General features: G+C 40.5%; 2 protein-coding genes, 1 long non-coding RNA gene and 1 pseudogene across 53 annotated transcripts; 3 read left to right on the top strand and 1 right to left on the bottom strand.

Moving 5' to 3' along the window:
* Nucleotides 1–9,247: 9,247 nt before the first annotated feature.
* On the top strand, nt 9,248–82,477 carry LOC141585161 (uncharacterized). 3 transcript variants are annotated; one of them, XR_012518516.1, is made up of 4 exons: nt 9,248–9,376; nt 78,899–79,022; nt 79,121–79,277; nt 81,928–82,477. It is a non-coding gene; the product is annotated as an uncharacterized LOC141585161 (long non-coding RNA). The 3 variants fall into 3 exon arrangements; XR_012518515.1 differs by lacking the exon at nt 81,928–82,477 and adding an exon at nt 80,066–81,705; XR_012518514.1 differs by lacking the exon at nt 81,928–82,477 and having other exon boundaries at nt 79,121–81,705.
* Nucleotides 10,029–10,558, bottom strand: LOC101033987 (large ribosomal subunit protein eL29 pseudogene; annotated as a pseudogene).
* Nucleotides 82,478–87,496: 5,019 nt separating the features above from the next.
* CAPRIN2 (caprin family member 2) lies at nt 87,497–138,210 on the top strand. 49 transcript variants are annotated; one of them, XM_039471964.2, is made up of 19 exons: nt 87,502–87,729; nt 88,912–89,127; nt 91,325–91,387; nt 103,244–103,330; nt 108,970–109,208; nt 110,500–110,582; nt 112,668–112,835; nt 113,875–113,918; nt 114,784–115,461; nt 117,791–117,913; nt 119,449–119,530; nt 120,572–120,627; nt 123,439–123,543; nt 125,087–125,233; nt 130,205–130,373; nt 132,082–132,204; nt 133,577–133,677; nt 136,131–136,194; nt 137,244–138,210. In XM_039471964.2, exons 2-19 carry the CDS (start codon nt 88,951–88,953, stop codon nt 137,312–137,314), a joined length of 2,580 nt encoding a protein of 859 aa, XP_039327898.2. In that variant the 5' UTR covers nt 87,502–87,729; nt 88,912–88,950; the 3' UTR covers nt 137,315–138,210. The 49 variants fall into 49 exon arrangements, with proteins under 49 accessions (XP_039327909.2, XP_039327908.2, XP_039327888.2 ...); XM_039471959.2 differs by having other exon boundaries at nt 132,019–132,204; XM_039471963.2 differs by having other exon boundaries at nt 87,502–87,791.
* A 14,292-nt stretch (nt 138,211–152,502) lies between these two features.
* On the top strand, nt 152,503–234,549 carry IPO8 (importin 8). Its single transcript, XM_003926622.3, has 25 exons — nt 152,503–152,900; nt 158,207–158,288; nt 165,258–165,414; nt 168,074–168,232; nt 168,826–168,982; nt 173,563–173,652; nt 175,045–175,139; nt 176,043–176,127; nt 178,223–178,357; nt 180,601–180,700; nt 184,012–184,088; nt 184,414–184,530; nt 184,943–185,032; nt 186,284–186,449; nt 187,473–187,633; nt 188,867–188,992; nt 193,007–193,073; nt 197,534–197,659; nt 198,337–198,434; nt 202,079–202,174; nt 223,738–223,958; nt 226,070–226,275; nt 228,936–229,139; nt 231,550–231,666; nt 232,575–234,549. The coding sequence occupies exons 1-25, from the start codon at nt 152,817–152,819 to the stop codon at nt 232,670–232,672; spliced, it is 3,114 nt and encodes a 1,037-aa protein (XP_003926671.1). The 5' UTR covers nt 152,503–152,816; the 3' UTR covers nt 232,673–234,549.
* Nucleotides 234,550–251,944: the final 17,395 nt, after the last annotated feature.

Below are 251,944 nucleotides of genomic sequence, written 5' to 3'. Positions count from 1 at the left end.
GAAATTGAGGCCTAGGAAGATCAAGGATGTTGCCCATACACCGATTCCAGAGTCAGCACAATTAGCTGCTACACCACCCCATTTCCCCAGTAAAATAAGCCTTTGTTATCCCTCCCCTTCCCCCTCCCCCTCCCCTCCCCCCCATTCCCCTCCCCATCCCCCTCCCCTTCCCCTTCTCCCTCCCCCCTTTCTTTTGAGATGGAGTCTTGCTATGTCTCCCGGGCTGGAGTGCAGTGGTGCAATCTTGGCTCCCTGCAAGCTCCACCTCCTGGGTTCAAGAGATTCTCTTACCTCACCTCCTGAGTAGCTGGGACTAGAGGTGCCCATAACCATGCCTGCCTAATTTTTGTGATTTTTTTTTTTTAAGTAGAGATGGAGTTTTGCCATGTTGGCCAGGCTGGTCCTGAAATCCTGGGGCTTGAGCAATTTGCCCACTTTGGCCCCCCAGTGTGCTGGAGACAATGCCCAGTCTGTTGTTTTTTACTGTCATTTATTCAGGGTGGTAGTAAGACAGTCTTCAAAAGCCAGGTAATTTCTCCTAGACTGCACCTGCAATTTCATTTCCTCTTTACCAGCTAGAGGAATCATAGAGGGAAGATGAATACATTTACTCCAGTTCTGTATGACAGAGAAAGGGTAAGAGATGAAAAGCATGATTCAGCCATATTCTTTTACTTTTTCTAAAAAGAAAACTTCTTATTAGATCAACAGTTAAACTATTAGGCTATATCTTCATCATAACCTAGGCTTTACATTTCTTAAGAAAATATATAATTAGGGCAAAATCAAAATATGGCAATGGGTATAAATGGTCTCACTCAAGTACTGTTTTCAATTATCCTTTTCTAAACTTTGGCTTTCTTTACTCTTTTACATTTTTTAAGTGATTTCAGGTGTTTTAAAGCTCTTTGTCTGTGTAAGCATTCCAGGAACCCAAAGCAGCCCCTGGTAGCTTAAGAATAGACTTATTATTCAGGAGGCAATTCCCTGGGCGTTTCTATTTTGCCTGTATCTAGAGTTATTTGTGATCAACTTTTCCATTCTTTTATCTACTTGCCCGTCCATCCACCTAACCATTCATCCATCTATCCATCCACTTATCCATCCATCCATCCATGCATTCATCCATCCATGCATTCACTCAGCCATTCTTTCATTCAACAGTGATTTGCTGAATTCCTCCTTACTCTGAACCTACTGTTTTACATGCCACCCACTGGTCAGCAAATATTTTTACTTAAGAGCTAGTGTTGGCCGGGCGCAGTGGCTCATGCCTGTAATCCCAGCACTTTGGGAGGCCGAGACAGGTGCATCACGAGGTCAAGAGATCAAGACCATCCTGGTCAACATGGTGAAACTCCGTCTCTACTAAAAATACAAAAATTAGCCGGGCATGGTGGCGCGTGCCTGTAATCCCAGCTACTTGGGAGGCTGAGGCAGGAGAATTGCTTGAACCCAGGAGACGGAGGTTGCGGTGAGCCGAGATCGTGCCATTGCACTCCAGCCTGAGTAACAAGACTGAAACTCCATCTCAAAAAAAAAAAAAAAAAAAAAGAGCTAGTGTTTAGTTTGACTGCTTTTCTCTTGTCCTTTAACTTTTATTTCTGTGAGTCAGTACAGAAAGATCTATAGAAAAAAAATCTTGCAACCGAGCCATAGGCCCCTCAGGCCCATGGCAATGTGTGACTGTCTTTGTATCATCAGACTGAGAAATGGTTTCAACATGGTCCATATTCAATAATGCTCACGGAACAAAACCGTGTTGTTCCTCTTCTAGAAAGTGCTATCATCCTCTCTTTTGATTCAGAATGGGTTTACCTAGGTAACTACATCACTAACATTGTATTCCTCTGATTTATTCCTCCCAATAGGACAGATTTGATTGAAAAGTAAAAAATTATTCCTTACATTATACTGTTTCCCTAAGATGGTTTTCATCTCAAATGAAATTATCCTGTTCAACATCCACTTCAAATATCAATAAACTCGTGGCCTTTCCCCAACCTTCTAAAGTCTTCACATGAAATTAGCTTTTCTTTTTGGTGGTTCTCATATCATTCTTTCCATTCTGTTGTCTGCCTGTTTGTCCATGAATCCATCCATCCATCCGTCCATCCATCCATCCATCCATCCATCCAGTCTTCTTTCATTTAACAGTGATTTAGTGAATACCAACTAACTATGAACCTACTGTGTTTTAGATGATGCACTGTTCAGCAAAGGGTTCATATGACTAATTTCTTGATTATGTGTTTCTTTCTCCAATAGGTTATGAGGCCTTTAAGGAAAAACAGAAAATCGTCTTACTGCTCTTTTTGCATCCAAAGTGGCAGACACAGAGGAAGGTATTCATTCAATGTTTGTAGAATTGTGTTACTCATGCAACGGGGCCTGCCTTCTCTTCGAGCTTTCTTAAACAGGCACTGCTTTCCCCCTTTTAAGCTTCATAGCACATTTTAAAAGCACAGTGTCAGTAACTTTATCAGAGTATGAAAGAAGATGCAAAAAGGAAAAAAAAATACACCAGGGTAGAGTTTATTTGAATAATCAGAGAGTGTTACCATATAATTATAGTAACATGGATTAATGTATCCCAACCCTAGAGAGGAATTTGATTTCCTCATTATGTGTATAATCTTTGTCATCCTCTCAGTATTTGTTTCCTTTTGGCATTCCACAGATGGCTCCGATGTCTTCCTGCTTTCTAGATGGGAAAACTGAACCTCAGAATGGGTTACTGGCTTGAGCCATCTCACATAGCAAGTCAGAAACAGATGCGGAGATAAAATAAGCGTTTTGAGATTTCAATAGTTTCAATCAAGTTGAGTTATCACCACCAGCATATCGTATTTACTATGCATTGAGCCCTTATTATGTACTGTGAACTTTACATGCATCATCCTTTCTGCCTAATCCTTATTTTGCAAATGCTTAAAACCTGCAAAAAGCTGGAAGAATATGCAATGAAATGTCTAGTTTTAGTAGTTGCTCTCTCTCCATTCAGGAAAGTTAACCTTAAAACAAGTCCATTATCTATTATATAATCTTTGTTCCAATTTCCCCTATTTCTCAATAATTTCTGCTTGCTTACCTTCCTCCCTCCCTCTCTTCCTTCCTCTCTTCTTTTTCTCAGTTTATGATCTAATCAAGGATTACCCATTGCATTTGCTTTTCCTATTTCTTTAGTCTCCTTTAATTAGAGCAGTTTCTCGACAGCCCCCCCCCGCCCACCCACCCCCCGCCTTTGCATCCCCTTTTCATGGCATTGACAGTTTTGAAGAGTCTAAACAGTAGTCTGGAGTCATATTTTGAGGTTGTGTGACTAACCTCATAAGTGTTTTTCTAGTGGTTTTAGCTTCTGCTGATGATAATTGTGCATTATCATTTAAACTCTCACAATAACCCTGGGAAGCAAACGTTGTTTTTACCCATGTATTTACATGAGAAGACCCAGTTTTAGAGAGATGAAGAAATGCGCTCCAAGTCCCACAGCTAGTAAGGGGCAGTGCTGAGATTTCAACTCACATCTGGCTGTCTCTAAAGCCTGCACTCTTACTGCTTACTACCCTATAGCGGCTGGGGGTAGCATTTCTCATCTCTCTTAATCCAGGCGAGACAAGAAAAAAGTGATATTTAAGATCACGTAAGAATTTATTTCCCCTCTCAGGCCTCTTCCTTCTTATTCCCTAAACCCTTTGTACACTTTGCGTGTGCACACACGCGTGTATGTGTGTGTGTGTGTATGCTGATGCCTAATGCCTCTCAATTCACCCTTCTCTGAATATATTACCTGAAATGTGGTGAATAAATTATGCTTTTGTACAATGGACCATAGATTATGAAGCTCCAATTTGATTTGACCCCAGGCTGCCCAGGACCTCAACTGCTTACCAGCACCACACTGTGAGTGATGCAATTACATTCTGGAATCATCCATTCAAGTGTGAGAAAGACCACACTAGAAAAATCCATAGAGAGCATTACAGTGAACTTCTTTCTGGGTTCTTTCATAAAGGGGGATGCAGTAGTCTGTTTTCACACTGCTGATGAGCCATACCCAAGACTGGGAAGAAAAAGGGGTTTAATGGACTTATGGTTCCACATGGCTGGGAAGGTCTCACAATCATGGTGGAAGGCAAAAAGGAGCAAGTCATGTCTTATGTGGATGGCAGCAGGCAGAGAGCGAGCTTGTGCAGGGAAACTCCCACTTTTAAAACCATCAGATCTCGTGAGACTTATTCACTATCATGAGAGCAGCATGAGAAAGACCTGCCCCCATGATTCAATTACCTCTCACCAGGCCCCTCCCACAGCAGATGGGAATTCAAGATACAATTTGGGCAGGGACATAGCCAAACATATCAGGGGACTTGAGGAAACCTGCAGATGGGAGTAGGGGAATATATTTTTTATTTGTTTCAAAGGAAGAGATCACATAGCCCAACTCTCTTGTCGATGAAGAAATGGAGCCCCAGACTGGTAAGTGAAATGTCCAGGGTCACAGTTGGTAACTGACAGACCTGGGGCTGGAACTATGGATTCCATGCTTATTATACTGCAAAATCCTCAAAAATCTGCTCTTGTGTAGCCCTTTCTGGGGCCAAGGAAACCAACCCACTTGCCCAGCCCTTGATCACGCACTGTCCTTTCCCACCCTTCCCTTCTCTGTCTTGTCCTTTGGAAGGTATTTGCTCATTCTTTCCTTCCTTCCTTTCTTCACTGTTCATTCTTAACCAACATTTATTATCCTCCCACTGTGTACCAGATCCTGTGCTAGGCACAGGAGGTATGAAGCAAAAAGAAACAGCGTTGGCTGGGCACAGTGGCTCACGCTTGTAATTCCAGTACCTTGAAGCCAGGAGTTCAAAACCAGCCTGGACAACAAAGTGAGACCCTGTCTCTATTAAAACAAAAGAAAAGAAAGAAACAAAGAAAGGAAGGAAGAAAGAAGGGAAAGAAAGAAAGAAATTTAGAAAAAGAAACACAATGTTAGCCTCCAAGGAGGTCACTGTTTAAGTGGGGAGGGGACTATAATCTGACACCGTGATCCAATGTGCTCAGTACTAGAGTAACACTCATCTACTGCTCTGGGGACATAGGAAAAGCAAGGATGCTTTGAAATTATGTGGCCACTTGAGAGTTTTCTGGGGAAGGTGGGACATCTAAAGGAAAGGGAAGAAAAGTATGGGAAGCAAAGAAGTGCAGGGTAAGGCTGTGATATGTGTTGAGGGGATTCTGGAAGGGACCCAAGAATATACCCTTTTATAGTCTCAGGACTAATTGGTGCTGCTGGGGTGGGTGCAACTCCTAGTGTCCATTAAAAATGGAAAGCTGGTCAGTTCAAAGAGCTTGAGCCTCCTCCATGGCTTCCCAGTGTCCAGAGTCACTCTTGCTTGCAGGCTTTCTGGAGGGGGCCAGCAGAGAGGACAGAGAGGTGGTAAGGACACTGAGAAGCCAGCACAGAATTGCCCTAGGGCAGTAATGGCAGCTCTAGCTGCAGAAGACCCTGTGATCTTCCCATTTGCTGCTCACTACACAGCATAATGCATAATGGACACTTAGTTATGGGATCTGAAGTCAGCCAAATCTTGTTCTGAACAAGATAATAATCACATCACAAACTAGAAAGAAGGAGTAGCTGTGCTGGTTAGACCAACACAGTGAAAAGTTCTGGCTGCTTTTTTCCGGTTGTGCCACTAACTGTTGGCACAATTCAGGCCAGTCTGAAAACGTGCTTACCTATCAGTGAGCTGATGTAATGACTTCATACAGCATGGCCTTGGGCCACACTCGATCTCCTAGTTGAGTGCTTCAATCATCAGTGACAACTGAATAATATTTTACTGTGTCAGCTTCTTTATGGATTATCTATTTAATCCTCATAGCATCCCAATAATTAGGTGTTAGTAATGTAACTGCCCAACTAGTACTTCTCGACTGCTACACAGAAAATCTGCCATAGGCCAGGCGCAGTGGCTCACGCCTGTAATCCTAGTACTTGGGGAGGTGGAAGCAGGTGGATTGCCTGAGGTCAGGAGTTAGAGACCAGCCTGGACAACATGGCAAAGTGCTGTCTCTACTACAAATACAAAACTAGCTGGGCATGGTGGCGCACGCCTGTAATCCCAGCTACTTAGGAGGCTAACGCACGAGAATCACTTGAACCTAGGAGCCTGGGTGACAGAGTGAGACCCTGCCTCAAAAAAAAAAAAAGAAAGAAAGAAAGAAAGAAAAGCTAATACACCGAGACAGCGGTGTTGTAGAGGAAGAGTTTGTCGTTTGGCCAGCCAAGAAAGTTGGGGTACAGTTCTCAAATTCACCTCCCCAAAAGCTTGGAGACTAGGGTTTTAAAGAATAAATTGGACGGCTGGGGGCTAGATAATAAGGTGTTGCTGATTAGCTGGGATGGAATCATAAGCATGTCCAAACTATCTTGCACACAGAGTCAGTTTCTTGGTGAGAATCAGTTCTTTCTATGAGTCGTGGGTCCAGGTGAAGTCACTGGTCACCAGAATGCAAAAGTCTGAAAAATGCCTCAAAGACCAATCTTAGGTTTTGACAATAGGGATGTTATCTATATGAACAAAGGATCTTGTAACCTCTGGAACAATGGCTGGTTATTGTTTAACTATGCCTACATTTTAGCAGCATTCAACCGCCCGCCCCCATAATCCTAATCTTGTGCCTTTCATGAGTCTGACAAAAGAGGTTTTGGTCCCTTAGCAAGGAGGGGGTTAATTTTTTAAAGGAACTGTTTTAAAGTTAACAAAGTCTTGTGAGGTTAGAAGCAAGGTGGAGTCAGTTAGGTTAGATTTCTCTCCATGTTACATTTTTTTCAAAGGTGGTTTCATTAAGATTCCTATTTTGCAAAAGAAAAATCTGAAGCTCAGAGAAGATAAGTTACTTACTCAAGGTCACACAGTTAATAAATAGTGGAACTAGAACCGAATCACGCAGTTGATTCTGAGTCCACATTTCTACCCACTAAGCAAAATTTCCTCTTAGTCCCAGGAGGGTATGACTTGGGCAGGAGATCTAACACTTGTTACAGTTTACAATGTGTGTTGTCCATTCGTTTTTTAAATTAGATTATAAAACTCCATAAGGGCAGGGAACAGGTGGTCTTGTTCACCACTGAGCCCCCAGAAACTAGTACCCCTTGGCACATAGTAGATGTTTCATTCATATTTGGGGCTGAATGAATAGCTGCGGATCAGGCCATGTAGCCATCTAGTATTTTGCTGATTATGCTAGAAGGAGAAGCCAATGATACAGTCCATTCTCTGGATTTGCATTTCTCACTTACGTGAACTGTCTGGGCTCCAGGGAGTGGACTTCGGGGGGATTCACCTGAGTGGTTCCTTCCTTTGCCCTTGCTCCTGTCTCCTATGGCACACACTCATTCTGTGATTTGTTTATTTGGCAGATCTTCAGTGAGCACCTATTATGTGCCAGATGCTGTTCCAGGTAGTTCACTGGAACAAGACAGATAAAAATGCCTTCTGACATGGAGCTTGCACTCTGTTGGAGGAGCAAACCATGAACAATAAAGGAGTGAAATACACAGTGTGTACAATGGAATAAGTGCTGAGGAAGGTGGACACAAAGTGTCAGGGAGATAGGTGGCCGGGAGAGGCCTCATCGAGAAGGTGACATTTGACAAAAGACTAGAGGGAAGCGAGGGGGGGGCAGCCATGCAAACACCTCAGGGAGGAGCTTTCCAGGCAGAAGGAAAAGCAGAACAGATTCCCTTGGGCAAAACCATGCAGGATGTGGGAGCAACAGTAGGGAGGTCAGAGGTCACCTGAGTGAGAGAGGGGAGTGATGGCAGAAGAGTTCCAAGAGGTGACCAGAGCCAGGCTGTGTGAGGTCTTGTAGGTAACAGTTATGACTGGATTTCATTCCGAGTAAGGTGGGAAACCACTGGTGGATTTTGGCAGAGGGCATAATTTGGACTATCTGTGTTATCCTGTATTACAGCTTTTTACATATCTGTCCTTGCCTCTAGACTGTGGGTTCCCAAAGCGGGGACCAGGAATATATTCTCAATGCTGAGCACAGCAACGGCAAGAGCAGATGTTTAAATACATGCGCGCCAAAGGAATGAATACACGAAAAATACAGAACAGAATGGAACAAGCTGAACTGGGGTGCAGATGGGGGGGCCAGAGGACAGACTAATGCTCTCTGAATTATGGAATAAGGAATGTTTTATGGAGCAGGCGCCTTTATTTGAGGCCTAGAAGAATGAGAAGTCTTTCGACAGATAGAGGAAGAGAAAAAAGTATGTTAGGCTGAACAAGGAACACAAGCAAAGGTTTGGCGGCATCAAGGTGCAGGGCATATTAAGAAAATACTGAATCTAGGCCGGGCGCGGTGGCTCAAGCCTGTAATCCCAGCACTTTGGGAGGCTGAGGCGGGTGGATCATGAGGTCAAGAGATCGAGACCATCCTGGTCAACATGGTGAAACCCCGTCTCTACTGAAAATACACAACATTAGCTGGGCATGGTGGCGCATGCCTGTAATCCCAGCTACTCAGGAGGCTGAGGCAGGAGAATTGCCTGAACCCAGGAGGCGGGGGTTGCGGTGAGCCAAGATCGCGCCATTGCACTCCAGCCTGGGTAACAAGAGCGAAACTCCGTCTCAAAAAAAAAAAAAAAAAAAGAAAAGAAAAGAAAATACTGAATCTACAAATGTTTTGGATACACAGGATGAGAGGAAGCACACAGTGGTACTGGACGCCAGAATCACAGTCTGGGGCCAGATCTGGAATTACTTGCATGTCACGACAAGGAGTTTGGATTTCATAATACAGGCAATGGGGGGTCATTGCAGGATTTTACAGGTTGGGGGCAGTTTTGGGAGGGATTCAGCCCATTAGGCTTTAGCTTGAGGCCTATGAGGACATCAAGGAGAGCCAAGAATGGTTCTGTGTATGGGAGGCAGTTCCTCACAGCGTGGCTGCAATGCAGCACTGTTCATTGTATCAATTATGCGTGTAAAATACTGTCCCATTCAGAAGGAAAGAGTTGATGTAATATTTCACAGCAGCCTTTGGGCATTCCCCTTCGTGGAGCCCTCTGACCTTGCACAATGAATGATTTAGCAGTTTACTCAGATGCATTCCAATGGGGGCCTGTGTCCAGCTCGGGAGCAGTGATGATTTCATCACACTGCTCATCCAACCCATCTAGCCCTTACGTAAAATTAACCAGCCGTAAGGCTCCTGATTGATTTCATTTCTTCTCCTGTGCTGGAAGAGGATGGTGGACAGTCAAGACATGACCTGCTCTGCCCCGGAGTGGCATGTTGCTCCATTGTTAACTAGCCTGGAAGACAGCGATTAGTCATGATGACCTTCTATGGCTCACCAGGTAGGGGAAATGCAAAGGCAGCCATCTGATAGATCTGGATTCTAAGTATGGGGGAGAAGTGCTGCTGCTGGTGGTGGTAGGGGAAATGACCTTGGGAGGCCCCTTTGAAATGGAGATGGAAGTCAAGTTAAGGTGAAAGCTGTCAGCCATTCCTTCAGGGAACGGGCTTGTTCCCAGGCTGGAGCCTAAAAGTCCCACCTTCCGATCCTGACTCCACTGCTGAGGCTGTCCCACCCTGTCACCTTTCACTCAACTTAGTCTAAAACTGAAAGGGCTTGTTGGCTCACCCCACCCACCATACTTCTCTTGCTTCATGGTGGAGCAGGCCTGAGCACAGCTCACCAGTAACTTTTCAACCTAGGGTGTGGTCTTTGTAACTTCCTGGACGGTACAGAGGTCTGATGGACCCACAGGACACAGATGCAGATGAACGACCCTTTTCACTAGCACATAGCTTTCACAGTTGGGAAGTGGGGGAGCTGGAGCAGGGACAGGAATGGAGTGGCTCAGAGAACCCCCTAGTCAAGCTTTCAGGGAGTTGTTTTTTTTTTTAATTTTTATTTTTTTTCCTCCCTCAGGTTTATTTGTACAAATAGCACAGGAGGACCCCAGCCCCATGCAGATGGCAGCCCCGGGGGGGTCACACCAGTCCTTCTGTCCTCACGTTGGCAGACAGAGATATCTACTCTGAAGCCTTTGTAGGGGCCTGGGCACCTTTGGGAGACTGAGCTGGAACTGAAGCTGGAGGTGCAGCCTGGGCCTTGTTTTGATCCTTGGCCTTGGCCTTGGCCTTTGGCTGGCAGAGCCTGAGCCCCTTGGCAATGCGAGCATGAGCACGCTTCCCAAGCTTGGAGTGGGCAATGTAGGCAAGTTGATCGAGCTTTCGGCTGGCACCCGCCTTTGGGATCTTGGGCTTAACTTCCTTGGGCTTTCCAAGGGCTGTGATGGCCTTGGCACGTGCACTCGTGGCCTTGGCCTTGCTGGCCTGCGTCTTCTTTAGGCCCTTCTTGTTGTGCTTCCTGGCAGAGCGCGTGTTCCTCAGGAACTTGGGGTCCACCCCCTTAAGAGATTCGTATCTTTGTGATCGGGGTTTCTTGATACCATTTCTGTGCCATTTTTGGGACTGGTTGTGTGTGGTGTGGTTCTTGGACTTGGCCATGTCTGCACCTAAGCCGCGCTTCCTGAAGCACCTAGGACCGGACGAGCTCAGGGAGTTTAAATAAGAAGTCAGCAGCCGGGCGTGGTGGCTCAAGCCTGTAATCCCAGCACTTTGGGAGGCCGAGGCGGGTGGATCACGAGGTTAAGAGATCGAGACCATCCTGGTCAACATGGTGAAACCCCGTCTCTACTAAAGATACAAAAAATTAGCTGGGCGTGGTGGCACGTGCCTGTAATCCCAGCTACTCAGGAGGCTGAGGCAGGAGAATTGCCTGAGCCCGGGAGGCGGAGGTTGCGGTGAGCCGAGATGGCGCCATTGCACTCCAGCCTGGGTAACAAGAGCGACACTCCGTCTCAAAAAAAAAAAAAAAAAAAAAAAAAAAGAAGTCAGCAATTTGGGGAATGGAAGAAGACCTGTGACCCCCAATTTCCTTTCAACTGCATTCAGGGCAGAAAAACTAGTATTCCTCTGCTGAGAAGTAGCAGGTTTGCCTGTAATTTCCTAAAATGGCATGGTGGAAGAGAGTTGGGTCCCCGATTCCATGAACTTCCCATGTACCTCCATGTAAGGAGTAGAACTCTACCGGAAATGATGTCCTGGATAGGTCAAGGTTGTGGTTTGTGCTCTCTTTCACATTGAAGTTAGGGGCAACCATCCCAGCATCTTCTCCCTCATTCTCTTAGGAGATTACTTAACAACTGAGGCTCATTTTGAACATGTCTTTTGTACACTTTGAAGACTAGTTTAAGCCACCAGTAGAACATTCATCATTAATTTAGACTATGAAGATTAGCTCTAAGCATTTGGGGAAGGGTGCAGGGTAGAGTGGGCATGTGAGTCTGGCGGAGAGTGGATCTCTGACTGCACGCCAGGGTCACACAGATAGAAAAGAGTTTTTTGGTTTCCAGGTTAATAAATAACAGTGTTATGACAATGGGGATTGAACCGTTCTGACTTCAGTGCTGGGGAGGAGGGCTAGTGGTGATGATAGGAGAAATATTGATTAAAGGCTTTAAATGTGCTCCCAAGAATCCCGCATGTAGAAATATGTCTTAAGAAATTACAGATACAATAAGTATTTAAGATAAGCATGTTTATCATAGTAACATTTATGGTAGTAAATAATGTCTTTAAAAATTGCTATTTCAAGCAAAGACCTGGAACCAACCCAAATGCCCATCGATGATAGACTGGACAGGGAAAATGTAGTACATATACACCATGGAATATTATGCAGCCATCAAAAAGGATGAGTTCGTGTCCTTTGTAGGGACATGGATGAACCTGGAAACCATCATTTTCAGCAAACTGACACAAGAGCAGAAAATCAAACACCGCATGTTCTCACTCATAGGTGGGTGATGAACAATGAGAACACATGGACACAGGGAGGGGAGCATCACATACTGGGGTCTGTTGGGGGGAAATGGGGGAGGGACGGGGGAGTGGGGAGTTGGGGAGAGATAGCATGGGGAGAAATGCCAGATATAGATGAAGGGGAGGAAGGCAGCAAATCACACTGCCATGTGTGTACCTATGCAACAATCTTGCATGTTCTTCACATGTACCCCAAAACCTAAAATGTAATTAAAAAAAGAAAAAAAAAAGAAACTGAGAGCAAAAAAAAAAAAGAATTGCTATTCCAGAATATCTGACATGAGAACATATTTGCAGTATTAAAAACAATTATGAAATCTTTTATATAGAAAATTATAGCAAATATAAGAAACATCCATATGCCCTCCAGCCAAATTTAACAAATGTTGACAGTCTGCCATATTTACTTAAGAATGTTTTAAGATAGAAAAGGTTGCGTATATAATTGAGCCCTCTATTGTAGTGTCCCCTTCCCTACTGCTCCATAGAGAACTATGGAGTTATCTGGGATTGGTATATACTCTTCTTATGCAGAAGTTATACTTTTACTGCATATATTTAACTATATAAAAATATATGGCAGTTAAAAATAATTTACAAAATTTTTAACCTCTATCAATGTCTTTTCATTCAACACAGTTTCAAAGATTTACCCAGTTTCATATGTAAATTTTTTTATTGCTATGTGTAGTGTTTGAACTACATAAATATATTTAATACACATTTGAAATAGAATTATAGCAGGTCAATGAGTTATCTCTAAGTGAACATGCTCTTATAACTAGAGCATAGGCCTTTGGGGTCCCAGCAGAATTCCTGGGGTGTTACCGGGATCCCTCCTCCGTAGTGAATCCTGACCTCTATTTTGGCTACATTGCCTCACCAGACTGCAGAAAGCTCATCGATTTCTCAGTCCCCAGTCATTCTTGCTTATGGAATCTACCTGTTACTTTGAGGGGTGGAGAGGCCCCAAATTCCAGGTTCATTTCTCTTGATTTCCTTTCTCTTTCAGATTGTAACATCACAAAATCTCACAGCTTTGATTATTTTTCAGACACCTTCAAACAGACTTTATTATATGTTATCCAGCTTTTCTGGTTCTCAGGGGAGGTCCAAAACCAACCTAGTCAGTCCATACAGGAAGTGGAATTGTCAATAATATATAATTTTTCCTGGGAAGAAGAAAACAGGTTTCAAAACAGTATGTGCTGTATGGTACTAACTTGGCTAAGACTAAAAGCATGTTAATATGTACCGTGGTTTGAATATTTTGGAAACTTTAATCATTAAATGAATATGTTGATGATATTTAGAGGTGGGGCCTTTGGGAGGTAACTAGGATGAGATAAGGTCATCAGGGTGTGCTTTATAAGAGGAGAAGAGAGACCTCAGCTGGCATGCTCTTCCCCACATGACACCTCTGTCGTTATAATGCAGGAAGTCGGCTCTCACCAGATGCTGGCACCTTCATATTAGACTCCCCAGCCTCCAGAACTTAAGAAACAAATGTCTTCTCTTCATAAATTACCCAGTATCTGGTGTTCAGTTATAGCAACAGAAAATGGACGAAGACAGTATGTATGTACAGTGGACTCTCTGTATCCACAGCTTCTATATCCATGGATTCAACCAGCTGAGGATGGAATATAGAGTCGTGCATTACTTAATAGGGACACATCTTGAGAAATGCATTGTTAGGCAATTTCATCACTGCGCAAGCGTAGGAGTGTCCTTACACAAACGTAGATGGTAGAGCCTACTCCAGACCTAGGCTGTATGGGACAGCCTATTGCTCCCAGGCTGCAAACCTGTGAAGCATGCGACTGTGCTGAACGCTGTAGGCAGTCGTAACACCATGGTCTGTGTGTAGCTAAACATAGAAAAGGTGAAATAAAAATATGATATAAAAGATACAAAATGGTATTCGGGTATAGGACACTTACCATGAATGGAGCTTGCAGGACTGCTATTGCCCTGGGTGAGTCCGTGAGTGAGTAGTGAGTGAATGTGAAGGCCTAGGACATTGCTGTACACGACTGTAGACTTTACAAACACTGTCCACTTAGGCTACACTGTTTATTTTAAAAAGTTATTCTTTCTTCAATGATAAATTAACCTTAGCTTATTGTTACTTTTTTACTTTATAAACTTTAAACTTTTTTAAAACTTTCTGACTTTTTTGTAATAACACTTAGCTTAAAACACAAATATATTTTACAGCTGTACAAAAATATTTTCTTTCTTACTCTATTAATAGCTTTTGCTATTTTTTAATTCTTTAATTTTAGTTTTTACTTCTTAAACCTTTTTATTAAAAACAAGGATAGAAACCACACATGAGCTTAGGCTTACACAGCCCAGGATAATCAGCATCGCCATCCTGCATCTCCAGGCCTCGTCCCACGGGAAGGTCTTTAGAGGCCATAACACACATTGAACTGTCATCTCCTGTGATAACAATGCCTCCTTCTGGAACACCTCTGAAAAGACCACCACAAACATGAGTAATGTATTGCACTGCAGTGTTATGAGAGCTATGATGTTACTAGGTGATAGGAAATTTTTGGCTGCATTATAATCTTGTGGAACCATCATTATATATGCAGCTTGTCACTGACTAAAATGTCATTATGCTGTGCATGACTATTCAGGGAAAAAAACCAATACAATAGAAAATAATACAAATAAAAAATACAATATAATGATTTACATAGCATTTACATTATATTGTATTCTAGAGATGATTTCAAGTATACAGGAAGATACATGTGTAGGTTATATGCAAACACTACACCATTTTATATAAGGGACCTGAGATCCACAGATTTTGGTATGCACAGGGGTCCTGGAACCCGTTCCCCTCAGGCTCCTGAGGGACAACTGTCTATGTAAAGGAAGACCAGAAAGATATAGGTCAAATAGTTAATGGTGGTTGTCTTTGGATGATTGAATTATAGATGATTTCCATATTATCTCTGTGCTGCCTGTATTTTCCAAATTTTCGATAATAAATATGAGTCTTCATATTTTAAAAATGTGAATTTTGAAAAGGATGGCAGTCAGGAAATAGCAGGCAGAGGCAGAAAGCTGGCAGAAAGTATGACACCTTCAGAGCATACAGGAATGATGAGCCCAGTTTCTTCCTACTGTACTCCCTCAACACAATCACACCAGACGTGTGTTTGCGGGGGGGGGGCGGAGTTTCTTCCCACCAGCCAGCAAGCAATCCTCCAGCGGCAGACCCCAGCTGGGTGTCCTCCAATTTCGACACTCTCTACCTGGAACTAGCGTCAGAGCCCATAGGTTGAGGGCTCAGTCCTGTGAGACTGCCCCCCGCTTCCGATGCCAACCACAAGTTCCAAGTTGTTTCACGTGTGCTTCTGACCCACTGGCTATAGATCAGGGTTCCCACAGTCCCCTCCTTGTGTCCAGTTGGTTTGGTAGAGCAGTTCACAGAGCTCAGGGAAATACTGAGTTTATTGTAAAGGCTACTACAAAGGATACAGACGAAGAGACACATAGGGAAAGGCAGGTGGGTAGGGGTGTGGCGCTTCGATGCCCTCCTTGGGTGCCACCCTCCAGGAATCTTCATGGGTTCAGCTATCCGGAAGCCCTTTAAACCCTCTTGGGTTGTTATGGAAGTCCTTTTGGGTGTTTATGGAGGCTTTATTATTTAGGCATGACTATGTAAATCATTGGTCACTGGTGATCAACTTAACCTTCAGCTCCTCTCCTTTCTCTGGAGGCCGGGGAATGGAATTGAAAGTCCCAATTCTCTCATCCAGCCTCGGTCTGGATGAGCAGCCCCCATTCTGAAGCTATTTAGGGGCTGCCAGCCACCAGTCAACTCCTTGGCATACAAAAAGACATCACTATGGAGATTTGGAGCTGTACTCCGGGAAAGTGGATAAAGACCAAATATATATATTTCACAATATTACAACACCCAGGAACTGAAAAATATCTCCCATGAGACCCATTGAATAATGGAGGATTGAAGGTGGAGCCACAGAAATGTTGCAAAATAACACCTAACAGTTAGAAAGGGCTTTGTACATACATCTTCTCCAAACCGCTCATGGTCACTGAACACATGCAGACCCGGAGGCTCATGAGGCTGTATGGCTTGCCAACTAGTTAGTGAAAGTGCTGAGTCAGGAACCAGGGCCCCTGATTTCCAGGCCGATGCTCTCTCCAGAGGAATCTGTGCAGTAAATGCAGGCTGGGGAAGTCACAGGGCTCCCCCTCGCAGGACTGGGACCGTAGCTTTGGGCTAGAATTGCCAGTGAAGGGTCACCTGTCACCTGGTCTAGCTGGACCTTCCCAGGCGGAAGCACGTCCAGGGCCATGGCTGTTGGTGGGAAGCCTTTCCCCACCACTCCTTACTTTATTTCCATTTTCTTGAAGAGAAGTTAGTTTCAACAAGAGATGGCAGTGTCTACGAGCCACCTTTCCAGTGTAGCATTCAAAAACTTCCTCAGAGCTGGGCGCGGTGGCTCATGCCGGTAATCCCAGTACTTTGAGAGGCTGAGGCAGTCGGATCACCTGAGGTTAGGAGTTTGAGACCAGCCTGGCCAATATGGTGAAACCTTATCTCTACTAAAAATAAGAAAATTAGCCGGGCGCGGTGGCTCAAGCCTGTAATCCCAGCACTTTGGGAGGCCGAGGCGGGTGGATCACGAGGTCAAGAGATCAAGACCATCCTGGTCAACATGGTGAAACCCCATCTCTACTAAAAGTGCAAAAAATTAGCTGGGCATGGTGGCACGTGCCTGTAATCCCAGCTACTCAGGAGGCTGAGGCAGGAGAATTGCCTGAGCCCAGGAGGCGGAGGTTGCGGTGAGCCGAGATCACGCCATTGCACTCCAGCCTGGGTAACAAGTGCGAAACTCCGTGTCAAAAAAAAAAAAAAAAAAAAAAGAAAATTAGCTGGGTGCGGTGGTGAGTGCCTGTAGTCTCAGCTACTCATGAGGCTGAGGCATGAGAATTGCTTGAATCTAGGAGGCAGACGTTGCAGTTAGGTGAGATGGTGCCACTGCACTCCAGCCTGGATGACAGAGCAAAACCCTGTCAAAAAAAAAAAAAAAAGGCCTCTTCAGCCTGCCCAGGTCCCTGCACTGCACGTGCTTCTCTGGCTTCTTCTGTAACTCCTGGAAACTTCCACAGTCCTAATCTGGTTGTTTCATGTTGAGTCATGGACTACTGCCCCTAAATATGTTTGTGTCTTTGCTCACTTGATCTCCTATCAAGAGCATCTTTCCCCCTCCCACCTCCTACCTATCCCTAAATCTCATCTTCAAGTTCTTCAGCTAGTAGAGCCTGTATCTCTCATTTGGAAAGGGTTCTTCAGGCTTTGTATTTTCTTTGGCTGATTTGGCATCTGCTTGAAGAGGCAACGAGGTCTTGGAAGGCAGGAATCCATTCTCCTGTAGGGAGGCATGCTCCCAGGGATGGAAGACAATGTTTTGCATGAGGCGGGCACTAAGTAAACACTCTTGGAGTGACTGATGGGCTGTTTGAAAGAAATGTGCTCGTGAGAGTCTGGGGCACATCTAGGAAGAACTAGCAGAGGATTTTCAAGAGGAGCAGGCAGCACAGAGCTTGTTACGGGAGCTTGGCAAAGGCTTTCTGCTGCCTGGGTTTTCCTCCCTTGATCCTGGTGTCAGTTTCAGAAAGATTTAAGAGGATCCTGAGTCAGGAGGGAGCAGACATTGGGAAAAAAAAAAAAAAGCTTTTGCTGTTGGAGGTAAAGAAAATGTCAGGAGGAGGCACTGTGATGGGAACTCAGGTCTGGAGAGACTGGAAATTGCCTGGAGTGAGGCTGGGCCCCTGCGGGTTTCAGCCCCTTTTCTCAGGTGCTGGGTGGGCTAGCCTTGAGAACAAATAACTGGGATATGAATTTGGGCAGAGAACAAACAGTATGTGAGATTTCCGGTGGCAAATAATAATGGTAAGCTAATGTGCTGGGCTTGGAGAAAGTGGTGCTTCCAGTTCTTTAGCGGAAGGAGCCTTTTCAGGGGAACTACCACATGGATCTGATGCCAGAGTTCTTCAGGTTTTCAATGGGTTCCATTAGGTACCTGGGCAGAGGCTTGTAATTGAGTGGGGAAGTCTAGGAGATTTGTAAACCAAGGATGTTTGAATGAGAGATGCGGAGTACATAAATCTTGGGAGTCTCTTCCTTGCAACACAGAGGTCTATTTGGGGGAAAGGATTTCAAGTCTATCCTATTAGAATTAGCTGGTGTGACAATCAAATATCAAAGAGCAACAGGGATGGGGTGAGAGAATGAGTCTTGTCTTCACCTTGGCTGGGAGATTTTTGGCAGGTTCTCAGAGGTGAAGCTCAAGGAATTGACTTTCATAAAAGCTAGTCACTCAACATGAGCTAATTTAAGAAATTGCTGGGAATGCAGAGATGTGTCCAGTTCTCATATTATTCACAAAAGAATAGGACCCTCAGAGTTTTGGAAGTAGCTTCTTCTTTTTTTTTTTTTTTTTTTTTTGACATGGAGTCTTGCTCTGTCACTCAGGCTGGAGTGCAGGATGCAGTCTCAGCTTACTGCAGCCTCTGCTTCCTGGGTTCAGGGGATTCTCATGCCTCAGCCTCTCAAGTAGCTGGGACTACAGGCATGCGCCACCACACTCGGCTAAGTTTTGTATTTTTAGTAGAGACGGGGTTTTGCCATGTTGGCCAGACTGGTCCTAACTTCCCCTCTCCCCTCCTCCCCTGCCCTGCTCTCCCTGCCCCTGCCTGAGATGCTCTGCTGATTTTTCTTTTAGGACGTGGCTGGAGCAGACCCAGCAAGGCAGAGCCTCCAGTCACTTTGTTTCCTCTGGAGGAAGCGTGGGAGGGGCTGGACCGGCTGCTTCAAGAGGAAAAGGATGAGGGTGTGCTGGGTAACGGGTGTGCAGAAATGGTGACGTGGCATGTAAACGATGGAGGATTTAAAGAGTAAGGGGTGGGTAGAAAAGGTACCAAGATATTTTGAGGGCTAAATTTGTTCTGGAAGTTAAATGGATAGAATGTGATAAATCAGAAGAACAAGAACCACTTCAGATTTTTACAGCCGTTAGGGTGCCTAGGTGATACACAGGTGTTTTGTGGATGGTTGGTTATTAGCAGTAAACATTTACGTAGCAGTTAACCTCCTCACATTTCATTCCTAAACCCCTGGAATGTTAGTGATGGCCAGGAAACCAAGACCCGGATTTGCTCAAGGATTTGCTCAGGGCCACAAAATTAGTTTGCAGCTGAACCAATGGGAGAGCCCAGGTCGCCTGGCTTTGCGCTGCTACCTGCCGGGGCTTCTGCCTCGCTTGATCAACTTGCCTTGCAACACCTGGTGATGAAGTTCGAGGCTGGAGGAACAGAGGCGGGAAGGGGAGTGATCCACACTGACCAAGCTAGAGGCTGCATTTGACCTTTCCACTTCCTGAGCCCTCAGCCCCAGAAGCATCACACTTCTTTTTACCTGTTTGTCTACTAGGGTTTTCCTCCTTAGAGCTCTCAGCTGTCCAAGCAGCTTGACTTTTCCCCTTTGCCCCTCCCTCCCCACCTGTGTCTAACCAATCACTGAGACCTTGAATTCCGCCTGTTTAATGTTTGACTAGCTCACTTTTCTCCATCCACACTACGACCCCCTGTCTACCATAAGCCTATTAATAAGCCTCTTCACATCCACTCTTTATTCATCTCCTCCTATCCATTCTCCTACTTCCTAAATCCTAATCTGGTCACTCTCCTGCTGAAAATCCTTCCAAACTCCCAGCAGCCTCTGGTTAAATAAAGCCCCCACACCTTAGCACAAGGCTCCTGCCCCCTCCTGACTTGTCCATTGCTCGGCCTCATACAGCTCCCCAGCCAGAAGGATGCTCCGTTCCCTGACCTCATCGTGCTGTGGATACTTTGGTGATGGGGCCAGTGGGATCCAGAGAAAGATCACAGGAATGGGGAGAGGGGGAAAGGCTGAGCCTGTCTGTACCGACCCGTCTGCTAGCATGGAAACACCCGCTTTGTATGGGATATTCTCAACCTAGAGCACCGTCTTCAGACTCAGAGGTGGGTGGTAAGGCTGCAAACTGGAAGCTCGCTATCTCCAGGTAGCTTGTCCTGATCTGGTGAGCAAAGCACAGTGACCCATAAGAGGCGTGACATTTCTTAGTGGCTGTGTGACACTGAGCAAGTCACTTAATGTAATGAAGCTGTGGGCCTCAGTCTCCCCATCTGTGACTGTCTTTTTGCTTGTTTTGGCTGCACAGCCTATAAACCTTCTTCCATGTTGGGGACCCACTACGATGTAAGCCTCCATGGCAGGGACTGTCTCCCACTAGGAAGCTGAAAAAGCCAGATGCGGTCACTGACTCCTGGCAGAGAGGGATTGAGTTGCTCATGCCTAGGTCTTCATGTCTTAAGAATAATGCGGCCAGGCGCGGTGGCTCACACCTGTAATCCCAGCACTTTGGGAGGCCGAGGAGGGTGGATCATGAGGTCAAGAGATCGAGACCATCCTGGCCAACATGGTGAAACCTTGTCTCTAGTAAAAATACAAAAATTAGCTGGGCATGGTGGCGTGCACCTGGAGTCCCAGCTACTTGGGAGGCCTGAGGCAGGAAAATCACTTGAACCTGGGAGAACGAGGTTGCAGTGAGCTGAGATGGCGCCTCTGCACTCCAGCCTAGCAATAGAGCGAGACTCTGTCTCAAATAATAATAATAATAATAATAATGATAATGCAAAAATGCAGGCCCAGTTGAGAGTGAGTCCAGTAGAGGTGGTGGTGTCGGGGGTTGCAGTGACGGTGACGATGGTGGTGGTCACTGTGCTGCCCAGATCCCTTCCGGCAGCGTGAAACTTGCTTGCTTTCCTCCGTGCCTTCTTGTCAGGTCTGGAAGCAGCCTGATTTCCTCCCAGTGCATTCCATTTGCTGGTAAGGGGACCAGAGTCCGTTTCTACGGATGGGAACACGAGTCTCAGCTCACCTGCTTGGTCCTCAGCTACTTTGCAGGTGGTTAGGATGGGGCTGCTCCAGTGCAGCCGGAGTGCAGCTCAGCGGGGAGGGGAGGAACCCTGGGATGGGGAGAGTAGCAACTCCTGCACACACCTTGTTAATCAAGCCGAAATAATATTGTTCAAAATGATGGATTCAAAAATTATCCTGACAGTTATTCCATTGTGAGGATGAGATATAGTGACTACGTTTTGGAAAGGACAGGGAAAATGGAATACATTCTCCTTATCTTACCAATAGAGAGCCTTTCCACTCCTCCTCCATGTCTTAAATTTAGCTTAAAAATAGACTTTAAGTGGCCGGGCGTGGTGGCTCAAGCCTGTAATCCCAGCACTTTGGGAGGCCGAGGCGGGTGGATCACGAGGTCAAGAGATCGAGACCATCCTGGTCAACAAGGTGAAACTCCATCTCTACTAAAAATGCAAAAAATTAGCTGGGCATGGTGGCACGGGCCTGTAATCCCAGCTACTCAGGAGGCTGAAGCAGGAGAATTGCCTGAACCCAGGAGGCGGAGGTTGCGGTGAGCCGAGATGGCGCCATTGCACTCCAGCCTGGTTAACAAGAGCGAAACTCCGTCTCAAAAAAAAAAAAAAAAAAAAATAGACTTTATAAAATGGGGAAAGGCACTTCTCTGTCTCCATAGACCATCAGCACCTACGAGCAGACATTTAAGTCTGCACCGAGTCTCTCAGGTCTTGAGTCCGGCTTTGGCAGCCTCCCTGGTGAGGAAGGACAGCAAGACACTCCTGCTGGCCATGGCGCAGGCTTCCCTCAGAAGTGGACACCTTCCAAGCTGGGTTTGGGCCTCACTTGGCTGCAGCAGATTCACTCGATCTCCAGCCCTCCTGCCCTGCCCAGGAGGACCTGTGAGCTCACCTCTGTTTGCTTAGATCCCTGGTCCTCAGGAAGCAGGCGCCAGGGCCCGCAGGAGGCCGGGCTCCTGCCAATTAGTCACGTTAACTGGTCTGGGCTGGATATAAAAGATAGGGAGTTTTTCTACCCCATTGCTCAGCTTCTGTTGTTTTGGCCACTTTGGAAAACACTGAGGCACAAGAGCCTGAAATGTGCCCCTGGGGACGAAAAGGACTTGGTCTGAGCTTTCATCCTGGCTCCTCTCTGGCTTAACTGCCATCTCTGGGAAAGAGGCACTTTGAAGGCAGTATTTAATTATAGCATTTTTTTGTTTGTTTTCTTTTAATGTTTTGAAGAGCACATTGTCAGCTGACTTATATGAAAGCAGAGTCATTAACCTCATGGATAACTCAGTGCAATGCCCAAGGAGACTGAGGCCCAGGCAGCTGCTAGGTAGGCTTGCAAGGTCGCTCTGTGCCTCTGCAGGGACACAGACATGCAGCCACACTGCCGCCTGCCATGGGGTGGGCTCCAGCTCAAGGCTGCATGACATCCCTCCTGAGTGCTTTTCTTGGGGCAACCCACATGAGGGCTTCCAGTTGCTGGGGTCAGTAAGTGGGGTGGGGCCATAGGCTCTGATCTGGGGCTCTGGAAGGGGTACGTGTCCACCTGGAAGTACGGAGCAGCCCAGAAGCCTGCATTTCCTTCAGCTCTTTGGGCCTCAGTCTCCTCACCTGTGAAATGATCCCCAAGCTCATTTCTAACTCTAGCTTTTCTTTGGTGCCTCTATATTTCCCACATGACTCAAAGGTGTCAGGTGGATGGGCTATGGTTTTGGGGTCCTAGCCACTGCCCTTCTCTCTTTCTTTCTTTCTTTCTTTTTTTTTTTTTTTTTTTTGAGATGGAGTCTCACTCTGAGGCCCAGGCTGGAGGGCAATGGCGCGATCTTGGATCACCGCAACCTCTGCCTCCCGGGTCCTGGTTCAAGCAATTCTCCTACCTCAGCCTCCCAAGGAGCTGAGATTACAGGCACGAGCCACAGTGCCCAGCTAATTTTTGCATTTTTTAGTAGAGACGGGGTTTCACCATGTTGGCCAGTCTGGTGTTGAACTCCTGACCTTGTGATCTGCCCACCTCAGCCTCCCAAAGTGCTGGGATTACAGGCATGAGCCACCGTGCCCAGCCTTTCTCTTTTATCAACCATTTCAACTGGCAAAAGCTGCGGTCACCTGCAGGCCACTGGACAAACGTCCCACTATTTCAGGGAAACTGCCTCTCTGGAACTGCAAGGGTTGATCTTGGTAATAAGGAAAGCTGGGGTAGAGCTCCCTGGTTTTCTGACCTGAAAACTGGCCATTTGTTATTTCCTAAGACTAAACTGATGAGGGGCCCTGGGGACAGTCAGACTGTCTGTGGATCCCAGACATCAGACCATCAAAGTGCAAAGCAGTGGAAAGTGGCAATTTGATTGCTTAAAAAAATCTATACAAAAAGGCCAGGTGCGGTGGCTCAAGCCTGTAATCCCAGCACTTTGGAAGGCCGAGGCGGTTGGATCACGAGGTCAAGAGATCGAGACCAACCTGGTCAACATGGTGAAACCCCGTCTCTACTAAAAGTACAAAAAATCAGCTGGGCATGGTGGCACGTGCCTGTAGTCCCAGCTACTCAGGAGGCTGAGGCAGGAGAATTGCCTGAACCCGGGAGGCAGAGGTTGCGGTGAGCCGAGATCGCGCCATTGCACTCCAGCCTGGGTAACGAGCAAAACTCTGTCTCAAAAAAAAAAAAAAAAAAAAAAATCTATACAAAAAATATTTTATTTTAACCAAATAAGTTTTTTTGATTATACATAGAATACTATTGAATTTAAAGAGAGTTGATATGAAAGTTCACATGCTTCCTTCTAAGCTAAAAGTTTGTGTTACTACCAAATAGATAGTGGCTGTGAAGGGGAATGAAGTCATGGCAGATTTCCCTAGCTGGTAAATCGTGTGGGGTGTGTGTGTGTGTGTGTGTGTGTGTGTGTGTGTGTGTGTGGCAGGGTCTCACTCTGTCACTCAGGCTGCAGTGCAGTGACACGATCTCGGTTCACTGCAACCTCTGCCTCCCAGGTTCAAGCAATTCTCCTGCCTCAGCCTTCCGCGTAGCCGTGTTACAGGCACGTACCACCATGCCTGGCTGAGGGGACTTAAGGTAGAAACAAGGTTTCACTATGTTGTTGAGGCTGGTCTCGAACTCCTGACCCAAGTGATCCACCTGCCTCGGCCTCCCAAAGTGCTGGGATTATAGGCATGAGCCACCATGCCTGGCCTGGCAAATCTTTTTAAAAGTTCAACTTTTAAATCCATCCTCTCAAACCCCTCTTCAAAACCCCCATTCTTGTCACCTTGAGAAAAAGCTAAAGAAAAAGCATTGCTTTTGCTACTTACTCAATACTATTTGAGTGAATCAGAGCCACGGGAAGGCCATGCCTGTGGAGACCTGTCTGCCCTGTCACCCACCTTCTGGAAGCCTGCACCCTGCTGTCCACTGTCCCAGTCGAGGCGTGATGAGTTGGTGCTGTCCCCTCCACTTCTGTAGGCATCCACTTTTATTCCGGCTAGAAAGTCCTTCTTTGTAGAGAGCAGAAATCTGACTCCTTGTAACGCCCCTGCAGGGTGCGTGGAAAACAAACCTCTTTGAAACGGCACCTTCACCTGTCCAGTTGCCCACAGTTCACTCTCACCCTACCTTCTCATCCAACAGGACATGGGCCTGAGTAATGCCGCGCATAGGAGCCCATAAAGCCTATGCCTGTCTTGTCTGTCTCAGAGTCCCACTGCCATCGTCCTGTTGAGATTTCGAACTCTACTAGGACATCCCAGCAGTCTTGCCACTGGTCCCTTTGCCTCCTCCCACTGTCTGCCAACCTTCATGGTTGCCTGAGCAGAACTTTGGCATAAGGTACTACAAAGAATTTTGGGTTTTGGAATTAGACAGGGACCTGTGCTTAAATTTGGGCTTTGCCACTTTATTGCATAACCTCAGCCAAGTTCATATTTTCATCCCTTATTTCTGGATCTATAAAACGAAGATAATATTGATTCAGGGCATTCTTATGGGATTAAATGAGAAAAAATCTTTCAAAATACCTAATAAGATGTCATAAGTAGCTATCCAATAAATATTAAGTTTTTTCCCCTTACTCTATTCTCTACCTCTTTTAAACTTGTCAAGTGACATAGTTTCAAGCCATTGAATTGCACTGTTTGACGTTATATAAACGTTTTTAGTTTGTTTGACTCCAAGAACTAACCATAATATAATATAATACAATATAATACCATATACTTGAGGCAGGGCTTGAGACCCACAGAGTAGAACATTCACTCATTCATTTATTCATCCATCCATGCATCCATCCATCCATCCATTCATCCATCCAACATTTCTGGAGCAATTGCAAAGTCCCAGGCACTATGATGGTTGCTGGAAACACAGAAGCAACAGACAAGGAGTTTCTAGCCTAGTTGGGGTCAATCTACTACAGCATCAGCAGGAGTAGGGATCAGTGAGCCTGGGGCCTCTTGGAGCCTAAGGGAAGAGCTCCTAGCCAGAAGCTGGGGCAGTGCTGGGTGGGTGCCTGACTCTGGAGAGATGAGATGAGTTAGAGAGACTTGTGGCTCTCGAGACAAGGAGTGTCCAGATCCCTCAGGGCCTTACGTGACATGTTAGGGAATTTAGAATTGATTTTCAGGTCAATGGGTAACCTCAAACAGACAGAGGCAGAGATTTTTGTTTTAGAAATACCCTTTTGCTTGCTTGCATTTCAGAGAATGGGTCGGGAGGAGGCAAGACTGAGACCAATTGGGAAGTGACGTCAGTGGTTCTGCTTGACCAGGTGGAGCCTGATCCGAAGCAGTGACAGTGGGTACAGAGAGAGAGTCCAGTGGCAGAGAGGGCGTCAGGCTGGAGTTGCTAGCCTTTGGGGACCACTTCAATGTGGGGCTTAAGGTAGAACAGACTCAGAAAGACCTCCAGCAGGCAGAGGCCTCCAAGTACGGGATGCCGGTGATGTCATTTGCTGTGAAGGAGCCAGAGGGGACAGGGCCAAATTTTGGACTTGGGGTCGCTCCCATTTCAGGGTTAATGGAGGGAGGGGCCTGGAGAGGCTTAAAAACACCAGGGAATGGCATCCCAGAGATCAAGGAAAGATGGAGTGGGGGCAGGAGGATCACTTGAGCCCAGGAGTTCAAGACCAGCCTGCACAGCAGAGAGAGGCCCCTATCTCTACAAAAAAACAAACATTTAGCCAGGTGTGACAGTGCATGCCTATAGTCCTCACTACTTGGGAGGCTGAGGCAGGAGGATCATTTGAGCCAGGGAGGCCAAGGCTGCAGCGAGTTGTGATTGCAACACTGTCCTGCAGCTTGGGTGACAGAGTGAAACCCTGTCTCAGAAAAAAGAAAAAAGAAAAAAGAGATGGAGAGAGATAGAGATGTACTGCAATCAAGCAAGACGAGGGCCGAAAAACGTCAGTTACCCGATCAAAGTAGAAGGTCACTTCCAGAGACATTGGCCAGAACGATTTCCCTGGAGAGTCTGAGCCAGGGGTTGTAAGTGAAAGGGGGATGAGTGAACAGCGAAGTTTACAGTCTGCTCTTGGAAGAAGCTTGTCTCTCCAGAGAAAGCGAGACGTGGGTGGCGCCAGGGGAGCCAGCCCAGGCTTGAGCATATTTACATCCTTGGGAGGAACCAAGAGAGATGGAGGGTGAGCGGCAAGTAGGCTGCAGGCTGGCAGCAACAAGGAGGGTAGAGAATGCTCTTGACACGTGGTGAGAGCGCTAGAGGAGCGGGAATTTTTGCCTACAGACAGAGGAGTTTGGAATACGCCGCAGAGCTTGAAGAGGGCTGAAGCTTCTTTCGCAGCCTGTGGGGCAAGTGTCCCCAAGTGCCCCTAGAAGTGGTTGTAAGGGGATGTGGGACCTTAAAGGTCTCCGAGAAGGCCCAGCTTGAAGTGAAAGGCCCAGATCAGAGGATGATTTGGGCTGAGGCCGGGCCTGGCTGAGATGACGCCGGTGGCACGGAGAGGGCTGCAGTGTGACAGCGCAGCTCACAGTAACTCTCACTGCCAGATGGGGCTCCTGGCTTTCCTTTGGTTTCGCTTTCTGTCGGGCAGGAAGCAAGTTGGCTCTGCACTCCCGCCTGCGGAGATGAACCCAGGACTGTGACGCGGCCATCCAGGGTGCTGGCTGGCCACAGGGTAAGAGGCTCTCAAGGAACTTACCATCTTGTTTGTGCAAAATGAAAATACTTTGGAATAACTATCTTGGGAAAGACAAAAATAAGAACAGAATGCAGAGGAGATTACACACAAGGCATGTAACCCCAAGGCACAGTCCCCGAGATTCCTGAGAGGGAGATGTGGCTGTCATAGACAGGAAGAGCTGGCTGGAGGAGATGGCTCAGGAGGCTGATGGGGCTGGACAGCGGCAAGGGGAGAGGTGAGAAGGGCTCTCCTGGAGAACAGACGCAGGACCCTGTGCCAGCCTGGCCTTCCGTTCATCTTTATGGCTTGGTCATGTGATCTGGATTGGTCTGTAGCTCCAGGGAAGGATGCTTCCCTCCCTCCCTCCCTTCCTTTCTTTTCTTTCTCTCTCTCTCTGTCTCTTTCCCTCCCTCTTTCTTTTTCTTTCTTTCTTTCTTTTCTCTCTCTCTCTCTCTCTCTCTCTCTCTCTCTCTCTTTCTTTCTGTTTCACAGTGCAGCCACTTCGGACTTGACACTTGAGGTGAGGTGGTGGAAGCATGGAAATGTTCAAAAACTGAGTAGAAACATTAAATAAATGGGTGGGGCTGGGCGCGGTGGCTCAGGCCTGTATTCCCAGCACTTTGGGAGGTCGTGGGGGATGGATCACGCAAGGTCAGGAGATCAAGATCATCTTGACCAATATGGTGAAATTCTGTCTCTCATAAAATACAAAAAAAATTAGCCAAGCGTGGTACTGTGCGCCTGGAGTTCTGGCTACTTGGAGGCAGAGGCAGGGGAATTGCTTGAACCTGGGAGGCGGAGGTTGCAGTGAGCAGAGATCGTGCCTCTGCACTCCAGCCTGGTGACAGAGTGAGACTCTGTCTCAAAAAAGAAAAAAAAGAATGGGTAGAAGGAACCATCCTACTCTCAGAAGATGTGGCCAACCAGTAGAGATGCTGACCCCTTGTCCTAAAACCAATCTAGAGATACAGGAGGCACCAGAGGGAGGTTGGTGGGAGACCGAGGAATTTTAGGAGAGGCGAAAGGAAATTAGATCTCAGTTGGGGAGGAAGAGGGAAATGACACAAAGTGGGTAGGCCAGACGCCACTGATTGGGCATAGGCTGAGAGAAAGAGGGGCTTTCTAGGGAAGTCATGTTATCTCCTGCTGTTGCCCTGGATGGAGCATTGCCCGTTGCTTTGCACAAGGCAGAAAACTGCAGACCCCACCCAGCAGCAGCAGAGGACAGAGGTTAATCTAAGGACTGAGATGAAGCCAGGCGGGGCTGGAGTGAAGGTGAAAGGGACAGGTGATTGTCAAATCCTCCCTGATTATCGCCCCCTCCCCTCCCAAACCTAGAAGGGCAGTGGCGCTGGGCAGTCCCAGCGAAGGGAAGAAGCAACCCACAAAAGAACATGAATCAAACTGACATCGATCTTGTCAATAGGAAAACTGGTTTCAAGAAGAAAACAAGGCTGGGTGTGGTAGCTCATGCCTGTGATCCCAGTACTTTGGGAGGCCAAGGCAAAAGGATCACTTAAACCCAGGAGTTTGAGACCAGCCCTATCTTATACCAGTTGTTTCAGAAAATAGAAAAAGGGAAAACTCTGTCTGACTTATTTTTATAACGCTAGTATATCCTTGATTCCCAAATCAGATAAGGACAGTAAAATAAAAGGAAATTATAATCCATTTCATTTGGATTTCCTAATTAAATATTAACTCACTAAATCAAAGACGGTATTAAAAAATATATAATGGACAAGTGTTTACCCCAGAAATGCAAGGATCACTCAAAATTGTAAAATCTAGGCCGGGCGCAGTGGCTCAAGCCTGTAATCCCAGCACTTTGGGAGGCCGAGGCTGGTGGATCACGAGGTCGAGAGATCGAGACCATCCTGGTCAACATGGTGAAACCCCGTCTCTACTAAAAATACAAAAAATTAGCTGGGCATGGTGGCACGTGCCTGTAATCCCAGCTACTCAGGAGGCTGAGGCAGGAGAATTGCCTGAACCCAGGAGGCGGAGGTTGCGGTGAGCCGAGATCACGCCATTGCACTCCAGCCTGGGTAACAAGAGCGAAACTCCGTCTCAAAAAAAAAAAAAAAAAAATTGTAAAATCTATCAAAGTAAATTGCCATAAAGTGGAAATAAGTGCTTTTGTAAAATGTGTTAAAGTTTATATACCAAGATTTTACTATGAACATAAATATTAACAGACAAACTATTAGAACTGAAACAACTGTGTAGAATGGCAATCATTAAAAAATCTGGAGACAACAGATGCTGGAGAGGATGTGGAGAAATAGGAACACTTTTACACTGTTGGTGGGAGCGTAAATTAGTTCAACCATTGTGGGACAGTGTGGTGATCCCTTAAGGACCTAAAAATAGAAATTCCATTTGACCCAGCAATCCCATTACTGGGTATATATCCAAAGGATTATAAATCGTTCTGCTATAAGGACACATGCACACGAATGTTCATTGCAGCACTGTTTACAATAGCAAAGACCTGGAACCGACCCAAATGCCCATCGATGATAGACTGGACAGGGAAACTGTACATATACGCCATGGAATATTATGCAGCCATCAAAAATGATGAGTTTGTGTCCTTTGTAGGGACATGGATGAACCTGGAAACCATCATTCTCAGCAAACTGACACAAGAGCAGAAAATCAAACACCATATGTTCTCACTCATAGGCGGGTGTTGAACAATGAGAACGCATGGACACAGGGAGGGGAGCACTACACACTGGGGTCTGTTGGGGGGAAATGGGGGAGGGTTGGCGGGGTGGGGAGGTGGGGAGAGATAGTATGGGGAGAAATGCCAGATACAGGTGAAGGGGAGGAAGGCAGCAAATCACACTGCCATGTGTGTACCTATGCAACTGTCTTGCATGTTCTTCACATGTACCCCAAAACCTAAAATGCAATTAAAAAAAGAACCGAAACAACTGTGGAGGCCACTCAACAGGGTTTCACCCTGAACCCAGCCCGTCCCAGGCACCTGGTGCAGAACACGCCTGGAGAGAGCAGGAGGACAGAGATGATAAAGAACTCCCATTCCCTCCACCCTGCCAGGGGTCCCTCTTTCCAAAGGAAACAACCTCCCCTGTCCTGTGTTTGCTGTTCTCTCTACCTAAAAAGCCTTCATGCACTGCATTGGGCCTTACCCCTGTGTCTCCCCTGTGGCCAGGAAGAGCCCAAGTTCAGAGGGGGTGTTCAGTATTCCACGTGTCAATGAACGAATGAAGGAGAGAATGAATGACCAGAGACAAAGCCTGCAATGGCTGTCCCTGAGGAGTCACATATGATGGTTTGCTGGCACAGCAGATGCTTGCGTTAAGAAAGTTTAAAACTCCTGTGATGTATTATAAAAGAACCGTGCCACATAATTGAAAATATTTAACAAATGCTTAACTTTGGGTGACCATGCACCTTTCATTAAAATTTACACTTGGACTACAAAGAAGGCCTCAAAATTGTTTGAAAAATAAAATTTTCTAATGGAGGTCATTTCCTATAATCATATTTCAGTCAATTTAGAAAGAGGTGACACAAATTGAAGTAAAAATAGCAACTATGGAAATCAGAAAACTCTCCTCCATAAACTTTGGCTCAGAGAATCATCAAAACCTAAACTGAAAGATTATTTAGAAAATAATGAAAATGAAAACTGGACAGGTCAAAATCTTAGCATGACTGTTATTCGAAGCAGAAAATTCATAGCATTTAATTTTTAACTAAAACTGAAAAAAGGAAGCCAAGGAAAGCAGAGCAATGTAAATAATATTAGAACTAGGAAAATCTAGAGGCTTGATAAAATACTCAGAGATAATTATACGGTGGCTATTATTTTTCTTTTGAAGAGAAAAGGCAGAAATACAAAGTTGAAGATGAGGAATAAAAACCTGGACACACAGAGGAAAATGACCTTTCATGCCTGCCTTCCAGATCTTTGTGCGAGGAGATGAGAAAAAGGGGGAGCCCCCGGGGTAGCTGTGTCCTGGGCTCCTGCTTACCTCTCTCCCTTGGCCTGACTTGTCACCCCCAGGTGACAGGCCCTCCTGGTGCAGCCGCCTGGTCTCCTGGAGTAAGAAATAGCAATGTCGCATCTAGGCTGCAAGGTGAACAGATGCCAGGGCTGGGCCTGGAGGGGTGTGAAGCTGGGGAGCCTGGCTGGGGCCGTGTCTTGGTTGCATTTCCTGAACTGGGGGATTAGAGGCCATGCTATGGCTTTATTTGTACTTTTCTGTGCATATGTCTACCAAGAAAGATAATTTTTCTTATAGTAAAATGACAGATTCTAGATCTGTCTGGACCTCTAGAGCTCATAAAGGCCTCTACAGGTTGATTGTAAAGATGGAAGGATGTGCAGATCTTCCTTCTGGAACGTCCATGTGTGTGTTTGTGGGAGGCATGAATGAATGAGTGACCCGAGGTCAGAGTCACTGTTTACTGACCTTGAGGATGGCATCTAACACTGTGGACACTGCCCCTGGTTTTCCCAGAGGAGCTTAAAACCCCAGTGAAAAAGCCACGGTTTCTGGGAAGTGTTATGGACCTGATGGCATCACATTTCATAAGCTATTAATACCCAAATTCACCATGTCCATAAACAGATTCTTAATGACTAAGCCCCCCATCCACCACTAAACTACCTTTGCCTCTCCATCTAACTAAGTGGCCCTGATAGGGCTCCAACGACTGGAGGAACATCAGAGTCCTTGGTCTCATGCTCATTTAGATAAAATGACACGGACACATGTGGCGTGTTTTAAGGAGTGGATAATTTGATAGGCAAGAAAGAAGAAAACAGTTCCCCTGTACAGAGAGAGGGAGGGCAGAAAAGTGGTCGGTTATATGGGAGGCTGGAGGAGGCGGTGCCTGATATGCATAGGGCCCAGGCGATTGGTTTGACCAGGTGTGTCATTCATGTAGCCTGCAGAAAAACCTGGCCCTCCCACCTTAGCCATTTAACATGCAAATGTCGGCCGCCATGATGTCGTGAGCACATGGCGTTATCTGGAGGCAGCCATGACACTTGGCATACCTGGTGACTGGAAGAAGGCGGGAATCACCATATTGGGTCGACCCAGTTTCTAATGGTTGGCATTTGTGTATCAAAACTTGCCAGCCTAGCCCTTTAATCTGCCTTGCTGTTAGAAAAGAAATGGGTTGGCTGGGTGCAGTGGCTCATGCCTGTAATCCCAGCACTTGGGGAGGTCGATGCAGGCAGATCATTTGAGGTCAGGAGTTTGAAATCAGCCTGGCTAACGTGGTGAAACCCCATCTCTACTAAAAATACAAAAAAATTAGCCAGGATTGGTGGCAGGTGCCTGTAATTCTAGCTACTCGGGAGGCTGAGGCAGGAGAATGGGTGACAGAGTGAGGCTCCATCTCACCAAAAAAAAAAAAAAAAGGTTTGGGGGTTGCTTTTATTTTTTTTAATTTTTATTGCATTTTAGGTTTGGGGGTACATGTGAAGAACATGCAAGATTGTTGCACAGGTACACACATGGCAGTGTGATTTGCTGCCTTCCTCCCCTTCACCTGTATCTGGCATTTCTCCCCATGCTATCTCTCCCCACCTCCCCACCCCCCCGAAGGGGGTTGCTTTTATTAAAAGAAAAAGCCTTACTGAGAATTTCTTTCATCCTCTCTGCCTAAACATTATTTCTTAACTCCTGTATTATTCCCCCTCTCAAGGGAAGCAAACCTAACTGCTTTCAGTGGGGGTTGGATGACAATTCTTTCTGGCTACTTTCTGCTGACAGCGGGTATCGTGTGGGAACAAGCAGCTGGGCCTTCTCCTGAGGCTGATCTAAGGGTTCTTGAAGAATGGTATGTCCACGTGTGGCTTTGATTGGAGCACCCTTTGGAATTTGATTGCTTCTAGGTGAAGAGATAAATTTTACAAGAAAGTTTAAAATACAAGGTTAGAATATGAGTATCAAAATTACCGCCGTTAGTGGGGGTCCTACAGACCCTGAGTTTGATACCTGTGTAGTTACACTAATGGATTGCAATACTGGCTTGCTTCCACTAGATGTCGCTGCACATTACAGAAACGTTAATATAAAAGAACATTTTCCTTGAGAAAAGCGTACATTTCCCCTTTGACTTGCCAGTAGAGAATAACTTTAGGCTTAGGCCATTTTCATAACTTGCAATATGCTTGGGAGAAATACATTACTGGGTGACTAAAATAACTTTAGTGTTAATCTTGACAATGTTTTTCCTTTAATTATTATTTCATGACTTTCACAGACCCTCTAACAAGATACTTAAACATTCTGACTTGTCCTAAACGTTCATTCTTTAAACAACCATTTCCTTTTAGAACAAGTATTGATCCTACAAAATCCTTTCTCATATAAAATCTCTTTCTTTATAACCTTCGATTTATAGCTTAGAGTGCATTATATTACCAACCTGCGGTAAAAACTTCTATTAAACTTAATGATAGTAAAACTTTCATGCTTGCTTCCTATCTGTAACTATTACTCCTGCTATAAGCAACACAATTTTGACTAAATCTTTCCTGCAATTGTGAATGCTGTTATAAGGTTGATACTTAGGCAAACTATTACAGCAGTTAGAATTTTACAACCAGAATTCCACATTGTGGGTGCCATAGTGTGTAGTTCTATTGCAAACCGTAGTGTGACTAGACCAGTTCTTACAAGAGTGGCATAGTAAATCATTTCCATTTAAAACTTTAATTGCCAAGATGTAACATTTCTCTTTGGGGATATACAAAGTTACAAATGTGATTCTATGAATAATTAAAATCTCCCTGCAAATATGCTTCAAAAAGAAGTTTTAATATTTAGTGGTGAACTTTGAGAGGAAAGGGCAGAAATAAGAGTCTCTGATGAGGTAGGAGTGGGACTGAGTCAGATGAGTAGGCCTCACTCAGTTACCTCTCTTTGATGATTTTCAGCTGAAGATCTTCTATTTGTCCACATTGAGATTCAGGACATGCCTTTGGGCTGCTAGGGGTTGTTCCCTCAGCTCTTCAGGCTTTGACTTGAGTGTGATGTATTTAGAAGTCGATTCCTGTAACTTTTACGGTTGGGGGGGGGGTTGAAAGAGGAGCAGTGGAGGGCGCCTCCCAGCTTGGCTTAGGGAAGGAGACAGAGATGAGAGTTAGTACTCATTCCAAATTTCCTGGATTAAATAAATGGGGTCCTATTTTATTTCTGCAGGGGAATACTGAGGTTTAATTTCTTTTTCGGAGTCTTCCTAGATTAGAAGGGCTTGAAGTGCGTTAATGCCTTGAAGCTTCCTTGCCTCCGACTTAGCTGCCTGATTAGCTGTTCTGTTTCCTTTGGCTACCTTATCTGTTTCCTTTTGATGTCCCCTATAATGCATTACAGCGGTTTTCAAGGAAGACAAACTGAGGATAATAACCTGCTAATTTCCTGGCCATATTTTACAGGAGATTCATTAGTGGTAAGTAAATGCTTTTTCCTTTTGAATGGCACCATGAGCATGGAGAGCTAAGAAAGCATACTTGGAGTTAGCATAAATGTTACCCACCTTTCCCTTGCTTAATTTAAGTGCTCTTGTAAGAGCTGTTAGCTCAGCTAATGCAGCACTTGTGCCTGGGGAGAGACGTTATTTAGCGCGACTACTGCGTATCCTGCCTTGTGTACTTCTTGCTTTACCAGCTGTTAGCTAAGCGCTCCCCCTACAGGACAGTCATCCTGACACATTACATGGCGTGTAAATAGTTAAACTTTTTCCTAGGGTTAACTTGGAGGCTTTTCTGACTAGTAGAGCTGTTAAGACAACGGCGGCGGCTGAGGCCTGTAATCCCAGCACTTTGGGAGGCTGAGGCAGGTGGATCACGAGGTCAAGAGATCGAGACCATCCTGGTCAACATGGTGAAACCCCGTCTCTACTAAAAATACAAAAAATTAGCTGGGCATGGTGGCACGTGCCTGTTATCCCAGCTACTCAGGAGGCTGAGGCAGGAGAATTGCCTGAACCCAGGAGGCGGAGGTTGCAGTGAGCCGAGATCACACCGTTGCACTCCAGCCTGGGTAACAAGAGCAAAACTCCGTCTCAAAAAAAGACAATGGCTTGGAAGCACGTGTAAACAGGTCCTCCTAACTACAACTGAGGTTGAGAAAAATATCACATTAGAGTTTTTCCTGAGACATCCCTTACGTTCATGCTATGGGAGTAGGAGAGGCCTGGATTAGAGAGGAGAAGGGAGACTGGCTCTAATGTCTAGAAGGAGGTCTACTTTCCTTCCTTTAATTTCCAGAATCACCGGGCTCCTGTGCTGTAATGGCAGTTTGAGCCGCTGAGGCCGGGATTTGAGCCCCAGGACCCAACAGCCCTGCGGGACCATCTGTGAGGCTGCTCCTGAACCCCGTGACCTCCATCTCTGGGGGCAGTTCCATCTTCAGTGGTCTCTGCCACAAGCTGGACAGCATTGAGGTGGCTTTGTCTTGGTTCCTGGGCATTCCTTTTTACAACACCCTGGCCTGCCCCACTGATGGTAACTAGCGGATGCACCTGGGGGCTCCTGGATTTTGTAAACCCGCAAAGCTGCTGCTGGGGCCTCTGTCCTTCTCTTGATCTTTCTTTCTTTTGGGCCTCCTTCTGGTTCCTATTATAAAAGACCAAAGTGGGCCGGGCGCGGTGGCTCACGCCTATAATCCCAGCACTTTGGGAGGCCGAGGTGGGTGGATCGCGAGGTCAAGAGATCGAGACCATCTTGGTCAGCAAGGTGAAACCCCGTCTCTACTAAAAATACAAAACATTAGCTGGGCATGGTGGTACGTGCCTGTAATCCCAGCTACTCGGGAGGCTGAGGCAGGAGAATTGCCTGAACCCAGGAGGCGGAGGTTGCGGTGAGCCGAGATCGCGCCATTGCACGCCAGCCTGGGTAACAAGAGCAAAACTCTGTCTCAAAAAAAAAAAAAAAAACAAACCAAAGTGGCCACCTTCAGGAGGCCCTCTAAGATGCTGTCTGGTCTGATCCCTGCTTTAGTAGCTTCCTTTTCCTACCCGGAGCTGCCTGTGTCATGCACTTGTCCTTCAGAATGAGCTGTCCCTCGACTGAATCAGGGAATCAAGAGGTGTCCTTTATTAGTGCCTCTCTCAGCCTTCCCATAAAGGCTACAGGATTCTCATCTGGCTTTTGGTTTATCCTAGACAGTTTAGAGTAATTGAGGGGTTTGGCCCTGGTCTTCCATAGGCCCTTTAACATACACCTTAAAACGTGCTTCCTTTTCCACTCATGTCTTGAGTATTGGGGTCCCAATCAGGGCTGTTTACCAGAACTGCTTCCCTTCCTAGTGGGGACGGAGTTTCCACCGCTTCTTCACTCTCCCTATCTGCTTTCTCTCCTCTTGGTATATTATAGGAGACATGTTGCTCATCTCTGAAATGTGCTGCTTGCAGAGCTGCCGGCTTTTCCGCTGCCATTAGGGTTTGGTATAGGAGCAGCATAACATCCCCTCATGTGAGGTGAAGCACTGAGTTAAATTTTGGCAAGCTTCTACCCTCCTATCAGGGTTGTTGGAAAATCGGCCCGAGTCACCCTTTATTTGCTTGAGATCCTTAATGATAAGGGAGCCTGAAGGGTCCCAAAATAAGGGGGATCCTCAGATGGTTCTCCTGGAAGTTGCTTTTCTAATTTGGGGGAACTGTTCTCCCTGGGCCTGCCCGATATGATTACTAAAAGACCTGGGATGGTCTTACAGTGTGTGCAGAGGTTTAGTAAAAATGCCATCCCCTTATGTAAAGGGAAATGAGTCGTTTTTTTCTTCAAAGTCCTGAGGTTAAGGAGGTTCCAGTGTTTCAGGGTGCACGCCACAGGGGTGCAAGCGGAAGACAATCTGTTACCCATCTGGGAAAAGAGGCAAGAATAAAAGTGTGCTCTTAGTCTCCTTCCTTTCCGGATGACCCAGGGTGGAGGAGGACACAGGCAGCGTCCTCCGATTGCTTTGCTTGCCTGGTTCCTGGGTCCTGGCACCATGTTAAATGTGCCACCCATGGCTGTAGGTGTGGTCCTCCAAGCCACGGAACCGGATGAACTAAGTGATGGGACTAACCAGCTTTACCATGCAGCCTTAGCTTATCTGCCTGTGTGATTCCCCTTTGACTTCCTAAATCTGTGGGATCCACCAGGTTCCCGAAAAATGGATCTCGGGAGAGACTGTGTCGCCTTAGGGCAAGTCTCCTTTAACGGAGGCGGTGTGCCAGATTGCCTGCTACTATGGCCCGTGCTAAAGCATCTACCTTTAGAAAAATCGTTCCGATTAACTTCCAGACTTAAAATCCCCTTACTAATTAAGTTCCATCTTAATCAGAGGCAGAGCAGGTGCCTTGAAAGAATGTAGGAACCAAATGGTTGTTTTTCTGCTGATGGGACAATATCGAGACTAAAATTTAGCTATGGAAGTCATGTTGCTCCTAACTGTGAAAGGCAGAACTTTCCTGTTCATAGAAGTAGCTTAGAGCCTAGTTTCCAGTAGAAAAGGCGCAAAAAGGCAAAGCTGGAAAGCTGTGATGTACTCCAGGGGACCAGTAATGTGGCTTACGGAGAGGATTCCTATTTCCACTAGGTGGCGCTGTTGGCTTAGCAATACCATGTGCTTGCCAGAGACTTGGCAGCAAGTAACCTGAGCCGTGTGTGGGGCGGGGCGGGTGGCGTGGTTTGGGGTGGTGGCCTGGTGGGAGGGTGGCATGAGGGGGTGGCATGGAGGGGTAAGAATCTCTGTTCCTAGAAGATTGCAAGGGCATTTTCCTGAGCTATATCCCCGGTACCACAGCATTACCTGATTTTGCCTAACAGGATTACTTGCCTAGGCTGTAAGAATTCCTGCACATTCTACACACAGAGAGTAAGAGACCATGGATAGAAAGAGAAAGACAGTTTGGCGACAGGATAGCAGGAAGAGAGCCTTGAGACCGAAGGACGGATTTGAGGTTGAGATTTATGCCACTCCACACTCACCAATCTGTTGAATGACTTTCTGGCCAATGCAGCAGAATGACCCAGCTGATGACTGGGGGAACACCGGGGTCCTTGGTCTCACGCTGACTTAGATGAAACGGCATGGACACAAGTCTGCAGTGGTTTAAGGAGCACGGAGAACTTAATAGGCAAGAACGAAGAAAACAGCTCCCTGTACAGGGGTAGAGGGAGGGGGGGATCCAAGCGCAGAGAAACTCAGTGTGTGGTGGAAAAGCGGTCGGTTACACGAAAGGCTGGAGGAGGCGGTGTCTGATTTGTGAAGGGTCCAGGGGATTGGTTTGACCAGGTGTGTCGTTCACGTAGCTGGTGGGGGGAAAACCTGTCCCTCCTACCTTAGTCCTTTAATCTGCAAATACAGCCTGCCATGACGTCCTGAACATACGGAGTTATCTGGACGTGGCCATGACACTTGGCACACCTGGTGACAAGAAGAAGAAGGTGGGAATCACTATATTGGGTGGACTGTTTCTAATGGGTGCATTTGCATGTCAAAGCTTGCTGGCCTGGCCCTTTAAGTCTCCTTTCTGGCCGGGCGCAGTGGCTCAAGCCTGTAATCCCAGCACTTTGGGAGGCCGAGGCGGGTGGATCACGAGGTCGAGAGATCGAGACCATCCTGGTCAACATGGTGAAACCCCGTCTCTACTAAAAATACAAAAAAAATTAGCTGGGCATGGTGGCGCGTGCCTGTAATCCCAGCTACTCAGGAGGCTGAGGCAGGAGAATTGCCTGAACCCAGCAGGCGGAGGTTGCGGTGAGCCGAGATGGCGCCGTTGCACTCCAGCCTGGGTAACAACAGCGAAACTCTGCCTCAAAAAAAATAAAATAAAATAAAAAATAAAAGGGAAACAGAAGATTGGAAAATTTGCAGCCCAGCCATGTGGTAGAAAAGAGAAGCCTATTTTTTGGGGAGGAATTCAAGAAGGCTGCAGAAATTTGCAAATGTTGATAGACAAGACAATGGAGAAAGTGGGAGTTATATTGCAAAATTATTGTGAACTATTTACCTTTTAAAAGTATAACTTTTCTACCTCTGTCACTGAAAATGGCCCACAGCAGAATTATCCATGTTAACTCATATGGAACAATTTGATATCCACCCTTAGAACCCTAAATGAGGTCCCTAATACACCCCTGGAAGGACCAAGGCTTGGGGAAAAGTAGATAACTCCATATCTTGGTGCCTATAATAGATTATTTCCAGAAAGCAAAATGCTTTCAGACTATGACTTTGTGGGGTGGCAGTGAGAAGACAAGAACAAGCTCAAAAAATCTTCCACTGGAGATATTACAATTTGAACATTACAAAGGAAACACCTAAAATTATATTTCATTGGAACAAGTGTGAGAAAAATCATGATCATATAATAGTATTCCAGAAAGGAGGAACCATAAAGTGTACTAGAAGAACTACTGCTTCTTTCATAATCAGTCAGTGAATCTAAAACTGTTGTTTGGCTATCTACCATCTCCTCAAGACACTTCTGGAGGGCACTTCTGCCAGGGCAGAGAAGTGAAGAGAAAAGTAAGAATGCAGAGCACAGGCTGGGCGCGGTGGCTCATGTCTGTAATCCCAGCACTTTGGGAGGCCGAGGCGGGTGGATCACGAGGTCAAGAGATCGAGACCATCCTGGTCAACATGGTGAAACCCTGTCTCTGCTAAAAATACAAAACATTAGCTGGGCATGGTGGCTCGTGCCTGTAATCCCAGCTACTCAGGAGGCTGAGGCAGGAGAATTGCCTGAACCCTAGAGGCAGAGGTTGCGGTGGGCCGAGATCGCGCCATTGCCCTCCAGCCTGGGTGACAAGAGCGAAACTCCATTTCAAAAAAAAGAAAAAGAATGCAGAGCACACGCAAGAAACAAAGCAACCCAACATTGCTATGCATTCAGCAAACATTCACTGAACGCCTCACACTCAGCTAAGCGGGAACGGTGACAGAGCAATGCAGGAGTGAGGAGGCCAGGATCCTTGCCATCGGGGGGATCGATCTTGCAGACAAGGCACAATTACATTTCGCCCAAAGGTATCTATATTCTTTTTTTTTTTTTTTTTTTTTGAGATGGAGTTTCGCTCTTGTTACCCAGGCTGGAGTGCAATGGCGCGATCTCGGCTCACCGCAACCTCCGCCTCCTGGGTTCAGGCAATTCTCCTGCCTCAGCCTCCTAAGTAGCTGGGATTACAGGCACGTGCCACCATGCCCAGCTAATTTTTTGTATTTTTAGTAGAGACGGGGTTTCACCATGTTGACCAGGATGGTCTCGATCTCTTGACCTCGTGATCCACCCACCTCGGCCTCCCAAAGTGCTGGGATTACAGGCTTGAGCCACCGCGCCCGGCCTATATTCTTTATATTTTAAGATTTCTAAAATGTGACTTCATCTTACAATCATGATGCCTTTGACTGGGAGAAATACAGTTAACTACAGCACAAAGCAGCATCGTGCCCTGAGAGGTGTGCAGAGCCTACAGCAATTAGGACACTGGCCCAAGGTCAGGATGCATCTTAGAATCACCTGGGAAACTTTTTAAACGACCTTATGCCCAGATCCCATTCCAGATCAACCAAATCTGTATGAAAGAGTGGGCCTGGGCATTCGGATCTGGGAGGCCTGTGGGGGCACAAGGACCAGAGTGTTAAGACATCGCATGACCTTTCAGGGAGAACCGTGCAAAGGGTGGCCGAGGGTCAACTCCCTAGAGGGATGAAGCCCTGAGGATGTGTGGATCATTCTTAAGAAAGCGCCCTTTGTGGCTCTTCTAACCCCCCAGACCACCACCCGGGTCTGGGAACAGTGTGAGCACACGTCTGGAGGATGTCTGGTTTGTGGCTATCAAGTTGTACTCCTCCCGCTGCACCCATGGGAAATGACCCATCTGCCTGTCAGGTAGTGGCCTTGCTGTGAGCCAGGCCCATATGAAGAAAAGAAAGAAAAAAAGGAACAGCAAAACACTGTGCCCCTGCACAATGTCCTCTGCTCTCTTCGGCCCTCCCTCTCCCAGGCTGTTCTCTTTTTCCTCCACCTGTAGTTTGCTCAGCCTCCTCTGCTCCACCGCCACCCCTGACTCCATTGAATAGTGCTCTGTATCTGAGTCAGTGGATGTGAAACAAAGAGTTATTTCTCCTTAACTAATTTTGTGGAAGATTTACTAAAAGAGGGTGGAGGGTATGTCTATTTAATGGGAAAAAGATGTTTTTAACGAGAATGATGTTGAGAAATGTCCTGTGACTTTCAGTGCTGGGCAAAGTAGGGAGAAAACTGTGAGACGAGCCTGGCCAACGTGGTGAAACCCCGTCTCTACTAAAAAAAATACAGAAAGCTAGCCGGGTGTGGAGGCGGGCACCTGTAATCCCAGTTGCTCGGAGGCTGAGGCAGGAGAATGGCTTGAACCAGGGAGGCAGAAGTTGCAGTGAGCCGAGATTGCGCTATTGCACTCCAGCCTGGGCCAGCCCTGAGGTTAGCAGAAGCCTTCCAGATGGTGGAAGCCAAGGTCTTTGGGTGGGACAGGGTAAGGTGTGTGGCTAGAGGGGAGAATCTGTGTAGCAGGAAAGTGAGAAAAGATGCCAGAAAAGGAGATCGGGACTCCAGAGTGTGTGGCATGGGAACTGGACTTTTGACTTCCATTTCACAGTGAAGCAACTGAAAGTCATGAGCAGGAGCACAGCCTGGTTCCAGAGAGGGCAGGAGAGAGATGCTTGCTGGTCATGTTTGTCTGCAACCTCCCACTCTTCTTTCCTCTCACTCTACTCTATGGAAACCTAGCTCACAGACAACTCATCTCCATGGACAAACAGCTCTGCTCCATTGACTGGTCCTTTTCAAGAGAAAGAAACCCTGGTATATCTCCCTCCCTGGTGGTGTGGTGATACAGAGAGGCTTACAGATGTGGCTGCCGTAGACCTGGGTTTGCATACCGACTTCACCGCTTACTATCTCTGCAACCTTGGGCAGTTGCTGCCTCAATTCCACCATGAAAGCACTGGGTGAGCCTGCCCACCTTCCAGATTGTAAATGGCTACTGAAAACCCAATTCGATTTAGCCCTCCATGACTTTATTCTGAGACAGAGAGGAGGCTTTTGCAGGCCCTTCTGTTGCTGACTCAGGGCTGCAAGCACAGGACAGGGACGCTTGATAAATAAGTGTTGAATGAAAGAACAAAATGATGCAATGCATGCATGAATGAATGAATGGTTAGCTCTGCTTGGAAAGCGTTGGTAAGCTGAGACCAGCCCTAGCACTGGTTCTGGCTGCCTGGGGTTAGCACTTCAAAACCCAGATGACTCTGATTTCCCCACAGAAATCAATCCTGGAGAAACCATCAGTAACTGCACTTCACTGGTAGTCTTTTGGCTCACCCTTTCTTTACCTGGTCTGTCTTGCCGTTTCCCATGATGCCATCCAGAGGAATCTGTAAGGAAAGACAGCAACAACTTGGAGTTGGTCAATGCAAATGTTTACACCCAATTTTATAGACAGAATGTGTTTCATGACAAATTCTTTTTTCCTGGGCACTTGCTGTTTTGATCTGTAGTGTTAGAACAACTGTTTGGTTTAACCCTTTTATCTTCTGGTTGCCAGAAGCTACTTTCAGCCATGACACGCTTCCGGAGCTTACAAGGCTGTGTTCTTTGTGCTGGCACTGTGCAGTGTTTCACATTTCGTCCCATGCTCACAACAGCCTACGAGGTTAGCACGATTAACCTGTGTATGAGAGGCTGGGTGACTGGCCGGAGATCAACAGCTAGTATGGTAATAGCAGAGCTACGCGTGTAATGTCAAAGCCTACTTTTCATTATCAGGCACTCAGTAATGTTCACTGAATGCACAGAATTGAACATAATCTTTCGTTTCTTCCTTTTAATCTTTACCACTATGGATAGAGAATAGTGTCTACCTTTTGGAAGTGTCCCATTTTTATTATTTAAAGAGGCAGCATAGTGGCAATTAAGAGCATGGATTCTGGAGTATTTGAAACTGCATGGTACAAGTGTTTGCTCTGTGGGACCTTAGGCCCCTTAGCTCACCTCTTTAGGCCTTGGTGCTTTCGTCAGTACAAATGGAATAAGGGTACTTAGCTCATAGGATTGTTGTCAAGATTACATGAGGTACGTGTATAAAGTGCTTAGTATGATGCCTGGTGCAGAAGAGGAGCTCAATAAATATTAGCTGCTATCACTGTCATCTTCATTGTCATGAATATTCTCCTCTGGTTTTTGCAAGATCCTTCATGTAATGCCATTTACAAACAGGGAGCTCATAAATAGTATTCTGATCCTATTTTTAAAGAATGCAAGGTTGGCAGTTCAAAGTGAAGAAATTAGAGATGACTGTTGGAGATGAATTTGTTGGACAGAAGAAGATGTGCTTTATATCTAAAGAAGATCCTGAATGAATTTTTAACATTATTAAAAATGTTAATGTAAATTCTATATTGAAATTAAATTATAAGGAACAGGTCCACTATTTCTTCAAACAAACGAATATCTTCATTTGTTTATCTCACTTTTCAGTCCTTTATTTGTTTGGAGTTACAGCATAAACTTCTTTTAATGAATTTTTATTAAGTAATGTACGGTGATCCTCCTTTAAAAATGGCACTAAGATGTTTAAAACAAAAAACAATGGATCTGTGCCTCACCCCTAAACTTGCTCCCCAAAGGATCACTCGTAATTTCTTTAGTTATTTCTTCTAACATTGACCTTCATATTTCTAAGCCTAATTTGTGATTTTGTAATTGAATACCCCATTTTTAAAAGAAAATAATGAATTGTTTTTTCTTTTTTCTCATCCCCCACCTTCTACTTAGCTTTTTAGGAACGCAGTTCTAGTTCTCTCCACCACACACTCCCTGCACAGTAAGCTCATCTATGCATCACTTACAAGTTCTAGAGACAAACCTTGGAGCAAACCAGGTGCCTCCAGAACTCTCTCCTACCAGGAGATTACCTCAAGACAATGGCCAGTTCACAGCCTAAATTGAGGAGATTGCCTCAGTTGGCAACCTAGCTCTGCTTGTGATGGTACCAGCCAGGCATCCTGTTACATAAGACATCTGAAGCAAGTCTCATAGACCCCGCGCCTCCTCGCCCCCTCCCCTGCATGCCATTCACACCAGCTTCCTCTTTAAAAGCCCTTGCCTTCTGCCCTGAAAAGTGAAGTGGTACCTCAAAGCAGGACCCTGTACTACTTCCTCTCAGCTAGCTCTGGGATAAAGTCAGTTTCTTTCAATCAGAACTTGCTCTTATTAATTGGACTCTGCAAGCAGCGATAGACTGGACCTGTGTTTGGTTATAATTTGCCAATTTTAGATAATATATTTTCACTTACGGTAGATGAAAATTACATTACTATTATAGAACCAAACTCGGGTCTGCACAGTAAAACCAGGTATCTCCACTGACTTTTTGCAGCAATAGGAAAAGCATTTATTTGTAAGGTGCCAAACAAGGATGACCAGGCAGCTAAATGAAAAAACCCGTGTGGCTAGAACTGCTAGTAAGAGGGAAAATGATGTAAAAACAGAATTAGAGAGGAAAGCAAGGGTCCAGATTACAGAGGGCATTGGGTGAGATGGAGCAGAACCCCCTTTCCAGAGGCTTGAAAACCCCAAGCGTGAAAATAAAGAATAATCTGGAGTTCCTTAAAGGGAAATTCCAGGCACCTAACTAGCCCCAGAAGTAAATAAGAAATTTGTCAAACAAGAAGGTGATAGTAGTCTAAAGCAATAGCCAAGGAACTTAGAGTTCCAGAGATGTTTGCTTTCCTTATGGAAACTAAAGGTAATATCTTAACATATGTCCCTGAGTTGTCTTTCAGAGACTTGGACCCCACTGAGATTCCTCACTGAATCGATCCAGTGGCCTGTAGATCTCGGATAAGAGGGGATTGAAGACTGAACTTTGACCACATTCTTTGTCCTAAAAATTTTCCAGAGGGGCTTAGAACATGTCACATTCCCCTGGGGGACTCTAGGGACACAGAGCCAAACAATGTCATTCTGGTTAATATTTTTCTGCTGATCACAGTTTATTTTTTTATTTTATTTTTTTTTTTGAGACGGAGTTTCGCTCTTGTTACCCAGGCTGGAGTGCAACGGCGCCATCTCGGCTCACCGCAACCTCCGCCTCCTGGGTTCAGGCAATTCTCCTGCCTCAGCCTCCTGAGTAGCTGGAATTACAGGTACGTGCCACCATGCCCGGCTAATTTTTTGTATTTTTAGTAGAGACGGGGTTTCACCATGTTGACCAGGATGGTCTCGATCTCTCGACCTCGTGATCCACCCGCCTCGGCCTCCCAAAGTGCTGGGATTACAGGCTTGAGCCACCGCGCCCGGCCCCACAGTTTATTTTTTTAAAGCTTCTCTTCCTAAACCAATTGCAAATGAGAAAATCTTTGAATGTGCCTATAACATGTAAGCTTGTTTCAAGATGTCCCGTCCTTTTAGGCCTCAGCCGACATGTACACTGCATGTATTGATTTACAATTTTGCCTGTAGCTTTTGCCAGTGCTACATGCAATATCATAAAGCAATACATGGAGATTACATCTACCCCTGCCTGTAAAAATCCTTGCCTGCAAGCCATCCGGGAGCTCAGGTCTTAAGCGTGAGCTGCCCTGATTCTGCTTGCTTGGCCTGCTGCAATCAGTGCTTCACCTTCTCTTACTGCTATCCCAGTGTCAGTGACTGGCTTTGCTGAGCCAGGTGAGCAGATCCAAGTTCAGTTCTATAACATCTCTCTCTCTTCTGTCTTAAAATAACCCAAGTTTATTTTTGGCTTAAGAGCCTTTGAACTTTCTATTCTTAAAACACTCTTACTCAGATGTTCATGAAATTGTTCTATTTAGGGGAGAATGAATTGAGAAAAAGAAAATTAAAAATGATTTTCTTTTTTTAGGCTTTTGGTTTGATCAACTTGGATGGATGGTGGTTTTCTGTTTACTAAGGTGTGAATACTGGAGGAGGAGATGTGAAATTTGAGATGTCTGTTACTAGGTGACGTTTATACAGTGCTTAAGTATTGTACAACAAATCATCCTGAAACTTAGTCGCGTAAAGAAGCATTTATTACCTCATTGTTTCTGGAGATTAGAAATCTAGTTGTGGATTAGCTGAGTTCTCTAGCTCTGGGACTCTTGCAGGGCTGCAGTTCTAGTACTCAACTGGGAAGGAATGTCTTCCTAGCTCCCTTGGGTGGTTGCCAGCAGAATTCAGTTTCTTGCAGGTTGTTGAACTGAGGCTTCATTTACTCACAAACTGGCAGCCAGGGGTCTCCCTCAGTTCTTTGCTACAGGGGCCTCTCCATATGGCAGCTCACAAGACGGCAGCTGACTTCATCAGAGAGTGCGAGACACAGTGCTATCAAGATGGAAGTCACAGGCTTTAGTAACCTAATCACAGAAGCCACATTAAATCTGTATCAGTTGGGGTCCTCCAGAGAAACTGAACCAATGGATACATATGTATATTTGTGTATATATTTACATCTATGTATATAGAGAGATGTATAATGAGGGATTAGCTCATGTGATACAGAGGCTGAGGAGTCTCGTGATCTGCTGTCTGTAAGCTAGAGGCCCAGGAAAGCCAGTAGTACAGTTGCAGCCTAAATTTGAAGACCTGAGAACCAGAAGCAAAGATGTTCAAGGGGAGGAGAATATGGATGTCCTAGCTGAAACAGAGAGTAAATTTGTCCTTTTTTTTTTTTTTTTTTGAGAAGGAGTCTTACTCTGTCACCCAGGCTGGAGTGCAGTGGAGCAATCTCAGCTCACTACAACCTCGGCCTCCTGGATTCGAGTGATTCTCCCACCTCAGTCTCCTGAGTAGCTGGGCCTACAGGCACCCACCATCACATCCAGCTAATTTTTGTATTATTAGTAGAGACAGGATCTTGCCATGTTGGCCAGGCTGGTCTTGAACTCCTGACTTCAAGTGATTCACCTGTCTTGGCCTCCCTCAGTGCTGAGATTATAGGTGTGAGCCACAGTGCCTGGCCAGTTTGTCTTTTCACTACCTTTTCATTCTATCTGGGTCCTTAATGGATTGGATGATGCCCACTCATGTTGGTGATTGCAATCTTCTTTACTCAGTCTACTGATTCAAATGCCAATCTCTTATGGAAATATCATCAAAGACACACTGAGAAATAATGTTATACCTGCTATGTAGGCATCCCTCAGCCCCATGAAGTTGATGTTAAAAAGTTAACTGTCACACCCTCACTTTTGCCAAATTCCATGTATTAGAAGCAAGTCATTAGGTTCAGCCCACACTCAAGGGGAAGGGATTATACAAGGGCTGAATACAAGAGGTGGAGATCATTGGGAGCTATGTCAGAAACTGTCTATGACAGGTATGTGGGCACTACCCCAAATGCTTTACATGTCTTAAGTCACATAATCCTTCCAGCACAAGTTAAGATAGATATGCTATTATTTCAGTTTGACAAATGAGATTTCAAGAGGTAAAGTAACTTGCCTGAGGTCAAACAGCTAAAGTCAGCAGGGTATGGAGATTTGAAACTAAGCTGTCCTGATTCAGCATTTGTATTCCTTTTTGGAGGTGATGGGGGGGATACGGAGTCTTGCTCTGTCACCCAGGCTGGAGTGCAGTGGCATGATCTTGGCTTACTGCAACCTTCGCCTCCTGCCTCAGCCTCCTGAGTAGCTGGGATTACAGGTGTGCACCACCACACCTGACTAATTTTTGTATTTTTAGTAGAGACAGGGGTTTCACCATGTTGGTCAGGCTGGTATCAATCTCCTGACCTTGTGATCTGCCCACCTCGGCCTTCCAAAGTGCTGGAATTACAGGCGTGAGCCACCGTACCCAGCCGCATCTGTATTCTTAACCTGTTGGCTGCATTATCTGAAATGGAGGTGTCCAGTAAGAGTTGGAATCTGGACTTCTTGGGAGAGGACTGGACTGGCAAAGAGAGTTGGAGGATGAAATTAACAAATCCTATAAGAATCACAACTGATTTTCAGTTTGTTTCTCTTTCGCACCCAGATTCCTCTCCAGCGCCGAGGAGATAAGCTTTTCTCCTAGCATCTCTGTAACAGTTAAAAGGAGGCCTAGCTCAACAAACTCCATTTTACTCCTTACACCCACTTTCCCCGCCAGGTGATACCTTTTTGGTTTTAACTAATTTTGCTTGTCTCTGCATGTAGGCCAAGATAATGATGGAAGGAATGTAGCTTGTAGTTTAATTTCAAAGCAAGATGGTAGTATGCTAGTCACTTCCCAAAACTAACCTCCAAGGAGATAAGGCGTGTGTCCACACAGGTAACAATATTATATTAAAATTTTATAGGATTCTAGCTTTCACTCAGTATACGAAAAAGTAAAGGCCGGGCGCGGTGGCTCAAGCTTGTAATCCCAGCACTTTGGGAGGCCGAGGCGGGTGGATCACGAGGTCGAGAGATCGAGACCATCCTGGTCAACATGGTGAAACCCCGTCTCTACTAAAAATACAAAAAATTAGCTGGGCGTGGTGGCACGTGCCTGTAATTCCAGCTACTCAGGAGGCTGAGGCAGGAGAATTGCCTGAACCCAGGAGGTGGAGGTTGCGGTGAGCCGAGATCGCGCCATTGCACTCCAGCCTGGGTAACAAGAGTGAAACTCTGTCTCAAAAAAAAAAAAAAGAAAAAGTAAAATAATAATAAGATATATAATTAAAGATCTATAGGAGCATTGTGACCTCAGCAAGGACAAGGAAGTTTCCCAACTCTACCTCAGACCCTCTCTGTTGCCCAGATGCCCGTAATCATCAGTCACTTCTTGACCTCAGTCTCCTCTTTCTACCTCCTTTCCTTAACGTTAAAGAGACTGGAAATGCACATTACCTGAAGAGGGTTCTTTAGGACATTATTCGGCCATCTTCTCGGTTTGCTGGCTTTCTGAAATTAACTGAGTTATTGCCCTCTTGCCGCAACACCTTGTCTCTCGACTTACTGGCTGTCGTGCAGTGAGCAGTGTCGGCTTAGACTCAGCTACATTATCTTGTAGTATTCATCTGTTCCCTTACTTTTGACAAGTATTTACTGACTACCAACTATATGTAAGGAAGGCACTAGATCCTAGGGAATGTACTTTTAGTTCTCTGGATACAAAAAATGAAATTTAGTTTGAGAAGTTTTTGAACAACTTGTTCAAAGCATCTACTTAACTATCATCTATTTCATCTCGAGCAGTCTTTCTATTAAATGTACCACTATTAAATGTTGTGATGGTACTAGAAAATCAGCAATTTGTAAAGCATTTGCACAAATTCTAACCAGGCTTACCACTTTGGCTTTTTCTATTATCTACTTAGCAATCAAAGCAATGCCTTAATTTAACATATGATATTGAAAATCATCTTATAATATTTCCAATTAAGTTAATTTTCACATTGCTTTTGTGCTCTTTGTCATCACATGTAGAATGATGAATTCTATTTTATATTTTATGAGTGAACATGGCATGTGTTTTTCCATTTGGGTCACTAATAGCTCTCTATTATCTAATTTCAAAAATACTGAGTTCAGTACCCAATCTACAAATTATACAGTAACCACTTCTCCAAATGAACCACAACTTAGAGTTCAGTTCACAAGCCATTTCTTCATTTGTGCAAATGTGTAAGAAGCCAAAGCTTGATGGCTCATTTCAGTTAAGTAGGTTGCACAAAATTTAGAAGTTATTAACATATATGACCTACAACCATTACAGAAATGAAGAAAAGATGAAAATACACAGTTTAGACCCATATTATCCAATTCCCAATTTAGTCAGAGATCACTGAAGTAACAACCCTCCTTTTATTGAAATAAAATACTTAAAAAATAGGAACATTATTCTGCTTCTAATCTCTGCTGACAGTTACAGAGAGAAATATGTTATAAAAGCCAGCCTATGAAGAATATCAGGAAAGAAAGTAATGTTACCTGGAAATCTAACCTACTAAATTTTGATAAGCATATGAACCACCAATCTAGTTACACTGCTAGAAATTCTGATAACAGGCAACTACTAATTTCTAAAGGATAAATCTGACAGAATCTCGGGATAATTCCACTTGGACTCATTATTATTATTTGAGTCTTGCTCTGTTGCTTAGGCTGGAGTGCAGTGGCATGATCTTGGTGCATTGCAACCTCTGCCTCCTGGGTTCAAGGAGTTCTCCTGCCTCAGCCTCCTGAGTAGCCAGGACTACAGCTGCATGCCACCACACCAGGCTAATTTTTTTGTATTTTTAGTAGAGATGGTGTTTCATCGTGTTAACTAGGATGGTCTCCATCTCCTGACCTCATGATACACCCGCCTCAGACTCCCAAAGTGCTGTAATTACAGGTATGAGCCACCGAGCCCAGCTGGACTCCTTATTTTAAGCTTTTGTGTTATTGCTATGGAAATATTCTGATGATTTACATGGTTGTGCCAGAGTTTTAAAATTTGTTTAATAAAACTGTGAGAACTTCCTTTACAAAAGTGCTCATTTTTATGTGGCTAAGAGACCCAGTACATATCTTCAAAGAATGTCATCATCACAAATTAAATAAAAAATTAGCATACAAAAGGATTCACATTTTACTGCTGAAAGCACCCTCTGGATCTAAATCAACCCATAATCAAGGCTTTCTTAGACACTGACTAAATGTTTAGCATAATCTTGAGTACTCTGGGGCTGTGGCGCTCCATATCTGCTGAACACCGGGACCTAATGGGGAGCTTTATCAAATAAACAGGTTCGCGGTGGCTCCAATTCTGAAGATTCTAATTGGTGGGTTCTGGCATGAGGCTCTGGGGAATCTGTTCTTTTGTTTGTGTGTGTTTTCTTTTGTTTTGTTTGTTTGTTTGTTTGTTTTTGAGACGGAGTTTCGCTCTTGTTACCCAGGCTGGAGTGCAATGGCGCGATCTCGGCTCACCGCAACCTCCGCCTCCTGGGCTCAGGCAATTCTCCTGCCTCAGCCTCCTGAGTAGCTCGGATTACAGGCACGTGCCACCATGCCCAGCTAATTTTTTTGTATTTTTAGTAGAGACGGGGTTTCACCATGTTGACCAGGATGGTCTCGATCTCTCGACCTCGTGATCCACCCACCTCGGCCTCCCAAAGTGCTGGGATTACAGGCTTGAGCCACCGCGCCCGGCCTGTTTTTGTTTTGTTTTTAATGTCACAGGTGATTCTAATGATTAGTCAGACCTGGGAACCATACCTGCAGTGGTTCCCAAAATCCGGTCCCTGGACCCACATTATTTAGATCACCTAGGAATTTATTAGAGATGCAAGTTCTCAGGGCTGTCAATGGAAAATAAAAATCTCGGGACCCCAAACTTACTATGCCAAAGAGTAAGTGAAGCTTGGGAACTAAGCCACACAAAAACAAAAAACTGCCTTCCTTTTTGTTCCCAACCGGATAGATAGCTGCAAATTAGGTCACATATCTTCCCAAATGGCCTCCCTCACAAATTTTTCACAAGAAAAATTCCCTGTGGGCCCCCAAATCTTTCAGAATACATATCCCTCCTATAAACTTGCCCTAAAATATAGTGCCCTTGAATCTCACCTTGGCAATGTAAATTAACAGCATATTTTCACAGGTGGGGACAAAGATAAGTCGAGACATTTCTCCACCCACCCCAAACAAATGCATAATTGACTTCTTCCTCTACTCTGTGCTTACCTTATCTTATGTAAAATGTAGATCTACCCAGCACAAGAAGAATGCATAGTTGACTTTAACCCCATCACTCTCTCTTTTCACATGTGAAATATGGAGTTCTAACAAGTCCTAATAGAAGCCTCACAAGAATGTAAACATCTTACGGCCTACCCCCAGCCCCTTTTTTTTTCTCCTTCCCCTCCTATCTGCTCTTTCCTCTTTAAATATTAAAATCTTCAAAACCCTCTTCGGAAAAAATACAGGCCCTAGTGTCTACTGTAACTTGTGTTTCTTTTTCCTGGCCACATCTTCAACCTTGGCAAAACAAACCTCTAACTCGATTGAGATCTGCCTCAGCTACTTTTTAGGTTCACAGGCCCTATTCAGACCCACTAAGTCATAGACTCTTGAAGTAGGGATTAACGATCTGTGTTTTATCAAGCCCTCCAGGTGATTCTGATGCTTGTTACAGTTAGAGAATCATTTTAGATTTTTTATGTATGAAGCCCAATGGCTTTTTGTTCATATTGAAGATGAATGTCAATGTTCTTTCTGTTGCAGAGCTAAGGAGATAGGACTTCCTTTTTTCTCTTTGATTACCTAGCCAGACATTATATCCTTGGGGGTTCTCTAACTCTTAATATGCCTGAAAAAGTGTGGAGGGGAAATAGCTTTCTCAGCTTCCCACTTTCTTGCTGCTTGGGAAGACAAGAGTATATTTAGACAGGCCCTTCTGCTTCCAAGGAAAATAGGAAGGAGATAACAAATGATAACCAATATGAATATGTGTCAGAAGTTCCGGGACTTTAAAAAGCCTTTCTGCTCTGGTCTTGTACCCTCTGTTTTTATTCCTGATTATGGAGCTCACACCCTCCCAACTTTCTCACTCCTCCTTTAGCAAAGCTTTATGACTCTTCACACCAATTCAAGGTCAAAAAAGAAAATACAGCCAAGCAAAGATGGGCTCTTTCAACATAAATTTCATTTTTACTTGTTGGTGGAAACAAAATTGCAAGAGTTAAAGAAAGAGGAAAGAAACATGAAATGTGCTTCGACAGTAAAGGCAGGTTTACTTTAGATAAACAGGAGAGGGGCTTCTGGCTGAATTCGGTTAGGAGCACTTTCTCTTACAGACCAAGAGTATATATTGGTTTTAGGGTGAGGGGGCTTATTGGAAGCTTGGAATGTTTCCTTGTAAGGGAGAAGTTTTATGCTCGGGTTGGAATGTCTCTGGGAGGAGAGGAGTTTATCTTGGGGCAGACATCTTTCTGGACAGAGAGGGGATCTCTCAATGGTGGCATCTTCCCAGCCAGAGCAGAGTTATCTTGGGGCTAGCATGTCTCTGGTTGGGGAGGAGTTTGGAATGTTTCTGGTTGGAGATGTTATTTGTGGTTTATGGTTGTGCTGACCTTAGCCATTAGGCTAATGCCCTTTGGATTTAGATAGTTTTTTAAGGTGAACTTTAGAATAAGGGGCTTGTCCAAGATGGTGATACTCTTGCTCTGTCAAAAATTTGTTTACCATCTTCTGGATTTTTCTTTTCTTTTCTTTTCTTTTTTTTTTTTTTTTGAGACAGAGTTTCGCTCTTGTTACCCAGGCTGGAGTGCAATGGCGCGATCTCGGCTCACCGCAACCTCCGCCTCCTGGGTTCAGGCAATTCTCCTGCCTCAGCCTCCTGAGTAGCTGGGATTACAGGTGTGCGCCACCATGCCCAGCTAATGTTTTGTATTTTTAGTAGAGACGAGGTTTCACCATGTTGACCAGGATGGTCTCGATCTCTCGACCTCGTGATCCACCCGCCTCGGCCTCCCAAAGTGCTGGGATTACAGGCTTGAGCCACCGCACCCGGCCTGGATTTTTCTTGATGGATCATTTAGTATTGCTACAATGAACATTAACTGTTATATACTTCGACAAATGATGTTATGGACTTTAAAGATTGAAGATGTATTTAGCCATTAAATGACCTAAGATGTCTAGGATTTTATTTCTTATATTTATTTCTGTCTTTCTTTTCACTGCCAAGTGATAAGAAAATCTGCCTAAATATCTTTTCCACTATTATTTTTTACTGCTTTGAATTTTTTGCTTTTAATTTGGGAGGGCTGGGAAACCAGAAAATAAATTTGTCAAAATTGTGTTTTAGCCGGGCGCGGTGGCTCAAGCCTGTAATCCCAGCACTTTGGGAGGCCGAGGCGGGTGGATCACGAGGTCGAGAGATCAAGACCATCCTGGTCAACATGGTGAAACCCCGTCTCTACTAAAAATACAAAAAATTAGCTGGGCATGGTGGCGCACGCCTGTAATCCCAGCTACTCAGGAGGCTGAGGCAGAAGAATTGCCTGAACCCAGGAGGCGGAGGTTGCGGTGAGCCGAGATCGTGCCATTGCACTCCAGCCTGGGTAACAAGAGCAAAACTCCGTCTCAAAAATAAAAAATAAAAAATAAAAAAATTGTGTTTTAATGAGTATAGCAGATTAAGTTGTGTGATACTCAATGCTGATGAAGTTGTATTAAAGTTAGAACTTCCTAGGCCGGGCGCGGTGGCTCACGTCTGTAATCCCAGCACTTTGGGAGGCCGAGGTGGGTGGATCACGAGGTCAAGAGATCGAGACCATCTGGTTAACATGGTGAAACCCCCGTCTCTACTAAAAATACAAAAATTAGCTGGGCATGGTGGCGCACGCCTGTAATCCCAGCTACTCAGGAGGCTGAGACAGGAGAATTGCTTGAACCCAGGAGGCAGAGGTTGTGGTGAGCTGAGATCACGCTTTGCACTCCAGCCTGGGTAACAAGAGCGAAACGCCTTCTCAAAATAAAAAAAAAAAAAAAAAAAGAACTTCCTGATTGTTTGAAAGCATTAATATAATCCTTTGAGAAAGCAATTTGGCAACATATAACAAGATCCTTAAAATACTTATATTCTTTAATATAATATTCTTTTTTCTAGAATTAATATAAGAAAATAATTCATTGCCAAAATGTTTATCCACAATGAAATTTTAACATAATTTATAATAAGGGAAATGCTCTGGCCCGCAGAGCAACAGACAGGAACCCGGGCAAACCTATCGTGGATGAGAAGGGATGGGACAAGAGGCGCGAAGAATGGCAGCAAGACAAAAGTTCTGATCAAGCTGCAAAATTTATTTCAAAATGGGTTCCTTATATAGAGAGGGGAGAGGGGAGGGGAAAGTGGCTCTGATAGGTTGAAAAGCGAGTGCTCAGCTTGTGATCAGCAATCCCATTGGTGCAGCCGCACGTGATCAGCAATCCCATTGGTGCAGCCGCACGTGATCAGCGATCCCATTGGTGCAGCCGTGCGTGATCTTTGGTGGCCCGCCACCACGTCCATGGTATGCTTCTGGCGGGAGGCTGATGCAATCTTTTGCTTTGATTGCAGCAGCTTAGCCTGGGTTCCCAACATCTCCTCCCTTTTTCTTTTAAAAAGGGGGCGGACCTTAACCAGCTAGGGGAGGTAGAGGCTGTGCTCCTCCTGAGCCTTGATCTTTAGGCTTGTAGGTACCTTTTGGGGAGGAGAGGACTTTTGGGTACCAACCTCTATGCAAGCCAGCTTACCTCTCAGGAGACTCGACAATAGCCTTAATAAGGCTTCTCCTTGCAGTGCTTTGCCTTGCACCTAGCGGTGTCCATTACCTTTGTAAAGCATAGTGTCGAGCGGTATGCTGCTCCCGTAGGAGGGGAAACCGGCTACAGCTTGTTATTTTCTAGATCACGCGTTGCTAGTTGGTGATAGTGGATTTGTATAGGCTTTCCCAGTATGGAATTAAGCTGATCCTTAATTAATGCTGTCACTCGTCTTAGGATCCAGGGGGCAAAGGAAAAGAATAGGATGATAGCAAATAAGGGTCCAAGGAAGGGGAGGAGGTAAGGGAGAAGTCCATTGAGGCCGGTGAGGAAGGGATTATCGGCGAGTGCCTTGCGTCTTCGTTCGAGATCTTCCTGTAGATTTTTTATTTTATTTCGGACAATTCCTGACTTGTTGGCATAAAAGCAGCAACGTTCCTGTAGGGCTAAACAGAGGCCTCCCTGTTCTGCAGTGAGTAGATCTAAGCCTCTTCTGTTTTGTAAGACTACTTCAGCTAGGGAGTCTAGTTGGTCCTGTATGTCATTGATGGTGCTGGACAAAGTTTGGACGTCGCTAATAAGTTGATGGGAGAGTTTGGTGTAAGAGTGGACAGCCACCCCGAGTCCTGCCGTACCAGTGGTGACTGCTGTAGAGATACCTAATCCTACTAGTAGAGGAATTAGTGTAACGGCTCGTTTTTGCCGCCCTGCGATATAGTCAAAGGTAGGGATGGGGACAGGGTCATCGCCAGAAATAATGTCTATATCTGGCAGGAGGGTGGCTAGCACACATAACCCTGTCCAGTTTGCAGGCAGGGCGGTAAAGGCGAGGTTGTTGCCGCAAACAAAAGTTTGGCCTGAGCCGGGGCAAAGGGCCTCGCTATGGTTAGAAACGGTGGAGCAATTAGCAACGCTGACAATGCCAACTGGAATGTCATAGCTGTTGTTTTGTGCACCTTTAAAGAAGCAAGGGTATGTCTGGACAGGCATAAGCTGGACTCTAAAAGGTAAGCTGGGGGTACAATTATTTTGTGAGACATTAAGACTGGATATATTGACAGGGAAAGCTAGGGGCATGGGAGTACCTTGATTTAAGCATAACCAGCAATTTTGGGCTAGGGTGGGGTTGGAGATATTGAGGGCTTGGTGGGTGGCTGACAAAATATCAAGCATTTGTGCATTAATATTAGCTCCTCGTGGTTTTGGGTGAGCTAGGGGGTGGTAGGAGAGTTGAGGGAATTGGCTTTTAATAATAAGCTCCATTTGTTTTTGTACAAGAAGCTCTCTCACAGTATCCTGGGGTCCGCCACCGTCGGAGACATGAATAGGAGCTTGCAGATTCCAACAAACAGATTGGCCAACCGTGCCTTCGCATCCAGCCTGGAGGACCCCATGAGGTTGCAGGCCGCTGGTGACAGGATTGGTTACTGAGGAGCTTTTTGTTCTTTGTAGAATGGCAGTAAAATAAGTATTATTGCCTTTGGTACACTGCGAGGCACTTTGATAGCAGGAGGAGTGCATTTGAAGTTTAAAGTCTTTGCACTCGCTTGGGCACAAGCCTGGGCGGCCATTAATGACCGGTATGTTAGGGGGCTTGGGCACACAAAGCCACTTAGGTGAAGATGCTCCCCTCATATTGGTGTTATAGCTAAGATAGGCACTTTTGTCTCCACAATCTGTTACCTGAGTGTAACTTGTGGGAATGGCATGGTTAGTTTCAACCCCTCCTTTACACTCGCATGGCGCTCCGAAGAGGGCAGAGTAAATGTCTCCGGATGGTTTCCCAAGTCCTCCCTTCGTGACTGGGCAGAGGCATGAGTGCAGTAGAAGGATGAGGATGCAAAGCATTTTTCCTGGAAGAAAAGGAAAAGAGGTCCTCAGGGCGAGTTTTTTGGCCCTGGGTCTGTATTTAGATTACTTGGACTGTTGTTTAAGGGGGTTGTCTGATCATTGATATGTCTGATTAGTCGTTCAGGGAGCCAACGTGGGCCATCCTCCTTTTGATCGTATATGCAGGCGGAGCCTCGTCCCCATATAAGGACGGGATCAGGGCCTTTCCAAACATTGGTGAGAGGGTCACGCCACATAACTGCAGCCTGTTGCTGAGAAGTTTGGGGATGCCATAAACGGTCAGCCGCTGAGCGACCTTGAGTGTCAAGCTGTAGAAAATTTAGTTGAAATAGAGCATGACTGAGAAGGTTTCTAGGTTGTTGCATGGAAAACCCAAGGGGGGAGTGGGCTAAGCGATTTAGGGCATTCTTTAGAGTTTGATGTGCTCGTTCAACTATGCCTTGACCCTGGGGATTGTATGGTATACCGGTAACATGATTAATTTGGAGTTTTTGGCAAAAGTCTTGAAAATTTTTTCCAGTATATCCTGGGCCATTGTCGGTTTTAATGGTGTGTGGTTTTCCTATGGTAGCAAGGCAGTGGATAACATGAGATATAACATTTTTTGATGCCTCACCTGTTTGGGGGGTGGCTAAAATGAAACCGCTGAAGGTGTCAATAGTGACATGAACAAATTTTTGTTTTCCAAAGGGGGCGAAATGAGTGACGTCCATTTGCCAAATGGCATTGGGGACTAAACCACGAGGGTTTACACCTAGATGGGGTACAGGAGTGGCAATGACACACTGTTTGCAGGCTTTTACAATATCTCTGGCCTGTTCTCTGGTGATTTTATAGAGTAGGCGAAGGGTGTGTGCATTGAGGTGATGCAAGGTGTGAGCCTGGGTAGCGTCCTGTATGGAGTCACTTAGAATGGGGAAAACCTGTGTGGCAGCATCTGCTAAAGCATTGCCTTCAGCTAGGGGTCCTGGAAGCTTTAGATGTGCCCGAAGATGCCCAATAAAAAAGGGGTGTTGCCTGTTTAAAATTAGTTGTTGTAGTTTAGAGAATAACGGGGTTGCATTGGTTGAGGGTTTGATAGAGGGGACTGTCTCCAAAAGAGGGACTGATTGAGCGACATACGCACTATCAGTGTACAGGTTAAACGGTTGGTGAGCTAGAACTGTGAATACCTGGAGGATAGCATAGAGTTCGACGAGCTGAGCTGACAGGTAGGGGGTTTTTATTGAGATGGGTTGGCTGTTAATAACGTATGCAGCAATCCCGTTTGAAGATCCATCAGTGAAAGCTAGCGTGGCCTGAGGAATTGGGGCAGATTTTGTAAGTTTGGGAAATATGAACTGGTGAAGCTTGGCAAATTGGATAACAGGGTCACTGGGATAATGATTGTCTATGTCTCCTGTAAAGGAGGATAAAGCAATGGCCCATTCGTCAGAGGTTTGCAGGAGCCAGGTTAATTGATCCTGGGTGTATGGAATGATTATAGAGTGGGGGTCCCTGCCAAACAGTTGGCGGCCAGTGTACCGACCCTTAATAATTAACATGGCGAGGAGCGAAGGGTAGGTGAGTAAGACCTTTGATGGGGAGGCAGGTAGATGGAGCCAAAGGAGGGGGCTTCCGTATTTAGTAGGGTCTGCACTGTTTGGTTGCCAAAACACCGCGGTGGGTGTATGGGGAGTTGGGAGCAAGAGGAGTACTAGGGGAAGGTTATACGAAATCTGTTGAACACTTTGATTTTGGATGGCCTTGTTGATGAGGGCTAGGGATTGCTTTGCTTCCGGGGTTAGTGTCCGAGCCGATAAAGGATTTGGATCACCCTTTAGAATATTGTTAAGGGGAACAAGGGCACTGGTGGGCAATTTTAAATAGGGTCGGAGCCACTGAATGTCTCCGAGTAATTTTTGGAAATCGTTAAGGGTTTTTAAGTGATTAGTTCTTAAGCAGACTCGGGGAGTAAAAACCTGCTGGTGGTGCAACTCAAATCCTAGATAGGAAAATGGCTCAGACACTTGTACTTTGTCTGGAGCAATTTTTAGCCCATATGAGGTAAGACAGGATATAATGTGAGCATAGCAGGCTTTGGCTGCCTTGGCGCTGTCACAAGCAAGAAGGATGTCATCCATATAATGGAGGATATAGGCCTCTGGCCACTGGGTTCTTGCTGGGGCAATGGCGGCAGCAACAAATTTTTGGCACAGCGTGGGACTGTTGGCCATGCCTTGTGGCAGAACCTTCCATTGATAACGAGGCATGGGACTTTGGAAGTTGATTTGAGGGACACTAAAGGCAAAATAAGGTCTGTCTTCAGGGTGCAAGGGGATGGTAAAGAAACAATCCTTGAGATCGATAACAATTTTGTGATAGTTTAGGGGAATGGCTACAGGAGAGGGAAGACCAGGCTGAAGGGCTCCCATGGGGACCATAACCTTATTAACGGCTCTTAGATCCCGTAAAAGGCGCCAGCTGCCTGATTTTTTCTTAATGATAAATATAGGGGTGTTCCACGGAGAATTTGTAGGCTCAATATGTCCTGCTGCGAGCTGTTCCTGTACTAACGCAATGGCAGCGAGGGTTTTTTCATATGTAAGTGGCCACTGATCAACCCACACAGGGTCCGTAGATTTCCAGGAAATTTTATCAGCGTGGGGTACAGGAATGTCAATGGCCGCTACGGTAAATTTTGGTGGAATCCCAGGCCTGTTTTGTCTTTTTTGGGGGTAATAGTAATGGGCTGGGTGATTCCTTGATTATTTTTTCCCAACCCTTGGCCGGGGAGATACCCCTGGCTTAGCATTTGGGTCATGACAGTATCGTTGGGACTGCACATGACAAGTTTCATTTGAGAGAGGATGTCCCTTCCCCAGAGATTGACCGGCAAATTAGGGAGGACATAAGGGGTAATGTGACCATAGTTACCTTCAGAGTCTTCCCACCTAAGTACTTGGGCACTTTGTTGAGGATTAGTGGCCTGGCCAATACCGCGCAGGTGAGTAGCAACGGTCGTTAGCGGCCAGTTTTTTGGCCAGTGAATGTAAGATATAACGGTGGCATCGGCCCCTGTATCAAGGATGCCAGAAAAAGGCTTACCATTTAATTTAAGTTCCAGGGTAGGCCGTTGTTGGGCAATTTGTTGGACCCAGTAGGCATCAGAAGACCCAGGAGCACTAGCCCCGCGGGAGGGCATATGGAAATTGGAGTTAACTTGTTGGAGGGGGAGGATGACTATTTGAGCTAGTCTGGTGTCCTTTGGGATGGTGACTAAATCTTTTGTCGTAGAGAGAATAATATGGATTTCTCCCTCAAAATCATTGTCCAATATGCCAGGCAGAACTTGGATCCCCTGAAGGGTAGAGCTGGCTCTGCCTAGTACGAGGCCGAATGTCTTGGGTGGTAGGGGTCCATATATTCCAACCGGAAGTGTTAGTGGGCTATTTTGGGCAGTTAGTATTGTGTCGGAGGTGGTACAGAGGTCCAGTCCTGCGCTGCCCGCTGTGGCTCGCCAGAGGTCGGTGACGTAGCGGCGTGGCTGATTACTGGGAGGGCAGGGGTTGGTTGGCGGTATTGGGGGGTGAACTGTGAAGCCCCGGAGTTCATCCCGGTAGTGGGGCCCTGGGGCTGGCCCCTGTTCAAGTTTCCCTGCCTAATAATGGGTTGTCCATTAATGTCTAATCGAGAACGGCATTCTGAAGCCCAGTGAAATCCTTTTTTGCAGCGGGGACATTTTGTTGTGGGACCTAAATTTTTTATAATGCTGGCTTGTGGGGCATTAGGTTGAGTTGGCAGTTGGGCAGGCGGTTGTATTTTTTGGGGGCAGTTCCTTGAAAGATGGCCGGGTTGGTGACAATTATAGCAAAGGCGGGCCTGGGCTCCAGGCAGTTGTGCGGGGGCAAGATTTTGGAGGGCAGCTCCTATGGCTAGGCCAACAGCATGGGCAGAGCCAATACCAGAGCAGAGGCGAACATAATCGCAGAGCTCCTTCTGCCTAAAAGGCCGAATTGCACTTTGGCAAGCGGGGTTAGCATTTTCATAGGCTAGGTGCTTTACAAAGGAGCTCTCACTTTCCCCGGAGCCAAAAAGGCGATCTGCCGCCTCCTGGAGGCGGCTTACAAAATCACTGTATGACTCGTCTGGGCCTTGTCTGATTTTTGCAAGGGAAGTAGTGGCCGCTCCTTTCTGGGGGAGTCGCTTCCAGGCTTTTAGGCCTGCGGACTGAATCTGGGTTAAAAGCCCTGGGGGGAATTGGGCCTGTTTGTCATTGTTTTGGTAAGGGCTGGTGCCTAGAAATTTTTTAAGGGTCCATCCTTTGGAGGAGGCTTTGCGTGCGTTGCGCTCTGCAAAGCACTTTGCGGTTTCCTCATACTCACTTTTCCAAAGGATGAAGTCACCGCCGCTTAGCGCAGCACGGGACAGGAAAAACCAATCGTTAGGAGTGAGCCATCTTTCACTGAGATTTTCTAGTAAGGCCATAGTAAATGGGGCAGTAGGACCATAACTGGCAACAGCAGTTTTTATTTTTTCTATTGTCTTTAAATTTAGCTGCTTATAGGTATGGGTGTATGTAGGCTCGGTGGACTCTGAGCTTTTCTCCTCCTCATCCTCTGAGTTAGATTCTTCGGAGTCTGCTTCCTCCTCCTCAGGGATGGTGTGCGTGTCAGGGTGAGGAGACCCTCGGCCCATGGTATTGGAACTAACCTGTCCCTGACTTCTGGTAACGGGAAAAGCCATAACTCCCGCGGGAGGTAGAAGGGCCAAATTGGACAATTCTGAAGCTAAAGTCTGGATTTCTTTGAGGATGACTACAGTTTCTTGAATGGAGGTTTTATTGGATAAATTTTGAGCTGTGGAGGGGGCAAAAGCACTTGGTGTGGGGGCATGTAAGACCGGAGCCGCGACTGCCACTGGGGGCACTGCTGTAGGAACATAGGGCGGCGGCCGGAAAGGTGGCAATGCCGGGGTGTTAGTTAGTTGGGGCCAATCAGGGTTGTTATATTGGGCAGCTGCCTCTTCCAGATCTGCTTGATCGGCGGAATTTAGTTGATCATCTTGACTACCCAAGTTATGTAAAACTTTAGAATCAGTAAGCAAGGGCGAATGTTGGGGTGGAGTGTGTGTGTGTGTCTGAGAATTTTGAATGGGGGGGTCTGTAAGGGTTGCAAGGTTGGGGTACAGCGAAGATTGTCCTGTACCGTCCGAATCAATATTGATCGCAACCGAGGGGCAGGTAGAAGGGGCCCTAGAGGGAGGGCGAGAGGGGGCCTCTTCACAGGTGATGGTTGTTATGGGGGCCTGTCTAGACGGAGGTCGGGAGTGGCTAGTAAGAATTTTTTGACCCTCCTTGCAGAGGCGTTGAATGTCAGGGGAGTCGCCCTGATTAGTAAGGACGTCCCTTATTAAATTATAATAATTAAAAGTGGTGATCGGAATAGTCTCAGGACCAAAAACACGGTAATAGTCATTCAGACAATCACCAACACGTCCCCAAACACGGGAGTCAATAGATCCTTCCTGGGGAAACCAGGGACATGTTTTAAAAATGAAACTAAAAAAGGAGACAAGGTCTTTTTTACGAACCCGAATTCTACGCACCTTGAGAGACTCTTTTAACTGACTTATAAAGAGATCATTTTCATTATGTGAAGATGCTTGTCCCATGATGGGGTCTTACCTTAAGAATGCCGCCGTCGAAACAAGGGACGAACTCCAGGAGTCGGCTCGCGGTCGGGTGGTCCGCGGTGCTCCGTGCGGGGAACTGGTCAACGGGGACGGCGGTCCACGAAGGAAAGCATCGAGCCCCACGTCTGGGCGCCACTTGCTCTGGCCCGCAGAGCAACAGACAGGAACCCGGGCAAACCTATCGTGGATGAGAAGGGATGGGACAAGAGGCGCAAAGAATGGCAGCAAGACAAAAGTTCTGATCAAGCTGCAAAATTTATTTCAAAATGGGTTCCTTATATAGAGAGGGGAGAGGGGAGGGGAAAGTGGCTCTGATAGGTTGAAAAGCGAGTGCTCAGCTTGTGATCAGCAATCCCATTGGTGCAGCCGCACGTGATCAGCAATCCCATTGGTGCAGCCGCACGTGATCAGCGATCCCATTGGTGCAGCCGTGCGTGATCTTTGGTGGCCCGCCACCACGTCCGTGGTATGCTTCTGGCGGGAGGCTGATGCAATCTTTTGCTTTGATTGCAGCAGCTTAGCCTGGGTTCCCAACAGGGAAAAGTGTAAATGATCTAAATATTTAACAAAAGGGTTTTCAGGTAAATTATAGAACCTTTAATGAAATTGTATATAGCCATTAAAACTGATTATTATAGGCCGGGTGCGGTGGCTCAAGCCTGTAATCCCAGCACTTTGGGAGGCCGAGGCGGGTGGATCACAAGGTCGAGAGATCGAGACCAACCTGGTCACCATGGTGAAACCCCGTCTCTACTAAAAATACAAAAAAAAATTAGCTGGGCATGGTGGCGCGTGCCTATAATCCCAGCTACTCAGGAGGCTGAGGCAGGAGAATTGCCTGAACCCAGGAGGCGGAGGTTGCGGTGAGCCGAGATCGCGCCATTGCACTCCAGCCTGGGTAACAAGAGTGAAACTCCGTCTCAAAAAACAAAACAAAACAACAAAAAAACTCTGATTATTATATAAAGATTATGAAATAACTTTATCTTATACATGAATATGATAGAATATTAAATGAAGGTAATTCCCACATCCACTTGAGAGCTTAGACATAATACAAAAGTAATGCATATTTTATATAAGTTAACTCATTTAAACCTCACAAAAATCTTCTAAAGTGGGGACTATTGTTATATACATTTAATAGATGAGAAAACTGTCACCAAGGGTTTAAGGAACTGGCAAATAATTGGCAGAGCTGAGATTCCAACCCAAGCAATGTGGGTCCAAGAGCCTGTGTTTATAACCCCTGGGCTTTAAGCAGAGACACCTCAGTTTATGCTTGGTATCCTAGCATGATTATTTATAGTGTCCCATTTCATTCTTAGAAGTCACAATTTGAATGATAAATCATATGGTTACACTAGCTCTGTGTGAATACACAGCCATGCTCAAAAAATAAGAAGAAAATTATCAATAGATGAGAAACTACGGGAATTTTCTGAGACTAAAGCCATGCAGAATCAGAAGAAAGAGGAAACTGATAACCCAAACAGCTGAGGGAAAGAAGAGCATGATCACAAAGAATCAGTGGCCAAGTGGGCATCATGCCTGGAGGCTGTCAAAGCCAGGATAGTATCTGGGAGCAACTTGTGTGAGAAGCAGTAGGTTACTGTAGCAGGAATACTGAGTTCAGTTGTAGTTCATTGCAAAAATGCTCACAATGCATCTCCCAACAAGAGAGCTGGGAGATGTGTCCCCACCCCTTTGAATCTAGGTTGGCCTTGTGGCTCTCTTTGACTGAAAGAATGTGATAGAAGTGACACTGTGAGTTCTGGACACTGGCACCAAGTGAACAAGCTTGGGCTAGCCTGGTGGAAGATGAAACCATATGGAGAATGACCAAGGTGCCCCAGCTGATAGCTGGCCACCTGCCAGACATGCAAGTGAGGCTACTTAGGATTCCTCCAACCCCTGCCTACCCAGAGTACCAGCCAACTGCCAACTGACTGCATATCTGGCAGCTGACTGTGAATTCATGAGCAAGACCACAGAAAAACTGCCAGGTTGAGCCTAGCCGAAATTGCTGACCTGCAGAAATGTGAGTTGAAGAATATTGTTATTTTAAGCTTCTGAGTTTTAGGGTAATTTAGGATGCAGCAAAAGCAAACTAATATACCAAGAAGCCCTTGCAAATATCTCCAACTTCCACCCCTCAAAAGTCCAGGGAGTATTTCTTTGGAGGTGTCTGCAAGAGGCAGGAGCAGTGCTTAGGACAGAAGAGCTGTGACTGTATGTCTAAAGTCACTTGGGAAAAATTAAAATAAACACTGAGTCTGGAAAAATGAGCCATGAAATATCACAGCCAATAAGATATGTAGTTTCTTCTAGAAGATAAATCATGTGTATTATGAGATAAGAACATGGAAAATTTTGCCAAATATCTAAGTGAACTCTGTCTCTATCCAGGAATTATTCTTACTGTTATTTAATGTTGCTGCTAAAAAAGAAAAGCCTAACTATTAGGCCTGCCCCTCAGCATAACTCAGATACTAGAATTCCAACTGACTGTTGCTACAGACCATAAATTTTGCGTCTGATAGGTCATAAAAAGAGTTAGAACGCTTTCTCCCTTGGAAGCAGACACTTGGTTATACCCACCGGTTTGGCTATAAATTGCAGGAAAAGATCCTCTTTCACTGTCAAGATAATAAGATTTGGCCAGGCATGGTCACTCATGCCTGTAATCTCAGCACTTCGGGAGGCTGGGGTGGGCAGATCACCTAGGTCAGGAGTTTGAGACCAGCCTGACCAACATGGCAAAACTCTGTCTCTAGTAAAAATTACCCAGGCCTGGTGGCACGTGCCTGTAATCCCAGCTACTCGGGAGGCTGAGGTGAGAGAAGTGCTTGAACCTAGAAGGCGGAGGTTGCAGTGAGCCAAGATCATGCCACTGCATTCCAGCCTGGCGACAGAGTCAGACTCCATCTCAATAAAAACAAACAAACAAAAACAACATCATAAGATCAGAACTGCTTACCAGTTTGCAAAAATTAATCCATCATACTAGCAGAGGGTGATTTTATTTCTTGTTGAGGTGAAATTCATATAACATGCAGTTAACCATTATAAAGTATACAATTCAGTGGTACTTAGCATACCTGCAATGTTGTACAACTACTTCTTTGAAGTTACAAAACTTTTTTTTTTTTTTTTTTTTGGAGACGGAGTTTCGCTCTTGTTACCCAGGCTGGAGTGCAATGGCGCGATCTCGGCTCACCGCAACCTCCGCCTCCTGGGTTCAGGCAATTCTCCTGCCTCAGCCTCCTGAGTAGCTGGGATTACAGGCACGCACCACCATGCCCAGCTAATTTTTTGTATTTTTAGTAGAGATGGGGTTTCACCATGTTGACCAGGTTGGTCTCGATCTCTCGACCTTGTGATCCACCCGCCTTGGCCTCCCAAAGTGCTGGGATTACAGGCTTGAGCCACCGCGCCCGGCCCCCTGAAGTTACAAAACTTTTTATCACCCCCCAAAACATCTGTACCATTAAATACTCACTCTCCATTGTCCCCTCCCCTCATTCCCAGTTAACCATTAATCTGCTTTTTATTTTTATTACAGGATTTGCCTATTTTGGATATGTCATACAAAAGGAATCATTCAATATGTGACCTTTTGTGTCTGGCTTCGTTCACTTAGTGTAATGTTTTTGAGGTTCATCCAAGTCATAGGATGTATCAGTACTTCATTCTTTTTTGTGGATAAATTATATTCCACTGTATATATATATATATATACTCCCAGTTTGTTTATCCATGCATTTGCTGATGGACATTTTGTTGTTTCTGACTTTAGGGTATTATGAGTATGCTGTTACAAACATTTGTGTACAAGTTTCTGTGTGGATGCGTGTTTTCCTTTCTCTTGGGGTACATACCTAGGAGTAGAAATGCTGGGTCATAAGATAGTTCTATTTTTAACTTTTTGAGGAATCTCTAGCATTGGTTAAGATAATTAGAAAATAAAGGGAAAAACAAATACTCTCGCTGGTTCTTTCTCTTGGTGCCCCAAAGTTTTGGTGCCTTAAAATTTTTTTCCTGACTGGGCGCGGTGGCTCAAGCCTGTAATCCCAGCACTTTGGGAGGCGGGTGGATCACGAGGTAATCCCAGCCTGTAATCCCAGCCGAGGCGGGTGGATCACGAGGTCAAGAGATCGAGACCATCCTGGTCAACATGGTGAAACCCCGTCTCTACTAAAAATACAAAAAATTAGCTGGGCATGGTGGCACGTGCCTGTAATCCCAGCTACTCAGGAGGCTGAGGCAGGAGAATTGCCTGAACCCAGGAGGCGGAGGTTGTGGTGAGCCGAGATCGCGCCATTGCACTCCAGCCTGGGTAACAAGAGCGAAACCCCGTCTCAAAAAAAAAAAAAAAAAAAAAAAAAAAAAAAAAAAAAAAAAAAAAAAAATTTTTCCTCATAGTTCATTATAATAAAAAATAGGACTATAAAGGAAAATATTAAGCTATTTTCAAATGATGTACAAAGGTGAGATTAAAGATATATATTAAAAAACAAATATCAGGCAAATAATAACAGAATAGTACTACTGATGAAAAAGACTAAAAGGGATAAAGAAAAACATTTCATAATGGTAAAACAAATATTTATCCAAAAAGACCTAACAGTTAAGTTCTTATGTGAAACCAACCACAGATTTTCAATATACACAAATCAAAAACAGGTGGAACTATAAGGAGAAATAACAAATTTAAAATTATAGTATAAGATTTATGGCCAGGTGCGGTGGCTCACGCCTGTAATCCCAGCACTTTGGGAGGCCGAGACGGGTGGATCACGAAGTCAAGAGATCGAGACCACCTGGTCAACATGGTGAAACCCCGTCTCTACTAAAAATACAAAAATTAGCTGGGCATGGTGGTGCATGCCTGTAGTCCCAGCTACTTGGGAGGCTGAGGTGCAGTGAGCCGAGATCGCGCCATTGCACTCCAGCCTGGGTAACGAGAGCAAAACTCCGTCTCAAAAAAAAAAAATGTTGGCGGCCGGGCGCGGTGGCTCAAGCCTGTAATCCCAGCACTTTGGGAGGCCGAGGTGGGTGGATCACAAGGTCGAGAGATCGAGACCATCCTGGTCAACATAGTGAAACCCCGTCTCTACTAAAAATACAAAAAACTAGCTGGGCGTGGTGTCGCGTGCCTGTAATCCCAGCTACTCAGGAGGCTGAGGCAGGAGAATTGCCTGAACCCAGGAGGCGGAGGTTGCGGTGAGCCGAGATCGCGCCATTGCACTCCAGCCTGGGTAACAAGAGCGAAACTCCGTCTCAAAAAAAAAAAAAAAAAAAAAAAAAAAAAAAATGTTTTAAAATACACTCTCTCTTAGAGACTGACAATATTTCCCAAAAGTAAGATTTATTTATTTAGAATTCATGTAACACATTTAATAGGCATCCTTGGAGCTTGCTTCTGGTGATGCCCTGGCAAAAGGGGCATCCCTCTGCTAGGGCAGCATCTGAGACCCTCAGGGGACCAACAGGCAAGACTCGCAGCCTGTAGTAGTTTTCATGTTGGGAAGGTGCAGATGCGTAGGGCCCAGCTCCACCTGAGCCCTTGGCCACCACCCTGGAGCCAGGACCTGCAGCTGCAATGACAGTGGAGCAGGAAATGATGTTGAGAAAGTCCGGGGAAAGAAAGTCAGAGGGGCTGCAGTGGCCCCACTCTCCCTGCAGTCTAACTTTCCCAACATCTTTGCCTTACTCTAGGCTTCAGTGGAGCCTGGTGCAAGACACTGTGCTCTTCAGATTTCTTTTGCTAAATGGAACCTTTTTTGCTTGTTATTATTGCCTCCTCTATGGTACCCTAAGCCTCACAGTCCTGTTTTTCTTGAATATAACTTCCTCCATATAGTCCCTTTAGATTCCTAGAAGAAACTTCTGCTGCATCATGTTAGGTGTCCTAGAGGTAAATGAATTCAGATTCTCAGAAAATAGTTAAGTTCTAAACATCTTCTCCTGGTGGTTTAGTGTTGCCTAGAGAACATTCAACTCAATAATATATTACATTCCATATAGAATATTTTTTGCTATATCTGTTAGAACTGCTTTCGATCTTGTACATGTGATATCCGTTGATGGGAGATTCTCCTTCCCTTCTTTGAACTGGGATACAGAAAACAGTTAACCATATAGAGTTGTAAACCAAAAATTTTCAACAGCCACAGGGATCCTGATGACATGTGCTCAGGATGGTCAGAGCACAGCTTGTTTTATACATTTTAGGGAGATACGAGACATCAATCAACATATGTAAAATGAACGTTGGTTCGGTCCAGAAAGGCAGGACAACTCGAAGTAAAAGTAAGGCAACTGGAAGCAAGGAGGGGGCTTCAGAGCACAGGTAGGTGAGAGACAAACATTTGCAGTCTTTTGAGTTTCTGATTAGCCTTTGCAAAGGAGGCAAGCAGAGAGCGAAGGGATGACTTCTAATAGAATGGGAGGCAGGTTTGCCCTAACCAGTTCCCAGCTTGAATTTTCCCTTTAGCTTAGTGATTTTGGGGTTCCAAGATATTTTCCTTTTAAATTTCCCAACTTTTCTGTTTTAAAATCTTTTGCAGGAAGCATTTTAAAAGAAAATGAGTTTCTTAAGAACATATGAGACATCAATCAACATATGTAAGATGAACATTAGTTCGGTCTGGAAAGGTGGGAAACTCAAAGTAAAAGGGCAAGTTGAAGCGGAGAGGGGGTTTCCAGGTCACCAGTAGGTGAGAGACAAAGGGTTGCATTATTTTGAGTTTCTGATTAGTCTTTCCAAAGGACTCGATCAGATATGCATTTATTTTAGTGAGCAGAGGCATGACTTTGAATAGAATGGGAGGCAGGTTTGCCCTAAGCAGTTCCCAGCTTAAATTTTCCCTTTAGCTTAGTGATTTTGGGGTTCCAATATATTTTTCTTTCACAATTATTTGCAGTTAACAATATTGAATGAAAAGTGGCAGGCAAACATAATTGCTTCTGGATGCAGATGTTTATATTTCTTATACCTGGGGTGCTTAAGAATTGGAATTGAAGAGTTGATGTTGAACAAAATTTATACCTGGTTTTGCCTTGCCACAGGGCTGCATAGGACAAACAGCCCAGGCCCCTTCACTTAAGACACATTTACAGTTTCCCTCTGCAGTTTCTCCTGTCTTCCCACTGATTACCTTCCAGGCAACAGATACCACTGTGATTGCTGCGATCTGACAAAGAAAAACACTACCACTCAGTATCTGAAACAAAAAGCTGAATCTAATGCTGCACGGTCTCCTTCAGTAAGGCAAGGAGCTGACTGTCTATAGAAGTTTGTGGAGCATGAAGTTGGGGGATTGGTAGACTTTCAGAGGTGGGAGTGGGTTGGTTGTTTCCAGCTAGGGAAACCTGATTGTTTAGACAAGATTGCTGTGGGTTGGCTGGCTTTCAAAAGCACAGGGCTGTTTCCGGCTAGATTTCAGAAGTGTGTTTACTTAGGTAAGCTGCCATCAATCCACTAAACCAGACTATTTTATTTTATTTCTTTTTTTTTTTTTTTTGAAACAGGGTCTCACTCTGTTGCCCAAGCTAGAGTACAGTGTGCAATTATAGCTCACTGCATCCTCAAACCCCTGGGCTCAAATGAACCTCCTATGTCAGTCTTTCAAAATGCTGGGATTACAGGTGTAATCCACCATACCCAGCCCATTAAACCAGTTTAGAACTGGTTCTGGTGGTTACTTGTTGCCATAACTACAGCACATTTCACCTTTTTCTAGGAGTGTCAGAATGTTTTTATTTTCAGGTCTCTGCCTTCAAGAAAATCATAGTCTATGTGGGGGATAGCCATGCAAGCTATACATAGAGACAGAGTAACAGAGAAGTTAAAAGCACAGGTTTCCTGCTAAACATGGAAGATTGGATACTTGCATTTCTTTCTGCTTCTTCCTGAATTTTCACCTAGATGACACTAAAGAGATTTTAAAAGGCATAAATCTAAGAGAAAAAAAAAAACATGGAGACAACAGAGGAGGTAGAAGAACAGTTGAGAGATGCTAATTAAATTTTGGAAGCCACCAAATCAGTTTGCAATTGCTAACTGATCTAGCAGACCAGAGAAAGCTGAAATGATACTGCCTGCAGAGAGTGGAAGCCAGAAAGGAAAACCCTGCCTTAAAACCCCGGTAAATCTCAGGAATAGGTGGTATCAGTCATCTCTGAAGGTAGGGGTGAGACGTGAGCCTGAAAACAGAAAAGACGGATTGAGTATCTGTGAATGAAGCAGTTAGGCTCTTACATCCCTTTCCATTACCATAGATGGACAAGTAACCCAACCCAGCAGAAAATGAAAAGGTATTGAATTGAGGAACTCAAACTCAGGCATAGATGAAAGGCAGGAAGCTATGCAGAAGGTAGGGGAAATAAGTGGAAACTGATAGATATCAAAGTAAGACTCTAAAGCCTCCATCCTTAACATGACTCTTAGAATGCTGGCATCTACAATGCCTAACCAAGTATGGAACTGGAAGGAGAATTTCTCCTGGGAATATGGCCGCCCCTAGAAAAAAGACCTAGAGATGCTGACACATTTCTGGGAGTTTCCCCTAGGGAATAGCTGGGGCCCTACCCAATCATTCTGCAGTAAGTCTATAATTTAATACATTGCACTTCTCCACAAACGTTTTGTTATTAGGTTTTAGTGCCTCATTCTTAGGTATAAATAAATAGGTAAGAATCACCAGACACTTGAGGAAAGTTTCCAGCAGGAAGAAACAGAGATGAAACAAATATAAAAGAATTTGGAGGAAACAGAGGCAACAGAGGAATCAGAAAAGTTAAGACCTACAAGTTATGGTCTCGGAGAGATAAAAGGAGCTATTACAAAGGGCCGGGTGCGGTGGCTCAAGCCTGTAATCCCAGCACTTTGGGAGGCCGAGGCGGGTGGATCATGAGGTCAAGAGATCGAGACCATCCTGGTCAACAAGGTGAAACCCCGTCTCTACTAAAAATACAAAAAGTTAGCTGGGTATGGTGGTGCGTGCCTGTAATCCCAGCTACTCAGGAGGCTGAGGCAGGAGAATTGCCTGAACCCAGGAGGCGGAGGTTGTGGTGAGCCAAGATCACGCCATTGCACTCCAGCCTGGGTAACAAGAGTGAAACTCCGTCTCAAAACAACAACAACAACAACAACAACAACAACAACAACAACAACAAGAAGGAGCTATTACATTCATGAAGAAAAAATGAGATGTTTTTTAAAAGCCATATGTCAGCAAGCCAGGTTCAGTGTTATGTACTTGTAGTCCCAGCTACTTGGCAGGCTTTCTTGAGCCAGGAGTGTGAGTCCAGGCTGGCAACCTAGTGAGACCGTGTTTCTCTCTCTCTCTCTCTCTCTCTCTCTCTCTCTCTCTCTTAAAGGCATATGTAGAGGATAAAAAGATCTCCTGAAAATAAAAGTCATGATAAAAAATTGATAGAAGGAAAAAAATTGAAAAATATTAAATCCAGCTTCTCTGTGTTTGAATTTCCTTCCCCCACTCCCCCAAGACTATGTTACCCTGGCTGGTCTCAAACTCTTGGGGTTGAGTAAACCTCCTGCCTTAGTCTCCTGAGTAGCTGAGATCACAGGTGCGTGCCATTGCCTCCAGTTAATTTCCTTTTCTATAAAATGGGGATGACAGCAGCCACTAGTTTACAGTGTGTCATGAGTATTAAATGATTTAGTACATGCAGTGGGCATGTAGTTCTTGCTACATTGTTTTTCACTTGCTATTTTGCCATTTAGGGCAGACTAGGTGTCGTTTTCTGTTTAATTTTAGCATATATGTAAGGCTATGTGAGTAAATGCTGCTTATTTATTTATTGGTTTAGGAAAAATGAGTCTATGTAAACAACATAAAAGCATGTTATATTACTTAAAAGAACTTTTAAAACTGAATTAGTAGTAATTATTTCTAAGCACAAGAAGGCAATGGAAAATTTATGAAGCCTGTTGCCAGCTGTTTTGATCTCTAAACTTAGAGTGGTAGACTGGGGATTGAAGTTCATTTGTTTTTTTAAAATTCATGCACTCAGCACCTATTTCCATATGTCAGGCATTGTACTAGGTGCTGGCATTTGGTATTTTCATAATTGCACTTTAAGAAATATAAAAATGGCTATCTGGAAAACTTTTTTAAAAATGTAAGACTGAGGCCAGGCGTGGTGGCTCAAGCCTGTAATCCCAGCACTTTGGGAGGCCGAGGCGGGTGGATCACGAGGTCGAGAGATCGAGACCATCCTGGTCAACATGGTGAAACCCCCGTCTCTACTAAAAATACAAAAATTAGCTGGGCATGGTGGCGCGTGCCTGTAGTCCCAGCTACTAGGGAGGCTGAGGCAGGAGAATTGCCTGAACCCAGGAGGCGGAGGTTGCGGTGAGCCGAGATCGCGCCATTGCACTCCAGCCTGGGTAACAAGAGCGAAACTCCGTCTCAAAAAAAGAAAATTAAATTTGTCTCCAGAGAAAAAAGTGACACTAATATATTTCTTTTGTTTGCTTAGAATACAAGAAGATTAGATGAGATTTTGTTTGCCTAGAAAACCAGGCAAACAAAAACATCAGCCATTTTTCAATTCCAGAGCAAAAACAAAGATGTATAAGAAATGTAACATAATTATAGAATACTACATACAATTGGTCCATAGCATGGCTCAGCTGTGCTTGGCACATGGTAAGTCCTTAACAAATTGTAGCTATATAAGATGTATTAAGTCACATAATAGAGAAAATGTAAAGCTGCATAAGAAGACTTTTCAAAGTAAAAGTTAACTCTGTCAGGAGGAGAGAGGAAAGGTTTCATAGAGTAGAAAGCCACAACGGGGTATATAGGTGGATGAACAGAGTTTGACAGGTTACGAGTGGGAAGAATATATGGTATATGATGTAACACAAAAATCTGAAAGATATGTGTTAGCAACGAGAATGTGAACCAAGAATTTCTATATTGTGCTTAGTTGGCTTTCAACATAAGGCCTACAGATAAATTGTTATGGACATTTAGGATCTCAGGGAATATTGCTCCCTTGAACTCTTCCTGAGGAATGTACTAGAAAATTAGCCCTAGCTAAGCAAAATGACCAGAGAGGCATTAACATAAAAACTGGTGGCACTGGTCATTAATAGGTCTAACATCACAGAGAGATAACCGTACGTTGTGCACATCCTACTGCAAGAGCATGGCATTATGAGCCTGTGAAGCAACAGTGCCAAGAAAATTAAACTGAAGTCTAATCATGATGGAAACTAAGATGGGTGGGGACTAAACTGAGAGAAAATTTGGAAGCACCCAGACCCTGGGTTCCATAAGAGAGCTAGGGAAGGGCAGGAGTGAAGAATGATGTGAGACTCCCAGTGTAGGTCACCTTCCGGTATTTAATCCAACATTTTTTACATTTAAGCTGGTGACACCTTTGGCTATCACCTATGATCTCTGAGTCACACAATGTTGCTTTGCCTTAATTTTGGCTCTCTGATGAAGAAGATTGAATTAATCACACAGCTCAATTCCTAGCACATTATCATCATTAGTCTGAGCAAGTTCCTTCTCTTGTTTTATTTATTCCCTATTAACCCCATTTCCTACTTCCATTTCCTTCCTCTCCTATAGGCAAATATAGGAGAGGAAGGAAATTGCTTGTTCATGTATACAGTTCTTACAAAACAGGTATCTTCATATGCATGTGTATTTTTGTTTACAAAAAAATGTGCATCATATACATCCTAGTCTTGGGCATTATGCTTTAAGTTCAGCCATGTTGTAACATGCAAATCTATTTCTAATCTACTCTTCCAGTGATGGACACTCAGATTATCTTCTGTTCACTGTACCACAAATATTGTTAAAATGCAAATCTTTGCATATGTACCCTTGGGACATATTTGACCTGAGACTATGGACCTGCGACTATTTGAGCTCGGGAAGGAGCTTAAATACTGCCCAATATTCATTCAATGATAATTAATAAGTACTTATTGAATGTTACTATAGTACCAAGCACCATTTTAGTTTCTAGGCATATAGTGGGAAACAAGATAGACAAGGTTCTTGCTCTCAAATAGCTCACTTTCTAGCGTGAAGAAACAGAATAAAGAGTTTTTATAGGTAGTAAAAAGTCCTACGCAGAGAATGAAAACATTGTGATGTGCTAGTGTCAGAATGCCTATTTAGATGAGTTAGGTAAGAATAAACATTAGAGCTAAGATTTGAATGACAAGAAAAGGTCAGCTAGGTAAAGAGCTGGGTTAAAAGCCTCCTAGGGAGAGGACATGATAGTACAATGGCCCTGAGGAGGGAATAGCCTTGACATGTGGGGAGAGCAGCAAGCAGGCCCAGTGCAGGGATGAGAAGGAGTGCAGTGGAAGAGAAGTGTATTGGTTATCTATTGTTATGTAACAATATTACCACAAATGTAGCAACCTGGCACAGTTTAGCTGGGTCCTCTCCAAAGCTGCAATCACGGGATTGGCCAAGGTGGGGTTCCCATGGGAGGCTCATCTGTGAATCTGCTTCCAAGCTCAAGTAGTTGTTGGCAGAATTCAAATTTTTGCAAGCTCTTGGCTGGAGAGCCTCAACCTCTTGCTGGCTGTTGTCTGGAAGCTGCCCTCAGTTCCTTGCTGTGGGGGCCTTCCCATCATGGCTGCTTGCTTCCTCAACACCAGCATGGGAGAGTTTCCTAGCAAGAGAGGTTACGGTCTCGTGTGAGGTTATCACAGAGGTAATGGCCCATCATCCTAGCTGTATTCTATTCATTAAAAACATGTCCAGGTCCTGCCCACTCAAGGGGAGGGAATTACACAGGCATGGATACCTGGAGGTGGGGATCATGGGAACCATATTAGGGGCTGTCAGCTACAATAAGGAAAGAGAGGTGGAGGTTGGGAGAGTGTTTATAACATGAACACCACACCATCTTAAGTACTGTAGTATGAATTTGTTTTTTCCAAGTGAGGTAGAGAATCATTAGAAGACCTGAGCAGCAGATTATGTTATATTTTAAATTCTTAACTATCCCTCTGCTTCAGTGTCTAAGAGAAATTTTAGTGGGGCCAGCAGGGAAGCAATAGTTTGCCCAACTTCACAAACTCTCATTGGAAGAGCTAGAATTAGAACTCCGCCTACCTGGTTCTTAGTCCAGTTCTCTTTCTACTATGCCATTGTAGATGCCATGATAGATCCAGTAACTTCTCTCTATATCAACTAACTCTCATTGCCTGCCCTCTACCTCTTCCCTTCAAATTTTGCTTTAAACAAATAACCATTGCACAGACTGCTCTGAAGAAGAGGCATTGTTGTTGCAACTTTAAATAATGTTTTTAGAATTGGTAACATTAACAGTGATAGTGTCAGGTAGTGGTAGCAAAAATAATTATCTTAGAGAAAAGATGCCTACTCCAGCATTGGCAATAAGCCAGTCTACCCCTCTATGTAGTAACTCCTGTGATGCCCACTGTACACATTTATAGAAGTCTGGGTAGCCCAAGCAATGCAAAGCATGGCAAAAGAGGCTATGCTGTCTTCTTGATTTGCACTGTCCTGAGATGCGGAGTTTTTGTCTTATGAATCCTTTATGCGGTGCGCTACTTCCTTTCCCTAGGCCGTCCTAGTCCTTTCGTGGGATGTATTCTTCCCTGGCTACTTTTAGAGTAGATAAGGGCACATGAGTGGAAACTGTTTCTGTAAGAATAATGACCAATTACTGAGTATTATGTGACAGGCAATGTGCTCAGTATTTTACATCTATTAGCTCATTTAATCATCAAACACTCCTATGAATTATAATCTCATTTCAGAGGAAATAAAACTAAAGCTCTAAGAAGCTGATTTATTAGCTAGTGGGTTTCTCTCTTTCCTATTAAAAAAAAATTGCCTCAATAGTGAAACACATTTAAGTGAAGTCTCATTTATTCCCCCACCATGTTATTTTACTTATTAGTTGTTAGGTTATTTTGAAAACAGATTATGATGCCTTTAAGAGTATACATCTTTTAAAATTTCCTCTGAAAATCAACATGTTGTTTTCCTTTCTTCTCCATGGCCCCAAGATAATTTCAGTGCCAACCTACATGAAGAATATGCATGCTCTGAGGATCCCTGCTGAGATTAAGGGAAATATTCTTATTTTAAAACTAAGTGATTTGCTGATTTTGTTTTTCTGGCACAGACATCTGCTTTAAGGTTTTAATTAACGTTGCATGGTTTTAAAGAGATTAGTTTTCACTAGCCCGAAAAATTTCAACATTATGATGAAGATGAAAGAGATGTAGGAATATTCAGATCAAATAACAAGAAGGGGTTCAATTATCTTTGGAAGGTAAACGTTGCTGACCCCTACTTTTGCCTGATACTAATTACAAACAAAAATAATCCTAGGATGGCAATTCAAATTAGTCAGCTGGGAGGGGATACTAGAAAGAGAAGTAGGGAAATGCCATAGGAAAGATAAGGGAGCCAGTGAAGGTACAGTATTTACCAGCTACCCTGTGGAAAAATCCTAGGAGGTAATGTAACATACAAACCTGAGAATTAGCCCACTAGACAGATAATGGAGCTGAAGTCAGGGATAAATGCTGCTCTTTGTGCCTTGTGTGTGTGTTGGAGGGTTGAGGGTAGTGGTGTTCATTTTCTGTGCTTCTGACCTTCCTATAATCCCTCAAGATGCCTTGTTCAGTTGGGGATGGGACTCTCAGGCACAGAGACTGCATGGATATTGACAGTCTGAAGTCTCAGAAACACACTGAGACTTGTCAATCTGAGGAATGTGAGCTGGGCACCGGCAGCAAATGCTGCACATGCTGTGTTAATGATGGGGAGGATAAACAATTTGCATATATTGCTGATGGGAGTTTAAATGTGGCTACTTCTATAAAAATCAATTTCAAAACACCTATCAAAAGCATAATTGACCAGAAATACTGCTTTGAAGGTTTTCTCCTACAGATATATTCATAAATGTGCAAAATTATATGTGAATAAGCTTATTAATTGCATCAGTTTGTAAGGCAAAAAGTTGAAAATCTCCTTAACATTTTCACTAGAGAACTGGTTAAATTATGGTAACTTTATTTTTTTGTATAAATTTATGAGCTCCGAGTACAATTTTGTTACATGCATAGATTGACTAGAGATCAAGTCAGGGCTTTCAGGGTATTCATCCCCCGAATAACTGACATTGTGCCCATTAAGTAATTTATGATACATTTAAATGCAATACTATGCTTGTTTGAAAGAATGAGGAAGCTCCTTGCCTAATATAGGTTGATGGCAAAGATATACTGTTAGAAGAAAAAAGCAAGGTGCAGCAGTGTTTGTATGTGAACATTTGGATAAAAAAATGGTAATGGTGGTGGGAGATTGTATGTATTTGTTATATGTGAATAAAATCTATGGAAGACCCACCAAAGATAGTTAACACTTGTTAACTTGGAGGAAGGGAACTGAGGATAAGAGTGAGGGGATACTTTTCCTTCCATATAGCAACTGTATTCCATCACTTATTCAAAAATAAATGTAAATCATTTACAAAGAACATTTTATCTTGGGGTCAGCTGGGAGCTGCTAAATTTTGTTTTAATTTTTCACTGAATATATGATCAGACCTGTGGGAAGGACAGGCAGTTGGGTGGGATGCAGTTTCAGGGAGCCTAAAGGGAGAGAGAATGACTGGATAGAGAAGGAATCAAAGTTTAGTTTCCAGGGCTAAAGCACCAATCAGGGAACAGTATTCAGCTGTTAACTTGTCAGTCAATGTACTTGAGTAGGTAAGGGACTCAGTCTGAAGGTAAATGGTATTGGGCTCCGCTTTAACTGCATTTTCTTAGATTCTATATGTCTGTTTGGTATCCACTAATCACAGAGCCAAACCATAAGTAAATATGGTAAATCGTATTTACCTCTGTCCTGGCTTGCTGGAAACTCATGTGCAGACCACTTGATCCAAGGCTGTGGCTCTACACACCTTCTTATCTAACTCTCACATACCAAGCCACTGTTTGCCCTGCCCTAAATCATCACAGGGCTAGGTACCAGGCAACTAAATACCACCCCTGTAGCCCACTGCCTATTGGAATTATTCAAACTAGCCAGTCCTAAACTGTTTCCCCTGCTCTGCCTTGCATTTGCTGCAGAATTCCAGTAAGAACTCCGGCCTGTGCCTTCGCCTCACTCCTGCTTCTGCCTCCTGGCCAAAGCCTGGTGCTTCCCATGTGGTCCTGTGTGGTGTGGTGCAGTGTGCCCTTCCTCTTGGGAGATGTAAGTAATACAAATATTCCTTGAATGGTATCATGAATATTATTTGGGGGTAAATTTTGTGTGTGGAAAAATGCAAAGTGTTTAATACTGTCTTCTAGTGCAGGCTCTTCCCTGGAAATCTGTCAGAATCTGTGGCAGGAATCTGAGAATCTGGAATAAACCAAGAAAATAAATGAAGAATAAAAAAGATGGTCTCATCCTGATCATATCTGCAAGACTGTACTGTCTGTGACTCAGTGACAGAATTAAATACAGGTGAGAGAAGGGTTCCTGAGATGAGAAAGAATAAAAGACCTTTTCAGAGGGGAAATGGGAACAACTGATTTATACTTCCAGGTGGCAAAGACGTTGAATATGTGTAAGACATAATGGTGTGTCCCCCAGAAGTCTGCATGAATAGGGCCTCCTTTTTGCCTTTTGCCTTCTAGACTTCCAATGCTCCCTACCAAGAGAGTATACACATTTCCACTTAAGACAAAAACCCAGAGCTCTTAAAAAAACAGCTTTATTAGGATATAATTCATATACCATATTATACCATATATATTAGTTTTATAGGGCTGCAAATTACCACAAACTGGGTAGATTAGAACCACAGAATTGGGTCGGGCACGGTGGCTCATGCCTATAATCCCAGCACGTTGGGAGGCCAAGGCGGGTGGATCACGAGGTCAAGAGATCGAGACCAACCTGGTCAACATGGTGAAACCCCGTCTCTACTAAAAATACAAAAATTAGCTGGGCATGGTGGCCCGCACCTGTAGTCCCAGCTACTTGGGAGACTGAGGCAGGAGAATTGCTTGAACCCAGGAGGCGGATGTTGCAGTGAGCTGAGATTGCGCCATTGTACTCCAGCCTGGGTAACAAGAGCGAAACCCTATATCAAAACAACAACAACAACAAAAAACAAACAAACAAACAAACTGAATCTGTCTTATTGAATATTGTTTTATTAAATATTTACAGAATTTTGTTTTATTTTACATTTACAAAATTTACAGAATATTGTTTTATTTTATTGAAAATAACTTATTTTCTCACAGTGCTGGAGACTAGACATCCAAAATCAAGATGTCAGCAGTAGCATGCTCCTGAAGGCTCTGGGGAAGAATCGTTTCCCTCCTTTCTATATTCTGGTGGTTGTCAGAAGTCCTTGGTGTTCCTTGGCTTGTAACTCCATTGCTTCACTCTGTCTCTGTCATCACATGGCATTCTTCCCCGTGTCTCCTCCGTGTCTTCAAATCTCTCTCCTTTTATAAGGACACCAGTTCTTGGATTTAGGCGCCCATCCTAATCTAGTTTGGCCTCATCTTAACTTGATCACATCTGCAAATTTCCCATTTCTAAATAAGGTGACATTCAAGGTACAGAGGGTAGGACTTTAACATATCTTTTTAGTGGACACAAATCAACCTATAACACCATACAACTCACCCACTTAAAGTATACAATTTAATCGTTTTTAGTGTACTCACAGAACTGTGTGATCATTATATCAACTTTAGAACATTTTCATCAGCCCACAACGAAAGCCCATACGCATTAGCAGTCACTCCCCATTTTCCCACAACACTCCTCCAAGTCCTAGGCAACCACTTCTCTCTGTTCTGTCCCTATAGATCGCCTATTCTGGACATTTCATATAAACGAAATAATATAGTATGTGGCTTTTTTATGTCTGGCTTCTTTCACTTAGTATAATGGTTTTTTTTTGTTTTGTTTTTTGGTGGTGGTTGTTTTTTTCAGATGGAGTCTCACTGTCACCCAAGCTGGAGAGCAGTGGCACAATCCTGGCTCACTGCAACCTCCGCTTCCCAGGTTCAAGTGATTATCCTGCCTCAGCCTCTCCCGTAGGTGGGATTACAGGCAGCCACCACCATGCCTGGCTAATTTTTGTATTTTAGTAGAGATGGAGTTTCACCATGTTGGCCAGGCTGGTCTCCCAAGTCCTGACCTCAACCAATCCACTTGCCTCAGCCTCCCAAAGTGCTGGGATTACAGATGTGAGCCACTGTGCCTGGCATTGCTTAGCATAATGTTTCTAATTTAATACACGCTGTATCAGTACTACTTTCCTTTTAATGCCTGAATAATATTCAATTGTACAGATATACCACATTTTATTTAAGCATTTATCAGTAGATGGACATTTGGGTTGTTTCTACTTTTTAGTGATTTGAATAATGCTGCTATGAAAATTTGCATTTAGGTTTTTGTGTGGATATGTGTTTTCATTTCTCTTAGGAGTATACCTAGGAATGGAATTTGTAGGTCATATGATAACAGTATATTTAGCTGTTTGAAGAACCGCCACATCCTCTCCAGCATCTGTTGTCTCCAGATTTTTTAATGATCGCCATTCTAACTGGTATCTCAATACCAGATGATTTGCGTTTCTCTAATGACTAGTGATGATGAGCATTTTTTCATGTTTGTTGGCTGCATAAATGTCTTCTTTTGAAAAGTGTCTGTTCATATCCTTTGCCCACTTTTGAATGGGTTTGTTTGTTTTTTTCTTGTAAATCTGTTTTAGTTCTTTGTAGATTCTGGATATTAGCCCTTTGATAGATTACCATTATTAATTTTTTGCTTATATTCTTCTAGACTTATTTCCAATTAAATAACTATATAATGTTTTACAAAAATGGGAATGTACTAAACATTTTGCAATTCTGCTATTTTGACTTAAAATATAGTGAACATCTTTTTATTAAAATAAATTTTAACTTTGGATTAGCTTTGAGAGTAAATTAGTTCAACCATTGTGGAAGACAGTGTGACAATTCCTCAAGGACCTCAAAATTAGAAATCCCATTTGACCCAGCAATCCCATTACTGGGTATATATCCAAAGGATTATAAATTGTTCTATTATAAAGTCACATGTACAGGTGTGTTCATTGCAGCACTGTTCACAATAGCAAAGACCTGGAACCAACCCAAATGCCCATCAACGATAGACTGGACAAGGAAACTGTGCCACATATACACCATGGAATACTATGCAGCCATCAAAAACAATGAGTTTGTGTCCTTTGTAGGGACATGGATGAATCTGGTAACCATCATTCTCAGCAAACTGATACAAGAACAGAAAATCAAACACTGCATGTTCTCACTCATAGGCAGGTATTGAACAGTGAGAACACATGGGTACAGGGAGGGAAGCATCACACACTGTGGTCTTTTGGTGGGGTATAAGGGAGGGACAACAGGGGGCAGGGAAGTTGGGGAGGGATAATATGGGGAGAAATGACAGATACAGGTGACAGGGGATGGAGACAGCAAACCACAGTGCCACGTATCTATCTATGCGACAATCCTGCATGTTCTACGCATGTACCCCAGAACCTAAAGTGAAATAAAATATATATATATTTAAAAATAATGGTGATCTATGGAGGGGGAAGTTTTCATGTTTTTGGGAAAATACTTTTTTCGGTTTGATGTAAAAAATAAAAATATGTTATTAAAATAAAGAGGAAAACATCTTTCAGCCTTTTCCATGGATATTTAAAATGAAATACTTTACAAAATCACCATCTTACTAAATGTTTTATAGCATGCTTTTGTCCCACTCTTTTTTCACTTCATATAATATCATGTCATTGAATGTTCTTTGAAAAGATGATTTGTATTACCTGAATTAAAATTCATGGCTTAGAGTCATATTATTTAGCCATTTCTCTATTTTTGAATGTCTACGTTGTTGTTTACAATTTCCCACCACTTAAAAAAATGTGGTGCCGGCCGGGCGCGGTGGCTCAAGCCTGTAATCCCAGCACTTTGGGAGGCCGAGGCGGGTGTATCAGGAGGTCGAGAGATCGAGACCATCCTGGTCAACATGGTGAAACCCCGTCTCTACTAAAAATACAAAAAATTAGCTGGGCATGGTGGCACATGCCTGTAATCCCAGCTACTCAGGAGGCTGAGGCAGGAGAATTGCTTGAACCCAGGAGGCAGAGGTTGCGGTGAGCCAAGATCGCGCCATTGCACTCCAGCCTGGGTAACAAGAGCGAAACTCCGTCTCAAAAAAAAAAAAAAAAAAAAAAAATGTGGTGCCTAGCATTTTCATAAATAAATGATTGTTTGCATCTCTGATTATTTTGATAGGGGAGATACTAAAATAAAAGCTACTGGATCAAAAGATGTGACTATTTTAAAATGTCTTCCTGAGTGAATTCTGTTGAAGAGACTGTAACACTCAATTACTTATTCTTTTTGGTTTCAATTCAAGTGTAATTGTCTATTTCTGTACATTATTTACTCCATGGAAGTAGCAAGGGAAACGGATGGAGCAGCCTGGAGTGCACGTTGCACTAGAGGACAGGAGACCTAGATTTTTTAGGTCCTTGGAAAACTCACAAATGTCCAGAAGCTTTATATATCTTATCTTTTAAATAAAAGGGGTGGGATTCCTTAGTCATAAATTCCACAGTTCTCTAGTTCTCCTCAGCTACTATGAGAAATGCTGGGCTTCGTATTGTGGCAAAAGAAGCAAATACAGATATCTCAGTGGAGGATACGATTTCATGGCCTATTCTCCAGACACGTGCTTTTACAGAAATGAAATCCTTACCAATGCTGTTAATAAGTAATATTGCTTCTGTTTTTTTTTTTTTTTTTTTTTTTTGGTGGTTGTTGTTTTGTTTTGTTTTTGAGATGGCATCTTGCTCTGTTGCCCAGACTGGAGTGCAGTGGCCCTATCTTGGGTCACCAGGTTGGCCAGGCTGGTCTTGAATTCCTAACCTCATGATCCACCCACCTTGGCCTCCTAAAGTGCTAGGATGACAGATGTGAGCCACTGCAGCCAGCCACGTCTGTTTTATTATCAGCTGTTTTACAGCTGTAAAAACTGAAGCCCAGAGAATTTCAGTAACTTGCCCAAGATCATTCAGCTAGGAAAGGGCAGGAAGAAGAATCCAATCCATGCGTGTCTGGCTCCAAAGCCCATGAGGTTCACACTTTAACAATACTTCAAAGTTGGACAGAAATCATATTTTTATGGGCTTGATATTATTGATTTAATGACACACATTCACAAGTTCTACACTGATTATTCCTCCTCTAAAGAACTTTTATTTCAAAGGGACTTAATGGTATAGCACTATTAATGCATTAATTTCAATATCAGAAAAACAGTATCAATAAAACCAATAGGAATGTATAATTATGATTTTATGAAAAAATAAGCCTACCAAAATATTAACCTTACAAACTAGATATTTGTCTAAAAATACTCTAAACTATTATGGCAAGTTTTTTCCTACCTGAGATTTGTATTTCTCAGTTCTTTGCTTTCTTTTTTTTTTTTTTTTTTTGAGACGGAGTTTTCGCTCTTGTTACCCAGGCTGGAGTGCAATGGCGCGATCTCGGCTCACCGCAACCTCCGCCTCCTGGGTTCAGGCAATTCTCCTGCCTCAGCCTCCTGAGTAGCTGGGATTACAGGCACGCACCACCATGCCCAGCTAATTTTTTTTTTGTATTTTTAGTAGAGACGGGGTTTCACCATGTTGACCAGGTTGGTCTCGATCTCTCGACCTCGTGATCCACCCGCCTCGGCCTCCCAAAGTGCTGGGATTACAGGTTTGAGCCACCGCGCCCGGCTGCTTTCTTTTTTTTTTAAACAATATTTTATTTTTTTATTGTACTTTAGTTCTTTACTTTATATAGTTTCTCTTCTCAAATATTTGAATAGACACCCTATGAATCAGCAAGTATGTGAAAGTACTATCTATCTATATGCATATATATATATATATATATATATATATAATTTTTTTTTTTTTTTTTTTTTTGAGATAGAGTTTTGTTCTTGTCGTCCAGGCAGGAGTGCAGTGGCACAATCTTGGTTCCCTGCAACCGTCACCTCCTAGGTTCAAGTGATTTTGTCTCAGCTTCTGAGTGGCTGGGATTACAGGGGCATACCACCATGCCTGGATGATTTTTGTATTTTTAGTAGAGACAGGGTTTTGCCAAATTGGCCAGGCTGGTCTTGAACTCCTGACCTCAGGTGATCTATCCACTTTGGCCTCCCAAAGTGCTTGGATTACAAGCATAAAGCCACCATGCCCAGCCAAAAGTACTATATTTTTTTAACAACCTTATGTTACTGTTTCCTGTGCTTTTCTTTCTTAGCCTTCTTGCTTTTCTTCTCTCTTCTCCCCCACCCCCCACTCTCAGTGACAATTCTATCACCCACAACAAAATGTCTAAGATAATTTCTCCTATCTCTCTTCATACGCTAGCAGGTTTCACATCCTTTGGTGGATTTCTCTTTCCAGTTTCAACAATATGAAGCTATATCAGTTTTAAGTGACTACAGCATAACCATCTCTGCAGCTATTGAACATTTGTCAGACAGTGCATGTTTAAGACCTTCACATTTTCAAAAGATATAAAGTCTGGCTGTTTTTGTAGAAATCAAACCATTCATTATACAAGTCTTTAGTACTTTTGTCTTTTAGTTTTTTTGATTTGGTTGTTTTTGCCATTTACACCTACAGCTTTTACTGAATTCCAGCTTGGCTCTATGAAGGCAGAAGTTGCACTGTCTGAGTCACCATTATAGCCTTATCACCTACTACATAGCAAGTGCTCAGTAAATATCTGTTGAGTGAATGAATGTATTATTCTATCACTGATTTGAAGCAACACTTTTTTTTAAATCATATTTCAAATATAGTTATTCCTTGTTAAGCTTGGAGGTGGCATTCCACAAATACTGCCTCACAGTTGGCAAGACAAATCGCCGTGTTATAGAAAATAGGGAGTAAGAGAGGGTAAAATAAACCAAACTCCTGACAAAAGTTTTGGGAACATGTGCTTTCAAAGTAAGCCAGACTTAATGGTTTTAAAGAGCTCCTCTAGCAGAAAAGCTTTTATCTGAATCATCTTTTTAACTTGTTCAGAACACACTGCTTCAACGGTATCTACTGTGATATGTCCTCCTATAAATGTCACACTATATTTACACAGACTGTACCTTACTGGACTTGAAATTTAATTATTTTTGCTTTTGCATTCTTTTGTGATGCATTTTTATAATCCATGAGAAGTAAATCTGTATAGATTTATTCATTTAGGAGAATATCCATTTAGTAGAAAATTCAAAATTTATGGCCAAATCTATATGATCCAAGGGCTCCTTTTTGCCTGACGAATTAGAAGGCAGATATTTCATGATTAATATGACTGAAAATATCATTTTTAGGTTCATCATTAGCTTGGGCTACAACTTAGTCTGTGTCGTAACTTCGTGTCAACTCATTGATTCCACAGTATGTCCTTCACATTTTTCTTATTATGGCCACTTTTTTGTGTGTGTCATCAAGGGTGAAGGCATAACCTTCCTCTCCTTATGTTCAGCATCTTCTGTTCTTTCTCGGGTTATAAACAATGAAAAAAGGGACAATCTAGTATTTCTCTGATCCTTAAAAACACATAGGGATTCTGAAATTCAAAGTTAAAATGCAGCATTAAGATACATTATGTCACCAAGGACCAAAAAGAACGCAGATAATAGATGGCAGAAAATGTATCAAGTAATGTTAAAATTAATTTTGGGTGAGGTTGGCCAAAGCTTTTAAAACTATACGTTTGCTTCCTTGATTATTCTTCTGAATTTTCTCTGTTCTCCTGCTAGCCTCAATATTTTTTATCAGAGGGTCGGGGCAGACAAGACCTAAACAACTCTACCTGGTGTAGTACCTAAACACACGTTGGGGCAAGGTATTGCTGAGTGTGTGTGTGTGTGTCTCATTTGGTATCAGAAACATCCTCCTTTCCTTAATAAACTTTTATGTATTTCCAGACTCTTAATTTTTTGTAACCTTAAAAAGATTGTTACCAGCTTTCTCCGCATGCCAGTCAATTAATGTGTTTCACATGACCATATAATACAGGTTGAATAAACCCAATCCTGATATTGCAGGTTGCAAAGTCACCCACCTACTCCGTTTCTATGTCGATGCTGATTTGGGGCATTCTGCTCTTACAGGCTGAGTCCTCGGTCTGTGAGGAAACGGTGGTTTTTTTCCCCCATCCTACTATGAAAGACTCCATATGAGAAGCGAAGGCGCCCCTGCGACTTTCAGGACTGCCCAGCGGGGCTACGACAGCCTCAGGCTCGGCTCATCTGGCAGTTCGCGAAGGGCGCGCCGTCCTCCCGGGGCTATTGGAGTCACCTGTTCAAGGTCGCGAACCCACCGGTGCCGCCCGCAATCAGCCAGGTCCAGCGGGGCTGCGCGGTTTCCGGCCCGCCTGCGCTCGGCGTCGCCTCGGCCTCCCCAGGTGCCCGGCAATCTGCGCAACGGCGGGGAGACCGCGCCCTCTCTCGACCTACCGCCAGCCCAACCACGCTGGGCCCGGAACTAACGCCCCGCGGGCACAGGCGGCCGGAGGCGGCCGGGAACGGGCACCGGAAAAAGGCGGTGCTGGGGCGGCCGGGGGCGGGGCGGGCCGCGGGGCGCGGCCTACAAAAGCCACGCGCGGCGCAGAGGGCGGGCCTAGGGGCGAGCGGCGGAGTCGACGGAGTGTCTGGCGCCACTGAGGCCGCGGGCGAGAACCGGGAGGGGAGAGGGAGGAGACAGGAGGAGGAGACGCGAGTGCGGGGTGGCGCCGGTCCACCTCCGCAGCGCTCCTGCCTCCCGCCGTCTTCGGAAGGCGGGCCCAGGCTGCGGCAGCGGCGGCCTCGGCTGCCGGGGGAGGTGAAGTCGTGCTGCGGCGGCCTCGGTCGGCGCGGCGGAGGGAGGCGGCCGACCCGGCGAGGGTGGGCAGGTCTGGGTGGCCGGCGCCGCGGCCAGGTGGAGGGGCGGCTTGGCATCCCCGGGGCGGGGCGGGGCTCCCGGGGGCCGCGGCCGGTGCTTTTTCCTCCAGGTCAGCCTCCGCAGGGCCTTGCAGAAGCCGCCTCCGCGTCCCGGCGCGGCTGTTGGAAGGGCGGAGGTCGGTGCCTGCGGGGCTCTGCGTGGCGGCTCGGGAGAGGTACTCTTTGCGCAGGCTCTCCCGGAGACCTGAGGCGGGGCGCGCTGGCATGCATGGGGCCTGTTCCGTCCTTGCTTTGGGGATGCTCATAACGGGGGAGAGAGGGATACCTTGGGTGCCTGGAGTCTAGGGACGGATACGTACGTGCTCAAGGGCTGCTGATACAGGGCAGGGAAGGGCTCTCTAGAATGAGCTGTTAAACTAGTTGGGTGTAAGCGTTTATGGGTTGGTCTAAGCCAAACAACCGAGAATCAACGGAGGGGGTGCCTGCAGGTTGAGAGTGTACCTGGCTGCAAATGTTCAGTAGTGATGGATTGCCCTGTAGGCCCCAGAGCAATCAGGGAAGTTAGCATTCTTTTTTGTTCAAGAAGCTGCTGGTTCACTTAGCGCTATAAGAATGGTGTGAGTTTGGGATTTTCTTTCAAACATTCAGGGTTAAGGTTGGAGCTGGTGATGAGGGATCATGTAAAGAGATTTGAGTGGCTGCCTTAGGTTCTGGGGTGGAAAGCTTATTTTGGTGTCATCACGTGTCTGTGGGAATTATTCAGAATGTGGTGTACCCTCATGAGAAGAGCTCTGAAGCCATTGCTGTTCTTCCTCCCTATGTGGAAAGTCGAATTTCTGGAAACATCCTCTATGTTGATTTTGCATATGTAAAGGCTATCCTCATTGGCTAGTGGCACAAATTACTTTAAAAGTAGGATGGAAGTACAGTAATATCTGAAGCATTATTTGGTTTCGAGCTCACTCCTGTGGAAAAGAATTTTAAAGCAGTGGTCTAGACTTTCCAGGGAAGTTACTGCTTGGCTGTGCCCCTCTAGTCCTAATTTTATACTTAACTTTCCCCACCTCCTTCAGCTTCATCTGTTTCAATGGTGCAACTCTCTTCATCCCCTTTTGGTTACCAGTCACCTTCAGGCCATTCAGACGAGGAAAGAGAGGGGAATATGAAGTCGGCCAAGCCCCAAGCGAACCACAGTCAGCATGGGGAAAGCCAGCGGGCCTTGAGCCCCCTGCAGTCTACTCTGAGTTCTGCTGCATCTCCTTCCCAAGCATATGAGACCTATATTGAAAATGGACTCATATGCCTTAAACACAAAATTAGAAACATCGAGAAAAAGAAGGTAACTTTTTTTTTCTTCCAGCCCTGTATATGCGCGTGATCTTAAAGATTAAGAAGCTGACATTTTTCTTTCAGAGCCCATAGATGTTCTTTACTAAAGATTTGACCTTAGGATTTAATTGTCTTAAACAAGAAGGCTACATGTTGGAAGTATTAAACGTTTTCTGTTTCATTTGTCAAAACAACTGAGTAGAAATATTCTTCATAGTAAAATTATTCTGCATGCTGCTGTTGAAATAGTTTAAGAGCTAGCTATTTTAGGTCAGATTAATTTCTTATGTATTATGTTTCTTTTCATAGATGTGTTAATAGCTGATTTTTGAGCTTGTTTTCCTTGTGACTTTCTGCAGCAGTTGATACTGCAGTATAACTGCTGCAGTCGTTGCAAGGTTTAACCATAGAAAGTGTTTTGCTACTTACTTTTGTGTAGTTAGGTGAGGATTAAGATTGCTAGGTGAAAGCATTGTAGTCAGCCTTATAAAGAGACCCAGGAGTTATAATCAGCCTAGCTACAGTAAATGCTGATGTAAAGATCTAAATCTTTTCTCATTTCCTGAGTCATGTAGCTTGTGAAATAGACTGCACGTTGCTTTGTTGTGTTATGATTTTCTGCTTCTGGACAGGTGAGATTGAGTGACTGTCTGGACCTATGTGTTCTTAAATGCTTTTGTGCCAAGACCTAGTTAAACCTTAAAGCTGCTTGTAATAGAGGGGTGAGAACAGACTCTTTAGAGTCTGGTTAACTCTGTGTCTTTTCTTTTTTTTCTTTTTTAAAGCTAAGAAAGTGGTAAAGAAGGGCAAGTTGCTAGTAGCTTCCCTGTAGCTCTCCCCATTTATCTTTTTAAGGCATGCAGTTGATCACAAGTGTGATAAGGTGAGTGTGCCAGGTCAGCACAAATTCCCCATTACCGTGATAAATGATCAAAGCAGGATCTGTTGAGGAAGACTCCCTTAGGTGGAGGAACTACATATATGTATACCTATGCTCTCTAGCTTACCTATAGTACCTCTTTAATTTTGAATGGTACCAGTACTTTTGTTTCAACCTTCTGGGGAAGAATTTTGCAACTAAAGCCAATACAGGAGGGGCCTAAAAAATGCTTTTAGAATACCATAGTGGGGCTGGGTGCAGCAGCTTATGCCTGTAATCCCTGCACCTTGGGAGGCTGAGGTGGGTTGAATCACCTGAGGTCAGGAGTTCAAGACCAGCCTGGCCAACATGATGAAACCCTGTCTCTACTAAAATTACCAAAAAAAAAAATTAGCCCAGGCATGGTAGCAGGCACCTATAATTCCACCTACTCAGGAGGCTCAGGCAGGAGAATCACTTGAACTGGGGAGGCAGAGATTGCAGTGAGCTGAGAATGTGCCACTGCACTCCAGCCTGGGCAACAGAGTGAGAGACTGTCTCGAAGGAAAACAAAACAAAACAAGAATGTCATAGTGGGTTTATGTCATTATTATGGGGCCAATAAATGCAATTTGTTTTTCATAATTTCCTCAAGTATAAAATATAATATGAAAAATAACTTCAAGATGAGCCTACTCTAATGATAGAAAAGAATTCTTTTATGTTTCTGTACTTCCAATAGGAGTTTCCTTTTGGGAAAATGCCGCATAATTCAATGGGTAACTGAACTAATAGTTGAAGCATGAGACTAGAGTAGGACTTCTCAACCTCTACACCATTGACATTCTGTACTGGATAATTCTTTGTTGTAAAGGGCTGTCCTGTGCTTTTTAAGATGTTCAGCAGCATCCCTGGCCTCTAATCACAAGAATACCTCTCTTCCCGCTCCCGAGTTATGATAACCAAAAATATCCCCAGACATTGCCATGTATTTTTGGGGGACAAAATTGCCCCTGTTGAGAAGCTACTGTGTTGAGGACTTGTGATTTACTAGGTAAGTCCAGAAGGGTTAAGTAGTCTAGTTTGTTATTAATAGAGTCCATTAAGAGAAAATAGTTTGACTGTTTAACTTTTGTGATTCCAGACTCGTGATTCTGTGTATTTTTTACTCGTAACCCTGACTGGAACTCCTCTGCGGTTGCTGCATGCCTTATAGTAAAATGATAGTCTTGCAGATTGATAGCTTACTTAAGGACTTTGTTTTCCTAGAGACAAGGTCTGGCATTTAGTTTATTTGCTTCTGAATTTTTTTATTGGACTATAGTAGATAAAAGTTTATCTTTTGTAGCTCAAACTGGAAGATTATAAGGATCGCCTGAAAAGTGGAGAGCAACTTAATCCAGACCAGTTGGTAAGTGGCTTATGATGTCTTGGTCAGATTTAGTGGTTTTCTTTTCTTAATAAAACTCTGCATGGACTTAACTGAGACCAGAGACTTGATAGCGCGCGCATACGCACGCACACACACACACACACACACACACACAAAGCTAAAATTTGTTTCAAAAGCTTTTGTTGTCTGTGCCTGTTAGAGCTCAGATATGACTTTTTTTTCTGCTGACTAGAAGATGGTATGGATGGGGGTGTAGATTGTTAAACAGGAGTGAAAGTGTGGACTGTCACTAAGAGTTAACATATAGATTTAAATTAAACTTATGCCAAGATGGACTGAAAGGAGAAGAGAAGGGCATACTCTAGTTTTCAGCAATTCACTGGTATATTCGAAACTTGACGTCTTTCTGCTCTAAAACGTGAAAGAATATTTGCTGTAGCTTACCTCAGTTTTCTCTGGCTGCCTCACTTTAATTCCTTTCATGGTCTCTTCCTACTTTTCTATCCTGGATTGTCTTGTCCCCTCTCAGGAGGCATGTTATCTGATAGATATCCAGTCTTAAAAAAAACTTAACTAAATACATTAGGCTACTTGTATTTTTTCCATTGGTTAACTTGCCAATGATATACCTTGTAATTGCAAATTTTATGTAATTTGTGAAGGAGAGTTTTTGCAGTGTGGAAAGAAAACAGTGTTTTGTGGATGTTTACCATTTTGTCTTGGTCATGTCTCCTGGCTAAGAAGGGACGCATTTATTTGAAAATTGTTTTATCTTGTTTGTGGGTCTGTTGTATTTCTGTTTTCAACTAAAATTTTTGGTTATACATCATAGATACGGGCATTCAAGGACTTTCCTCATTCCATAGTGACTCTTCTTCACTGACCCAGAATTTTTGTGATGTAGTAAGTTATAATTTTGCTGAGGCATAGAGTTGAATTGTGTGAGCTCTGTGAATGGTGTGCTCACTTAGCTGGGGAGAGGACTTAGCTGGATGTGCAGCATTTCAGCACGGCTTTGTTTTAAAGTCATGGTGTGTTCAATAACTCAAAATGATAAAACCATGTGTGTGTGTGTGTGTGTGTGTGTAAATATTCTTGAATAAAGTGCCCTGTTAGAGTTGTGCTCTTTATTGTTGAGAAACATGGGGAGAAGGGGTTGGAGATTGATAGTTCCAATGGTAGCTCTCTAAGAAATGGTAAGGACATGCTATATTCATTGCCCCAGCCAGGCAAACTTCATTCTCAATATTTCATTACTGTCTTTATAACCACATGTTGCTTCTATAATAAATGTATGAACTTTGATACCTGGATTAATACAGTGACAACTACCCAATTTATATTGCCAGCAGATCAGTCCTCTGAACTCAATATTTGACATCCTCCCATGAATCTTTGTCCAGGTGCCTGACTGACACTTTCTGATTTTTCCCTGTTCCTCAAAACCTGCTCCTCCTCTAATCTTAGATGTGTCAGTTGATGGCCTAATCAACTAGAAGGAGTTGCCAAAAATCTTGGAGAATTTATTTACTTTCTCCTCGTACCTGACATCCAGCTCATCAGCAAGTCTTCTCAGTTCTCCCTTTAAGGTAAATCAAGAAACTGACCATTTCTGCCATCTTCAGGCTGTATCATCTTTCATCTGCATTATTTATTATAGTAGTAATTACTCCATCCTCACAGATTTATCTATTTCTGTCCTTTCCAAGTCTGTTCTCAATGTAGTAACTTCAGTGATCCTGTTCTGATGCAAGTCAGATGGTTATTCCTCTACTCAGAAGTCCCAATTAGTTCCCATCTTGTGGTAAAGTGTCCTTAATGTGTCTACAGAGCCCTACAGAATACCCTCCCCACTTCCTTTGACATCTTTACTGCATTTCCTGCTCTTCTTTCCCTCTCAAGCTTCATTCTTCCTACCTTAATGTTGCTGTTTCCTCAAACATCCCAGGCACACTTCTTCTGCCAGGGCGTTTTGCACGTGATGTTCCTACTGGTCAGGATGGCCTTTCTCCAGATGTTTAAATGGCTTAATTCCCAACCTCCTTCAGCATGTTACTTGAAGGTACCCACAGTAAGATATGTTCTCACCTTACTATACCCCCACTTCCCCATTCACACTGCTTAGCTCCTTTCCTTGCTTAATTTTTCTTAATAGAAGTTAGCACTTCTCTGACAAGGTATGAAATTTTATTTTGTCTCTTTCCTACCCTTACAATGTAAGTTCCATGAAAGTAGGATTTTGTCTGTTCATTGCTATATTTCTAGTGCATAGAATAGAGTATAGCATGTCGTAGCTATATAAAAATATTTATTACATACAGATTTACTAAGTATAAAATGAATGTAAGGTCTTTAGTTATAAGTAAGCATGTAGTTTGTGGTACTTTTGAGAAATCACACCTTATACAAGCAATATATAAGGTAGACGATTTAGAACATGTAGGTAAGTCAGAAGAAAAAAAATAGCTATACCTCAGAGATATTGTGGGTACTGTTTCAGACCACCATGATAAAGTGAAATTTTTTTTTTTTTTTTTTTTTTGAGGTGGAGTTTTCGCTCTTGTTACCCAGGCTGGAGTGCAATGGCGCGATCTCGGCTCACCGCAACCTCTGCCTCCTGGGCTCAGGCAATTCTCCTGCCTCAGCCTCCTGAATAGCTGGGATTACAGGCACGCGCCACCATGCCCAGCTAGTTTTTTTTTTTTTTTTGTATTTTTAGTAGAGACGGGGTTTCACCATGTTGACCAGGATGGTCTCGATCTCTCGACCTCGTGATCCACCCGCCTCGGCCTCCCAAAGTGCTGGGATTATAGGTCTGAGCCACCACGCCCGGCGATAAAGTGAATATTATAGTAAAGCAAGTCACACAAATTTTTTGGTTTCCCGGTGCATATAAAAGCTATGTTTGTCCTGTACTGTAGTCCTGTACTGTAAGTGTGCAGTAGCACTATCGAAAAGAAGGTACATAACTTGATTAAAAATTACTTCATTGCTAAAAAGTGCTAATGATCATCTGAGCCTTCACTGAGTTGTAATCTTTTTGCTGGTTGAGAAGGATCTTTCCTCAGTGTTGATTACTGCTGATGGATCAGGATGGTGGTTGCTGAAGGTTTGAGTAGCTGTGGCAATTTCTTAAAAATAACACAGCAGTAAAATCAGCCACATCAATGAACTCTTTCTTTCATGAAAGATGTCTCTGTAATATGTGATGCTGTTAGATAGGATTTTACCCACAGTAGGACTTTTTTCAAAATTGGAGTCAGTCTTTCAAACTCTGCTGCTGCTTTATCAACTATAACTTTATGTGAAATTCTAAAGGCTTTGTTGTCATTTCAACAATGTTTATAATATTGTTACCAGTAGATTCTATCAAGAAACCACTTCCTTTGCTCATTCTTAAGAAGCAGCTCCTCGTCTGTTAAAGATTTATCCTGAGATTGCAGCAATTTAGTCATATCTTCAGGCTCTACTTCTAGTTCTCTTGCTATTTCCACGACATCTGCAGTACCTTTCCCCACTGAAGTTCTGAACCGCCTCAGAGTCATCCATGAGTGTTAGCCAGTTTTTTCCAAACTCCTCTTCATGATGGTATTTTGACATCCTCCCATGAATCACAGATGTTCTTTTTTTTTTTTTTTTAAGGCAGAGTTTCACTCTTGTTACCCAGGCTGGAGTGCAATGGCGCGATCTCGGCTCACCGCAACCTCCGCCTCCTGGGTTCAGGCAATTCTCCTGCCTCAGCCTCCTGAGTAGCCAGGATTACAGACACACGCCACCATGCCCAGCTAATTTTTTTGTAGTTTTAGTAGACACGGGGTTTCACCATGTTGACCAGGATGGTCTTGATCTCTTGACCTCGTGATCCACCCGCCTCGGCCTCCCAAACACAGATGTTCTTAATGACATCTAGAATGTGAGGAATCATTTCAAGAAACTTTCGGTTTACTTTGTCCAGATCTATTAGACGAATTACTACCTATGGTAGCTATAGCCTTATCAAAATGTATTTCTTAAATAAGAAGACATGTAAGTAAAAATTACTCATTGATTCATGGGCTGCAGAATGTATGTTATGTTATCAGGCATGGAAACATTGCTTTCTTTGTGTATCTCCATCACAGCTCTTGGGTGACAAGCATTGTCATTGAGCAGTAATTTTTTTAAAGGATCTTTTTTTGTGAGCTATAGGTCTCAACAGTGGGCTTAAAATATTAGTAAACACTGCTATAAAAAGGCATGCTATCATCCAGGCTTTGTTATTTTGTTTATAAACACAGAGTGGATTTAGCATAATTCTTGAGTCCTGGGATTTTTCAGAACTGTTAATGAGTATTGGCCTTAACTTAAAGTCTTAAGTGGCATTGGACTCTAACAAGAGAGTCAGCATGTCTTATGAAGCTTTGAAGGTGGTTGGCTGATCATCTCTAGTTATGAAAGTCCTAGATGGCACCTTCTTCCAATAGAAGACTTTTTCATCTGCATTGAAAATCTATTGTTTAGTGTAGCCAGCTTCATCAATTATCTTAGCTAGATCTTCTGGCTAACTTGGTACAGCTTCTACATCAGCACTTGTTGCTACATCTTGTACTTTTATGTTATGGAGATGGCTTCTTTCCTTAAACCTCATAAACCAGCTTCTGCTAGCTTCCAACTTTTCTTCTACAGCTTCCTCACTCTCTCAGCCTACACGAAATAGAGTTAGGGTCTAGGTTGTTGTTGTTTTTTTGAGGTGGAGTCTTGCTCCGTCACCCGGACTGGGGTGCAGTGGTGTGATCTTGACTCATTGCAACCTTCGCCTCCCGGGTTCAGGCAATTCTCCTGCCTCAGCCTCCCAAGTAGCTGGGATTAGAGGCGCACATCACTTTGCCTGGCTAATTTTTTTGTATTTTAGTAGAGATGGGGTTTCACCGTGTTGCCTAGGCTGGTTGCCAACTCCTGAGCTCAGGCAGTCTGCCTGCCTTGTCCTCCCAAAGTGCTGGAATTAGAGCTGTGAGCCACCGTGCTGGGCCTGCATTAAGTTTTGACTTAAGGGAATGTTGTGGCTTGTTTGATCTTTTATCCAGACAACTCAAATCTTGTGCACATCAGCAATAGGATTTGTTTTCTTCTTATTCATGCATTCACTGGAGTAGCACTTTCACCGCACACAAGCTCAGCCTCTTTCACTGTTAACATCTCTCATCAGAGAAATTCATTTTTTACTTTTTTTTTTTTTTTTTGAGATGGAGTCTCACTCTGTCACCCAGGCTGGAGTGCAGTGGCACAGTGACTCACTGCAACCTCTGCCTCCCAGGTTCAAGTGATCCTCCTGCCTCAGCCTCCTGAGTAGGTGAGATTACAGGCGCTTGGCACCATGCCTGGCTAATTTTTTTTTTTTTTGAGGCGGAGTTTGACTCTTGTTACCCAGGCTGGAGTGCAATGGCGCGATCTCGGCTCACCACAACCTCTGCCTCCTGGGTTCAGGCAATTCTCCTGCCTCAGCCTCCTGAGTAGCTGGGATTACAGGCACGCGCCACAATGCCTAGCTAAGTTTTTTGTATTTTTAGTAGAGACGGGATTTCACCATGTTGACCAGGATGGTCTCGATCTCTTGACCTCGTGATCCACCCGCCTCGGCCTCCCAAAGTGCTGGGATTACAGGCTTGAGCCACCGCGCCCGGCTGCCTGGCTAATTTTTGTATTGTTTTAGTGGAGACGGGGTGTCACCATGTTGGTCAGGCTGGTCTCGAACTCCTGACCTCATGATCCACCTGCTTTGGCCTCCCAACTGCTGGGATTATAGGCATGAGCCACTGCACCTGGCCACATTTTTTTTTACTTTCTATGACCCTACATTGACACATCATCATCACCCAAAGTTCGTAGTTTAGAGTTTATGTTGGCGTTCGCTCTTAGTGCTGTACATTCTATGGTTTTTGTTGGTGTGTGTGTGTTTGTTTTTAAGAGTCAGGGTCTCTCTCTCTCTCTCACCAGGCTGGAGTGCAGTGGCACAATCTCATAGCTCACTGCAGTCTTGAACTCTTGGGCTCAAGCTATCTTCCCACCTCAGCCTCCTGAGTACCTGTGATTACAGTTGTGAGTCACAACACCCAGCTCTATGGGTTTTGTTAAATGCAAATGTATCCACCATTGTAATATCATACAGAATGGTTTCACTGCCCTAAAAATTCGCTGTGCTCCATCTACTTATTAACCAATTCTTTTGTTGTTGTTGTTGTTTTTAATATTGTGGCCATGCTTCTACAATGCATGGTCTTTAAAGTTTGGCTGAATCATTGTGTGAAATTCTCTGTGCCTGGTTCTCTTTGAGGTGGAAGCTCTTTGAAAATACTCTCCATTTTTCCCTTGGAGATTGATTTTGTTTAGATTTCTTTGGCATGATTTTTTAAAAGCTTTTCACTGAAAATCACCATTTCATTCAGTTTTAAAAATTTATTTGCATAGATTAGGGCCAAGTAGTTTTTAATAAAAGTTTAATATAGTCTGTGTCTGTTGTTACTTTCTAATTTTCTGTGGTTTTGTTTCCTCAGTTTACTCTTAAATTATCTAGGGGTATATTTCACCCCCCCACCCCCCACCTAAAAGGAGCTTGGGACTTAATTTATTGTACTTTTTTTTTTTTCTCAGCTTTTGTGTTTTTTGGTTATTTGGTTTTTCTTTCTTTTTTTTTTTTTTTTTTTTTTGAGAGGGAGTTTCGCTCTTGTTACCCAGGCTGGAGTGCAATGGCACGATCTCGGCTCACCGCAACCTCCGCCTCCTGGGTTCAGGCAATTCTCCTGCCTCAGCCTCCTGACTAGCTGGGATTACAGGCACGTGCCACCATGCCCAGCTAATTTTTTGTATTTTTAGTAGAGACGGGGTTTCACCATGTTGACCAGGATGGTCTCGATCTCTCGACCTCGTGATCCACCCGCCTCGGCCTCCCAAAGTGCTGGGATTACAAGCTTGAGCCACCGCGCCCGGCCGGTTATTTGGTTTTTCAAATGGTGAAAATTTTCTAAAATTTCTTGAAAACTGAGTTTTCCTTCAAGCACTGCTTCAGTTGTATTTGATTTGATACTGTATTTTCAATATTATTTGTGATCAGTTTTGTATTTTTAGTTTTTCTTCTTTAACCCAACAGATACTTATAATATCGTAAATAAAACTTGTAATGCTCCATATGGTTCTTGCAGCCTCTTTGAAGTAGTAACTCTTAAGGAATCTGTCAAGGCTAAGCTACATAAGATTTATGTTAAATTGGTAACATAGATTTCTCCTTTCAAATAGTAAAAAGAATGCCTAATAAAGTTATTTTTGGAGTCACTTTAACTTGTAACAATTTAATGTAACTTTATAATTTAAAGGATTTAAATTGTTACATTTATAACTTTAGTATGTTTGGTTCAGATCTGGATTTGAAATGGACTGCTGATATTCAAGGGAGTTCTCAAGCAATAGGCAAGGGGCACTTGCTGTCTTTGGCTCTGCCAAAGTTTTTGTTGTTAAAGAGTTAGAATTTGGTATTCATTTTTTGCTGCTAAACTGTGATCCTGTGTTATATTTAATACATCTGTAGTAAACTCAATAAATAATGTAGAGTCTTTCCTCTTTTGTAATTCCACTGCTACTGGCCTAGTCAAGGCAAGCTACCTAAACTTTATATAAGCTTCCTAGTTGATATCTTTGTCTTGAGATCTTACCTTCAACTCACCAGTCCTATTGTCTGTAGTTTCCTTTTCTTGAAACAGCTCTCAATATATGATTTCTTCCAAAGGTTTTAAATTGTTCTGAATCTTGAGTATATTTGATACTCTCTAAGATCATCTGAACTATCTTTTATTCGTTCAACAAGATATATTAAGTATGTAGGAGGTGCTGTACTTACTGTTAGGATCATAATATCTAGGGGCAAATGTGATCCTTAGATATCACATTTGTCCCCTACTGACATCTAGGAGGAAGAGTGGGAAGTAAGCAAATACAGATATGTTGGATATTAAGAAGGTGAAGTACAGGATGATAAGGGATTGTAACGTAGGATCCAACCTAGTCTACAGAGTTAAGGTCAACTTCCCTAAGAAAGGAAGAACTTCAGTTAAGACCTAAAAGATGAATGACACTTAGCCAGTGAAAGCAGGGAGGGAGGAAGAAGAGCAGAAGGCTAGGGAAATACTTGCATGTGTAAAGGTCCTGAGAAGGAACAGATTTTTGGCTTTTTACAAAGAGCCTTTTTCAGAAACTGGAAAGAAGGTCATGTGGATGGGTGATGAAACTCGAGGATATAGGTTATTGTATACCATTTGAAAATTGCTTTTTCCCAAAGGCATCAAATGGTACAGATATGTTTAAGCAGGGAACAACTACAGATTTTTACTTAAAAAAATCACTTTGATTGCAGTGTGAAGTATGGTGTGTAGATGGTTTATGGATGTAAGGAAATTAGTTTATGGATGTAAGGAAAAGAGTTGCCTGTAGTCTAGGTGAATGATTATGGGAGCCCTACTAAGGCAATGGCAGAGGGACTTGAATATAGTAGCTGAATTTGAGAGGTAAAATCAGCATGGCCTGGTAACTGGATGTAGGAGTAGAGAGGGTAGCACTGATAGTGGTTTCAGATTTCTTGCTTGAACAATGGATGGATGGCAAAGCCATTTATTAAACTTAGGAGCACGGGGCGGTACGGGGGCAGAAGGAGGTTTTGGGAGGGTGGAAGAGGATAAAGACTCAATTTTGTACTATTGATTTTATTGTGCCTGTGAGACATCTATGTCTGATACCAGGTGTGTAGGTAAATGGGTCTGGAGTGTGGAGAAGTTTAGCTGATAGAAATATCACCTGTATGACTGCTACTTGAAATCATTAGAGAAGATAAGACTGTCTTGGGTGAGATTATAGAAAGCAGAGAAGCCTAGGACAGAATCCTGAGGAATTCTGACATTTAATGTTTGAACAGTAATGGCTAAAAATAACGGAGTGCTTATTAGGGTCAGTCATCATTCTGAGTGCTTTATACATATACAGTCATTTAAATTATACAGCATTGTGAGGTAGATTCTATTACTCCTATTTTACAGGTGCTAAAAACAGGTGAGAGAAGTTAATGGAAAATTTGCTAGTAAATTAGCAGGTGGAGAAATGGAAGTTTAGTGTTAGGGAAAACAAGAATGTTTGTAGAGCAGGAGTGTGCCTTTATGTTGAAGGCTGCTGGTAAGTCAACCAAAATGAGAGCTGTAAAAGATCCATAGCTTTAAAGGATGGCATTGACAGTTGTTAACTTCATCTAAAACAGTTCTGGTGGAATGGTAGAAATGGAGTTCAGGTTGATGAGGTCTGAAGAACTGGAAACTGAAAACACTTGAAATTTGTCTAAGGCTGGAGGGAAGTAGTTGTCACAGAAGAACTTCTAATTTTTCTTATTTAGATTGGGGATGACTTGAACTCGTAAAACGCCGACTTCAGCATCAATAGAGAGTGAGCAGCTCTCTCTCTGCTAGAAGACGTTAAACAGAGAATCATAAAGTTTTGTATGAAGGCAGAATTCAGTAGGATCCGGGGCACAGGTAGAGGGGGGGTACCTTCTTCACTTAGTAAAAGAGGAAGAATGAAAGGATAGGTCTACATTAGGTGATGGAAAGTTGAGGTGGTTCCCAGCTGATGCTGCTTTTCTTGAGTCAAAGTTAATACCATTCAGGAGTGGATATGGAGGAGTATTTCTTTATAGTTTTACATCCCTCCGAGGACTGTGTATCCTGGTAATGTTATCTACTCATTCTTGTTTCTGTAGCAGGAAAATCTCTAAACCTTTTTATTATAAAATATGTGACTGAAACAATATATTCCATATACGTTATAACACATAATAAAGCAAGCACCAGAACCCACTCTCAAACAGTATGTTTCCAACAGTGTTGGGACGCCTTTCTGGTGTGGTACTTTCTCTTTCCTGTAACCATGACCCTGAACTTTTCCCTTGCTTTTAAAAGCATTTTTTTTTTTTTTCTGCCCTGAAATCTGTCGGAGTTGCTTTTTTGTACCTTATAATAAGTGGTATCATATCATGCTATACATTCTTCAGTTGCTTTTTTCACTCATTATATTTAGTATTTTTGTCTCAAGACAAGTGCCTGTATTTTATTTGGTTCTCTCATTTAGTTTTAGTCTGTAAATAAATGGATGCCTGAGGGATTTTTTTTTTTTTGTCACTGAAGAATTTTACTTTGAGGAATTGAGGAATCTTATAGGTGTTACTGACAAACTGGATAAGATTTTTTTTTTTTCAGGGTATATGTCTCTTATTAGACTATTGGATGTGCACAGGATTAACTTCATAGTTAAAAATGCTGAACTAGCCGGGCGCGGTGGCTCAAGCCTGTAATCCCAGCACTTTGGGAGGCCGAGGCGGGTGGATCACAAGGTCAAGAGATCGAGACCAACCTGGTCAACATGGTGAAACCCCGTCTCTACTAAAAATACAAAAAAAATTAGCTGGGCATGGTGGTGCGTGCCTGCAATCCCAGCTACTCAGGAGGCTGAGGCAGGAGAATTGCCTGAACCCAGGAGGCGGAGGTTGCGGTGAGTCGGGATCGTGCCATTGCACTCCAGCCTGGGTAACAAGAGCGAAACTCCGTCTCAAAAAAAAAAAAAAATGCTGAACTGTTTTCCAAAATTATTGTACCAATTTATACTAATACTGGTATTACATAGGAGTTCTTGTTGTTCCATGCCTTTATAAATATAATATCAATCTATTTTTTTAACATTATTTTAAAAATATACTTAACACAGAGTAAACCCACTCTAACTGTACATTTCAGTGTTTATAGTAAATTTGTAGAGTTACCAGACTGTTACCACAATCTCATTTTAGAGTATTCCTATAATCCTCTTTTTTGTGCCCTGATTTACTTTATATCTTTATAAATTTGTCTTTTCTGACATTTCACATAAAATGGTCTTCTGGATCTGGCTTATTTACTTAGCATAATAATTTTTAGGTTTATCCCTGTTACAGCATGTATCAGTATTTCTTTTGTTTCTATTGCTGGCTAATATTCCATTGTATGAGTGTACCACATTTTGTTTATCCATTTACCAGTTGCTGGATATTTGGATTGTTTTTGTTTTAGGCCATTATGCTGCTGTATGCATTTGCACACAAGTCTTTATGTGGACATGTTTTCATTTCTTTTGGACAGATACCTTGGAGTGGAATACTTTACTATTTTAATTGCTGAGGCTTTGTAATATGTATTTATCTGGTTGTGCAGGTTCTCCATCTTGTGTTTCAGATTGGTCTTTTCTCTTTTCCATAGAGATTTGAATTAAAGGCCCATGAAATGCTCCCTTCTTTTCTGTCAATTTTGTTCATCTGGGAAATCTTTAAAAAAAAAATTTTGCTCCTTAAAATTTCCTGTAGGACATTGCATATTGTTTGTTAGAATACTTATTTATTTTTGTCTGTTATAGGTAATTATTCTAAGTCTTTTCCACCATATTATAAATGTCTTGAGGTTGCTTGTTCATCTGTTCGATACCATCCTACTGTGTAATACGTTTGGGTAGTGAATGACTATTAACAGAGAAATCCTACTGGCTCAGTACTATTAAAACCAACAGGCTTCTCTGATCTTAGACTTTATAGATAGGGTAAAATTAGGACTCAGATTTCTAATACAAAATTGAATTTCTGGCATTAGAATTGAATTTTTAAATACAACTTAATATAACTTGTATTAATACTCTCTCCTTTTTCTTTAGGCAAGTGCTTTCTTGTGTATGTATAGTAAATAGCTATAAGGTCTTAAATCTCCTACTGTATTTAAGAAACACGTATTTTCACATATTTGTATTTAAACAGTCAGAAAATTGATATTTTCTTATCCTATTTGGTAGGAAGCAGTAGAGAAATATGAAGAAGTGCTACATAATTTGGAATTTGCCAAGGAGCTTCAGAAAACCTTTTCTGGGTTGAGCCTAGATGTGAGTATGTTTTCTTTGCTTTTCCTGAAACCAGTTTTAACCGCTGACCTTCGAGAAAATGTTTGTGTGTCAGTGTCTAATAATGGTGTTTGATTACCATTCATCTAATTTCTGCTGATATTTTATTGGGATGGAGGGTTGAGGGTAACTGTTGGAGAACTAGTTTTTTCATATTTTCATAGTCTCAAGGGGGAACACAAATGGCATATGAATATGAGACATTGTGAATAAAACAGTTATCTAATATGTTATTTAATTATAGAATTAAATCATTGAGAAAGGTAATCAAAACTTTTGAAAAGGTATATTTATTAAAAGTATTTTAGAATATAGGCTTGTAAATTTGTATAAGATAGGCTTCTTTCACATTATTTAACATATGAGACAACAGAATCAGTAGTCTTTTTGAAAGCATGAAAATTATTAACAGGAAAATTAATGACTTATGTTAAATAGAGTTAAATCTGGCCTCACTACTTGTTAGGTTCTCTGTGTTGGCAGTCCAAACTTTATCTCTGATAAATTTAATTAGTAATTAATAAGAAGTTTTAAATACTTTTTAATGAAGTATTCTTTACTTTTTCAGGATCTTAGCATTAGAAGGTCCTTTAAAGATCATGTTTCAACAATTCAGGACATTTTAAAATAAATTCATTCCTAGGGTGGAGAGCATGCCTCATAAGAAAATCTCTTCTATATTTTTGGATATTCTAATTAAAAAAAATTTTTTTAAATTATTTTTAGAGTTAAGGTCTTGGTCCCTGACCCAGCCTGGAGTGCAGTGGTGTGATCATAGTTCACTGCAGGCTTATAATCCTGGGCTGAAGGGATCTTCCTGCCTTGACCTTCCAAAGTACTGCGATTACAGGTGTGAGCAATCGCTCTAGCCTATTTTCTTTATAGTTAACTAGAATTCTCTCCTTCATTCCTCTGATATCAGAAAAATTTTTCTAGGCTGGAGACGTTTAACATCTTAATTCTTGGCTAAGAAGGATTACAAGAACGATTAGAAGTGTACTTTTGTAATGTGTAAAATTTTCTGTTTTTGTCTTTACTCAAGAGTTACCCAGTAACAATTTAGTTTTTCATTCAGGTTTCTATTTTTCTAATACATGGTATTCTTTTCTTATTTTTAGATTTAAAAAGTTAGAAAAATGCCGGGCGCGGTGGCTCAAGCCTGTAATCCCAGCACTTTGGGAGGCCGAGGCGGGTGGATCATGAGGTCGAGAGATCGAGACCATCCTGGTCAACATGGTGAAACCCCGTCTCTACTAAAAGTGCAAAAAATTAGCTGGGCATGGTGGCACGTGCCTGTAATCCCAGCTAGTCAGGAGGCTGAGGCAGGAGAATTGCCTGAGCCCAGGAGGCGGAGGTTGCGGTGAGCCGAGATCGCGCCATTGCACTCCAGCCTGGGTAACAAGGGCGAAACTCCATCTCAAAAAAAAAAAAAAAAAAAAGTTAGAAAAATGCCTACCTTGTGCCAGGCGCTTAGGCAGTTCCACTTGGTTTTTACAATAGTCTGCGAAGTTGCTATAAATAGTCCCATTCTATGGATCAGGAACCTGAGACTCAGAGCAAAAGTAACTTACTCTTTTTTAAGAAAACTTTTAGGTTTAGGAGTATTTGTATGCAGGTTTGCTATATAGGTAAACCCATGTCATAGGGATTTGTTGTATAGATTATTTTGTCACCCAGATACTAAGCCTGGGGCCTAATAGTTATTTTTTCCAATCCTATCTCTCCTCCCACCTCCACCCTCAAGTGGCTCCAGTGTGTATTGTTCCACTCCATGTGTTGATGTGTTCTCATCATTTAGCCGCCACTTATAAGTGAGAACGTGGTATTTGGTTTCTGTTCCTCAGTTTGCAAAGGATAATGGCCTCCAGCTCTATTCATGTTCCAGCAAAGGACATGATCTTGTTCTTTTTTTATGGCTGCATGATATTCCATGGTGTATATGGACCACATTTTCTTTATCTAGTCTGTCATTGATGGGCATTTAGATTGATTCCATGTCTTTGCTATTGTGAATAATGCTGTAATGAACATACACATACATGTGTCTTTATGATAGAATGATTTATATTCCTTTGGATATATATCTAGTAGTGGGATTGCTGGGTAAATGGTAGTTATGGTTTTAGCTCTTTGAAGAATCACCACACTGCTTTCCACAATTGTTAGATTAATTTACACTCTCATCAACAGTGTGTAAGCATTCCTTTTTTCTGCAACGTTGCCAGTGTCTGTCATTGTATTATTTTTTAGTGATACCCATTCTAACTGGTGTGAGATGGCATCTTGTTGTGATCTTCATTTGCATTTTTCTAATGATCAATGATGTTGAGCTTTTTTTCGTCTGCTTTTTGGCTCCATATATGTCTTTTGAAAAGTGTCCATTCATGTCCTTTGCCCATTTTTTAATGTTTATTTTTCTTGTAAATTTATTTAAGTTCCTTATAGATACTGGATTTTAGTTTTTTTTGTCAAATGCAGTTTACAAAGTTTTCTCCCATTCTGTAGGTTGTCTGTTTACTCTGTTAATGGTTTCTTTTGCTGCATAGAAGGTCTTAAGTTTAATTAGTCTAACTTGTCAGTTTTTGCTTTTATTGTGATTACTTTTGGCATATTTGTTTTGAAATTTGAAATCTTAGCCAGTTCTTATATTCAGAATGGTATTTCATAGGTTATCTTCCAGGGTTTTTATAGTTTTGGGTTTTACGTTTAAGTAAAAGGAACTAATTCAAAGTCATGTGACCAGTAAGTGGTAGAACCAAGATATGGCCCTAGGTAGTTTTTCTCTATACCATGAATATAGTGTTTTCTATTTTTTTTCCTTTGCTGCTGTAGTCTAGAGGTAGCTCCCAACTCACCAAATCTTGTTAATATCCATGAAACTAATTTTTCTTGCATGTGTTTGAGATTTACCTTCATTTTAGGTGACATGATAAAGTACTTTGGAGGTTGCCTGACTGAATCAAGACCCTAAAAGGTGCTTGGCAGTAACTTTGAGGTTTTTGTTTTTGTTTTTTCTGGTAATTTTTTGTAAGTTCCTCTTTTAAATTTTTATTTTGTCAAACATGTCCTATAATAGCCAGTTTTGCAGTTTGTGGAACATTTTCTTTTTTTACCTTCAAAGTAAAGTTGGAAGTCTTTCTTTTCGACCTTGTCACATTCTGCTTTGTCTTCATGAGATGAGCTCTGTCTCCTGGTAGGGATTCATCATTCTGAGTCTTGATTAAGAAAACCAATTCTGTCATTCAGTACTACTGATTGTGAATGGTTTACCTCTTACGTTTTCCTTTCCAAACTGGTCCTCAGCTAGAAAAAGAGAACAATGTAACCCACCTTTCTAATTTCCATCTAAAGGAGAAATTGGCTGTTGTCCATGGCTTTTCATAACATCTGATCATGATGTGGGAGACTTTCTTGATACTTAATTTTATTCAACAAAAATTTGAGGCCCTGTTATGTGTCAGGTTCTGTCCTGAGCATTAGTGAATATTGGTGAACAGTAGATGTAGTCCCTGTCATTATGGATGCAGATAAAGAAAAATAGCCAGGCACAGTGGCTTACATCTATAACCCTAGCCCTTTGGGAGGGGGAATCACTTGAGTTCGGGAGTTCGAGACCAGCCTGGGCAACATAGGGAGACTTTATCTCTATAAAAATAAAAAATAAAAAAATAATTAGGCATGATGGCATGTACTTGTGGCTCCAGCTATTCAGGAGGCTGAGGTGGGAGGATTGCTTGCATATGGGAGGTTGAAGCTTCAGTGAACCTTGATTGTGCCACTGCACCCCAGCCTGGACAGCATAATGGCACTGTGTCTCAAAAACAAACAAGAAACCCAAAATTGCTTTGATAAGGGAAGTTCAAGGTGGTATGAGCCCATATGACCACCCAATCCAACCTTGGAAGACCGGGTGAAGATAAATCTGAGATAATCATGTGGTATAATTGTCTGAAGATGCCCTGTGAATCATTTGCTTTTCCCTATACCATGATGAAACTCTGTCCAAGAGAAACCCAGTGTCTTGGAGAGCTAGGAGTGCCACCTCCATCCTCTTTTCTTCTCATACAGGATCAAAGAATCCTGTAGTTTTGGTGCTATTGATACAGTCTATGTGGAGTTCTTGGAAAAAGCCTTACTGAGCCTTTCCTATCGGAGAAAATGTGCTTGCCCATGCAACCTTCAACCAGTCTATTTCTCATTCTCAAAATTTTATCTCTATTCATTATCTTTCTGTCCCTAGCAGTAGCACAAATCAAATTTACTATGTTCCTTCCACATCCCCTAGAAAGGGATTAATTACGCTACAGTGAATGTTTTTACTGAGGTTTTTCCCCCCGAATTTTAATCTGTTAGGATTTATGAACATCTCTTTTATATAATTTAAAATATTGATGCTATATCAAAGTACTTTGACCCATCGGTAGGAAAAATCTTAATGTTTGTTTATTTTTGTATTCTAATCTTCATACCTTGCAAAATATCCAATATGATGGAAATGTTACAATCAGAAAAACTATGGGGGGAAAGACCTTTTAGGTTTCTCCATGGAAAGATAATACTTTTTAGTTAAATGGCAAGCCACTTCTGGGACCCATGAATATTATGTCAGACCTTTAAGGTATTATAGTTCTGAGCTTTAGGGTAGATCCAAGGTTGCTCAATCTACATACACAAATTTTTGGAGGGAAAACTTTTTTTTTTTGAGACAGGATCTCACTCTGTTGCCCAGGCTGGAGTGTAGTGGCACTCTCACTACTCACTGCAGGCTTGACCTCCAAGGACCAAGCCATCTGTCTCCCACAGCCTCCTGAGTAGCTGGAACTATAGACACACACACACCATGCCCAGCTAATTTTTGTAATTTTTGTAGAGGGAGGGTTTTGCCATATTGCCCAGGCTGGTTTTGAATTCCTGAGTTCAAGTGATCTACCTTCTTCGGATTCCTGAAGGGCTGAGATTACAGTTGTGCACCACTGTGCTAGGCCTGAAGAAAAACCTAAGTTCCATTAATTTTCTGTATCTACTATCAGCTAAAATTGGAGGATATAGCTCCATCCAGACTGACGGAGCAAATTTTTATTTAAAAAATGTTTAATTTTACTTCTTAAAAAAAGTAACACGTTTGCTCTGGCTGGTTTTTGGCATTACATTTGGAAGACATTATGTCTGTTAGCTTTTCAATTCCTTATGCTATCTTTGGTTGACGGAAAACTGACCATTTTAGTTTGAATATTTTTTCCCTTGGAATATGAGATTTTAAAAAAACCTGAAAGGTCCAAAAAGGATTGATATATATAAATGTGGAAGAGTAAAATGTTGAAATGAATATGGATATCAATGATTCGGACTTTGCTTTCATCATGGTGATCTTAGAGGTACTAGACATTCTGGATTTGGGAGTCAGATATTTGGACACCCTTGGCTCTGGTTACCTGCAACAAACCAGTTTATTACTCAGTGACTTATTTAGCTCAAAAAGGAGACAGACTAAACTGGTAGTGTGACAGTCATGTAATTTATCATCTAATCTCAGCACTTTTGGGTTTAGACTTTGTAGAACATGTATTGCTTATATGGGATGGTAGAGAATTGTTACCTTAATTAGCCATTTGTTTTAACAGCTACTAAAAGCGCAGAAGAAGGCCCAGAGAAGGGAGCACATGCTAAAACTTGAGGCTGAGAAGAAAAAGCTTCGAACTATACTTCAAGTTCAGTATGTATTACAGAACTTGACACAGGAACATGTACAAAAAGACTTCAAAGGGGGTTTGAATGGTGCAGTGTATTTGCCTTCAAAAGAACTTGACTACCTCATTAAGTTTTCAAAACTGACCTGCCCTGAAAGAAATGAAAGTCTGAGGTAAGCTAATGAAAAGACTTTCCTGAAATGGAACACTGGACACTTTAGCTTTTTAGGGGTGTGTATTGTGTGTGTGTGTGTGTGTGTGTGTGTGTGTGTGTGTGAGAGAGAGAGAGAGAGACTGTGTGTGTGTGTGTGTGTGTGTGTGTGTGTGTGTGTAGAGAGAGAGAGAAATTAAGAAAGCAATAATTTGATTCAGTATGGGAAACCTTGACTGGCTCAGACTCTGACAGGGTTGACGGATTGTCTGGAAGGAAAGTAAATTTGAATGGTCTCATTAACATACTTCTTTATTGTAATACTGATTTTTTAAAAAAGATGTTTGAGCATCACATTTTAATCCTGTACAATTATAATATCGTATCTATTTCTAAAACTTTTAAAATAATTTTCTCGGAGTAGCCTTCTTACTCCTGCTATGCTTAAGTAAAGGTAAATAAGATTTAACTTGGCCAGTATCGTTAAACTTTCAAAGTAAAAATTATTTGGTATTCTTATTATGCTGTGAATAACTACTGAGAAATACATTTAATAGTTTAAAATACAAAACCTGCAAATTGGGGCTGTCTGATTTTTCTCCCTCACAGTGATCCATTGCTCTCTTTGCTTTGATGGAGTAAATCAGCTAGGAGACAGACACTGTGCTCTTGCTTTGTTAGATGCAGGCTGTTCCAGCTTCATATTTATCAGCCATGCTAAAGTAGAGTCATTTCAATGGGTACTAGAAATCGGTCTCTAATCAGAAAGAAGCCTAATAGAACTCTTAATTACCTATGTATAGCCATATATTTTTTTCATTCTCATGCTGATATTCTACTCCATCATCATTATCTATACATTGCTTCCTCCACTTTTGTGGGTTCAGGGAATGTAGCTTCACTTTAATATATGAAATGTGAGCAAAATGTAATTTGCTAAAGAAGCTGCTTTCTTTAAAGTCAAGTGCGGCTCTTAATGTTTCCATTTCACTGTTCTTTTATTTAGGGAATACACCTAATAACTAATGATACTGCATTGGCAGCTTTAAATACTTTTTGGTCTAGTCTTTAATAGTTTTATTTGGCAAAATCCATATTTTAGTTGTTTTAAGGAAATATTCTTACATTTGAAATCCTTCAACAGGCATTTAGTCACCTTGTATACATTTGAATTTTTTATTTCCAAAGAGCAAAAAGACAAAATTAACATTTGAATGTCTTGTCTGTTAATGGGTTATATTGCATAAATTGTACTGCTCCATATATATGTACTTCTAAAGCCACTTTGTTCTGCTGCTGCTTTTCCTTGTCAGTGTTGAAGACCAGATGGAGCAGTCATCCTTGTACTTTTGGGACCTTTTGGAAGGTAGTGAGAAAGCAGTGGTAGGAACGACATGTGAGTTTTCTCTACTCTGGACTTATGCAGTAAATACTAAACTTTATGTCTAGAAGTTTAGTATGATATTGAGGGTCTAAACTGTGTCAGTCCATCAGAACTTACATGTCTGACAATATTATATTCATTGGGAGAATGATCCCTTTGTTTAGTTCTGTTAAAAGCAGCTCTTGTATAACCCTATTCACTAAAATGCAATTCAAGGAGAGTTTTGAAGTGGCAAGTCAATATGATTTGGAAAGAGAGCTAAGTGCTGGCTTCAACACTAGCTTGATCATTTTGGGGTTCCGTTTTCTATTCTGCGTGGTAGTACCTGTTCTATTTAAGAGTTTTAAATTCATACATTGTTAACATTAAGGCTTATCTACCACATCAGTGTAAGAATATATGAATGATTTTATAGTCTATTGAAAAACATTGTTGTCTATTGTTCTGGAATTGGTCTATGGAAAGAGAGTTCTTTTGGCTTCCTAAATAGACTTTGGCCAGTGACCAAATACAGATGACTGGACATAAAGCACATAGCTTTGTGTACTAGCTTAGAATAATGAAGACGTATTAAATGGTAGTAAATATTTTAGTTATTAGCGATTGCTTCCTTTTTAAAAAAATATCCAAGTATCTATAACTATCTTAAGATTTCTAAGTTCGTTCAAGCTTAAATCAAAATTAAAAATGTATTTCTTGGTTAGAATGCAAAATGAGTATAGAAAATAGTTTGGCACTATGTTAATAAAATGAAGCATAGACTTATTAACGCTGAGCAATTGGTCTTCTAGTATCTAAGATAAATGAAGACATGTTCATATAAGTACTTGTACACAAATGTTCATACAAGCTTTATTCAGCTGATAAACTGATAAAATGTGGAATATCCATACAGTGGAATCTATTCACCAATAAAAAAGGGACAGAACTATTGATACACGTAACAACGTGGATGAATCTCAAAATAATTATGCTGAGTGAAAGAAGCCAGACATAAAATGAGTACATATTGTATGATTTCATTTATATGAAATTCTAGAAAAGGCATTATGGAATGATAGTGGGTTACTGGTTTTTCGAGGAGTCAAGGGAGGTGATTAATTGCAAAAGCGGGGTAGTAAGAACTTTTTGGGTTAATGAAAATGCCTACATCATGGTTCTGGTGGTAACATAACTAAATATCTGTTAAAACTATATAGTTTAAGTAGGTGAATTTTGCTTGTAAATTATATCTGAAAGCTGATATTTTTTAAAAAAGAAAGATTTATGTCATAGTACTCCTATGAAAGGAATAATAAGACTGAAATGAAGTACAGAGCTCTACTTAGCTTGGGATTATGTTTCTAATGGATATTTAAAATAAAATAACTTTAGACCTATTTGTAGTATAGTGACCTTAGCATCATTTTAATGTTTTTCTTGATTATCAAATGGTCATGTGGTAGGAATGACAAACAGCATAACTTGAGTAAAATCTTCATGATGGAATTTTGTAGTTTAAAAATATTTCAGAGTTTGTACAAGATAGGGTTTTCTAAAAGATTAATAGTATTAGTAATCTAATAGAGATTGTCCAATATAGGATTTTTTTTTTAACCCTATCTAATAGGTAGATTTTGAGGAACTGACTTTTACTCCTCTAAAGCCTTAATTACCTGGGGAAGATAGAGTGGTTGCTAGTTGTGATGTCTTGGGAGCAGATAGGAAAAATGACTTATTTCTCATCTCAGGGAATAGATGTGTGCTTTTGTGACATATTTGATGAGGATATCTGATTTTTAGTCATTTTTCAAATGGTAGAAATGGAGGTCCAGAGAAACTTAAGTGACTTGCTGAACTTTTGAGATTCTGATCTTGTTAAAATCATATTGATTCAGCATAAAGATGGACTGCATATTTACTCTTCATGGTACTGACAGGTTCTCCAGTCAGTACCATGACAATGTGAACCGTTGTAAACTATTGTAATGACGTACTATGTACATCAATGTAAACTATTGTGATGATGTACTACATCTAGGATGAAATTAGGATTTCTGTTCCTAGTAATTTTCAGTGAGGTCATGTGATAACTAAGTCTTAATCACTCTTTCTTAGACAAACACATGAAAGATCTACTGTCTAAATTGCTGAACTCAGGCTATTTTGAAAGTATCCCAGTTCCCAAAAATGCCAAGGAAAAAGAAGTACCACTGGAGGAAGAAATGCTAACACAGTCAGAAAAAAACCCACAATTATCGAAGACTGAATCTGTCAAAGAGCCAGGTTTGTTGTGACCTCTGAAAATCCTTATAGTGGTTGCATTTTTTAATACCCCAAATGAGTCACATATTGTGCAGTGATTGCCTTATTTTGATTGGTTAGTTCTACATACATGGAAATCTTTACTTACTGCAGGATAAACCTAGGTTTATAAAACATCTCCAGGCTTTATCACCATGATTTATAGAGTGAACCTTATTAGAAATATTAGTTTATACTTTGTCCCAAAAGAATACATTGGTTAAGAGGGAGGGCATTTATGGAATTTGAATAAACTTCTCTGTTAAACTACTAGTAGGATAATTCTGTTTAAAATTGTTTACAATGGAAGATATAGTAGAATCCAATACTGTAGCAGAATGAGGATATAATTAACCTAATTTGAAATATCGATTTGGGGAAAAAAGTGCTAAAGTCAGTAAAGAAAATGTATTTTTTAGATTACCGTTTGCCTGGGGAAAAATATTTGGAGCAGATGGCACTTTTGCTTTTGTTTGCTGAAGCTGGATTTATTAAATATCTCTTCTAAGGAGGTAGTCCAGGCACGGTTCTGGTAGCCATAAGCAAGAGTCAAACCATTTTCCATGTTTATTTCCCCTTAGTTTTTAATACTAATTCCAGTGCTTCAGTATCTCCACTCTGTTATCCCCTTCTAACCTTAAACTGGCTTGTAAGAGGTTTTTCAGGGCTGTTTCAAGCTGAGATGACTAATTTTTACCCCATGGGACGGGAGCTATAATGCTAATTTGAAAAAAGCTATGTTTTAGGCTAAGAGGAAATAAGTCTTATTTTTAATCAGAAATCAGTTTTTAACTGAAACTGTACTTGTGTCTTATGTAACAAGAGCTACTAGTTTGAGCTAGCCTCAGACCACATGCTAACAAGCAATAGAATTCTTCTTGCCATCAATATACTTGATTGTATTACCCTTTTTCTGTTATGAGTCTTCTGGAATATGTTGCTAGAATGAATTATAGTTGTCATCTGTCTAAAAACTTAAGAGTTCACCTAGTATTTATTGAAATTCATTTTATCATCCCAGAGTCTCTAATGGAATTTGCACAGCCAGAGATACAACCACAAGAGGTAAGATACTGAAAGACAATTTGCTCATGTTGATTTTTCAGCCTTTTGTATAGGGTTGTGGTTAGAAGCTAAGGCTCTGGAGCTTGAACCCTGGTTCTGCAGTTTACTAGCTTAGGGACTTTGGGCAAGAAACCTGGTCCAGCTGTGTCTGTTATCCTCATATGTAAAATAGGGTAATGATAATGACTACTTCATGGGGTTATTGTGAGGATTAAAGAGGTTGTTCTAATTTTGAAATTATTTAGATTTCGCCTGGCACACTGACTGCCCAAGTGTTAGCTATTTTTGCTTCCTGTGTTAGAGGAACTTTAAGATGCACAGGACTTTGCTCTCTCCAGAATTTACGCACATCGGTAGCAGAAAAAGATATTTGTTCTCTTTCTGAAGTGACATTGAAATTTATGGGAAGCAGAAAAGAACGGGATATTCAAAAACAGTATAATTGATGTCTAAGGGAAATAAAACACTGGTAACTTAGGAAATGTAAGGCTTAAGGTTACACAGTTTAACTTTGAAGTTGAACTATCCTCTGCCTTTTAATATTTGAGGGAGTCAGCTGGGGAGAGGGGTTCTAAGGCTGGCAAATGTGGAACAGCATTCATTGGTAGAGTCCGAATCAAGCAAACCTTGCTAGTCTTAGGCAAGTCAAACAGAAATTGCTACTTTTAAAGTATCGAAGTCTGTTAATTGAGGAAAAAGGAATGGACAGAGAAGTAGGAAAGTCTTTTCAAGTAGAATAAGGACAGAAATTTCATATTAGCACAACAGCTTAGATCAATGGACCTAGCAATACTAATGGAGGTGAATATTCCCTTCAGGGTCTTCTATGAATTTTGTGACTTAATTGCATTGTTTCTCTGTCTAGTTTCTTAACAGACGCTATATGACAGAAGTAGATTATTCAAACAAACAAGGCGAAGAGCAACCTTGGGAAGCAGATTATGCTAGAAAACCAAATCTCCCCAAACGTTGGGATATGCTTACTGAACCAGATAGTCAGGAAAAGAAACAGGAATCCTTCAAGTCCTGGGAGTCTCCTGGTAAGCACCAGGAAGTATCCAAGCCTGCAGTTTCCTTAGAACAGAGAAAACAAGACACCTCAAAACTCAGGTCTACTCTGCCAGAAGAGCAGAAGAAGCAGGAGATCTCCAAATCTAAGCCATCTCCTAGCCAGTGGAAGCAGGAAACTCCTAAATCCAAAGCAGGATATGTTCAAGAGGAACAAAAGAAGCAGGAGACACCAAAGCCATGGCCGGTTCAGCTGCAGAAAGAACTAGATCCAAAGAAGCAAACTCCAAAGTCTTGGACACCTTCTGTGCAGAGTGAACAGAACACCACCAAGTCATGGACCACTCCCATGTGTGAAGAACAGGATTCAAAACAGCCAGAGACTCCAAAATCCTGGGAAAACAATGTTGAGAGTCAAAAACACTCTTTAACATCACAGTCACAGATATCTCCAAAGTCCTGGGGAGTAGCTACAGCAAGCCTCATACCAAATGACCAGCTCCTGCCCAGGAAGTTTAACACAGAACCCAAAGATGTGAGTTGATCTGTATCATTCTGCTTTTGTCAGTGTAGGCATAAATAAGGTGTTATGGTAGTATCTTTTTAGTTCTCTTTAAAAAAACAGCAAAACCCATGTGAAGTTAATCTATAAAGTATTTTACCCTCTTTAGTGGGTAGGTTTATTGTTTTCCTTCGAAAACTGAGAGTAAATCTAGTTTGTCTTTGAGCCTAATCTGAGATGAAATTTCTACAATTATAAAATGTTTTAATGCCAAAATTTTAACAAATAATATATAAAAATAGTGGATAGCTTAGACAAGATCATTATGTGAACAAGTGAGTAATGTAAATACTTGTCACAGGATGGGAGATACTGTATTTCATTTGTTGTCATCTACCTGCTATATGAATAACTTTTTCTGACAAGTTAAAATTTTCTATATTCTCTTCTTTTCTACTCATCTATGGTCACTCAGTTTAGGTCTTTATGAAGAAGGTTTAGGGTTGCAGATATTTCAGTATTGGGGGAAGGAATTTGAATTAGTTCTCTATTTCCATTTCAAAATGAGAATTTTTCCAAAGATGGGAAAACTGTTGGCATTAAATATTTTGTAACTAGGTTTTAGAGTACAAGATTAGTTAAAATATAAGGCCACATTCTTTTAAGGATAAATAACCTATTTCAGGTAGTAACACTTACATTGAATAATTCTTGGGTACAATGCTATGTTAGTGTTGCTTTTTATTAAATTATAAATTAGTTATTTACCACCGTTTATAATGCAAACTTGTTACCACCTCATTTGCTGAGATATATGAACTTCTGCTTCCGGTGTTCTCTATTTCTTTTTTTTTTTTTTTATTTTTTTGTTTGTTTTTTTTCGGTGTTCTCTATTTCTATGGAGTAGTCTTTCTTGCACTTTTGTGCCATTTTAGCTAAAGGCTTTCTGATAAACTATTGACCCTCTAATATAATAATGTGAAAATATTTTGCTTGGGGAAAGCAAAACTTTGCATTTTATAAGTAAATTACCCTTGGCTTAATTCTGGTGTATGGGAACAGAATTTTGGAGTTATTTGGCTGCTTTTTCTCTCCTTTCTCTCTCTTTTCAAGTTGCTAATATTAATTTTAGCTTCTTCCTTACCCTATAGAAGATTAGCAACTTTGTTAACCAAATATCAAACAACAGTAACTGTAACATAACTATTTTTGAAAAGCATTTAAAAAGCCAATTTAATATCTCAATAAAGCTACATTTAAAAACCTGGTTTAAAATTCCACTAGGTATAGCAGTGCGGAACCTTTTTCATACAAGAATATTATCATGCTATTTGTTGAATTGTACTTAAAATCAGGGTTGTATATTTCAAAAGGCCAAAACTCATAATTTGCTTTTCTAGCACAGATAGTATTATATTGAAATCGTAGTGTTTTTTCAGTGATTGAGAGGATACTTCTGTGTGTAATGTAGTATTTTTCTGTCTTGGAATTTGAGCTGTCTAGAACACTTGACTAAGTACAGTCAAATACAAAATAGAGTTCAAAACAAAAAGACTAAACGTGAGACTGATCACTAATGTTCATACTTTCCTTCTAAAAGAGTCCTATGTGAATTCACTTACAGTCTCTTAACTCTTATTTTATCTGGTACCTTTGACAAACTTAGCTGTGTATCTTATTTGTGAATTAGAAGGTGGAGAAGTGGCGCTAATGGAGACTGGCATGCTGACAGCTTTAAAAAATAACCGTAAATTGGTCTAATTCAGAATGTGCGCAATTTTAAACAATTTAGGATGAAGATTAACCACCTTGTAAACATAAGTAACCCCCGAGAGTGTACTTACTTTATAACAAAATGTAGTGTATCCCTTCAGTTTTAGGATATGTGTGTATGTACTTACATATGTATTTACATCTTGATTTCTGAAATCAGATACATCTTAAAAATGGGATATTTAAGGTGATAGTAATTTTTGCCCTGTGGAAAAAAAACTCATTGGTATGCCTCACAGTCAGTGGCATCTTATCCTAGAGGATATTTGGTAACTCATGTCCATAATGGAAACACTCTTAACAAGGAAGTTCTGCTGGATCTTTTCTTTAAAAACAATATTCTGTATTTTAGAAAGAGTTCCATGAAAATTGTGAAGGGGAAAAATCTGTTTAAAGTTTGCTTATTTAGAAAAGGTATTTATGAGGAAATTCTTTACCTGTGTTAAATGAACATTGCTGTTTTGTCTCTTCCTTTAAGATGTAGTGATAAGCTGTTTCCTAGATTAGCTGTTTCCTAGATTAGGGTCTTAGCTGTTTCCTAGATTAGAATTTGAATTTCACTGTTACACGTTATGGGATTATCTTGTAGGTGCCTAAGCCTATGCATCAGCCTGTAGGTTCTTCCTCTACCCTTCCGAAGGATCCAGTATTGAGGAAAGAAAAACTGCAGGATCTGATGACTCGGATTCAAGGAACTTGTAACTTTATGCAAGTATGAGTCATTTAGAAAATCTTAAATGATATTTATGGGGATTCTGATTGGAAACATTACAGTGAAATTATTGTTAAGAGCACAGATTATTCTGTCAAGTTCTGGCCTTGCTGCCTCCTAGCTCTCCTAGCCTGGAGTTTAGGAAATTACTTGATTCTGCCTCAGTTTCTTTATTTGAAAAATGAGGATTATTGTTTCTACTTCCTAAGTTTGTTAGAACAACAACAACAACAAAAAGAATTAAACGTATGAAAAGCTTAACTTGCTCTCGTATCATTACTGCTATAGATCATCAATAGTAAGAACTCTGAGAACCCACTGTAAGAACCTACTGTATGCTTGGTATTGTTAGGTACCATTACATTATAGATAGAGAAAATAAGACATTCATTGCCTTCAATGGATTTATATTCCAGTTGTAGAAGATTGTAAATTTGTGTTAAATCAATAGTTAAATGATAAATTATGTTACACAGTATGTGTAAGTTGTGAGATACACTTACAGAATTTGAGAATGGTATGAGATTACTGAGGACTGAAGTAGTCAAATAAATATTTTTGTTTAGTGCAAGATCCTGAGCTTTGAATATAGGCCTGGGTTTAAATTCCAATTCTGTTACCAGCTGTTTATTTAACCTCCCACACTTATTTGCAAAATGTAGGAATTGCCTATACCATCAGATTACTTGAAGATAAAAGAACTGAAATGCTCCCTGCAAGGGTGTAGTTTATGCAAAATACTGGAAAGTTTTTTGGGAGAGCCAAGATAGGCAGATAAAAGAGAATGGTTTCTCATTGTGGAAGTGTTTTAACAGCATGAGTTAGTAAATGGTTGAAATAAATAGGTGCTCCTTGGTTGGGTGTAATAAAAATGAGGGTTCTGATTAGACTAGGATTGATGACTGTGTTTAGGGCCTTAGTAAGGTTAAGAGTTTCTTTTCCGACTTAGGCTTTAGAATTACTATTTTAGTGTTTTTGTTGTTTTGTTATGTTTTAAGACATGATCTAGCTTTGCTGGCTGAGCCTGGGGTGCAGTGGCGTGATCATAGCTCACTGTAGTCTCAAACTCCTGGGCTCAAGTGATCCTCCTGTCTCAGCCTCCTGAGCATCTGGGACTCCAGGCACATACCACCATGCCTAGCTAATTCTTAAAAAAATTTTTAGTAGCAACAAAGTCTTACTTTTTTGCGCATGCTGGTCTTGAACTCCTGAGCTCAAGCAATCCTCCTACCTCAGCCTCCTAAAGTGCTGGGATTACAGGTGTGAGCCATAGAGCATGGCCTACGTTTGTAGTTTTAACACTCTACACGCCTTAAGGGTTGGCAGTTACTTTAGATTTTACTTTCAATTCTTAATTTCTTTTTCAACGAAGACTGTTTTTGACATTTTGAGATAGTGATTAGCTAGATACTTATAGCTTTAGCTAGATATCTGTAGCTAATAGTCTATAAGCAGCATCATGAATAATTTAATGGTAATAGCTTTTAAATGAGTAATCTTTGTTTTTTACTCCTTATTTAAAATTGTGTCTTTAGGAGTCTGTTCTGGACTTTGACAAACCTTCAAGTGCAATTCCATCATCACAACCGCCTTCAGCTACTCCAGGTAGCCCCGTAGGTATGTAATCATTCCAAAGACTTGGAGCAAACATCTTGAGCTTCCAGCTGTTTGTTGTTGTCTTTTGAAATGATTTTATTTTACATGTCCTAATATATTGGTGTATTTTTTCTGCCTGTATCCATCTGTTAACAGTTACATGTAGGTAAATGCCCATTAGGACATTAGTGTACTTAACTGACTTGTTTTCATGTTTTGGAGAAAGGCTCTGGATAGATGAATGGAAATACTCAATAGCTTTTTTATAATTTATGTTTTTGGAGTGAATTCTAACTAGAACTTGCTTGACTCCTTTGGACTCTAAATCTAGTGTTGAGGCTTTTGGGTCTTAGCTACGGGTGAGATTACCACAATGAAGTGTAGAATAGTGATTAACACAGTAACTAATGAAGGAGGCTACATTTGAATCTGGCCCAATGCTTCAGTGCTTAGACCTTTTGCTCCATGTTTGTTTCTCTCCAGAGAGGAGTGACATAAAGCTAGTCCAGCTGTAGTGAGCAGTATACACCAGCTTGATGATTGGTGTAGCAATTCCTGGGTGAAGTAAGGAGAATAAATAGAGAATAATTAATAAAAGTGATGGATGTTAACAAAAAACAAACTATATAATTGAAAAGTATGTTAATGTATGTAATCAGAAAAAAACTGAACAGGTGATCCAGATAAGGTTGACTTTGAAATTTGTGAAACTTAAGTTTTATCAGTTAATTGCTATGCCTGGTGGCTCAGTTCTTATCTTCCAGATCACTATTATCAGTTATTTTTAAATGTCTGTTCTTTTTTTTTTTTTTGAAAGTCTCGAAATGCTACTTTTGCCCATTCAACCTTAAAACATCACTCTGTGTCACAGTGGAACTAGTATTTTCCATTCTTCTACAGTTCTCTTTTTAAAACTCTAATAGAAAGTGCATGGTGAACTTGAGACCTAGTCCTTCCAGCTAATGTCTTTTTCTGTGAAGTGTAAACTTTAGTTTCCTCCTAGTTGATATGCATAAACTTTTGTCTTCTCTTAGTAGTTACTGTTTATTTTACTCCTTGCAGCATCTAAAGAACAAAATTTGTCCAGTCAAAGTGATTTTCTTCAAGAGCCATTACAGGTAACTTTCCAAATTAATCTTTTATTCTTCTTTGCTACTGAAGGAAGAAGCTCTTACTTTGGAAAGAATAGTCAGACTTACTGATTCTAATGTACCTAATAAACTTATTAAAAGTGTTCTAAGCATATCTTGTTTTGTAGACTAAATATAGCTTGTCCTAAAATGATTACCTGATGACTATGCTGAAAACATCTATTGTAATACAGGTTTGCTGACTTTAGTAAGGAGAGAGCAAGCCTGAAGAGATTAGAGGGTGCCTTGTCTAAGAATATTATTTTCTCTTGAGCTTCTTAAGTTGTTTAATTTAGTAGCATAGTAAAGGGTCTGTAGAAAGAAATTAATTGTTTTATTCATTGTTAACCAGTCCCCTACCCCCACAGTAGTTCACATTCTGTGGAACTTATTGTCACAGAATAAACTTAGAGATACAAATGGACCAGATCACTGACATTACTAAATGAATGCCAGTTCCATTTCCATCAGTATTAAGAAGGTTCACTTGTTTTCTGGTCATTACCTTTGAACAAAAATTTCTCTGTGTCCCTCTGAAAAGCTTATGACAGTTCTCCTGACAGTAGCTGCTTTGACTATAAGTTAAACATTTTGACAAGGTTGTTCAACAGTTGCAACCTTTTATTCCTAAAGCTTTGGAGTAAATAACATTCATTTACAGTGGTTTGTATATATTTTGGTGAGGTGGTGGTTCTTTTTTTTTTTTTTTTTTTTCCGTAAGAGAGATGGGTCTTGCTATGTTGCCCAGGCTGATCTCAAACTCCTGGGCTCAAGCAATCTTCCACTACAGTCTCCCGAAGTGTTGGGGTTACAGTTGTGAGCCACTGCACCCAGCTCTTAATTTTCAAACTGTATTTGTTTTAGCAGGGTATTTTAGGGTTTTTCCTACTTTCCTCCAGTTCACTCACTGCTTTTACTAAAGCAGTTAAATTTTATCTGTTCTAGCTGTTTAGGATTCTGCATAAGGCTTTCAATTGACAAGTTAAAGTTTTTTTAAAAGCTCTGCTCTAGGTTAGTAGTTCTCTGGTGCAGGCTGTGGGATGGTTGCATCAGAAGCCCCTGGTGACTTTAATATGATACACATTTCTAGATAAGACCTTTGAGCTATTGTAGCACAATTTTCTAGGATTGTACCTGTATTTTTAAAAGCCTCCTGGGCTGGGCATGGTGGCTCATGCTTTTAATCTCAGCCCTTTGGGAAGCCGAGGCAGGCAGATCATAAGGTCAGGAGATCAAGACCATCTTGGCTAACACTGTGAAACCCTGTCTCTACTGAAAGTATAAAAAATTAGCTGAGCATGGTGGCACACGCCTATAGTCCCCACTGCTTGGGAGGCTGAGGCAGTAGATTCACTTGAACTCGGGAGGCAGAGGTTGCAGTGAGCCGAGATCATACCACTGCACTCCAGCCTGGCGATGAAGCAAGACAACGTCTCAAAAAAAGAAAAGCTTTCTGGATAAATCTTCATACCCGTTTTTTGGAACATTAGTTTCAAACATTATGTTTATTCACCATCAGCCCACCTCCAACTGGTCTACTTAAAGAGCGGGAATTTGGAAGGAAGAACTGCCATCACTTCTAAATAAATACTAATATAAATGTCTTTGCTATTACATGAGCCTTTTAAGTAAAATTCAAGCCATTTAAAGATTATCGAATGGCCTAAGATGCCTTAACTTAGCATCTGTGGAATTTCCCTTAGCAGTAGAGTTATTTCCCCACAGCAGCGAGTTCTGCTTTTCTTGGGCTCTTGTCTCATTAATGACAGAGCCAAAAGAAAGACCTAGTTTTAGAAACACTCTAATCTCATAATGGTTCTAATATTTTGGCCAGATCTAAGTTATGCCTATTTATTTGGTTAAATAAAATGTTCAAAACGGTTTCAGACATTTTTTTTTCCATAAGATCTTAAAACTTAATCCCCATTCTTCTTCCTAAAAAGTAGCATACCATAATGGTTCCTTCAAGAAGGTCACAGAAACATAGTTTCTCTGTTTTGTTACCCTTCATTAGTTTCCAGTTCACCTATTTTATTACTTGGGCTTCTGAGAACCACATAGAAGCATTTAGATAAAAGGAGTGAATTTACTGACACTTTGGGTCTTGCTGTTGCCAGATTTTTATGAGTGTCTGCTATATTTGAATACCTGTTGTGCCATAGAAGTCTTTCCTAGCTACTCTTCATTTTCTGTTGGCTACAGTTGTCACAACTTTAGTTCCTAATGTGTTTTCTCCCAATTTTTATTTTACACATACTGTCAACTTTAATTTTTCACTAGAATTTTCATTCTGATTTATGTAGAGCTTATTTGTCCTGTTTATACTTCAGCCTGCCTCTTTAGGACGCTGATAGTACTTAGCGTGGAATCATAGTTATTACGATCTCTGGCAGAGCTGACCCTACAGTGTTAAAGGTGCCCAGCACTCACCTTCCTGTGAATGGTATCTAGTGCAGGGCCAAGAATCAGTGAAAGTGGGATGAGAGGTGTAGTTTTGTGGCTGGGCCTGGTAAGGCAGTGTAGCAGTCTGCTTGGGTTTGAATCTCAGCTCTGCCAGTTAATTGTAGTATGATCTTGGGCAAATTTCTTAATGTTTCTTTGCCACTGCTTAATTGTCAAGAAAATGAGAATAGTATCTACCTCACAGATTACTGTTAGGATTAAATATATTAACATGTGTAAAGTGTGTTTAGCAGGGTGCTTGGCACATGTGGCTGTTCAGTTAGAGTAACATATTAGGAAGGTCAGGGCCCAAGAAATATAAAGTGAACAAAATGTGCCTTTTTTTCCTGTGTCTAGGCTACTTCTTCTCCAGTTACTTGTAGCTCAAATGCTTGCTTGATTACTACCGATCAGGCTTCTTCTGGATCTGAAACAGAGTTTATGACCTCAGAGACTCCTGAGGTAAAAGACCGATTGTTTTAATTTCTTTTGTGTCTTAAAGAATAGCACAACCAGTTTATCTTATGAATTACAGGCATGATTAGTTGAATGATGTAACATTTATACTTTATTAATGTATTGCCTTCTGTAGATGTTGTGATCTTGGAACTTGTACAGGTAACTTTATTGTGGCTTTGCCGCATAAACAGATTTAATATTGTATTGCCGTATCTAGTGCAGTAAATGTCAATTTTAACATAAAAAAGTATAGGTTGCATTAAGTCAAGTTTTACGTTGAAGGACTTTTAGGAGAAAAGTCTCTTATTTGTGTAACCAAAAGCTCAATAACTTTATATTGTTAATATTAGCACTTACTGAGTTGAAATGAATTAGTTTTGTTTTGGCTTTGTCAAAAGTATTTTGAGTTGGGTATGGTGGCTCTTGCCTGTAATCCCAGCATTTTGGGGAGGCTGAGGTAGGTGGATCACTTGAGGTCAGGAGTTCAAGACCAGCCTGGCCAACATGGTGACGCCCTGTCTCTACTAAAAATACAAAAATTAGCTGGGTGTGGTGGCATGTGCCTCTAGTCCCAGGTACTCAGGAGGCTGAGGCTGGAGAATTGCTTAAACCCAGGAGGTGGAGGTTGCAGTGAGCTGAGATCGCACCACTGCACTTTAACCTGGGTGACAGAGTAAGACTCCATCTTAAAAAAAAAAAAAAGCAGTTTACAGTATTATGTTTGTGCTTTCAATTCTGAGTTACAGTTTTTGCTAAGTTTGAGTAAATCCTTGAGATGGACATAGTAAAATGAATTTTGAGGGGTACTTTAGCAACTATCAGATATATTTTAACTATTAAGGATATGTATGCGTTATAGAATATAAGAAAATATAGATAATCCTTAAGTTTCTATGGTGCTGATATGATCTAAATTCAAATTATCTCATTCCTCATTTTAAGAAGAGGAAGAAGTGATTGTTACCAAGTAACTTATAGCTATCTGCTTCACAGTCTAGTTGAGATTGGTTTTTGGTATTTTTTTAAGACTTTGGATTTATAATCTGTTATGTCAGGAACTTGTGGCTTCCTTAGGTAAGGATTACTTAAATTGGATTAGAGTTGTTTTCTGTTTTAGGTAGCTGACTTAGAAACCCACTAGTAAGTGTTTAAAATAGAGAAAAATTAATACTAGACAACTAACCCAAGGTTTTTCTTAAATCTAATTCTGCTGTATAAATTTTGAATAATACTAGGTTCTTAACTGGAAAATACCATTTCAGGGTTTGAAAAGGACTAGGTGCCTGTAAAAAGTTCAGCCCCTCATCTGTTAGACTGGTTATTGGTAAGACTCTTTGACTTAGTCAGCAAGCTGTGCAAAGCAAATACTGGTGTGCATCCTCAGCAATTGAGATTTGAAATTGTAAGCAAAAGCTATTCTTTTGCATTCCTGTGTCCAAATGTCATCCTAAAGAACTTGCTGACTTATGCCAGTTTGGGTTTTAGAGTAACTTAACTGCTTGTTATATGGCAGGTGATTGGCTGATACTGCATTTCTCCTCCCCAGGCAGCAATTCCCCCAAGCAAGAAAGCGTCTTCATTAGCTTCTGCAAATCCTTCCATGGCAAAGGGATCTGAACAGGGCTTCCAGTCACCTCCAGCAAGTAGTAGTTCAGTAACCATTAACACAGCACCCTTTCAAGCCATGCAGACAGTGAGTATAAAACATGAATGATGATTGCAGTTCATTATTCCTGTTAAAAAGCCATTGTTTCTCTTGCGTAATTATTGGGTACTGTGAAAAGTTTGCCTTTTGTAAAACTTACTTGGGTTGGTAGAATTATATTTGGACAGTGGCAATACTGTTTGTGGCAGAAGAGTAGAAAATCCACAGCCTCTAAAATTTTGAATGGGTGTTTTATCAGAGCACAATTCCCTCTTTCAGTATTAGTAACAGGCAAAGCTGAGGACCCATATTAAACAAAAAATGTGTGGGTGAGAAACAGGGTTTTCTACTAACAGCTTAATAATACTAATTATTAATGTAGCCTTGTAGTATAGTTTGAAATCATGTAGCGTGATGCCTCCAGCTTTGTTCTTTTTGCTTAGGATTGTCTTGGCTATGCGGGCTCTCTTTTGGTTCCATATGAAGTTTAAGGTGGTTTTTTCCAGTTCTGTGAAGAAGATCACTGGTAGCTTGATGGGGATAGCGTTGAATCTGTAAATTACTTTGGGCAGTATGGCCATTTTCACGATATTGATTCTTCCTAACCATGAGCATGGAATGTTTTTCCATCTGTTGGTGTCCTCTCTTACTTCGTTGAGCAGTGGTTTGTAGTTCTCCTTGAAGAGGTCCTTTACATCCTTTGTTAGTTGTATTCCTAGGTACTTTAGTCTTTTTATAGCAATTGTGAATGGCAGTTTGCTCATGATTTGGCTCTCTCTTAGTCTGTTATTGGTGTGTAGGAATGCTTGTGATTTTTTCACATTGATTTTGTATCCTGAGACTTTGCTGAAGTTGTTTATCAGTTTAAGGAGATTTGGGGCTGAGATGATAGGGTCTTCTAAATATACAATCATGTCGTCTGCAAATAGAGACAATTGGACTTCCTGCTTTCCTAATTGAATACCCTTTATTTTTTTTCTTTTTGAGACGGAGTTTCACTGTTGTTGCCCAGGCTGGAGTGCAATGGCGCATTCTCGGCTCACCGCAACCTCTGCCTCCTGGGTTCAAGCAATTCTCCTGTCTCAGCCTCCCAAGTAGCTGGGATTACAGGCAGGTGCCACCACGTCTGGCTAATTTTTTGCATTTTTAGTAGAGACGGGGTTTCACCATGTTGGCCAAGATGGTCTCGATCTCTTGACCTCGTGATCCACCCTCCTTGGCCTCCCAAAGTGCTGGGATTACAGGCGTGAGCCACCACGCCCGGCCCTACCCTTTATTTTTTTATTCTTGCCGGATTGCTCTGGCTAGAACTTCCAATACTATATTGAATAGGATTGATGAGAGAGGGCATCCTTGTCTAGTGCCGGATTTCAAAGGGAATGCTTCCAGTTTTTGCCCATTGAGTATGATATTGGCTGTAGGTTTGTCGTAAATAGCTTTTATTGTTTTGAGATAACGTTCCTTCGATACCTAATTTACTGAGAGTTTTTAGCATAAAGCGCTGTTGAATTTTTTCGAAGGCTTTCTCTGCATCTATTGAGATCATGTGGTTTTTGTCTTTGGTTCTGTTTATGTGGTGGATTTACGTTTATCCACTTGTTTATGTTGAACCAGCCTTGCATCCCTGGGATGAAGCCTACTTGATCATGGTGGATAAGCTTTTTGATGTGCTGTTGCAATCAGTTTGCCATTATTTTATTGAAGATTTTTGCATCTATGTTCATCATGGATATTGGCCTGAAGTTCTCTTTTCTTGTTGAGTCTCTGCCGGGTTTTGCTATCAGGATGATGTTAGTCTCATCAAATGGCAAACAAAAACATGAAAAAATGCTCATCATCACTGATTATTAGAGAAATGCACATCAAGACCACATTGAGGTACCATCTCACACCACTTAGCATGGCGATTATTAAAAAATCTGGAGACAGCCGGGCGCAGTGGCTCAAGCCTGTAATCCCAGCACTTTGGGAGGCCGAGGTGGGTGGATCACGAGGTCAAGAGATCGAGACCATCCTGGTCAACATGGTGAAACCCCGTCTCTACTAAAAATACAAAAAATTAGCTGGGCATGGTGGTACGTGCCTGTAATCCCAGCTACTCAGGAGGCTGAGACAGGAGAATTGCCTGAACCCAGGAGGCGGAGGTTGCAGTGAGCCGAGATCGCACCATTGCACTCCAGCCTGGGTAACAAGAGCGAACCTCCATATCAAAAAAAAAAAAAAAAAAAAATCTGGAGACAACAGATGCTGGAGAGGATGTGGAGAAATAGGAACACTTTTGCACTGTTGGTGGGAGTGTACATTAGTTCAACCATTGTGGATGACAGTGTGGCACTTCCTAAAGGACCTAGAACTAGAAATACCATTTGACCCAGCAATCCCATTACTGGGTATATACTCAAAGGATTATAAACCATTTTATTATAAAGACACATGCACACGTATGTTCATACAGCTGCACTGTTTACAATAGCAAAGACCTGGAACCAACCCAAATGCCCATCAACGATAGACTGGACAGGGAAAATGTGGCACATATACACCGTGGAATACTATGGAGCCATAAAAAATGATGAGTTTGTGTCTTTTGTAGGGACATGGATGAACCTGGAGATGGCTATTCTCAGCAAACTGCCACAAGAACAGAAAATCAAACACCACATGTTCTCACTCATAGGTGGGAGTTGAACAATGAGAACACATGGACACAGGGAGGGGAGCATCACACACTGGGGTCTGTTGGGGGTGCCAATGGAGGGACAGCAAGGGGATGGGGAGGTCGGGAAGGGATAACATGGGGAGAAATGCCAGATGTAGGTGACGGGGGGATGGAGGCAGCAAACCACATTGCCATGTGTGTACCTATGCAGCAATCCCACATGATCTGCACATGTACCCCAGAACCTAAAGTAGTATAAAAATAAATAAATAATTTAAAAAAAAAACTAATATCAATACTAGTGTTATTCCCTAACATCAGTAACCTGAAATACCAGACACATATATGGGTATTCTGTCATTGCAGAAACTTGCATTTAATTTTATCCTGGTCTCAAGATGGTTTTTGGAGATTTGTTCAGATTTGTGTGGTGTTTTAAATTATGCATCTTTTTTTTTAAACAAATTGTAAAGCTTTTTTTTTTGGTAATATTACAGCTAGTTTGGTATGTTTATTCTCTAAACAAAGGCTAGTATAAAACAGTTCTTTGTTGTGGGGGAAGACTTAGTGAGCCAGTAAATACCCTTCCTGTTGGTGTCCTACTCCAAGCACTTGGGAATGATGGTGGTAGTGGGGCCAGTGGAGTAACAGTGGAAAGCAGGCACCACCCAGGGAAATCAGCTGGTGAATCCAGACAGCTGAATTCACTCAACTGATCAATTAGAATATCTTAGTTCTAGATAGATACCTTGATTTCCTTGCTTTCACTCTTTTTCTGTCAGTTCATCCTGCATAGTATAGCCTTGTTGGTTTTACCTTTTCTTTTGTCTAATTAAAAGCAAGCAGTGTTCCATTACAGAATGAAATTGAGTCCTCGGCCTGACACTCAGTACCTTTTCACATCTGTTAACCTGCCACACTTAGTCTCTTGAGCTTGCCTTATACATTCTTGTCACAATACCTTTTGCTCATGCCAATCTGTTTTCTCTGCCTGTTTGAATTCTACCCAGTTCACATTGGTTCTTACTGATTTATTGATTATATAATAGTTACAAAACCAGGCACTGTTCTTAATCACTGAGGTTGTAGCAGTGAGAAAAAGAAAAGTAGGCTCAGGAAACTCGACATATTATTATGGAGGTAGGAGGGCTAGGGAGGCAAATACCTCTATATCAGGTGCTGTGTGATGTAAGGAAAAATGGAGCAGAGTTGGGGAGGTAGAGAGTCATAGAAGGAGAGATCATTGCTTGCGACATGGTAAAGATTCAGTAAATGGTAAAATATTTCATTCATCTTTAGTTTTTGAAAAAAGACTCCTTTCCCTTATATAGCTTTTATTCTCAGTAAGCATTATTATGATAGCATAATAGCAGGAAGATTAACTTTTGCTCTTCAGTGTAAATTCTATCAGGAATCAAGTAGGAGTGTTTTGATTTGATTCTTTTACTGTGGTAAAATATATGTAACACAGAATTTACCGTTTTAACCTTTTTCAAGTATACAATTCGTGGCATTAAATACATTCATAATGTGCAGTCATCATCACTATTTCCAGAACTTTTTCATTATTTAAAACAGAAACTTAGTACCCATTAAGCAACAACTTCCTATTTGTAACCCCCTCCACAGCTCTGGTAACCTCTATTCACTTTGTTTCTGTGAATTTACCTGTTCTATCTAAGTGGTATCCTGTATCATTTTTCCTTTTATATCTGAATTTCTGCACTTTGCATAATGTTTTCGGAGTTCATTCGTGTTATAGAGTGTATCAGAATTCCATTTTTGTACTGCTGGATAATAATCCATTTCATGTATGTACTTCCTTTTGCTTCTCCATTCAACTATTGGGTATTTGAGTTGTTTATACCTTTTGGCTATTCTGAACAATGCTGCTATGAATGTGGGTATATAAATATCTATTTGAATCCCTATTTTCAATTACTTTGGGCATATAGCTAGAAATGGAATTAGTGGATCATATATTCTGTATGCTTTGAGAAGACAGTACACTATTTTTCATAGTGGTGGCTGGACCATTTTGCATGCCTACCAGCAATGCATGAGAGTTTCAGTTCCTCTGCATCCTTGCCAACACTTATTTTCTGTCTTTTTGAAAGTAGTCCTACTAATGAGTATAAAACTGTATTGCATTATCGTTTTGATTTACATGTTCCTAATGATTAATGATAGTGAGCATGTTTTCATGTGCTTATTTGCCATTTATATTCTTTGGAGAGATGTCTGTTCAAGTCCTTTGCCTGCAAAATAGAAGTTTTTGATTGTAGAATTTTGCTGGATGTCACCCTTAAGCATTTTCTTTGAAACTTTCCAGATGACTCAGTGTGTCCTTGTCTTTTAAGGTATTTAATGTTAATGCACCTCTGCCTCCACGAAAAGAACAAGAAATAAAGGAGTCCCCTTATTCACCTGGCTACAATCAAAGTTTTACTACAGCAAGTACACAGACGCCACCCCAGTGCCAACTGCCAGCTATACATGTAGAACAAACTGTCCTTTCTCAAGAGACTGGTAAGATCTTTGCATATGGTATTTGGAAGACTTAGATGGATAGCCAGTTAAATGGAAAGCGAGTCTGGCAAGTCTGGGGTGATACTTTAGAAGTATTCTCCTGACTAGTAAGCATTATTTCTTCATGTGTTCCTCCAATGTTGAGAAAAACCTAATGCCTTTTCCTGTATTAAGTTTACCTATTAATTTTAATTTTGTAGACATGGAACTGAGGTGGCTGATTTAACCTTGAAGTAGGTTTGTATTTTTAAATCTATTTGCTTTGATTACCACAGATAGTGATTGAGGTAAATGGATACCATCTGGCTGCTTATATGAAGGTTTTGAAACCGTTCTGTTAACCCTTTTAGCACAGATAGTTATCTGTCCTTTTTTATCTTATAAAAAAAGATTGAAGACTGAAGATATAACTTAGTATGCTCATTGTATCATTTGCTTAGAAATGGGAGGTTATTTTGATCATGGGAGGCTATTTTCTTTCATACAAGAATAGATAACTTTGTACTTTGTCTTTTTTTTTTTTTTTTTTTTTTTTTTTGAGACGGAGTTTCGCTCTTGTTGCCCAGGCTGGAGTGCAATGGCGCGATCTCGGCTCACCGCAACCTCCGCCTCCTGGGTTCAGGCAATTCTCCTGCCTCAGCCTCCTGAGTAGCTGGGATTACAGGCACCCGCCACCATGCCCAGCTAATTTTTAGTATTTTTAGTAGAGACGGGGTTTCACCATGTTGACCAGGATGCTCTCGATCTCTTGACCTCGTGATCCACCCGCCTCGGCCTCCCAAAGTGCTGGGATTACAGGCTTGAGCCACCGCGCCCGGCACTTTGTCTTAATTTAAGAAGCACTTGTAGATTTTTCATAATGGTGTTTCAGATTCCTATTGAATTTTTTAACTGAAGGTGGAGCAAATGAATTGAGCGTTCTGAGTACTTGGCTAAGCAAGTGATGAAGAGGTAGTAATATAATTCCTGGGACCTAGGCACAAATGACCTGATTCTCTGCTCCCCTGTACTGTTGAAAGACAGGGCAGGTGATGTACGCAAATGTGCCTTCTCAGATATAGTACTAATTAGAATCAGATTTCTTTTACTCCCTCATTTGGAATATTTAGCCTGCTTTTAAAAAATTATAGTAAAATAGGCATAAAATTACCATTTTAATCATTTTTAACTGTATAGTTCTGTGGCATTAAGTTGTTGTGTAATTATTACCACTGTCCACCTCCAGAACTTTTTCATCTTCCCCCAACTGAAACTTTGTAATCATTTAATACTAATTCCTCCTCCTCCTCTCCCCCCAGCCCCTGGCAACCACCATTCTACTTTCTGATTCTGAAAATGACTGCTCTAGGTACCTCATATAAGTGGTATACAATATTTGTGCTTTTGAAACTGGCTTATTTTACTTGGCATGTCTTAAGAGTTTATTCATGTTATAGCATGAGTAAAAATTTTCTTCCTTTTTTAGGCTGAATAATCCATTATGTATATGAATTATGTATTTGAGATATGTAGATGAACTATATATATGAATGTATTTCCTATTTATTTTTAAAGGGAGCAAATTAATGATTTTGATATATATTGGCTTTTAAGTATAAAGACTATTATCATTTAACTCTTAGACTCTAAAACCGTTTTTCTTAAGCAGCAAATTATCATCCTGATGGAACTATTCAAGTAAGCAATGGTAGCCTTGCCTTTTACCCAGCACAGACGAATGTATTTCCCAGACCTACTCAGCCATTTGTCAATAGCCGGGGATCTGTTAGAGGATGTACTCGTGGTGGGAGATTAATAACCAATTCCTATCGGTCCCCTGGTGGTTATAAAGGTATGCCCTGAATAAAATTTAATTCTACTGAATTATTTCGTCTGTATGTTTACTTGACTCGAACCATTTTTACCTAACCCTGCTCCCTTTTGTCATTTACAATGTAGTAGAGAATTTTCTGTTTGTGGATAGTAGAGTATTTTTAATATAAGTATTCTCTGTAACAGAGGAACTAACTTTCTGAATGAAAAGCAGATTGAATTTGTGACTACTGAAGTGAAAAAGTTTGACCATCTTGTTTTACAAAGGATGAATTTTCATATTTTAATAATGTTTTTCTTTTGTAAGTCAACAAAAGTTAAGTCAAACTCTGCTAAAAGTATGTCATGTTTACAAAATGCCCATTTTCTAGTTATTTGTTAGATTATGTCACAAAGAATATAGAATTTGAGGTAATCTCTTAAATTTTTGTTATGGTTCCAAGTATCCTAGCCGGTACTTATTATTAACAAAAATAATCCAGACAGGCTGAGTGCAGTGGCTCACGCCTGTCATCCCATTACTTTAGGATGCCGAGGTAGGAAGATCATTGAGGCTGGGAGTTTGAGACCAGCCTGGGCAACATAGTGAGACCCTCTCTTTGCAAAGAATTTTTAAAATTAGCTGGGCATTGTGATGTGCACCTGTAGCCCCAGCTACCTGGGAGGCTGAACTGGAAAGAATGCTTGAGTCCAAGAATTTGAGGTTACAGTGAGCTGTGATCTCACTGCTATGTTCCAGCCTGAGTAACAGAGCGGGACACTGCATATAAAAAAACAAACAACAAAAAAACAACTCTAGACAGAGGTCCTAAGTAGCTAATTGCCCTACCACCACCCTTTCCCAACCACAACTTGCATTCCAGCAGTGGTAAATGTCTAAACCTGGCTTCTTTGAAGACAGCAATGTTTTATAAATGTATGTTTTACTGTGGAAGCAATATTAGTAGAGTTTGCTTAAAGAAGGCATAAGTCTAATGATGGCATTATATAATCAATTTAACTTTTAAAGCATATAGAATTAGACTGTTAAAAAGTTTAATATGGCCAGGCATGGTAGCTCGTGCTTGTAATCCTAACACTTTGGGAGGCTAAAGTGGGTGGACACAAGGTCAAGAAATTGAGACCATCCTGGCCATCATGGTGAAACCCTGTCTCTACTAAAAATACAAAAAATAGCCGAGTGTGGTGGTGTGCACCTCTAATCCCAGCTACTTGGGAGACTGAGGCAGGAGAATCGCTTGAACCCCGAGGGATGGAGGTTGCAGTGAGCTGAGATCGTGCCACTGTACTTCAGCCTGGGCAACACAGTGAGACTCCAGCTAAAAAACAAAACCAAAAAAAGTTTAATATGATTTTGTCCATAATCTTATCTAAGTTTGTTTATTTATTAGGTTTTGATACTTACAGAGGACTCCCTTCCATTTCCAACGGAAATTATAGCCAGCTGCAGTTCCAAGCTAGAGAGTATTCTGGATCACCTTATTCCCAAAGGGTAAGTAAGAATAGTTGTCATAGTTGAATTAGCGGTACAGTTGTTGATGTTAAGTTGGTGATTCAGGTACATAACAGAGTCTTAATTTGTTTTCTAAAAGTGCACTCTTAGTTTTAGAACTACTCGTAAGTCTTATGGAGAGTTGAGTTGGAAGCTTTTTCCAGTTACCCAAGGAAGAAAAATAACTGCTTGATATATGAAACTTAGAAGGTATTAAGAACATTATGAATCCTGTTTGCATTAATTCATTATTTTATAGGAGAAACTGGGGTTCAGAGGTTAAGGTCATTCATCAGAGAAATTGTAAACGAAGATTAGAACATGACTTTCTTATTCTAGAGCCCATGATTTTAACATTACTATGTTGCCTTCAACTTAATTTGCCTAAAAAGCAAATATAGCAAAGCCCTTTTTCATAAGGTTTTTTTTTGTTGTTGTTGTTTATTCTTATTTGAAGAACCCAGCATATTTTATTTACTACACATGATAAAAGACTTGTAAGAGTGTGTTAGAAATTCCACTTTAACAAACCTTGGGAATTTATGGATTCGAATCTATACTACATCAGCATTTTTAGTTTTGAAGTTTTACAAGCCTTTGAGTATGTATATGGTACCATAGTGAATTCTGTTGGCAATATGTAAAAATACCTAAGCTTGAAGAGCTTACAGTTACATGAGGTAGGATGGATAACTACACAGAGGCAGTATTGAAAAGGGTGAAGGCCGGGTGCAGTGGCTCACACCTGTAATCCTAGCACTTTGGGAGGCTGTGGCAGGTGGATCACTTAAGGTCAGGAGTTTGAGACCAGCCTGACCAATATGGTGAAACTCCATCTCTACTAAAAATGCAAAATTAGCCAGATATGTGCTGGCACACTCAGGAGGCTGAGGCAGAAGAATTGCTTGAACCTGGGAGGCAGAGGTTGCAGTGAGCCGATATCGTGCCATTGTATTTCAGCCCGGGCAAGAAGAGCAAAACTCCATCTCGAAAAAAAAAAAAAAGAAAAGTGTGAAAAACACCTTGGATCTAAATGCCTTGGGTTTGACTCCTCGTTTATCATTTCTCTTGCCTTGTGACTTTGGATATGTTAGTGAAACTTTTTGAGCTCTAGTTTCTCATCTGTTTTTCATCTAATCCTGAGGGGTAGTGAGGTTTTCTCCGTGAGATATTCTGAGAATTAAATGAACTAAAGCACTTAAGTGCTTAGCACCACAGAGCCAGCGGTGTATATCAGCCATGCAAATATTAGATGTTATTACATGATCCTCAGGGAATGTATGTGAGGGGAGGATGTCAATTAATATAGACGTCAGTAAAAGAACTGTCTCTTCTTAATACCGCTATTATAGTATTTTTGTGTGCTCTTTTACATTTCTTCCTGAGGAACAAGAAATTGATAATACTGGTTGCTATTGCAAAGCGGGGACTGGGAGTATGGAATAAGAAGCTTTATTATTTTTGTTGTGTACTTTCTTGTCCTGCTTCAATTTTCTATTGCATATCATAATTGTACCACTAATTAATTCTTTTCATGGATTGTATGGAGGTTGGCTTCCTTCATCCTTGGGGAGTTTGAAGTACTGCCCCTGAAACATTTTTTTTCTTAATATATTGGATTATATTTCTAGGCAATAAATATATTTATTCAATATAATTTTTATTTTTTATTTATTTATTTTTTTTTTTTTGAGACGGAGTTTCGCTCTTCTTACCCAGGCTGGAGTGCAATGGCACGATCTCGGCTCACCGCAACCTCCGCCTCCTGGGTTCAGGCAATTCTCCTGCCTCAGCCTCCTGAGTAGCTGGGATTATAGGCACGCGCCACCATGCCCAGCTAATTTTTTGTATTTTTAGTAGAGACGGGGTTTCACCATGTTGACCAGGTTGGTCTCGATCTCTCGACCTTGTGATCCACCCGCCTCGGCCTCCCAAAGTGCTGGGATTACAGGCTTGAGCCACCGCGCCCGGCCCCTCAATATAATTTTTAATGAATTTCTTAAAAAATTCCCAAACCCCAACATAGTTGGTATTAGTCTTCCCAGTTTGGTGTATACATAGAGCAAGGTTGAAAAAAATCTGTGTTCTTGCTTTATGATGTCCTTTTATATTGAGATGAGGGACAGAGGACCATGCCACATTTAAAAATGTCTCTCATTACCTAGCATCGTGTCTTTTACATAATATTCTCCAAATGCTTTATTGTTTTTGGGGCATTAACATATCTAATTGGTCAGGTTAATTAACAGATGAAGCAAGTAATGCCGCTGTAGCTCTTGCCTTGTTTTTCTTGGTGTTTGGCAACATCTGACTTCTTGGGTTGCTGGAGAAGGCCAGATAAAGAACTGAGGGGACTTTAGTCTCACAGATTGCCGGCCGGTACTGTCCTGTGTGATAACCAGTTACAGTCCTGCATTCTTAATACCAAGGTAAATATTACATGTTTACTTTAGGATAATTTCCAGCAGTGCTATAAGCGAGGAGGGACATCTGGTGGTCCACGAGCAAATTCAAGAGGTAAGGATAATTTAGCTGAACGGTTTATTTACCCAAAACATGTCTCTAGCTCTTTCTGCATCCTCAACCAAGTTCTTCCCAAAGCACAATGCTTTTCAGTATTGATCTTGTTGAGCTTTTCAATTTGCTTGACTGTAATACTGAAGTACGAAGGGAGATATTAGACTCCTAGAAAGGCTATGGAAACCACTGTAAATTGAATTAAAAAGGTGGGTATTTTTTAAAAAATCTGCTCAACACCAGAGCATATTTAACCTTATATATTCACTGTGCTGATTTCAAATAGTTCATGTGATGGTTCGGGATGGTGGTTTTTGTAATAATAGGTACTTCTACTTACTCTAGTGTCACTGCATTAATAGAGTCAAATAAGCAACAATTAAGACACAGTGACTTGAAACCAAAGCAGCATACTTATAACACTTTTTAAAATGTGAAGGAACTATTAAAAGTTTGGTATAATGGAGAAAAAAAGATCACTGAAGATTAACTCTGTTACAGGAAAGCATTCTTTTCCTTCTGAAAACAAAACAAAACTAGTATTCAATTTGCCTTTGCCTTAGTCTGAGCAGTGTTTTTGTATGGCACCTAAAACAGTTAAAGTGTATGTTGTCACATTAACTTGGGAATTAAAAAAACCAGCATTCATCAGCTTAGTTCCCTGGTGGCTAGTAGTTCTAAAAATTGGTGTTTTATGTAATCTCCCATTTTCTTAAGACCTTCTATGTTAGCTGCTTTGTAGAATGATCTCTAAGAATTTAAGAATTATGGGAGAAAGATTAAGTAAAAAGTGTTCAGACCTGAGTTTTAGACTTTGCTAAGTTATCTTGCCTTTTGAGGGGCACATTTTCTTAAAGTCTTAGAAAAGGTTCAATTAGACAAGATTATTTTGGACCTTTCTGGCTTTAGAAGAGTATTATAAAAACCTATTGCCAGAAAAATCTAGAAAAGTATAATCTAGCTATATATTGCTTTTGTTTTGGAATTTACTATAAAATGTATCTTTGTCTGTTTCAGTAGCCGACTAATGTTAAATATTGTGTTCAAAGCTAACTGCTTCATTATGAGAAACTCACTGTTGCTAATAAAACAGCAGGGTGGAGTGATTCTTCTCAGGTGAGCAGCCCAGAAAGAGACAACGAAACCTTTAACAGTGGTGACTCTGGACAAGGAGACTCCCGTAGCATGACCCCTGTGGATGTGCCAGTGTCAAATCCAGCAGCCACCATACTGCCAGTACATGTGTATCCCCTGCCTCAGCAGATGCGAGTTGCCTTCTCAGCAGCCAGAACCTCTAATCTGGCCCCTGGAACTTTAGACCAACCTATTGTGTTTGATCTTCTTCTGAACAACTTAGGAGAAACTTTTGATCTTCAGCTTGGTAGATTTAATTGCCCGGTGAATGGCACTTATGTTTTCATTTTTCACATGCTAAAGCTGGCAGTGAATGTGCCACTGTATGTCAACCTCATGAAGAATGAAGAGGTCTTGGTATCAGCCTATGCCAATGATGGTGCTCCAGACCATGAAACTGCTAGCAATCATGCAATTCTTCAGCTCTTCCAGGGAGACCAGATATGGTTACGTCTGCACAGGGGAGCAATTTATGGAAGTAGCTGGAAATACTCTACATTTTCAGGCTATCTTCTTTATCAAGATTGAGAGTCAGTACAGTATTGACAATAAAAGGATGGTGTTCTAATTAGTGGGACTGAAGGAAAAGTAGTCCTTGTTCTCATGACCGATTGGTTTAGGAAAATGTTTTCATTCCTAGAGGAAGGAGGAGGTCCTTACTTTTTTGTTTTCCTTCCTAAAGTGAAAAATCAAGCTGAATGACAATTAGCACTAATCTGGCACTTTATAAATTGTGATGTAGCCTCGCTAGTCAAGCTGTGAATGTATATTGTTTGCACTTAATCCTTAACTGTATTAACGTTCAGCTTACTAAACTGACTGCCTCAAGTCCAGGCAAGTTATACAATGCCTTGTTGTGCCTCAATAAAAAAGTTAATGCGCCTTCAGTATTCCTATTTGATTAAACATTTAGTTGAGAGGTAAAATGTCTTCTTTTTAATATTCATCACTGATAACTCTTGAATGATTATTACTTCATGGGTTCATGCTATTATTTTAAAATAAGACATATAAAACAGTTTCTTCTAGGGTTACTTTTCTCTATTATTATACATGCCATTCATTAAAACATTTGGTATGTTTTTCTTGGGCCAAATCATACATTCTTCTTGAAGGTATTCTACTATTTTGCAGTAGGACATGGACTTCCTTTAGTTAGCTATCTTCGGGTTGCTACTACGCGTGTGGTACTATAGTAGGAGATACACAGATAATACTACTGGCCCATGCATCAGTAAGACTTACACTTTCTAGTATAAGAATTGAGAATCTAGTGGATTTTCAATTTAATTTGAGTAGGCAAAATGCTAAGACATTAAAAAGCATAGGCTCTATGATCAGGCAATGCTGTATTTTAGAGTCCTAATTCTGCCACTTAGTAGCTGATCTTAGAGAAGTTATATTGCCTCTAAGCACTTGTGTGCACTCTTTCTCTCTCTCTCTTTTTCTGTCTGTCTCTCTGTCTCTGTCTCTCTTTTAAATACTGTTTCACAATTGTAAAATGTGAATGATGATGAATTACCATCAGGACAATTGTGAAGTTTAAGAATATATCTAAAAGACAACACAGTGCCTGGTACATATGCATTTAAGAAATGCAGTAGTTATCCCAGCACTTTGGGAGTTCGAGGCAGGTGGATCACGAGGTCAAGAGATCGAGACCATCCTGGTCAACATGGTGAAACCCCGTCTCTACTAAAAATACAAAAAATTAACTGGGCATGGTGGCGCGTGCCTGTAATCCCAGCTACTCAGGAGGCTGAGGCAGGAGAATTGCCTGAACCCAGGAGGCGGAGGTTGCAGTGAGTGGAGATCGTGCCATTGCACTCCAGCCTGGGTAACAAGAGTGAAACTCCGTCTCAAAAAAAAAAAAAGAACTGTTGGTGATCAAGTTCAACAGGGCCTTTCTCCAGCTATGATTTTCCTACTGCATTAAGGTCTTCAGCATAGTCTTTTTCTTAACATAATGTTTATTTAAAATATTGTGGGCAACTCTGTTTTTTTAAGGTAAGTGTCCAACATTGAGACATTCATTATTTAGAGCATCCCCTTATGATTAGAGTCATAATTTAGGAGAATATTTGAAATGTTTGTTAAGTATAAAGATAATGAACTAGACATTTTTTGACTTATGAGAATGAATGAATGGACAATATCTTTCAATGTGAAGCAGTATACTTTTTGAAGCTCATTCTGGAAGCTATTAGTAAAAGCTCAGGTAGGTATCTTTATGGAAACATGTGCACATACACAGAATTTACAGACATTTGAAAGTGAGTGAGGATCCAGAGATATCTAAAGTCCATTTAGGGACCTTGTGGAAAGAACTTATATTTTGCTGACAAGAACTTACTGTAGATATGGCTGACATGGAGAGACATTCCATATAACTACCCGAATATACAAATACTTAGTTGTCTTACTACTAGCAGAGATAGGAGAGGTAAAGTAAGTTTCCTGTTGACTAGATTCTCCTTGGAGTTTTTTCTCACTTTAGCTCTCTTTTTAAATGATAACCTCCTCCCTACATCCAAAGTTGTGAGCCACTGACTCCTCTAAAATGATTTCAGTAAATGCAGGCATTTAAAGCAGGATGTTTTCTGAGAGGTTTGCTCACTTGTTTTCCTTACTAGTAATCTGTCAGCCATCCCATTTTTTTGTTTAATGTTCTCAATTCCATAATAGCTTTATTTTTATGATCCTATGACATTACATACTGTGTTTTTATACGCTTAATCTTTCCTGTTTGCACAGTTAAACTCTTTAGCTTTAATGATCAGTGTTCTATTGTGAGCTTTATGATAACTAGGATGTTATTTTATATATTTTAAAGGTGAAATAATTGTTAGCATATACAATGTTTTTCCATATTGCTTGATACAGGGGTTTATGCCTGTAATCACAGCACTATGGGAGGCCAAGATGGGTGGATGATGAGCACAGGAGTTAGAAACCAGCGTGGGCAGTAGAGTGTAGTCCTGTTTCTACAAAAAGATACAAAAAATTAGCTGAATGTGGTTTCATACCTCTGTAGTCCCAGCTACTCAGGGGGCTGAGGTGGGAGAAACACCTGAGTCTGGGTTTTGAGGCTGCAGTGAGCTGTGATTGTGTCACTGTACTCCAGCCTGGGTTGCAGAATGAGACTGTCTCAAAGGAAAAAAAAGTTTTTCTACATGACTTCTACTCTCCTTCTCTGGCAAATACTTTAGTTTTGATGAAAAATTTAACTCTCTAGTTACTCTACTTGCTACTCTATCAAGGGTGTTCTTATTGACCACTTTTGTGATTAGGCCACAGTAACTTTGTTCTCGTTTTTCAGCTTTTGGGCAAGTGTTGACAGCTTACAGGCACAGCCCATTTGCTACCAGTGCAAGATACTGAATGCTAGATTATGAAATATTGTTCATTATTAATACCAAGAGGAATTAGCCTAATTCTGTTTCTCAAGCATTATTCCTTTATTAATTTTATTTCAAAGACCCCAAACTTTGCTAATGATTAGTCTTTCAGATATTTGGGTTATCTGATTTGTATCTGACTCTAGGACTACAAAGATGAATGACATTCAAATATTCAGACACTTCACCTATATCAGTTTAATCCACTGAGCAAGTCTCTTCTTTAATTATTCATTTGATTTTTATCCCTCTTCTCTCTCTGAAAGTGTTACTGTTCAAAAACTAGATTTTTGGATCACTTCTTTAACTTTCTTTTCTCTTGTTTCTAATTTTTATTGGGAGATTTCATTGAGTTTATCTTCCTACCTTTTTATGAAGTTTTAAATTTTCATTAACATTCAAAATTTCTAAGTCGACTTGTTACCTGAATGTTCATTACATACAGTTGTCACTCAGCACCCATGGAAGATTGTTTCCAGGACCCCTACAGATACTAAAATCTGCAAATGTGCAAATCCCTGATAAAAGTGGGAGTAGTGTTTGCCTATAACCTACACACATCCTCCTGTATACTTTAGATCATCTCTATTATTTGTTTTTTTTGTTTTTTTTTTTGTTTTTTTTTTTTTGAGACGGAGTTTCGCTCTTGTTACCCAGGCTGGAGTGCAATGGCGCGATTTCGGCTCACCGCAACCTCCGCCTCCTGGGCTCAGGCAATTCTGCCTCAGCTTCCTAAGTAGCTGGGATTACGGGCACGCGCCACCACGCCCAGCTAGTTTTTTGTATTTTTAGTAGAGACGGGGTTTCACCATGTTGACCAGGATGGTCTCGATCTCTCGACCTTGTGATCCACCCGCCTCGGCCTCCCAAAGTGCTGGGATTACAGGCTTGAGCCACCGTGCCCGGCCCATCTCTCTTATTTGTAATACCTTATGCTGTGTACATGCTATGTAATAGCTATTATACTGGATTGTTTAGAGGAGAATGACAAGAAAACATGGTCTGTACATGTTCAGTATAGAAGCAAGCATCCTTTTTTTCCTTGAAATTTTTGATCTGTGGGTGTGGGATCTGTGGCTATGGAGGGCCAGATGTGTATGTATTCTGTTCTTGTTTTTTTTTTTTTTTTTTTTTTTTTGAGACGGAGTTTCACTCTTGTTACCCAGGCTGGAGTGCAATGGCACGATCTCAGCTCACTGCAACATCCGCCTCCTGGGTTCAGGCAATTCTCCTGCCTCAGCCTCCTGAGTAGCTGGGATTACAGGCACGTGCCACCATGCCCAGCTAATTTTTTGTATTTTTAGTAGAGACGGGGTTTCACCATGTTGACCAGGATGGTCTCGATCTCTTGACCTCGTGATCCACCCGCCTCGGCCTCCCAAAGTGCTGGGATTACAGGCATGAGCCACCGCGCCCGGCCTCCTGTTCTTGTTTTTTTATTGCATTATTTTCTCATTAAGGATAGTTTTTTGAAAGTTTTTTTCCCCCCATGTGTTCTATTTACTACACTTTTTCTATTCTATTCACTTAACTGCATTGTTTTATTTGCTCAGAATCTTGTGATAATTGGCTATTTAAGAATGGTGCACTAACCCCACACCTATTGGGGATCATCCTGGAAGGGAGTCCAGCCAAGTTGGAGACCCTAACTCTGGTGTGGACTGTGGAGTGAAAAGCAGGTCAGATTCAGGTTTCAAGAAAGGCCAAGCTCAGTGCATTTTCTCTTCCACTGCCTCAGTTTAACTACATTCAGAAGATGATCCAGGAAGAGCTGAGCAGAGTTGGCTCCTAAACATTAGGCTACTAACAGCGAAACAATTCCAAGTCTTCATCTTGCTGTATGCCGAAATCATTTGTTTATCTTCAGAGATGGGGATGAGTGGATGTGGGTGCATGGTGGAGATCTGAGGGTCTCTGTCCAGAGCCCCATCTTAGGGGGATACAGAGGACTTCCTCCAGTTCCAAAGTACTTCCTTCCAAAGTACTGCCTTCCCACAGTTCCCTCTGGCTCTCACTTGGCATTCACAGGTCACCAGCCATAGCAGTGGTGCATCATTGGTCCCAAGGTCTAGGTGAAGGGGAGACCTGGCCATCCTATCCTAACCTCCTGGGGCCTTCATGCTTATGTTCTTGAAACACAAAGCCCTCGAGATTCATGTAAGGGTATCATGGAGAGAAAAAAGGTACTGTTTCCCAAAAAAGACAGTGTGTTCTGTACTTTGTAAAGTGTTGATTAAAATGAAGGGGGGAGGGGCCGGGCACGGTGGTTCAAGCCTGTAATCCTAGCACTTTGGGAGGCTGATGCGGGTGGATCACGAGGTCAAGAGATCGAGACCATCCTGGTCAACATGGTGAAACCCCGTCTCTACTAAAAATACAAAAAATTAACTGGGCATGGTGGCGCGTGCCTGTAATCCCAGCTACTCAGGAGGCTGAGGCAGGAGAATTGCCTGAACCCAGGAGGCGGAGGTTGCGGTGAGCTGAGACCGTACCATTGCACTCCAGCCTGGGTAACAAGAGACAAACTCTTGTCTCAAAAAAAAAAAAAAAGGGTCACCAAAAAGATGATTGGAAGCTTGAATGTGGAAGTAAGGCTTACTGATTTGGGCTTAATGGTAGCATCATTTTTTGTCAGGGTAGGGAACACCAATGTAGGGGCATGGAAGAGCATTCTAAGTGAGACACAAAACCCAGAAGCCATAAGGATAAATACACAGAATTTATTCCCACAAGACCTCTGATTGGAGGAAAATATATAAACGTCAAAACACAAAATGGCCACCTGCAGTGGGAGGAAATCAATAAATAAAAAAGGGCAATGGATGTAATTTATAACATCTCATTCATGTGAAAAATCTTAAAATATATCTGATTGCTTGAATTTCTTTTTTCTTTTTTGGTAGGATATACAAGAAATTTGAAGGTGCTGGCTTTAAGGAAAGGGTTTGGGGCTTGTTGGGGGATGAAGACTTACTTTTCATTCTGAACTCTACTGTAGAACTTAAAAGGTATATATCACTTTTTTGTTAAAAATTTTAAAGTAGGAGATAAAATGGTAGATTGCTATGATGTCTACCTTGCCTGTCTTTCTTTGGATAGAGTATGAGGTTTGTTTTAACCATCATTAAGTCTGGGATAACACTTCTTTAAAAGCCTAAGTACTTGAATGCCTAAGCACTATCCACATTACACTAATTTTTGCATTTTACCTAATACTTTACAAAGTACTGCCATATATGTAACTGTTTTGTTGTTTATTGAGATAGGGTCATATTCTGTTCCCCTAGGCTGGAGTGCAGTGATGTGATCATGGCTCACTGCAGCCTCGACCTCCTGGACTCAGGTGATCCTCCTGCCTCAGCCTCCCGTGTAGCTAGGATTATATGTGCACACCACCACACCCAGTTAATTTTTGGAAGGTTTTTTGTTTGTGTTTGTTTTCGGTTTTTTGAGACAGAGTCTCATTCTGTCACCCAGACTGGAGTGCAGTCGTGTGATCTTGGCTCACTGCAACCTCTGCCTCATGGGTTCATGCAGTTCTGCCTTAGCCTTCTGAGTAGCTGGGATTACAAGCATGTGCCACCACACTCAGCTAAGTTTTTGTATTTTTAGTAGCAACAGGGTTTTACCATGTTGGCCGGGCTGCTCTTGAATTCCTGGGCTCAAGCGATCCACCAACTTCAGCCTCCCAAATTGCTGGGCTTATACATGTGAGCCACCAGGCCTGGCCTAGCCCATATATGTAAATTTACTTGATTCTGTAAACTTACAGTGGCCCTGATGAAGTAGATATTGTTTTAGGGAATAAGAAAATGGAAACTCTTGGAGACTGACATTCTAAGGCCATTAGCAGAAGTGCTGAGCTAGAGTTAGCCCTCTCAAGTCCAAATACAGTACAACATTCTCTGCAGTACTGTTTTCTACTATAGCTAGTGCTGCAGCTGTTAACAGATTTGCCACTGCTGTCTCACTCATATGCTTTTGGTGCACTGTGGCAAACTAGACACTTTGTGAACTATACAAACCAGTTGCGGTTGTCTTAAGTCGTCGTTTATCAGACGTCCAGAAGCTGAGGAAGGGGATGGCCTCTTTTCCAATGTGAAAAGTGGAAAGCCTGAGGAGGTGAAGAAACAACATCTTGAAGATAAATTTATTTGAAAGTAGTTATTTTTTCTTTTGTTTTAGTTAATACTATTTGTACCTCATATCCTTTCCCATCATCTCTTATTGTAGCCTCTGGAGAAGAAAGTTGCTGGCTTCTGCTTAGAAACTTTGTAACACTGCTCTAACTCCTATTACTTTAGCTTATGTATCACTGACTTTTTTGTTTTTTAAGAAATTCCTCTTAAAAATTCCTCTCTGTATATTATATATTCTCTCTATATTATATATATAAATTCCTCTATATAAATTTATATATATGTGTATATATATACTCACATATAAAGTTGACTCTTGAGCAACATGGATTTGAACTGTGCAGGTCCACTTACATGTAATTTCAGCCAAACACCAAAAGAAAATACAATTTTCTCAGGATATGGAACCTAAATATAAATGAGGGCTGACTTTTTGTATTTTGGGGTTCTGCAGGGCTGACTGGAGGTCTTGAGTATACACAGATTTGGGTATACATTGATGTCCTGGAACCAATCCCTTGGGCATATGAGGGGATGTACTTCAAGTGCTTATGATATAGAGTTCTGCCAGTATACAGTTTGTTTTTGAGACAGAGTCACTTTGTCACTCAGGCTGGAGTGCAGTGACATGATCTCAACTCACTGCAACCTCTGCCTTCTGGGTTAAGTGATTCTTCTGCCTCAGTCTACTGAGTAGCTGGGATTACAGGCATGCACCACCACTCCCAGCTAAGTTTTTGTATTTTTAGTAGAGACGGGGTTTCACCATGTTGACTAGCTGGTCTTGATCTCCTGACCTCAAGTGATCCACCTGCCTCAGCCTCCCAAAGTGCTGGCATTACAGGTGTGAGCCACTGCGCCCAGCTGCTCAGTATAGACACTTTTGGAGCAGATGTTTTTAATGATAAACTTTATAGTATTTAAGAGATGCATTATTAAACTTACAGATAGGATTTTTAAGTGTTGGTTTTTAACTCTCATTTTATCTTTACTGTATGGATTAGATTCAAGTGTACTAACAGACCAACAGATGAGCTGCTGCCAACAGATGGGGAGGGCAGCTATGTGATATTCCATTTAGATGACTAAAATGTTAAATCTCAAAAAAAGTCCACAGTGTCAGTGCTTGGAGTAAAAATTGCTTTCTGTAATTTGAGCTGTAATCATGCCAGTTACTCTGTATGCTATATTTCTAGGGTAATGCCGTCCACTTCTATGATGTGCACATCTGCCCTATATGCACATACGACTTACAGCTCTCTTAACTCCAGCCCTTTATTTCTTCTTCTGCCACCGGCCATAACTTCCTGCCTCCTCACCCAGCTCTTTGATGCGTTGTTCACTGGAAATCTCTAGCCATGTAAACTGTAAACACTTCTAGATCAACATGTCCAAAGGCTAACTCATCTTTCCTCCAAAATCTAGTTCTGTTTTCCCTGGTTAGTGACTCCCATAGGTCATCAAAGCTTGTAACTTTAAAATCATTCTTGATTTACCTTAGTTACTTTGTATACCTAACCCATCATGAATTACAGTTGATTCTTCCTATGAAATGGGTCGTCTATTTTGGCCTTCATGCCTACTGTGGATATCCTGTTTTGGACCCCTACTCTCTCACATGCATCCATGTACTTATTCAGCCAGTACCAATGGATTGTTTATTATGTGCCAGGCATAGTGTGAGATGATGTCTGATTCAGCAATTTTAAATAAGGCCTCTCAGTAGACCTTGATGATGTGTTTATTGCACATGTCCCATGGACTTATCTAGTTCTCACAACAGCTCTTAGAAGCAGATGAGGAAACAGGCACAGAGAGGGGAGGCATATTGCAAAATATGATAATATAAGACAGTATCACTGGTTCAAATTCTACCTGAAACAAGCTGAGGGCATCAATAAATATAGAAATCCTCTCATTATGCAAAGGGCAAAAAATGATTCAAACAATAAGTCATGTAAGTTGAACATAAATTATAGTTCAGGGCAAACCATTTTAAAATGCTTGCCAAGAAATCTGAGAGCAGAATCTGAAAGTTCATGGCTTTTGTGATCTTTCCTGTTTTCTTGGCCACCCCTAATTTGACAGCATTGTATTTTAGTATCTGGTCTTCAGTGAGTCGGTCCAAAGCATACAAAGCTTTCATGGGAACATCAGTTCTTTTTAAGGATGTACCTAGGTAAAATTTTTATTTTGATATAATTGTAGATTCACATCAAGTTATAAGAAATGATACAGATAGGGCCGGGCACGGTGGCTCATGCCTATAATACCAGCACTTTGGGAGGCTGAGGCGGGTGGATCACGAGGTCAAGAGATCGAGACCATCCTGGTCAACAAGGTGAAACCCTGTTTCTACTAAAAATAACAAAAATTAGTTGGGCATGATGGCGCACGCCTGTAGTCCCAGCTACTCGGGAGGCTGAGGCAGGAGAATTGCCTGAACCCAGGAGGCGGAGGTTGCGGTGAGTCAAGATTGTGCCATTGCACTCCAGCCTGGGTAACGAGCGAAACCCCGTCTCAAAAAAAGAAAAAAAAAAGGATACAGTAGATCCTATGTACCATTTTTCCAGTTTCCTTCAACTGTAGCACCTTGTAAAACTAGTACAGCATCCCAGCTGGGAAATGGACGCTGACACAGTCAAGATACAGAACGTTTCCATCATCAGAATTCCTCGTATTGCCCTTTTTTTTTTTTTTTTGACACGGAGTTTCGCCCTTGTTACCCAGGCTGGAGTGCAATGGCGCGATCTCGGCTCACCGCAACCTCCGCCTCCTGGGTTCAGGCAATTCTCCTGCCTCAGCCTCCTGAGTAGCTGGGATTACAGGCACGTGCCACCATGCCCAGCTAATTTTTTGCACTTTTAGTAGAGACGGGGTTTCACCATGTTGACCGGGATGGTCTCGATCTCTCGACCTCGTGATCCACCCGCCTCGGCCTCCCAAAGTGCTGGGATTACAGGCTTGAGCCACCGCGCCTGGCGCCGTATTGCCCTTTTATAGTCACACCCACTTCCCCCTTGCCACCAACTCCACTTGAACCCTTAGCAACCATGGATCTTTTATATTCTTTTGAGTTTAATAATGTTCTATAAATGTAGTTAAACAAGATGCAGCCCTTGAGATTGGCTTCCCTTTTTTTTTTTTTTTTTTCTCCCGAGACGGAGTTTCGCTCTCGTTACCCAGGCTGGAGTGCAATGGCGCGATCTCGGCTCACCGCAACCTCCGCCTCCTGGGTTCAGGCAATTCTCCTGCCTCAGCCTCCTGAGTAGCTGGGATTACAGGCACATGCCACCATGCCCAGTTAATTTTTTGTATTTTTAGTAGAGACGGGGTTTCACCATGTTGACCAGGATGGTCTCGATCTCTCGACCTTGTGATCCACCCGCCTCGGCCTCCCAAAGTGCTGGGATTACAGGCTTGAGCCACCGCGCCCGGCCGAGATTGGCTTCTTTTATTCAGTATAATTCTCAGAAGATTCTTCAAAGTTGTTGGATGTATCATTTTTGTTAGTAGTATCCCATGGTATGGATGTACCATGTTTAACCATCCACCCACTGAAGGATATCTGGATAGTTTCCAGATTTTGGTTATGATGAATAAAGCTGCATATACACTCACATACAAGTTTTGATATGAGCACAAGTCTTCATTTGTCTAGGACAAATGCTCTGGAGTGCAATTGCTGGGTCATATGGTAGTTACATACTTAGTTTTTTAAAGAAACTGCCAAATTGTTTTCAGAATGGCTACACCACTTTATATTTTACTACCAACATATAAGTGATCCAGTTTCTGTACGTCTTCGCCAGCATTTGGTAGTATGACTGTTTTTGAGCTCCCCTTTTATGTTGTTGGAATAACTGCCTTAATTCTCTCCCTTTTCCAAACTATCATCTTTAGTGCTATCTGAGTTCAGTAAGACATGTGCCTTAAGTGATTTGGGGGATAGATATTAATAGGTAGAAATGTAATAGGCATTTGGATATATTTAGTTTAAGAGAAGAGATCTTATAACCAGTTTTATAAGCTGTCTTTTTTTAGTTGATGGTTAAGTGGATGAAATGACTCAGGAATGGGAAGACAAAAAAGAGAAGACGGCTCTGGACAGAGTCCTGAGAAGCATCAGTTTTAAGAGTTGGGCAATTGAGTAATCAAAGAGTTAGGAATATACTGTAAGAGAAAAGAAAAGAGATAATTTTTAAATAGCATGAAATAGGATATCAGATATTAGAGGCTGGGTGTGGTGGCTCACATCTGTACTCTCAGCACTCTGAGGGGCTGAGGCTGCCAGGTTGCTTGTGTTCAAGACTAGCCTGAACAATATGGTAAAAACTTTTTCTCTACTAAAAATAAACAAGCCAGGCACGGTGGCATGTGCCCATAGTCCCAGCTACTCGGGAGGCTGAAGTGGGAGAATTACTTGAGCCTGGGTGGTTGAGACTGCAGTGAACAGTGATCATGTCACTGCACTATAGCCTAGGCAATGGAAGTGAGACCTCCTCCCCCAATCTCTCAGTATCTCTTTATATATATGTGTGTGTGTGTGTGTGTGTGTATACACACACACACATAGAGGGACAATTTAAGATGAGAACTAAAACGTCTCTTGCATTTGGTATGCCCCTAGAGGGGTGGGTGTTCATCTTTGCTTGGCAGTTTTCGTGGGAAATGCCTGGTGATAGGCAGTTGAAGCATGAATAGGAAGTTAAGTTGACACAATGAATGAAGACCATTCTTTGGAATAACGTGGAAAAGAATGAGCAATAATTAGCATTACTGGAGATTATTTTTTAGCTGGGGGAAAGTTTTTAGGCCGAGGTTGAATCAGTGGCGGGAAAGAGGCTGCAAATGAAGGAAAAAAATCTTACACATTGTCAACAATGAGCACATTATAATGACTAAAATTTATTTTAATGAAAAATTGTATTGAAGAGAGGAGAGATTTATGGAACAGGGTTCTGGAGGACATGGGAGACAATGGGGTTCAGACTGGAGAGGAGATGAAGAAGGGTAAGCAGAGATGAATTTGTTCCTGAGTGAGTTGTGCCTGAGGGCTTTGCTCATCTTTGTAGGGTTGGGTGAGAAGGGGTAGGGAGCTTAAGAAGAGTTCTGAGAGTTGAATCAGCCACTGAGGGAATGGAAAATGGTGCTAATTAAAGGCAAGGAATAGGATGGTAGTGCCCAATTAAAGAACACATATTTGTAGTGATGTCAGTTTGCACAGTGGGTCAAGGCTAGACTTAAGAAGCTGAGTTGGGGGTTTAATAGCAGAAAATGATGTGTAGTCAGTAATGGATAGACTAAGAACTGAAGTAGTGATTGAGCTGGAAAATAAGCTTAGAATTTTTCAGGAAGAGAGAAATGGAAGAATTGGTTCTAATTATAAAAAAGTATATTGGAGGCCGGGCGCGGTGGCTCAAGCTTGTAATCCCAGCACTTTGGGAGGCCGAGGCGGGTGGATCAGGAGGTCGAGAGATCGAGACCATCCTGGTCAACATGGTGAAACCCCGTCTCTACTAAAAATACAAAACATTAGCTGGGCATGGTGGCATGTGCCTGTAATCCCAGCTACTCAGGAGGCTGAGGCAGGAGAATTGCCTGAACCCAGGAGGCGGAGGTTGCGGTGAGCCGAGATCGCGCCATTGCACTCCAGCCTGGGTAACAAGAGTGAAACTCCGTCTCAAAAAAAAAAAAAAAAAAAAAAAAAAAAAAAGTATATTGGAGTTAAGATTTTCAGAGGTAAAAAGAATTTTAGACAATGATGATGTCCAGGAGAGTGGGTTAGTGAAATAGTGTTCATGAGACTCCTGAGTGCTAAGGAATTTGCATATTATCTTGAAATTGATGAGAAATCAAGGATCAGACATAGCAATATTAACCTTTCAGAAACTTTCCTCTGATGACAGTGTTAATAATGGATTAAAGAGGGGCAATACTGGAAGCAATCAGACGTGTTAAATTCACTGCGAAGCACTTTTGCGTCCAACTGAGGGGGAAGCTTTCAAGCCACCAAGTTTTAAGCCACATGTTTTCTACTCTCTTGATTGAACTCAGTTAATTGAACAGATCTATCTTAATTATCTGTTCCTGAAAAGATCACATCCCCTCAGCTGTGTTTTACCCACATCATCATCTTTACTAAATGTAATTAGAACTCTCCTGTGTTAACCTCAGGAAAAACTAGCTCCTTAATATTTTCATGCCATTGAAATTGTGACGCCAGATACGGTCACAGTGGACAGAAACAGTATAGCTTTTCTCTTTACCTTTCACTACTTTTCTGAGAAGTTCTGAAAATTTTTCAGAAAATGCTCAGGCATGTAGTTATCCGTTTCTGTGACCTCTGTGTTTCTGAAATGGGAGAGGTTCCCCTGTCCCCATGCAGGTGTGTAGGGTCGGGGTGTGGCTAGCTTCAAACCTCTAGAGGAGCATACAGACCGGAAGGCTGTGGGACTGCGACGCCACAGCAGTGTCTAGGAATATTTACAGCTCCTGAAGCCCCAGGTTGTGTGTATTACAAGGTGCTCTTTTAGTTTGTCTATAGGCTTGTGTTAACCAGCTTAATTAGACCCTCTACCTTGTTGCAAGGACAGAGAACTTTCTGTATCCTGGGTTCTTGCCTTGGTGTACCAGAAGAATTGGATCACACTTGGGGTTGGAGAATCAGTGCAAAGTTTCATTGGGTGGAAGTAGTTCTCAGCAGATGAGGGACCCAGAAGGGAGATGGTTTATCCCCTGGAGTTGGGTCGCTTGGCAGCCCCGGCCCTTTTCCGACTGCCCTGGCCAAAGTCTGCATCATTCTGCCAGGGGATGGCCTGCAGATGTGACAGCATGCTCCTCTTGTTCCGTCCCTAAGCTTCTCTGGACGTCTAACTGCTCGTGTCTGCCTGCTAGGGTCTCGGGTTTTTGTAGGCACAGAATGCGGGGCGCGGCAGGCCGGGGTGGTCTTGGCAAATGCAACATTTGAGCCGGAAGGGAGGAGTGCCTATCCTCACCTACGTCTGTGGGGATGGAGTCGTAGCCAGGCACCACACCCTTCTTTACCCAACACTTCACTTCCCTTTTCCCTATCATTTAAAGGGACCACGCTCTTCCCAGCGCTCCCCTATGATTTCTGCACTGTAAATATCTATCTATCTATCTGTTTAATATAGTCTCTTCTATCAGGTTGTATTACTTCACATTAACTTGCATGGAATTCATCTTGTTATAGTGTGGTACCTAAAAATCCTAGTACTGTACTATGGTTCAGAAATATATGTTTAACAAATGTTAGTGAAAGCGAATGAATGAATGAATGAATGATGCCTTCCACCCACGGAAGAACTCTGTCCTGTAAGGTACGTGATTTGAAGATCCCAACAAGTCTGTCTTGGAACAGGCCCAGTTCCGATGCCCATACAGTTCTCGGACTAACAAAAAGTGTCACACCATCCAGATACGCTTAATTTGGAAACAGCTGTAAGGAGACTCAGGGCCATCTCAAGTTTCTACATCTGGGAGGAGGCGGGGGGGGGGAGGCTGTTTACCATACGGAAGCATGGCGGCCGCCTGCCGCAGTTCGGGAGCGCAGGATCCTCTCCCGGAAAGCAGCCGAGGCCGCTTTCCGTACAGCAGCATGGCGGCCGCCGACAGGAGACGGTCTCAGCATCACGCCCGGGGGAAGAGGCCGCCGTAAAGAAAGCTCCGCTTCCTCTTCTTCCTTCTCCCGCCTCCCACCGGTTGTCGTAAAAGGGTGAATGGAGAGCGAGTTGTCGGGGGGAAAAAGGGAGGACAGGGGGCGCGGAGTCAGAGTGGCGCAGCAAGTGGCCGCAGGTGGCGACGGTGGCGGGGGGTGGGGAGTGAGGTAATCCAGGGGGCGCGGAAGAGGAGGCTGAGAGGGTGCAAATAAAATTAAAGCTGCAGTCCGGCCTACTGGTCGGGGGCCGCGGAGCCCCCACCCGGGGAGATGGACCTCAACCGGATCATCCAAGCGCTGAAGGGCACCATCGACCCGAAGTTGCGGATCGTAGCCGAGAACGAGCTCAACCAGGTGAGGAGAGGGCCTTCGGCGCCCCTCTTCCGCCGAAGCTGCGCCCCTGCCGGCTGGCCGGGCTCCCCCTCCGCGGCGCCCCTTGTCTTCGTCCCCATCGGGCTGGGACTGACGCCGCTCGGTGGGTCCCGCCCTCCGCACCCCCTGCCCCCCGGTGCAGCGGAGCCGGGCTTCCCGGATCTTTGCCGAGCAGCTCGCGCACCTGTTGGCCACCTTTGCACCTTTTCCTGTCGTCTTCCTTCTCCATGCAGTTTGTTCAGCCCACTTGGTCCGCAAGAAGCAGTTTTTAAATCTGTGCTAGTGTTTTCAGAGTGTGATTTCTTTTCTTTAAGTTCGCTGATTGGGGAGCAGGTGGGAATTTTACTTACAATTAGATCTGAGTTCAGCTTTTCTCCAAACCCAGCCCTTTTTAGGTGTTGCTGTGGAGCACGCTGCCCACTGCCGCCTCCTCTCTGGTTGGCAGGACTGTTTTGACACCGATTGGCCGAGTTTTGCGGAGCGCTGGGCAGTGCTGCTGGGGAAGAATAGGCAGTTTTCATGGTGGTACTGCCTGATCTAAGACACATCCAAGTAAGATGTGTTTGGAGTGATTTCTTATAAATGCTAAAATGCTCGAGACGTTTCTTTTTTCCGCCGTCTCCTGTTCTTGCTAATTAGCCTTGACGTCTTTCGAGCGTTATCCCCACACATCAAAAGTTTGATGATCCCAAACTCCATCTTATTCTTCCTTACCGGTACTTAAGAATCACATACCTCTGACTAAAAAGTGGGAATTAAGACCTACCCCTGGGATGGAGCGACAGCTGTTTGAGGTTGTGATGACTTGTAAAATATAAAATTCCAACATCAGCGGTTCTCAAAGCGTAGCCCAGTACCTGGCGCTTCAGCATCACCCGAAAACTTACAAATTATGCAAATTATGGGGCTTCACTCCAGACTTAAATCAGAAACTGTGGGGGTGGGGCCCACTTGTATTTTAACTAGCCCCCCCAGCTGTTTCTGTGTGTGCCTCCTAAAGTGTGACTGTTCTAAGTAAATGTTTCTGTTGGAATTGAGTTTAAAAAGCAGCTGCATGTTGGGAATCTTTGAAAGGGATTATTTTAATAGAAAGTTTAGGTGTAGTTTGCAGTAGGTATGAATGCCAGATTCCCCAGAGAGAAAAGGGAGCGTGAAAACACTGCCAACGGAGAGGAGGCTGCATTGAACTAATGCCCAAAGATAATGTATTGGTGCCTCAAAAAGAAAAGGACTGTCACGCAGAATAGGGGGAAGTTAAAGTCAGTACCTGTCCCAGGCTTTGCAGAGTAAAAGTACTGTAGGTTGGCTGGCTGGAAGAATTGTAATCCAGGGGTTAGTTAGGAAGAACAAAACAGGAGCTGAATTTGAAATCTGCTAGTATGAATAGGGAAGTTGGCCTGTTTATGAACCCCTTCTCACAATGAGGCCAGGTGGTCCTTTGATAGTGTTGATAGGGAACATGTATCTTTGATACCAGGTTACACTTTTCCTGCCTTTCACTTAACTTTCATTTCTTTCTGATTCATCAGTATATAAGTACAGTTGATGTGATAGAGGTGGAAAAAGTACGTGAGAAAGGCTGCAGAACTAGGAGACATTGAAGACCCAATCCTATTTTGTTTCATAGTACAGACAAAAGCGGCACATTCAGGGTGGTATGGCCATAGACTCTTCATGGTATTTCAATCCAAATCCATTCCATCATCACTCTGCCCTGCCCCATAGTGTCCTACCTCATCATAGACCATGATTTCCCCAGGAATTTCTAAAGGTAGCTTATTGCTACACTACTCAGTTAGCATTTATGTTTTACATAAAGCATAGTGATATGCTTTAAGGCTTTTTGAATCAGCCGTAAGTAGAATAAAATATAATGTCACCTAACCATGTAGTAAAACATGGTTATGATGATGGGTTTTGCATGCTTGCCCTTTGCCACCACTGTAACATCTGACCTTGTTGGATAAATGGGTGAGTAAATCACCATAAGTGATTATGGCCCACCTTTCTGACTTTCGGTCTCCCCTTAGCAAGTATGCTCTGCACTGGAAATGGGAGTAGCTTCTGTGGTATACTGATGCATCTGTCAATTGCTGTTTAGAAAAGTAAGCAGCTTTTGCACAAGAGTCTGTGTTCCAATGGATACATTCTCATTTGGAGCTATATATTTTTTTTCAGGCCAACATTTTTCTGTTACTAGTGACTAGCTCTCTGACTGCTATTTGTAATATTGTTTGTATGGGAAAATGTACTTTCAGTTTTATCTCAGGATATTAAGAGTGAATCTTATACATCTTCCTCATTGTTTACAGACCAGAAGTCCCATTAGTGGCATCGTAGAGAAATAGGAATGGGTAGGTACCTTGCTTAAGTAATTCATCCAGAAAGGTGTCATCTTTTAACAAATTATCCTTCACATGGCCTTGATAGGAAAATAATTTTTTTTTTTTTTTGAGACGGAGTTTTGCTCTTGTTACCCAGGCTGGAGTGCAATGGCGCGATCTCGGCTCACCGCAACCTCCACCTCCTGGGTTCAGGCAGTTCTGCCTCAGCCTCTTGAGTAGCTGGGATTACAGGATGCGCCACCATGCCCAGCTAATTTTTTGTATTTTTAGTGGAGACGGGGTTTCACCATGTTGACCAGGATGGTCTCGATATCTTGACCTTGTGATCCACCCGCCTCGGCCTCCCAAAGTGCTGGGATTACAGGCTTGAGCCACTGCGCCTGGCCTGGAAATAAGTTTTTACTTTGATTGTCCAGCTTTGGAATCTCTGCTTTCCATGCATGCATACATACCATTTTCATTACCTTTGATTAAGAGAATTTGTTTATATACAGCAGATGTATTTACTGAGTTGTTAATATATTGCAGATATTAGTATAAGAGTTTGTTCCCATGGAGTTGGGGATATAGACAAGTAACTAATATAATTTCAGGTCATAAGTGCTGTAGAGAGTAAAGCTGGAGCAAGAGTGTTGAGATGTATAGTCATTTTCTGAAGAATGACATTGAACAGTGTTGGATACTGTGAAGTAATTGGCCCGGCAAAGAACTGAGAGAGGAACAGAGGGAATAAGATTCAGAAAAGGCCCTCAACTTGGTGTGCTGGAGGACTAGAAAGGTTAATGAAGTGGAGCAGCGAGTGAGAGGATGGAAGGAGAACATTGGTTTTTTGCTTTATGAGTTCTCATAAATGCAGAATTTAGTTAAGCAAACTGCTTAGTTGCAGAAAACTTCACAGATACAAAATATCCTGAGGAAATCATTGAGAAATTAGTCTTGTTTATTTTTTAGAAACAAGAGGCCTGAAGAGGCACAAAGAAATTGGGCAACTATTTCTGAGTAAAGTAGTATGAAAATATAGCTGAATTTATCTCTGTTTTAGCTGGTCCCTTTATCATAGACTGAATCAATGTTGAAAGAAGACAAGGTTTCTGAAATTTTAAAAAATGGCAACAGTTGCAAAAAAGGAAGTTTCAAAATGTGTACAATGGCAACAGTGTTGAAATAAAAGTAATCTCTGCAATAAGTATATCACTTTTAAATAAGTAGCATTTATTTAGGTGTAAATGTTATTTCGTGTGTGTGGAATAATATATATACTTTTTAAGCTCCCACTGTGTGTGTGGAGGGGGGGATTCCAGAAAGCTGGAAATCCCAGAATAATCTTTTTTAACAAATAACTGAAGGCAGTTTTTTAATTATTAGAATAAACTGTATAGATGTTTTAATCTTTGATTCATGACAAGATCTTTCAGTATTTAGAAAGTTATAAACATGAGTTATATATGTAGAAGGTGAAAGCTGGGCTGAATCTGTTAATTTTGCCTTCTTATAAACTTGTTAGAACGAATCTGTTTTCTTAAAAACTGCTTTAAAATCCTAATGGTTTCAATTATGGATAAACAAATTTACATTCCACAGATTTGAGATCTGAAGACTACACAGGATGAAAAGAAGAACAATTATAATTCACATTTTTGGAACGGATATAAGAAAATTTGGAAAGCACAATGTTCTTGGATGAAAAGGATTAATACTTTTAAAATGCTGCTTTTCTCCAAATTAATTTTCTAATCAAACATTTATCTTTCTAGATACTATTTTAGTTGAAAAAGATGAGCAGTGTGCCCAAACCTAGCTGTGTATTGAAAGGGATGTCCCTGGATCTCCTCAGAGATCTAGGCTCTGAGGAGAAGGGTGAGCTGAATAGATTGTCTGGGTCATTGTCTGGTTTGGCCTCACTGGAATTTGAATCTTTTCAAATGAATGTCAGTGAACAAAGGCATATGTGAGCCCTGAGAATGTGACAGGACTGCAATATAGTCCAGGTACTATACATCTGGATATAATGTGATCAGAAGGAATAGATGCTCTGTATTTTTCTGCTTCTAAGGTCACTATGGCCAAACTCAGGAGCAGTTCAAAGTAGAGCACACTTGTGGGGTGAAGTGACCCAGGCCACAGGGCAGAGCAGGAATTTCATCCACGTAGGCTCACTTAGGAATTAAGTTTAAAAGACAGTACAGCAGTAGAGGGCAGCTGGTGATGACAGCATGCTCGACAGAGTCTCGTGAGTCACACTGTTCCAATCTGGACTGGCTTCTCTCCATAGCTCATGCTCAACTGTGTAACATTATCTTGTCCATTTTGCTCTGTTGGCTCTCCTATTTCCTGTAGCCCTTGTTTTTGTGTTTTCTGTTTGTCAGAAATACCATAAACAAAATTGAAGCACAAATAATCTAGGAAGAAACACTTATACCATGTGTAAGTCAAATAAAAGATTGTGATTTTTAAATTCATAAATAGTTTGTAGAATTTATTAAGAATAAATACTCCATTTACAAAAGGATAAAGGGAGTAAGGAATTTGTAGAAGAAACAGCCAACAAAGAGGAAGATATCCAACCTCCTTAGTAACAGAGAAAATGCAATTTAAAACATTCATAAAATTTTAAAGTTTTAAAGGAATGATGATACCTGTATTAGATAGATGGACACTATCATATGCTGCTGTTGGGCATGTAAATTGCTATACCCTTTCTGGAGACCATTCTGACAATATGTTCAAAAATCATCAAAATGTTCAGATTCTTTTATTGATCAGTTTCTGCTCAGGAAAATTTTTTGACTTGAAGTATTTTAGTAATCTTCATTTTACCTTGAAGGGTTTGTCTCAATTTAAAAGTTTTTCTTTTATTTGGACAGTAATGTGTTCCGTAACGGGTGCTAACTTATAAGATACTCATATTTCCCTATTTTATAAAACATTTCTTTTTAATTTCAGTCCTACAAGATTATCAATTTTGCCCCCAGTTTACTTCGGATTATAGTCTCTGACCATGTGGAATTCCCAGTACGACAGGCAGGTGAGTTGATATTTTTATCCTTTATAAATTTATTTATAGGTGGAAGTAGAACGAGATTATTATTTTAATTTTAAATGTCTGTAATTTAATGAAATATTTGGAAGCACTCATGAAATATTTCTAGTGGCTTAAAAAGGCTTTGTTTTCCCCTAGAAACTTAGAGGTAGATACTGAGCTCTCAAATACACTCTGGCTTTTTTTTTTTCCTCCTCTCCCTTCCACCTACCAATTCCTTGCCTCTGTAACTTTGCCATTATTTTTGTTAGCTTTCTCAATTTTAATAGCTAATCTCCCTAATGCTTTATGATTTCTGGTAGCCTAGCCTCTGGGCCTGTAGATTAAGACCAGGAATTTATATATGTGAATTCGAGCCCTGTTACCTGGCAAATCACGGAGGTAATGCGTTGCACAGATGTTCCTAACCCAGGTGACTGTGGAGCAGGACTGTGTTTTAAACATGAAACTTACTTTTAAGTCTTAAGTTTTTTCATGATGTTGTACATTGTTCTTTTGTCTTGATTTTTTTATGGACTAGTCATTAGAGCTCAGAAGTTTAAAAATTAGAGCCTTAGAGTGTCATGAATTTTCAAAAGATAACCAAAAACTAAAGGAGGTGAAGGACAATAGCTAGTTAAAAATAAATATTTAAAAAGACTTATTATGTAAATGACATATACACGTAAGTAATTTGGACAATTTAGAAGAATACAAAGAAGTAAGTAAAATTACCCAACATTCGTCACTCGGAAATGACCATCATTACTCAGAAATGGCCATTGTTAATGTTAGGTGAACATTAGCCTTTGCAAGTGTTCAGGTAGAAGGATAGATGAACAGTTTATAGAAATGGGGTCATAATCTACATGCTGATGAAAGTATTTACTTTTATTTGAACAGAATAAAAAGATAAGAAATATTAAACTTTGGGAAGATTTATAACACTATATATGATTTCCTAAAAGATCCCTTTGTGGTTAAAATAAAAAAGAAAATCCTATGGAAAAACACTCATGTTGGAATTATTTTTTACTTTTGTTAGGTTTACAAGACTTCTGTGTAAATTTTTGAAACCATAACTCACACTTGTTTCACCTTTGTTCTATAAAATAGGGCTGTTCTGAAACAATGTTTTGTTGAATGAAACCTATTTTAAAAACCTAATTGTTTATGGCGCCATTGTAAAGTTCCTATGAAGCATTTAAGAAGTAACATTTTAAAATGTCTTAAAACAAATTATTACATTAATGACTTCCTTCTATGACATGGAAACATTACGAAAACACAGTTTATACCTTAGATTGCTTTTAATACACCCAAAGGTGACTACCATCAGCTTTCATGCATGGTTCTCCAATTCTTTTGTTTATATTACACATGCTATTTTACAGTTCTCTTTCTTTTGCTTAACTGTGTACCCTTGAAGATTGCTCCAAGTTGATGCATATATATACTTGTCTTTATAACAGCTGTGCAGTATTCTTTATATAAGAACTACTGTGGTTTACTTAAACAATTTGATATTGATGGACATTTCCCTTATTGTCTTTTTTTTTCACTGTTGATAGAAGCAATGCTAAGCGAGTGTCATTGGATATGTGCCTAGGTACTGTGGGAGTGTTTTTATAGAATAAATTATAAAAAGGGGAAATGCTAGGCTGATGGATATTTATGACATTTGTTTATTTATTGACTTTTTCTACCAACAGTGCATTAGAATGCTAGGTTCTCCAGCTCCTCACCAAGTCTGTACAACTTAGTGAAGTTTCAATGTCAAACAAACAGCATTGAAAGGCAATTTTTTCTTCATATTTATTTTTTCATAGTTTAGATTTCAAATCTGTTAACTAAAAGATAAAGTATATTTTGGTGGTTATTTCCTAACTTATTAGGACCACCTACTTAGAGCAACCATTTTTATCATAGACTCTGAAATATATTGATAAAATTCTACATTATAACCTACATTTACGTTTCACTTATAAATTTTCTGCTCTGTTTAATCTATTATTAAAATACAGGGATGTTCCAAGACACCCAGACAGATAATTTATCATCTTTAGCATGACATTTAAAAAAGAATGATGGGATTTTTGCTTTCAAAGAAAGCCTGTATAAAGCTGTTAAAAATCATGCTAATGTTAAGTGGAAATACATCTGCAAAATAGTTTTTCTCTTTTGCTTGTGGGAAATCTAAAGTGTTTTTGCTCCATCAAGTGTGCTCATTAGTGAGTGCCCTTTCTTACCTTACTGTGAGTTTTTAAGAAACAGGAAAAAATTATTTTGATGTTGCCAAGCAAAACAAAAAAAATTGAGTGTTTGGTCTGCTGCTTTTCTTTTGAGGTGTTGATAAGCATAATAGCATTATTAATATTATGTGCAATGAAGTAAGCCTATCTTAAATTTAGGATAGTTATGATGAGGAATCTCAAGTCACTTTTGTTTCTAATTTTTTACTCCTTACCTCTGAAGACAAGAGACTCTTTAGTAAAATTTCTTTAATATATGTAAATTTAGGCTCGGAAATGTACTTCTTCAGTGCATTTTGGAATTGCTATGAAAAGGAGAGTAGTTTGGATTTAAAAGTGGTGGTGAGAGGCATTAGAGCTGAAGAGGTCGTCAGTGATGACAGATGTGGGACTATCATTTTTTTTTTTTTTTCTTTGAGACAGAGTTTCGCTCTTGTTACCCAGGCTGGAGTGCAGTGGCGCGATCTCGGCTCACCGCAACCTCCGCCTCCTGGGTTCAGGCAATTCTCCTGCCTCAGCCTCCTGAGTAGCTGGGATTACAGGCACGCGCCACCACGCCCAGCTAATTTTTTGTATTTTTAGTAGAGGCGGGGTTTCACCATGTTGACCAGGATGGTCTCGATCTCTTGACCTCGTGATCCACCCACCTCGGCCTCCCAAAGTGCTGGGATTACAGGCGTGAGCCACCGCGCCCGGCCTGGACTATCATTTTTAAAAAATCACATGGTTTTTAATTTCTGTAAGTTTGCCTGCTCCTTTTCTTTCTTTTTGTTTGTATTTCCAAAGGATGGACAGGGAGAAGATATAACAATTCATTTTGTGGTTATTTGTTCAGAGGTGATTTGTTAAGATTGACCTCAGCATTGTAGAGTGCAGAACCTAGAAATAAAGAGAAAGATGTCTCTGATCAGTCCCGAAACATTTTAAGAAGCTCTTTTATTAACATTCATGTGTTTTATTTGTAGGAAGCTTTGTAACACGTACTCAGAATCTATTTAATATTATTTTGATGTAATTAACACATTTGTTGGCTAATCTCCTAGCCTTTCACAGAGTATAAGGGAGAGAAGGGCTATAAAGTTATAATGAAAAACAGCAAGGCTTAGAAACATGAACTCAAAAGCATGACATTCTGCTCACTGAGATAACAGCACTTTCTCCACTTTGAAGTTATTAAACCCAATTGACCTCTGTCGTGTGTTTCTGGGTCTAGAGCTTAAATGATGATTCATTGTGCTGAAGGAGAAAAGTGTGTGTGTGTTTTAGAAAGTTAATTTCAACTTACGATGCTTCAAATGTTAAGTGAATTTTGTAGGAAAACTATCTTAGAGCAGCCATTTTTATCGTAGAATCTGAAATACATCTATACAATTCTACATTATAACTATCCTAAATTTAAGTGCCATTTGTAAATTTTCTGCTCTATTTAATCTATTATTAAAATACAAGGATGCTCCAAGTCACCCGGAAAGATACCGTAAGTTTAATACTTCCTTTATGAATTGGATTAAGATGATATTAGTCATTAGTTTCTTAGCTCTGGCAAATGGTTTGTTGTTAGGTACTTAAATGATTAAAGGGAAGTTTTTAGAGTATTGATATGGTAACAGTTATTTTTGGTATTTTTCCTTTATTCTTAGTAATCCATAATTATCCATAATGTAAAGTTTTCTTTTTAATTATTGTATTAAGTTTCAATTTTATTTTACCTAATTGTACATTTGTTTAGCCATATACAAATTAGTCAGTGTGCCTTTAAAGGCTGTCTTGTGTGTTGCACCATAATACTATTTTAAATTATAACTTTTTAGTTATAAAAGTAATATTAATAGTATTTAATGGCTAAATCATAAATACGTCCATGATTTTACCATGTCTGTATCTTTACTGTCTAAAAGTTGCTTTTCTTTGTTTTCAAGACTAGTTCTATAGGGATCAAAATGATTTTGTGAATAGTATAGTTGATTTTTCTTTTTGCAAAGATTAATCCTGTGAAAATCAGGCTGGGTGTTTATGCCTATAATCCCAGCACTTTGGGAGGCTGAGGTGGGTGGATCGCTTGAGCCCAGGATTTCAAGACCAGCCTGGGCAATATGGCGAAACTTTGTCTTTACAAAAATACAAAAAATTAACTGGTGTGGTGGTGCATGCCTATATTCCCAACTACTTGGGAGACTGAGGTGGGAGTATCACCTAAGCTGTGGAGGTAGAGGCTGCAGTGAGCTGTGATTGCGTCCCTGCAGTCCAGCCTGGGTGATAAAGTGAGACCCTGTTTCAAAAAAAAAAAAAACAAAAACCCAAAAACCCAAATGCTATGAAATCAGTCTGAACTGCTGACAGGTTGGTTCATATCCTTAGATCATTCATTCATTATTTTTTGAATGAGTCTATACATTTTTATTGAATGTGTACTTTTTGCCAGCCACAGTTACCTAATGTGAAGTCTATATTGGGATAAAACATGGTGCTTAGTCTAGAGCCTCCCTTTATATAATTTTTGTTTTCACCCAAATAAATTGAAATCTTAGTTGGAACAGTCTTTCAGAACTTTAGCAACTCAAAACCAATGAAAGAGGAGCTTACAGGATGTCAAGTTCATAATTTCACTAAATGTCTTTTTTGTTTTCACTAATGTAGAATGTATTGGTGTATTCTCTATGGTATAGTGCTTTTACTAGCCAATTTAGTTTTGTTGTTGTTGTTGTTGTTGTTGTTGTTGTTGTTGTTTTTTGAGACGGAGTTTCGCTCTTATTACCCAGGCTGGAGTGCAATGGCGCGATCTTGGCTCACTGCAACCTCCGCCTCCCGGGTTCAGGCAATTCTCCTGCCTCAGCCTCCTGAGCAGCTGGGATTACAGGCACGCGCCACCACGCCCAGCTAATTTTTTGTATTTTTAGTAGAGACGGGGTTTCACCATGTTGACCAGGATGGTCTCGATCTCTTGACCTTGTGATTCACCCGCCTCGGCCTCCCAAAGTGCTGGGATTACAGGCTTGAGCCACCGAACCTGGCCTGTTGTTGTTTTTAAGATGGAGTCTTGCTTTGTTGTCCTGGCTGGAGTTCTGTGGTGCGATCTTGGCTCACTGCATTTGCCACCTGAGTTCAAGCAATTTGCTGGGATTACAGGTACCTGTCACCATGCTTGGCTAATTTTTATATTTTTAGTAGAGATGGGGTTTCACCATGTTGGCCAGCGTGGTCTCCAACTCCTGACCTCAAGTGATCTGCCCGCCTCGATCTCCCAAAGTGCTAGGATTACAGGCATGAGTCACTGCTCCAGGTTGGCAATTTACTTTTATGTTAAAAGGTGGGTAAAGAAAGAGTTGGTGGGGAGAGAAGAGAAGGTTAAGGGAAGAAAGTTATGCCTCTTTGCAAATCACATCTCTTTATTCTTCACATACACACACACACAAACACACATGTATGACATAAGTATTTACTTACATTCATTGTTCAGCTAGGATGATTAGAAAGCTTCACATTTTGACCAGGTGTGGTGGCTCACACTTGTAATCTCAGCACTTTGGGAGGCCGAGGTGGGCGAATCACCTGAGGTTAGGAGTTTGAGACCAACCTGGCAAACATGGTGAAACCTCATCTTACTAAAAACACAAAGATGGCCAGGTACTGTGGCTCACGCCTGTAATCCCGGCACTTTGGGAGGCAGAGGCGGGTGAATCATGAGGTCAGGAGATTGAGACCATCCTGGCCAACATGGCGAAACCCTATCTCTACTAAAAATATAAAAATTAGCCTGGTGTGGTGGCGCCTCCCTATAATCCCAGCTACTCGGGAGGCTGAGGCAGGAGAATCATTTGAACCCGGGGAGTTGGGGTTGCAGTGAGCTGAGATCACGCCACTGCACTGCATTCCAGCCTGACAACAGAGGGAGACGCCACCTCAAAAAACAAAACCCCACAAAGATTAGCTGGATGTGGTGGCACATGCTTGTAATCCCAGGTACTCATGAGGCTGAGGCAGGATAATCACTTGCACACCCGGGAGGCAGAGGTTGCAGTGAACCAAGATCTTGCCACTGCACTGTACCCTGGGTGACAGAGTGAGACTCTGTCTCAAAAAAAAGAAAGAGAAAGCTTCACATTCCTTCTTAAAATGATGTAGCTATATCAGATTATGTATTTTGATAGACGTGCACATATAAAAATTTCCTGAGCTTTTTTCCCCCAAAATTTTGAAGGCTGCTGTTCATTTCCCTATTGTATTTACAAGTAATAAATATTTCAAAAAGGCTAGATGAAAATTCCCAATACTATAAAAAGCAGAGATGTTCCAAAATGCTAGTGTTTGATAGTAGCCAGTGGGAAAACAAAGCAAAACAAAACACAAAAGCCATCTTCATGAAGAAAAGTACAACTTTACCTGTGGTCACCTCAGAATTAGGCATTGTGAAAAGTACGATTTTATGATCTCAAAGTATGTTTAGTATGGCAAGGAAACATACATGATTTTCAGATAATGTTCCTGTCCTGTAAGCTCTGGGGCTTGACTTAATGAAATGTTTTCTGCGTAGACTAGCTAAAGTGAAATCTTCACATTCTTAACCACTTTCTCTTCCTGATTTGGCTGTTCATACCTGTAAGAGTATCCATTTTTGCTGGGTATTATGTTTAACATTGAAGGGTTTGGACTTTCCTACTCTGTGAGGCTGAATCAAAGCCATCCTTTTTGATACTGCTACATTAGCATTTTTTCTCAAACTCAGCTGCCATTTACCTGAAGAACATGGTGACACAATACTGGCCAGATCGAGAACCTCCACCAGGAGAAGCAATATTTCCATTCAACATTCACGAAAACGATCGCCAGCAAATACGTGATAACATTGTGGAAGGAATAATTCGGTCTCCAGATTTAGTGAGGTATGTGGTGCTATATCTTTATGACTACTAGAAACCATGAAATGCTTAGATCTGAGGGTGGGTACTGTTGGATCGAATCCTCAGCCTCATGTTTCTTTTTCTAAAGAGGTATAGTAATGAAGAGGGGCACTCAAAGAGTAAGTTTCTACTTAGAGGTCTTTGCATTTGTAATTCTTGGCCTCAAAATATTTTGGAAAAGATTTTGTGGCCATATGTTGCCACAAAAAGTGGTAAGATTTAAAAAAAAAAACTTAACCAAAACAATTGCATAAATCCTTGCTATTTAAATAACCTTTATGCTTAGTCATGATCTCTTGACTTTTTTTCTACCCTCTTTGCTTTTCTTTGATACAGAGAGATTGATTTTGGAAATTTTAGCCTATCACCTATCTTAATCTTCTCCCTATATTTTTATTCACATTTATGAATCGAGCATCTTTTCCTTCAGAGAAGGCAGGATAGAGTAGGTATAAGCTAGAACAGGCGTCCCCAAACTACAGCCCGCGGGCCGCATGCAGCCCCCTGAGGCCATTTATCCAGCCCCCCGCCGCACTTCCGGAAGGGGCACCTCTTTCATTGGTGGTCAGTGAGAGGAGCACAGAATGTGGCGGCCCTCCAATGGTCTGAGGGACAGCGAACTGGCCCCTTGTGTAAAAAGTTTGGGGATGCTTGAGCTAGAAGAATTGTCTCTAGTTTTTCACATTCATAGATTAGATGCTATAGAGCAGTACTGTCCCACAGAACTTTGTGCAGTGGTAGTGTTCTGTGTCAGTATTGTCTAATACTTAGCCACATGGCATTAACGACTGTTGAGCGCTTGAAATGTTGCTAGTGTAACTGAGGGACTGAATTTTTAATTCCATTTACTTTTGATTTATTTAAAGTGTGCATATGTAACTAGCAGCTGCTCTATTGGACAGAGCAGCTGTAGAGTCATAAAAATTTTGCAATCTTAAAATAGGAGAAACAAATTCTTTTCAACATACGAGGTAGTAATTAGGTATCTTTTGAAAACGAAGGGACAAATAGGTGAAACGGAGGTAGAGGAATGAAATTTTTTAATGCTAAGGGGTTGGATATGACGTTAGCTCTGAGCATCTAAATAGCCATAATGACATAAGTAGTGGAAAAGGAAGGAAGTATGAGGGGTAATAGGAAGGAGAACAACATTGAACTCTTAGAGCAATTAATTTGTTAATATGTGTACTGGTAAAAAAAAAATCACTATTATTCTCATTGGTTAATCAAATGCCAGTCATGGGACTGACACCCTTATGGTACCATCATGTATCCATTTATTTCCAAAATCTTACATTTTCAGATCTTCCTTAATCTTCCAGTGGTTCTACACAGTAATGCATTGAAGGATGGCCTTTCATAACCATGCTTTGCTTGGAATGAGAAAGGCCTGGGAAGATAAAATAAAAAATAAAAAGCTTCAATTTTATTGCATATAAATTTGACCTATTTATTCCTTAAAGGAACAGCTACTAGTGGCATTAGAGATCTTTATCTTTATCATGAGACAGTTCTCTGTGGCTTTGCTCCTTTTATGTCCTTAAGGCTTAACTATAATCACTATTGAAGAAATTTCTTCCTCCTATTCTCAAAGTTTAAGAGTATTACAAAGGGAGTTTTCAAATAGATTTGATAACGTAAAGAAATGGCATCATTTTGTTTAATTGTACCAGTTTCGGTGAATCTGAGTTACAATTTGTTCAACTGAAAATGCTTTTTTTTTTTTTTTTTTTTTTTTTTTTTGTAGTTGCACTGTAGAATCCTAATTTTGCCAGATTTACTTTTTAACCATACGCAAATGTCATGTAAAGTCATATTCGGTGATAACATTGAATCGATAGTTTGTAGAAGAGAAAAATTTCCCCCTATTTTCTTTTCAGTTCCAGTTAAAGTTGAAATCTCATTGAGAAAGTAACTGATCCGTGTTCTCAGAGAACTTCTTTTAGCATTTAACTTAGTAGTTTTATTAAAGGAATATTTTATTTTTCTGTTTTGTGTCTTTTCTGTTGCCTTTATCATTTATTTTTTTGGAAATAGCTCTTAGCTCTCCTCTTCAGGAATTGCCTTGCTAATACTTGTTTCTTTCTTAGGGTGCAAAAATTAGGATCTCAGACTGCTTTGGATAGAATCAACATACGGTGTTGGGTGTTAACTGATAATGGATGGGTTTAAGATTTTGGCCTATAGAGAACCTTTCCACAATTATGTAGGCCTTCTTTGTGCTTACTTGTACCATCTTTAGGTTTGTCTGTTTGAAGTGATATGATATTTTTTCTCCTCACTTAGGATATGGTAACCAAAATATGAGACATAACAAGCTGGGAAATTTTACAGAGCAGAGGTAGATTCATTGGAGATGTTTGAAAATTAAAAAAAAGATTTAAAAAATAAAAAAAAAATGTATTTCGAATAAGGTAGTTTGAAAGGTTTCATTCATTTTAGGAAATCACCCATCTGTTTATTTTCAATAAGTTAAGTCACTGAGGATGTTTTTTAGATATGTCTTTTCTCCCTACCCCATGTGTGTAATTATATAATATAGGCAAATAGGAGAAAACAAACTTGTATGTAAAATATTGGAGGTCTTTGAAATGCTATTTATAACTACATAGATTTTGGACTTTTCTTCCCCACCTTGTAGAGTCCAGTTAACAATGTGTCTCCGTGCCATCATAAAACATGATTTTCCTGGTCACTGGCCAGCAGTGGTCGACAAAATAGACTATTACTTACAATCACAGAACAGTGGAAGCTGGCTTGGCAGTTTATTATGTCTGTATCAACTGGTGAAGACATATGAGTAAGTTGGTCTCTACTGGCTGAAGAAAGCAGCCTTGTGTGACTTAGAAATAATTAAATTGCATCGAGTAGTGTGTTGTGGATATTCTGCACAGGTTATCGGATTAGTTGGGGAAATGTTGGGTTAAACATGCTTAAATGTGTTTATTTGCTGCAGTTATTCAAAGAAACTTTAATGTGCTAATGGGTATTTTGTCTGCTCCATTTAGGGTAATGTAAGAAAAAGACATTTTCTCCTATATTATTTGTTATATAGTCTGTCTATTTAAAAATAGCATAGCAACTTGTATTTTATAGAAAGAGTTTTGGCTTGATGAAAAATACTAGAAACATTCATGTAGGAAAACTGCAAAATAGCCTTGGATCGGTTTAAACTGGTCTAAATCTTTCCAGAAAGACTTTTAAGTGTTGTGCCTAAAACAGGATGTTATTTTAAATTTCTTTTCAATGTAATTCTAGCAATTCAAACAGAAACTACAAGCCAATGTTAATGATTTTATTAGTTTTATGTATCTAAAAATATTTTCTAATTTATTGTTGATAGTTCTTTGGATGGGAGAAATTACTTTTCTGTTTCTGTCTTTGCTCATGTAGATATAAGAAAGCAGAAGAAAGAGAACCTCTTATAGTAGCAATGCAGATATTCCTGCCTCGTATTCAGCAACAAATCATGCAGCTCCTTCCTGATTCCTCCTTTTATTCTGTAATACTGCAGAAACAGATTCTAAAAATCTTTTACGCACTTGTTCAGGTAGGTTTCTATTGCAGAAAGCAAATACGGAATCTTGTATTTCTGCCTGACACATGGAAAGTACTCAATAAGTGTCAGTTATCATTAAAAATTATTATATATTCTCCCATATATTTCTTTTAAAAATGCTTATGAGGAACAGGTTCACAGAAATTAATCGCCCAAGATCATCTCCGTGGTAGATCTGCGCCTGTGTGCTTTTCATTCCAGTGTCTGAAATTATGGGTAAGGAAGAGCTAGGGTAGGTAAACCTACCTGCCCTAAAACCTGATTACTCAACTTATCTGTTCTTTTTTTTTTTTGAGACGGGGTTTCACTCTTGTTACCCAGGCTGGAGCGCAATGGCGCGATCTCGACTCACCGCAACCTCCGCCTCCTGGGTTCAGACAATTCTCCTGCCTCAGCCTCCTGAGTAGCTGGGATTACAGGCACGTGCCACCATGCCCCGCTAATTTTTTGTATTTTTAGTAGAGACGGGGATTCACCATGTTGACCAGGATGGTCTCGATCTCCTGACCTCGTGATCCACCCGCCTCGGCCTCCCAAAGTGCTGGGATTACAGGCTTGAGCCACCGCGCCCGGCCAATTTATCTGTTCTGTAGCATTCTTGCCTGTAGATTAGTTATGATTATAAGAGAAGAAGAAGGAAAAGAAGAAGAGAGTCCCTCTTGTATGGGAAATCACATTGATGGTAGTGTCTTTGCATTTGACTCAAAGCTAACAGAAGATTCAGGGCTCATTTTCCTTGGTTTAAAATGCTTCCTAAAAAAAAAAAAATCTGAAGGCTATCAAGGATACTAACATGGGAATCCAAAAAGAAATTAGAAGATAGAGATGGAATACATTTGAAATACAAGAATATTTAACATCAAATACTTGAAAGACTTAGGTAAATTGTTTAGGTCTGATTGGAGGAAGAATAATTGTTTCCAGGCTTGACTGTTTGATGAGTGAATTAAAGCCCTATTACATGTTTTCTAGTTGAATTTGTCAAGAGAAGAGGATGGTTTTGTTGATCTCAAAAGCCAAGATAGTTTGGATTGGTCTCTGGCTTTTTATTGACTTAGATACTTAAACTGTTTCAGAATATTTTACTTTAATAAAGATTTATACTTTCATTAAAGCCTCATCTTTTAAACTTTTAATAGGGATAGTCTGAGGCAGATCTCCCCCCGGGCCCCCACAGCAGCCTTTTGGAGGGAAAGAAAAGGGGGAAGGAGGCAAATCTGAGAAGAGAAGAAACTAGAATACTAGGAAAATATGTTCTCTTACTTGTTTTGAAATAATAGTCAGAGGCCAGACTTCCCTTTCCTAGAAATTGGGAAGTAAGACAAAGGTTGATGAAATAATTTTTCTAAAGCTTCTGTCACTAGTTGGTTTGCTAAGAGGACAGAATCTACATATTTTTCTCAATCTATACATGTTAAAATCCTGAAAAACCTCAATATTTCTAACCATTTTGGTAATTCTTAGGTACTAATACATTAACATTTTCCTCTGGGAGATAGAAATTTAGAAGGCATTAGGAGCCACTATTAAAATGCTGACACAAGTAAAAAGCAATAAAAATTTTGTTTTTAGAAGTACGAGCAGCTGGGTGTGGTGGCTCACATCTGTGATCCCAGCACTTTGGGAGGCTGAAGCGGGTGGATCACCTGGGGTTTAGAGTTCAGGACCAGCCTGGCCAACATGGTGAAACCCTGTCTCTACAAAAATACAAAAAATTAGCCAGGAATGATGGCGGGTGCCTGTAATCCCAGTTAACTCAGGAGGCTGAGGCAGGAAAATTGCTCAAACCTGGGAAGTGGAGGTTGCAGTGAGCCGAGATTGCGCCATTGCACTCCAGTCTGGGCAACCGAAAGAGACTGTGTTTAAACAAAAAAAAAATAAAAAGATAAAATAAAAGAAAGTATGATGCAACGGATCTTGTCCAAGTAGCATTTATAATATTTGTACAGGGCACTTGGATATTCTCTACATAACCTCAGCCTAACCATCAGCCTACTTCTCCTCTGTTCCCTATCTCAAATCCAAATGGCTCCCAAATTCACTTAGAATAAACTGTGAACTTCTTAATATAGCCCATAAAGCCCTTCTTCTGTCCAGCTTCTTCTCTTATCATTCCTACCTTTGTACTTGTATAGTCATGCGTTACTTAACTCTGGGAATACATTCTGAGAAAACCATTGTTAGGTAATTTTTGTCCTTGTGTGAACGTTGTAGAGTGTACTTACACAAACCTAGATGGTACGGCCTACCACATACCTAGGCTCTGTGTTGCTCCTAGACTGCAAACCTGTGCATGTTACTGTACTGAATACTGAAAGCAACTGTAACTCAGTGGTAACTAATTGTATGTCTAAACATAGAAAAGGTATGCTAAAAATATAGTATAAGATTTTTTTAAATGGCACAGCTGTGTCGGGTATCATGAATGGAACGTGCAGGACTGGAAGTTGCTCTGGGTGAGTTAGTGGTGAGTGAATGTGAAGGCCTAGCACGTTACTCTATGCTACTGTATGTAGACTTATAAATGTTGAACATTTAGGCTACACTAAATTTATAGAATTTGTCTGCAATAATAAATTGACCCTAGCTCACGGTAACATTTTTACATCATAAACTTTAACATTTTTAACTTTTTGACTGTGTTGTACTAGCACTTAGTTTAAAATATTAACATGTTGTACAACGGTACAAAAATACTTTCTTTATATCCATTTTTTAAAAGGTTCTGTATTTTAGAATTTATTTTTTTTCTCTTCAAACCTTTTCTTTTCTTTTCTTTTCTTTTCTTTTTTTTTTTTTTTTTTGAGACGGAGTTTCACTCTTGTTACCCAGGCTGGAGTGCAAGGGCACGATCTCGGTTCACCGCGACCTCTGCCTCCTGGGTTCAAGCAATTCTCCTGCCTCAGCCTCCTGAGTAGCTGGGATTACAGGCACGCACCACCATGCCCAGCTAATGTTTTGTATTTTTTAGTAGAGACGGGGTTTCACCATGTTGACCAGGATGGTCTCGATCTCTCAACCTCGTGATCCGCCCGCCTCAGCCTCCCAAAGTGCTGGGATTACAGGCTTGAGCCACCGTGCCCGGCTTCTTCAAACCTTTTCATTAAAAACTAAGACACATACACATTTAGCTTGGTCTATACAGCGTCAGGATCATCAATATCACTGCTTTCCACTTACATATCCTGTCCTGCTGGAGTGTCTTCATTTCAGGGGCAATAACATGCATGGAGCTGTCATCTATGACAACAGTGCCTTCTAGAATACTTCCTGAAGGACCTACCAGATGCTGTTTTACATCACTTAAAAAAAAAAAAAGTGAAAGGAATATACTCTAAACTAATGATAAAAAGTACTGTATAGTAAATATATAAACCAGTAACATAGTTGTCATTACCAATTATTAGGTACTGTGTAAACTTGTTATACTTGGCCAGGCATGGTGGCTCACGCCTATAATCCCAGCACTTTGGAAGGCTGCGGTGGGTGGACCATGATGTTAAGAGATTGAGACTATCCTGGCCAACATGGTGAAACCCTGGCTCTACTAAAAATGCAAAAATTAGCTGGGCATGTGCCTGTAGTCCCAGCTACTTGGGGGGCTGAGGCAGGAGAATCGCTTGAACCCGGGAGGCAGAGGTTGCAGCGAACTGAGATCGTGCCATTGCACTCCAGCCTGGTGACAGAGCAAGACTCTTGTCTCAAAAAAAAAAAAAAAAAAAAATTGCTATACGTTATACCATTGGCAATACAGTAGGTTTGTTTGTACTAGCATCACCACAAATGTTTGAGTAATGCATTGTGCTGTGACTTTAAGATGGTTACTATGTCACTAGGTGATAGGAATCTTTCACCTCTGTTCTAATCTTATGGGACCATTGTTGTATATGCAGTCTGTCACTGATTGAAACATTGTTATGTGGTACATGACTGTATATACATATATATATGTGTGTGTGTGTGTGTGTGTGTGTATTTTTGCAGTTAGAATGTAAGCTTTGTGAGGGCAAAGATTGTCTGTCTTATTATATCTGTAGCATGGTAGCATGTTTTGTACTGAATGGATGTGGAGGCACTATCCCTCCTCTCCTGCACCTCACAGTATGACAGGGGCGAGCCACATACCTGTGTAGTACAAAGTGGACTGTAGTTACTATGCTACAGTGTAGAGAAAACTAAGTAAAAACATGTTTCATGAGTGTTTGTTGAGATAAAGATTTTCCTCAAGGTGGTTAAAATAGAAGGTTTGACCCTCAAAGGGGTAAGTCATAAAAATCACTCACCTAGAATCTCATGCTGAATAATTGAGACCTCAGTAGTATTAATTTTTTTTTCCTTTAAAAAATTAGCCCCAAGGAACAACTCATGGCATGTAATCTTTTAAATTTAAAAATTTAATTTCTATATATACTTATGAATTTATTTTAAGCTAGGTTGAACCATATAAGATTGCTGTTTTCATTCTCAAATGTTAGCCCTTTCTTATTTTTAGCCTTATAATATAGATAAAATTGCTGATTTTTTTGGAGGGGAGGAATTATTGTTCATGTTGTTGTTCTTCTGTTTTCCAGTATGCATTGCCTCTTCAGCTAGTGAATAACCAAACCATGACAACCTGGATGGAGATCTTCCGAACTATTATCGATAGGACCGTTCCTCCTGTAAGAAAAAATTTTCCTAAGAAAAATAGGGGAAACGGGTTTGGAATATTTGTGGTACACTGATTCATTATCCCTGCAAGCTTTTTGAAAAAATTTACTATTATAATTAATAAAATAATTCATAATGCCATTTTTAGAAAGCTTAAACAATTTAATCCTACCAAAAATAAAGACCATTTTAAAAACTTTATCTCTCTAGTCTTTTTTTTTTTTTTTCTCTGCCTCTATACACAGCATATTTTATTTATAAAAGTAGTATATGTTGGCTGGGCCTGGTGTCTCACACATGTAATCCTAGCACTTTAGGAGGCCAATGGGGAGGATCACCTGAGGCCAGGAGTTCAGGACCAGTCTGTACAATATAGTGAGACCTGGACTCTACAAAAAGTTAAAAAAAAAAAAAAATCTAGGTGTGGTAGCACTTGGGAAGCTGAGGTGGGAGGATCACCCAGTTTTGAGGCTGCAGTAAACTATGATGCTTAGGGTATAGAGCAAGACCCTGTCTCAAAAAAGAAAAAAAAGAAGTATTTATTGATACTGTTTTGAAATTCAGTTTTCACTTAAAACTTATAAGTATTTTTATGATTATAAATGCTTTTATACTGCCATTTTTGTTGAATGTTTTACTTGCTGCATGTTTGGGTTGTTTTAATTATTTAGTGTTTTAACTCTAAGAATGTACTTAAATTTTTGTGCACATATATGATGATTTTCTTTGGATAAACTCCTAGAAGCATGTAAGGCTTTTCACTGATCTTGCAGCATGCTCTTCAGAAAGTGTGCCCTCGTTTGCACTTTAATAAGCAGTGACTCAGAATGCCTGTTATGGGCGCACACTTAATTCTAAGTTTGTCCATTTGACAGGGAAAAGATGGTTAATTTTGATCTGGAATAATGATACTATTTTTAATTTATCAAATTAGCTCTTGTAGCTATTAAAATTTTAGTTTGTCTTAAAATGTGCAGTAGTATATCTGTTGTCCATACCGTAAGACAAAGTATTTTGATGTTTAATTTACATGCATAAATGCAGAGAACTTAGTGACTAGTTCAGTGAATTTCGACATACACTTGTGTTATCACCCCGATAAAAATGTAGAACCTTTTTATCATCTGGGTTTTCTCAAAGAACCATGGTATTTTGTATTTTGTCCTCTACTTATTTAGGCCTTTTGAAGATAGGATGTAAATATGAACAGCAGCATTGGTTAGTTGAAATTTACTTTGCCTATTTATTTCCGGCCTAGCAATCCGTAAGAATTTTCATTTGTATAGCAATCTAACTGCACATTTAATATGACTTAATCTATATCAAGATTTATCCTGCCTTTGTTATTCACATAAATCCTTTTATAATGCAGAACTTTAATCTGGGTAATTTTGTCCTGTTAGGAGACTCTGCAAATTGATGAGGATGATAGACCAGAACTGGTATGGTGGAAATGTAAGAAGTGGGCACTGCATATCGTAGCTCGGCTCTTTGAACGGTAATTATCTATTTATTACACTGATGATCATACAGTCAGTATCTCAGTATCAGGTATGATTATTTGTCTTTAGAGACACTGAGAGCCAAGAGTCACTCTGTTTAAAGTAGGCTAATTGTAATCAGTGGCTTTGAGATCATAATGAAATGGGTACTGTTCTCTGGATCTTTTTTATTCTTTTGTGAAAAACTTGGAAAAATAACATTGTTCAGCCTATTGATAATATCTAATGATTATGCAAGAAGCTGCATGGTCACTCAACTCTGTAATAAAATCACATTTAATTTTAAAATCATTTATTAAAAAAATCTATGTCAGCTGTAACATTTTAATTTCTAATATTCACCCTTTAGGAGCTCTTGGTTTAGCAAGTGAAAGCTTCTGTCTGAAACTTTAAAGTATGGCCCATAGTCTAAGTACAGGTTATCTTGATTTCATTTTGTGGCTTGTGTGAAAAAGAAGACAGTATTAGTTTTCTGCCCTAATAGAATCCATCTTTAAATAAGGGACTATATTGGCCAGGCGCGGTGGCTCAAGCTTGTAATCCCAGCACTTTGGGAGGCCGAGGCGGGTGGATCACGAGGTCAAGAGATCGAGACCATCCTGGTCAACATGGTGAAACCCCGTCTCTACTAAAAATACAAAAAAATTAGCTGGGCATGGTGGCGCGTGCCTGTAATCCCAGCTACTCAGGAGGCTGAGGCAGGAGAATTGCCTGAACCCAGGAGGCGGAGGTTGCGGTGAGCCGAGATCGCGCCATTGCACTCCAGCCTGGGTAACAAGAGCGAAACTCTGTCTCAAAAAAAAAAAAAAAAAAAAAAAAAAAAGGGACTATATTTAAAGTAGCAAGCATGCTGTTTGTAAAATTTACGGTATTTCAATATTTTCTCTTTGTATTTTAAGATATGGAAGTCCAGGAAATGTCACAAAAGAATACTTTGAATTTTCTGAATTCTTTTTGAAAACCTATGCGGTGGGCATTCAGCAGGTAATAAACTTCTGCTTCTTAAATAGAAGAATGGTTACTACTGAAAGTAAAGTAATTTCTATCTATTGAAAGTAGGTTACAAACATACTAATTCATTACATATGTATAGAGGATGAAAGGATAGTTCTGGGAGTCTATTACAAGGCAGTTGTTTTAAAATCAAGTTTACAGTGCAATTAGTTTTAGAACCAAATGTCCCAAGACGGCTACCACTAGAACTGAATCCTAGACTGTGGACTCAAACCTTTTAAGCTGATAGTGGTGTAGCAGTCACCAGTGTTAGACTGGGTTCTTCTGTTAATTCTCTGACCTCTTCTTACGAGTTTTTTGATCTTTATTTCTTTGGGCGTCACCTCTTTGTTCTAAGCTTTTATTTTAGAAGACTTATATAATATGAATTGGTCTATGTGAAGAGTAGTTGAACTTACTAGATGTTAAGACTCTCAGCTGAGAACTTAAACGTTTCTATAGAAGTTTGGGAATCATTCTACATAGTGAAAATTCGTTCTGGAACTAATCCAAGTTGCTATTAATGTTTAAAAATTTTAAAAGCTACAAAGGACAGTGGTCTATGAGGACTGGTTGATCAGTATTGCCATTTAAATCATATTTTTGTTTATATTTCAGTAAATAAAATTTATTAATTATTGGCCACTGGCTGTATCAGGGCCACATCGAGGAAGCAAAGACTAATTAGACAGGCAAAAGCTTTAATGATATAGTTGATGTTTCTAGATTTCTTTTTTTTTTTTTTTTGAGACAGAGTTCTTGCTTTGTTCCCCAGGCTAGACTGCAGTGGCATGATCTTGGCTCACTGCAACCTCTGCCTCCTGGATTTAAGTGATTCTCCTGCTTCAGCCTCCCAAGTAGCTGGGATTACAGGCACACACCACCACACTTGGCTAATTTTTTAAATTATTGGGTAGACATGGGGTTTCACCATGTTGGCCAGGCTGGTCTTGAACTCCTGACCTCAAGTGAGCCACCCAACTTGGCCTTCCAAAGTGCTGGGATTACAGGTGTGAATCACTGTGCTTGGCTCTAGATTTTTTTTTTCTTTTAATTTTCCTTATAAATAACTTTTTAAATTAGTTTTAAAAAATAACTTCTCAGTTGTGTTATGTTTATAATGACCTTTTGTGATCTGAGATTATAAAAGAAAATTCTCCCATATTTTCTTTAGGAATACTGTGCTATCATTTTTTGTCATTGTTAAAATATTTCCCCATCTGGAGTTTATTTTGGTGTGAAGTTTAGGGAGTTAATTTAAATTTTTCAGAGGGCTAATCAGTTGTGCCAATACTATTTTTCAAATAACTTTTCTCTTCTAGTTTGAAGGAGTCTTTATCAAATAATGAAACATCTTTGTGCTGTCTGTTGTTGTATGGAAGTTTTTAGTGTTTATTTAGTCAGATCTATTATTGTAATTTTTTTTTTAAATTGGCAGATTTATGTTATGAACCTAAATTGCTATATACCTTATAGAGACAATAAAGTGCTCCCTAAAACTAACCTAATCATTATGTTAGCCAGTAAATATTTGCTTATGAAAAGATATAACTTTACTAAGAATTAGAAAGTACCAGAGCTTATTACTTTGAATCCCATATTTATATAATCGCTTTCATTTTTTTCAATTATTATTCTATATTATATGTTTGGTTTATATATATATATATTTACTACATTTATATATATATATGATTTACTGCATTTTAGGTTCTGGGGTACATGTAAAGAACATGCAGGATTGTTGCATAGGTACATACAGGGCAATGTGGTTTGCTGCCTCCATCCCCATCACCTATTGTAATTTTTTAAACAGGAGTTTTTATTTTGAAGAGGTAGCAGTAGAATAGAAATTTAGAGTTTGCCTGGAAGTTACAATGAGACACCATTTAATTCAATATAACATGGACCTATCTAATAATTAAAACTGTTTATCTGAGATTTCTTACGAAACATTGATTTTTCTTCCAAATCTGTTAATTTTTACATCTATGGATTCTGAATTTCAGGTCCTGCCTAAAATGCCACCTCCCCCTTTTAACCTTGAAATTGTTGATGTTCTTCTATGTTTTCTATTTTCCTATAGGTACTACTAAAAATTTTAGATCAATACAGGCAGAAAGAATATGTATCTCCCCGTGTTCTTCAGCAAGCATTCAACTATCTCAACCAAGGGGTGGTTCATTCTATTACTTGGAAGCAGATGAAGCCACATATTCAGGTTAGTGTCAGAGAGCAGTTATCTAAAATTATTCTCTGGTTAAAATAAGTTTTCTAGACAAAGTGAATATTAGTAATCCTATATTTTACATTTAATATATATTACATTTTGCCATTAATAATTTCTAATGAGTGAAATCTTTTTTTTTTTTTTTTCTGAGACTGAGTTTCGCTCTTGTTACCCAGGCTGGAGTGCAATGGCGCGATCTCGGCTCACCGCAACCTCCGCCTCCTGGGCTCAGGCAATTCTCCTGCCTCAGCCTCCTGAGTAGCTGGGATTACAGGCACGCGCCACCATGCCCAGCTAATTTTTATTTTTAGTAGAGACGGGGTTTCACCGTGTTGACCAGGATGGTCTCGATCTCTTGACCTCGTGATCCACCCGCCTCGGCCTCCCAAAGTGCTGGGATTATAGGCTTGAGCCACCGCGCCCGGCCTTTTTTTTTTTTTGAGATGGAGTTTCGCTCTTGTTACCCAGGCTGGAGTGCAATGGCGCGATCTTGGCTCACTGCAACCTCCGCCTCCTGGGTTCAGGCAATTCTCCTGCCTCAGTTTCCTGAGTAGCTGGGATTACAGGCATGTGCCACCACGTCCAGCTAATTTTTGTATTTTTAGTAGAGACGGGGTTTCACCGTGTTGACCAGGATGGTCTCGATATCTTGACCTCGTTATCCACCCGCCTCGGCCTCCCAAAGTGCTGGGATTACAGGCTTGAGCCACTGCGCCCGGCCATGAGTGAAGTCTTATGTTAGCTCTAAAGAGTTTAGAAATTGAAGCATTTGAGAAGAATGAAACCTTCAAGTTTTATGAGTCAGGAGACTTGGATTCACTTGATCTTGCTTAATCTCATTAAGCCTCATTTCTTCCTCTATTAAAGGCAGATAGTGCTTTTCTACCCTTCTTATCTAAAAGTTGCTAGGATCAAATGAGATATTTTGTGTGAAAGCGTTTTGAAAACTTACCAGGGCTCTAGTAAGGTAGTGTTATTTTGCAGAAATTGAGGCCTGATACGTGACGGTTTTATTTATAGGTGTGAACAAGGTTTGTGTTTCTTCTCTTAGATTGTTAAGTGTAGTAGCAGAATTGTTTCTGTATCAATTGTTTGCTGAAAGGTAGAATTCAGCATTGTTATTTAGCTAAAGAACAAATGAGAATGGAAAATTATAGGCCACTAATAAATAAATATTTATTTGTATACAAATAATTGGATAATTCAGCAATGTTAGGAAGTGAATACCCACCCTCTTCCAAACTATGAATTCTTAAGTTTTATAAATGATATCTGAAAAGAAGAATCTTTCACTTTGCTGTTTGCTGTCCTGGATAGAATTTTAGTGTTACTACTCATCTTACCAATAGATACCTTTTCTCTGTTTTATGTAGACATCTTAATAACTATTTGCCTAATCGCTTTGATCAGATAGTGATAATTTCTTTGCAATTAGTGAAGATACTGATTTCATTTGCTGTGATCCTGTAAAGTAAGGGTGAGTTTTGATAGCATTTCTTTTCTACTTGATACCTTCGGCTTTATTTTTACATAGCTATAAAGTAGGAATAAGAAAATGCTGATCCTTAGGTTGAATTTTTTTCTCTTAGAATTGTTTGATTTGGAATAAGTGGCCAGAGATAATCCTGTTTTTTATATAAATAGTTGTTAGAGCATAAAATGGCTTCATAGAGCATTCGTAGCAGTGCACAGGGAGGCTAGTAGCTATGACTTTTCTTTACCTGAAACCTACATTTGTAGAATAGGAAATTAGTTTTTTGGGAAATAGAAGAAAAGAAAATTTCATTTTTTTTTTTTTGAACTGGAATGTGTCACACAGGCTGGACTGCAGTGACATGATCATAGCTCACTACAGCCTGGAGCTCCTGGGCTCAGGAGACCCTCCAAGATGTATGTTACCGTGCTTGGCTATATTTTTTTGAAGGTGGGGTCTTGCTACAGTGCACAGCCTGGTCTTGAACTCTTGGTCTCAAGTGATCCTTCTGCCCTTGGCCTTCCAAAGAAGTATCTGGCCCTTTAATATTGTTAATACATGGACATTTGGGACCAAAATGGAAATGTTAAAAAAATTTCAAAACAACAATTATTAATAGTAAATATAACCTTGACTTGGCATTTTACACACACAGAGTTTGGAAAACTAACATCATAAAGACTGTCAACAAATACGTTATTAGCATTCCCCAAACCTGAATAGCCTATACCCATTTGTTACTTTTTTTTTCTCATTTTAGAATATCTCTGAAGATGTGATTTTTTCTGTGATGTGTTATAAAGATGAGGATGAAGAGATGTGGCAAGAAGATCCATATGAGTATATAAGGATGAAATTTGGTAATTGAGATGGTTTTCTCATCAGTTCCTGGATATGTAAAGTAATACAACTAAATTTATATTTTTAAGCAAATTTTATTACTTTGTTAAATCCCCCAGGTACTGCTTTGCGTGATATAATCTGAAACTTTGAGAGTTTGGTGTTATTTCGCTGAACTAGAGAACTTGAGGTCTTCTGATGTGGGAGATGAAAAGCCACTTCATTCATCTCTCTAATGGGTGCTGAAGTTCCCATGGAGCCATCTGTTACTTATGCTGTTGTGATGCTGATCTGAAAGGACCCTTTCTTTTTGTGCCTTTTTGGAGACTCATTGATAGATTGGGTTGTTCTCATGTGGGAAATACTTTGGATTTCTGCATATTTTAGTGGTACCCCTATTTGGTTTGCCTGCTTATCTGAGAGACTAAATGTTCTACAAGGGAAAGAAATTATGTATGGGGGCCCCACTGTATGTGGCCCAATTCTTTGGGTGTCTTTTTAGCTTGGATCTTCCTGGAAGCTGGTGAGCTGTGTAGGTGGTCTGATTTATTCCCAGTTTGTATTAATTACTTCAGGGAACACTCAGGCACTTAATATAGCAAAATATTGATTTGCCTATCTATCTCCCACAACTTCGAAGCTTTCTGAGGACAGGAATTTTATCTTATTTATTTGCTTTATTTTGCGTTTTCTATCTCTTCTATACCTCTGCCTTCCTCCACTAGTGCTTGGCCTCCAGTATGCCTTCAATAAATGTTGAAACAAATGATTGCTAAATCTCGCACTGCATGCTGAAAGTGCTGTGACAAAGCAGGACTTTCCGCTTAGTTGAGCCAGGTGCGTTTAGCTATAAAAGCTGAATCTACTGGTACAGATGTTAGTTTGTTGGCCTGTGTTTTTACAGAGCTTTGTGTTTGTATTATTGGATTCAGTAACTGAGGAACCCCCTTTCTCTTGGAGACAAAGTATAGCAAAAGCAAATGAATGAGAAGTATTTACTATCTGCTTTCTTTCTCTGTTCTCTTTTTCTTTTGAAAATCATTATTCATATGTGTAATTTACTATTTCCCCTTTCTTATGCCTTTGTTTTTCTAGTTTGCTTTGAGTGATTAGCCAGTCTTTCTTCTTCTTCTTCTTCTTTTTTTTTTTTTTTTGGCTAGAGTGCAATGGTATGATCAGAGCTCACTGAAGCCTTCTGCAGCCATGACCTCCCAGGCTCCAGTGATCCTCCCACCTCAGCCTCCAAGTAGCTGGGACCACAGGCGTGTGCCACCAGACCTGGCTAATTATTTTTTGCAGTGATGGGGTCTCTCTATATTTCCCAGGCTGGTTTCGAGCTCCTGGCTCAAGTCTTCCTCCTGCCTTGCAAGGCATTCTTTTAGTGTTTACTTCTTTTTTTTTTTTTTTTTTTTTTGAGATGGAGTTTCGCTCTTGTTACCCAAGCTGGAGTGCAATGGCGCGATCTCGGCTCACCGCAACCTCCGCCTCCTGGGTTCAGGCAATTCTCCTGCCTCAGCCTCCTGAGTAGCTGGGATTATAGGCACGCACCAACATGCCCAGCTAATTTTTTGTATTTTTAGTAGAGACGGGGTTTCACCATGTTGACCAGGTTGGTCTCGATCTCTCGACCTTGTGATCCACCCACCTCGGCCTCCCAAAGTGCTGGGATTACAGGCTTGAGCCACCGCGCCCGGCCTAGTGTTTACTTCTTTTATAATACCTATGTGTTTTTGTGATGTACAGAGTATTTGTTTAGCTTTCAGAGAGCTGCCATTATTTTACATATTCTTCATATCTCATAAGATAGGTATAAATATCTGAGTTTTTAGAAAATAAGAACTGTATGTCTGTTGGTTAACAGTGGGAGTTTACATTTTACTGTTTAAAAGAGGATACGGGTAACTCAAGACTGACTAAATGGAGTGAGTTTTCTTTAATCATTTCCTCCAGTAGACGAGAATGCAGTAGCTTTTATTTGATATGTGTATTTTACTTCTGGGTAACCACAGGGAAGAACAGTTACTGTATTTTCTATGTTTGCGACTTGCAGTTATTTATGTGAAACAAAGCATTTCTATCTAAATGTATTGACTTATTAATAATAATGTTTTAGTTTATTTATTCTTTTTATCTACTCTTTAACCAACATCTCCCCATTTCCCCTACTAATGTTTTTTGATTTGGTGAAAACAAGAGCCCAGGCTTTGATGTTAAGATAGCCTAGTTATGAATGGTGGTTTGGTCACTTACTTGTTGTGTGACCGTGGATGGGTTATTTAACCTCTCTAAAAGGCAGTGCTTTCAGCTATCAAACATGTGATGATAATAATGCTAGAAGGATTCAATGGCTTAATACACATGAACTAACTGTTTAGCATAGAATACTAGATGCTTCTAAAACTGTAGCATACTGCCTGGCACAGAGTAAGTACAGTACTCCAAAAGTGTTCTTATTATGTCTGTATTTTGCATTTTGAGGTAGACTTAGATTTGGTTTTATCTTTTATATTTAAACAAGGACATAACAGATAACTTTCAAGATTTCAGTTTCTTAGGTAAACTGCCTATTCTGAAATTTGTGAAAATGTTCATGGTATTAAGTGATACATTAAGTTTTAGGTAGGTATATATATTTAACAACTGCCCGTGGATGACCTGCTGAAGCTACATATTGACAGAGCCAAGCATGGTCCTAGCAATCCCTCAAGGCTTTCATACTTGCTGTTTCCTCTGCTTGGAGTGCTTTGTCCATGGATTGCTTTCTCCCTCATGTCATTCAATTTCTGCTTAAATCTTACCTTCACAGAGTTGGAGAGGCTTTCCCTGACACCCTATTTAAACTAGCACCCCATACTCTGTCACTCTGTTTCTTCACCCTATTCTACATTTGTTCTTTGCCTGACTTATGTGTGTTCATATGTGTGATCTGTTTCTTTCTCACAACGTAAGCTCCATGGGAACTTTTTTGTTTGATCTTTGTTTCCCCAGGGTGGAGAACAGTGCCTGGCACAAAGTAAGAACTGAGTGAATTTTCGTTGTTTTTTGACAGAGATAAAGCACTTTTCCTTTCCTCAGTGAAACAGATGTGCAAATGCATTGTTTTCTTCAGTATAATAGTTTGAAAGGACAACTTACAGAGTTTGAAGAACATTGTTGTGCAGGAGACAGCGATGTGGTGCCACTGTTTATCCTTAGCTTTTTAGTGCCATCAACCAGTGTCATATGTGGATGGTTTTATTTTTTTGGTTTGAAATAGTGGTCAGTCAGGTTTAAAATCTAGAATAAGTAAGTATATTTTTACTAACATGGTTTTAACCTTTTAAAATCTTAGATATTTTTGAAGATTATGCTTCTCCCACCACAGCAGCCCAGACTCTCTTATATACTGCTGCAAAGAAAAGGAAAGAGGTATTTCATTTTTCTTTTTAAATCCAAAGCTGAAAGGTGGCCTGTGTTGATTTGATACTCTAGTATATCGCTAGTATTTGAGAAATTATATTGTTATTTCTCATAACTTGTTGCCTTAAGACATTTTTTTCTGTACTGGTGAGGGGAAAGGGTATCATGGTTATTTTGTTTTCTTAATAAATTGTACCTTTCATATTGAGCTTATAGTTGCTTGATGAAACATGATAAAATGGCTTTATTTTTTAAAATTTGTGCATCATAGTTAATACTGTAGTAAGGCAATGCAAGTTCATGCAGACTAAAGTGGATTCTTCTGTTTCTTTAGGTGTTGCCAAAAATGATGGCATTCTGTTATCAAATCCTAACAGACCCGAACTTTGACCCTAGGAAGAAAGATGGAGCCCTGCATGTGATTGGTTCCCTAGCTGAGATTTTATTGAAGGTTAAGATAATCAAAATTTAATTTACTTAATAACCTTGTAAAGCACAGGCAAATGACAGAATATGAAAGTTATGGTTAATTTAAAGCTGGTGACTACTTCAGGATAATTGAGTTGACAAATATCCTCCTTTCTGTCACCTATTTCTTTAACTAAAAAGGAAATTTGACCGTTTAAGTTTTCAGTATGAAACTGTTGCTATGTGAAAGGGATACAAAATATCTTATTTCTATAAAATCAGTATCTAAGGTAATATTTGTCTTGTTTTAAAACATGCAATATATAGGTCAAATGATTTTACAAAATTATAATTGGAAGTAATGTTAAAAGCAAGTCATAATAAATATACTTGATTAGGAAGTGATTCTTACATATGAAAAAGACATTGATAAGTGAAAATTTGTTTCTTAATAGAAGAGTTTATTCAAGGACCAAATGGAGTTGTTTCTACAAAATCATGTATTTCCATTATTATTGTCTAACCTGGGATATCTTCGAGCTAGAGTAAGTTTTTCGTATTTCTGTTATGTACCTTAAATCTTCATAATTATTCAAATAAATGTTTTTGAATAAGTTGACCTTTTACCACATATTGAGATGAAATAGAGTCAATTAAATGTCTGCCTATGGTCACATCAGCTGAATAAAGGAAAACCTATTAAAGAAAAGATTTATGGATTTTATTTCATTTGTCACTGCAGCCTCACTTGCTGCATATGTAAAACATGCAATGAGAAAGATGATTTTATAGCACTGATACCACTTAAATTCATAAACGGATTTATCTTGTGTATAAAATGACATGAAATTCTAGTTCAGCTAAGAACTTGAATTTGATTTTTAGTATATTAGTTAGGTTTGCCTTAGTAAAATGGAGAGAATAATAATCTATGTGAAATTACTTGTGTTCTATGTATATATTCTTTTAGAATCAATATATTTTATGGAGAAATAGAAACAGGACTTTTGTTCAAGAGCCTAATATTTCTTTTTGTAAATATAGCAACACAAAAAAGGTCTTGCTAAAAACCACATATATTAACAATGCACACTAGAAAGCATTTTATAAAATAAGAGTTACTAGAGAAATATTTGGGCAAATGTGAACTAGGGACGCTGAGGGCACGTGAGCATTTTTGCAGTTGGGCTTTACCTTTGAGAAGTTGTATGAATTGTAATTCTCTTGCTAGAAGTCTTTAGTAACTAAAATTAATTTCTGTTGATTGTGTTTGATGCACACAGAGAGTAAAATAAAGTAATAATGATTCTGTGATCTAATAGTTCAAAGGTGATAATCTATACCAGGTTTAAAAACCTTATGTGAGTGAAAAAAAAAGAAGTTTGCTAAACCAATTAGTGTAAGGGAAGATGTTTTTCCTAAGTGTGACAAATGACTTTCAGATACTGGTTTGGAGTTGCTTTTACATATGACAAATTAATTACAAGTTATAATATTTATTAAAAGCGTAAACAGGGTTTTTTTTTTTTTTTTTTCCCAAAGATGTATTTGACTTCTTTTTCTCTTTCCTGTGAAAAATGTTACTGCATATAGTTAATCTAGAAGTAATGGAAATGCCTTTCTTATAAAAAGAGGAGGGTGTAGAAGTTAGAAACTAAGGGTACTATGCTACCCCCAAAAGCAAACATTTCTTCATAGAATTAGTGATATTTTACTAAGAGGTTCTTATATGTGTGACCTTATTGCCGAATGCTATAATCCTAATAGCTCCCTACTTGCTTTTTTAAATAATACAGTCTTGCTGGGTACTTCATGCATTTAGTTCTTTGAAGTTCCATAATGAGCTCAATCTAAGAAATGCAGTTGAATTAGCGAAGAAGAGCCTGATTGAAGATAAAGAGATGCCTGTCAAAGTTGAAGCTGCCCTTGCTCTTCAGTCCTTAATTTCTAACCAGATACAAGGTAAAGCCAAAATACCTTTTAGAAGTTTTCTCAAATACTTTCATTTACTTTTTTCCGTAATGAAGATAATCTCCATGTCTGAGGGTTCAGGGTTTGGAATTCTGAGCTTTTGCCCTCTCAGAATTTTATAGGAGTTTATTCTTGTCCTTTTTAGGTGTTCCTATTGACTGTAGTTTTCAAAATTTTAGATTAAAAAACATGTTAATTGCTGTGGGGCCCTAGGGTAGGCTGGGTATAAAGAGACCTGGGTCCGGTTTTGATTTTGCTTCTAAATTGCCGTGGAAACCCGGGCAAGGTGCGTGGTCTGTCGAGGTTCAGATTTCCACGTATTTCAGTTTAGGGGAGTTGGACTGGATGACTTTGTGATTCCTTTCACCTCTGGGACTCTCTATGATTCCCCTAGTTTTGAAAGTAGCAAGTAGTATTTTTAGTGAGTGATAGCAGACATCTCATTTGTTCAGAATGTCTGAATATTCTGATCCAAGTTCAAATAAACCCTTGAAAGTAAGTTCAGCTTTATGAGGAATATGAACCTAGTTTGCCTCTATTCAACAGTGTTTCCAGGGGAGGATTGGCTATTGTATAAATGGCGTGGGAGGGTGGTAGATATGGCCTGGGGCAGGGAAGGGGCCCCATCAGTATTTGGGATAGTCCTCATGTACATGATTTTTTTTTTTTTAATAACTTGTCAGAACTGATTAGTGTTTTACAAGTCATTCTGATGACACAGTGTATGTATAATCAGAATTTTTCAGTGGGGGCTGTGAGTATTTTGGGATAGTTTCTGCACAGGACAGTTCTCTCCTGTGCAGAACTTCTTATCCTTATATTATGCTTGGGAAATTGATATGTTGGTGAACATTATTTTGGTACAACTTTGTAACTTATTCACCACAGAGAAAGTGTGTCTCTAGAACCTAATTTAGGTATTACCCTGGGTCACTTTACCTTGTGACCAAGTTAATTCCATTTATCATCTGGGCATGGTAATTTTTATTACTTTTGTTTGTTTTATTGAATTAGCTAAGGAATATATGAAGCCACATGTGAGGCCTATTATGCAGGAACTGTTGCACATTGTTAGAGAGACAGAAAATGATGATGTTACTAATGTCATCCAGAAGATGATATGTGAATACAGTCAAGAGGTAGCCTCAATTGCTGTTGATATGACCCAACACTTGGTAAGACTGGGCAGTTTTATGTTAATTTGGTTTAGAAACCTTGAGTAATCTAAATAAACTTCCAAATATGGAGTTCAGTTTAATTTGTACAGTCATGTGCTGCATAACAACATTTTGGTCAATGACAGATTGCATATACAATGGTGTGCTCATAAGATTATAATACCATGTTTTTACTGTAACTTTTCTGTGTTTAGATACAAACACTTCCATTGTGTCATGATTGCCTAAGTCAGGCGTCCCCAGACTTTTTACACGGGGCCAGTTCACTGTCCCTCAGACCGTTAGAGGGCCGCCACATACTGTGCTCCTCTCACTGACCACCAATGAAAGAGGTGCCCCTTCCTGAAGTGCCACGGAGGGCCGGATAAATGGCCTCAGGGGGCCGCATGCGGCCCGCGGGCCATAGTTTGGGGACGCCTGTCCTAAGTAGTCACTAAAACAAACTGTACAGTTTTGTGGCCAAATAGGCTATGCCATCTGGATTTGCCTAAGTACACTCAGTGATGTTCAAGCAAGGATGAAATTACCTAACGACACATTTTTCAAAATATATCCCTGTTAAGCGATGCATGACTGTAACTGAAGTATAGATATAAAAATTATTCTGATATTTCTATAGTTAATTAGAGTTTAATAACATTTAGGATTAATCTCTTTCATCTAGAATATTCTGAAATTTTATAATGTGCCTTCTAAATTTTTACTTTCTGGACTTTGAATCACAAAACTCATTTCCTTCAGTTTGGGGCAATTTAGTGTTTTACTTTTTTGATACATTTCTCCTTACTATTTTTTTCTGTTCTGTATTTCCTGATGTGGAGTATCACACCTGGACTGTATCTCTAACATTTTTTTTTGAACTTTTCCTTTTATTTTCCATGTCTGTTCTTTTTGTTTCATTTTCTAAGTGATTCCTTGACTTCTCAATCTTCTATCACATTTTTCTTTCATTACTTGATTTCACTTGTCCCAGATTGTGATTTTATTTGCTTAGTGACAACCAGAAGTTAAATGTTAGCCCTCTGGATATAATAGCTAGTGTAAATAGCTATATTTAAAACATGACAGATTCTGTTATTGTAAGAAAGATGATTCAGTCAGCAAAGTGCAGACTTCAGAGTTTGAGCTATGCAGACTTTAGATGTGTGCCACTGCCATTTTGCTTACTTTTATAAAGGGGGGACATCATGGTACTACTAATTGTGGAATATCTTAATGTTATTTTCATAGGCTGAGATATTTGGCAAAGTTCTTCAGAGTGATGAATATGAAGAAGTTGAAGACAAAACAGTAATGGCTATGGGAATTTTACATACCATTGATACTATCTTAACAGTTGTAGAAGATCATAAAGAGGTGAGATTTCTTTGTGGTCTATGATATAATAGTAGCATTTAACTGTAATTTATTTGATCAGCGGGCATGAATTTTGAAGTCTTGACTTTTAAATTGCTACTTAGTTATGTAGTTAAGCTTAGTTACTTAGCTTTAAAAATTGCCCTCAAATTTAAAAGAAACATATTAAAATGAGTGACATTAGAATATTACATTATCATATTCGTAATATTATAATGTAAATATTGTAAAGTATGTAGTGCATCCCTTTATATTAACTTGAGTTCAGTGAATCATATCTGCTATGTGCCAGGCTAGGTTCTTGGGGAATACCAAATTGAATAAGAAATGAGCCCAGTTTGGCCGGGCACGGTGGCTCACGTCTGTAATCCCAGCATTTTGGGAGGCCAAGGCGGGCAGATCACAAGGTCAAGAGATCGAGACCATCCTGGCCAACATGGTGGAACCCTGTCTCTATAGAAAATACATAAAATTAGCTGGACATGGTGGCATGTGTCTGTAGTCCCAGCTATTCGGGAGGCTGAGGCAGGAGGGCTTGAACATGGGAGGCGGAGGTTATAGTGAGCAGAGATCGCGCCACTGTACTCCAGCCTGGTGACAGAGTGAGATTGTGTCTCAAAAAAGCAAAAAACAAAAAGAAATGAGCCCAGCTTTCTGGGCGCCAACAATGTAGAATTCTTGGTAGAGAGTGACAGACAGCTGTTCAATCACAGTGGCAAGTGTCAGGTAATGGAACAGAATTCTGATATAACAAGTACTGCAGAAGTGGAAATGAATAAGAGAAAGAGCTGAAAAGCATATTTCCTAAACTGAATTCCAGAGTCTTATTGGGGTAAGGCTTTATACATCTATTTATCTAGCACTTTCACATCCATCAGCTGATATGATCTTACTAAGGCCGACAGGACATAGATGGCACAGGTAGTGGTTGTCTGTTTTACAGAAGTGGGAAACAAAGTTCAGGTGGATTTAAGAAACTTGCTTATGGTTCCAGAGCTAGTAAGTTGTACATTTGGGTTTGTAGTCAGATCATTTTGATAATGTATCAGTTTATCACCATTTAAACCTACAGCTCCTTCCCATGTATCACATGGCTGCTCCTGAACTCAAATTAGATTTTGTTCATTGCTTCTGTGAGTGCAAATTGACTTGTTTGGCAGTTATGGCAGTTACTGTTTTACAAGGTGAGCGCTTAAGAAGCAGGTACTACTTTTTATTTATTTGAGACAGTCTTATTTATTTATTTGAGACAGAGTCTCGCTCTGTTACCCAGGCTGGAGTGCAGTGGTGTGATCTTGGCTCACTACAACCTCCGTGTTTCAGGTTCAAGTTATTCTTCTGCCTCAGCCTCCCAAGTAGCTGGGACATGCACCACTGCACCCAGCTCATTTTTGTATTTTTAGCAGATTTGGGATTTCACCATGTTGACCAGGCTAGTCTCGGACTCCTGACCTCAGGTGATCTGCCCACCTTGGCCTCCCAAAGTGTTGGGATTACAGGCATGAGCCACCTTGCCCAGCTGCTACTAGTACTTTAAATAGCATTGTTAAACCATGTAGCTGTTGGTTTATCCTGTGTTTATCACATGCCAATGAAAGATGACTTTTTTTTTTTTTTTTTTTTTTTGAGACAAGTCTTGCTCTCTTGCCTAGGCTGGAGTACAGTGGCACAATCTCAGCTCACTTCAACTTTGGCCTCCTGGTTCAAGGGATTCTCTTACCTCAGCCTCCTAAGTAGCTGCCTGCCACCACACCTGGCTAATGTTTGTATTGTTAGTGGGGAACGGGGTTTCACCGTATCGGCCTGGCTAGTCTGAAACTGCTGACCTCAATGATATGCCTCGGCCTCTCAAAGTGTTAGGATTACAGGCATGAGCTACTGTGCCCAGCTGACTTGCATCTTAAAAATGGCTTGATATTCTTCTAGACTAGTCTTCATTTGCCTAAAGGGCTTAATGTTAATTTTTATTTTCATTTTTATTATTTTATTTTTGTGTTCTATATTGAAACTAGATGGTCCTCTTGGCAACAGTGGGATGTTCCAAATTAAATGACAAGTAAATTTAAGGGATAGTTCGTTGTCTTATACTTAGGACTTGTATTTTAAATTTGAAGAGACCTTAGAAATCACCTTGTCCAGTTTTCACAAGCGTGTGTGGGGAGTAGTAGAATGAGCTGCAGGGATAGTTTAAAAACAAGACAGCATCTTTTTGTTTTTATTTCTTTCTCTTGATGTTAAATTTATTTTGAATTGCAAATAGTGTTTAAGGGACATGTGAACTTACTGTGATTAGAGAGGTGTGCATTAAAATTGAGACACACGAATACAGCATCCTTACCTAAAGACAAAATAACCTAAACCCTTTAGCTAAATGGCTTTACCAACAAGGCCATGGATAATTACAGGCAAAACCAACTGGAATCTTGGTCTCCTGACCAAGATTTTGAACTTTGACTTATTAAAAGCAAATTTAGATAACAATTATTTCCTTAAAAGGAGACACCACATTTATGAAACACTGACAAATAATGTATGAAACACAAAATTGTGATCTAAAATAGGTGCTTAAGCATATCCATTCTTGTTGAATGGTTTTAAGCATATTGACCATATTTTAAACTGGGAAATTTTGGATCATTTGAATCTTAAGACAGTAACTTAAGTTGAATATTAGAATATATTCGACAGTAGAAATAGGACATTTACATGAAAAATGTAACCCATCGTGGATTTTAACTTATTTTAAAATATTTAATACAAACGTGTTGAACAAATGAAAAGACGTGAAAAGAAAATTCAGTGAAATCTTACCTTCTCACTCAACTCCCCAGCTATCTAATTAATTCTCCTCTCTGGAAGTAGTTTTTTCCTTTTTTTTTTTTTTTTTTTTTTTTTTTAAAACCAGGTTTTTGTATCTTTCTAGAGATTTTCTATTAACATATAAGCAAAAAGTGAATGTGTATATTTTTCTTTCATGAAAATAATAGCATACTATACACAGTTTTTGTTATTTTTTACCTAACATATCTTGGTGATCCTTCCATGTCAATAAAGTTATGTATTTTTAATGGTTATCTAATATTCCCTTGTGTGATGTGTCAAATGTATCTCACCAGTCCCTGTTTAGTGGGTATACTTTGACTATCTCTTGTTTAAATGGACATTTGATTGCTAGTAATCACAAACATTGCTGAAATGAATGGCCTTTTACATGTCATTTTGCACACATAATATGTCTAAAGGGTAAATTCCTTGAAGTGGAATTGCTGGGTTGCATCGTATTTGTATGGGTAAGTTTGAAGGATGTTACCAACTTGTCCTTCAGCGTTTCTACCATTTATACTCCACAAATCAATATACACACAGGGTCTGTCTTCCCAGCCCCATGATTTTAATCATTGCCAGTCTTGATAGGTCAAAATTGTTAATGTTGCACTTGGAATTTGTACTCTTAGTATGTATTATAATGAATATCTTTTTATAAACACAGGCAAAGATTATTTAAAAAAAACACATTTATCTTCTATTGTATTTCAATTTTAAGAAATTCATTAATTTCATGTAAGGGGGATTTGATCTTGGTGATACCATTTGAAAATACTTCACTAACTTCTCCATTTATCTTTGACTTAAAATTTTTTAATATTTTAATCAGATGATTTCATGTTTTTCATAGTTCTGGGCTTTGAATCACTTTCCCTTTTCAGGATACAAGAATTCTTTTTATTCTATTTTTTTATAGCTTACTTTTGTACATTGAAATCTTTTATCCATTAGGAATTTATTTTGGTATAAAATTATATGGTAAAGAACTAATATGAACTGTTAAGTTTGTTATAGATTTAACCCCCATTTTTGTCATTAGTCTATTTTTCAAAATTTTCTGATTATTCTTTCTTGTTCAGCTTTTCAAGTTACTGTCTCAAAAATGCCCTGTTGATATTGTTATTGGCAGAATATTAAATTTATATACTAATTATAATTTTAAGCTTAATATTTAAAATTTATCTTTAGATTACGCAGCAGTTAGAGAATATCTGTCTACGGATCATTGATCTTGTTCTGCATAAACGTGTAATTGGTAAGTTCAAAGGTTGAATAAAAAGATAAATTGAAAAATGTTTAAAAATTTGAACTCAAAGTATAATTTTAGCCCTTCAGATCTAACAAGATGGACAATTTTGAGAAAGAGAAACATACTTCAGTTTTTGGATGTCTTTTCTTTTTTTTTTTTTTTGAGACGGAGTTTCGCTCTCGTTACCCAGGCTGGAATGCAATGGCGCGATCTCGGCTCACCGCAACCTCCGCCTCCTGGGTTCAAGCAATTCTCCTGCCTCAGCCTCCTGAGTAGCTGGGATTACAGACAGGTGCCACCATGCCCAGCTAATGTTTTGTATTTTTAGTAGAGACGGGGTTTCACCATGTTGACCAGGATGGTCTCGATCTCGACCTCGTGATCCACCCACCTTGGCCTCCCAAAGTGCTGGGATTACAGGCTTGAGCCACCGCGCCCGGCCGGGATGTCTTTTCTAGTGTTAAATATCTGTATTTTCATTCAGAGATAAATTATATGTCCAATTAATAATTTTTGGTCTTGGAATTTTAAAAGACAGATAATTTTAAATTGCACATTACTAGAAATGAACTGGGATGAGGTTTAGGTAAGGTTACTTTAATCTCGGATTGAAAACTGTTTGATAGGTTTTTTTTTTTTTTTTAAATTCAGAAATGTGAAATGGCTGGGCACAGTGGCTCACGCCTATAAGCTCATAGTTTCAGACGCTGAGGTGAGTGGATTGCCTGAGCCCAGAAGTTCAAGACCAGCCAGTGCAACATGGTGAAACACTGTCTCTACAAAAAATAGAAAAAATTAGCTGAGTGTGGTGGCATGTGCCTGTGGTTCCAGCTACTCAACAGGCTGAGGTGGGAGGATCACCTGAGCCTGCATGATTCATTGCAGGTAGAGGCTGCAGTGAATCATGATTTTGCAGCCTCTACCTGCAATGAATCATGATTTTGCCACTGCACTCCCACTGGGCAACAGTGTGAGATCCTGTCTCAAAAAAAAAGTGTGAATTAATTGTCCTATTAAGGCTTATAATAGCTGAATTCTGAGTAGAATCAGTAATGCTAGATGTTACAAGCTGATGGGAATTTTGCAGAGTAGGCAACTCTTCCATTGTATTCAAGCATTTTGAAGGTGCTAGCCCCATATCATGTGGGCGTGAGAGAGATGCAAGCTGTGTAGTACTCAGAAGGATCATGTCTCTAATTAAGAACAGTTGTCTCCAGGCTTTTTATTGTTACTGTTGGTAAAAAATTGAGCATGCACTGCTAATATATGTGAATGATATTTGAATAGTTCTTTAATATAACATGGTAGATATAAACAGTGGAATACTATTCAGCCTTAAAAAAGAAGGAAATCCTGTCATTTGTGACAACATGGGTGAGCCTGGAGGACATTATGCTGAGTGAAATAAGCCAGGCATGGAAAGATAGATACCATGTAATCTCACTCAAACTCATAGAAAGAGAGAATAGAATGTGGTCAGCAGGAAGGGGAGGGAGGGGAGATGTTGGTCAAAATGGTGACCATAGTTAATAACAATATATTATATACTTGAAAATTGCTAAGAGTAGATTTTGAATGGTGTCACCACAATAAAGCATGTGAAGTCATAGATGTGATAATTAGCCAGATTTAGCCATTCCACAAAATACACATATTTCAAAATGATATATACATCATATATGCAATTTTTATTTTGTCAATTCAAAAACAGATATTTTTTAGAAGTACATCTTTCAGTAAAAAGACCAGTGGTTGCCAGGGCTTGGGGATGGGAGGGAGGGAAGGATGAATAGATAGAGCACAGAAGTTTTAGGCAGTGAAACTACTCTGTGTGATTCAATAATGATGAACACATGTCATTATACATTTGTCAAAACTCTTAGAATGAACAACGCAGATAGTGAACCTTGATGTAAATTGTGGCCTTTAATTAATAAAATATTTCTCTAAGTTCTGTTTTGGCTTATTTCACTTAGCATAGTGAGTCCATCTATGTTGTTGCAAATAATAGGATTTTTTTTTTTTTTTTTTGAGGCGGAGTTTCGCTCTTGTTACCCAGGCTGGAGGGCAATGGCGCGATCTTGGCTCACCGCAACCTCCGCCTCCTGGGTTCAGGCAATTCTCCCGCCTCAGCTTCCTGAGTAGCTGGGATTACAGGCATGTGCTACCATGCCCAGCTAATTTTTTTTTTGTATTTTTAGTAGAGACGGGGTTTCACCATGTTGACCAGGACGGTCTCGATCTCTTGACCTTGTGATCCACCCACCTCGGCCTCCCAAAGTGCTGGGATTACAGGCTTGAGCCACCGCGCCCGGCCAAGGATTTTTTTTTTTTTTTTTAAAGTGGATTAGTATTCTGTCATGTATGTGTACCACATTTTCTTTATCTGTTCATTTGTCACTGAACACTTGGGTATTTTCATATCTTGGCTATTGTGGAACATGCTTCTGTGAACATAGGAGGGCACATTATCTCTTTAAGATCCTGATTTTAATTTCTTTGGATATATACCCAGTACTAGGATGGCTTGATCATATGATAATTCTATTTTTAATTTTTTTGAGGAAACTCCATACTGCTTTCCACAATGGCTGTTTTTACTCTCCCATCAAGAGTATACAACAATTTCCTTTTTCTCTGTATCCCCTCCAGCATTTAACTTTTGTCTTTTTGATAATAGCCATCCTCATAGATATGAGGTGATACTTCATTGTGGTTTTGATTTGCATTTCCCTGATGATTAGTGATGTTAAGTATTTTTTTGTTTACTTGTTGGCCATTCGTATGTTATTTTTTGAGAAATAGGCATTCAGATTCTTTGCCCATTTTTAAATTGGGTTATTTTTTTCTTCTGAGTGGTTTGAGTTCCTTATATATTTTGGATATTAAATCTTCATCTGATATAGGTTGCAAATATTTTCTGTCATTCTGGAGGTTGTCTCTTCACTCTGTGGATTGTTTTCTTTGCTATGCAAAAGTTTGATGCAATCCTATTTGTCTGTTTTTGCTTCTGTTGTGTGTGCTTTGGGATTATATCCTCATATCAAAAAAAACAAAAAAAACCCAAAAAAAACAAAATCATTCTCCAGACCAGTGTTCTAAGTTTCCATGGCGCTTTTCCCCTACGTTTTTTTCTAGTAGTTTTATCATATCAGGTCTTAAAGCTTAAGTATTTAATCCATTTTGAGTAGATTTTTGTATATGGTGTAAGACGAGGGTCTAATTTCATTTTCTGCAAATGGATATTTAGTTTTCCCAGTGCCATTTATTGAAGAGACTGTCATTTCTCCATTGAGTGTTAGTGGCATCTTTGTTGAAAATTAATTGACCCTAAATGGGTAGATAGACTTTTGGGCTTTGTATTCGGTTCCATTGGTTTGTGTGTCTGTTTTTATGCCAGCGCCATGCTAGAAGTTTTAGAAATTCTGTATTTAGATAATTTATTTTTCAAGTGATTTTCTTACATAAATTGTTTCTCAATATTTGTAATTTTCATTTTATTTTGCTTTCAGTAAGGGAAGTATCTGTGTTGCTAGCTTTTGAATGTAAGTTTTAAGTAGAGAAACTTTAATCAAGTTTCCAGGGTGAATACTAGTTTTGCTTAGTGATATGGTAGGAACTATTTGAAATTTTTGTTGAGGTTTATGTTTCCTGATTGTATGTATAGATAAAATTTACTTTTGACTGAGGATAATGATATTTGTGAGTATAAGAACATTTCCTTTGACCTCATCTACTTTACAGTGGGTCTTAACTGTCTTGATTAACTTGAACAATACCATACATTTTACAAGTTCTGTAAATTGACAGACTCCTGCTCGGTGTATAGTTGTTAGTAAAAGTATAAATTTGAGATAGGTAGATACTTTAGCCTGGTATAATTAAACTCTCCGAAGAATATTATTAATTATTTTAAAATTTTAAATCCTCGATATAAGAGAGGAATGATAAAGCATACCTTGTATCTATTTCTAATACAGTTTTATATAATAAAATAGAAAAAACTTTATTTTTTCAATAGTATGAGACAGTTTAGTAAAAACAAATTTTTGCCTTGCCTCCTTATTGAATAGAAGGGCCGATCTTGGTAAGAAATGGAAGGTGGCAGATATATAGCCAACGATACAAATACGGAGAAAGGAGGCTTTTGAGTATGTTGGATAGAGGAGGATTATGTCAGCATAGGTAGTCTAAACCAGGCATCCCCAGACTTTTTATACAGGGGGCCAGTTCACTGTCCCTCAGACCGTTGGAGGGCCGCCACATACTGTGCTCCTCTCACTGACCACCAATGAAAGAGGTGCCCCTTCCTGAAGTGCGGTGGGAGGCCAGATAAATGACCTCAGGGGGCCGCATGCGGCCCCTGGGCTGTAGTTTGGGGACGCCTGGTCTAAACCCTCGGTGTGGTCTTTGTTTTAATTTTTGCTATTTCCTAGCATTCTAACTAGAGATTTTCTTCCTTCTAGAATTCTATGAAGAAATTCTTTCCTTGGCATACAGTTTAACTTGCCACAGTATTTCCCTTCAATTGTGGCAGCTTCTAGGTATACTATATCAAGTATTTCAGCAGGATTCCTTTGAATACTTTACAGGTATGGATTTGACCATAGCATTTTTGCTTTTCTGTGTCTAGATGTTACTTCCTGTTAATTCCTGAAATAAAAACACGTATGATTCCAATATTGATCAGAAAATGTTTTTATTTCCCAGTCACATAAAAGCTGCGGCTATTGCAGCAGTGTTTCTCAGCCCTAGGTATGCAGGCAGAGGAGGTAGCCTGAATTTCTTATTGAGTCTTAAGTTAGTTTATGACCAGAGCATATATGCATATGTTAATTTAATAAATATCTTATGGACACGAACTGTATTCTAAGCTCTCTTCTGAGCTCAGCAATCCAGCAGTGAGCAAAATAAACAGCCTTTGCCTTTTTGAAACTTACATTCTAATGGGGATGATGGGAGGCTAGGAAGTCACTCAGGCAAATGAGCAAGAAAATATAAAATATGTCAGATAGTGATGAGTGTGCAGTGGAGAAAAGGAAAAAAATTCAGCACAAGTACTTCAATAAATGATGAGTGTCTTAGTCTTTCTGCTCCACATTTTCCCCATCTATAAATATTCAGCAGATTTATTACTTTCATTTCTAGCCTTTTGTGGTTGCACAGGAAGAAAGTAATGTGTGGGTGCTACAGAAATATGGTTTCAGTGGGAATAATTTATTTCTGTTCCTGTCACTCAAGTCTCATTGGGATTTCGATTTTTTTTCAGACATGATGCCTCTCCTGCATAATTATGTGACAATAGATACAGATACCTTACTATCAAATCCAAGACATTTAGAAATTCTTTTTACAATGTGTAGGAAGGTAAGCATGTCCTAATCTATTGTTGCAGTTGTTCTTAGTAACGCTTGCCGGTTTTGCTTCAGGTTACCTTTTCAGTTTGTTTCTTATACATTTCATTCTGCATTACCTTCATCAACATATATTTTTTTCATTTGTATTTTCAAAAGAATCTTTGGGATTTGAAAGTTTCATATTGTGTGTTGTGCTTATGAATGTTTGCTCCTTTTATATCTGTACTTTTTACTTTGTGTTTTTTCTTTTGGAAATGAAGTTTCTACCTGATTAAAGTGCTAGGAAAATTAACCACATATTTTGTTAATCTGTGACAAATGGCATGATCTTTTTTATTTTTTAATTTAATGTATATGTTGGAAGCCACTAGATATAGGTAATTTGAGCATAAACAACATAAGATAAAAATTGCAATAGTAGGAAAAGTATCATTTAACAAGATAATCTATAATCCACCTAATGGCTATTCTTATCCTGATACTCAAACCTGATTGTCTACCGTGTTGTTTTTGTCACAAGATAGATTTGGTCCTCTGTTGGTTATATTTTAGGATCTTTGGCTTAATATTGTTTTTCTTTTCCTTTAGGTAAACCCATATATATATATATATATATATATTTTTGAATCTACCTTTTGTCTGTATTTATGTCTCTTTCATTCCTGATATTTTAAAGTTTTATATATATATATATATATATATATATATATATAAAATATACACACATATACATAAAGATGAAACTATATTGCATAAATCTGGCAGGCCAATTTTATAAAGCTCACATAACCAGAAACCAGAAAGTTTGGCCAGACTTGAGAGTAAAGTAGCTAGTGTACAATTCCTCCCTAAACACACTTTTTCCTCAGTAGAAGGAGTGTACCCAAAATCTGGTAAGAGCTCTTCACTGCTAATCAGTATATCTGGTTTAGGTCTGGGTCTCAGTTCAGTTGTAAAGAGTCAGGGAAATTTTGGGAAGTCGGTAAGCTGTTTCACATATAAACTGAAGGGGCTGCATTGTGAGTTGTAATGAATTATTCACCACTGTGATAACCCATCTCGTTAAATCATAATCAGCTGGCAATCTTCAGTTTTTCCAGTTAGAGATGTAGCTAATAGAGAAAGAGGGAGAGGAAGCAACAAGTACAACAGTCCTGTGTCTTCCGTTAGTAATTCACAGCTTCTCTGTATGTTTGCAGATGCAGTAAAACTGATACGATTTCCTTATACTTATCAAGTAGTTAAAATTTATTTCATATTCTTTTATGAATATAAAATACTTGTTTTAATACTAGCTATTTGTTGAATTGTTATTGTATGACAGACATTTTCTAAGCACTTTATACATAATAACTTAATCTTTATGACAGTGTGAGGAAGGTATCACATTTGTATCAAAAGGAAACTGAGATAATTTCTTGCACTGCACCTGAGGTTAGGAAATAGTTCTAATCATGAAGCTACTATGTGTTGGAGCCAGATTTGAACCTAGTAGTCTGACTCCAGAGCCCATTTAAAAAAATTACAGCCGGGCACGGTGGCTCAAGCCTGTAATCCCAGCACTTTGGGAGGCCGAGGCGGGTGGATCACGAGGTCAAGAGATCGAGACCATCCTGGTCAACATGGTGAAACCCCGTCTCTACTAAAAATACAAAAAATTAGCTGGGCATGGTGGCACGTGCCTGTAATCCCAGCTACTCAGGAGGCTGAGGCAGGAGAATTGCCTGAACCCAGGAGGTGGAGGTTGCGGTGAGCCGAGATCACGCCATTGCACTCCAGCCTGGGTAACAAGAGGGAAAACTCTGTCTCAAAAAAAAAAAAAAAAAAATTACAAAATATATTTTTGTTTTCTTTCCTTTTGGCAAACCTAAAACTAATTGCCGATTCCTCCAAGTAAATTCAGTTTTGGGAAGGGGAAGTAATTATTTTTCTTTCTGTATCATACAACCTTACAAAGTAGGTTCTTTTATTCCCATTTTATAGATAGGGACAGTCAAAGAGGTTAAGTAACTTCTAAAAGCAGCTAATAAGTGGAAGAGCTATGGTTTGAACCAAGGCAGCCGGTTTCTAGAGTCCATTCACATTTAGAAGCTCGACTATGATATTTTGTCCTAGAGATAGCCTTCAAATTTATGTAAATACAGTTGATTCTTGGCTTTGCCTAGTATCTGCTTATGATTCAGCTCACTGACTACTTTCCAGTTTCCAAAATGTTTATTGCTGTTACCTCTATTTTTCTCTGTCTTTGTATATGTACATCTTTAAAATCTCTTTACCATTATTTTGATAGCATTTTGGGAGAGAATGAAATTAAATTAAATGGGAACATTAAATCTGTCAGAATTATCTGGAATTTCTTTTTTTTTTTTTTCTTTTTTTTTTTTTGAGATGGAGTTTCGCTCTTGTTACCCAGGATGGAGTGCAATGGCGCGATCTCGGCTCACCGCAACCTCCGCCTCCTGGGTTCAGGCAATTCTCCTGCCTCAGCCTCCTGAGTAGCTGGGATTACAGGCACGTGCCACCACGCCCAGCTAATTTTTAGTATTTTTAGTAGAGACGGGGTTTCACCATGTTGACCAGGATGGTCTCGATCTCTTGACCTCGTGATCCACCCGCCTCGGCCTCCCAAAGTGCTGGGATTACAGGCTTGAGCCACCGTGCCCAGCCTGGAATTTCTTAATTTATTTTTCTTAAATTTTTTTGGAAAATTAAGTTTTTAAATGTAAAGAATATAGTGTTCTTTATAGTATTATTTTGAATCTACCTTTTGTCTGTATGTCTCTTTCATTCCTAATATTTTTAAGTTTTGCATTTTTTTTTGCCTCTTAAAAATACTTTAAAAGTTGCTTACTTCATTAGGTCTTTATTCAATAGTTTGCTTTTTGTTTCCATTACCTCTATTTGTCTATATTTTAAATTTCTGTCCCACCCTTATTTCTTTAAGTCTATTCTTCTCCTTATATCTTGTATTTGATTAATTTTTTCATTATAAACAGTTTTTAATATAAGCATGCTCTACTCTAGGAACTTTTTTGGAAATCTTATTATAAGGCAGTCACACTCCAAATTTTAGGTATGAACATGTACATTGTAGAATTGTTTATGATAGTGAAAATGCAGAATTAACAATAGGGGAACTGTCTGGTAACTTTGTTATATTCACCTACTGTCATATTGTACAGTTATAAATGGTTACAATGTCCATGAAAAATATTCCTAATTATGAAGTTCATGTTGGGGAACTGAAATACAAAACTATGGTGGTTATGAAAAAATGGGTGCATATGGACCAGAATTCAAAAGGAACAGAAAAATAGTTTTATTGTTTAAAAAGAAGATTATTTTGTTTTGATTTCATTTTATAGTTTTGGTGCCTTTAAAGCAAAGCTTCATTTATCTGGAAAATTAACTCATATAGTCTACTTTACTAATCCAAGGTTAATAAATAAGTGAATTATTGCTCCTTATAAGAAATGAGAGATGATAGATGGAATTTATTTTGACCATTCTTCTTTGGGTTGGCGAGGTAAACTTGAACAACAAGCAAAGCTATGATTCCTATGGCTGAATTTATATGGGACATTTGTTTCATGTGGACTTGATTAACCTCTATACAGTGCCACTCACTGCTGAGCTAAATTATAATTACTGCAGGTACTATGTGGAGATGCAGGAGAAGATGCAGAGTGTCATGCAGCTAAACTTCTGGAAGTAATCATTCTGCAGTGCAAAGGAAGGGGAATTGATCAGGTAATGTATGTCTGGAAAGCACCTTCCTTGACAGTTACATTTGAAGTTTACATGCCTGCTTGACATTTTGTTTATATTATGATGAAAAATGGAAAGGACAGCCTATTCATTGTGCTTGCTGGTACAAATCCTGTTTAAATGACTGAAAGAGCCAAGCAGTTTGGAAACTGTACTTTGCTGAGAAAGGCATGCACAGAAAAATATGTAGTAATTTAAGGTGCTATAAAATAATGAAGGAAACATTAACTGAGTAAATTCTACTCAGATGGAGTCTCAGAGATTTTCACGTTCCCTTTATTTTTGTGTATTCTACTTAAATATTCCCAGGTACCTTTTCTAACCAGCAATTAAGGTACTATAGAAAGAAGTTTTTCTTGACCAATTTAAAAGGCAAAATTTCATACTTTGTATTATTTAATAAGCCACAAATTTTAATTCTTATTTTCAACAAGATTAATGCAATTTTTGATACTACTGTGGTATGATATTCAATAAGAAAAATGTTGAAATATTTAAGTAAAATGTGATTTTTTCTTTTAGTTCTATTTTACTTTATGTATTTCTTACAGTTTTGAGATGTAATTCACATTCCATCCATTTAAAGTGTATATGTAAGTGGTTTTTAGTGTATTCATAGAATTGTGCAACTGTTATCACAATTTTAGAATATTTCATCACCCCTCCCAAAAAGCTCATTAACAGTCATTTGCCCCAAGCTCTGGGCAACCACTATGACTTTATCTCTATCGATTTGCTTATTCTGGGCATTTTATATAAATGGAATAATCTTATATGTCGTCCTTTGTAACTGGCTTCTTTGACTTGGCATAAGGTTTTCAAGGTTCATCTATGTGATGGTGTGTATTGATACTTTCTGTTAATACCAAATAATATTTCATTGTATAGTTTAATCACATTTTATCCATTCATCAGTTGTTGGTCATTTGGGTTATTTTTACTTTTTGGCTATTATGAATAATGCTGTTTGGAACTTTCATGTACAAGGTTTTGTGTGGATATGTTTTCATTTTCTAGGAGTGGAATATGGTCATTCTGTGTTTAATCATTTGAGGGACTGTCAAACTGTTTCTAAAGCAGCTACACATTTTCCATTCCTGCAGCAATGATAGAGAGTTCCAATTTCTTCATGTTTTTGCCAACATTTGTTTCATTTGTGAAGTAGTGTCTCATTGTGGTTTTCATTTGCATTTTTATGATGTCTAATGATGTTGGTCATATTTCATGTACTGATTGGCCTTTATATATATATATATTATTGCACTTTAGGTTCTGGGGTACATGTGCAGAACATGCAGGATTGTTCCATAGGTACACACATGGCAATGTGGTTTGCTGCCTCCGTCCCCATCACTTCTATCTGGCATTTCTCCCCATGTTATCCCTCCCTAACCTCCCTACCCACTGCTGTCCCGACCCTAGTCCCCTGCAACAGACCCCTGTGTGTGTTGCTCCCCTCCCTGTGCCCGTGTGTTCTCCTTGTTCAACACCCGCCTCTGAGTGAGAACATGCAGTGTTTGATTTTCTGCTCTTGTGTTAGTTTGCTGAGAATGATGCTTTCCAGATTCATCCATGTCCCTACAAAGGACACGAACTCATCATGTTTTATGGCTGCATAGTGTTCCATGGTGTGAATATGCCAGATTTTCCTTGTCTAGTCTATCATCGATGGGCATTTGGGTTGGTTCCAGGTCTTTGCTATTGTAAACAGTGCTACAATGAACATATATGTGCATGTGTCATTATAATAGAATGATTTATAATCCTTTAGATATATTCCTAGTAATGGGATTGCTGGGTGAAATGGAATTTCTATTTCTAGGTCCTTGAGGAAGTGCCACACTGTCTTCCACAGTGGTTGAACTAATTTACACTCCCACCAACAGTGTAAAAGTGTTCCTATTTCTCCACATCCTCTCCAGCATCTGTTGTCTCCAGACTTTGTAATGATCGTTATTCTAACTGGCATGAGATGGTATCTCAATGTGGTTTTGATTTGCATTTCTCTAATAATCAGTGATGATGAGCATTTTTTCATATGTTTGTTGGCCTCATAAATGTCTTCTTTTGAAAAGTGTCCATTCATATCCTTTGCCTACTTTTGAATGGGTTTGTTTGTTTCTTGTAAATCTTTTTTAGTTCTTTGTAGATTCTGGATGTTAGCCCTTTGTTAGATGGGTAGATTGCAAATTTTTTCCCTCATTCTATTGGTTGCTGATTCACTCTAATGACTGTTTCTTTTGCTGTACGAAAGCTCTGGAGTTAACTAGGCCCCATTTGTTTATTTTGGCTTTTGTTGCCAATGTTTTTGGTGTTTTGGTCATGAAGTCCTTGCCTATGCCTATGTCCTGAATGGTTTTGCCTAGGTTTTCTTCTAAGGTTTTTATGGTGTTAGGTGTGATGTTTAAGTCTTTGATCCATCTGGAGTTAATTTTTGTGTAAGGTATCAGAAAGAGATCCAGTTTCTGCTTTCTGCACATGGCTAGCCAGTTATCCCAGCACCATTTATTAAACAGGGAATTCTTTCCCCATTGCTTGTTTTTGCCAGGTTTGTCAAACATCAGATGGTTGTAGATGTGTGGCATTTCCTCTGACGCCTCTGTTCTGTTCTATTAGTCTATATCTCTGTTTTGGTACCAGTACCATGCTGTTTTGATTACTGTAGCCTTGTAGTATAGTTTGAAGATAGGTAGCGTGATGCCTCCAGCTTTGTTCTTTTTGCTTAGGATTGTCTTGGTCATGCAGGCTCTCTTTTGGTTCCATATGAAGTTTAAGGTGTTTTTTTTTCAATTCTGTGAAGAGAGGCATAGGTAGCTTGATGGGGATAGCATTGAATCTATAAATTACTTTGGGCAGTATGGCCATTTTCACGATATTCCTTCTTCCTAACCATGAGCATGGAATGTTTATCCATCTATTTGTGTCCTCTCATTTCCTTAAGCAGTGGTTTGTAGTTCTTCTTGAAGAGATCTTTTACATCCTTTGTTAGTTGTATTCCTTGGTATTTTATTCTCTTTGTAGCAATTGTGAGTGGCAGTTTGTTCTTGATTTAGCTCTCTTTAAGTCTGTTATTGGTGTATAGGAATGCTTGTGATTTCTGCACATTGATTTTGTATCCTCAGACTTTGCTGAAGTTGCTTATCAGTTTAAAGAGATTTTGGGCTGAGATGATGGGGTCTTCTGAATATACAATCATATTGTCTGCACATAGAGACAGTTTGACTTCCTGCTTTCCTAATTGAATATCCTTTATTTCTTTTTCTTGCCTGATTGCTCTGGTTACAACATCCAATACTATATTGAATAGGAGTGGTGAGAGAGGGCATCCTTGTCTAGTGCCAGATTACAGGGAGAATGCTTCCAATTTTTGCCCATTCAGTATGCTACTGGCTGTGGATTTATTGTAAATAGCTTTTATTATTTTGAGCTATGTTCTGTCGATACCTGGTTTATTGAAAGTTTTTAGCATAAAGAGCTGTTGAACTTTGTCGAAGGTCTTCTCTGCATCTATTGAGATAATCATGTGGTTTTTGTCTTTGGTTCTGTTTATGTGGTGGATTATGTTTATAGACTTGCATATGTTGAACCAGCCTTGCAGCCCTGAGATGAAGCCTACTTGATCATGATGCATAAGCTTTTTTTTTTTTTGGAGACGGAGTTTCGCTCTTGTTACCCAGGCTGGAGTGCAATGGCGTGATCTCGTCTCACCGCAACCTCCGCCTCCTGGGTTCAGGCAATTCTCCTGCCTCAGCCTCCTGAGTAGCTGGGATTACAGGCACGTGCCACCATGCCCAGCTAATTTTTTGTATTTTTAGTAGAGACGGGGTTTCACCATGTTGACCAGGATGGTCTCGATCTCTTGACCTCGTGATCCACCCACCTCGGCCTCCCAAAGTGCTGGGATTACAGGCTTGAGCCACTGCGCCCGGCCTATGGATAAGCTTTTTGATGTGCTGTTCCAATCGGCTTGCCAGTATTTTATTGAAGATTTTTGCATCTATATTCATTGTGGATATTGGCCTGAAGTTTTCTTTTCTTGTTGAGTCTCTGCCAGGTTTTGGTATCAGGATGATGATGTTGGTCTCATAAAATGATTTGGGAAGGATTCCGTGTTTTTAAATTGTTTGGAATAGTTTCAGAAGGAGTGGTACCAGCTCCTCTTTGTATGTCTGGTAGAATTCAGCTGTGAACTCATCTGGTCCTGGGCTTCTTTTTGTTGGTAGGCTCTTAATTGCTGCCTCTACTGCAGCCTTTGTCATTGGTCTTTTCAGGGTTTCCACTTCTTCCTGGTTTAGACTCGTGAGGGTGCAAGTGTCTAGGAATTTATCCATTTCTTCCAGGTTTACTGGTTTATGTGCATAGAGTTGTTTGTAGTAATCACCTATGGTAGTTTTTATTTCTGTATAATAGGTTGTGATATCCCCTTTATTATTATATTTTGCATCTATTTGATTCTTCTGTCTTTTCTTTCTTATTCATTTGGCTAGCAGTCTATTTTTTATCTTTTCAAAGATCCTAGATTTATTGATTTTTTTGCAGGTTTTTTTGTGTCTCTGTCTCCTTCAGTTCTGCTCTGATCTTAGTTATTTCTTGTCTTCTGCTAGCTTTTGAGTTTTTTTGATCTTGCTCCTTTATTTCTTTCAATTTTGATGATAGGGTGTCGATTTTAGATCTTTCCTTTCTTCTCATGTGGGCATTTATTGCAATAAATTTTCCTCTGGACACTGCTTTAAGTGTGTCCCAGAGATTCTAGTACGTTGTGTCTTTGTTCTTGGTTTTGAAGAACATCTTTATTTCTGCCTTCATTTTGTTGTTTATCCAGTCAACATTCAAGAGCCAGTTGTTCAGTTTCCAAGAAGTTGTGCATTTCTGAGTTAGTTTCTGAATTCTGAGTTCTAATTTGATTGTGGTCTGAGAGACTGTTATGATTTCTGTTCTTTTGCATTTGCTAAGTAGTGATTTACTTCCAATTATGTGGTCAATTTTCTAGAGTACATGTGATGTGGTGCTGAGAAGAATATATATTCTGTGGATTTGGGGTGGAGATTTCTGTAGATGTCTCTTAGGTCTGCTTGGTCCAGATCTGAGTTCAAGTCCTGGATGTCCTTGTTAATTTTCTGTCTCGTTGATGTCAAATATTGACAGTGGAGTGTTAAAGTCTCCCAGTATTGTTGTGTGCCAGTCTGTGTCTCTTTGTAGGTTGTTAAGAACTTGCTTTATGTATCTGGGTACTCTTGCATTGGGTGCATATGTATTTGGGATCATTAGCTCTTCTTGTTGCATTGATCCTTTTCCCATTTTGTAATGCCCTTCTTTGTCTCTTTTGATCTTTGTTGGTTTAAAGTCTATTTTCTCAGAGACTAGGATTGCAACTCCTGCTTTTTTTTGCTCTCCATTTGCTTGGTAAATCTTCCTCCATCCCTTTATTTTGAGCCCATGTCTATCCTTGCATGTGAGAGGGGTTTCCTGGATACACTACACTGATGGGTTTTGACTTTTTATCCAATTTGCCAGTCTGTGTCTTTTGATTGGGGCATTTAGCCCATTTTCATTTAGGGTTAATATTGTTATGTGTGAATTTGATCCTGCCATTTTGATGCTAGCTGTTGTTTTACCTGTTAGTTGATGCAGTTTCTTCATTGTGTCAATGCTGTTTACCATTTGTTATGTTTCTGGAGTGGTTGGTACTGCTTTTTTCCTTTCTATGTTTAGTGCTTCTTTCAGGAGCTTTTGTAAGGCAGGCCTGGTGGTAATGAAATCTCTCAGCAATTGCTTGTTCCTAAAGGATTTTATTTCTCCTTTGCTTATGAAGCTTAGTTTGGCTGGTTATGAAATTCTAGATTGAAAGTTCTTTTCTTTAAGGATGTTGAATATTGGCCCCCACTCTCTTTTGGCCTGTAGGATTTATGCTGAGAGATCTGCTGTGAGTCTGATGGGCTTCCCTTCATGGGTAACTCCATCTTTTTCTCTGGCTGCCTGTAGCATTTTTTCCTTCATTTCAACCCTGGTGAATCTGACAATTACGTGCCTTGGGGTTGCTCTTCTTCAGGAATATTTTTGTGGTGTTCTCTGTATTTCCTGGATTTGAATATTGGTCTGCCTTGCTGGGTTGGGGAAGTTCTCCTGGACGATATCCTGAAGAGTGTTTTCCAGCTTGGATTCATTCTCTCCATCACTCTCAGGTATACCTATCAAATGTAGATTAGGTCTTTTCACATAATTCCATAATTTTTGGAGGCTTTGTTCATTTTTTTTCCACTCCTTTTTCTGTAATCTTGCCTTCTCATTTTATTTCAGTGATTTGATCTTCAATCTCTGATACCCTTCCTCTGCTTGATAGCTTCGGCTATTAAAACTTATGTATGCTTCACAAACTTCTCGTATTGTGTTTTTCAGCTATATTAAGTCATGTATAATCTTCTCTATGCTGTTTATTCTCATTAGCATTTCTTCAAAGCTTTTTTCCAGGTTCTTAATTTTTTTGCATTGGGTTAGAACATGTTCTTTTAGCTCAGAGAAGTTTGTTATTACCCACCTTTTGAAGCCTGTTTCTGTCAGTTCGTCATATTGATTCTCCATCCAGCTTTGTTCCCTTGCTGGTGAGGAGTTGTGATCCCTTGGAGGAGGAGAGACATTCTGGTTTTGGGTGGTTTCATCCTTTTTGCACTGGTTTCCTCTTATCTTTGTGGATTTATCTACCTGTGTTGTTTTTGTAGTTGGTGACTTTTGGATGGGGTCTTTGAGTTGACATGCTTTTTGTTGATGATGAAGTTATTTCTTCTTGTTTTTTAGTTTTCCTTATAATAGTCAGGTCCCTCTGCTGTAGGACTGCTGGAGGTCCACACCAGATTCTTCTTGCCTGGGGATCACCTGCAGCCACTGCAGAACAGTAAGGGTTGCTGCCTGTTTCTTCTTCTGTTATCTTAGTTCCAGAAGGATACCTGCCAGATGTCAGCCTGAGCTCTCCTTTACGAGGTGTCTCTTTGGATATAGGTGGGTTGGGGAGCTGCTTGAGGGGACATTCTGTCCCTTATAGTAGCTCAAGTGCTGAACTGTGAGCCCCATTGTTCTGTTCAGAGCTGCTGGACTTTTATGTTTAAGTCTGTTGCAGCGGAACTCATAACCGCCCTTTTTCCAGATGCTCTGTCCTGGGAAGGTGGGGCTTTATTCATAAGTTCCTGATGTGCTGCTGTCTTTTTTTTTTTTTTAATTGGATTTTAGGTTTTGGGGTACATGTGAAGAACATGCAAGATGGTTGCATAAGTACACACATGGCAGTGTGATTTGCTGCCTTCCTCCCCATCACCTACATCTGGCATTTCTGCCTATGCTATCTCTTCCCAACTCCCCACACCCCACTATCCCTCCCCTATTTTTCCCCAACTGACCCCAGTGTGTAGTGCTCCCCTACCTGTGTCCATGTGTTCTCATTGTTCAACACCCACCTATGAGCGAGAACATGCGGTGTTTGATTTTCTGCTCTTGTGTCGGTTTGCTGAGAATGATGGTTTCCAGGTTCATCAATATCCCTACAAGGGACACGAAGGCATTATTTTTGATGGCTACATAATATTCCATGGTGTATATGTGCCACATTTTCCCTGTCCAGTCTATCATCGATAGGCATTTGGGTTGGTTCCAGGTCTTTGCTATTGTAAACTGTGCTGCAATGAACATTCGTGTGCATATGTCCTTGTAGTAGAACGATTTATAATCCTTTGGATATATACCCAGTAATGGGATTGCTGGGTCAAATGGAATTTCTATTTCTAGGTCCTTAAGGAAACACCACACTGTCTTCCACAATGGTTGAACTAATTTACACTCCCACCAACAGTGTACAAGTGTTCCTATTTCTCCACATCTTCTCCACATCTGTTATCTCTAGATTTTTTTTTTTTTTTGAGACAGAGTTTCACTCTTGTTACCCAGGCTGGAGTGCAATGGCGCGATCTCGGCTCACTGCAACCTCCATCTCCTGGGTTCAGGCAATTCTCCTGCCTCTGCCTCCTGAGTAGCTGGGATTACAGGCAGGTGCCACCATGCCCAGCTAATTTTTTGTATTTTTAGTAGAGACGGGGTTTCACCATGTTGACCAGGATGGTCTCGATCTCTTGACCTCATGATTCACCCACCTCAGCCTCCCAAAGTGCTGGGATTACAGGTGTGAGCCACCGCGCCTGGCCGTCTCTAGATTTTTTGATGATCACCATTCGAACTGGCGTGAGATGGTATCTCAATGAAGTTTTGATTTGCATTTCTCTAATGACCAGTGATGATGAGCATTTTTTCATATGTTTGTTGGCCTCCTGTATGTCTTCTTTTGTGAAGTGTCTGTTCATATCCTTCACCCACTTTGGAATGGGCTTGTTTGTTTTCTTCTTGTAAATCTGTTTTAGTTCTTGGTAAATTCTGGATGTTAGCCCTTTGTCAAATGGGTAGACTGCAAAATTTTTTTCCCATTCTGTTGGTTGCTGATTCACTCTAATGACTGTTTTCTTTTGCTGTGCAGAAGCTGTGGAGTTTGATTAGGTTCCATTTGTCTATTTTGGCTTTTGTTGCCAATGTTTTTGGCATTTTGGTCATGAAGTCCTTGCCTACGCCTGTGTCCTGAATGGTTTTGCCCAGATTTTCTTCTAGGGTTTTTATGGTGTTAGGTCTTATGTTTAAGTCTTTAATCCATCTGGAGTTTATTTTAGTGTAAGGTGTCAGGAAGGAATCCAGTTTCTGCTTTCTGCAGATGGCAAGCCAGTTTTCCCAAGACCATTTATTAAACAGGGAATTCTTTCCCCATTGCTTGTCTTTGTCAGGTTTGTCAAACATTGGATGGTTGTAGATATGTTGTGTTGCCTCTGAGGCCTGTGTTCTGTTCTATTGGTCTATATCTCTGTTTTGGTACCAGTACTATGCTGTTTTGATTACTGTAGCCTTGTAGTATAGTTTGAAGTCTGGTAGTATGATGCCTCCCGCTTTGTTCATTTTGCTTAGAATTGAATTGACTGTGTGGGCTCTCTTTTGGTTCCATATGAAGTTTAAGGTGTTTTTTTCCAGTTCTGTGAAGAAGGTCATTGGTAGCTTGATGGGGATAGCATTGAATCTGTAAATTACTTTTGGCAGTATGGCCATTTTCACGATATTGATTCTTCCTAACCATGAACATGGAATGTTTCTCCATCTGTTTATGTCCTCTCTTATTTCGTTGAGCAGTGGCTTGTTGTTCTCTTTGAAGAGGTTCCTTCTTGTATTCCTAGGTATTTTATTCTCTTTGTGGCAATTGTGGATGGCAGTTTGTTCTTGATTTGGCTCTCTTTAAGTCTGTTATTGGTGTATAGGAATGCTTGTGATTTTTGCACATTGATTTTGTATCCTGAGACTTTGCTGAAGTTGCTTATCAGTTTCAGGAGTTTTTGGGGAGAGACAATGGAGTCTTCTAGATATACAATCATGTCGTCTGCATATAGAGACAATTTGATTTCCTCCTTTCCTATTTGAATACCCTTTATTTCTTTTTCTTCCCTGATTGCTCTGGCTAGAACTTCCAGTACTATATTGAATAGGAGTGGTAAGAGAGGGCATCCTTGTCTAGTGCCAGATTTCAAATGCAGTGCTTCCAGTTTTTGCCTGTTCAGTATGATATTGGCTGTTGTTTTGTCATAAATAGCTTTTATTATTTTGAGATATGTTCCATCAATACCTAGTTTATTGAGGGTTTTTAGCATAAAGAGCTTTTGAATTTTGTCAAAGGCCTTCTCTGCATCAATTGAGATAATCATGTGGTTTTTGTCTTTGGTTCTGTTTATGGTGGATTATGTTTATAGACTTGCATATGTTGAACCAGCCTTGCATCCCTGGGATGAAGCCTACTTGATCATGGTGGATAAACTTTTTGATGTGCTGTTGCAATCGGCTTGCCAGTATTTTGTTGACGATTTTTGCATCTGTGTTCATCATGGATATTGGCCTGAAGTTTTCTTTTCTTGTTGACTCTCTGCCGGGTTTTGGTATCAGAATGATGTTGGTCTCATTAAATCATTTGGGAAGGATTCCATGTTTTCGAATTGTTTGGAATAGTTTCAGAAGGAGTGGTACCAGCTCCTCTTTGTATGTCTGGTAGAATTTGGCTATGAACCCGTCTGGACCTGGGCTTTTTTTGGGTGGTAGGCTCTTAATTGCTACCTCAACTTCAGACCTTGTTATGGGTCTATTCAGGGTTTTGACTTCTTCCTGGTTTGGGCTTGCGAGGAGGCAAGTGTCCAGGAATTTATCCATTTCTTCCAGGTTTACTGGTTTATGTGCATTGAGTTGTTTGTAATAATCTCTGATGATGATTTGAATTTCTGTGGAATCTTTGGTGATATCCCCTTTATCATTTTTTATTGTATCTATTTGATTATTCTCTCTTTTCTTTTTTATTAATCTGGCTAGTGGTCTATTTCGTTGATCTTTTCGAAAAACCAGCTCTTGGATTTATTGATTTTTTTGAAGGGTTTTTTTTGTGTCTCTGTCTCCTTTAGTTCTGCTTTGATCTTAGTTATTTCTTGTCTTCTGCTAGGTTTCGAGTTTTTTTAAATCTTGCTCCTCTCGCTCTTTCAGTTTTATTGCTAGGGTGTCAAGTTTAGATCTCTCCTCTTCTCATGTGGGCACTTACTGCTATGTATTTTCCTCTAGAGACTGCTTTAATGTGTTCCAGAGATTCTGGTTTGTTGTATCATCGTACTTGTTGGTTTTGAAGAACATCTTTATTTCTGCCTTTATTTCATTGTTTATCCAGTCCACATTCAAGAGCCAGTTGTTCAGTTTCCATGAAGCTGTGCCGTTTTGAGTTAGCGTCTGCATTCTGAGTTCTAACTCGATTGCACTGTGGTCTGAGAGACTGTTTGTTAATGATTTCCGTTCTTTTGCATTTGCTAAGTAGTGATTTGCTTCCAATTATGTGGTCAGTTTTAGAGTGGGTGTGATGTGGTGCTGAGAAGAATGTCTATTCTGTGGATTTGGGGTGGAGCGCTCTGTAAATGTCTATTAGGTTTGCTTGTTCCAGGTCTGAGTTCAAGTCCTGGATATCCTTGTGAATTTTCTGTCTGGTTGATCTGTCTAATATTGACAATGGGGTGTTAAAGTCTCTCACTATTATTGTGTGGGAGTCTAAGTCTCTTTGTAAGTCATTAAGAACTTATGTATCTGGGTGCTCCTATATTGGGTGCTTATATATTTAGGATTGTTAGCTCTTCTTGTTGCATTGATCCTTTTACCATTATGTAATGTCCTTCTTTGTCTCTTTTGAATTTTGTTGCTTTAAAGTCGTTTTATCAGAGATGAGAAATGCAACTCCTGCTTTTTTTTTTTTTTTTTTTTTTTTTGAGTCAGAGTTTTGCTCTTGTTACCCAGGCTGGAGTGCAATGGCGCGATCTCGGCTCACTGCAACCTCCGCCTCCTGGGTTCAGGCAGTTCTCCTGCCTCAGCCTCCTGAGTAGCTGGGACTACAGGTGTATGTCACCGTGCCCAGCTAATTTTTGTATTTTTAGTAGAGACGGGGTTTCACCATGTTGACCAGGATGGTCTCGATCTCTTGCCCTTGTGATCCACCCGTCTCATCCTCCCAAAGTGCTGGGATTACAGAACTCCTGCTTTTTTTTGCTCTCCATTTGCTTGGTAAATCTTCCTCCATCCCTTTATTTTGAGCCTTTGTGTATCCTTGCATGTGAGATGAGTTTCCTGGATACCGCACACTGATGGGTTTTTGGCTTTTTTTTTTTTTTTGAGACAGAGTGTCGCTCTTGTTACCCAGGCTGGAGTGCAATGGCACGATCTCGGCTCACCGCAACCTCCGCCTCCTGGGTTCAAGCAATTCTCCTGCCTCAGCCTCCTGAGTAGCTGGGATTACAGGCACGCACCACCATACCCAGCTAATTTTTTGTATTTTTGGTAGAGACAGGGTTTCACCATGTTGACCAGGATGGTCTCGATCTCTCGACCTTGTGATCCACCCACCTCGGCCTCCCAAAGTGCTGGGATTACAGGCTTGAGCCACCGCACCCGGCCGGGTTTTTGGCTTTTTATCCAATTTGCCAGTCTATGTCTTTTGATTGAGGCATTTAACCCATTTACATTTAGGGTTAATATTGTTGTGTGTGAATTTGATCCTGCCATTTTGATGCCAGCTGGCTGTTTTGCCCGTTAGTTAATGCAGATTCTTGATTGTGTCAATGTTCTTTATTATTTGGTGTGTTTTTGGAGTGTCTGGTACTGGTTGTTCCTTTCTATGTGTAGAGCCTCTTTCAGGAGCTCTTGTAAAGCAGGCCTGGTGGTGATGAAATCTCTGAGTACTTGTTTGTTCACAAAGGATTTTATTTTTCCTTCACTTTTGAAGCTTAGTTTGGCTGGGTATGAGATTCTGGGTTGAAAGTTATTTTCTTTAAGGATGTTGAATATTGGCTCCCACTCTCTTCTGGCTTGTAGGGTTTCTGCTGAGAGATCTGCTGTGAGTCTGATAGGCTTCCCTTTGTGGGTAACCTGACCTTTCTCTCTCACTTCCCTTAGCATTTTCTCCTTCATTTCTACCCTGGCCTGGCTCCCTATTTCAGTCTCCTTTTGAATCAGATGAATGGGCGATCTGCCTTCCCAGGGCTCCAATTGCCAGCTAAGAGGGCACCCAGACCAGTGTATTTTGAATGGAGAATCGCCGTGCCAGGGCACTGGCAAAGCAGCTGCGTGGGCCAAAACAGCCACGCAGTCCAAAAGAGCTGTGCTGGTGACCTGTGGGGCCCCTCTGCCTGGGAATCTCCTGGTCTGTGGGCAATAAAAATCCGTTTGGAAATGCGACATCCACTCACCCTCTGCGCTTTCACTGGGAGCTGCAATCCTGAGCTGTTCCTAGTCGGCCATCTTCCCCGAGGTCTGCTGTCTTTTTTCAGAGATGCCCGGCCCAGCAAGGAGGTAGCCTAGTCACACTCTGCCAGCAGAGGCATTGCTGAGCTGCCATGAGGTGGCAAAGCCCACCTGCTGTGTGAACTTCCTTGCGGTTTTGTTTACAGAGGTGTAGTTAGAACTGCCTTGGTAATGGCGGTCTGTCTTGGTAATGGCAGTCTGCCTTAGTAATGGCGGACCGTCTCGGTAATGGCGGACTGCCTTAGTAATGTTGGATTGCCTTGGTAATGGCTGACTGCCTCAGTAATGGTGGACTGCCTCAGTAATGGCAGACGCCTTTCCCCCCACAGAGCTGGACTGTCCCCGGTCTAGCCGCACTTGCTGCAAAACTCTCAATCCAGAGCATTTCAGATTGCTGGTCTTTGTGGGGGTGGGACCTACTGAGCCAGATCACCTGGCTCCGTTTCAACTCCCTTTTTTTCAGTTGAATGGGCGGCTGTCTCCCAGCTCTTCCAGGTGCCAGTTGGAACAGCTGCCCAGATTTGTGTTTTTGTGTGGAGACCTGCTACGCCAGCTGAAACAGCCATGCTGTAAACTCATGGCACTTTTCAGCCTGGGAATCTCCTGATCTTTGGGCTGTAATAACTCGTTTGGAAATGCAGTGATCACTCACCTTCTGCGTTGTTTTTGCTGGGAACTGCACTCCAGAGCTTTTCCTATTTGGCCATCTTGGATTCCCTAGGAGCTGGCCTTTCATTTGTCTTTTTTTGGGGAAATGTCTAATCAGATCATTTGCTCATTTGTAATTATTTGTTTATATATTGAGTTGCTGGAGTTCATTATATATTCTATATTGAAGCCTGTTATCAGGCGTTATTTGCAAAATTTTCTCCCAGTTGTCTTGATGGTGTCCTTTGAGGCACAGATGTTTTTAATTTTGATGATATCCATTTGTTATTTGATTGCTTGTGATTTGTTGGTGTTTGGTTTTTGGTTTTTTGTTTTTAAAAAAACCACTGGGCTGGAGTGCAGTGGCACAGTCTTGGCTCACTGCAGCCTTGTCCTCCAATCCTCCCACCTCAGCCTCCTGAGTAGCTGGGACTGCAGGCTACTACACCTGGCAAATTTTTGTAGGAAAGTGCTTGCAGAACAGGCATGGGCCATTGTGCCCAGCTGGTGGTGTCATCTGTAACAAACATTGGTAGCTCCAGTGTCATAAAGATTTACCCTCTTTTATTCTAAGAGTTTTATAGTTTTTTTCTGTTATATTTATGTCTTGATCATTTTGATTCAATTTTTGTACATAGTGTGAGGAAGGGGTCTGCATTTTAATTCTTTTGCATGTAGTTATGACGTTGTTTCAGCAACATTTGTAGAAAAGACTACTTTTTTCCCCATTGAATTGTCTTAGCATTCCTGTTAAATCAGTTGACCATAATGTGAGGATTTTTCTGTACTCAGTCTATTTTATTTTTGTACTTCCTATTCTTATTCCGGTACTGCATTGTCTTTATTACTTTAGCTTTGTAGTACGTTTTGACTTTAGGAGATTTGAGTCCTGTAATGAATTGTATTGTGAGATTGTTTTGGCTATTCAGAGTCCCTTAACTTTTTATATGAATTTTATGATCTGTTTGTCAATTTCAGTAAATTAGCCAGCTGGGATTGTGATAGGCATTGTGCTGAATCCGTAGATTAGTTTGAGAAGTATTTCTGTTTTAAAAATAGTCTTTCAATCCCTGAAACATGGGGTGACTTCAATTTCTTTCAACGATTTTTCGATGTTATCAGAGTATAAGTTTTTCAATTCTATTCCTAAAGTATTTTTACATATTTTGTTTTTGATGCTATTATAAATGGAGTTTTTTGTTTTATTTTCAGGTTTGTTGCCAGTGTATAGAAATATAATTATTTTGTATGTTTATCTTGTATCCTGCAACCTTGCTGCACTGATTTATTAGTTTTAATAGTGGTTTAGTGGATTCTTTGGGATTTTCTATAACCAGGATCGTATTATCAGCAAATAGAGTTTTACCTTTCCAGTTTGGGTGCCTCTTATTTTTCTTGACTAATTGTCCTGGCTAGAACCTGGAGTGTAATGTTGAATAGCTTTGATGAAAAGAGACATCTCATCTTGTTCCTAGTCTTAGGAGGGAACACATTCAGTCTTCCACCATAAAGTCTGATGTTACCTGTGGGCTTTTCATATATGCCCTTTGTCAGGTTCAGTTCTGGACTATTGCTAACTTGTAGCTTTTGTCATGAAACGGTATTGAATTTTGCACAATGCTTTTTTCTGCATCTATTGAAATGATCATGTGGTTTTTGTCCTTTTAGAATAGAGATGTATTCCATTTGTGGTATTGCATTAATTGATTATCAGATTTTAAATCAAACTTGCATTCCTGGTATAAATTCCACTTATCAAGTATGATCTCTGTATATATTTCTAGATTAAGTTTCCTGGTAGTTTTTAAAAAGCATTTTTGTGTCTGTATTCATAAAATAATATTGATCTCTAACTTTCTTTTCTTGTGATGTTTTTGTCCGGCTTTGCTATCAGTATTACTGGACTCATTGAATGAGTTGGGAAGTGTTCATCCTTTGTCTTTGCTCAAAGAGTTGTGAAAGATTGCAATTCTCTTTTAAATGTTTGGTAGGAGTTAGCAGTGAAACTCTCTGGGCCCTTTTTTTTTTGTGCATTTTGTTTGTTTTTTGGTGGGTATTTTAAAATGGCCAATTTGGTCTCTGTTATAGATCTATTTGTAGTTTAAATTTCTTTTTAAATTTATTTCAGTAGTTTGCATCTTTCTTGGAATTTTTCAACTTAGCTGATTTGTTGCGTGTCGTTCATAGCATTTCCTTAAGTCTTTTTGTTTTTGTAGGGTCCATAGTAATGACCCTGTTTTGTTCCTGGGTTTAGTAATCTCTCTTTTTTTCTTAGTAGAGCTAAAAGTTTACCAATTTTGACTTTTTCAAAGAGCTAACTTTTGGTTTTGTTTTCTATTTTTGTGTTTTCCATTTCATTAGTTTCCACTCTAATCTTTTTTTCCCCCTCTGCTTGCTTTTGGTTTAGTTGTTATTTTTTCAGTGTTTAAAAGTAAAAGGTTAGATTATTGATTTGAGATGTTTGCTTATACTTCTTAAGTCCAGAATTTCTATTTAGTTTTTTTTTTCTCTCTCTCTCTCTCTCTTTTTTTTTTTTTTTCTGAGATGAAGTCTCATTCTGTCACCGAGGCTGGAGTGCAGTGACATAATCTCAGCTCACTGCAACCTCTGCCTCCTGGGTACAAGTGATTCTTAAGCCTCACCCTCCCAAGTAGCTGGGATTACAGGTGTGCGCCACCATGCACGGCTAATTTTTTTTTTTTTTAGTAGAGATGTGGTTTTGCCATGTTGGCCAGGCTGATCTTGTCCTGACCTCAGGTGATCTGCTCACCTAGGCTTCCCAAACTGTTGGAATTACAGTCATGAGCCACTGCACCCAGCCTAGTTATCTTTTATAATATCTTTATCTTTACTGAAATTTTATCTTTGAGATATTGTCTCATAGCTTTTTTTAACAGTAGTTTCTTTTATTTTTTAAGCATTATGATGGCTGATTTGACGTTTTGAAGGTTCATCTTCATGGCCACATGCAGTGGCTCACGCCTGTAATCCCAGCCCTTTGGGAGGCTGAGGCAGGTGGATCACCTGAGGTTAGGAGCTCGAAACCAGCCTGGCCAACATGATGAAACCCTGTCTCTACTAAAAATACAAAACTTATCAGAGTGTGGTGGCATGCACCTACTAGTAATCCCAGCTACTTGGGAGGCTGAGGTGGGAGAATCGCTCAAAGCCAGGAGCTAGATGTTGCAGTAAGCCGAACTTGCACCATTGCATTCCAGCCTGGGCAACAAGAGTGAAACTCCATCTCAAAACAAACAAACAAACAAAACAAAACAAAGTTCATCTTTGAGGTTCGTTTTTACCTGAGGAGGCTTGCTTTGCTTGTCTCCTTCCTTGTCCATCTCTGGTGAACTGCTGGTCCATCTTTTTGCTCTCAACAGAACTTCCTCTTACTTACTTATCACCAAAATCTTCATTACTTCTGAGAATTACTTCTCTCCACCCCCAAACTTTATTGGGTATAAGTGACAAAAAAAATTATGACCTTTCTAAAAAATTATAAAGTTTTACTGATATTTCTTTAATTTTTTTTTAATGGAGATTAGATCTCACTCTGTTGCCTAGGCTAGAGTGCAATGGTGCAGTCATATCTCATTGTAACCTCAAACTCCTGGGCTCAGGTGATCCTCCCATCTTAGCCTCCTGAGTAGCTAGGACTACAGGCATATGCCACCATGCCCAGCTCATTTTAAATTTTTTTGTAGAGATGGGGTCTCACTATGTGGTTTAGGCTGCTCTCTAACTCCTGGCTTCAAGTGATCCTCCCACCTCAGCCTCCCAAAGTTCCAGGATTACAGGTGTGAACTACCACACCTGGTCCTGACAGGTATCTTTGAAGCCTCTTTTTCTCCTTTGTTATCATATAATTTTTAGGTGACATAGTGAAAAGAAATTGTGATGTTAACAAAATAAGAAGTTAGTAAAGCACAAGACATGAGCAGGGCTAAAGAAGTGTTTAGTTCTGTTGACTGGATTTTGGAGGGTTCTGAGCAGTAGAATTTAATAATGTAAAGAGAGGTTGGGGAGAGGTTCAGAATACTGTAGAATAAATCCATGTCAAAACGTTTAGAATCCATTGTGTAGGCCAGAAACTGGCAAGTATGGCCTGTGCTGTGTCACAACATGGTGGAGTGTCAAAGGGGAAGTTGGATGCATGCGAAGGGGCAAAACCCAGGGGTGTCCTTGCTTTATAACAACCTACTCTCATGGAAACTAGTTCATGCCCACAAAAAGTAATTCAGTTGTGCCAGATGATAGTGAGTACTCGCTCACTACATCAGAACAGGAGAAAGGCCTCAGGCATTCATGAGGGGTCAACCACCACCACCGCCATGACTGAAACACTTCCCACTAGGCCCCACCTGACAAAACCTGTCACATTGGGGATCAAATTTCAGCATGAGTTTTGGGAGGACAAACCATATTGAGACCGTGGCAGTATTCAAGAATTTGTGTATCAGAAAGTTAAGGATACGAGGTGATCTCTACTGTTGGTAAGGTTACCATTATAGTGCACTCAAGTACAGCTGAAGGACTGTGTTGACTGGCATTCCATTCCTCCAAATTTCCTGTAAATTTGTGATTACATTAAGTGTGGGCTTGGATTCAGGTTTGACTTACTTGGCATAGGTGATGGTGTGTAATTTTATTAGGAGGCACAGTATGTTTGGTGGTCTGTCATGCTGTTAGGATCTTCTAATTCTGTCATTTCTTCTTTCTTTATTAGCTGAAATATTCCTACAAAGGGAAATGTTCTCTCGTAAATTACCAGGTTATTCTGAGAAACAGTTTGAGTATTTCCCTTTATTTACCATAATGCAAGATAAGTTTCTTACCTAGCATCCTCCAAAGATGATCAATAAAGTGTTTTATTATAATGGTTTGGTTTTTACAAATTTTTAGTATCCTTATGAATGTGTAGATCCAAATGTACTCTATGTGTTTGTTTCAATGTATTTCAAGTATAATTGTTTCATTTTTGCCCAGTGGGAGCCTCTTGAATTTGCCTTGAGTCCTTTTGACCTGATTCTAATAGTCTTTGGTAGTTTCCTTGCTGTCTTGGTGTACCATCCTAGCTTGGGAAATGGTATTCAAGACTACAAGCTGGGCATGAGGGATATTCATTGCTATACATATGTATCTAAAGTATATATATGTATAGTATATATGGGTATATAATGTGTGTGTAATATATACTATTAATATATATCTTGCTAGTAAATTGAGATATAATTAGCTACATATATACTAATACATATTAATGTATATACCTAATATAATATTGCTATTCATATGTGTATTCATTGATACTGGGTTAGTCATTGTTTTGACAAAATAGAGCCAAGAAATGTGTTGTTTGGCTTTTTTTAGTCAGTAACATATTAATATACATAGATAATTCTTTTTTTTTAAATTTTAAATTCAGGGGTACATGCGCAGGTTTGTTACATGGATATATTGTGTGATGCTGAAGTTTGGCTTTCTTTTGAACCTGTTGCCCTGGTAGTGAACACAGTACCCAACAGGTCATTTTTTAACCCTTGCCCCACTGTCTCCTTTACCTCTTCTGGAGTCCCCGTGTCTGTTATTTCCATCTTTATGTCTATAATACAGATATTTTTCATTCAAATTCATGACTACATTCTTTATCCTTAACCTACTTGATTCTGCTTTTATATCTCCCACACCAAAAATTCTGGTTCTCATCTTAATTACTTGCTTGCTTTATCCCACTAATGGATACATTTAGTCTCAGACTAATTATACCAACATTATCACCAAGAAATGGTTATTATTTATTTATTTTTTTTGAGACGGAGTTTCACTCTTGTTACCCAGGCTGGAGTGCAATGGCACAATCTCGGCTCTCTGCAACCTCTGTCTCCTGGGTTCAGGCAATTCTCCTGCCTCAGCCTCCTGAGTAGCTGGGATTACAGGCATGTGCCACCATGCTCAGCTAATTTTTTGTATTTTTAGTAGAGACGGGGTTTCACCATGTTGACCAGGATGGTCTCGATCTCTTGACCTTGTGATCCACCTGCCTCGGCCTCCCAAAGTGCTGGGATTACAGATGTGAGCCACCGCGCCCGGCTTACTATTTTTTTTAGTAGCTCTTTTTGCCTCTAAGATATAAATTCGTACACTAGCAATATATAGTGAAAATACAGTCAAATCATTACAATTTAAAGTTATTAAAATAATCCTCATTTGGTTGATTCATTTACTTCATTGTATCTTAACTTTTAGAAATAGCGTAATTTTTTTGGTAATGAATATAGACAGTGTAGACACAGTTCTAAGGTCTAATTTATAAGACAAGGTATATTCAGGGAAGTCCACCTTCTACCCCATCCCTCTACCCTTCTTCTCCTTCTCCTTTTCTTCCCCTAGTTTTAGTTCATCCTTTCATTAAACAAAACAAAAACAAACAAAAAATAGATATTCTCTCCTTGCCTTCTTAGGTAAGCAGTAGCATAGTATACATTTTCTGTGTTGCCTTCTTCACTAAGTAACGTGTCCTGCAGATCACTTCATAGTAGCAGATAGAGGTAGTCTGCATTCCTTTTGCAGCTGCCCACTGCTCTAATTGTGGATTTATGTAGTTGTCCAACCAGCCTCCATAATCGATTTTAATTTAATTTAAAGGAATTATTTTAGTTTTACTAGTGCCAAAACTTCACAATTCCTTTATATTCTTATGGCTTTGTGTGTAATAGTAAATATTTGTTGAAATGAAACTTTATTTTCTATTTACTTAAATTGACATAATAATTGTATGTTTATAGAATACATAGTGATGTTTTGATACAATGTGTAGTGATCTGATCAGGGTAATTAGCATATCCACTGGCTGAAACATTTATCGTTTGAGTTGGAAACATTTAATGTTCTTCTCCTAGCTATTTGAATCTGTTACTGTTAACTATAGTCCTCCCACAGTGCTATAGAACACCAGAACTTATTCCGCCTGTCTAGCTGTTGTTTTAAAACTTTTGTAATTTTGAAATGTTTTAAAACATCTCAAAAAGAGCTTTCCAAACGTACTTTATGTTTTCTTCTGGCTGCGTTTATTCACAACTAATTATTTGACCATGATAATAATTTTTAACATAGCTTATATGTGTTATCTCAAATTAGAACACAGAATACGTTGTATCAGCATGAGAAGTAAACGTAGAATTAAACTAGTTATCTGGTCTTTGTAAAGAGCCTTATAGTCTTAAAAGTATGTGTAGTCATGTATTTTGATTTAATATGTTATCCTAAACCAGACTACTAGTCTGCTAATCCAGATATACATGCAGTTTGGCCTACTAAAAAGAAAATAATAAATATAACTCAAATTTCTATGGAATACCTTGATTTTTTAAAAGTTTAAACAGGGGCTTATAGTAAGACCTCAGATTTTATTTTCTACAAATCATTTCAGCTCATCCCCTTTAACTGAATATAATCAGGAAATAGTTCTAGTAAAATTAGTTCATCAATATTGCAGTTTAGAATTAGAGTCAGATATTATTTTAAATTTCTGGGTCCACCATTTTTTCTTCAGTCTTTTTCATCTTATATACCAACAGGAATTTTCTTTCTCAGAAACAATCTGATTACATCATAATTAGTCGCAGTCCCATTCATTTATTTCCAATTTCATTTGTCAAAGAAAATGAAACACAGTCATTTCACCTTAGATGTGCAAGTAGCTGTGTCCACGTAGGGATTATTGCCACCCTTTGAGTTTGGACCCTTACAGAATAATCTTCAGCTGACTTCAATTTACTTAAGAAGGAAAGAGATTTTCTGGCACTGCAGTGGGTGGGACTTCTTTTTGTCTATTTAGTCTCTTTAGGTTTTTATAATATAAATCTTTTTAAATAAGATGATTTAAATAGTCAAAAGTCTCATTGCTATCAAGACTGTCTTATTTATTGAGAATGCTCTGCAATATTCAGCTTTCTATAAAAATTACTTGGGCTGTCTTTGTGATTGACTCTCCTTTTCTTTTTGTCCTCTAGTGCATTCCACTCTTCGTTCAACTTGTTTTGGAGAGATTAACTCGAGGGGTCAAAACTAGTGAGCTTCGTACAATGTGTCTTCAGGTTGCAATTGCTGCCTTGTACTACAACCCTGATTTGCTGCTACATACTTTAGAACGAGTTCAGTTGCCTCACCACTCTGGCCCTATAACTGTACAGTTTATAAATCAGTGGATGAGTGATACAGATTGTTTTCTTGGGTATGTGTCTTGGATTTTACATGGCTTTTCTGTTTCTGGAGGGTTTGCTTTTTCATATTTGGATATAATAATAGGCACAAAGATAATTTTCATGTCTTAGGATTTTAGTTATTGTTAATATTTGATTTTTAGAGGATTAAGATTGTATTTCAGCAGTGTAATCTAGTAGAAAGAATGCAGGCTCTGAAAATTAGATGTAGCCCTTACCTGCTTTTTTTTGGGGGGGGCACAAAAAAGTATATAATTTGTATAATGATTTATATCTTTAGGTAGCAAGAATTAATTATCTGTCTAGGTTTCATGATTAAGTGTCAATAGGTAAAAACATTCTAAATGGATTCAGAAGGTACCCCTCTGGCACTGATATAATGTAATGTCACAGAATATTAAACTCTTTGCAAGGGACCATATTCTCAAAAGTGAAATCAGAAGTCTTGTTATTTGGAACCCAGGTGCTGCTCCAGTAAGAGAATTTGGCTTTATGTGAAGCACTCTTCTGGTTTTCAAAAATAGAAAGAGGTCCCAACTAGTGTTATGTGCCCACCTCAGGTCACCCAACACAGATTATTGACTGTGCTATGCTAGAAATTTAGCTAGCTGTCTAATTTGTTTTAAAACACTATCAAATGTGTTTTAAAACACTGGAAATTAATAGTATTATTTTTAAGTTTTGTGAGAGATCATTTAGAAAAATTTGCTGAGAGAAACAGACTCCCCACAGTAGTTAAGACATTGCTGCTACAGATCGAGGCCTGGATTAGGATGGGGAGATAGGAATAGAGGAACATATTTATAAGCTGCTATGCGTGTTCTAATTTTTCTACTTACAGGACACTGGAATTTATCATTGATTGAGATTTGCGATTAAAACCTTGAAGGGAAGATACTTTCAAATAAATTGTGCTTAAAGTTACCTCTCAGAAAGATTAGGGAATAGAGATTTGGTCATTTAAAGTTAAGTGGTTGGTCCTCTTGTGTCTTTATTAGCACCTGGAAGCAATTTCCCAAAAGTAGAAAGGTTCGCCCTGGTCTTGTGTAGACTGGGGGTCTTTGGGTTGTGTTTCCTTGGATTCTTTAGAGCTCTGGTTGTCTTTTCTGCTGTGATCCAGTTGGCACCTATTTCAGGGCTGCGTGGATGAGAAGGTCCTCGGGTCAAGTACAGTTCCTGTACTTGAATCAAGGAATGCAAATGATGAAGAATAACAGAAGTTTGTAAAATGTTCATTATTGGATTTGTTACTCTCTCTTTAAACAAATTGAATCACTGCAAGCGAAATTTTATTCACACTTAAAATTTTAAGAATGTTTTGCCAATGTAATCTTTTAATTTTTAATTTTTTTAGTTTTAAGCAACTTAGAGGAAACATTTAATAGAAAAATGTCTAATGTATACTGATCAAACTATTTTCTTTCTGAATTAAATTTTCCTTGTCCTTATTTTTTCTTATACTATTTTATTTTTTTTATTTTTTATTTTTTTAAGATGGGGTTTCACCAAGATGGCCAGGCTGGTCTTGAACTCCTGACCTCAGGTGATCCACCCACCTCGGCCTCCCAAAGTGCTAGGATTACAGGCATGAGCCACCGCGCCCGGCCCTATACTATTTTATAACAGAGCACTTTAGTAGACTACTTACATTAAGTTCAGCTTACTAGCTTGCTAGATGCTGAGTTTTTGAAACATCTTTCACATCTTAGGGTTTGTGTAGAGTGTGTGTCCCAAGAAACCTTGTAGCTCTAACTAATGTTGGAAGAGTCTAAGAAGCTCTTCATTTTTCCTCACCATTGTATAGGACTTTTATGCTGTCAAATACAGGTATTTCTGCTTTAATAAAATCCTTATGCTAAGGCTCATATATAACATTTATATTAATCTTAAATTGATACTACAGCAAGATTCATCATGTTAATTGCAGGCTTCCAATAGGTCTTTGATACAGAATTTGATTTATGTAGGATTTCATTCAGTACAGGATGGAGGATGTCTCTGTATAATACCAACAGATGAACCTTAGAGTATGCCTTGGACATTTCTTTTTGTAGTTTCTCCAGAATTTGTTCTTTATTCCACTTTTCATGTCTACATTTTTTTTTTTCTTCAAAATTCGCAGGCATCATGACCGGAAGATGTGTATAATAGGACTGAGTATCCTTTTGGAGTTGCAAAATCGACCTCCTGCAGTAGATGCTGTGGTGGGACAGATTGTTCCTTCAATCCTTTTCCTTTTCCTTGGCCTAAAGCAAGTCTGTGCTACTAGACAACTGGTCAACAGGGAAGATCGTTCAAAAGCAGAGAAAGCTGATGTGGAAGAAAATGGTAAAGTCTTCTAATTGAAATGAATGCTACAATTAATTTTGATTTGTATATGCATTTTCTCTGAATACTAGTCTATATGGAGTCATTAAACAGATGTACATTCTTTGGCCCGCTGCACATAGAACAAATATTTTGGGCTTGGTTGACTTGCTATTAATTGTATCATGTGATATAAATTTAGATTTGTGCACCTTCTGACACCTAATATACTCAATGATTTTTTTTTTTTGTGGATCCTAATAGATGTTGTTGCATGTTAGGAAACATATTTATAACAATCAAATGGTCTTGATTATAAGTTAGCAATCTAGTATCTAATTTTCTCGTTTGTGCTAACAGCCTCATCAAAGCAGCAGCCATGAGTTAAATGAATCATTAGCTTAAGAACTGAAGTTTTAGTACTACAGATTAGTAGAGAGTGTCTTTTTTTGGTAATGGTTCTGAGGTGACTCATTATCAAAAATTATATTTGAGAGATATATTTGTGATTTAAACATAAATTAAGGTACATAAGTGAAGTAGATTTACATAATTGAGAGTCAGAATAAGATTGTTAGAGTTGAACATTAGACCTTTGTTTTGTTTAATGATGAGATTGCGGAGCTACTTGCTAGAGTCTAGGAAGTAGCATTCTCCAATTCCAGGTGAAGTTTTTCCTCTTCTGGCTAAAAACAGATACCTTGTTAGCTGAAAAAAATCAGAACTCTTCCTGGTAAACATACAGCTCTATTTTTGATGCTAAATTCTGTGATTTTAACATGTGTAGATTTAAAACCCTTTTAACTGGCATCATCCCAGTATGTTCACATACCGGGGATTATGAACTACCCTTTGCCCCCTCCCCAGCACAAAATACAGCTTCTAATTTGTTTTTCTGAGATATGTGTAGGTCTTTTGAAGAAATACTTCTTTATTAGAAGTGTTGTATGTGTGATTTTTGTTTTGTTTTGTTTTTAGCTAACTATGTGCTAACAGTTGTAGAATTCTTTTTTTTTTTTTTTTCCAGTATGTTATGATCTCTAATTTCTTGTTTTGGTAACTCTTTATTGGCTTATACTTATATGGTTTGAGGGAAAATTTTCTAGTAATATCCCAGACTTTTTGTACTTCCTACTAAATTATGGAATGATTGAGTTGAGGTATTTCTCAGTCTTTGTATTAATAGTTATACTTTGCCATACTTTTTTGTGTGTGTATTTGGTCCAAACTATGGTTAAGTGCCTTATTCCTGAATCTACCTAGTTCAGTCCACCTTTTTCAATATGGTGTGTGTAATGAAACTAGTTTTAGGTTAGTATTACCTGGTTTGGGTTTACACCAGGTTTTCTATCTTATCTTGAATTTGGTTCTGCATTTACTGCCTTCCTGTTCCAGTATTTCAGTTACAGTCTCAGTGCTAGGAACAGATTGGCACTGAAAATAGATACAGAATCCATGCTGATATGTAATGTAGTTCAAGTTTTTAACTTTTCAAGCCATACATAGCTAACTATTTTTCTTTACATTTTTGCTATTTTTTATAAATTTAAAAATTATATATTTATGGGATACAAAGTGATGTCATGATTTGCGAATACAATATGGAATGATTAAGTCAAACCAATATATCCATCACCTTAAATACCCTTTTTAATGGTGGGAACATTTGAAATTTACAGTCTTGCCAATTTTGAAATGTACAATATGCTATTAATGATATTCACCGTGCTGTACAATAGATATTAAGAAAACACATACAAAAACCCAAAAACCTTATTCTTCTGTCTGAGACTTTGTACCTATTTACCAACATTCTCCCATTCCCACTACCTCTGGCCTCTGGTAACCACCATTCTACTCTCTACCTCTGTGAGTTTGATTCTTTTAGATTCTGTGTATAAGGGAGAACAGGCAGTATGTGTCTTTCTGTGCCTGGCTTATTTCACTTACCATAATGTCCAAGCCCATCCATGTTGTTGGAAATAACAGAATTGCCTTTTTAAAAGCTGAATAGTGTTTCATTTTAAAGAATCCATATTTTCTTTATTCATCTGTTGTTGATGGACACTTAGGCTGATTCTGTAACTTGGCTATTGTGAATAATGCTGCAGTGACATCTGTTCTACATACTGACTTCAAATATTTTAGATGCATACCCTGAAGTGGAATGGCTGGATCTGTACTTTTACTGTTTCTACTAGCAGAAATGATCTCATTTGGGCATTTCTAAGCATAATCAACTCAGTTTATTAAGAGGACTGAATTCTCAATAGGAAGTCATTGTCTAAAACACAGGCACTGACTGCACAGTCACTTTTTTAAACAAAGATCATTTTGAAATTTGCAATTGAATAATATTCTTGTATTAATGAACTTGCGTAGCATAACAGTAGTAATGTTCATCTGGATAACAGGTTTAGGGAACCTGTTTTCAGTAAGGAGGAAAAGGATATTCTGAACTTAGCAAACTCTATGGTAAAGATAAGGTTTATTTATTTTATTTTATTTTTTATTTTTTGGCTCTTCTCTTGAGATCAGAGATAAGATTTATTTTTATTAAAATTATGTGGAAGATTTTTCCTTTCCAGAGTGTGATTTTATAGTCTTTGGTTTTTGTTGTGAAATTTTATATTTTGTCCTTATGTGTTTCGATTCCTTTTAAATAATGAATGGATTCACAGAGGAGATTTCAAGTGATGAAGAGGAGACGAATGTAACTGCTCAAGCAATGCAGTCAAATAATGGAAGAGGTGAAGATGAGGAGGAAGATGATGATGATTGGGATGAAGAAGTATTGGAAGAAACTGCCCTTGAGGGGTTCAGTACTCCACTGGACCTTGACAATAGTGTGGATGAATATCAGTTTTTTACACAAGCTCTGATAAGTATGTCTTTACTCCCCACATCTTCTGATATATTTTTTTTCTAAACTCTTTCTCCGTTTCTTCCTGTTAGTTTTGATATCTGCCCAAGACTGGTCTAGATTCTTTGAAAACAATTTTTATTTATTCCTTATGATAGAAATCCTCAAATATACATACATGAAATGATTGAAAATAAAACAGTGAAACACCTATCACCCAATCCTAGCAACTTTCATCGAGAAGTAGCAGGGTGAGCCCGTAGGTTATCCTTGCAAAAGTAATATATGGCAAGAGTATCTGTGTATATTTTTCATCCTCTAGGCATAAATGGGGGAGCATTTTTATAGCAAAGAATGAAGTGTTTCAGGCACGTGTTGCTTAAAAATTGTGGCTATCAACCTATTAGTAATTCACAATCCCGGAAATCAAACTGCTGTCATAAGAGAGTGACTTTTTACTTCGTAAGTAGTTTGCCAATTTTATACAACAAAGGACAGTATAATTAGTTACAGGACTCATAAATGATTTGGGAGGAGAAAATATTTGCCAAATATCCATAATAGGCGTAATGTACACAGTGTACAGAGGCCATCCTCAAATGTGTAAGACCAATAACCTCGTAGAAAAATGGAAAATGGAAATGGAAAATTTATGGAATAAAAAGCCAATGAAGATATTTAGAAAATTATTCATCAAATAAATTATTTTAAATCTCATTAATATAGATAATTTGTTTTATGGTTAGATAGTATTTCTATAGTTATATTGTAATTTATTTCCACTGTGGGACATTAAAGATTGTTTTCATTGTTTTTACCATTACAAGGGACATTAAAATGAACATCCTTACATGTATATATTGTTACTAATAAGGCACTACTAGCTTACTGTATTGGTGTTTTTTAGTGTTGCTACAAATACCATTAATGAAGAAAAAACTACCTAGATGTTTTTGTTGAAATTCACAGGAATTAGAAGCAGAGAGTACAATAAACTATATTCCAAAGCATGGGGAAAATAACAGCATAAACATGGGGATGGAAATACCAAGAGTGTGCCCTAGTATAGTTCCAGACATGGGTGTGTGTCATAATTACCAAGGAAGGTTTAGTTCTTGAGTAGGATCTCAGGAATATCTTATTTTTAAAGATACTCCTCAAGTGACAAGCAGCTTTAAACCAGCATGTAGGGGCCACTGCTTAAAGACTGTGAAGGAATACCATTGAGCTGGGCTGTAGAGGCTTTTAATTCTGGACTGACGTGGTCCATCCCATTGCCCATTGGAGTAGTGTTGAAAGTTGTTCTCTGAGGCAGTGAACTTGGGGATGTGGTAATTCACTTCAGGGGAATTATCTGTTGATGGCTAATGTGCAGGAAAAAGCTGGAAAGGGCTAGATGTGGGAGCCAAGTGTTAGAAGATGATGTTATTAATTTAGATGTGTAGAGACCTGGAATGGGGAGGGTGACATTTGATGGAAAGTAGCATGTAGATAAAAGACATTTAGAAAGAAGCAGAGCTTTGTGTGTGGAAAGGGCATACTCAGAGATGTTAAGGATTTACAGTGGTTGACTTGACTGGGAGACTAATAGAAATGGTGAGGGAAATGGGGAGATAGAAGGTTTGGGAGGGGATTGTTAAATTTGGTTTCAGTTATGTTGAGTTTGAGATGAGCTGTTTAAATAGAAGAGTCCAGGAGGCTTAGGGGAAGGTTTTTCCTAGAGGTACAGATTTGAGTCCTTGGGGTGGTAGCAATGCTGAAGCTGCAGGTGGTATGAAAATTCCAGAGGAGCGCCGGGCGCGGTGGCTCAAGCCTGTAATCCCAGCACTTTGGGAGGCCGAGGCGGGTGGATCACGAGGTCGAGAGATCGAGACCATCCTGGTCAACATGGTGAAACCCCGTCTCTACTAAAAATACAAAAATTAGCTGGGCATGGTGGCGCGTGCCTGTAATCCCAGCTACTCAGGAGGCTGAGGCAGGAGAATTGCTTGAACCCAGGGGGCGGAGGTTGCGGTGAGCCGAGATCGTGCCATTGCACTCCAGCCTGGGTAACAAGAGCGAAACCCCGTCTCAAAAAAAAAAAAAAAAAAAAAAAAAAAAAAGAAAATTCCAGAGGAAAATGGTAATGAGTGAGTACAGGTGTTCTGGATTTTAGAGAACATCCCTAGAAGACAGCACAAGAGGCAGAGAACTAGGCAGACTAGAGATTTGCAATGTCCTAACCTTCCTTCAATATCCCACATAGTTGGGTACTAAGTGGGTACTCAGAAATAATCCTTTGATGGCATAAGTTTCATTACCTCGTGTGTGTTGTAGTACTGTACTCTTTGTCTTTTACTGTCTGGGATAATTTCTTTGTAATTACGTTACTACTTGTTCTCTGAATTAATAGTCACTTTATCCTCTTGTCTTTTCCTTCCAAAATGCAACAGCTGTGCAGAATCGAGATGCTGCCTGGTACCAGCTGCTGATGGCACCACTCAGTGAGGATCAGAGGAGGGCACTGCAGGAGGTGTACACACTGGCAGAGCACCGGCGGACGGTGGCAGGTCAGCCAGAGTCACCTCCAGGGTGTAGTGCATGTGTCAGAGTGCCAGTGGTCAGCCTTATTTGATGAGCCAGGTGGCACCTAAACACTGCTTCTGAATTCTAAGGAATTGTCTTTATTGTATGTTGTTTTAATCACTCATGATGTCTTACTCTGTAAAACCCTGCACATTAATATGTGTCTCCTAGTGGTGTTCTCATTCACATTCTTACCCTACATTGGAGGCAAAGGTACAAAGTAAAAGTTGGGATAAGTCTTGCCGAGGGAGATTTAATCAGCTGGATCACTCCCCTAAACATTTCAGCCATGGGCCAAAGGGACTTGATGAATTCTTGCAAGGAGCTTATATTCCTGGAAATGGAATGCTCTCCATTTCTTGTTGTTAGGCTTTATTTGCCATTGTTTCTTGTTGATTTTCATTTTTTTAAGCTGGAGGGATTATTTTATTATTTTATGTTGATTACTATAGTTACTTGTAGATTAGCATTGGAAAAGATTCTGTAGTTACAAAAAAATTTTAGTAGCAAACTTGACATTTAAACTTTAGAACGCTGGTTCTTCTGTATGGACTTAGATTTTCAGTTCCGTGCCGATTCTCAAGCAGCTCTCCTGATACGAGAAACCTGGGCCCCCTGTCAGCAGTAGACTCGGTGAAGTAGAATCCAACTCTGAGATATGTTTTCTTTTCACTGGATTTTTGCAGATTTTCCCATGGTAGTGAACATACCTACTTATTGACATGGGTCTGTTAAAGACTGATGTTCACTTTGGCAGAATAACTAATGCCATGAGTCACATTCTTTCACAGTTCTAAGTATATACAGAATCTGGCTCCTTTGAGTCATCTCCAGCTTTGTCACCTTAAACATTATTTTTTTTCTTCTCCCCTTTTCTTTTGAAAAATGCTAGAGGCAAAGAAGAAGATTGAACAACAGGGAGGCTTCACCTTTGAAAACAAAGGAGTCCTCTCTGCATTTAACTTTGGGACTGTGCCCAGCAACAACTGAAGGAAAAGGAACGTCAGCTGACCAAATGTCCTCACTGCGTATTATTTCACAAAAGGAGTGTGAGGGTCCAGGGGATGAAATGAAGGGGCTGCTTTTAGGGCCCTCCTGCTGTACCAGTTACCATCTGACATTATACGGCACACTTATCTACTCTTTCCCCTTTGGCCTTTGTCACCCTGAAATATATATTTTAAACAGCTACTGTAAGTATGAAATGAAACAGAAACAATCATTGGACTGGAAAGGACAAACCGTACGCTCCAAAGGCTGAATGCCCAAGGTTGTTATAGAGGATTGGATCGACTTGCACGTCTCAGGTTTTTGCCATGCAGAATCAATGGATTTATGCGGATAACAGTGCCTTCTGTTGTACATGAATTATCAGAAAAATTTTTTGGAGAGCATTGCAATTTTTTTTTTAAAGCATAAAACATATTTCTAGATACAACATAAACCTTGGTTATATGTCGACTATTCTGCATTTTACTCTGTGAATTTATTGTTAGGCAGTTACTGCAAGTCACTCTGGTTTCAAAATCTTCTCTGCTCCCTCTGCTCACCCTGCTGCTGGGGGACTTTCTTCAGGGGTTGTATTAGAAAACATGCACTGGCTCTGGTTTTTTCATAAGATGTTTTGTGGCTTTTTAAAGAAGTGTCTTACCCCCTCTTCTCTCATTTTTTCTGCCTTGAAAAGGGGTGGTATTTCTTTTGGAGTCAACAAATATGCATATCAATTTCACTCCTAACCTTGTAAGTTCAGGACTGAATTTCTTGGCAGCAAGTGGCAGGGGCTCTTTAGTCACTGGAGTTAACAGTAAGTCTCAGTATATTCTGAATAATTTAATTATAAGATTAATTAATAATCATACATAAAGCACATTGAACTTCTAAGAGAAAGGTGCTTCATAAGCACACTGTCTTACTGGATGGGGGCTTGCATTTTAAACAACGTATCATTCCAGCTGTGTTGGACCAGGGTCCAAAGCATTTTATATTATTTTTTTAATCTAGAAAAAAGACCCAAGCAAATCGAACTTCTTGCTTTCTCACATATTTGAATATTCTCCTACCTAATTTGTTCGTGTCTTTATTATAGCTCAGTATGACTTCTTAAAATTTTCAAGGGTTGGGGCAGCTGCACTCATAGGAGGCCTATGGGAAGTATTGCAGATGGAGATTACAGTGTTTTTCTGACCTGGTTCAAGACCAGAACATGGATCATAGGATTTTCATTCAGTAAAATAAAAATGTATCTTCAGAACTTAACATATTATTGGATGTGGTAACAGATTTTCCTTTCTGTGAAATTGAAAATTCACAAAAATTCACAACTTAAATTTCCCATCAGCAACTAGAGGAATTTTTTTCAGGTGCTTCCTATATTACCATCCCTCATGCCTGTTAACTCTTAAGAATTTTAGGTTAAGTGATCTCTATAGAAAGTAAACTCATGGAAAACCATGAATTTAGAGTTAAATGACCCCCTGCTTTCCTCTGCCCCTCCCTTCCCAAGGCATTGAAGCAGAATGTGCCAACTGGCAGTTAGAAGAGAAAGATGGCATTGGGGGAAATTTTAGAGAGCTTTGAAACTCTTTATTCTAATGTTCCATATGGTCTAATCTTAACATAAATTATATGCCTTCACACTGGATTGTAAAAGGCATGTGATTTTAGAGATTTTATTTTGTGATGTATTGTCTTCTGCAGTATTAAAGGGAAAGACGTGCATCACCCTTTCTTGTTTTTGAAGCCAGGGTAGTTGTATGATTTTGTTACCAGCAGTGCTAACCTGAATGTGACCTGGTTACCTTGGAAATGCAGGAACTTATATGAATGTACTATAAAATAAAATGTGGACTGATTCCCAGGATTCTGAACTCTTCTGTGTGAAATGTTTTCTGAAATGTGGAGGTGCTTTAGGCAGTTGGTAATAACCCATCAGTATGTTGTCCTGACATCTGGGGACCTGAAGAAAGGTGGACTGTAGGTCTGGCAGGGTAACCAGGGCTTATCAGAAACAGCTAATTCATTGGGAGAAGTAGGGGGTAAGAGCCCATCTCATGAACCAGGAGGTCCACACAAGAGTGTCAGAGCTCTGGAAAAGCACAGGGCATTCAACCACAGCAGGACCTTGAAGGAAAGGAAGGTGTCACTAAAATGGAGCCATTTTCTGATGGGTCTCCTATCAAATTATTAGTGGTCAAAACCAGACTGGTAATCAATATGGTCATGTGTCATAATGGATATGTTCTCAGAAATGCTTCATTGGCCCTTTTGTTGTGCAAGCATTCTAGAGTGTACTTACACAAACCTAGATGCTGTTGCTTGCAACACACCTAGGCTCTATGGGATAGCTTATTGTTCCTTGGCTACAAACCTGTACAGCACAAGTTACTGTCCTAAACTGAATACTGTAGGCAGTTGTAACACAGCGGTAAGTAATTATGTAGCTAAACATAATTTTGTATCTAAACACACAGGTACGCTAGAGATACGGCATAAAAGATAAAAATGCATGAATGGAGCTTGCAGGACTGGAGGTTTCTCGGGGTGAGTGAGTGGTGAGTGAACGTGAGTGTGTAGGACATTGCTGCACGCTATTGTAGACTTTATAACACTGTACACTTAGGTTACACTAAATTTCTAAAACAATTTTCTTCAATCTTAGCTTACTGTAACTTTTTGTGAACTTTTAGCTTTTTAGCTCTTTTGTAACAATACTTAGCTTAAAACACATTGTACAGCTGTACAAAAACATGTTCCTTTTTAATGTCCTTATTTTATAAGCTCCTTTTTCCCTATTTTAAACATTTGTTTACTTTTTAAACTTTTTTGTTAACAACTAAGACACAGACACATAAGCCTAGGCCTACATAGAGTCAGGATCATCAATATCCCTGTCTTCCAACTCCATTATCCTTTCCCACTGGAAGGTCTTCAGGGGCAATAACGTGCATGGAGCTGTCATCTCTTTCTTCTGGAACACCTGCTGAAGGACCTGCCTGAGGCTGTTTCACAGTTAACATTTTTAGTAAGTAGGAGTATGCTCTAAAATAACAAGGATAGTAAATATTAGGTGATAGGAATTCTCCAGCTCCATTGTCGGGACCACTGTCATTTATGTGGTCTGTTACTGAAAGTTCATGGGATGCATACCCGTACTGGTATGATGGTGAGACCCATTACATTGTTAATCAGTGAAAACTCCTAAGATAGAAAACAGTTATTTAAACTTGTCATTTAAATAATATAGTGAATTATAGTATAGTTTCTGTTTAGCAAGGGAGACTGAATAATCCAGGCATAAAAGGAAAACTTGGCTATGTATTAAGGACCATGTACATGCATATGTGTGTATGCATGAATGTTTCATCTATTAAAAATTATTCCAGATGAGCCTTAAACGGCAGTCTTTTCTGTTCCCACCTTACTCTCTCCATTAAGACTGCTGTATAAATGCTGCCTGGGTGGGCTGGGAATGTTTTAGGCAGTCTGCTAGTAAGAAAGACTGCAAAGTCAGTAAGTCAAGACAAGACTTATACTTTGGATAGACTGTGTTTGAGGAAGAAGCACAAAGGGCAACCATGGCTGATCCTGTAGCCAAGAGAGAGGTCTATAGGTGAGAGAAGGCATTTTTCTGGGTTGTCTGAGAGTCTAAGCCAGACAGCAGTGCTGCGAGAGGAAGGAAAACGCCGTCTCCTGAAGAAGAGGGAGTGCAAGCCCTGACATAAAGCGGGAGGAGAAGAGGATGCACATGCTCCCTGCAGGACACAGGGGAAGAAGCTCATCTTGGAGGTCATCCAACATGAAAAAGATTTCACAGGTAGATGGGTGCCCCTCAAGAGCTGGAAATTGGAGGATTTCAAAAGGCTATGGAATATGCAGGGGCTGACAGCAACTCGGGCAGGAGTGACCTTATGGAGACTCTCCCAGCAGATCTCCCTAAGTATGAAGTGAAAACCTGGGGAGAGTGGGAACTTCATGGTCAGGCCTCATGGGCAACTGTCCACTGTGGCCCAGTGTCCCAATACATCACTCACAGGTTCAGAGTGACGCCCAGTTCTTACTGCCTAGTGACCGTAGGCAGTACACTTAGTTTCTTTTCCTTGCCAGTCATTTCTCTCCTGGGGACTGCCTGCAGCTGGACCCTCATCCCTCCTGATTTCCATACAGTCTGACTCTACTTGTCTTCAGCCAGTGACCTGTAACTTCTTCACATGTAAGTAATCGCTGCCATCAGAATGAGCCCTTGCCTCTCTTCCACACCATGGTATGTGTTTTGTTTGGCCTTGAATTGCTCACACTATTGATTATTGGCTGGAGGGCAGAGATTATGCTTTATGTGGTATTCATATTTTGTAGACATGTTTTGTTGTTTTCATAATGCCCTGCGTCTCGTGGTGAAGCATGGTTAATAGAATGAACACGTGAACAAATGGATAATTGCTGGTATACCAACGAGTTTGGATTTTAGAAGCATCTCGGAGGCCACAAATCAGGTCTTGGAGATAGGTTCCTGTGGAGAAAACAAGCGTACAACAGCGGCTGGATGGTGAGGTAGACGTATGCTGCTGGAAGGGAGCTGTTGTCTGTGGGTCACTATGCCTCATACTTCCTGTTCCTAAATCCGGTGCACGCTTTCTGTGTGCAGCAGCATTCCAGGTAGGTTGTTATTTTTTTTTCGGACCTCGCTTTCTGTAGTCTGCATGGCAAAGCACCCTTCTTCTCCCCTCCCCTCCCATCCCTGCCCCTTCCCTTTCCTACGTCCTTTCCTCCCCTTCCCTCTCCCCTCTCCCTTCCCCCTCTTCATTCTTCTCTACGTAATTTTTATTTTTTTTAAATTATACTTTAAGTTCTGGGGTAAATGTGCAGATCGTGCAGGATTGTTACATAGTGATACACATGCCGTTGTGGTTTGCTGCATCCATCCCCCTGTCATCTACATATTTCTCCTAATGTTATCCCTCCTCAACCTCCCCACCCCCTGCTATCACTCCCCTAGTCTCCCATCCCCCAATGTCCAGTGTGTGGTGTTCCCCTTCCTGTGTCCATGTGTTCTCATTGTTCAACACCCACTTAGGACTGAGAACATGCAGTGTTTGGGTTTCTGTTCTTGTGTCAGTTTGCTGAGAATGATGTTTTCCAGATTCATCCATGTCCCTGCAAAGGATATGAACTCATCCTTTTTTATGGCTGCATAGTGTTCCATGGTGTATATGTGCCACATTTTCTTTATCCAGTCTATCATCGATGGGCATTTGGGTTGGTTCCAAGTCTTTGCTATTGTAAACAGTGCCACAATGAACATATGTGTGCATGTGTCTTTATAATAGAACGATTTATAATCCTTTGGGTATATACCCAGTAATTGGATTGCTGGGTCAAATAGTATTTCTATTTCCAGATCCTTGAGGAATTGCCACACTGTTTTCCACAATGGTTGAACTAATTTACATTCCCACCAACAGTGTAAAAGCGTTTCTATTTCTCCACATCTTCTCCAGCATCTGATGTCTCCAGATTTTTTAATGATCACCATGCTAACTGGCATGAGATGGTCTCAATGTAGTTTTGATTTGCATTTCTCTAATGACCAGTGATGATGAGCATTTTTTCGTATGTTTGTTGGCTGTATAAATGTCTTCTTTTGAAATGTACCTGTTCATATCCTCGCCCACTTTTTGATGGGGTTGTTTTTTTTTCTTGTAAATTTGTTTAGTTCTTTGTATGTTCTAGATATTAGACCTTTGTCAGGTGGGTAGATTGTAAAATTTTTTTCCCATTCTGTTGGTTGCTGGTTCACTCTAATGATTGTTTCTTTTGCTGTGCAGAAACTCTTACATTTAATTAGATCCCATTTGTCTATTTTGGCTTTTGCTGCCATTGCTTTTGGTGTTTTCGTCATGAAGCCCCTGCCCATGCCTATGTCCTGAATGGTATTGCCTAGGTTTTCTCCTAGGGTCTTTATGGTGTTAGGTATTATGTTTAAATCTTTAATCCATCTGGAGTTAATTTTTGTATAAGGTGTAAAGAATGGGTCCAATTTCAGCTTTCTGCACATGGCTAGCCAGTTTTCCCAACATCATTTATTTAACAGGGAATCCTTTCCCCATTGCTTGTTTTTGTCAGGTTTATCAAAGATCAGATGATGGTAGGTGTGTGGCATTATTTCCCAGGCTTCTGTTTTGTTCCATTGGTCTATATCTGTTTTGGTACCAGAACCATGCTCTTTTGATTACTGCAGCCTTATACTTTAGTTCGAAGTCAGGTAGCGTGATGCCTCCAGCTTTGTTCTTTTTGCTTGGCCATGTCTTGGCCATGCAGGCTCTTTTTTGGTTCCATATGAAGTTTAAAATGTTTTTTTTTTTTTTTTTCCAGTTCTGTGAAGAAGGTCAAGGGTAGTTTGATGGGGATAGCATTGAATCTATAAATTACTTTAGGCAGTATGGCCATTTTCACAATGTTGATTCTTCCCAACCATGAGCATTGGATGTTTTTCCATCTGTTTGTGTCTTCTCTTATTTCCCTGGGCAGTGGTTTGTTGTTCTCCTTGAAGAGGTCCTTCATGTCCTTTGTTAGTTGTATTCCTAGGTATTTTATTCTCTTTGTAGCAATTGTGAATGGGAGTTTGCTCATGATTTGGCTCTCTGTTTGTCTGTTATTGGTATATAGGAATGCTTGTGATTTCTGCACAATGATTTTGTGTCCTGAGACTTTGCCGAAGTTGCTTATCAGCTTAAGGAGGTTTTGGCCTGAGATGATAGGGTCTTCTAAATATACAATCATGTTATCTGCAAATGGAGACAATTTGACTTCCTCCTTTCCTAATTGAATACCCTTTATTTTTCTTGCCTGATTGCTCTGGCTAGAACTTCCAATACTATGTTGAATAGGAATGGTGAAAGAGGGTACCCTTGTCTAGTGCCAGTTTTCAAAGGGAATACTTCCAGTTTTTGCCCATTCAGTATGATATTGGCTGTGGGTTTGTCGTAGATAGCTTTTATTATTTGAGATATGTTCCATGGATACCTAGTTTATTGAGATACCTTTAGCATAAAGGGCTGTTGAATTTTGTCGAAGTCCTTCTCTGCATCTATTGAGACAGTCGTGGTTTTTGTCTTTCGTTCTTTTTATGTGGTGGATTACGTTTATAGATTTGCGTATGTTGAACCAGGCTTACATCCCTGGAATGAAGCCTACTTGATCATAATGGTTAATGTTTTTGATGTGCTGTTGCATTCGATTTGCCAGTAGTTTATTGAAGATTTTTGCAGTGATGTTCATCATGGATATTGGGCTGAAATTTTCTTTTTTAGTTGTAATCATGGGCTATCATAAAAGTGGAAGAGGGAGGCAGAAGAGAAGGCCAGAGTGACAAGATGTGAGAAGGACTGAGCCCATTACTGCTGACTTTGAAGATAGTGGAAGGCAGCTTTGAGCCAACAAATGCAGGCACCCTTCAGAAGCTGGAAAAGGCAAGGAAACAGTCTCCTAGGGTCTCCCGGATGGAATGTAGTCCCACCAACACCTTCATTTTAGCCCAAGGAAGCCCACCTAGCACTGCTGACCTCTAGAACTGTAAGATGATGCACTTGTGGGTTGTAAGCCATTAAGTTAGTGGTAATTTGTTACAGCAACAATAGAAAATAAATATACAAGCTGGTGGAGGACAGATGCAGGAGAATTCTTATCTTTGAAGACTGAAGGTATTGATTAATATTTTAAGCTGGGCATTTAAATTTCTAAATCGAGATCATGTTTTACAATATAAAGTGATTTTGAGGCTTATTTCCTAAGCATGATCAAAAATCATCAGGCCTGCCAGGGATTATTATTTAAAAGCAGAGAAAAACTTTTTCCAGTGGGTAAAATTTAAAGAGAGAGTGGAAAACAAAAATCTGCATTTTCATTACATCCCATGGGATGTGATTGTTTAATGCACTTCTTATAGCTTAGTATCTAAACAAATGTAAAATATTTTATAAATTTAATATTTTTATTTATCAAGTGTCTGTTTAATCATTCAGCAAATATCCTGACGGTTTCTGAGCCTTGTTTGTAAGATTTCCTTTTAGTTCTGTGAGAACCTAAGATCCTTTCATTGAGTTTCTTTTCTACTTAAATTAGCCAGACCTGGCTGCTGTTGCTTACAACATAGAAAGCTAACTGATGTGGGAGACACACTAGCACTTTGCATCTAGAGAGATGGGTGACTGCAGATGGATTATTCTGTGCTTGTGATATCCAGCCTCCCAGGTGGCCCACAGTTATTCTTGCTATGCCTTGACTAATTCCCACTCACATCATTCTGTGGTTGAACTGCGAGTTTAGAAGCATGCAGGAGAAGTTATGGGGTGTCACCTCCAAGATCAGGTTATGAAAAACTGACTTCATCTTGGATGTTTTATCTTACAGTATTTGCTCTAATGTCATGGCTCATAAGCCATGTCATGAACAGTTTTATGGAGAGGACTACATTGTTTGGAACTGAATCCTCCTTCCAGTAGACATATGAGTCAACATGGAAGTACATGATTCAACTCTTGACAAGTCTCATAAACTTCGACCCTGGCTTGAATACCACCTCATGTGGGCTCTGAGTCATAATCACCCAGCTCACTGCTGGATTCCTGATTTCAGCAACTGTGTGAGATAAACAATTATTGTTTTGAGCTGCTAATTTTGGTGACAACTTGTTATGCTAATATAAATAACTAATACACTCTTCATAAACCCACTTTGGGAGGAGATTAAGCAGGGTAAAGGATGGAGCTTTTTTTTCTTTTTTATGTTTCTAAAAAGCAATTTTTTATGCATTGTGATGCTTAAGAGAAGGCTGGTCAGATCTGCATGTAGGTAAGGCTTAGCTATGACTGCAGAAATTTGGGAATTAGCCCTTCTGCCAATTTAAGAAAGGGATTTGAAATTAATTAGACACCTATTATTAAATAGGCATTTTATTATATATTGTTTCAGTCATTTTTGCTGTGTAACAAAACCATCCCAAAATTTGCTGGCTTAAAAAAATAATGCCTTACCTCACTCACTGTTCTGTGGATTTATCAGGTGGTGGTTTTTTTTTTTTTTTTTTTTTTTTTTTTTTTTTTTTTTTTTTATTGTCAGGGCTCACTCCCACAGCTACATTTAGCTACTTGATTGCCTGGGGCTGGGCTCATCTGAGTCAACTAGGTACCTCTCTCCATGTAGTCATTCATTCATCCTCAAGGAGGAAGACCAAGGTTTTTCACATAATGACAGCCACTTCAGAAGACAGTGTAAATAGAAGCTGCCTGGCTTCTTATGGTCTAGCCTTTGAAGTCACAACATCACTTAGGTTGCATTCAATTTTTTTTTTTTTTTTTGAGATAGGGTCTCTGTCATCTAGCCTGGGGTGCAGTGGTGTTCATAGCTCACTGCAGCCTCTGCCTCCCATGCTCAAGTGATCTTCCCACCTGAGCGTCCCAAGTAGCTGGGACTAGAGGTGCATGCCACTATGACAGGCTGATTTTTTGTGTTTTTGTAAAGACTGGGTTTCACCATGTTGCCCAGGCTGGTCTTGAACTCTTGGGCTCAAGTGATCCATATGCCTTGGCCTCCCAAAGTGCTAGGATTATAGGCGTGAGCTTAGGCTAAATTTTACAGTAATAAAACAAGTTCAGTTCAGATTAAAGGGGTAGAGAAATAGACTCTACCTTTTGATGGATGGGGTGGCAAAGTCACATTGCAAAAGCGGGTGGACACAGGATATTGTAGGTCATTGGGACCGTTATAGTAAAATTCCACCACTATCTGCATTCTCTCCCAGTAATTCAAGCCCCTTCCCAAGACTCCCAAAGTATCATCCAGTTATGACATCATTCTCAAAATGCGTTATTTTATAATCTGTCTGCATTAGGTCCGAAGGTAGCGTGTTCTTCTTCATGCAGACACCAGCGACCTAAAAGAAGTTTGCTGCCCTCCCCACTTTGATCCAACACACAAAGGTGAGGCAGAGAGAGGATATTCACATAGATATTCTCATGAAAAAAAGAAATGTGAGGAATGGAAGACACCTAACAATTATTAGCGCATAGGAAATTTGAAATCTATCTGGACACACATTGCCAGGACCAGTTGCTTTGGTGCCAGGAAATACTTGATGAGAACTCACTTCTGCTTTTTCTCCCTGCCCCAGCTTTTGGCTCTGCTGTGATATTTGGGTTCTGCCTTCTGAGATGTTTTTTTCTTTTCAATAGAAATGGCCCATCTTTGTAGCTGAGTAGCTGTCCCAGCCTGTTTAAAAATAACTGTAAAAAATTTAGCCCCAAACTCTCTTTATTGTGAATGGTCTTTGTTCCTTCTAATTCAATCCAGTGGTGCTCTCACCAGTATAATTCTCTCAGAAACTTTGTGGGTTTGCTGTGTCTTATTGGGGTTCACTGCGTACCCCAAAACCATAATTCTTTTTGAGACAAACCTCTCTAATTTGTCCCACAGGTGAGACAATGTTGTAAGGTTCTTAGAAATCCTTTTACCTTTCTGAGAAATGTCTGTTAGTGCTCCCTTAAATCTTTCTGATGTCTTAACAAAAGATCTTACTGCCAGCCTTTGATTCAACACTAAGGTTACCTCTTATTTTGATGCTGTTTTACTGATTGGAGATATTAGAAATACTAAACAGCTTTCTTTCCTGATCTAGAACACCCTAACTCTTCTGTATTTTCTCTAAATTTGACTTGCAAACTAAACAGTTATTTTGTTTATCTTTTTCTTTCCATGCTGCATCATACACAGCTAAAAAAAAAAAAGCCAACTGATTCTTTCAAATTTTGCTTTTAAATCTCCTTTGTCAGACTCACAAGTTTGTTAGGTGGATTTCTTAACCTTCTGAGTTATTATGGGCAACAGTTTTACCAATTTTTCCCCTCCTACAGAACATGGGTCATCGTCTCTGCAGTTTCCAATAGTTACCTGATACCACATATTTGTTTTTTGTTTGGTGTAATAGCACTCCACCCCTGTCTCAGCCTTTGTTGCGTAACCACTCCAAAATTTATGGCTGAAAAAAACAATGATTTATTATTCCTTAGGGTTTTGTGGGTTGGTTGGATACTGCTGCTGGGCTTGCCTGTGGTCACTCATGTGGCTGCAGTCAATTGGCAAGTTGATGGAGGACTGGGCTTAGCTTGCATACTGGGTTCTCTGTTTGAACATTCATCCTCAAGGAAGCAATGACCGCGTTGCCAGAAAGCAGACATGGATACTTGTAGGGCTTTTCCGCAGCCCAGCCTCAACAGTCACAGAATGCCACTTCTGCATCCTGTTGGCCAAGATGAGTCACAAGGCCATCCCAAATTCAAAAGAAAGGGACACAGACCACCTCCTGATGAGAGATAGCATCATCCTTTTTATTCCCTCTTTTTTTTTTTTTTTTTTTTTTTGCGGAGTCTAGCTCTGTCACCCAGGCTGGAGTGCAGCGTGTGATCTTGGTTCACTGCAACCTCCGCCTCCTGGGTGCAAGCTATTCTTTTGCCTTAGCCTCCTGAGTAACTGGGATTACAGGCTCACGCCACCATGCCTGGCTAATTTTAGTTTTTAAGTAGAGACACGGTTTTGCTATGTTGGCCAGGCTGGTCTTGAACACCTGAGCTTGAGTGATCTTCCCGCCTCAGCCTTGGAAAGTGCTGGGATTACAGGTGCGAGCCATTGTGCCTTGACTGAGATAGCATTTTCCTGAGGATCCTGAGAAGAGAGATTTTACAGTTTGCTAAAATAATACATCTTGTAGGTATAGAAATCATCGCAAGGTCAGCTGGTTCAATCAGCTCATGAAAAACAGCTTTCTAATTTCAGGGAAGCCCCTTTTAACTTCCCCTCTCTTTTCTAAGGGACAAGTCTGTTGGCAAATAAAAGCTGACGTGTTATTTCTTTCTCTTGTTGCTATTTATCCTTGGCAGTAGCCTGCTTAATGATACAGATAACATTTTTAAAAGCTATGATTTGGGGTACAATATCACACAAAGCTCAGAAACCTCCAATATTTACTCTAGTAACTTGTGAAAATGTAAGACTCTGTGAGAAATATCGGGGGAAAGACATAATGAAGAAGTGAGTGAGGGAAAGGTCATTAAAAATAGAAATGAAACAGAAAACAAAGGATAAACATGGTTTCCAGCATGAGTGTGAAAACACTGATTTCTCATTTCGACAAGTGAGACAGAAGTCTTTACTTCTGTTTATCTGGGGGCTGCAGAATGGAGTGTTTGTGTAATCTGAAATAGTGTCTTTCTTCTAACCTAGGCTCCCATACGCTCTTCTATGCTTTGTAATATGAATAAAGGCAAGGCACACTGAATTTCTAGGAGAACAAGCAGACATTGTCCATACGAGAAGTCTGGAGAGGCAATGCAGACATATCATCTGAAGCAGAACTAGGCCATCTCCAGGACCCCTCCTCACCCCAAAATTCGATGATAGGGTGAAATTCAAGAGTGAATATGATAACTGAGTTTTTCTAAAATGGTCTCGATTTTCCTACAGTGGTCTCAGTTGTCTACTTTCAAACTAAGCTACATTTAAAAACAGATATGACAATCTGTAGCTTAGATTCAGTTAGCATCTGTTTACAGATGTTATGCTTTGTTCTCAGGGATTATCATTTTTATTTTTAGTCAGCTTTATTTTATAATATGTAAAACTTTATACAAATGAAAAGGCATGATCTAATTTATAGGTTATATTTATATGGCTGTAAAATCCCATTTGCAGCTGTGGCTGAATTAGTTTCTCACATACTTAGGCATTATCTTGAGTTATACTTGTTAATATGCTCATTTGTAGTAACGGATGTGTCTGTTATTCAGTGGGTCAGCTCTAAGTCACGCAACTGACACAGTTCGATAGATGAGTTTAAAATGCATGATAAACTTGCGCTGCTGCAAAGCTCTTTCTCAGAATCATTTGAGGATTTATAAGCCTGGCATGCCTTCTGCCCTTACGTTCGATTTTCACCATTTCATGTTTATATTTAACTTAGAAATCTGCTTTTCAGAGACATCTGGGTTTAGAATTCTTGGTGGGCTTTAAAGGCAAGAACAGAATTGCTTTTGGTTCCTCAGATCTTCCGTTGAGCTGTGGCTTGGCAATGGTGACACCATTAATTTTATTCTGCCATGCAGAGAACCAGTATTAGAGTATTGGGTTGTGCTGTCGTCAGGTTTGACAGAACCTCTGAGAGATTTTGCAAGGGAATGAAATCAACATGGTCCAGTTGTACTATAACATTATTAACAGTATACCTTAAAGAAATATGTTTTTTAAAAGCTGCAAAGTGCATTTCTTTTTTTTTTGAGACGGAGTTTCGCTCTTGTTACCCAGGCTGGAGTGCAATGGCGCGATCTCGGCTCACCGCAACCTCCGCCTCCTGGGTTCAGGCAATTGTCCTGCCTCAGCCTCCTGAGTAGCTGGGATTACAGGCATGTACCACCATGCCCAGCTAATTTTTTGTATTTTTAGTAGAGACGGGGTTTCACCATGTTGACCAGGATGGTCTCGATCTCTCGACCTCGTGATCCACCCGCCTCGGCCTCCCAAAGTGCTGGGATTACAGGCTTGAGCCACCACGCCCGGCCCAAAGTGCATTTCTTTATGGTGAACATTTTTTCCACTGCATGCTTTCTATCCGATTATAAATATGGTCCTTGGGGGTATTAATTTATTTTTAAAGCAAAATTTAAGTATAGAGTTTAAACATATATATATATGAGAGAAAGAGAATGTCTTAAAAACAGAGTGAATTGCCTTTGCATAATTCTCTCTTTTGAGAGCTGTAGAAGCGTACAGAAGTCATCAGAAATAGAGAAGAAAGAATGTCTGAAAGTCACTGCAGAAGAATATGATAGTGAGCAGGGCCGTGGCCAGCTTCTGCCTCTGTCGTGTGCACAGAGCAAACAGGAGAGGGGGCTTGGGCTGTTTGTCTTTACCCGGAAGCCACCTTCATTCTCTGTTACTAATTCTGGGCAGATTAATTCTTGTCTCCAGTATTTCAAAAAGTATCTTTGCCCATACACATTTCTTGATACTCTGTAAAACATTCGGAAATTTTAAACTCTTGGTATATTGTTTTTTGCCTTTAAAAAGAGCATTTATGAGCCACCATGGCTTTTAAAGATAATTCATACCATTTTTAACAAGCATTTATGCTGCTTTATTATTCTCATTTGTTTTCCATTTTCCAATTTTTCTTTTGATTCTTCCTTATTTCCCTCTACTCCTATCTGAAAATGTAGTTTATATTAGAAACTTACTAGCAGGAGGCTGAGGCAGGAGAATTGCCTGAGCCCAGGAGGCGGAGGTTGCGGTGAGCCAAGATCGCGCCATTGCACTCCAGCCTGGGTAACAAGAGCGAAACTCCGTCTCAAAAAAAAAAAAAAAAAAAAAAGAAACTTACTAGCTACACATGCTAAGCTCATCAAATATCTACCAGAGTTTTAGAGATGGAATAATTCTTTGTCTGGTTCACCCTGAGTATTCTGACTATCTGATATAAAAGAAGGAACAGATAGAGGGAGAAGAGCAGATGTGGAAACAGAGTGGATAATGATGTTAGTCATGTAGTCATCACTGGGAAAGCTGGGAACAAAGTCAGATCCTTCCACAGAAAAACTCTCCTAACCTGCATAGTTCCAAAGGCTTTGTGGGTATGTGTATATTGAAAGGTAGGGGTGGTGGTGACTGTGAAGGGACGGATGCCAGAGATGCCATATTTTCCCTTTGCACTTCTCCACGCCCGACTCTTGCCCCAGTGCTCTGCTTTGTGCTGAACACACAGTAGGTGGAACTTCTTGTGAGCACTTGTAATCAGTACTTGTTATTTTCTTACTTGATTATCTGTCATTTTTCTCAGTAACTATAGAACATAGCCAATAGGAGATCATCCTTACAGCCCTGAAGGGCAGAAAATGAAGTTGACCTGATCACCCACTTGTTAGCGCACCTTACTCTATGAACTCGAAATGCAGTGGAGAGAAAAGGTATGGAAGAAGTTTGTTCATAATGAGCAAGCTAGGAGAACTGCTGCAGGGTGACTTGAATTTTTTTAGTGTAAATATTTTAGGCATAAGAAAGTATTAGGGGGTAAATAGCTTTAGAAGCTAAAGGCTGCTGTCAACCTGAGAGCAGTTAAAAAACAACAACAACACACAGCTTGAGAATACCAATCATTTGCTTCTCTTTATTTTTGTTTCCAAAATTTCATATGGGCTTTGTAACTTGAGACTCTTGGAAAACTGCCAGTTTCTATATTTTGATTTTTGTGAAAATCAGAACCAAAGAGGAAAAGGTAAGTGATGATATTTTTGGTTTAAGGAATTAAAGTGTCACGGCACCACCTTCACGAATGTGAAGGAAGTTTCACATTCTTCCTTCAGAACATTAGCCAATAACAAAATGACTCTCTGTTTTATAGAATATTATTTTCAGTATTAGCTATTACTAATTAAGTGTTAGATGTTCAGCAGAAAAAATGTAATTTTTCAGACAGCAGAACTTGAGGAAATCTGAGCTTCTGTGTTTTGACACTGACTGGGTTCGAGTTTCTTTGCGGAACACGTATTTGTAGAGGAAGACCTGGCTGCCTTGGTGAGTTACACCCTCTAATCGTGAGTGTGACATTGTATAAAAGGAAAATTGTCTTTATTCTTAGTTTTTCTTTTTTCTTTTTTACCTTGTAATTTAGCATTAAAAGTAGGAAGAGAGCATGCCAGTCAGAATGGCCGTTATTAAAATGTCAAGAAACAACAGATGCTGGCAAGGTTGCGGAGAAAAAGGAACACTTTTACACTGTTGGAGGGAGCGTAAATTAGTTCAGCCATCGTGGAAGACAAAGTGGCAATTCCTCAAAGACCTAAAGACAGAAATACCAATGGGATCAACCCAGCAATCCCATTACTAGGTATAAACCCAAAGGAATATAAATCATTCTATTATAAAGATGCATGCATATGTTCATTGCAGCATTATTCGCAGTAGCAAAGACATGGAATCAACGCAAATGCCCATCAGTGATAGACTGGATAAAGAAAATGTGGTACATATACACTATGAAATACTATGCAGCCGTTAAAAGGAATAAGATCATGTCCTTTGCAGGGACATGGGTGGAGTTGGAAGCCATTATCCTCAGCAAACTAATGCAGGAACAGAAAACTAAACACTGCATGTTATCACTTATAAGTGGGAGTTGAATGAAGAGAATACATGGACACATGGGTGGGAACAACACACACTGGGGCCTGTCAGAGGGAGGGGCGGGAGAGAGCATCAGGAAGAATAGCTAATGGATGCTGGGCCTAATGCCTAAGTGATGGGCTGATCTGTGCAGCAAACCCCCATGGCACTCATTTATCCATGTAACGAGCCTGCACACCTGGCACATGTACTCTTCAACTTAAACTTTGAAGAAAACGAACAGGGAGAGAAGAAAAAGAGGGAGGTTATGCAAAAATTATTTTGCTTAATTTTTTAACCCAAGTTATGTTATTTTATATTTATAAAATTCTCTCTTCTTCAAAGGGAGCTTTGTTCTTGGAAAATAGTGCAGCTGTGCCTCAGGCCATGCTGTAACATTTTCCGAAAACCACAATGAAGAATGAGTTGACAAACAGGGCACTTAGATGTCTCCTCAATGGGTAAAGGAAAGTTAAAAACTTTGAAACTAGTTGCTTGGGAAACTGCTGACTGGGGCGGGGATGGCCATTAATGGGATTTTTGACGGGGCTTCTTTTATATTCCTAAACCTCTGTCACTTCCTACTATGAATATAGTTTTTTCCCTTCTGCCAGGCTATGAGGGAAAGCAATTTAGAAGGGCAAAGTGGGTCTCGTCCCTGGGTGGTGGGAAGCTACAAGTAGCCAGCACTCCTGGTAGCTCATGGTGCCACCAGGGAGTGGAGCTGGTGGTGAGATGGGAGCTGGTGGTGGGGATTAGGGAGCTCTTTCAAGTACCAAACGCTTGTCTGCATCTTCTGCCCCTATTTCCAAGATGTATTTAGGGAAGACTCTGCATAGATCTCCTCCTTAACAAGACCCCTTTCCCTTTTTTGAGATAGGGTCTTATTCTGTCCCTCAGGCTGGAGTACAATGGCACGATAATGGCTCACTGCCACCTCAAATACCTAGGCTCAAGTAATCCTTCCTCCTCAGCCTCCCAAGTAGCTGGGATTACAAGCAAGCACCACTGTGACAGGCTAATTTTAACAAGCCCCTTTGTATTGTTAGTTTCTCTTGGTTACTAGTCACACAGTTCTTATCTTTGTATGCTAGTAATTTTTCATTCAATACTGGAAATTGTGCAAAAAAAAAAAAAAATAATAATAGAGGCTCCTGTTGACGATGCCATTCAACAGAGAAAGTTCATGTTTTTCTTTGCTAAGAAATGAGAGTAGAAGAAAGGGGGAACTCATTTTAATCCAGTCGGGGACTGAGCTGAGTTGAGGTTAAATGGCAGTTTTGGAAAGGTTTCATGGCTCATCCCGTGTGTGGTCCAGTACCCAGTGTGTGTCCCTTCAGAGCTTTTGGTTCAGAGATAGGTGAGTCTTTGTCATCTCAGCTCCAATGGACTGTGGGAATTTCTGTCCTGTCTTTCAGAGGTTTTCAGCTTAGCACTTTAATCTCCCACTATGTACATCTTTAGAATTAGCTGAATCCCTTGAGAAGGGAGACCAGCTCTCAGGTTTCCAATTTTGTCAAACCAGGTTTTAAATGACCACCCAAAGCTGCGTTAGTTTTTCTGTCTGTCCAGCAGAGACCCTCTGTCCAGACCAAGACCAGATCCTCTGACTCTAGCCAGTGCCCAGAATTCGGAAATATCTCCTGGAGAAGGCAGCTGCAGATGCTCAACTCATGTATAAAAAGTTTACTTCCTTCTTCGTCTCTGGAATTTCAGTCCCTCTAGTACCATTTACTTTTGCAGCTCTCTGGTACATTAAAAAATATGATTTTAAAAAATTTATCAAGATTTTGTAATTGTTCTCAGTGGGAGCAGTTTGCTGCTATGAATTCCATCATGTCCAGAAGCAAAAATATACCGGATTTTTTATATTGTTTGTCTTTTTATATGTGTTCTTATTTTTGCCCGTTTGGTCTGAGTTGGACTGAGAGAAATGAAATAAAAATCTCCTACTGCTATTTCCATCCATTTCTCCTTGTGTCTCCTGTGATTTCTGTTTCATCAACATTGCTGCCACATTGTTTAGTATACAGATATTTATCACTGTTGTATCTTTGTTTTGGTTTGTATTCATTAGCATTATAAAGTGCCTTTCTGTATTTACTACTGCTCTTTAGCCTGAATTCTGCCTTCTCTCATACTGTGTGACAAACACCACTTTCTTTTTGTTTTGTACTTTTCTCACGTTTTTGCTCATGTTTTTATTTTTAACTTTTTTGAATACTTTTGCTTTCAAGGTGTGACTTTAAAAAACAGCTTTATTGTGATATAAATGATATATAAAAAGTTGTACATATTTAAATACAATTTGATGAGTTTGGATATGTGCATACACCCATGAAACCACCACTGCAGTCAAGGTAATAGACATTTCTATCACCTCAAAGTTCCTTGTGTCTCTCTTCTTTTTAGTGGATTTTGTATGAATCCTTAACATGATGAGATCTACCCTTAACAAATTTTTAAGTGCACAATACATCAGGGTGACTTGTGAATAGCATAGGAATTGGATTTGTGACATATGTTTGTGACTCAATCTGAAAATGTCTTTTACTGGGTAAAAAAACCTACATTCATTGGTGTGAGTAATTGTAGTTCTGTAGTGCTACATGTGTAACATTTGAAAAGTTTCTTCTCTGTGGTCTTTCTTTTGTTTTTGTTCTAGTGGCTGCATATTACAACATAATACTCTCCTCCTCCTCCTTCTTTTCTTTCTCACTCCCCCCCCCTTCTTTCTCTTCCCCTTTTTCTTCTCTTCCTCCTTCTTTCTCCTTCTTCCTTCTTCATTTCTTTTTGAGACAGGGTCTTGCTCTGTTGCTCAGGCTGCTGTGCAGTGGTACAATCTTGGCTCACTGCAGCCTTGACCTCCAGGGCTCAAGTGATCCTCACACCTCAGCCTCCTGAGTAGCAGGGACTAAAGAAGCATGCCACCGCATCCAGCCTATTCTCTTCTTTCTTTAGAATTATTTCTACAATGTGGCTGGGTGCAGTGGCTCATGCTTGTAATCCCAGCACATTGGGAGGCCGAGGCAGGCAGATCACAAGGTGAGAAGATTGAGACCATCC

This window comes from Saimiri boliviensis, chromosome 7 (assembly GCF_048565385.1).
Source record: "Saimiri boliviensis isolate mSaiBol1 chromosome 7, mSaiBol1.pri, whole genome shotgun sequence".
Taxonomy (NCBI): domain Eukaryota; kingdom Metazoa; phylum Chordata; class Mammalia; order Primates; family Cebidae; genus Saimiri; species Saimiri boliviensis.
This window is presented reverse-complemented; position numbering and strand designations above follow the sequence as displayed.

Excerpts from the sequence above, each read along its gene's own strand:
- IPO8 (XM_003926622.3), top strand. The coding sequence starts at position 152,817 with ATGGACCTCAACCGGATCATCCAAGCGCTGAAGGGCACCATCGACCCG. Across the intron at positions 175,140-176,042 it reads GTAGCTCGGCTCTTTGAACG|ATATGGAAGTCCAGGAAATG; the intron begins GTAATTATCTAT and ends TTGTATTTTAAG. Across the intron at positions 178,358-180,600 it reads AGATGAAGCCACATATTCAG|AATATCTCTGAAGATGTGAT; the intron begins GTTAGTGTCAGA and ends TTCTCATTTTAG.
- CAPRIN2 (XM_039471940.2), top strand. The coding sequence starts at position 88,876 with ATGGTGCAACTCTCTTCATCCCCTTTTGGTTACCAGTCACCTTCAGGC. Across the intron at positions 117,914-119,448 it reads GAACTTGTAACTTTATGCAA|GAGTCTGTTCTGGACTTTGA; the intron begins GTATGAGTCATT and ends TTGTGTCTTTAG. Across the intron at positions 136,195-137,287 it reads TCCACGAGCAAATTCAAGAG|CAGGGTGGAGTGATTCTTCT; the intron begins GTAAGGATAATT and ends CTAATAAAACAG.